Source organism: Camelina sativa, chromosome 4 (assembly GCF_030686135.1).
Source record: "Camelina sativa cultivar CO46 ecotype springtype chromosome 4, ASM3068613v1".
In the NCBI taxonomy this organism is placed as follows: domain Eukaryota; kingdom Viridiplantae; phylum Streptophyta; class Magnoliopsida; order Brassicales; family Brassicaceae; genus Camelina; species Camelina sativa.
In genome coordinates this window covers 3828326-4112094 of record NC_141883.1, presented here as the reverse complement: position 1 = coordinate 4112094, position 283769 = coordinate 3828326, and the positions used below count along the sequence as shown (strand labels likewise).

At 35.8% G+C, this 283769-nt stretch overlaps 29 protein-coding genes, 8 long non-coding RNA genes, 4 other non-coding genes and 3 pseudogenes across 85 annotated transcripts in view; 22 read left to right on the top strand and 22 right to left on the bottom strand.

The window, feature by feature from the left end:
- The first annotated feature begins 7352 nt into the window (after positions 1–7352).
- LOC147945330 (small nucleolar RNA R71) lies at positions 7353–7459 on the top strand. The gene has a single exon (XR_015597811.1). It is a non-coding gene; the product is annotated as a small nucleolar RNA R71 (small nucleolar RNA).
- Positions 7460–20056: 12597 nt separating this feature from the next.
- Positions 20057–20163, bottom strand: LOC147945329 (small nucleolar RNA R71). Its single transcript, XR_015597857.1, has one exon. It is a non-coding gene; the product is annotated as a small nucleolar RNA R71 (small nucleolar RNA).
- A 13212-nt stretch (positions 20164–33375) lies between these two features.
- LOC147945328 (small nucleolar RNA R71) lies at positions 33376–33482 on the bottom strand. The gene has a single exon (XR_015597876.1). It is a non-coding gene; the product is annotated as a small nucleolar RNA R71 (small nucleolar RNA).
- Positions 33483–43000: 9518 nt separating this feature from the next.
- On the top strand, positions 43001–47959 carry LOC104779792 (putative plastid-lipid-associated protein 4, chloroplastic). Of its 4 annotated transcripts, none has more exons than XM_087509872.1 (6): positions 43001–43646; positions 43769–43882; positions 46961–47056; positions 47367–47441; positions 47553–47623; positions 47695–47959. In XM_087509872.1, exons 1-6 carry the CDS (start codon positions 43344–43346, stop codon positions 47765–47767), a joined length of 732 nt encoding a protein of 243 aa, XP_087365998.1. In that variant the 5' UTR covers positions 43001–43343; the 3' UTR covers positions 47768–47959. The 4 variants fall into 4 exon arrangements, with proteins under 4 accessions (XP_087365998.1, XP_010502481.1, XP_087366000.1 ...); XM_010504179.3 differs by lacking the exons at positions 46961–47056; positions 47367–47441; positions 47553–47623; positions 47695–47959 and adding exons at positions 43972–44067; positions 44282–44356; positions 44448–44515; positions 44605–44864; XM_087509874.1 differs by lacking the exons at positions 46961–47056; positions 47367–47441 and adding exons at positions 43972–44067; positions 44282–44356 and having other exon boundaries at positions 43199–43646.
- Positions 47960–48331: 372 nt separating this feature from the next.
- LOC147945327 (uncharacterized) lies at positions 48332–48885 on the bottom strand (the record flags this gene model as incomplete). The annotated part of the gene is given in 2 exon segments (XM_087509203.1): positions 48332–48621; positions 48624–48885. Coding segments are annotated over 2 exon segments (420 nt in total), but the record flags the coding sequence as incomplete, so codon positions are not given.
- A 2091-nt stretch (positions 48886–50976) lies between these two features.
- LOC104783516 (uncharacterized) lies at positions 50977–51979 on the top strand. Its single transcript, XM_087509202.1, has 2 exons — positions 50977–51044; positions 51164–51979. Exons 1-2 carry the CDS (start codon positions 50977–50979, stop codon positions 51837–51839), a joined length of 744 nt encoding a protein of 247 aa, XP_087365328.1. The 3' UTR covers positions 51840–51979.
- On the top strand, positions 51603–57860 carry LOC104779791 (uncharacterized). Of its 8 annotated transcripts, none has more exons than XM_087509865.1 (11): positions 51603–51744; positions 52058–52310; positions 53473–53760; positions 53917–53970; positions 54341–55201; positions 55289–55437; positions 55539–56351; positions 56577–56936; positions 57045–57332; positions 57408–57544; positions 57683–57860. In XM_087509865.1, the coding sequence occupies exons 2-9, from the start codon at positions 52251–52253 to the stop codon at positions 57103–57105; spliced, it is 2646 nt and encodes an 881-aa protein (XP_087365991.1). In that variant the 5' UTR covers positions 51603–51744; positions 52058–52250; the 3' UTR covers positions 57106–57332; positions 57408–57544; positions 57683–57860. The 8 variants fall into 8 exon arrangements, with proteins under 8 accessions (XP_087365991.1, XP_087365992.1, XP_087365990.1 ...); XM_087509866.1 differs by having other exon boundaries at positions 51605–51744; positions 52069–52310; positions 57045–57153; XM_087509864.1 differs by having other exon boundaries at positions 51605–51744; positions 52069–52310.
- A 131-nt stretch (positions 57861–57991) lies between these two features.
- LOC104779790 (uncharacterized) lies at positions 57992–59288 on the bottom strand. Its single transcript, XR_766598.2, has 2 exons — positions 58621–59288; positions 57992–58224 (listed from the first exon to the last, which is right to left on the bottom strand). It is a non-coding gene; the product is annotated as an uncharacterized LOC104779790 (long non-coding RNA).
- A 1770-nt stretch (positions 59289–61058) lies between these two features.
- Positions 61059–66943, bottom strand: LOC147945326 (uncharacterized). The gene is made up of 3 exons (XM_087509201.1): positions 66892–66943; positions 66061–66790; positions 61059–61182 (listed from the first exon to the last, which is right to left on the bottom strand). Exons 1-3 carry the CDS (start codon positions 66941–66943, stop codon positions 61059–61061), a joined length of 906 nt encoding a protein of 301 aa, XP_087365327.1.
- A 6720-nt stretch (positions 66944–73663) lies between these two features.
- Positions 73664–74319, top strand: LOC109132577 (CLAVATA3/ESR (CLE)-related protein 27 pseudogene; annotated as a pseudogene). Its single transcript, XR_015596550.1, has one exon. The product of XR_015596550.1 is annotated as a CLAVATA3/ESR (CLE)-related protein 27 pseudogene (transcript).
- Positions 74320–81095: 6776 nt separating this feature from the next.
- LOC147945325 (uncharacterized) lies at positions 81096–83045 on the top strand. Its single transcript, XM_087509200.1, has 4 exons — positions 81096–81143; positions 81218–82061; positions 82279–82464; positions 82900–83045. The coding sequence occupies exons 1-4, from the start codon at positions 81096–81098 to the stop codon at positions 83043–83045; spliced, it is 1224 nt and encodes a 407-aa protein (XP_087365326.1).
- A 402-nt stretch (positions 83046–83447) lies between these two features.
- On the bottom strand, positions 83448–86362 carry LOC104779789 (homocysteine S-methyltransferase 1). 2 transcript variants are annotated; one of them, XM_087509863.1, is made up of 8 exons: positions 85831–86362; positions 85563–85747; positions 85228–85284; positions 84758–84963; positions 84523–84652; positions 84218–84421; positions 84055–84126; positions 83448–83819 (listed from the first exon to the last, which is right to left on the bottom strand). In XM_087509863.1, exons 2-8 carry the CDS (start codon positions 85731–85733, stop codon positions 83679–83681), a joined length of 981 nt encoding a protein of 326 aa, XP_087365989.1. In that variant the 5' UTR covers positions 85734–85747; positions 85831–86362; the 3' UTR covers positions 83448–83678. The 2 variants fall into 2 exon arrangements, with proteins under 2 accessions (XP_087365989.1, XP_010502476.1); XM_010504174.2 differs by having other exon boundaries at positions 85563–86359.
- Positions 86363–89083: 2721 nt separating this feature from the next.
- On the bottom strand, positions 89084–91362 carry LOC104779788 (ethylene-responsive transcription factor ERF119). Its single transcript, XM_010504173.3, has 2 exons — positions 90775–91362; positions 89084–90672 (listed from the first exon to the last, which is right to left on the bottom strand). Exon 2 carries the CDS (start codon positions 90540–90542, stop codon positions 89511–89513), a length of 1032 nt encoding a protein of 343 aa, XP_010502475.2. The 5' UTR covers positions 90543–90672; positions 90775–91362; the 3' UTR covers positions 89084–89510.
- Positions 91363–92608: 1246 nt separating this feature from the next.
- LOC147945324 (uncharacterized) lies at positions 92609–93939 on the top strand. Of its 2 annotated transcripts, none has more exons than XR_015596549.1 (2): positions 92609–92919; positions 93165–93939. It is a non-coding gene; the product is annotated as an uncharacterized LOC147945324 (long non-coding RNA). The 2 variants fall into 2 exon arrangements; XR_015596548.1 differs by having other exon boundaries at positions 92628–92919; positions 93059–93939.
- A 2570-nt stretch (positions 93940–96509) lies between these two features.
- Positions 96510–97082, top strand: LOC104783515 (protein NIM1-INTERACTING 2). Its single transcript, XM_010508661.2, has one exon. The coding sequence runs from the start codon at positions 96594–96596 to the stop codon at positions 96954–96956; it is 363 nt and encodes a 120-aa protein (XP_010506963.1). The 5' UTR covers positions 96510–96593; the 3' UTR covers positions 96957–97082.
- Positions 97083–110558: 13476 nt separating this feature from the next.
- On the top strand, positions 110559–112210 carry LOC147945323 (uncharacterized). The gene is made up of 2 exons (XR_015596530.1): positions 110559–111203; positions 111503–112210. It is a non-coding gene; the product is annotated as an uncharacterized LOC147945323 (long non-coding RNA).
- A 3396-nt stretch (positions 112211–115606) lies between these two features.
- LOC147945322 (uncharacterized) lies at positions 115607–117149 on the bottom strand. The gene is made up of 2 exons (XM_087509859.1): positions 117016–117149; positions 115607–116921 (listed from the first exon to the last, which is right to left on the bottom strand). The coding sequence occupies exon 2, from the start codon at positions 116676–116678 to the stop codon at positions 115668–115670; it is 1011 nt and encodes a 336-aa protein (XP_087365985.1). The 5' UTR covers positions 116679–116921; positions 117016–117149; the 3' UTR covers positions 115607–115667.
- Positions 117150–119359: 2210 nt separating this feature from the next.
- LOC147945321 (uncharacterized) lies at positions 119360–120286 on the top strand. The gene has a single exon (XM_087509199.1). The coding sequence runs from the start codon at positions 119360–119362 to the stop codon at positions 120284–120286; it is 927 nt and encodes a 308-aa protein (XP_087365325.1).
- A 5409-nt stretch (positions 120287–125695) lies between these two features.
- LOC104779787 (uncharacterized) lies at positions 125696–126603 on the top strand. The gene has a single exon (XM_010504171.2). The coding sequence runs from the start codon at positions 125836–125838 to the stop codon at positions 126349–126351; it is 516 nt and encodes a 171-aa protein (XP_010502473.2). The 5' UTR covers positions 125696–125835; the 3' UTR covers positions 126352–126603.
- A 384-nt stretch (positions 126604–126987) lies between these two features.
- On the bottom strand, positions 126988–129461 carry LOC104779786 (dihydrolipoyllysine-residue acetyltransferase component 4 of pyruvate dehydrogenase complex, chloroplastic). Its single transcript, XM_010504170.3, has 6 exons — positions 128316–129461; positions 128033–128224; positions 127822–127909; positions 127656–127726; positions 127485–127568; positions 126988–127292 (listed from the first exon to the last, which is right to left on the bottom strand). The coding sequence occupies exons 1-6, from the start codon at positions 129225–129227 to the stop codon at positions 127188–127190; spliced, it is 1452 nt and encodes a 483-aa protein (XP_010502472.1). The 5' UTR covers positions 129228–129461; the 3' UTR covers positions 126988–127187.
- Positions 129462–129514: 53 nt separating this feature from the next.
- LOC104779784 (uncharacterized) lies at positions 129515–130334 on the top strand. Of its 2 annotated transcripts, none has more exons than XM_010504168.2 (3): positions 129515–129615; positions 129709–129793; positions 129961–130334. In XM_010504168.2, the coding sequence occupies exons 1-3, from the start codon at positions 129604–129606 to the stop codon at positions 130206–130208; spliced, it is 345 nt and encodes a 114-aa protein (XP_010502470.1). In that variant the 5' UTR covers positions 129515–129603; the 3' UTR covers positions 130209–130334. The 2 variants fall into 2 exon arrangements, with proteins under 2 accessions (XP_010502470.1, XP_010502471.1); XM_010504169.2 differs by having other exon boundaries at positions 129527–129615; positions 129964–130334.
- A 1864-nt stretch (positions 130335–132198) lies between these two features.
- LOC104779782 (uncharacterized) lies at positions 132199–139646 on the top strand. 15 transcript variants are annotated; one of them, XR_015596547.1, is made up of 16 exons: positions 132199–132896; positions 133044–133984; positions 134079–134260; positions 134610–134755; positions 134911–134979; positions 135203–135278; positions 135375–135531; positions 135642–135933; positions 136010–136124; positions 136234–136397; positions 136566–136640; positions 136727–137129; positions 137362–137426; positions 137770–137814; positions 137916–137944; positions 139020–139646. XR_015596547.1 is itself a non-coding variant. In XM_010504166.3 (12 exons), exons 1-12 carry the CDS (start codon positions 132337–132339, stop codon positions 136913–136915), a joined length of 2772 nt encoding a protein of 923 aa, XP_010502468.1. In that variant the 5' UTR covers positions 132208–132336; the 3' UTR covers positions 136916–137256. The 15 variants fall into 15 exon arrangements, 1 of the variants encoding a protein (XP_010502468.1); XR_015596545.1 differs by having other exon boundaries at positions 139001–139646; XR_015596546.1 differs by having other exon boundaries at positions 138946–139646.
- On the bottom strand, positions 138861–142242 carry LOC104779783 (1,8-cineole synthase 1, chloroplastic-like). Of its 2 annotated transcripts, XM_087509862.1 has the most exons (8): positions 141284–141564; position 141233; positions 140841–141117; positions 140355–140736; positions 140007–140225; positions 139736–139874; positions 139403–139654; positions 138861–139278 (listed from the first exon to the last, which is right to left on the bottom strand). In XM_087509862.1, exons 1-8 carry the CDS (start codon positions 141490–141492, stop codon positions 138970–138972), a joined length of 1788 nt encoding a protein of 595 aa, XP_087365988.1. In that variant the 5' UTR covers positions 141493–141564; the 3' UTR covers positions 138861–138969. The 2 variants fall into 2 exon arrangements, with proteins under 2 accessions (XP_087365988.1, XP_087365987.1); XM_087509861.1 differs by lacking the exon at position 141233 and having other exon boundaries at positions 141281–142242.
- Positions 142243–151984: 9742 nt separating this feature from the next.
- Positions 151985–155227, bottom strand: LOC104779781 (1,8-cineole synthase 1, chloroplastic). Of its 3 annotated transcripts, none has more exons than XR_015596531.1 (7): positions 154826–155227; positions 154436–154709; positions 153968–154346; positions 153666–153884; positions 153208–153346; positions 152864–153131; positions 151985–152398 (listed from the first exon to the last, which is right to left on the bottom strand). XR_015596531.1 is itself a non-coding variant. In XM_010504162.2 (7 exons), the coding sequence occupies exons 1-7, from the start codon at positions 155045–155047 to the stop codon at positions 152096–152098; spliced, it is 1788 nt and encodes a 595-aa protein (XP_010502464.2). In that variant the 5' UTR covers positions 155048–155227; the 3' UTR covers positions 151985–152095. The 3 variants fall into 3 exon arrangements, 1 of the variants encoding a protein (XP_010502464.2); XR_015596532.1 differs by having other exon boundaries at positions 152864–153108; XM_010504162.2 differs by having other exon boundaries at positions 152864–153115.
- A 12193-nt stretch (positions 155228–167420) lies between these two features.
- LOC104779780 (beta-myrcene/(E)-beta-ocimene synthase 2, chloroplastic-like) lies at positions 167421–171687 on the bottom strand (annotated as a pseudogene). Its single transcript, XR_015596533.1, has 7 exons — positions 171373–171687; positions 169722–169978; positions 169243–169627; positions 168915–169133; positions 168395–168533; positions 168069–168320; positions 167421–167872 (listed from the first exon to the last, which is right to left on the bottom strand). The product of XR_015596533.1 is annotated as a beta-myrcene/(E)-beta-ocimene synthase 2, chloroplastic-like (transcript).
- A 4819-nt stretch (positions 171688–176506) lies between these two features.
- LOC147945320 (small nucleolar RNA R71) lies at positions 176507–176613 on the top strand. The gene has a single exon (XR_015597921.1). It is a non-coding gene; the product is annotated as a small nucleolar RNA R71 (small nucleolar RNA).
- A 3437-nt stretch (positions 176614–180050) lies between these two features.
- On the top strand, positions 180051–182099 carry LOC104779779 (uncharacterized). Its single transcript, XM_010504160.3, has 5 exons — positions 180051–180513; positions 180952–181045; positions 181139–181176; positions 181271–181406; positions 181517–182099. The coding sequence occupies exons 1-5, from the start codon at positions 180196–180198 to the stop codon at positions 181933–181935; spliced, it is 1005 nt and encodes a 334-aa protein (XP_010502462.1). The 5' UTR covers positions 180051–180195; the 3' UTR covers positions 181936–182099.
- A 4779-nt stretch (positions 182100–186878) lies between these two features.
- On the top strand, positions 186879–187597 carry LOC109132576 (uncharacterized). The gene is made up of 2 exons (XR_002037599.2): positions 186879–187073; positions 187161–187597. It is a non-coding gene; the product is annotated as an uncharacterized LOC109132576 (long non-coding RNA).
- Positions 187598–194356: 6759 nt separating this feature from the next.
- LOC147945319 (uncharacterized) lies at positions 194357–195316 on the bottom strand. The gene has a single exon (XM_087509198.1). The coding sequence runs from the start codon at positions 195314–195316 to the stop codon at positions 194357–194359; it is 960 nt and encodes a 319-aa protein (XP_087365324.1).
- Positions 195317–198438: 3122 nt separating this feature from the next.
- Positions 198439–199494, top strand: LOC109132607 (uncharacterized). The gene is made up of 2 exons (XR_002037624.2): positions 198439–198524; positions 199059–199494. It is a non-coding gene; the product is annotated as an uncharacterized LOC109132607 (long non-coding RNA).
- Positions 199495–202199: 2705 nt separating this feature from the next.
- On the top strand, positions 202200–202814 carry LOC147945318 (uncharacterized). The gene has a single exon (XM_087509197.1). The coding sequence runs from the start codon at positions 202200–202202 to the stop codon at positions 202812–202814; it is 615 nt and encodes a 204-aa protein (XP_087365323.1).
- Positions 202815–205773: 2959 nt separating this feature from the next.
- On the bottom strand, positions 205774–207965 carry LOC104779778 (transcription factor HHO1-like). Its single transcript, XM_010504158.3, has 5 exons — positions 207683–207965; positions 207272–207561; positions 206830–207040; positions 206644–206720; positions 205774–206280 (listed from the first exon to the last, which is right to left on the bottom strand). The coding sequence occupies exons 1-5, from the start codon at positions 207825–207827 to the stop codon at positions 205954–205956; spliced, it is 1050 nt and encodes a 349-aa protein (XP_010502460.1). The 5' UTR covers positions 207828–207965; the 3' UTR covers positions 205774–205953.
- A 14838-nt stretch (positions 207966–222803) lies between these two features.
- LOC104779776 (allene oxide cyclase 3, chloroplastic) lies at positions 222804–224156 on the bottom strand. The gene is made up of 2 exons (XM_087509858.1): positions 223682–224156; positions 222804–223485 (listed from the first exon to the last, which is right to left on the bottom strand). Exons 1-2 carry the CDS (start codon positions 223923–223925, stop codon positions 222956–222958), a joined length of 774 nt encoding a protein of 257 aa, XP_087365984.1. The 5' UTR covers positions 223926–224156; the 3' UTR covers positions 222804–222955.
- A 1714-nt stretch (positions 224157–225870) lies between these two features.
- LOC104779775 (uncharacterized) lies at positions 225871–232159 on the bottom strand. Of its 11 annotated transcripts, XR_015596519.1 has the most exons (21): positions 231898–232159; positions 231631–231807; positions 231027–231553; positions 230872–230942; positions 230615–230806; positions 230352–230485; positions 230122–230267; positions 229935–230042; positions 229650–229774; positions 229366–229520; positions 228855–228933; positions 228709–228776; positions 228508–228625; positions 228382–228415; positions 228152–228298; positions 227998–228062; positions 227800–227922; positions 227534–227707; positions 226647–226755; positions 226337–226524; positions 225871–226236 (listed from the first exon to the last, which is right to left on the bottom strand). It is a non-coding gene; the product is annotated as an uncharacterized LOC104779775 (long non-coding RNA). The 11 variants fall into 11 exon arrangements; XR_015596523.1 differs by lacking the exon at positions 229935–230042 and having other exon boundaries at positions 228014–228062; positions 230122–230204; XR_015596520.1 differs by lacking the exons at positions 231631–231807; positions 231898–232159 and having other exon boundaries at positions 228031–228062; positions 230615–230794; positions 231027–231602.
- Positions 232160–232590: 431 nt separating this feature from the next.
- On the bottom strand, positions 232591–233623 carry LOC104779757 (allene oxide cyclase 2, chloroplastic-like; annotated as a pseudogene). The gene is made up of 2 exons (XR_015596518.1): positions 233281–233623; positions 232591–233182 (listed from the first exon to the last, which is right to left on the bottom strand). The product of XR_015596518.1 is annotated as an allene oxide cyclase 2, chloroplastic-like (transcript).
- A 13569-nt stretch (positions 233624–247192) lies between these two features.
- On the bottom strand, positions 247193–248761 carry LOC104779771 (uncharacterized). The gene is made up of 2 exons (XR_766575.3): positions 248133–248761; positions 247193–247679 (listed from the first exon to the last, which is right to left on the bottom strand). It is a non-coding gene; the product is annotated as an uncharacterized LOC104779771 (long non-coding RNA).
- An 8190-nt stretch (positions 248762–256951) lies between these two features.
- LOC104779770 (glutamyl-tRNA(Gln) amidotransferase subunit A, chloroplastic/mitochondrial) lies at positions 256952–259680 on the bottom strand. Its single transcript, XM_010504154.3, has 9 exons — positions 259059–259680; positions 258427–258738; positions 258153–258332; positions 257990–258084; positions 257825–257900; positions 257668–257745; positions 257436–257579; positions 257237–257350; positions 256952–257147 (listed from the first exon to the last, which is right to left on the bottom strand). The coding sequence occupies exons 1-9, from the start codon at positions 259581–259583 to the stop codon at positions 257061–257063; spliced, it is 1611 nt and encodes a 536-aa protein (XP_010502456.1). The 5' UTR covers positions 259584–259680; the 3' UTR covers positions 256952–257060.
- A 2823-nt stretch (positions 259681–262503) lies between these two features.
- LOC104779769 (piriformospora indica-insensitive protein 2-like) lies at positions 262504–264940 on the bottom strand. Its single transcript, XM_010504153.3, has 2 exons — positions 264346–264940; positions 262504–263966 (listed from the first exon to the last, which is right to left on the bottom strand). The coding sequence occupies exons 1-2, from the start codon at positions 264556–264558 to the stop codon at positions 262737–262739; spliced, it is 1443 nt and encodes a 480-aa protein (XP_010502455.1). The 5' UTR covers positions 264559–264940; the 3' UTR covers positions 262504–262736.
- On the top strand, positions 264326–265126 carry LOC147945317 (uncharacterized). Its single transcript, XR_015596517.1, has 2 exons — positions 264326–264584; positions 264915–265126. It is a non-coding gene; the product is annotated as an uncharacterized LOC147945317 (long non-coding RNA).
- Positions 265127–268607: 3481 nt separating this feature from the next.
- On the top strand, positions 268608–271542 carry LOC104779768 (uncharacterized). Of its 2 annotated transcripts, none has more exons than XM_010504152.3 (11): positions 268608–268996; positions 269085–269171; positions 269268–269426; positions 269505–269593; positions 269698–269786; positions 269878–269981; positions 270069–270156; positions 270249–270324; positions 270423–270537; positions 270636–271167; positions 271244–271542. In XM_010504152.3, the coding sequence occupies exons 1-11, from the start codon at positions 268756–268758 to the stop codon at positions 271335–271337; spliced, it is 1674 nt and encodes a 557-aa protein (XP_010502454.1). In that variant the 5' UTR covers positions 268608–268755; the 3' UTR covers positions 271338–271542. The 2 variants fall into 2 exon arrangements, 1 of the variants encoding a protein (XP_010502454.1); XR_015596516.1 differs by having other exon boundaries at positions 268612–268996; positions 270418–270537.
- On the top strand, positions 271502–277157 carry LOC104779767 (protein CHUP1, chloroplastic). The gene is made up of 10 exons (XM_087509855.1): positions 271502–271811; positions 272280–273430; positions 273523–273587; positions 273656–274420; positions 274493–275872; positions 275952–276083; positions 276161–276342; positions 276418–276529; positions 276635–276778; positions 276887–277157. The coding sequence occupies exons 2-10, from the start codon at positions 273334–273336 to the stop codon at positions 277013–277015; spliced, it is 3006 nt and encodes a 1001-aa protein (XP_087365981.1). The 5' UTR covers positions 271502–271811; positions 272280–273333; the 3' UTR covers positions 277016–277157.
- Positions 277158–277922: 765 nt separating this feature from the next.
- On the top strand, positions 277923–279800 carry LOC104779766 (aspartyl protease family protein 2-like). The gene has a single exon (XM_010504150.3). It carries the CDS (start codon positions 278178–278180, stop codon positions 279552–279554), a length of 1377 nt encoding a protein of 458 aa, XP_010502452.1. The 5' UTR covers positions 277923–278177; the 3' UTR covers positions 279555–279800.
- A 1385-nt stretch (positions 279801–281185) lies between these two features.
- LOC147945316 (uncharacterized) lies at positions 281186–281659 on the bottom strand. The gene has a single exon (XM_087509196.1). The coding sequence runs from the start codon at positions 281657–281659 to the stop codon at positions 281186–281188; it is 474 nt and encodes a 157-aa protein (XP_087365322.1).
- A 63-nt stretch (positions 281660–281722) lies between these two features.
- The window catches only part of LOC109132435 (uncharacterized), a 3243-nt gene continuing 1196 nt past the window's right edge, over positions 281723–283769 (bottom strand). The window contains exons 3-4 of the mRNA XM_087509195.1: positions 283362–283769; positions 281723–283244 (exon numbers count right to left, since the gene is read on the bottom strand). The exon at positions 283362–283769 is cut by the window's right edge and continues 383 nt beyond it. Coding sequence (XP_087365321.1) covers positions 281723–283244; positions 283362–283769 — 1930 coding nt within the window. The remainder of the gene's footprint in view (positions 283245–283361) is intronic.

Genomic DNA, 283769 nt, shown 5'->3' with positions numbered 1-283769 from the left:
GATCACATGCATTAAGGTGGCTAATCAGTGTCCACCTATCACTCATCTTTTTTTTGCGGATGATAGTCTGTTTTTTTGTAGCAACAAAAGAAGAATGCGGGGCTATTTTAGGTGTTTTGAGGAGCTATGAGGCAGCCTCTGGTCAACAGATAAATTTATCCAAGTCGTCGCTTCAATTTGGTCACAAGCATCAAGTGGTGCGTCAGTCAGTAACTCTCGAGTAGGTACTCGATGGTCAACTCGATCGGGTGGGTGATTGGGTTGATATTCGGATAGGTATTGTTGTTGTCCATAAATCCGACTGTGATCCATATTCTCCCCATCCTGGACATCACTATTGTAACATCCTAGTTTAGGGGATGCATCGGTCTATGCAAGGTCGGTTATGTGCGGTTCGACTTAAGTTAAACGCTGCGTTTTGGGGTTAGGGAAAACCCTTAAGTCGAGTTTTGCCATCATTAGACGAGTTTGGCCGTTTTTGAGAAGAAGAGAAGAGAGAAAAGAGTTCTTAAGCATTTTGGTGAGATTCTTGGTGTTTGGTGGTTGTTCTTGGGAGATGTGAGGCTTAGAACGTTGTAGGAGCTTGCTAGGAGTGTAGATCTTGCGTTTTAGAGTCAGAATCGTCTTTGGCAAAGGTGAGTGCATGAACATGGCTTATCGAAGCTTGAGATTTCTCTGATCTTCTTGTGTATGTGTTGTTTGGCTTGTTAGAACGTTGTTTAAGGTTTTGTGAAGATTTGTTGTGGCTTGGGATCGTGTTTGATGGTTGTAGGAACGAAGATCCGGCGAGAAGCTTCGGGGAAAAATAATGCTCGGCACGTGCGTCGGTTGATGCACTTTGTGCGTTGGTCGATGCAATGCGAGGATGACGCTATTTGACCTATGAGCGTCGGTCGATGCCATGTGGAGGCGTCGGTCGATGCAGTGTTAGTGTCGGTTGATGCAGGCTAGTCTTGCATTGTCGATGCAAGCTTGTGTCGGTCGACGTAACCCCTGATGGTGTCGGTCGACGTAACCCCTGATGGTGTCGGTCGATGCATGGTTGGTGTCGGTCGATGCAGTTCCTAGTTTGTTTGTTGATTGTGTTTGATGGTTAGGGTATCTCAACTGCTTGTGTGTATAGATGGGAGGATTGTCTCACTGAGTCCTTATTAAATACTCATGCATCTCAATTTATGTTTGTGGTGCAGGTAAAGGCAAAGTGTGATCGTGGAATCAAGGCGATGAAGAGGAGGGTGTTCTAGTGACTCGATTGGTTGTTGTCTGGCTTTGCTAAGTTGCTAGAGTTGGGTCATTAGAATGTGGTTGAGGTTGCTGGTTCTATGATTCATGTTGTTTGGTTCATTGGTTTATTTGTTATGACTTCATACTCGTTATTTGAGTATTGGATTATTGGATTATTGGTATTGGTTTTGGTTATCCGCTGTTGGGTGTTTGTGGTTAAGTGGATAGTGGATATGGGACCACTAGTTTAGATTATTATTATTATTAATTTCTATTATTTATTATTAAAAAAAACAGGTCGGGTCGTTTCAGTTTGGTATCAGAGCCCTTACGGTTCTAGGTTTGAGTTCAATATGCTTTGTGTTGTAGATGTGTGGGATTTGCTTGCTTTGAATTATTATGTGAGTTAGTCAATTGTGTGTGGCATGGAGTCCTAGAACATCCTCTTCGAGACTACTGTGTGATTCCACGGTGAGTTTATGTTTTTGTGTTCCATATAAATTGTTTGCTTAGCCTTCGGTTCATAGTAGTGCAAATGGTTAGAGAGGGTGTTGTTTCTGGTCGTGAACGCGGACGTGGTCGTGGACGCGGATGTTGATGCAGTACTTTTCTATCAATTAAATTATCAATCCACAATTTGCATTAATCAACTCACTAAGAATACACAAAGATGCTCAATATATTCTTAAACAGAAAAAGGTTCTTTTGTAACAATCTTAACTAACAAACTGATTCAAAGAAATAAAACAAGACAATTCAAACAATGCAAACTCAAAGAAACAGAGCACAACTAGAAACAGACTTTAAATCAAGATTAAACAAGTGAACCTTGGGTAAGGTAATTGTCTTGGGAGATAGCTAACCAATCCTAGATGTCTAAGCAAACAATCAAGAACAATACTATGGCTAAGAACAGTTAAGCAAATCAATCCATTTCCATGATAGAGATCCTATGCTAATCAAGTGATAATCAACAATTTCCAAAGGCAATCACAAGGTAAGCATGCATTATAAACAAGTCTAAATACCACTAAGCATCCTAATCATCAATTTCCATTGGCTAGGAATGCAAAGCTCTTGAATAGTTTGGTTCAGGAATTTCATCAAACACCTTATGGGCATGGAAATCCTAATGTCTAGATTCAAGCATTATCAAGCCTATCTAGCATTATTAACACTAAACAAGATATAAATCACATAAATAAACCCCTAGACATCAAAGATCAATCATCTATCTCCCTAATCTACCAAGCCCAAAGTTCTAAAGGATCTACTCACTCATAGTTATGATCACACAAAGGAATGGGGTTGATCTTTGTGAAATCATAATAAGAGATCATAGATTAAGAGATTTGAAGAAGAAATTGCTATTAGAAACTTAGAAGTACTCAATCAATCCACAAACCAAGAGTAAGAGAGCTTAAGAACCCTAAAAGGCTGCTAAACAAAAGATAAACCAAAGATAAGAGATAAGTCTCCCCTTAATAGGGTTAGAGTATTTATAGCAAAATAAAAGGGAGCCGGGTCAACCCAGTTCAAACGAGGTCAAACCCGGATCAAAACTAAAACAAGTATGGCAATGGTCTCACACGACCATTCTTTGGCCGCTGGTCTTGGCCGCTGGTACTGGCGATCTCCCCCTTGATGTTCTCCATCGGCCAGCTCTTGACCGATTGGGATGGCCGCTGGTCTTCACTCGGCCATTGTTTGGCCGCTGCTGCAAACGATCAATGCACGTCTACTATTCACTTGGCCAGTGCTTGGTCGCTGGTCTTGACCGATGGTCTCACACGGCCATGCTTCCGCTGCTGCTCCTGCCCGCTGATGGTGGCGATCTTCCTCTGACTGTATATACGCTCACTAGAACAGGTATAAATCCTTACAAACACATCCGATTGTCTTGAAATCGCCTCCATTGAAAAGATTTTTCAATTTCTAATAACTTTGGTGAAGAATTCTGGAGCTAAATCCCAAGGGAAGGTCTTCATACGAGTCGATCTTTGAGGGACTGCAGACTGGTTCCGAATCATCAATCATCTTGTGTGCATCCAAATGTGTGTCTTCCATTATATTGCTAATTCTTGACTTATTTAGCTCCAAAGAACACTTTCCTTGTACATCTCTACTCCAACACATGAGATACCAAACTTGATGCAAAATGCAACCTAAACAACCTAAATACTCATGAATATGCACAAAACAATGAAAAAAAACAAGGCTTAAAACCCAACAAAAACACAAGATATCAACTCCCCCAAACTTATCTCTTGCTGGTCCTCAAGCAAGAACCAAACAAAAAGTGAGAGAGAGAGGTTTGAAAAAGGGATTCAGAGCTATAAAGCATCAACAAATGATTCAAACCACAGTCCTTAAATGTAATCCAATGGTGCTAAGATCAATCAAAGTCCTTACAAATATTTTTCTACGCTTTTCACAATACACCACTGTAGTTCACTTTCTATCTATTGGTAAAGAATTGCAATCCTATTGAGCATCTCTTTCACATTCATTAAAGTGTTTGGTGTGATCTTGCAAATGGAAAATAAATCAAACTCAATTGGTTTTAGGGAAAGGCTTTTTATAAAGAGGTTGGCAATGGTGTTTTTGGGTGGTTTACTCTCAAACAAAGAGGAATGCTAGACAGTTGTGAAACCTATCTAAGACTCAGAATAATTTGGGCATACAAAGCTTAGCTCTTGATGTTCTACCAACCTAGAAGCTTTTCTACCCTTTTTCTCATCTTTCTTTTCTTTCTTTCAAACCCAAAAACTCAACTTGATTCAACTTAAACCCCTTTTCTTCTTTACTTAAGGTCTTAAACTTTTGAATATCTCTAAGGCTTCACTTTAAACATAAGCTCTCTTTCTTCTTGCTTTGTTGAACTTCTTATGATGAACTCCTATTCTTATAAAACTATGCTTTAGCATTCTTTTTTTTTTATGAAACTTTTCTAGGAGACATCAGCTAAACTTTTATTTCTCTTTTTCTTCTTAAGAGACTTAGAGCTTTTAACCAAACTTAACCTTAGAAAAAAATCTTTTCTTTTCTTTTTCCCCCTTTAATCCCTCTTATTTCCAATCCTTTACCCAAATCAAAATTCTAACCACCTATTTCTTTCAAAACCAGTCCTATTAGCTAGCTATAAAGATTACAAACCTAGCTAAACAAGAGCCAGTTCTTTTTCATTCTCAATACTCTCAAGATTTCACAACCTATAGCATTATCAACAAAGAGGCCTCACTCAACAAATCAACACAAGGGTTGAAAGAAAAGGTTGGGGTTCAAAGGTATGGCAAGAGATTGGGTTAAACAAAATAGAGTGGCAAATAGAGATTGTTAACCCAAATGAAAGGTTTCATGAGCTAGCATTCTAGTCCATAAGCAAGATAATTTAAAGATCAAATTAAGGTCCAAATAATATAGAGATGCAGCAATGATCAAGCAAGCTTTACACTAGAAGAAAATGCTTTCAAGTGACACAATGCTTTAAGCTTAGACTCTTCATTTTTTTCCAAAGATTAAACAAGCACCAATGAACTATAAATGAGGGATGTGGGTTCAATCCTAAGATTCTACTTCTAACAGGTAGCATCATTATTATCCAAAATGCAAATGCAAATGCATACTAAATGTTTCTAGACTCAATCCTAAACACAAGAATGAATATGCAAAGCTACATGCATTTGTTTTTGTTTTTTTTGAAAATTTTTAAAAAATTTTGATTTTTCTCAAAACAAAGCTATTAACAATGCATCACACAAAATATGAAAATCAAAACAAAACACAATGTTAGATGGTTAGTCCCTCCCCCAAACTTAATTCACACAGTCCCTGTGTGAGAAAAGTCCAAGAGAAAGACTAACAAAATAAAGAAAACAAGACTCAAATGATATATACAATGGAAAGTTAGGACCATACCTTGGCCCTAGTTTTGAACCTTAGGGAATGGAGTGATAGGAGGAGCTTTAGTGCTCCCTTTAGATCCTGTTGAAATGGTGGAAGGAGATTGGAGGTTGATAGTAATGACACTTAAGAGAAGTTCATGAAGCTTATCTTTGTCATAATGATACTTGGGATCTAGCTTGGCTTTGACACTTGCAAAGGGTGAAGAAGGACCTTTGTGTTTCACTTTGTACTCTATTGCTCCATCAACAAGCCCCAAGGGATGCAAACACAAAGTCATAGGAGATGAAACAATGGTGGGAGGGTGGTTTTGTTTCTTCTTCCTCTTCTTCTTGTCAACAATTTTATTTGCTTGACCCAAATCCCCTTCTCTCGAATCTCCTTTGAGGTCATCAAATAAAGAGTCTAAACACTCACCATCCAAAATGTCCTCATCAAGCTTTGTAGTCTCTTTAATCCCCACTTTATCAACTTGGAGCTCTTGATGTTGATCATTCAAGTCTATATGGGCTTCCTTAGTTGCACTTTTTCACTAGTGATTGTTCCACAAAACATTGTAGAGTTACTCTCTTATTTGGGAAATCAATGCTTCCCCCACAGTGTTGAGAAAGGGAGTTCCTAGTTTAAGAGGGAGCCTGTTGGTTTCTTTTATCTCAACTACCATGAAGTCTGTTGGAATTGTGCAATCACCAACCTTGAGTGGATAGTTCTCAATCAAACCAAGTGGAGATTTTGAGGAAGCATCTCCAAACATGATGGAAGCAGAGGGCTGCTTCATGGCTTTGATCCCAAGACTCTTTACCATCTCAAGTGACATCACATTAACACTTGCTCCTGAATCACATAAGGCATCATCAAGTTGTAAAGCACCAAGTGAGCAAGGTATAGTAAATCTGCCTGGATCTTCAAGCTTGGAAAGTGTTTTTGGTTTGGGTTTTTGTTCACTTGGTGAATCAAAAATTCCCATGATTTCTTCCACCTTCTCTTTGTTTTCTAGAATAGCTTTGATGAACTCTATATGACTAGGAACTTGAGATAAGCTATCCACATAAGGCAAAGGTGCTCCAACTCTATTCATATTAGCTTTGAAACTTGAGAGCACTTTCTTTTTGGCCTTTGTAAGAACCCTTTGTGGAAATGGAATTGGAGGACTATAAAGAGGAAGAGCAACACTTGGTTCATCTTTCTTTTCAACCTCCTTGGCAACTATCTTTTTACCCCTTGATCCTTTTTCAGTTTTCTCAACTTTAGAAACCACCAAACTCTCAACAGCAGAACCATATAGGAGAGCAGATATCTCTTCAATAGACCTTTCATTCTCATCAGCATGACTATCCATTTTTGATTTTTTGAAACTCATACTAGTAACCCTGTTCACTTCTTCCTTGAAGATGGCATTGCAAAACTCCTTTGGGTTTGGTTCTGGTTTTCCTGGTAGAGAACCCATTTTTCTTGTTGAAGAGGAAGAAGTATGTCCCTGGACATGTGTTTGCAACCTCTCAATCTTGGCATTTAACTCACCATATACATTCTCAACCTTGTTGTGCATGGCTTTCATTTGTGTGGCAAGTTCAATGGCACCTCTTCCTTGTCCTTCAAGGATTTGTCTAAGTAGAGCAGTTGTGTCATCTATTTGACCTTGAGGATGTGGTGTATTCATTTGTTGCTGAGGTTGGGAATAGCTTTGAGGTTTAGCTTGGTAATTTCCTTGAGGTTTTGGCTGATAGTTGGGTTGGGAATGAAAACCAGGTGGTTTTTGTGGTGGATAACTCTGATCTTGTGGGTTCTCCACATTGGTGCTACGGTAAGAGAGGTTAGGGTGGTTGCGGTAATTGGGATTAAACTTGTTATACCCTTGGCCACCTACATAGTTGACCTCTTCTTGTCCCTCAACACAAGCCTCCATACCTTCTTGATACCCTTGATAGACATCACTCTCTGTAACAAAGTGGACTGGCTTTTGATTGGCAAGAATCATCTTATCCATCTTGTCATTCAATGCTTTTATCTCCTTGCGGTGTTGCTCATTCATATCAGTATAATCCCTTGGAGTTCTATCATAATCCTCTCCATAGTTCCCATCAGTTTGAGCAAGATTCTCAACCAACAACATTCCTTGTGCAGCATTTTGACCCAAGAATTTCCCATTGCTTGTTGTATCAAGTAGCATTCTATACTTAGGTAGGACTCCTCTATAAAGTGTACTCAATTGTGACTCTATGGAGAAACCATGATGTGGACATTGAGAGATGTACACCTTGAATCTTTCCCATGCTTCACAAAATCTTTCATTTCCCTTTTGAGCAAAGCTTGATATCTCATTTCTTAACCTTGCTGTTCTTGTAATGGAGAAGAATTTGGAGAGGAAAGCTTTCTTACACTGATCCCAAGAGGTGATGGTGTTGTGAGGTAGATTCTTCTCCCAAATGTGAGCCTTATCACCAAGAGAGAATGGGAAGAGGCGAAGCTTGAAGGCATCTTCAAAGATACCTTTCCGCTTGTGTATTGATTATATGGGACTTAACCGGGTCACTTTGAAGAACAAGTACCCTCTTCCCAGGATCGATGAGTTTTTGGATCAGTTGAGAGGTGCTACTTGGTTCTCCAAGATAGATCTGGCATCGAGTTATCATCAGATTCCGATAGATGAAGCAGATGTGAGAAATACTGCATTCAGGACGAGGTAGGGGCATTATAAGTTTGTGGTGATGTCGTTTGGGTTGACTAACGTGCCAACAGCGTTTATGAGATTGATGAACAGCGTGTTTCAGGAGTTTCTGGACGTGTTTGTCATCATTTTCATCGACGATATCTTGGGTTATTCTAAGAGTCACGAGGAGCATGCAGTACATTTGAGAGCAGTTCTAGAGAAGGTGCGGGAGCAGAAGTTATTTGCTAAGTTGAGCAAGTGTAGTTTCTGGCAGCGGGAGATGGGTTTTCTAGATCACATTGTTTCTTGATAACATCATTATTTTACTCATATTAGCTATAGTTTTCATATGGATTTAGGAAGAGTTTGATGATATTTCAGGTATAAAAGGTCTATTATCAAATATTTCAGGTTTCAACAAGGTTTTACAGGTTTTATAGCAAAAAGGACCAAAAGACAAGGAAAACATGTTTCAGGAATGATTCAAAGCTTTACAGTACGGTCCACTTGTTAAGAACTTACAGAATTCATATTATATCATGCTTGGTGTCTATGGAAATCTGGAAGAATCATCTTTCTTCGCGAAGTGGAATCAAGTCAATCCATCCAGCCATACAGAAGATACGCCCGATTTACTGAGACGTGCTATAAACCGATGTAAAGAGATGCAACCAGCCGATGGGCTTTTGTTCAAGGCCTGACTAGCGACTATCACGGCGGCCCAGTCCAAGCCTCCTCCACGGTCCAGAAGCCTATTTCACCGCCCCTTGTCCTGCACTCAAGAATAAAAGACGTCTCTACCCTTACAAAACTCTAACTTTAGACAAAACCCTATAAATACTCTTAAGACCTAGGGTTTTCAAGTGTGCATTCATCTAGACTTCAAGTGCCTCCTATACCGCCGCTGTCGTGCAGCCCTAGACGACCAGAGAAGCTCTCTTCTGCTCGCCGAATCCATTGAAGCTTGAAGATCCACCAATCTCTCTTTCTACTCTTTCTAGTTCTTTCATACTTACATTGCTTTTGGGATTAAGTTACTTTTGTGACAAATAGAGAAGTTTCCTTTGAATCCCTTTTCGTTTATTGATTCGTTTTTGATGATATACTTTATAATATCAATGTTTTTTCTTTGCATCATGAGCGAGTAGTTTTATTTGTTGGGTTATATGGGGTGATTCAAGGGGAATTCATGGTTCGCTTCAATTAGGTTGCTAGATCTTACTTTCGGTTTTATGTTAGAGTTCTTTTTGGACATCTTTATCTTAATGCATGTCTTTGGATTGATCACCAAGTGCTGATCTAGAGAATGGGAGCGTTAACCGCGTTATCCTACTTCTCTGAACTAGTGCTATACCGAAACCTCATGTCGTAACCTGTGTAAGTTGAGTTGCGGAGTTTGGTGAATGTATCGAACTTGTTTAACTAGCTGGTTGACATGCGTCGTTGCCTGCGAAAGTTGAGTAACCAAGTATGAAGACTTTAGAATTTCGTTCTATGAAAATAGCTTGTTAGTTCATTAGTGTTTCGTAGTTGAGAACCTAGACCGAAAATTAGTATTACGTGGTTAGATCTTGCACTTAATATTGCTTAGAACCATGAAAACCCTGAGATGACTCCCAAAACTCCCAACGCCTTAGTCTTATAGTTTTAAACCGTTTTATTTTATTCGCAATAGTTATTAGGAAAACCAAAACCCCAATCTCTTATTTAGTCTTAGCCATAGTTCTTTCTCTTATAATTCAATTTGTGTTAGCTATTAATCTCTGTGGGATCGATCCTAAAATACTACATTGATTAACTATGCACTTTAAGTGGTTGTGTAGTCTTTTCAGGTAAAAGATTTGGAGTGAAATTCTACACACATAATTTCTGCAGAGGGAATTTCTGTAGATCCGGAGAAGATTTAGGCTATCAGAGATTGGCCTAGACCGTAGAATGCCACGGAGATCAGGAGTTTCCTTGGGTTCGCAAGTTATTACAGGAGATTTGTACAGGGCTTTGCGAGCAAGGCACGTCCGATGACTAAGCTAAGAGGGAAGGATGTTCCTTTTGTTTGGTCACAGGAGTGCGAGAAGGGATTTGCAAGCCTAAAGGATATGTTGACTACTACACTAGTGTTGGCATTGCCAGAGCAGAGAGAACCCTATGTGGTTTATGCAGATGCATCCAGAGGTTGGTTGGGGTGTGTGTTTGTAATGCCCTAGAACCGTCCTAGGCCCGGACAAGACCGTCGGACAGTAGCAGGAACGCTACATGTTTGGGAACCGCACTCGGGTGGTTCGGTCGAGGGACGGAAGCTGTAGCTTCCCGACCAGTCCTCCTGGATCCGACTCCGCCCGAGGCCAAGTTTCCGCTTAGGCTTTGCAACCCTCGCGTCGCCTGGCGCGTTGTGTTGGCCCGGACAAGGTCAATGTATCAAATACAACTTGTCATGTTTCCCCCAAAAATCGAATTATATTACCTATAATAAGTTATTACATTGAAAAGAAGTTATTAAAGCAATATACATATATAGTCGGAGACTTCATATAATACATTGTAAAAAAAATACTTTATAGTCAAATACTTTATAGAATGCATAGGTTGAAAATATAGGGTTTTTACAGAAAAAACACATGAAAACAATTCCTATCCGGTGTCCTAGTGTTTGCTCCGGCTCTAAACTACCTAAGCTACAAGCAGACAAACACTAAACTACATGACTAATCTAAGATTACACAGTGAGTCTGGGTACCCTATTTTCTTAGACATGCATTCTAATCTACCCTACCCCAACTACCCTAACTAAAAGGAAACAAGCAAGCAATCAAAGCTACGCAATGGAAACAATAGTGGAAGCAATAAACAAGCAAGCAAAGAAGGTTAGTTCTAATAAGACTCGACTCGACTAACCTAGACTCGACACCTAAGGGACTCTAAGACACCTAGACTTAACAACAACTAATGACTATCCTAGATTCTACACCTAAGGGATTCTAAGACGCCTAGACTAATCAACAACTAATGACTATCCTAGACTCTATCACCTATGGGACTCTAAGATGCCTAGACTAATCAACAACTAATGAATATCCTAGATTCTATCACCAATGGGCCCTCGATAATCTGTTAAGTTCCAACCCACTGCTCATGCTGAGAGCACAAAGATAACACCATGAGCCCATAAATGCTACAACGTCTTGTAGCGGTCACTCTTGTAGCTAGCTAGACGTGACTTTGTCCCACACGAGTAGCCATAGGAGAACTCATACGAGACAACCTCTCTACACTTGGAACAGAAGATCGACTACTCTATCCTAGCTACGACTCGAGAAAGATAACTAATATAATTCAAGAGACTAGCTAAAATAAGTACTACTAATTCTAAGGGTTAGTAAAAACTCTGAGAACCTAGTACTAAACAATTCAAGCAAAAAAATCAAGCAAGCAAAAAATTCAAGCAAGAAAGCAAGCAACAATCAACAAGCAACAAGAATAAAAATTCAAGCAACCTAGATTGTTCTATATGCATGCAACTACCCTAAATTTTATGTGATTATCATAAACCTAGCATGAATCCTACCAATCTAAGCATGCAACTATCCTAATCTTAGCATGAATCCTAATCTAAATGCAGCAAGCAATAGGTACGTACATGAACCCTAGAGTTCATGTAGCACCCCAAACAATTCTACCACAGACTCACAATGATTCAGCAGAGGATTAATTTGATTGGACTTCACGGCACCACGGATCAGACAGCGTCCCCCTGTTGCAACTAACAACGTCTCCTTGCGTACGAATAGCGTCCCGACTGCATCCGAGCAGCGGTCTCTCCTCCGATCTCTCTTCTTCTTGAGAGAGCAAACTTAGAATTTTTTTTTTGTGGTTTTCTCTCTTGAGTGATGAATGACGAAAACAAGAGAGTTGAGCTCCTATTTATAGGCAAGCTCGCCTCCTTCTGTCCTTTGGCAATCGTTGAGACAAATGGCTAAACTCATTCCTTATGCCCCAATTCTCTTCTCTGCATGGCGTTCTCATTGGCTGATTCTTTGAAGAGAAATCTTCTTTGTCTCTCCCACTTTCTTGCCCATGAAGATCCATTGGTTGCTCCTTAAAGTGAGCAAATGATGATGTCTTCCCACTTTATTTGCATGAATCCTCATTGGTCACTTCTAAAAAGATAGCAATGATTATGTCTCCTATTTTCTTGCATGAATTCGCATTGGTTGTTCGAGAAAAATTCTCTTTTGCGCCGGCAGACAATCGCACCACAAATTTCGGATCACTGTCGGCCTCGGCGTTACGTCTGTCAATCGTACGATAAGTCCGCAGCTTCTCGGTCTCGTCCGTAACTTCTCTGTCAGTACCGCAACTTCTCTGTCAGTACCGAAACTTCTCCGCGTCCATGCGGTCTTTCCCGTATGCGGTCTTTCCCGTATGCGCTCGGTGTTTACCGTCTTCACTCTGCATGCGTCCATCTACTTGGTCCGTATTGTCTCTATTCCACATGCGTCTGTCCTTTCCGTCTTTACTAGGTCTGTACCGTCTCCGTTCTGCATGTGTCCGTCTGTCTGTGCCGTCTTCGTTCGTGTACGTTCGCCTGTCCATGCCATCTTCGTCCGTGTACATCCGTCCTGTCCGTACCGCCTCCGACCGTGTACGTCCGGTCTGTCCATGTCGTCTCCGAGTTGTTGATTTTTCTTTGGACTTCCCTCGGTCGTCCTTCTTGTTTTTCTCTTCTCCTTCTTCCCAAGTTTTTTTTGGGTCTTTTTCTCCAAAATTTTTATTTGGATTTTTACCCTTACTGATGGTCATTACATTCTCCCCCCCCCTAATAAGAATTCGTCCTCGAATTCTAAATTCTTATACTCCTCTTGATATGGTGATGATGCTTCTTTGATATACCACAACTTGTCTTCTCCATCAAACTCCTTGTCTTGATACTTCTCTTTCTTGACTTCTTTTCTTTGTCGTACAACTTGGTTTACTTTGACTACTTGGCTTCTACCATCGACTTCTTCTTCTTCATAGTTTGTCTCCATCTCCGAACTCCTTGGTCATCCTCGACACTTTGTCTAACTCCTTCGTCCATTTACTAGTTTTGTTCGATGGAACCTCACTAGTTATGCCACTTTGCATAATTTGCTTCATCTCCTTTGCCATCCATTATTTTCTTGCACCCTCTTTGTCCATGCTTAGTCGTTTTCTTCTTATTTTGCTTTGACATTTTCGATTGATTTTCACTGTGCTTTCTGGTTTGGTTTTGTTCTATGTGTTTGGTTTCTCTAAGGATTTTCCTTAATACTTTTTGTCACTGCTTTCTCTTGCTTTTTCTTTAATCGGTCTGACTCGCCTCTCCTTGGTCGATTTTCTCGAACTTCTTCAATTTGTCTGATCGTGTCCTGTCTGTGGTGTCTTACGTGAATCCTCAATCAATCATGCTAATCCATTGCAAGCTAATTTTAAAAATTAACTATGTAAACCTACAAGATGTTAAAGCAATCAAAGCAAGCAATTAAACAAGCAAAGATTAGCAAGCAACACGCAATAAGTAGATAACCGCGAATAGGGATTAACACAAGTATTTTACACCCAAAAGGGAAAAATAGATGAGTTTTTTCCCACCTAGCCATCTACTTTTCAGGATTCGGATCTTCCTAGGCAAAATACAAAACTAAGGTTAAGCCTAGCGGTTGAACATAAAAACTTATTCTACCCTTACACTTAACCCCAAAAGAAAAAATTCCCTTTCCCAAACTATCCTATTGGTTTTGGCAGTTCCTACACTCCTCATACGGGCACACACACATCCTAGTCGGCTCCTCAGGTTGCGGTTCAGGGGGAGACTCGGTTGAGGCAGGGGCAGCAGATGACGACGTTCCAGCTTGGTCCATGGGGTTCTCTACGACTCTGACAGCTCGGTCTAACGGGTTCTCTCCCGTATGCACAATTTGATCCAGCGGGTTCTCCTCCGCTCACACCACTCAGTCCGGACAGCTGTGAGTAAAGTGTCCAGACATCTCACACTCGGTACAAATAACATGCTCCGGGGTTAGCGGACGTTGTGGCCTTCTCCTCCAGCAATGTATTGTTAAATGTCTCGCCGCTCCACACAAATCGCACAGCATGGTGTTCCTTAAGCGAACTTGACTTGGGTAAACTGCCCTCTTTCGTGCAGTAGCTCTGATCCTTAGCTGTTCTCTTGGTTGCGGTATCGCGGCTTGTTCTTCCAGCGGTGCTCTTGACTGCGCTTCTTGCTCCAACATCCTTGATCTCTTGGTGCGACTCTCTCCTTCTTCGAATCTTGCGTCTGTTCAGCTTCCTTAACTTGTCTAGCCTATCCATCCTTTCCAATATTGGGTCTCGTGGTACCTCCTCCATTTCCCTCAAGCGGTTTAGTGCTATCTCGTTCCTTAGGTTCGCCTCCAGCATCCTCGGATCCCACCTTCCATAACTCGGCAACTCTTCTTCTTGATTGTTCTCTGACTGCGGCAACACCATCCATAATGGTACAGCTCGGGTTTGACTGTTTGGTTCTGGCACAACTTGGTCTTGATTCTTTCGCTCCGGCACAATCTGGTCTTGACTCCTCCTTGAATTAGTATTCTCCCTTGGCTCCATGCTCGCTTCGGCGTCTGGTACTGGGTCTTGCTGCTCATTGTCTTGGCTGCTGTTTCTCAGTTCGATCACTAGGGTGGGTATGCCATCTTCGTCATCCGATGACACTATGATCACCTCCACATGTTCTTCCTCTTCTGACGACGCTGGTTCATAGGTCTTAGAGTTCCCATCGTTCGCGTGATTGTCATCCTCGGTCTCTGGTACCTCTCCACCACCATCGACTTCGTTTTGTTGGATGTATCTCGGACAGGAAGTTAAGAATTCTCTCGATGCCACTGGGTGTTCTCTCATGTATTCCTCCACATTGGTATCATCGGACTGATCCTCTACAAGGTCTAACAGCAAGTGTTGTAACTTATCCGCGATCTGTACGTCTTCTTCTCCATAGTCTCCGACTGGGACAGTTTGAAATTTGCCTTGTACGTCCATCCTGACTTGGATACGACTTGGTTCGCCAATCTCCAACACTACGGACTGATCATCTTGGTTCACCTCCATTTCCTCCGACACTTCTAAATTTTTCTGATGGATCGGTCTCCACTGATGGGTTAGCGTCATCCTCGTCCAGTAGTCCGTCAACACTCCACGTCTCTGGGTTAATGGGTTCGTCACTACTCTCTGACTCAGTCAACAAGTAACCATTGTGATTCTCATGATCCCCATGTCTCCGCCACCCTCCTCCTAAACCATCCCCGCAACCTGATTCACCTGAAGACATCTAAACACACACAAGGGTAGGTAAGTTCCTAATTGGTTCTAAGGTTTACACTCACCTAAATGGTCACAAGGGTAGGTAAGTTCCTAATTGATTCTAAGGTTTACACTCAATCTAAATGGAGAAAACAACCGGAATCAGAAAAAATGTGTTTTTGCTACTCATTTACTCGATAAAACAGTTTGAAAAGCCCAAGTGTCTGCGGGTACTAAACCCGCTCTGATACCACCGTTGTAACGCCCTCGAACCGTCCTCAGCATGGACAAGACTGTCAGACATCCGCACGAACGCTACATGTTCGAGAACCGCACCCGGGTGGTCCGGTCGAGGGACGGAAGCTGCAGCTTCCCGACCAGTCCTCATGGACGTGACTCCTCCCTTGGCCGAGGTTCCGCTTAGGCTTTGCAACCCTCGCGTCGCCTGGCGCGTTGTGTTGGCCCAGACAAGGCGAATGTATTAAATACAACTTTTCATGTTTCCCCCAAAAACCAAATTATATTATTTATAATAAGTTATTAAAGCAATATACATATATAGTTGAAGACTTCATAAAATACATAGTAGGAAAAATACTTTATAGTCAAATACTTTATAGAATGCATAAAAATATAGGGTTTTTATAAAAAACACATGAAAACAATTCCTATTCGGTGTCCTAGTGTTTGCTCTGGCTCTAAACTACCTAAGCTACACGCAGACAAACACTAAAATACTTGAGTAATCTAAGATTAATCAGTGAGTCTGGGTACCCCAATTTTCCTAGACATGCATTCTAATCTACCCTACCCCAACTAAAAGGAAACAAGAAAGCAATCAAAGCTACGCAACAGAAACAATAGCGGAAGCAATAAACAATCAAGCAAAGAAGGTTAGTTCTAATTAGACTCGACTCGACTAACCTAGACTCTACACCTAAGGGACTCTAAGACGCCTAGACTAAACAACAACTAATGACTATCCTAGACTCTACACCTAAGGGACTCTAAGACGCCTAGACTAATCAACAACTAGTGACTATCCTAGACTCTATCACCTATGGGACTCTAAGACACATGGACTAATCAACAACTAATGACTATCCTAGACTCTATCATCTATGGGCCCTCGATAATCTGTTCCGTTCCAAACCTGTGACAACCCGTCCCATGGACCCCACTAGCCTCACTGCTAGCCGCCCCAATGGACCCCAAGCTGGCCCTGCAGGGGATCGATCCTAACCCCTCACTAGGCAAATGGAACTAATCATCCAAATCCACAGTAGGTTATTGGTGCACCAGGTGTTCCTCGAACCCTGTTCCCCACCCTTTAACAACCTTCCCACAGGACAAGCTGCCACCAATTGATAAATTGAAACGACCTGACCCGTTTTTTTTTTATTATAATAAATACAATACATAACTAAGTATCCCATACTACTTAATTAACCAACCCCAAACCACAACTCATCATTAAACCAGCAATAACCATTAAGCACAGCGGAAAACATACCAATAGTACAAAGCAAATACACATCAATACAATAACACTCCTAACCATCCTATCCAACAACCTAGAATAACTCTATCCAAGGTTCCAACATAAACAATATAACCAACAACACACAAACGAGACCCTAGATCATCCTCCTCCTCATCGCCATGATTCCACGTCACATACCTGCACACCACAAACAACAATTGAGATGCGTAAGTATTATCACAAATACTTAGTGAGGCAATCCTCCCATCTACTAGGCTATACACACAAGCAACTGAGATTCCAATGTTTAACAAACAACAAACAAACACAACAAACCAGGAAATCACGAATCAAACAAGTTGGTGTCGACCGACACCAACCTGGTGTCGATCGATATCGACTCCGCAGACGCGTTCTGCACGAAGCCGATCAACGAAACTTTGTTCCCAATCATCACCAATCTGTCCCAAACTCACCCAAAAGCTTGAGGAACCTATAAGAACCATAACACAACCACCACAAGCAAGAAAAAACACCATAAACACAACCAATCATGCAAACAAAGGATTCTCAGACTTAGATAAGCCATGTTCATGCACTCACCTCTTTGCAAGAAGATTCTGACCAAAAGAAGACGAATCCAACACCTTAGAAAGCTTCCCCTTCTTCCTTAGCTCTAGCTCTCCACTCCACAGGAACAGATCTCACCCCACAAGCCTAGAAATCACACAATCTCTCCCAAAAACCTCAAGAAACTTTCTCTCCTTTTCTCTCTGTCTCAAACGGCGTAACACCACTAATAACACGACCTAGGTCGTTCTCCCACTTAAATATGATGGTTCAATGGTTTTCCCTGAACAAAACAGACCCAAATCGACGAATTAAACAATCTGGTCGAACCAGAAAAGCTGGTGTTGATCGACACTACCCTGGTGTCGATCGACACCCATCCCCAAAATCCCCAATTTTGGTTCACGAATGTTACAAAACCACTTCTCATGCTGAGAGCACAAAGATAACAGCATGAGCCAACTTCCCATGCTGAAACCACAAAGGTAATCAGCCTGAGCCCACAAATGCTACAACATCTTGTAGCGGTCACTCTAGTAGCTAGCTAGACGTGACTATGTCCCGCGCGAGTAGCCATAGGAGAACTCTTACGAGACAACCTCTCTACACTTGGAACAGAAGATCGAGTACTCTATCTTAGCTACGACTCGAGAAAGATAACTAATATAATTCAAGAGACTAGCTAAAATAAGTACTACTAATTCTAAGGGTTAGTAAAAACTCTAAGAACCTAGTACTAATCAATTCAAGCAAGAAAATCAAGCAAGAAAACAAGCAACAAGAATAAAAATTCAAGCAACCTTAGATTATTCTATATGCATGCAACTACCCTAACCGATTTTTAAGCAAGTTAAAATTGCAATTAAAAATCTACCAAATTAATTATGCATGCAAGTCTATGGTCCAAATTTTAAGCAAGCTGAATTGCTAAAAATGTATCAGTTCAATTCTTAACATGCATGGTGATTCCTAGCCTAAATTGTATGTGATTATCATAAACCTAGCATGAATCCTACCAATCTATGATTATCAATCTTTGGTTGAGCCGTCCATGGTCTCATCATAACCCGACTTCATCCTCGTGTACTCTATTGAGTAGACCATCGGGCAGGTCTGGGAAGCTAGGTCAAAGGGGTTTCCATATATAAACCCCTCCTCTCCTTCCTCGCAAACGCGCATGTCGCAGACCGTCAAACAAGAGCGCGAGAGCTTCTGTGAGAGAACTGAGCGACTCAAACACTTTTCCCTTTTGTTTTAGATTTTATTTCATATCTTTTTATCATTTCTTTATATTTCTGTCTTGTACTCTTATCCCTCTACTTTATCGTTTATTATAATGCAATTCTCGTTTATATTTGTTGTTATGTTTCTTGCCATGATTTCCGAGTAGTGTAGTAAAGTTTCTAGGGATGGGATAGATGATTTTGTGTTCTTGATCGGTTAGGATGCCTTAGTTTGATTGTATGTGTTTGATAGATTTCCTTGTAGGTTGGTGTTCTTAATGCTGTCAACAGACCGAGAGTTTGAGATTAGATCTAAGGTGTTTTACCACCGAGAGGTGTAGATGAAATGCTTGAATCAACCAAAGCTAGAGGTTTACTCACTTAGCCTAAGAGATTAGATGAGTAAGGGGTTTACTGACAATAATGAATCGGTTCTTATTGCCTGCTTGGTCATGTTTCTCCAAAGAGAGTAGGGTAGGGGAGTGATCAAGGTTGATTGTTTCTATTGTTTTAACAAGATTTTAGAGATTCATTGTCTAGGAAATATTTGCTTGAGGCATGTAAGACATCTATATTGGTTAGGAACACTTAGGAGTCGATTACCCCATCCTTAGAAGCTTTCGTATCTTAATTCCTTGCATTTTAGTTCATCACTGGATCCCTTACCCGAACAGGTATACGATCACCTGCTTCGAGTAATCCCTCGAGTTGTTCATACTTCATTTGCTTACTCGATCACCCCACCCGATCTTGTACCCGAATGCTTGCATCGAGTGCTTAGGTCGTGTGGTTCCTTGTTTATATTATTTTCTTTGATCATTTTAGGATTGTTAGATAAAACTCTTAATTGCTTGGCTTGACTTGCATTGTTCTGATTGCATCCTTCCTTCTAGCATAAACAACCATTTGGATTGATAACCCTTTGTACTACAACTGCATAGGGAATTGATACCCTGGGTGAAATCCCGCTTATCCATTTGGCGCCGTTGCCATTTGGTTGAATTTTATTTTGCTACGTTTAGGATTTCAGCAATTATCTTTTATCTATATTGGTTCAGAATCTGACTTGTTTGCTTCCGTTTTTGTTTGTTTTGAATCTCAGGTACAACCCGAGCACCCACCCAACCCGTCACTCGATCACCTGGATCGGGTTGACCCTCGTGTACACACTCGGTCACCTACCTGTGCATGCAAACACGATCCAAGGGTAACCAAAACCTGAGTCCATTCATCGACAAAATTGACAGACCAAGGTTACTTCGACAACAACAAGTTCAACAACCGCAATCAGCAACCATTGAGGAGACAATGAACAATCAAAATGGTCCACCAGCTCCTCAAGCAAGGACCAACATAGGAGCAGGAGATGCTCCATCTACTCATACTCAAAGGAATAGCATTGTGCCACCTGCTGTGCAGAACAACAATTTTGAGATCAAGGGTAGTCTCATCCAGATGATACAAAGCAACAAGTTTCATGGATTGCCAATAGAGGACCCATTGGATCATCTGGATGAATTTGATAGGCTCTGTAGCCTCACAAAGATAAATGGAGTTAGTGAGGATGGATTCAAACTCCGGTTTTTCCCATTCTCTTTGGGAGATAAAGCGCACATCTGGGAGAAATCACTCCCCAATGAGTCCATCACCACTTGGGAAGCGTGCAAGAAGGCGTTTCTGGCCAAATTCTTCTCCAACTCCAGAACCGCAAGGCTGCGAAATGACATTTACAGCTTTGTTCAGAAGAACAATGAGACGTTCAGTGAAGCTTGGGAACGTTTCAAGGGATACACTACCAGATGTCTTCATCATGGCTTCAGCAACGCTTCATTGCTGAGTACACTTTATAGAGGAGTGGTCCCCAAGATACGGATGTTGCTGGACACCGCAAGCAATGGTAACTTCCTCAACAAGGATGTTGATGAAGGTTGGGACCTAGGGGAGAACTTGGCTCAATCTGACGGGCATTACAATGAAGAATACTATCGCATTGTGCGATCTACTGGAGAAGAAGATGCCAAGTACAAGAGGGACATGAAAGCCCTCAATGACAAGCTCGATAAGCTCCTCAACCAGCAGCAGCATATTCATGCAATATCAGAGGAAGAGCAGTTTTTACAACAAGATGGGGAGAATGTTCAGATAGAGGATGTGAACTACATCAACAACCAAGGAGGTTACAACAAAGGGTACAACAACTACAAGGCGAATCCGAATCTTTCTTACCGTAACCCGAATGTTGCCAATCCTCAAGACCAACTCTACCCATCAGCAGTTCAAGGGAACCAGGTCCAACAGAAGCCTTTTGTTCAATACAATCAATGCTATGCCCCTAAGCAGCAGTATTCTGGAAACTACCACCAACCAATTGCACCACCTGGATTCCAACAACAACAAGGACCGCAGAACAAATCACAAGAAGTTGACCTACGCGGCTTAATTCAGCATATGATTCAAAATCAGGCATCAACTGCTATGGACACCGCCAAACGGCGGAGATGAACAACAAGATCGATTCTAGATACAATGATTTGATTGCCAAGTACGATTCGCTCAACACTAAGGTGAGGTACCTATAGGGCCACCACAACAACCAACCAGCTCCAAAGATCAACCAGCTCCCAGGTAAAGCTGTTCAGAACCCTAAGGATTATGCCACTGCCTAAGCCATCTTCTTTGATGATGACTATGAGGATTACCTCACTGAGGACAGTGATGTTCAAGATGGGGAGGATATGGATAACTATGGGATAAATGAGGCCAAGCACTACATATTCGAGTATGAACCCGAGCCTTCATCCAAGGAGACTGATCGATTTGATGATCGAACACTAGTTCGAGAGTCACAAATTGAAGAACAACCCGAGGTGGAACCCGATGACCTACCCGATGATGGTGATCGGATGATACATCGAGTAGATGTCTAGATGACAGATCAACCTCAACTACCTGTAGCAGTAGAAGGGGAACTAGAGGAAAGGTTCAATGCTGCACTTGACATCCAACTGGAGGCGCTTGCAGAGCGTATGGCCATGCGTAAAGCTCCACCTCCTAAGCTGTTGCCACCACACGAACTTCAAGAGGAAACCACCAAGGAGGCAGCCCGGCTGGAGAATGAGGTTAAGGAAGCTGTCAAGGAGATTGGGTATGAGATTCTCAGGAGTGGAGTGTGCTTGGATCCTGAGCTGCGAATTGAAGGGAAATTGGAGGATCCAGGTTCTTTTCCTTTTCCATGCTCGATAGGACTTCGGATTTTCAAGAACTGCTTATGCGACCTAGGAGCTTCAGTTAGCATTATGCCACTGTTAGTTACCAACAAGTTGGGTTTCAGCAGTTTGAAACCGAGTAGTCTGTATTTGATTCTAGCTGATAGAACAATCAGACATCTGATTGAGATCCTGGAAAATTTGCCTCTCAGGATTTGAAGGGGGGAAGTCCCGACTGATTTTATGATCCTTGATATGGATAAGGAACCAGACGATCGACTGATCCTAGGGAGACCATTCTTGGCAACAGTAGGTGCAGTGAATGAGGTGAAGAAAGGCAATATCAGAATTGAGCATGGAGAGCACTTCAATATGGAGTTTGATGTCAAGAAGGGAATTAAGAGGCCAACTATTGATGGTCAAGCTTTTTTCACTAAGACAAAGCAGAGAAAAGTCAAACATTTTGAAGAAGTCAACACCACATTTGTTGTGGAACCTGGACAAGACTTGGGGAATGAATTGAATCAGCCTGCTACAGTGGAGAGGATTCCAGAACCTCTCCCTCATAGATCCCATGCTTAAGGAAGCATGAAGAGTCAAGCTTAGTGACTTTAAACAAGCTCACTTGGGAGGAAGTCCCAAAGGTATCTTCTATTTAATTTTCTTTTATTTTATTTGTTTTAAATCTTATTTTCTGTTTTCACATATTTACATTTATAAGAAAAAGAAAAAGGGAGAAAAAGTGAAAAAGGAAAAAAAAAAATGGGGAACCCGAGGCTCAGCCCGACACCGAACTCGACGCGCCCGATCGTGTCTCTACTTGGGTGGCGAGTGGAGTCCAAATTCCACACACCAAACCCACTCTCGGTGAAGCCCAAGATGCTAACCCTACTCTATTTATAGGTTTCGAACCCTTCTCCCTCAGCAGCACCGATAAGTCTCTCTACCCTAGAGCTTTTTGTTTTCCCTACTTTCTATTCTCTCTCAAACTCGAGTGATCTTTGATTTTTGGGAACTAACCCTATTAATCTCGAAGTTTAGCTTTTCTTTCTTCTCAAGGATTCGATAATGGATCCGAACATGAAGACCTACCAAAGGAAGGGAAGAAGATCAACCTCCGCCGCTGTTAGAACCGAAGGTGATGCTGTCGAACCTCGAGAAACCCAAGGAAGAAGAGACGTTCCGCATTCCCAACCGCTGGCTGGACGTTTCGCTTCTCCCACCTGATGCTCAACCCGATCCGTCACCCGATCCGGTGCTCGAGCAACCGATCGTGTAGACCACCTAGTTCGCTCACCAAGTCCGATGACGAGTGCTGTTCACCTATCTCCTCGACGTACGGACCTGTCTACGTCCGAGAGAACTGTTACCGACCCTATGGAGGTCGATTCTGATTCTGGTGGAGGAGAGCAAGAGGAGATCCAAACGTCTCGGTTAAGGAGTAGAGCTGTAGTTGCAAGAGGGAAGAGACCAGCTTCTGAGAAGGCTGAGAAGGTGGCTGAGAGAGCGGCTGAAGAAGACGATCAAGACACAGAGGAGGAGAACCACGAGCGAGAGGAGGAGCAGAGAGAACGCACACGACAAGCCTCACGGAGGCTGAAGCGGAAAGAGGTGGAGACTCCGGCAAAACTCTTTAAGCTTTTCTGCAAGATAAGCTTCGTTGGTGCCCGCAACCCTCACCGAGAGACAATGAAGAAGTTGGGAATCGCAAGAGATGTCGAGTTCCTGTTCGACATGTGCCACCTGGGCCAGATGATGCGAGCCAACCTTGAAGCTTATGAGGAGGAGACGGTCCACTTTCTCTCAACACTGAGGTTGCACTACTTTGAGGACCACCCGACCCTACTACCCGATGGGGGGATCGGGTTTATCACCTTCTCTGTGAGAAAAAAACGTGAGAAACAAAGAGTATCGGCCTAATTTCAAGGAGATGGAGAAGCTGTATGGTTTCAAAGCTGGTAGTGGAGAAGGAATGGAGGTGAGAAAGGAGGAAATGAGGTCCCTATGGCTGACAATAGGAGACAAGCTCCCCTACAAGTCCACAAGCTTTGAATCCGCTCAAATAAGGAGCCATGTTTTGAGGTATTTTCATAAGTCCCTCGCATGCACTCTTTTTGCTAGAAAGGAGACTGGGAATGTGAATGATCATGAGCTCCAGCTGCTAGACATTGCATTGTGTGGAGTTCTAGACAATGCTAGGGATGGTACACCGCTAGTTGGAGATGTTGCGGATACTAGTATGGTCTTTGTGCTGCTTGATCAGTTCTTCTACCTCAAGTCATGGGCTATGAAGAGAAGGGAAAAAGGAGGAGAAATCTCCATTGGAGGACTGGTCATACCAATTTTGGTGGCTTGCGATGTACCTTTGAAGAGAGTGGTACATGATCCGAGATGGCTGGACGTCGACTACCTCATGCTGGCGAGGTACTTGGCTTATGAGAAGCCAAACGACATGCTGCTCCTCAAGTTTGTCCATCCAACTGCCGGAGCTGCCCTAATGATCCTGCCCAATGTAATGTGCACCAAGGTCCGGCTGGGGGACAACATCGACTTTGCACCACCTTTGGAGGAGCTGTACAATCCAGAGGAGGAATCTGAAGCTGAAAAGAGAGAGGCAACCGTCAAGGACAGGGAGATAGCTCGGAAGATTTTGACTTTGAGGAGTATGTTTGCTCTCAAAAACAACCCGTTGGAGTATTAGAAGGAGAGGGTCCACTTTCTCTCAACACTGAGGTTGCACTACGTTGAGGACCACCCGACCCTACTACCCGATGGGGGGATCGGGTTCATCACCTTCTCCGTGAGAAACAAAGAGTACCAGCCTAATTTCAAGGAGATGGAGAAGCTGTATGGTTTCAAAGCTGGGAGTGGAAAAGGAATGGAGGTGAGCAAGGAGGAAATGAGGTCCCTATGGCTGACAATAGGAGACAAGCTCCCCTACAAGTCCACAAGCTCCAAATCTGCTCAAATAAAGAGCCCTGTTTTGAGGTATTTTCATAAGTCCCTCGCATGCACTCTTTTTCCTAGAAAGGAGACTGGGAATGTGAATGATCATGAGCTCCAGTTGCTAGACATTTCAATGTGTGGAGTTCTAGATAATGCTAGGAATGGTACATCGCTAGTTGGAGATGTTGCGGATACTAGTATGGTCTTTGTGCTGCTCGATCAGTTCTTCTACCTCAAGTCATGGGCTATGAAGAGAAGGGAAGGAGGAGGAGAAATCTCCATTGGAGGACTGGTCATACCAATTTTGGTGGCTTGTAATGTACCTTTGAAAGGAGTGGTACACGATCCGAGATGGCTGGACGTCGACTACCTCATGTTGGCGAGGTACTTGGCTTATGAGAAGCCAAACGACATGCTGCTCTTCAAGTTTGTCCATCCAACCGCCGGAGCTGCCCAAATGATCCTGCCCAATGTAATGTGCACCAAGGTCCGGCTGGGGGACAACATCGACTTTGCACCACCTCTGGAGGAGCTGTACAATCCGGAGGAGGAATCCGAAGCTGAAAAGAGAGAGGCAACCGTCAAGGACAGGGAGATAGCTCGGAATATTTTGACTTTGAGGAGTATGTTTGCTCTCAAAAGCAACCCGTTGGAGTATGGTTCCTTGTTTATATTATTTTCTTTGATCTTTTTTGGATTGTTAGATAAAACCCTTAATTGCTTTGCTTGAGTTGCATTGTTCTGATTGCATCCTTTCTGGTAGCATAAACAACCATTTGGATTGATAACCCTTTGTAATACAACTGCATAGGGAATTGATACCTAGGAGCGTCGGTCGATGCCATGTGGAGGCGTCGGTCGATGCAACTAGGGATTTCGTGAGATGTCGAGCATGCGTCGGTCGATGCAGTGTTAGTGTCGGTTAATGCAGGCTAGTCTTGCATCGGTCGATGCAAGCTTGTGTCGGTCGACGTAACCCCTGATGGTGTCGGTCGATGCATGGTTGGTGTTGGTCGATGCAGTTCCCTGTTTGTTTGTTGATTGTGTTTGATGATTAGAGTATCTCAACTGCTTGTGTGTATAGCCCAATATATGGGAGGATTGCCTCATTGAGTCTTTATTAAATACCCATGCATCTCAATTTATGTTTGTGGTGTAGGTAAAGGCAAAGTGTGATCGTGGAATCAAGGCGATGAAGAGGAGGGTGTTCTAGTGACTCGATTGGTTATTGTCTGGCTTTGCTAGGTTGCTAGAGTTGGGTCATTAGAATGTGGTTTAGGTTGCTGTTTCAATGATTCATGTTGTTTTGTTCATTGGTTTTTTTGTTATGACTTCACACTGGTTATTTGAGTATTGGATTATTGGATTATTGGTATTGGTTTTGGTTATCCGCTGTTGGGTGTTTGTGGTTAGGTGGATAGTGGATATGGGACCACTAGTTTATATTATTATTATTATTATCTATTATTTATTATAAAAAAAATGGGTCGGGTCGTTTCAGTTTGGTATAAGAGCTCTTACGGTTCTAGGTTTAGGTTCAATATGCTTTGTGTTGTAGATGTGTGGGATTTGCTTGCTTTGATTTTATTATGTGAGTTAGTCAATTGTGTGTGGCATAGAGTCCTAAAACATCCTCATCGAGACTACTGTGTGATTCCATGGTGAGTTTATTTTTTTATGTTCCATATAAATTGTTTGCGTAGCCTTCTGTTCATGGTAGTGCAGATGGTTAGAGAGGGTGTTGTTGCTGGTTGTGAATGCGGACGTGGTCGTGGACGCGGATGTGGTCGTGGTAGGGGCAGAGGCCCAGCAGTTAGTGATACTGTGGACGAGAGTGTGACAACTAAGTGTGTTGGCGAGTCGCAGGGCTTCCAGGAGGGGTCCATGAGTGTGGCCAGTGGGGGCGGTGTTAATGCCCGAGTGGACGGTAATGCTAGGGTTCCAGGTGTGGGAGTCCCAGCAGGTGGAGTCCTTGGAGGAGGCATTGATCTTGTGGCCCTGTTATCACAGGTGTTGAAGCGGTTGCCGGCAGTGGCACCGACTTAGGCTCAGGTAGTGCGACCAGTGGTGGCGGAGGAGCAGCACCCAGTGGCTGCGGATGTAGGAGCTCATGGTCATTATGTGTCTATGCTAAGGGAGATGCGTAACATTGATACTGAGTGGTTTCCGGGTGGTACGGATCCTACTGTTGCGGATCCGTGGAGGACGAGAGTGGAACATAACTTCCAGTCTCTCAGATGTCCTGAGGAGTTTTGGGTGGACATAGGGGTCCACAACATAATTGGTGATGCTCAGTTGTGGTGGAGGTTCTAGCAAGGGTGGCAAGCCTGCGCAGGGAACCAAGAGGAAGTGGGAGGCTACGCAGAGGCCGAATGGTTTCAGGTGTTTTGAGTGTCGTAGTATAGACCACAAGGTAGCTAGCTGTCCCCAGAGGAGTCTCCGACAGCAGCGGTTCGTGTATGCTATCATTGCAGGGAGCCTAGGCACATCAAGCCCAAGTGTCCCAAGTTGCAGTATATGGCAGTGGTAGCGGTGCAGCATGCGGTGCAACCTGGAGTGCAGCAGGTAGCACGGATTGAGCATGCGCCATGGGTGTACACGACTGTGGAGACTGGTGGAACCAGTGCCGGGGCGATCATATGTATTACTTCTGGTACTCTGACTTTGTGAATTTTAGTATGTTCAGATTTTATGCTTTGCTTGTGATAAAGTGTTAGGTTCTCAACACATGAGGTTTGTGTAGGGAACTTGGTTGTGGGCAGGTTTAAGTCCCATGTTATGTATGATTCTGGAGCTACTCATAGCTTCATTACTACGGAGTGTGCAGAGAGTGTTGATATCAGAGGAGATCCCGGAGAGTGCACGGGAGTTGTGAGAGTTGCGGGAAGCAAGTTCATGAGAGTCATTGGACGAGCGAGGGGACTTGATATTCAGATTGTAGAAGAGTCGTGGCCAGCGGATTTGCTTATCAGTCCAGTGGAGTTGTATGATGTTATTCTCGGGATGGATTGGTTACATCGACATATGGTTCAAATGATTGCCATCGGGTAGAGTGGAGTTTGAGCGTCCAGGGAGGAAGTTGGTATTTGAGGGAGTTAGACCGACTTCGGGGAGTCTCGTGATCTTGGCCATGTAGGCTGGGAAGGCTTATTTGGTTACTATTTTGATACCGGAGTCAGTGGGGCAGTCTACGGTTAGCGATATTCAGGTTGTTAGGAGTTTGAGGATGTGTTCTAGTCGTTGCAGGGGTTACCACCATCTCGGTCTGATCCTTTCACAATTGAATTGGAACCAGGGACGACGCAGTTATACAAGGCTCCTTACAGGATGGCTCTAGCAGAGATGACAGAGTTGAAGAAGCAGTTAGAGGATCTGTTGAACAAGAGTTTCATTTGTCATAGTGTATCACCGTGGGGAGCGCCGGTGTTATTCGTTAAGAAGAAGGATGGGTGTTTCCGCTTGTGTATTGATTATATGGGACTTAACCGGGTCACTATGAAGAACAAGTACCCTCTTCCCAGGATCGATGAGTTGTTGGATCAGTTGAGAGGTGCTACTTGGTTCTCCAAGATAGATCTGGCGTTGGGTTATCATCAGATTCCGATAGATGAAGCAGATGTGAGAAAGACTGCATTCAGGACGAGGTAGGGGCACTATGAGTTTGTGGTGATTCCGTTTGGGTTGACTAACGCGCCAACAGCGTTTATGAGATTGATGAACAGTGTGTTTCAGGAGTTTCTGGACGTGTCTGTCATCATTTTCATCGACGATATCCTGGGTTATTATAAGGGTCATGAGGAGCATGCAGTACATTTGAGAGCAGTTCTGGAGAAGTTGTGGGAGCAGAAATTGTTTGCTAAGTTGAGCAAATGTAGTTTCTGGCAGCGGGAGATGGGTTTTCTAGGTCACATTGTTTCTTGATAACATCATTATTTTACTCATATTAGCTATAGTTTTCATATGCATTTAGGAAGAGTTTGATGATATTTCAGGTATAAAAGGTCTATGATCAAGTATTTCAGGTTTCAACAAGGTTTTACAGGTTTTATAGCAAAAAGGACCAAAAGACAAGGAAAACATGTTTCAGGAAAGATTCAAAACTTTACAGTACGGGCAACGTTTTAAGAACTTTCAGAATTCAAATTATGTCATGCTAGGTGTGTATGGAAATCTAGAAGTGTCATATTTTTTCGCGAAGTGGAATCAAGTCAATCCATCTAGCCATCCAGAAGATATGCCTAATTTACCAAGACGTGCTATAAACCGACGTAAAGAGAAGCAACCAGCTGATGGGCTTTTGTTCAAGGCCTGACTTGCGACCATCACGGCGGCCCAGTCCAACCCTCCTCCACGGTCCAGAAGCCTATTTCACCGCCCCTTGTCCTGCACTCAAGAAGAAAAGACGTTTCTACCCTTACAAAACTCTAACCCAAGACAAAACCCTATAAATACTCTTAAGACCTAGGGTTTTCAAGTGTGCATTCATCTATACTTCAAGTGCCTCCTATACTGCCGCTGCCGTGCAACCCTAGACGACCAGAGAAACTGCTCGCCGAATCCATTGAAGCTTGAAGATCCACCAATCTCTCTTTCTAGTTCTTTCATACTTACATTGCTTTTAGGATCAAGTTACTTTTGTGACAAATAGAGAATTTTCCTTTGAACCCCTTTTTGTTTATTGATTCGTTTTTGATGCTATACTTTATAATATCAATGTTTTTTCTTTGCATCATGAGCGAGTAGTTTTATTTGTTGGGTTCTATGGGGTGATTCAGGGGGAATTCATGGTTCTCTTCAATTAGGTTGTTAGATCTTATTTTCGGTTTTATGTTAGAGTTCATTTGGGACATCTTCATCTTAATGAATGTCCTTTGATTGATCACCAAGTGCTGATCTAGAGAACGGGAGCGTTAACCGCGTTATCCTACTTCTCCGAACTAGTGTTATACCGAAATCTCACGTCGTAACCTGCGTAAGTTGAGTTGCGGAGTTTTGGTGAATGTATCAAACTTGTTTAACTAGCTGGATGACATGCGTCATTGCCTGCAAAAGTTGAGTAACGAAGTATGAAGACTTTAGAATTTCGTTCTATGAAAATAGCTTGTTAGTTAATTAGTGTTTCGTAGTTGACAACCTAGACCGAAAATTAGTATTACGTGGTTAGATCTTGCACTTAATATTGCTTAGAACCATGAAAACCCTGAGATGACTCCCAAAATGCCCAACGCCTTAGTCTTATAGTTTTAAACCGTTTTTATTTATTCGCAATAGTTATTAGGAAAACCAAAACCCCAATCTCTTATTTAGTCTTAGCCATAGTTCTTTCTCTTATAATTCAATTTGTGTTAGCTATTACTCTCTGTGGGATCGATCCTAAAATACTACATTGATTAAATGTGCACTTTCAGTGGTTGTGTAGTCTTTTCTGGTAAAAGATTTGGAGTGAAATTCTACACACATCATTTCTGCGAGGGAATTTCTGTAGAACCGGAGAAAATTCAGGCTATCAGAGATTAGCCTAGACCGTAGAATGCCACGGAGATCAGGAGTTTCCTTGGGTTGGCAGGTTATTACAGGAGATTTGTGCAGGGCTTTGCGAGCAAGGCACGTCCGATGACTAAGCTAAGAGGGAAGGCTGTTCCTTTTGTTTGGTCACAGGAGTGCGAGAAGGGATTTGCAAGCCTAAAGGATATTTTAAATACTACACCAGTGTTGGCATTGCAAGAGCATAGAGAACCATATGTGGTTTATACAGATGCATCCAGAGGTTGGTTGGGGTGTGTGTTTGTAACGCCCCAGAACCGTCCTAGGCCCGGACGAGACCATCGGACAGTAGCGGGAACGCTACATGTTTGGGAACCGCACCCGGGTGGTCCGGTCGAGGGACGGAAGCTGTAGCTTCCCGACCAGTCCTCCTAGATCCGACTCCGCCCGCGGCCAAGTTTCCGCTTAGGCTTTGCAACCCTTGCGTCGCCTGGCGCGTTGTGTTGGCACGGACAAGGCTAATGTATCAAATACAACTTGTCATGTTTCCCCCAAAAACCGAATTATATTACTTATAATAAGTTATTACATTGAAAATAAGTTATTAAAGCAATATACATATATAGTCGGAGACTTCATAAAATACATAGTAGGAAAATACTTTATAGTCAAATACTTTATAGAATGCATAGGTTGAAAATATAGGGTTTTTACAAAAAACACATGAAAATAATTCTTATTCGATGTCCTAGTGTTTGCTCCGGCTCTAAACTACCTAAGCTACTGATGTTCACATATTTTACCCTGTTTTCCCTTAATATATTCACATCTTTTGCATCCTTTGCTATCCTTTTTGACCATTATCGCATAGTTTTAAGATTTTTCTTGCATTAGAGTGTAGTTGCATTGCATTTGCATCTTTTCTTGCATAAACAGGTGATTTTGGAGCCTAAGGAGCATGGAAGCAATGCTGAGGAGAAGTGAAGCAATCATGAGGAGAAAGCAAAGGAGTTAAGGCTGGAGAACCAAGGTCCGGAGTCCCACTCGACCAGACACTCGACCGTGTGCTGAGAGTGACTCGACCGAGTGGAAGGAGCACAAGAAAACCCAACTCGACCGGTCACTCGACCGAGCACCGGGTCGAGTTGGCCGAGCCGCCTGGCTATTTTGTCTTTTAGCATTTTTAGGGCTTCCCCTCCTTTTTCCTATTTAAGGACCTTGTACCCTGCAGCCAGAAGGAGCAGAGTTTTTTTAGATATTCTCAAACCTAGTATTTTACCTTTTTTGGGATTTATGCTTTTGCACTTTTATTTTCTTAGATCTTGTACCTCTTTTGAAGGAGAAAACACAAGATTCTTCAAACTTGTTTGTTTCATAACTTTCAAAGTATCAAGAATTCGAGTTTGATTCCTTCTCCAATATTGTAGATCTTTGTTTTATCTTTCTAATCATGCAAGTTTCGTGTTTTTCTGGGTTTATGACTTTGCTGTTCATCATGTGTGATTGTGAGTAGTTTCCTTAGCTCTTAGGGATGGTTTAGGCTGGATGGATGTTGTGGTTATTTGATTTGGTCAAGCTTGATTGTTGTAGATCTCTTCTAGGCTAGATGTTCTTAATGTTGATCCTATAACTAAGAGGGTAGGGTTTGATCTCAAGCTTCTTAGCATCACACCAATGTCTAAGGTGCATAGATAAGGCTAGATCTAGAGATTATCATTAGGCTTGCTAAGAGATTAGAAGTCTTGTTTGATTCTTGACATATTGCTTAATGCTTGCTTGTATAGATTCTTTACTTTGTGAGAACAAGTCTAGAAATATATGAGCTTGATTGTTTTTGCCATGAGAGTGGATTAACATGTTCTTAGAGATTAATGTCTAGAGATTAGCTCATGTTGATTGAGGTTTGTTGATCAAGTTAGATAACCACAATCTAAGTTCAGCCCATGAATCCATCCCTAAGACCTTCCTTGTCTATTGATTTCTTAGTCTAAATCCTGTTGTTTGATCGTTGTTTGATTTACTTTTGTCTTGCTCTGTTTTGTCTGCATTGCTCTGTTTTACGTTTTTGTCCAGCTCGACCCTGCACTCGATCAACACTTGATCGAGTGCTTGCTCGAGTTCATTCCCAGAACTCTTGTTTATGATTCATGTCTGTCCTGTCTTGTTTCTTATTTCGTTATAGTTGCATTTCTGTTGCATTCATTTAGTTTCCTGTTCATTACTTTCCTTGCATTAGTTCATTACCTGCATTACTTTAGTTTGATATCTGTTCTAGTTTCATTACTACCATAATCATTCTGTTCCATTACATTTAGTATCTTGTCCATTCAGCTATTAAATTCTGCATTTTACATTCTGCAATAGGTTGTTAGTGACAAACACCCTCTATAACTGGCTTAACTTAGACAAGTATTGCACACCCTGATTGCTTGCATTCACTCATTTAGGATTGATACCTCTTATACTACAATTGCATAAGGGGAATTGAAACACCTTGCTTTCACCATTGTTCATCATCATATCATTCATTCACATTCCATTTCACACACACACAAGAAAGATACTAGTTTCAATTTGGCGTTGTTGCCCATTTGAGTGTTTATTTGTGACAATTAGGGTCTATATTAGTCTAAGATTAAGTTCATTTATCCTCTTGTTCGCTACTGATCTCGATTCTTCTACTGCTTGTTTGTGATTGAGTTTCAGGTACCAACTCGACCTTCAACTCGACCGCCACTCGACCGAGTGAGTGCTCGAGTCGGTGATCAAGTCAGAAGCCGGATACAAATAGACCTCACCTCCCAGTCGACTCGACCATCCACTCGAGCCTGCGCTCGACCGAGTGCTTGTCCGAGTCTGTACTCGAGTCTGTTGATGCAACCAAGATCCAAGGGTCATCACAATCTTCAGAGACTCCTTGATCACATCAACCGACCACCAAGGGACCTGAGACAGCAGAGAACAAGAATCAATCAGGAACAAGAACACCAAGTGCTAATGGAGCAACAAGATCAACAAGCTCCAAGGGCAAGGAACATTGGTGTTGGGGATGCACCTAACACACACAACCAAAGAGCTGGTATTGTGCCTCCTGCAGTTGCCAATAATAATTATGAAATCAAGAGTGGATTGATCTCCATGATACAAGCCAACAAATTTCATAGGTTGCCAATGGAGGATCCTATAGATCACTTTGATGAGTTTGACAGGATATGTGGACTCACAAAAATCAATGGAGTGAGTGAAGATGGCTTCAAGTTAAGGCTATTCCCATTTTCCCTTGGAGACAAAGCTCATCTCTGGGAGAAGACTCTTCCTACTAGAGCAATAACCACATGGGATGCATGCAAGAAAGCTTTTCTGGCCAAGTTCTTCTCAAATGCAAGGACTGCTAGGTTGAGGAATGAAATCTCAGGTTTTGCATAGAGAAATAATGAAAGTTTTTGTGAGGCATGGGAGATATTTAAAGGATTCCAAACTCAGTGTCCCCACCATGGATTCAGCAATGAGTCTTTGCTCAGCACTTTGTATAGAGGAGTGCTTCCCAAAATAAGAATGCTTCTTGATACAGCTTCAAATGGCAACTTCCTCAACAAGAATGTGGAAGAAGGATGGGAATTGGTTGAGAACCTTGCTCAGTCTGATGGAAATTATAATGAAGACTATGACAGAACAATAAGGTCCACATCTACTGATCAAGAGGACAAGTACAAGAAAGATTTGAAGATGGTCAATGAGAAGCTTGACAAGATCCTACTAAGCCAACAAAAGTCCATCCAATTCATTAGTGAAGAAGAAGTTCCAGTTCAAGAAAAAGATAGGGAGTTTGCTGAGTTGTGTTATTTGCAGAACCAAGGAGGAGGATACAAAGGCTACAACCAAGGTGGAGGATTCAAGCAGAACAACCTCTCTTATAGGAGCACCAATGTAGCCAACCCTCAAAACCAAGTCTATCCACAACCTCAGCCTCAACAACAGAACAACTATGCACCTAAGCAGCAGCAACAATTGTTCCAGCCCCAATTGTGTCCTCCACCAGGGTTTCAGACTAACCAAGGCCAGGAACAAGACCTAAGAGCAATGATACAACAGATGTTGATTGGGCAAACCAATGGAAAGATTGAGGAAGCCAAACAGTTTGTTGAGTTGAACCAAAGGCTCACATCCGACTACAATGATCTGAACATGAAGTTTGAAGGTCTCAACTCTAGAGTGAAGTTTATGGAGAGCAACCTTGCCTCTACTTCAGCTCCTAAGCCCAACCAACTCCCTGGAAAAGCAGTTCAAAACCCAAGGGAGTTTACTGCCAAAGCCATTCATATATTTGAAGAAGAAGTCACTGAGGACAGTGAAGTTCAAGTTGGGGAGGATTGGTCATTTCTTGAAGCTAAGAGTGAAGTTTGTGCAAAGCAGGCTGAATCCTGTATTGCACTCGACCAGGTGCTCGAGCAAGCACTCGACCGAGTGAGTGTTTGAGTGGTCGATCGAGCTGAAGAGTCAGAAGCTGTCAAGCCTGCTAAGTACATCCCTCCTGCTTACAAACCGCCTCTACCATTCCCAGAACATTTCAAGGCACAGAAGCTTAAGGAATTAAGGGAAATCATTGAGAAAAAAAGAAATGTTGGCTTTGCAACAAGAGGAAGAGAAAGCTTTGAAGGAAGAGGTTGTGATTGAGAAACAAGAAGAAGTGATGGCCATACAAGAGATCATCATTGCTTACCAAGAAGAAGAGAGAGGACCTGCCTTGGAACAGTATGATCCATATCCTCTCTATAAGGATTTTTTGCTTGATTTGTCAAAGAAGAAGGCTCAAGCTCAAGATGAGAAGGATCTTGAAGACCTTAGAGGAGTTATCATCCCAATTAAGCTTAAGGATCCAGGTCCATTCTATCTGCCTTGCACACTTAGCTATCTTCACTACAACTAGTGCTTATGTGACTTGGGAGCATCTATCAGTGTGATGCCCTATTCTATAGCACAAAAGCTTGGGCACACTGACTTCAAGTCCACCAACCTTCATATATGCCTAGCTGATGGTTCAAACAGAGATGTGGTTGGCAAGTTGGAGAATATTCCAGTCAAGATAGGAAGAGCAAGGGTTCATACAGATTTTGTGGTATTGGAGATGGACAAGGAACCTGAAGATCCTATCATTCTTGGGAGGCCATTCTTAGCCACAGTTGGAGCTGTTATTGATGTTAAGGAAGGTCTTGTGACCTTGAACATTGCTGAGGGTATAGCTATGAAGTTTAACATCTATAACCCAACCAACCTTCCTACCATTGATGATCAACCTTTTACTATCAAGGAAAAATGTGGTCATGAAAATTTAAGTGAAGTGGCAACTCCAAAGGACAATCTCTCTCTTCAAGAAGATTTTGTGGAAAAGCTTAAGAGGTCAGTTCAAGAGTTGACTGGTATGGTTAAGGATCTCAAAGTCAAGCTAAACAAGAGGTCTTTGAGGAAAGCAAGACCAAAGCTCAAAATCAAGAAGAAATATGGTTTGTGTGTTAAGGGTGAGGTGATCAATGATCAAACTCACAGTGATCAAGAAGTGCCAGGGAGGATTTCATCACCTCCTTGGTATCTAAACAAAGCCTAAGAAGGCAACCAAAGTCAAGCTTAGTGACTCTAAACAAGCTCACTAGGGAGGAAGTCCCTAAGGTATCCTTTGTAAATAAGCTTTATTTTCCTTGTAGTTTTGATGTGTTTTCTTTTATGTTTGTGTTGGACAGGCCTTTCAATGAAAGTGTAGATGGGTATGGAGAGATTTGGACTTGGGGAAGTAGACTCGCAAGCCCACTCGACCAGCCCACGAGAGGTACTCGACCGAGTTGGCAAAGAACTAAGGCCCACTCGATTCCCATTTCTCTAGAATGATCAAGTGGAGGGAAGAAAAAGAACAAAAATTTGAATTTTCAAACTTTGGTCAAGGAGCTCGACCACGTGCTGGTCGAGTGTGGGGTCGAGTGGCAGCAAAAAGCAAGTCAAAGATTCCTATTTCAAATTTTGAATGTTCTATTCGAAAATGTCTTCAAGGATTACTAGGAAGTCTCAACAAGCGGCTGAAAGCTCCATGGATCGTCGTGATGCTAGTCTTGAATCAAGAGGAGAAACTGGAAGAGCCACTCGACGATCCACTCGAGCAAGCACTCGACCGAGTCCCAGTCGGTTGCCATCGTCGAGCTGCCCCAATCACCTTCTCCAAGTCACCAACCAGACCCCAACTACACATTTGACAGCATGAATGAGGATGTGGACAGCTTCTTCTCCAATCCTTGAGGTACCACTATCACCTTCACTTGTAAATATCATAGCATTTGACATTGTGTTTTGTTTTCTGTCTTGAATCCTCTTACAAATTTCTTTCACACAGAGGACTGTGTGATTTAAGTTTGGGGGAGGGTTTGAGATAGCATTTGACATTGTGTTTTGTTTTCTTATTTCAAATTTTTAGCATAATCATGTTAGTATTTGCATATCATCTAAGGCATAGAAAACCCCTAAAAATTTGAAAAATTTTGCAAAAATCTTTATAAAAAAAGAGTGTTCATGTAGTTTGCATTGCATAATAGCATCTTGTTTAGCATGTTTCATGTAGGACTGTTAATTATTTGCATTAGGGATCTATGATGAGTTTTGCCTTGTTAGCTTGTTTAATTCACTAAACTAGGATCAATGTCCAAGTTAATAGTACTTTGATGCTAGTTGAGTAGTAAGAAGCATAAGATTGAACCAAGCCTTGAATTCTTGCATTGCATTTGGTCTAAATTGAAGCATGTTGTGATTTGATGCCATTTCCTATTTATATGAACCTAATATTGACTTGTAATTATCAGTTTGTGCATTGCTTTAAACTCATGGATACCATATACATATTTGGATCATCTTTCTCCTTTTTACCACTCTTATTGATCCAAGTAGCTGATTGAATCATTAAAATCAGTTTCCAATACCCTTAACCAACCCTTCTTTCAAGCCATGTTTATTCTTGAGTGTGTAAGGCCTATTTTGGGATTGAGCTTGGTAGAAAGTGTTAGGTTTGAACTGACAAGAATAATGCCTTGTGTAGTTCTAGTTTGCATTTTCCAAACTAGATAGGACTAGGTGGTTCACTTGTTGGGTTTGGGACTTGGCTGTTTTGAAAAGAAAAGAGGAAAAAGAGAAAGAAAAGGTTAGAGTCTTTAAGAGGGGAATGTGTTTAAGTAAAATCAAAATCTAGTGAAAGGATGGGAAGTAAAAAAATTGGTGGTTGAAGATGGTTCTAGTTAAAGAAACGAAAAGAAAGAAAAGAAAAGTCTAACAAAATGCTTATATGTCTTAAGAATAAGAAGAAAAGAGAACCATAGCAAATAAGTAAGAATCCCCCATCCCACTAGAAAGATCATATAAGAAACCTCTCCTAAGACTTTAAAATCAAGAGAGAAAAGGGTGAAAGAGAAGAGAAGAAGTTAAAGGGTAGCACTAGGATCAATTGGGTTTAGATTGATAGGATAAACACTTTGGGTGCCTTTGGGTAGACAAGGTTTTGTTCTTGTATGTGTCTAAGTGTTCTTACCTTTAGCATTCTTCTAAAGCTCAATCCATTTTTATGAGAGAACCTTGATATTGATAAGCCCCACTCTAAAGAGAGACCATCATTGTCTCTAAACCTTTTGCTACCAAGCCAAATGAGTTTAAGCATTGCATAGAATTGACTCATGTTCTTGATTAATGAATGTTAAAGGAAATGGTTGATTTGAATGCATGTGGACATCTAAGGCTCAAATCAGTAAAGGTTGTGATATGCTTGTCTAAAATCTTTAAGTACAGCTCATTCAACTTGCATCATAGTACTAGTAACTTGGACATTGATTCTAGCTGGTATATTTGCAAGCTTTAGGAGCTGAGATCCCACTTTCAACTCTCACCTACCTTCTTATGTCTTGTTTGTTTGCTTGAGGGCAAGCAAAGACTAAGTTTGGGGGTTTTGATGTTCACATATTTTACCTTGTTTTCCCTTAATATATTCACATCTTTTGCATCCTTTGCTATCCTTTTTGACCATTATTGCAAAGTTTTAGGATTGTTCTTGCATTAGAGTGTAGTTGCATTGCATTTGCATCTTTTCTTGCATAAACATGTGATTTTGGAGCCTAAGGAGCATGGAAGCAATGCTGAGGAAAAGTGAAGCAATCATGAGGAGAAAGCAAAGGAGTTAAGGCTGGAGAACCAAGGTCCGGACTCCCACTCGACTGCCCACTCGACCAGACACTCGACCGTGTGCTGAGAGTGACTCGACCGAGTGGAAGGAGCACAAGAAAACCCAACTCGACCGGTCACTCGACCGAGCACCGGGTCGAGTTGGCCGAGCCGCCTGGCTATTTTGTCATTTAGCATTTTTAGGGCTTCCCCTCCATTTTCCTATTTAAGGACCTTGTACCCTGCAGCCAGAAGGAGCAGAGTTTTTTTAGATATTCTCAAACCTAGTATTTTACCCTTTTTGGGATTTATGCTTTTTGCACTTTTATTTTCTTAGATCTTGTACCTCTTTTGAAGGAAAAAACACAAGATTCTTCATACTTGTTTGTTTCATAACTTTCAAAGTATCAAGAATTCGAGTTTGATTCCTTCTCCAATATTGTAGATCTTTGTTTTATCTTTCTAATCATGCAAGTTTCGTGTTTTTCAGGGTTTATGACTTTGGTGTTCATCATGTGTGATTGTGAGTAGTTTCCTTAGCTCTTAGGGATGGTTTAGGCTGGATGGATGCTGTGGTTATTTGATTTGGTCAAGCTTGATTGTTGTAGATCTCTTCTAGGCTAGATGTTCTTAATGCTGATCCTATAACTGAGAGGGTAGGTTTTGATCTCAAGCTTCTTAGCATCACACCAATGTCTAAGGTGCATAGATAAGGCTAGATCTAGAGATTATCATTAGGCTTGCTAAGAGATTAGAAGTCTTGTTTGATTCTTGACATATTGCTTAATGCTTGCTTGTATAGATTCTTTACTTTGTGAGAACAAGTCTAGAAATATATGAGCTTGATTGTTTTTGCCATGAGAGTGGATTAACATGTTCTTAGAGATTAATGTCTAGAGATTAGCTCATGTTGATTAAGGCTTGTTGATCAAGTTAGATAACCACAATCTAAGTTCAGCCCATGAATCCATCCCTAAGACCTTCCTTGTCTATTGATTTCTTAGTCTAAATCCTATTGTTTGATTGTTGTTTGATTTACTTTTGTCTTGCTCTGTTTTGTCTGCATTGCTCTGTTTTACGTTTTTGTCCAGCTCGACCCTGCACTCGATCAACACTCGATCGAGTGCTTGCTCGAGTTCATTCCCAGAACTCTTGTTTATGATTCGTGTCTGTCCTGTCTTGTTTCTTTTTTCATTCTAGTTGCATTTCTGTTGCATTCATTTAGTTTCCTGTTCATTACTTTCCTTGCATTAGTTCATTACCTGCATTACTATAGTTTGATATCTGTTCTAGTTTCATTACTGCCATAATCATTCTGTTCCATTACATTTAGTATCTTGTCCATTCTGCATTTTACATTCTACAATAGGTTGTTAGTGACAAACACCCTCTATAATTGGCTTAACTTAGACAAGTATTGCACACTCTGATTGCTTGCATTCACTCATTTAGGATTGATACCTCTTATACTACAATTGCATAAGGGGAATTGAAACACCTTGCTTTCACTATTGTTCATTATCATATCATTCATTCACATTCCATTTCACACACACACAAGAAAGATACTAGTTTCATTATGCCTAAAGACAAGATTACTTTCTCTCATTATTTTTTTATGTAGTTGTCTTCTTTACTGATACTAAAAATAATAATTTTAATTCATTTGTGTCTGGTCCGAATTGAAACTAAACCAAATATCTGCTATGCATTCATATTATGTATGTTATACCAAATAAATATTTAATAAACTGTTGGAAATGTTTGAATTAGTTTATGATAACACGTAATATCACTTAACTAAATTATATCTTATTTTTTTTAAAGAAATATCATCTGGTCTGAGTAAAGGTTTATGTCAAAAAATTTCAATTTTAAAAAATTTTACGCAAATATAACCCCGCACGTACGTACGGATCCGAACCTAGTATTTACTTAATCAGACATCTATAAATTTACGCCAACTTTATAAATTTTAACGACTACCACTAGTTTTTAAATGATAATTTCTAATGAGGAATTTGAGAGGTATCTCTCCTATTGGCTATAAAATTTTTATAATCCCCTATATAATAAAACGGAAGTACATAACCTTCTTTCATAGACAATATAATTTTTATAAGTTGGTTACAAAATAAGTTATAGATTAAATATAGGTTGGTTACAAAAAAAGATTATAGATTAATTGGTCAATTTGTGGGCTATATGAATACACTTAAAAATATCCCAAAGAATCATCTTAAAGGTAACATTCCAATGATTTATACAGTTTCCAAAATAAAAATGTTAGTATTCCATGTATTGTTAGGCATAAAAATATATTGTTAGTCGCAAAAATAAATAAAATCTTGGCAATTTATCGCACATAATCGTGATTTCCAGGATCTTATTGTGCAGTTGAAAATAAAATCTTACTTAAGCACGGGTCATATTAAAACACTTTCACCAAACATGTTCAAAAATTAAAATAAAAACAAATAACAAACATAATCATTTCTCATACATAAAATTACAAAATTAACAATATAAAACATACAAAATATGTATTTTTGCAAGTCATCATATTTAGCATATGATTTTATTGCATAATGTTTTGTCTAAAAAAACTTTCAAAAACAATCATATAAATTATATTTTATTTTAAAATATAATATAAATAAAAGAAATTTCAACTCGTGCTCTAGCACGGGTCCTAATCTAGGGGGTGTATTGAAACAATGATTTTAGAGAGATTCTATGGGATTTAGAAAATTTAGAATTTTGATAGATTTTAGGGTATTGATATGATTTATGGTAAAATTCTTTCAAATCCCACCTAAAACCATGAGATTTGGATTTCTGTATTTTTAACTAAACAAATCCTCTCAAATCCTCCAGAATCCCTAAAACTTATTAAAATCCAAATCCACAAACTGTTTTGAATAACAGTGGATTTTAAAGTAGATTTTAAAATCATCAGTTCAATAACAGTTGATTTCAGGAGACTTTTTAAAATCAATGATTGAATAACATAGAATTTGTAACAATTATACAAATCACCTAAAATATCAAGTTGAATACAACCCCCTAATTGTTCTTAAATATACCCAAATCTCTAAAATATCCTGACGACCTTTCCATGTCCATTTTCTTTTACCTTGATCAAAATTAGTGAGATTTTTAGAGGTTGAATATACATATTTTAATTTTTTTTTTATCTGGTTATATTACCCAGAATGAATTTACATATTTCAATTTTTGGATCCGGTTATATTACCCGTAATTTTTGATCATTGATAGATTGATTAGTTCCTGTAAATGGTATTTTCGAATATTCTGATTATTTTGGGGTTTAAATGTTGAACGGTATTGATATAGTAGGTAGTTAATATCCGTAATACATGATCCCTTATTCTTCGTTGTGTTTTTTACTCACAGTATAATGTGGAAGTTGTTTGGATATACTTGCAAGATGTACAGGATCGGAATGAGACTGTATCCAAACAGAGAGGGTCCGTGTCTTTTTGCACTAATAATTATCTTGTTGCCTTTAAATTTTTTTTTTTTCTTCTTCTTTTTTTCTTGCGTAGGGGACAATATATGGAATCTTTGCCAAAGTTTTTTTTTATTTTCTATTTTGTACTACCTAATTAATAGTATAGATATGCAAGTTTAAACGAAACTGGTTTCTCGGGTACGGGATCATGGTTCGATAGGTGTCTATATTCCTTTGCTTAACACTTTTGATGCATTAAAAATACTATATTTTTTATCGTTTTTGTATTTGTCTCATGTTCACTATAATCATCCTTAAGTTTCTCTTCTCATTTTCTACATATTAGTCTACATATATGTCCAAACATACACAACTTCTTTGACTCGTTGCCTTGTCTCTTCTTTTCTTTTCCCATGTTTTTGGTATATATCTTGTGCATGATTTAAAACTACAATTGTTGCATTCAAACTTGTGCTCCTTAGGTCTTCAAAAAACATTTGATCAATCCTGTGACCGTGTCATGTGTATTTTGGATATTTGGCATGCAATTTAAGAAAGTAGACAATGTTATTTAGTTAACTATATATAGGACACGAGTACTCCACACTCATCATCAAGGTCTCCTTGACAAGGAAGTACCTCTGAGTTAGAGAGTTAGAGCCCATATGATTTACTAATTCGTGATCAACACAAATTAGAAAAGATTAAAACTGTCAACAAGTATACAATAATTAGCCATGGGGACCAAGCCTAAAAACATCAATTGTTCATGAAAACTTTATCGTTAATTGTTCATATAACCTTCCTATATTGTTTCTGTTGATTATGAATTTTCAATAATATAAAGTTAAACCAATGAGAAGTGAGTTGGTTATGGTCTGGTACAAAGATCACAACCAGAGAAGGATTCAAGAGTGGTTAAAGTGATGGTCAGAGTTTGTTGGTTCTGTTGTGCTCTCCCATGTGGCCATGTGTATATTTGAGACTCTCGTTCATTGTGTATGCATCTACTCTCTCTATTTCTCCTGTTTCCTGTAACACACCGCTGTAGTGAATTGTTTGTAACTCGTAGTGGAAACTTAGAATCCTTTACTTGTTTGATGATCATAGTGAAGATTCGGTTTTCCGCGTTGAAAGTTTTGTCAATTCAGTTGGTAATCGCATATTGCTTATGATATAGGTAACTTTAGCCCTTGATTCATAGTATTAAATAACACAATCGTTAAGGAGCTGTGTAGAATATGATAAGATATAGAAGTCAAGTCTTCACTACAACAGTTTTGTAGTGTCTATATTGTATCATTCTATAGAAAACAACTGCTTATCTAATTTAAAAATTTAAATGATCACTTTCGCATTGTGTTTCTTTCTTGATTTTAGTATAGACTTTAGAAAAAAGCTAGAGCCATTGGACAATTTCAAGAATATGGCAAAGCTCTCTTTCTTTACATTTGTTCCAAAACAACGCCGTACGGAATCGGAAACGACGAGAGCCTCTCGTTTCAGAGGAGAGAGAGAGAGAAAAATCTTATCTTTGCGACTGTGTTGGTGCTGTCAGCCATGGCAAAGACAGAGCCACGATCTCACTCTTCTCTCTTCGTCTGTTCTGTGTCTGCATTCAAAGAGAGTCTCTGTCAGAGACTCTGAAACGAAGCAGCGACTCTAACAAGTTCATTAGAGAAAGTGTTGTCCTGTTTTGATTTCAATGGCTTTACATTCGTGCTTAAAGACTACAGTTCCGATGTCTCCGACCACCGGATTTAATCTTTCCGGCAGTCTTATGAAGTCGGACAGTGGCTTCGCCATTCCGACGAAGTTACAGAGCATCCGAAAAGGTGATCGAGAAAGATTGAGAATCCAAGCTGTTTTCAGCTTTCCTCCTGCGTTTCTGACAAGAAACGGTCGAGCTGAGAAGCAGAAACAGCTCAAACAAGATCTTCTTGAAGCCATTGCACCACTCAAGCGTGGTGCTAAGGCCTCGCCTGATGATCAGCTTCGGATTGATCAGGTTCTTGATTTCTCTTCCTGTGGGAACCATCATTAGGGTTTTGAGAATAGTTTTGGTACACTAGAGTCTAGAGAATGTGATTGAGAAACAATTCTGAGTGACTTTTGTTTGTATGGAGACAGTTAGCACGTAAAGTGGAAGCAATTAACCCAACGAAGCAGCCTCTGAAGTCTGATTTAGTCAATGGGAAATGGGAGCTCATTTATACAACCTCTGCTTCGATTTTGCAAGCAAAGGTTAGAACATGTGTTGCTGTTCTTGTTGTTGTCTTTGTTGGTTTTTGGCTTGTTATGTCAATCTCTTTATCTCTTGAACAATGCAACAGAAACCAAGGTTCTTAAGATCAATAACAAACTACCAATCTATCAATGTCGATACACTAAAGGTGCAAAACATGGAGACTTGGCCTTTCTATAACTCGGTAAAGCTTCTAACCGCTGAATTCTCTTTCAAACTATGTTTAGAGAACATTGTTATTGCTTTCCATTGTGATTTAAACCGTTCCATTGTGGCTAACAAGGTAAGAACCTAGGAGTAAGACCAAACTTTTATCATCAGACATCAATCTAGCATTATTTTTGGAGAGTCTTTGTAAAGTGAGTCTCATATATTAGCAAACTACAATGTTTACCTAGGTAACTGGAGACTTGACACCCCTCAATACAAAGAAGGTTGCTGTGAAACTTCAAGTGTTTAAAATTCTCGGCTTTGTAAGTACACCAAAACTACTTGCTGCTATATAAGAGAAAAACTGATTAAAATACCATATGCTTCTTGTACTGATTGGTGTTTTCTGTGCAGATTCCCGTAAAAGCACCTGATTGCGCACGCGGTGAACTAGAGATTACCTATGTGGACGAGGAACTACGGTCAGTAGTGAATGATAGTTTTCATTTTCATGTATTATGAACAAATATCCAAAAGGTTTTGAGTATTGAAAGATGTTTTTGTTTTGCAGGTTATCAAGAGGTGACAAAGGCAACTTGTTTATATTGAAGATGTTTGATCCGACTTATAGAATCCCTCTCTGATTTATCGAAATGGTTCCGAGCCATCATACAAACCTTGTTCTGTCTCTCTTCATCATGTAATCTAACATAAAATCTAATAAGAGAGAATAGAAAAAAAGACGAGCTTTTTTGTAAATGTTTCAGCTTGTTCTGATCGACATTGCACTATTATGAGATAAAAAAAAAGCTCAAAACTTTGAATTGTCAAGAGAAATCAGAAAAGAACTCATGTCCCTGTGTTGGACAAGGGGTTATTCTAGGTTCTAATTTGCATCAACATGTTACAATAAAAATTTGGATTTTGTCTTCTTTCATGTTGTGTGTTTCTCTGATAAAGGACGCCGTACAAAGCTGGCGAGACACACAGACCTCTCGTTTGGGAGTTTGTCGTCAAATATAGCCCTTGCAACGATTTCTTCTTCCTTCTTCCTCGTGAAACTCTTCATTCGTTTGTTTAAAGTCTCTGATGGGTTTCATCTCTCAGCAATCTTGAACCAGAAAAGGTTCAACTTCTATTGATTACCTTCATCGAGGTAGGTAAGTTCTATTCCTAACTTGATAATGCTCATATGCATCTGTGTATTCTACCAGGATTCTGAATCTTGATTTGGTTGAATTTGTTAAATTTGGACTTGTCTTCGCCCTAATAACCAATTAGATTGACTCTAATCCTTTATACAGTAGAACCTCCATAAATTAATACTCTTTAAATTAATAATAAGATAATATTTTTTTTGGAAATGATGCATTTCGATAAAATAATAAGATAATATTTTTTTTGGAAATCCTATGTAAAAATATGGTTCCATCAATATCATAAATTAATAATCATATAAACTGATATATATATATATATATTAAAAAAATCTAGTGAAATATGATTCTATTGTTATTTGCCTATTTTTTTTAATTTGCATTCTTATTGGAGCTCATCTCTAATTTTTTCATTGTTGTATATTCAAATTACATCCATAAATTGTAAAGAGTTATAGATACGATAATTGTTTCTTTAGTAATTGGTTTTAAAGTTACCACAATATCTTCTACGACTTCATTACTACCATGAAAGGTAATAGTAACAATTTTTTCTAAACTCTAAACTTCTAACATTTCTCATTTTTACCTAGATAATATATTAAACAATTAACATTCATCCTATTACGATAACCAAGAATATAAATTAAGAAATTTCTTTAAAAATGTGAATGATAACAAAAGTATCTTATTTTGTAATAGAAAATTTTCAATATGAAATGAGAAAATCTCTTTATAAATTAATAAAATATTAATTTATCGATAAATTAAAACCTCTATAAATTAATAAAATTCCATGATCCCGATCTTATTAATTTATAGAGGTTTTACCGTATATTAATGATAGTTTTTATCAAACTTCAGATGTGAGACTTTGATTGTATTTCAACAACCGATAATAAACCCCTTCTTGGACCCCCATTACTCGGGTTAACAAGAGACATGTCCGTATCCACTTTTCTAGATCCACCAGAATTTTAATTTTGGACTCTGATACCATGTTAAATTTGGGCTTGTCTTGGGCTTCTAGCTAAAAATCAATTGGCAATTATTAGATTGACCCTAAGCCTTTATATATTAATGATAATTTTTATCAAACTTTATATGTGGGACTTGGATTGTATTCCAAAGGAATTGTGATCAGTTGGCTCCAATCCCAAACTATATGATGTGCATGCGGTACAGTTATATCCCAAACTATATGATGTGCATGCGGTACAACTGTACAAGAGTCACTGTAAGATTCTTATATTTTGCCTCTTCTTGGTCCCATCAAAACCTTCTCACATATTTCTTATCTTACTGTCTGATTATCATCTTTAGGGTATTAAGTTTGATCTAAGAGCTTCTTGGAGTCGTAATTTCATAATGCTTATGATATAGGTAACTTTAGCCCTTGATAGAACTCAAGTTGTCACATAACTAATGTACCCAATAGTTTTCTAGTCTCATTCTTGTATCAATTGGAACTATAACAAACAAATGGGTCTCAGTCTCATTGTGTTCTTTCTTGATTTTGGTATAGGACTAGAAAATGGGGAAGCTCATCTTTTTACATTTGTTCCAAACGACGACGTAATGAGTCGGAAACGACGAGGGCCTCTCGTTTGAGAGGGAGGTGTGGAAAAATCATATCTTTGACTTGCGGTGGTGTGTCTTGTCAACCATGGCGAAGACCGAGAAACGATCTCTCTCTTTTCCCTTTCTTATGTGTCTGTCTTCGAACAGAGTTTCCAACTCTTAAAACTCCATTGGAAACCAAGGAAACAGAAACCAAGGTTCTTAAGATCAATAGCCAACTACCAATCTATCAATATGGATACACTAAAGGTGCAAACCATGGAGACTTGGCCTTTCTATAACTCGGTAAGGTTTCAAACCACTGAATTCTCTTTTCATTCCATTCACAAGTAGGTTTGAGTTGTGTTGAACCATATACGATGCTCTTTTTCTCTGTGATGTGGAAACCTATTTGATGTGATCCATTGTTATAAATGTTCAAAAGTTTGTGACTTTGTCACATATGTGTAATGATCACGTTCCATTGTGGCTGATTAGGCAAGAAAGGGGACTAATACTAAAGTTATAGCGTTTCCATCTTTGGAGAGTAATATTCCTATAGCAGAGTTTGTAAAATGAGACTCATATATGATAGCAAACTACAATGTTTTCCTAGGTAACTGGAGACTTGACACCCCTCAGTTCAAAGAAGGCTGCTGTGAAACTCCAAATGTATAAAATTCTCGGCTTTGTAAGTATACCAAAACTCTTGCTGCTATATGTGCGTGCGTCTATAAGTGAGCCTGTACTGATTGATTCATACACCGTATGCTTCTTTTACTGATTAGTGTTTGCTGTGCAGATTCCTAAAAAAGCACCTGATGATACCGCACCTGGTGAACTAGAGATTACCTATGTGGACGAGGAACTACGGTCAGTTTTCATTTCTATATGGAACAGACAACCAAAACGTTTGAATCTTTAAAGGGATGTTATTTTTACAGAATAACAAGGGGTAAAGGCAACTTGCTGTTTGTATTGAAGATGTTCGATCCCACTTATCGAATCCCTCTCTGATCGAGAAAATGGTTCCGAGTCATCATCATACATACCTTATATCTCTCTTCAAGTGTAATGTAACATAGTAATATCCAATAAGAGAGAATAAAAAGACGAGCTTCTTCTGTAAACGTTTAAATGCTAAGCAACAAAAAGCACAAAACCTTAAATGGGATAAATCTCAGCAATAAAAATAAAAATTTGGTTGTTTTTCTTCTTCCTTATTGTGTGTGTCTCTGATGAGTGGGTAGGGTATTAAGTTTGATGTAAGAACTTTCTTCGTAAATCACATAAGAAACTCAGAAGAGAGTCTCAACAAAGTAAATACATGACAAAAAGAAATGTAACATAAAAAGAAGTTTCTTCTCCAAAATTTGAGGACCTATTTGATGTTGTTTATTGCTGCTCCTCGAGATTATAATAGTGACAATTAGATCATCCTTTTGAAAGTTCAGGTTTTTGTGATTCTAGCATTTGCATCTAAACTGGTTTGTTTTTAACTCACCAACCTTGCTCCCTGTAAGGCTATTATAAAAACTTTTTTTTATGTCAACAACCAAGACTTCAATTAAGATTTTGACAACTTTTGGTCACATTCACGAGTTGTCCTGCTTTGGAATCTTAAAGGGGAATGGTGTATAGGGCCAACCACACCTCACTGTACAGATGTTGTCTGATGGACCCTCACACACATGACATAATCACACACTATTTCTATATATATAATAAATTCTTGTATCTTTCAAGTTTCAGAACAAGGTTCCTTATCACACGAGCCTCTCATCCAAGTCCAACGATCTTATTCACTCCAACCCCGCTCCACTTCTTCTTCTTCTTCTTCTTCTTCCAAACATGTCTCAGAAACCAAAGCATCTCTCTTTAGTTATGTCTTCACTTCTAATTCTTTTAGCCACTTTATTATTATCTTCGTCAGCAGAGTCCAAAACCTTCTGGGGTGATGTGAAAGCTCTCAAAGACTTGAAAAACTCAGTAGATGCCAAATCCATGAGTCCAGGCTCTTGTCTGAGTACCTGGGACTTCTCCCTCGATCCCTGCGACAATGTCTTCAGCGACACATTCACTTGCGGGCTCCGCTGCGTATCGGGTCGGGTCACTGAGCTCAGTTTTGACCAGGCCGGTTACTCCGGCTCCCTCTCTTCCTTCTCCTTCAACCTCCCTTATCTCCACACCCTCGATCTCACCGGCAACTACTTCTCCGGTCCACTCCCCGACTCACTCTCCAATCTCACCCGTCTCACCCGCCCCGCCCTCTCCAACCCCTATGTTCTTGAAAAATTAGGGTCCGATCTCTCCTCAAAAATTAGGATTTCTCATAATTATGACGAAACATAAGAAAATAAAATTTATTCTAAATACTCAAAAAAGGTTTGGATTTGACGGCCACCTCCACACATGTTGGGTCGGAGGAACTCCAAATGAATGAAGAAGATGAGGAGCTTGAAGATGAGAGGGTGTCTCTCACTCCGGTTGTTGATGGAGATGGTGACGAAGTCGAAAGAAGTGATAAAAAAATAGAACAGTTTATTGGAAAACTCGTATAACTAGGTAGAACCATATTTGTGGGGAAAAAATTGGTATATATAGGTAAAACTATATGTCTGGGTATAAGTTGGTGATGATTGATAGCATTACAACCTCTGAGAATGTATTTTCTGCCGATAGAGTATAACAAAAAGATTAAGGTATCACATTAAAGAAGTTTGTTGTAAATGGTGTATTTGTAGTTACTCATTTTGATTTTGATTCGGTGTAAATAGTGTATTTGTAGTTGACTCATTTTGATTTTGGAGAACTTGGTAAAACTTGGTAAAAGTAAGTTGACTTGTTTTGATTTTGGAGAACTTAGTAAAACTTGGTAAAAATAAGTTTTCTCGTTTTGATTTTGGAAAACTAGGTAAAACTTGGTAAAAGTAAGTTGTCTCATTTTGATTTTGGAAAACTTGGTAAAAGTAAGTTGTCTCGTTTTGATTCTGGAAAACTTGGTAAAACTTGGTAAAAGTAAGTTGTCTCGTTTTGATTTTGGAAAACTTGGTAAAAGTAAGTTGTCTTGTCTTGATTTTGGAAAACTTGGTAAAAGTAAATTAGTTTTTTAGTTCACACTTTTTAGCCACCTGTGCAAGTTTTACTTTTCTACTTTTACTTTTAGTTCACATAGTTCTACTTTTAGTTTTTTTTCAATTAAATTAGTTTTACCTAATCTTATAATTACATTTTTTAGTTTACAGTTCACTTAACTCTATTAACCTATTCTTATGAGTTTTTTATGCATTCATATGTTAAAAAACTTCAATTTCATAACTTTGTCATCCTAACTTGGTTATTATTTACAAAGTGATCTTAAAAATATAAGAAAACAATTATTTAGGCTCTTTCATAACAATTCAAAATTCACGTACTTTTAATATGAACATTCATTGTTAGTTTTTTATTTTATTAATTCTTAATTTTATTATTTTCATTCTTTAATACAGTTTTACAAGTTTTTGCCAGTTTTACAAGATAATTCAGTTTTACCAGTTAGTATAGTTTTACCAGTTTTCCCAGTATACACATCTTTTGAATGAAAAATCAAACAGTACTAGACTTTAAATTAAGTTTCATGATTATTGTGACATAAGCAATTAGTACTACATGAATCAAACACAAACATTAAAAGAATTATGAAATAACAACCATTGGAGTGCTTGAGCATGTGTGCATCTTGTTGTACCTTCTAGTCGAGAAAATCTCTGTATTTGGAATCCTACCAGCCAGTTTTATAATTTTATATCACTCTTGTCTATTATATTGTACATGCGACCTCCACACTTAAATTGTGTGTTGACTTTCTCGCAAATTATATCCTGTCAAACAAATTCAAAAAATAAATAAATTAGTAATACTACTAGTTTTACTGGTTGTACTACATTAATCAATTTTACCAGTTTTACCAATCGCGATAACTCAAAATCAAATCTAGGAGTTCGTTCTAATCTCTATAATTCACTGCAATTCAACCGTAAGATCCATTTTTTATCAACTAATAGCTCATTTGATCCATATATCATGGTAAAACACCGAATTTGCTAAGGATATCAAGTCAAATCCAATCTAAATTTTAAAATTCCAAAACCTAATCTAATTCAATTATTCTTATGTTTGTTGAAGAATGCACTTGCATTATAAGGAGAGCTTGATACAACTCAAAATGTGAAGACACGGCGGTAATGGAGAGTTCCGACGAAGAATCACCGGTGGTGGAATCAACGACGTCGAGCAGCGAGCTCGCTCGATTGTTTTTTTCCACATTTTATTTTTTTTTCTTTTAATTAATTCAATATTTAAATAATAATAAATGAAATCAATGTAATCGGGTAAAATGAATTGAAGGGTAAAATCGGGTTTTCGTTTTAGCTTAAATGAAATAGGGACACGAAGACTAGAGAGGGAGATAGGAGATTATAATTTTGGTAAAGGGGACTTTTCGGGTGATTTCTCCCCGATCTCACTCAAAAACCTCTATTACCTCGACGCTAGCGATAACCGGATCTCGGGTCGGATCCCATCAACGTTACCGGAGTCTCTAGTCCAAATCTCGATGCGAAACAACTTCATCCGAGGAACCATCCCTCAAAGCTTCAAACTTTTAAGCTCTCTCCAAGTGATTGATCTTGCCCACAACAAACTCAGCGGCTCAATCCCATCTTTCATCTTCACTCATCAGTCTCTACAGCAGCTAACACTCTCCTTCAATGGCTTCACTTCTTTAGACTCACCTTACTATTCCCCCTTGAGTCTCCCCAGCGAGCTTACATCAATCGATCTCAACAACAACCGGATCCAAGGCGTGTTACCTCTGTTCTTGGGTTTATCACCAAAGCTCTCAGCTTTGTCCTTAGAGAACAACAACTTCTTTGGTATGATTCCGACACAATACGTCTTGAAAACCGTATCGTCCGGATCCGAATTCGCCCGGTTTCAGAGACTCTTGCGAGGTAGGAATTTCTTATTCGATGTCGTGCCAGCCCATAGGGGAAGCAACCCAAGCAAAGGATTGGGGTCCCAGTTTTTTTTCATTTTTTTTCTTTAGTAATTAAGGCCTTTTTTTTAGTTTTATTTGATTAAGTATTTAGAAAAAATGCTCAATTTTATAGAAAATAAATAAATTTGTCCCAAAAAATGAGATTTTAGTATGAATTTGGTTTAAAAAATTTTAACTTTTGGTCTGAATCTATTAAAAATAGGTCTGAATTTTTTTTCTTTAGTATAAGAGATAAAAAAAAAATTGTTCTAAAGCCTCCAAACTAGATTATGCGTAGGGCACCCAATTATACCGGACCGGCACTACAGTACTGGGTCCTTTGATGGCTCTGAAGCCTGGCTCAGCGAACTTGCAGCTCACCGGAAACTGCTTCTCGTGGTGTCCGGCGACTTTGTTCTTCTGCCAAGGGGAAGAGCAGAGGTCTCCTAATGAATGCAGAAAGTTTAGCCGTGTTATTCCATGATTCTTCTCATTTCTTGTTTTATCCCGGTCCGGTCGAGTTGGCCTTCCTATAACTTGGTAAAGTTTCCAAAACCTGAATTTTCTATTTTTGTACCGTTTGCACAACGATAGAAATATTCCTTTAAAAATATTTATTGTAGGAGGTTCTAGATTCTTTGTTAGGCAATATTTATAGCGTAGAATATGTAGAGAATGGTTGTTGAAAAAATAAAAAATATGTAGAGAATATGTTTCGTTGTTTGTTTGAAAAAAAGATTATATCTCCAATGAGATAACAAGCTAAATAAATGCATAAATGTATACAGACTTAGCAGCTGTAATATACTACTCGACTTTAAAATTTATAGTCACTTACTTTTCGAATGTGAGTTCGATTAATAAAGATGGAGTTTGATTAACACAAGTTTATTTTGCACAACCTGTGATCAGTCATTGCATAATCGCGTATAAGATAACGTGACACGAACAATTAATATTCTCGTTAATGCAACTTCAACTTGTTTGGGTCTAATTTCTTAGGTCCATTAATGGTTTGTAATGGCAAACTATTGGCCCATTAATAGTGTCAGATGAAAATTAAAAATATCACAATTGTTTAATCAAGCACTGTGACATGAAGACACAGTATCCTTTATTCGCCGGTTATACTCATTATTTTCCGGTTTAGAGATAACACTATCTTTTTATGAATTAGAAAAATCTTTGGTTTAAAAGGGTGTAAAACATTTTGGGGTATGAAGGAGTTTACAGACTTGAATAAATGAGCTAGCTGTCAAAATATAATGAAAACATTTAGGGTATAAAGGAGTTTACAGACTTGACTTGAATAATTTATTATTGGTGCAAATTAGATATTTATTTAGACAAATATGAGCTGGATGAATTTTTTCCATTTTTTCTTTGGGAAAAAAAAAAGAAAAAATAAATAAGAAACTCTTTTATTCTTTTATTTATTCTTCAGTAGTAGTAGTACAGTAGGGGCGTGGGGTGGGGACGTTAGAAAAAGGACGACAGATAGAGAGGTACACTCCCAACAAAAACTTCTTCGTCTTCTTTGACTATCGAAAATCAAAGATCCTAACCGCCATTAAACCCTAGCTTGCTTTTTTTTTTTCCTCTATTTCTCTCACTTCTCTTCTTGCGAAAGGTGAAGATTCACATTCGCCTCTCCGCGCTGATATCTTTGTTGTTTTTTGGATTTTGTTTTGGTTTTAATTAGTTACACTCGAGAATGAGGAAGGGAGCGAAGAAGAAAGGAGGTTCGAGAGGAGGCCGTAAAGCTGGTTCTACTTTGCCGGCGAGTAAGAACGTTGATGCGGTGGTAGAGACCTCGACGCAGGGGAAAAATGAAAGTGCTTCTTCTTCACAACCGCCGGTACGGCGTAGAAAGCTTAAGAGAGGCTCGCAGACGGAACTATGGCATAAATCGTCTCCTAGAGCCAAGCGAGCCAAAGCAACCAAGGCGCAAGAAGATGAGCCTGAGTACTTCATGGAGAAGCGTCATCTGGTATTTTTTTCCTTTAGAGACTTGTTTGGATTTACTGTTTACACATATTTGACTTAAGATTACAGAGTTTGATTGATGAGAAAGGTTTAGGGTTCTTTTATCTTCATGATTAAACCTTGGTTTTTGTGGCTAATTCTTTGTAAACTGTGAATACAGTGGGACCAGCTGGAGTCACTATATGAATTCGACTGGGATTTTACAAATCTTGAAGTAAGTGGCTTCTATCATACTGTATTTAGGTTCCTTGGGAAACCAATATCGTAGAACACTCTAGTTTGTTTTGGTTAAGACGTGTTCTCCATGTAAGTTTGCTTGTGACCTGTTCAGATTCTGCATCTATCAGAAAGTTTGAAAACTTTTTGGTTCCTTTCCTGAACCAGTGCGGTTAGAGTGTAATATATTGAATGTTAATTCTGTAATAGTCGTTTTGTTGCCATTGATTTTTTTAATAGAATATTGATCTTGTATTTTTGTAGGCTCCTACAGATTAACTCTCTTTTCTTATTAGACCTGTTTCACTTGGCTTAATTTGCTTAAGAAGGTTCATATTATTAACTGGGTTGTCTTCTAACTGTTGCAGGCTGACTTAGTAGTGAACACAAAGATTCAGTTAATGGCTGAGAAGCCAATCTTCAAGAGTGACACAGATTTTGTGAAAAACAATTGCCGTCGTTTTGTGGTTATATTGCATGTTGACTGTACCTCCTCAAATGCATCAACTAGTAGTTCTGTGATTTTGGCAAGTTCCACGTCCAAGAGTTGTCAATCATCTGAGTCAAAACAGTTAGATCCTTGGATATTATTAGATGCGCTGGTCAGTGTGCTTGCAAATGAAAACCGGGTCCACTCCAAATCTTCTCTGATCGCGTTAAATGTGTTTTCTGAAACACTTTTGTTTCAAGCTCGTGTCAAATATGCTAATGTGCTGATGGCTGGGGGTGGTCACAATGCCTCCGTGATTGTCTCGAGCCCTTCTACAAATCCATTGTATTCGCCCCATCCAAGTGTGCGGATACCAGTGTTTGAACAACTTTTGCCCCAGCTTTTGCATGGCTCTTATGGGAGCACTTGGCAAGCGCATGTGGGAGGGGTTATTGGCTTAGGAACATTGGTGGGGAAAGTGAATGTTGAATCGTTAAGTTATGTTCAAGTAAAGATTAAGCGTGGTCTGGTTGAAGTTTTAGTTCCTGTTTACGCTAGTAAAGAGCCTAAAGAGACAAGTCAGGTTCTTATGCAGATTCTAGGTGTGGTTGATAATGTTGACGCTTCAAACAGTGAAGCACGTAGAAATAGCTTTCAAGATGTTATAGGATATCTTGTTAGCGGGTTATTGAATCCAAAAGCGTCCATCCCTGCAGTTTTGGCTGGCCGAACTGTAAGTGAGGTAACCGAGTTGCTTGAGCCTTCGTACCCACTCCAATGCAAGACAGTTGAACAACAGGTGCGTCACACTATTTTTTACTTGTGTATCTCTTTCCGGTCTTGTCTTCCTCTTTGTCTTTAGCTTTTTATTTATATTTACCTACAGGTTGGAACGATTGCTGCTCTGATTTTCTGCCGGGCATTGAAGTTTCTGAGCACAACTATAGCGTGGATTAATTTCCGAGTGCAAACTTATACTGATGTACCGGCGAAGATGTTTTTCATCTTATGTTTGTTCTGCAGAGTTGAGGCAACGTGAGTTCATGTTCCGCCTCTTTTGTTTATAAGCTCCATTTTAATTTACTTTCCAACATATTCTGTAGAATTGTTTTTGATTTCTCTTTTTTTCTGATCAGTGAACCAAAAGAGGTTGAATCTGGAGATAAATATATCTGGATAGTGATTATCCTGGGTATATACTTCAAGACCATCATGGTTTTATGGAGATGCTTGAGGATGGATTTACGGAGGATCCCATTAGTACCAACGCCGCCCACAACGCCTACTGAACGGAACGTTGTAGTTAACCCCAAAAGACGAAGAAATAATAATGCTTTAAAGCCTGAGGGGTCCAAGTCTTCTGAGGTGTCCAAGTCTGAGGAGTCCAAGTCTTCTGAGGTGTCCAAGTCTGAGGAGTCCAAGTCTTCTGAGGTGTCCAAGTCTGAGGAGTCCAAATCTGAGGAGTCCAAGTCTGAGGAGTCCAAGTCTAAATTTGAACAGCTTGCCATATTCAGATACGCTCGGGAAAGGACAAATGTGACCAAAGTGGGAAAGCTGGTATTAGGAGATGTGATAGAACTAAAAGAAAGAAGTGAGTTCGCAATAGTTCAAGGTTTTTTGGAGAAGAGGCCAGTTTATATAAAGTGTGGGGTCAAAACTGATGAAATGCAGAATGAGGTAGATATTCTCCAGTTTGCTGATCATCACCCAAACATCCTCAGATACTTCTCTTCAGAAATTGAGAAGAATTATTTCTACTATGCTGTAGAACCGTGGTTGGGCAATCTCACACATCTCGTCAACATCTGTAAAACTAATGAAGCATCACTAGAAATTGCGTTTGGTTTTAGTTCTGCACACCCCAAAATGTGGAGAACAAATGAAGCTGCATACCCCAAATTGTGGACAGCAAATGGAGCTGCATCAATCCTATTGAGAAACCTCATCAGGTTAGACTTGTTCAAACCCGTTATCTGCAGATTTGTTGCCCAATATCTTAGATTAACGAATCTGAGCCGTCCAATTTAGGTTTTGACCCTTTCATGGTTTTCATCACTAACTTATTTTTAGTGACGGCAGACTTAATCCTACGACTATTACTTACATTTGTATCGTTTTAATTTAGGTTTCCATTGATTTATTACTTACATTTGTATCGTTTTATTTGTGAACAGAGATGTTGTTTTAGGTTTAGAGCATCTACACAGTTTAGATATAATTCATCGTGACTTGAGGCCAAAGAGTATAATGATAATTTATAATGGAAAGAGGCTCATGTCAAAAATTGATGACATGGGCGTTGCAGAAGAGTTGAATCCGGATTTCCCACCAAACGACGAGGAAGCCACTGTTGCAGGAGACATGTTTGCTTTGGGTTCTCTAATCTATTATCTTCTTTCTCGGGGTTCTGATCCCTTTAGAGCACGTAAGCCTATAAGCAACATGATGATAAACTCCTATGATAAACGTAGAGTAAATTTTCCTGATGCTCTTCACCTGATCAATTGTTTGTTGGGCCCTAAGCCTCATACTCGGTAATCTCTAATCTCAGATTCAATTTTTATCCAATCTCGATTCAGTTTTTATATGACTGATTATTCACTAATATTTATTCCTGATTTTCAATCTGCTCGCTAATCAAGTGCTTCTTCATCCTCTTTTTGGAACGATGAGAAGAAGATTGATTTCTTGCATATAAACTGATGATGATGGACTTTCCAAAAGGTATTGGACATAAAGATAGTTGGGAAGGTAAGCTCCATCGCGACTTTCTAGAGTACAACAAGAAAACCAACCCAAGGCACGACAACGCTCAAGAGAATAGCTGGATACATCATGTGAAAGAGTATAATTATTACAACTTTCCTGATTTGTTAAGGTTGATAAGAAACACTCAACATCACTACAGTACACTTCCACAAGACATCATGGTTTGCTCTCTTAACTAAATCATTTGTCCATATAAATATACTTACACTAAATTAATTGTTTTTTTTATTTCTCAGAAACTTCTTCCAGATGGGGTTTACATATACTTTGATCGTGCCTTCCCTAATTTGTTTATGGAAGTATACAAGCTGGTTAAAGAAAACAGTGAGGATGCCCTAGAGTTCAAACAATTCTTTAAAGAAATATAGTCAAGGTATGATTTCTTTGTAAGTCTTAGCATTAATTTGTTATTGGCTTCATGAAGGTTGCATTCACATTTGATGAGAGTCATGGTGCTGGAGATTGAAACTCCTCAATATAAAGTCTAAATCATGATGGTTCATAACTGCAGGTGGAAAGGAAAGGCAAATCACGATGGTTCATCACAGACTTATCTTTATTTTTAGTGACCGCGGATTTGTTTTGTTACAGACTTATTTCTAGTTATCGCAGATTTAATTTCAGAAAATAGTGGAGACAGATTTGTTTATCAGATATATTGATGGTTATGTCGCAGATTTGTTGCCCAATATCTTAGATTAACGAATCTGAGCCGTCCAATTTGGGTTTTGACCCTTTCATGGTTTTCATCACAGACTTATTTTTAGTGACCCCATATTTGTTTGATATAAGACCATCTTTAACGGTTAAGAACTTCTCATGGAGTTTTAACCATATTTTTGATAGAAATATAGCTAAATCAAATTCTAAGAAACTCATGACTGTTTTAAAAAAAACATACTCCAATGGTAGAGTTCTTAAAACTGAAAATTTGAAAATCAAAATCATATGTACAAAATATTTTGACTCTCAAGTTAACTTGATACACACTCTCAAAACTTGTCATTTATGCAGTCGAAATTTGCATCTCACAGCTTCATCAATATATGCAGCCTGAAAATGAAAACAGTAGACAACAACACATCAATGGAAAATCAATCAACAAAGTACTTCAAAACAGAGAAATAAATCAAATTATGGTTGCACATGTTTGCATTTACTTGGTACAAGATACCAAAAATGGACAATCCATCAACAAATTACTTTGGTTCCAAGAAGACAGTGAAACAATAACAGTAAGACTGATTGCTAAGAAGATATTAGAACATAACACAAACGGCAAACCTATTCATTACAAACATTGAACAAGAACAGAGCAGAACACTAACTGATTAGACAGTAAGCATTGAAAACAAAAAGTACATAAGTAAACAAGAAACTCACATAATCTAAATAATGACAAATTCATACAAAAATTGATATGAAAAAGAGAAAGGACGATTGTTGTACCTTGTATGACCTCAGTAGAAAGTCTCTGTTTCAATATGTCTTGAATTTGTTGCAAATTCTCCAATAAACCTCAGCAAAAACAGTAGAACAGATCAAATCCATTGATCTTGTCAAAAACTCAGATTCATATTCAAACCAAAAAACCTCAAATAGGGATCAAAAACGAAACAATCTGTCACTCAAACAAATTATTCAAACAAACAGATCAATTCTCAATTCCCACTCTGCTAACATCATAGAACCCTAATTTTACTAACATCAATTTCCAATTCGTTGAACTCTAATTTTGCTAACATAAAATCTCAATTACAAATGAAATTATAGAGATACTTAGATTTTCTTACCAGATAAAGAGACTGGAGCATCATTGAACCAAACTGTCCAATTTTAACCACTTGAATCTCCGATTTGGTGAACCGATATGGTTCTGATTTGATGAACTGAAATTGTTGATGGTGTCAGCTTCGGTGGAGATGATGAACACGACGACGAGATATAAATTTTTGACTCATATCTCCTCTCAGTTCAACGGATTATACTTTCTGGATTTGCTTTCGTTGTTGGAGCCTTCAAAAGAGAGAGAGAGAGAAGAGAGACGGAACCGAAGAAGAAGAAAATAATTTTTTTTATATTAAATGCATCACCCAACAATTATTGAACACGTCGACGACTCCTATGGACTCTTAAACTTCCTAGTTAAGAAGTTCTTCTTAACAATATTCCTAATTGCCCTAACCACCCTCTCTCTGGCACAACCACCAAGACATCCTCTCCCGGCAGCGTCGAGTCCGATCGGCATCTCTGGGTCACCGTTTTTTCATATCTGCTGTTCCTTTGTTCTTTTTACTCTGTTTGTTCCTCGTTTTGGCTTCATCGGAGAACTCTTGAGATTCCAGATCTCATCTCCGCCCATGCTCCAGCTTCAACCCCCTCCCTCTCCTCCGCTTCCGGTGTCTCTCCTCTGTGAGCTTGCCCCATCGAGATCCCAGCCACCTGTTACCGTCTCTGAGAACTTTGATTGCCCCATTATCCTTGGTCCTGGTCTTTCTTACCGTCTCATCTCACTGTCAACCGCAACATCTCACCGCTCCTCGGATTTCGATCCCCTCACCAAGGCGTTTACTTGGATGCAGTTGGACGGGAGCTCTGTTTTGACGCCGGAGACGACAAAGAGTTCGACAAAGCAACCTTTATCCTCGGCATCCTCCTTTGTTCTCTTATTATTCCACTTGCCCAGGTTTATATCTCACTCTTATCTTGGAACCCTGGAGTTTAGTTTCCTTAGGAAAAACTGTGATTCATATCTGTCTTGGACGTCCCTTAGATCTGAGTATAACTTCATACCAAGTGCAAGTTGTTTTGTGTCAATTTACCCTGCTTGGTCAAGTCGAGTATCCCTCGGTAGCAGACAAATTGATGCACCTATTTGTCTTGAAAATTTATTTTGTCAAGGCCAGTCATTTGGTTTGGTTTGGAGGATTGTTTGGCTGTGCCCTATTAGTATTCCTGAACCGCTAGTCGGACCTATGTTTTTGCCTGCATCCCTTGCACCTTTTCCCTATCTATCACCAACATTTCGATTGCCTCAGTGCCAAAGTGTAACTAGGTTTGGTCTGCATTCCACTCTTCCCCACCCTAGCCAACAGCTACTAAACTCAAGGATTCCATTAGTTCGAAGACTGCTAGGGAACCTTAAGTCGTTTTTGTTGCTAGGTTGGCTTAAGAGTCTTCAAAAAACCATGTTACCAGCAACACTAAGGGTTGAACTTTCGGATGGAGAAATTTTGATGAAAATTGGCATTATGATCCCACCACCACGGGGTGAGGATTACCTCTGTTTCATCTGCCTCCTCCCTCTACCTAGCCTATTGATTATGCTCTCCAATCTGCAATTCATCCACTTCTTGAAGTCCACTCAGTCCAGCCTGAAGATTTGTGGCATTATGACCTCTACTCAAAGAAGTACAGGTTACCACAATCTCTTCAAGGACCTTTACCCTATCTTCAGAACATTATCCCTCAGTTCCCTTTGGAACAAACTTTTTAAAAGCTCCGCTGCTTATTTTGCAAGAGCCATTGTTGATCACTTGCTGATCCAGGAAGTTGCGGAGCATATCTTCAAAGGCACTTCCACCTTGGTCCCAACAGATCTTTCAAGTCCTGCTAGCCTCCCAAAGCCTTGCATTCTTTTGGAAAACTCATGGAGCCACTATCTATCTATGCTTTGTAACCTTATTAAGCTTTGTAACTTTTTAAATCTCTCCTTGTATGAACTATCCTCTTTGAGGCCCTAAGTTTTTAATGAAACTTGTTTGACAAAAAAAAAAAAAAAAAAACAATATTCCTAATTTTGATTTAATTTTATTCAGATTAAACCTAAGAATTTACACTAAGAGGTCCCGATAAAGATGCTTTAAGAAGTGAGAAGAGCATGCTCATTAAGAGGTGAGATTACCTTCAATCACTTTCAAACGCAGAGAAGGACCTCTCTCATCCCACACAGTATCCCCAAACATTGCCCTAGTCGGATCGAGAAAAATGCATTCGTTTGGTTTTTGAAATAGAATAGAATAGAATACCAAAGTTGTTTATTTCATTGAGTAGAATAAGTATTTATACACATAGAAGTTGCCTATCGTAATAGAAGTGTATCTTTAGTAAATATATGATGTATATCCTAATACCCCCTTCATGTTGGTAAGTCGTAATTTCAATTCCCAAGGTGGACAATAGAAAATCAAACTGCGGTTTCGGAAGAGACTTGGTAAGCAGATCAGCCACTTGGTCATGAGTATAAATCAATTTGTCCTGAACCGCGTCCCGAACTTGATGACAGTCACGCTCAATGTGCTTAGTACGTTCGTGGAAGACGGGATTAGCAGCAATATGGATTGCCGCTTGACTATCACAGAAGAGTGGAATCAGATGATCGTGAGAAACGCCGAGAGTTGTCATAAGTGCCTTCAACCACTTTATTTCCTTGAGAGTATAGGCCATAGCATGGTACTCTGCCTCGACAGACGAGGACGACACCATCTTCTGCTTCTTAGTCTTCCAAGAGATTGGAGAGTCACCGAGATACATGATATACGCAGAGAGAGAGCGACGCGTGCAAGGACATGCACTATGATCCGAATCACAATACACCGTTAGAGACAAGGAACTTTCGGAGCGGAGTAAAATACCTTGAGCGGGCGACCCTTTGAGATAGGACACAAGACGGAGATCAGCTTCCTAGTGAGCAACCAGTGGTGTCTGCATAAACTGAGATAGGATGTAAACAGCATAAGACAGATCCGGACGTGTAATCGTGAGATAAATGAAGCGACCAACAAGCCTACGATATTGCGCCAGATCATCATACTCTGGACTCTTCACTGAACCAAGATGGTGATTGAGCTCCATGGGAACGCCGAATGGTTTACAAGCGAGCATACCGGCTTCACGAATAATATCTAACGCATATTTTCGTTGAGAGAGACAAAACCCATCAGGTCCACGTGAAACTTCGAGGCCAAGAAAGTACTTCAACTTGCCAAGATCTTTCATATGAAAATTTTTGTGTAGCTGGCCCTTGAAACGGTTGATGGCAGCGAGATCATTGCCAGCAACAATTAAATCATCCACATAGATGAGAACATGAATGATGTTAGAGCCGCGCTTGAGAGAGAACAAAGAATAATCTTCATAGCTTTGAGTAAAACCAAGCCGTCAGAGCGCAGTAGACAATTTAGCAAACCAACAGCGAGGAGCCTGTTTCAGGCTATACAATGACTTGCGAAGACGACAGATCTTTGTGGGATCGTAACATTTAAATCCAGGCGGTAACTTCATGTAAACCTCTTCTTCGAGATCACCATGAAGGAAAGCGTTGTGGGCATCCATATGATGAACCTCCCAGTCTTTGGCAGCAGCAATCACTAAGAGAGAACGAACCGTGGTCATCTTGGCAACCAGAGCAAAAGTTTCTTTAAAATCAGTGCCTGGTTTTTGATGGTTACCCATAGCCACCAGACGAGCTTTGTGACGTTCAAGAGTACCATCAGAGTTAAACTTGAGTTTGTAGACCCACTTACTATTGATAGCCTTCTTTCCATGAGGCAAGTCGGTGAGGTCCCAAGTATGATTTGCTTCGAGGGCAGCAATTTATTTTTGCATGGCTTCACACCATTCTTTAATACGAACTGCATCTTTGAAGTGTGTTGGTTCTGAACTATCAAGAATGGCGGCAATAAAAGCAATGTGGTTGGCTGAAAAACCCACATCGGTTAGATAATCAGAGATAGGATACAGTACCTTACCAGAAACCGAAGACGAGGAAGTTGAAGAGGAAAGATCAGAGGTGAGAACGTGAGATGAGGAGTGTTGTGGAGGAACAACATAGTCTTTGAGCAAAATAGAAGGTAGTTTCTTCCGATGACCTTTTCCCAACAATTCAGGTAGGCCCGGAGATGCAGGTTCGGTGGAGAGAACTTGTGCCGGAGGGGGAACAGCTGGAGGTGGAGCGACAGGAACAGCAGAGTCAATATCGACCAATCCAGGAACAGGATCGACCAATCCAGGACCAAGATCGACCAATCTAGGAACAGGGTCGACCGAACCAGGAACATGATCAATCAGTGGCGGATCCACTGAAGGAGGAACAACTACATCAGGAGACTCTGCAGCCAATGGTGAAATTAATGACCCAGAAGAAGGCTGCACCGGTAAGAACCAGTCATCCTCATCAACCGCCGTGACAGGAGTCGAAACAGCAGGAAGAGGTGAATCCAAAGATGCGTAAGGAAAAACATCCTCTTGAAACTGAACATCCCGACTCATTAAGATCTTTCCTGATTCAAGATCATATACGCGCCAAGCCTTTTGCCATATGGATAACCAAGAAACACACATTTGCGACTACGGGATGCAAACTTGTCTTTATTGCGAGGACGAATGTGAGCATAGCACAAACATCCAAATATGAGAAGCATAGCATAAGAAGGACGCTGGCCAAAGAGAACCCCATACGGTGTCTTACCATGTAACACGGCAGAAGGAGTATGGTTTATGAGAAATGTGGCTGTCAAAATAATCTCACCCCAAAACTTGACGGGAAGATTCCCTTAAAAGAAGCAAGAGCGAGCAACATTAAGGATGTGACGATGTTTTCTTTCGACACGTCCATTTTGTTGCGGAGTATCAACGCATGAGGTTTGATGTAGAATACCGTGTTCCTGAAAGTACGAAGTAAGGCACATAAATTCTGTACCATTATCACTGCGGATCGTCTTGACCCGTTTACCGAATTGACGTTCAGTCATGGCACAAAAACTGCGGATAAAATGAGAAACTTCAGACTTGGCAGACATGAGATATGTCCAAACAGAACGAGAGAAATCGTCAACAATAGTAAGAAAATAGACAGCACCAGTAGTAGAAGGAGTGCGATATGGTCCCCAAATATCGCAATGAATCAAAGAAAAACATTCCATTGTTTTATTAATGCTAATAGGAAAAACCTCTCTTGTTTGTTTAGAACGAAAACAAATATCACAACTCTCAATCTTGTGTGAGTCTTGGGAAGATTAATGACATTTGGGTAAAGATAACAACACACTAGTAGAAGGATGTCCTAATCTACGATGCCACAAAGCTCCTGACGACACAGACGCGGTTGAAGCTGAGTGAGCACGAGCAGCCAAGACACCCAAAAAATAGTAAACTCCCTCACGTTCTTCCCCCGCCCCAATCAAAGTCCTCGAAAAACGGTCATGTAAGAAACACAATGTGACACTAAATATGGCAATAGATCCAGTTTGTTTAAGCAGCTTGGAGACAGAGATCAATGTGCAATCAAAATCAGGAACAAACAACACATCACGAAGCTTATATATGTTATTGAGCTGTAGCTTGCCGCATTTAGTAGCGCGGGAAGCCGTTCCATCCGGCTTGGAAACCCGTGATGGTATAATATCAAAAACGTCTTGCAGAATAGAACTATCTCCTGTCATATGGTGAGACGCTCCAGTATCAATAATAACATCAGTAAGATTAGTTTTACCCGATAACCGTTCGGACGAAGTATTAGGACGTTGTGCTTGAAGAAGAGAAATCAGATGAGAGATCTGATCATTGGCAGGAACCGATGAGGAAGACGCAACATGAGCACTGCTAACTCTTCCACGACCACGACCTATGCCGCTGTTAGACCAGCCTCCTCGTTGAACTGGTCGGGACTCAAACCGAGGCATGGTGTCCCTCGTATCGGAAGAGCCACGAATGCCTCCCGCGAGTACCAATCGGGAAAGCCATGAAGCAAGAAACATTCAGTCACGTCATGACCTTGCCGACGACAGTGTGTACAAGTACGATCTCGAGGTTTATAAGTAGAGACAGCTGCAACCTGTGTAGATGATTCGGAAAGAACGGAGAATCCGATAGCGTCGGACTTGGTGGTTTCCTTGGAGCGGACGTTATCGAGATTTTGTTCTTTCCGAATGATGCGAGAGTAAACTTGATTGAAAGAAGGCAAAGGATCTTCATCGGTAAGTTTAGAACGGATATTAGCAAAACGTGGCAAATCAAGACCGAAGAGGAACTGGTGAATCTGGTCATCTTCACGCTCCTTGGCCGTGTAAGGAGCAGCTTCACATCGACATACACAACGAGATGTGTAGTTACGAAGTTCCTCCCATAACTTAGATAACTGCCCGTAGTATTGAAGAACGGATTGACCATCTTGTTTAAATAAGGCAATCTCATCTTTGATGACTTGTTTCCTAACACCATTGCCCACAGAGAAACAAACCCGAAGACTCTCCCACAACGTGGAAGCTTCAAAGATAAAAGAGACAGTAGATCTGATCTGAGGATCTATCGAGGTACGAATCCAACCGATAATCATGGAGTTCGCAGCTAGCCACAGAGCAAGCTCTGGATTAGCAGAGGGTTTGGGTGTTGTCCCATCAATAAACCCTAGTTTTTGCTTGGCTTGAAGGGTGTTACGTAGTGCGGTCGCCCACTCTGAATAATTGTCTTCCCTCAGCAAAACTGAAGAAATCAAGGATCCAGGATTATCAGAGGAACTAAGCGAGTATGGGTTGGATGGTGCAACGACGAGTTGGTTTCCAGCGTTGGTGGTTGCTGGTGTAGAAGAAAGAGAGTTTGTGGTTTCTGCCATCGATGATAGAACAAAAAACAGAAGTATAGAAGTATAGAAAATAGAAATTGAAACACGACCGTGACTCAAAAGTAGACAACGGCGGCGAGAAGAAAGAAAATAATAGAATTAGGTCACATAATTTTTACGCTCTGATACCATGAAATAGAATAGAATAGAATGCCAAAATTGTTTATTTCATTGAGTAGAATAAGTATTTATACACATAGAAGTTGCCTATTGTGATAGAAGCGTATCTTAAGTAAATATATGATGTATATCCTAATAGTTTTGTTATTGTCGAGTAGCCTCTTGCTAGCATCACATCAATATTCAGCACGTTTCTGTTCAACTCGGGAACGTAAAGCACGTTCTTGATCGTCTTCTTCTTCCCTTCCTTCATCATGATCTTCACATCTCCACTTCCTTCAACACTGAGAACCTTCCCGTTTGCCAATCCAACCTTAGCCTTGTCCGTTCTGTCTAAAGTGGTGGAATACTTCTCATACGGAGTCATATGATTCGTGGTACCTTTAGCGTATATCATCCACATATCCTCATCATAACTGAATCTACCAGAGAAAACGTCGTCCTCTGCAGCTATCATAAGGTAATCAGCTCTGATTTCTTCTTCTTCCTTGGCAGCTTCTGTGGCGGCCACTTGTTCTTGCTGAATCTTTCTCTTGCAATCTCTTGCATAGTGCCCTCGTTCTCCACATTGAAAGCACTCGTCTTTCCTCTGCTTACCTCTCCCCGACCTCGCCCTAGAGTTGAAATAACACTCTTCTAGGTTGTGATTGTTCTTCTTGCACAAGTCACACCACTTATGAACAGGCTTCGAGTTATTAATACACATATCTTTCAACATTAGAAGAACAAACTCCTCAGCAACAGAATCATATATTTCAAAAAACTCAACAAGACTATCAAGAGACATGTTCTCCATCACTTTTATGTTCTCTTCCAGAATCGGAGCTACGACACTATACGGCCTCGCTAGCGAACTCAAGACTTTCTTAGCTTCTTTAGCTATATTAATTTATGGGTACCTCTCCCTATCTGTACTTTGTGTACGGTTCATGATTGAGTCTATGAAAAAACATAATGAAAACACTTATAGCTCTATTAACTTGCTTTCCAGATCTGTTGCTTCTCTTTAATTTCATACACATTGCTCTTCATTTGAAGTTAATGTTCTTTAATTTTATACACATTGCTCTTCATTTGAAGTTAATGTTCTTTAACCATTTTTTTTCCTTCTGATTATTCTCTTTCAGGTAAATTGTGTGACTGTGTTTCCCAGAAGTTTATAAACGGATCATAGAGAGATGATGAATAACTCGGTGCTGCTTTGATTTATCTCAAGAGATTTTAGTTACTGTATAAGCTCTGTTTTGCAATGGGATCGTTTGGAGGCGCTTGTGAAATTGTGGAAGAGAAGGATGATGAAGTAAGATTGCCAAAACATTCCGGGAGATATGGTAAATCTGTTATGGGATCATCGAGTAAAGATTCAGAGCGGAAGCCACGAGAGTATCATGGCTCTCTTGAATATGACATTGATAAGCTTTTTCAGTCTATTTATGTGAAACCATCATCAACGTGGTTGATGAGTTCTTCTTTCCATCTTTGGAATGTTACTGTCAAACGGTGGGATGTGTTTTAGTCTTGATGATATGAATAAGAATTTCTTATTAGTCTAATGCAAGACTATTGTTGCTAGCCTAGAAGTTTTGTAGTGAATCATAGTTAGTTAAGGGGATAGAGGTGTAAAGCTGAGCTAGAAGAATGTGTCACGGTATTGGTTGGGGATTAGGTCAGATGACTGAGGATTCTCTCATAAATCAAAGTCTAATGATGCGCTAAATTTGCAGCTGAAAAAGATACCAGTAAGGGTGCAGGATGGGAGATATTTGAATTCGACAAAGATTCTCCAGTTGACGATGAGGAAGTCGAAAAAGGTCAGTTTCCCATAAATTTCTACATTTACTCCTTATGTTTTCGATGTACGATGGAGCTAAAAATGTAAAAGCAGATAAGGTAACTATTAGGATGATAGATTTGGAGGAAACCTTCGTAGTATAATAGTTTCTCTCATTTTATTCATTAGTCTTTAGGCTTATATTTATATAAGAGATATAACTTGTCTAACAAGTTCTTTACATATTCAATAATGGTAAATCTACTTATTTAACAATATCAGAATATTACACAAATATTAATTTTCCATTTAACTCCGAGATCTCCTAATATCCTCCCGCAAGCTCATACGTGGTAACACGTATGAGATTGGACGATCATCATCACATCATCTTCACGGTCTTCATACTCACTATAGAGTCATTAATGGCGTTATACCTCGCCATAAGGTCATCGATTCAGTGGAGAATGTGTATCTCCATTGATTTCAAAATCACAAGTTTAAATCGTTCTTCGAACTTTTTGTTCATAGAGAAACTTGTGTAGTTGTCATGGTCAGATTCAGGTTTGTCATCCTTGGATCAGCATCGTATCCGTCAGATTCATCACTTTGATAGTTATCTTCGTGGCTCCATCTTGTTTGTAGTATAAGATGAATCTACATGAAGACTCGTTGGACTAGCACAACCACGTGGATTGTGGTTGTGATCATCGTCAAATTGAATCGTTTGGTCATGTCATCTTTTGTAGTAATGACAACATCAACAACGACTTCTTCTTCTTCTTTTTTTCATTCCTTTTTTTTCATTTTTTTTTATTATATATAAATAGATCAAAATTCCAAACAAAACAAAGCAAACTAATAACTATAGAAAAATTAAGAATATTCCAACAAAGATAGATTGAAGGAAACAAGGTCAAAGAAAAGAAGATGAAATCGACAGAAAAACATAATTTTTTTATTTTTTTTTAGAATGCGGAAATAACACAACCATAACCCATAGGAATTAGGATCAAGGCTCTGATACCATGATAGATTTGGAGGAAACCTTAGTAGTATAATAGTTTCTCTCATTTTATTCATTAGCCTTTAGGCTTATATTTATACTAGAGATATAACTTATCTAACAAGTTCTTTACATATTCAATAATGGTAAATCTATTTATTTAACAATATCAAAATATTACACAAATATTAATTTTCTATTTAACTCGATCTCGTAATCTCCGAGATCTCCTAAAAGTAACTCTGTTCTATGTACTGTAAAAATTTCAATCTTTGATAAATTGCAGGCGATGGAAGGAAACAAACACATGAAGAGCATTGCCTGTTTTAGGCCTGGGCATTCGGTTAACCATTCGGTTTCGGTTCGGTTGTATTCGGTTTCGGTTATTTTGGATATAGTAATATAGTAACCATTTGGATATTTATGAAATTTCGGTTTAGTTCGGTTCGGTTTCTTTCGGTTCGGTTTCGGTTTGGTTATTTAAATAAATAACCATAACTAACATAAATTATATTAACATTAACCAAATAAACCAAATATAACCAAAACTAACCGAATATAACCAAAATTAACCAAATATACAATAACAAAAATACAAAAAAGGGAAAAATATTGATTCAATTTTACAAAATAGTATTTAACTTTGTAAATTCAAAATAATAACATTTACATATATTGATTATTTAAAATATTTAATTGTTTTGAATCTAGAAATAATTTATATTTTAAGTTTATTTTATAGTTTTGCATAATATTAAGTATATAATATTTGATATCTTCTAGGTTTTCGGATATTTCGGTTAACCATTTAATTGTCGGTTCGGTTCGGTTCGGTTTCGGTTAGTTTGGATATAGATTTTTACTAACCATTCGGGTATTTGAAGAATTTCGGTTCGGTTCGGTTTCGGTCGGTTATTTGGTTATCGGTTATTTTGCCCAGCCCTAGCCTGTTTGTTGAATCCTTTTTTACTTACTTTATATGCTTAGCTTGAGCATATAGCACATTAAAATAGAAATTTTTACCAAAATACGCACACTTGTTTTTATTTATTAAGTAAATAAACAATAGTATGATTTAGTATTTTTAAAATATATTTTTCTGTAATCAAAACTATTAATTTATCCAAATCTGGTTGATTCTCCTTCATAGTACTATACACACTCTCTATTAAGGGTTTGAGAGAGAGTTGAGTTTCAGTTCCTAGATGGATGATGTGGAATGGTTCACGTTCACACGTATTGTTAAAAACCTAAAGTTGTTGTATACCCTATATATTAATAGAGAAGCATTTTGTTGAAAATGTTGATGTGTCGCTGCTAGAGTGATTTGGAGATTTAATTGCAATTAAATATCTCAAGATAAACATATTTACAAAAATAAGTCTTTTGATTTATTAAATGTGCCATTAAAATATATAAAGAAATTTTTATTTCATTATTATTTACATAAATGTGTCATTAGAATATAGTATAAGGTAATGTCTCTTTCTATTAGTTTTTTAAAATGAAAGACTTCATCAACTATTAAAAAAAAAATATCTAGTTAATAATTTAATTATCATTTTCATAATATATTTAATTATTTAAAGTAAATTACATTTCATAAACTATTAAAAAACTTATTCATCTATTTAAATTTTTGAAATACAAAACTTATTCTCCGATTTTAAAAATTTGATGACTATTCAAGTACTCTCTTTGTTTCACAATAAATGTCATTTTGACACATTTTACACAAATTAAGAAAATATTAAAATATACATATATACCCTTATTTAATAAATGTTTAATTAGTTAATTTAGTCATAGATTAAGGGTAAAACTAGAAAATCTAATGAAAAATATGCATTGAAAATATAAAATAGTGCATTGGAAATATAAAATGACACTCTTTGTGAAACAAAAATAAAATTCTAAAATAACACTATTTATGAAACAAAGGGAGTATATATTAAAAATTAATTATTACAATAATCTTTAAAATAAATAACATTATCACAATTATCACAATAATTAACATTATTTTCCACATTTCACGGGTGAAATATATTTTTACACAAAATAATTAAATGTAAATTTGAATAAAATAAAATAAAAATATGTCTAAAATTATTATTCTGACACTTTAAATTTCAAATAATAATAATTTTACTTGTAATAATTTTATTTGAGTCGATTTATCCCGCATATAATGCGAGTTATTACCTAGTGATATTATTATTAGTGGCACCGGTTCGATTTGGTGTATGAACCAGTTTAGACTTGTTAGTTACCTCTCGGTTTATGTGCAAATTGATTCTAAGGCTTGACATTTTGTTTACATACAAAAACAAAAGCATTATCTTTGGTTCAAAAGTTTACAGAAACAGCCAGAACCGATTGTCAAAAAAAAAAAAAAAACAGCCAGAACCAGAACCAAAATGGATATATTTGAGTTATAATTCTGTAAAAAAAATAAAAAGATTCCAAACCAAAGAAACCAAAAATAAACACAAAAATTTCAATCTAAACCAGAAACCCATCCATGTAACAACACAGTTTAGGTGAGTTTGGTTGGCTCAATTTCATATATCGTCAAAATCAACAAACCTTACAAAATACATGATGCATCAGGGAAAAGCTTGGTCAAAATAATGTGTTATCCATCAACACAACACAAATTAATACTATAACCAGCTAGAGCAATTAGCCGATCCTCAATTCAAACACAAAAGAGCAAACATCGTAATGAATCCTTAACGAATGAGAGAACGAGTCAACAGAAGCAAAAAAAATCACTCTCTCTAAAGTCTGTTCAGCGACGATAAAATTCTGGCGACTGATAGCCTATCAGTGATAGGATTCATCACATTGGGAGGATCAGCGGTTCTTGGCCACGCTTGGAAGAAATTCAGAATAAACTTGCCATCAGAAATAACTTTGTCACGTAAGCAACTACGGCAGATCCCGCAGGGCCTTTCATATGGGCCTTAGTGGGCCAACACTCATCGGGCCAATATTATTTTTCTGTTTAATCGTCTGTTGACTTTATGTTTTTTTTATCAATCTTCATGATTCGTGATTGCAACCATATGAATGTGATCATGTGTCGTCGATTTGTATTCGCAGATGGATTCTCAACACGTTTTCTGAAATTTGAAAATTCCCCCAAGTTTTTTGAGTGAAAAATAGTAGTAATTTGGTCTTAAACGGTGAAGTTAACCACGTTTACTGTAAAACCGAGTCCCTTATCACATCTTTTTGTTCAACTATAAAGCAACGAATGATGATGACACATTATTGGATCTTTGTTTGCGTTCAAAAGATATAACCTCTTAGCAAAAGAACTGGGACTTTTTAACAACAAGATTCCCTAATTCTTCTATATATGATTTAATTAAAGGAAAGAGATTTTACAAATTTGACATCGGTCATGTCTAAACCAATGATAAAAGTGAACATAGGATTACTTATTCAATAGTTTGTTCAAAAAAAAAAAAAAAAAAAAGGATTACTTATTAAATTAATATAGAAGTCAAATAATATGAAATTACACTTTTTTTAAGATGAAATATTACAATATTCCAATATCAAAGGCATAATAGATATGTGTGAAAATGTTAAATACTTTAAAAACAATCATAAAAACTAACTTAATTTTAAATGGACGACGGAATTTATGTAAGTTTTGAAAACTCTTTTTTTTTTTGGTTGATTTTTCTAAAAAAAAATAAGGGTCACGCTTGTTTATGTTTATTTTTTCTTAATCCAATTTGCAAAATAAGCGATAATTAATCCAATATATAACTAGGAATTATTGCATTCGGTTTTTTCTCTTCATTCGCATAGATTATTAGTATTATTGATCGTCAAGTCAAACGTGAAACTTCTCACTTTATTTATTTTTGTTTGATCACATATATTATACGTTATGATGATATATCCATAATATATAATTCTTTGTCTGAAGCATTACAAAAAGATTTTGGTATCGCATACTGATAATGATGGGATCTTGCATAATTCTGACACGAAGAGGAAGATGGAGAACAAGGCAAGAAGAAGAGACGAAAGTAAAAAAGGAGAAAGAGATGAACAAAACAAACACAAAATGGCAAAGTGCAGTTAATGAAACGACACCCTTTTTCCAAACTCTTCTCAAACAATCCAAACTCACCATTATATTTTTGTGTTGTATTGAACATTACCAAACGGAATCACTATTTCCTTACGTCACATTTCTCCAGAATTTTTCTCAATAAATACAAGAAGCTTACATTATAATATACTACAAAGATTTTTCGTTGTTGGTATATCTAATTTTTTGTAACACCAAGTAGGTCGTAAACAATACGATAATACTGTTATTAGTTTTAATTAGTCAAGAATGTTTTGGTCATGTATCAAAAAAGAGAATGGTGACACAATTTCTTTCTTATATTCAAGATCCAGTGATCCACATTCAAACCTATTAAATTCACAGTTTCGTGTATATATAATATATGTATAACTGCACTATATATTATTACATCAATATTGTTCTAAAGCTAACCTATATATTCTACCCCTATATATGCAAAGCAAACTCCAAAACGACAACAAGTTGAAATTCATTCCAAAAATGGGTAAGTACGTTGGTGGGTGATGCATTTATTGGTTTCTTCAAAGTTATGTTTTCCGTATGTCTAAAGAACCAATACAAAAATTACAAAACAAAGATATGTAATTCTTGAAAATTTCCATAATATAAGAGACAAATCTGTTTGAAATAATCAATAATTTACATGCTCGTACTGGCTTAAATAATATTTACACAAACACCAATCATAGTACTATACCACTGTTAATCATAATTAGATATGTGAAATTTGTACTAGTAATAATAGAACTAGAGAAAAAAAAAAAAAAACTAAAAAAAATCTAAATTAATAAATACTCAGATCTTGTCTTGTATTTATATATTACCCATTCACGTGGGCCATTCAAATTTGCATGAAAGCCACTCCTCTTCTCACAAAACAAAACTTCAATCTTTCTTTCTCTCTCTCTCTCTCTAATTCAGAAACAGTCTCACAAAAGATAGATCTAACCCAGAGAAGAGAGAGAAATATTGATGATTAGGGTTTAATCAAGAAGACAACTTTATGTTAGGGGTTTTTATGTTTGGGATATGACTCATGCTCGAGAATGGAGAAGCTCCTTGACTACTACTCTACTAATGGTGATCTTGCTTTCTTCTCTACTCCATTTCTTCTGTGTATATTCACGGGTAGGGGCAATTCGGGTATCTCCAGAAACTCCGGCTCCGGTTAAGAAACATGAAGATCTAATGAAGAAGTACTTCGGCGCCGGAAAACTTCCTCCGGTGGATTCTTTGGTCGGAAAAGGGATCAGTGACAGTAAAAGAATGGTACCAAGTTGTCCGGATCCTCTGCATAACTAGTAGAAGCAGTTTCTTGATGTTATTTTTTTCTTTCTTTCATTTATATCTTTATTTTCTTCTTGTTGTTGTTAATGATCAATCAACTAGTGTATTTTACCCAAAATACCCACGTTTTTCTTGTTCATGTAAGGGAAAAACGAGGGTATTTTGGAGATTTTAATCACTGATCTATAAACATTTCATATATATAATTACTTTTTCCTCTGCAATATTATAGTTTATAGTATAAAATTCATATTGCTTTCTGCATTTTAATTCTGCATATAATAATTAAGAAGAGGAAGAATATAAAACCCTAATATTTTTGATTGTTTATATTTTAAGACAGGGTCCTGATTTTAAAATAAATATTCTGATCATTTCTTCTTGGTACTCGTCACTTCTGATGATATTAAATTCATTACCAGCGAATCAAATTAATATATACTATATAAATATCATTGATTTAATTTTAAACTATGTTCCAATTATTGCACATTCATAGAGTATTTTATAGTAGTATATATGTGGTAAATAGTAAATTTATGACATTGATGGATATAGAGAGAGATGGTTTTGGTATCTCAGAATGTTTGTGTGATTTAATATGTTTTTGTTCATTCTTATATTTTTCACCAAACCGCGGGAGATTCTATATTATATAAATATTCACGGATCATACTCAAGTAAACTATATTCAATATTGCATGGCCAAGGATACTATAACTTCAAAATATGTGATTTATATATGCACTTATTTAGCAATAATTAGGGCAACTCCAACCATAAAACACCAAATTTTGACACTAAATTTAGTGTTTTGGTGTTTCCTCTCCAAATGCATGTTCCATGTCTTTTTTACATGCTTCTTGCTTCTTTGATATTTATTTTGAAATTTGATCGTAATTATTATTTTATACTATATTAATTATAGTTACTAGTTTACATTACTAAATGTAATAAGATAAATTTAAAAATATTGATGATATATCTAGTTTTTAGTTGATAAACAATAATTTAAATATATTTTAAATCAAAAACATAAATAGTGTTTTGTGAATAGTATTCTATTGGAGTGAATTAACACCAAATTTGATGTTTTGCCGTCTTCGTTGGAGTTGGCCTTAGAAGTTTAGAACTAAGCCACGGGCCACGGCTAGAAAATTTGGGGAGCAAAATGCTAAATTGTGCATGGTAAGAATTTTAGCAGCCATCAGATCGGTTGACTTGCTTCTAGCAGGAAGTGTAATGCTGCTGACCGTAATATATAGTATTATAAGTCATAAAAAGCTGTGTGCTTTTACCACTGACCCAATCCAAAAGCTTTTCCTTTTTCCCCAACCTAAAGGCTCTAGAGTCAAATTTGTCTGATTAATAGCTATAGACCTGTTTATATTCTTTCTGAATACCCTTCCTAAATATATATATATATATATATATGTTTAAGAATTAGAGTTTATTTTTAAATGTTAAATGCAGTTCTACAAATCCAATGTAAACAGTAAATTTTGAAACAAATTTTTTTTTACCATTCGACCACATAAATTTTTTGATTTAATTACCTTATATCTAAAATTAATGAAATTTGAACTTAAATACCTAGTGGTATAATAAACATGAGCATATACTGTATTTGTAATTAGGTCACTCTGTAAATAGGATAAGGAAAACACGAAATTTTACGTGTAAAATGGCATTAATTCTTTTTTTGGTAAAGATCAAATCATTTTGATGCACACACACTTGTCTACCGATCACAGATAAGATTCTATAAATCGATGATTAACGTAAGGTAGAAAAAATAAAAGGGTTAATTACCATTGGGATTTGCGGACTAGATGCGAAGTTAGTGACACGAGACATCTGGATTTTTATACGGTCACGAAATTATAAAAAAAAAACATATAAGTAAAAGAAATGGTATGGACGGTAGTGTTTGGAATTATTCTTTTACACTTTCACATAATACTTTTTTAACTCCATCGTACAAATTCTTAATAAAATCAAGCGGGGACAACTTGTAAAGTTGTAATCGATTACAATGTCCAAATGAAAAGTTTTGTGGAAATAAGTAAAACTGAAATCCACGAGACCTACTAAAAGCTTACGAGATTTTATCTAAAATAATACGTAAACTTGCTTATGTTAAACCCCACGAGAAATCAGGTTTATGCAATGGCTATTTATTTAAGACAGAAATGGTATCGATAAACAGTCATGCTTAATTTACTTATTCCCATGTTAATCACCCAATGTCTCTTGTTATATTTGTGGTATTTTTAGCATAAAACTTTAAGAAAATTTTGGATTAAATATGTTATATAGTAATTTTAGGTATTATAAACACATAACTTTTTTAGAAACAAGAGTTGATTTTTAGTTTTACTTACCATTTCCTCAAAACAATGGTCAAGCACGATCCGTGAATATTTAGGGGCTGTTATTAGAGAGGTGATTTCTAAATCCATATAAAATTGTAAATTCTAGAAATCAAAACACATGGATTTTGAAATAACATGTTTTATTCTTTGATTTGAATCCTTCTATTTTACACTTTCAAATCCATTTAAAACATAATGTGGATTTTGAAATCCAAAAATAACTCATTAAATAAATAATATGAGATTTTAAAAAGTATTTGTAAATTATAGAACCAATAAAAGTATGCATTCGTTTTGTTATGTAAGAGTAAGACTTGTAGTTTTCGAAATTCTTCCATTTTAATTCCACTTGATTATTGTATTCTAGTTTAGTCAAGCACGAAGTCAAGCATTTAAATATAAAAAATGAAAGCTACTAAAATGTTTTGCAGAATAAAGTTTAGGAAAAAGAGGTCTCGAATGTGGGTGTTTTATGAGAAACAGAGTAACCCAATGTTTGAAGCGCCACGTAATATGCGGCGAAGAGGATTTCATGTCTTCTCTTTGTCCCTTTCTGTTTGGATTTGAGAATCTCTTTGACTCTTTCAAATGCTCATTTCTGAATTCTAATAGTAGTTTCTAAATACAATTAGAGAGATAACACATTGATAAGTTTTCGATATAAAATATACTAGTAGCTCTGGTTATTAAAAATAAAAATAAGAACAGGTCTATACAAATACAACAACAAATTAATGTATCATGCAAATGTGCAATAATATACTTTAAAATTATAGATGTAATAGTATTTAGGCATTTAGCCATAATTTTTGTTTTTGATCTTCAATTATACAGTAATACATGTTATAGTCAATATCTTGCATGACGATATAAGTTTTTGACATTTACAGATTTATATGAAACTTTAACCCCCTATAACAAAACGAATATCTGGTTTTTATTAACATATTGGTTATAGTACAACTATATTATTTCCTTGAACTACTAATAATTAAAGGGTATAAAGTCGGTCGATATCTCAAAGTTTTATGTAAGTATTGTATTGTCTTACCTTAAACGTTAAGATCTTTTGTTTCACATGATGTACGGTTAGTAATATGTTTTTTTTTTGTTTTTTTGGTTTTATTTGTCCATATAAAAAATCTTGATGTATAACAAATATGAATACTATTTGATTCATTTTCTTTTTTGAATTTTGGTGAATCTTAACCTTTTTTCTTTCTATTTGATAACTGTTAAGAAAATAATGAACATAGTGCTTATAAGACACTTATAAAATAACTAGATTAGGACTTGCAGCACACTCTTGGAAAAATTATTTATAACTAAAACATTTAAAATATAAATTGTATTTGCTAGTTAAATATGCTAAAATTATATAATAATTGTTAATTTTATGGTTTAAATTTTAAACCAAATAATACTGTAATATAATTTATTTTTTACATAATATTTATTAATCAATTTAATTAGATATGTCTATTCTCGGATACCGATAGTGTTAACAAAATAATGAAATGACATTTTACCCGTTTAACACCAAATTAATGATATTTTAAATTTATATAAATAACGACAAAACTCGTCCCGCTATATAACTCTGTCCCGAGATATTTTAATTTTCACTATATAATCTTAATCTTTAATATATATTGTTTTATATTATATATATTAGATTGAGTTGATATGTTATTTATTAAGGTTGCCATTTATATTTTATAAGATTGTCGCTTCTTATAAAGTTTTAATATTTATAATACTTGGAATTCTTAAAATGGTCGAGTATTTCTCATATTTGAAGCTTCGTAAAATTTTAAATATATTATTAATATTTTAAAGGTATTCTAACTTTTTTTTAAAGTTGAAATATTTATAATATTTAAACTTCTTATAAAGTTTAAATATTTATAATAGTTGAAACTTCATAAACGTTTAAATATTATTAATATTTTTAACATTATATAAAATATAAATATTTATAATATTTAACTTTTTAAAAGTTTAAAATATTTATAGTATTTAACATTTCCAAAATCTTTAAAATAAAAAACCGGAATAAACCAAATAATTTTTTTTTTTTAAGTTTGAATGTCTGATAAATCAAGTTTTATACTCAATTGTATTATGAATCATTTTGGTCTCTTTCATATTATGACTCTAAACTATTGCCCAATTTTTTAGGCGATGAGAGATATTATACCCGTATTTTTTTATTCATTTATTGAGTAATATATATCCATTTTTAAAAATTTGTATTACATCATATGCAGTAAAAAATCACAATTTTTATTGATTAAATGCATTATAGAATAATTCAAGATAAATAAAAATGAAAGAGAATCATATATTTATGTTTGAATGAGGTAGAAAATTTTCCTTATTTTTTTTAAATCTTACCTATAATTAATTTTGAAATTTTTGGTAACTAATATTAAAGTCAATGCATTGAATGTAAAAGCTTTGCAAAAAGTAGTATTTTTGAGCAAAAACTGTTGCAAAAATACTAGTATAGATTTAAATATGGATAGTTTTCTATATTGAATTAAATGTTATTTAGGATTTGTGATTAATGCTCCACAATAATAGCTATGGAAGTTACTAATTGTCGCGAACACTGATTTGTTTTTACTTTCATAAAATATTTATATTCTATTTTTGTTTCACTTTTATTATACATAATTGTGGTCTGGTCGATTATGTTTGGATCCAAGATTATTTTTTCTGATCCGATTTGTAAAAAACGATCCGAATTTAGAAAACATGGGTCACATACGGATCCACCCGTTTTAATGTATAAAATTATGTGAATGTCCCTCTACTATTGTATGCTTTATAATTTATTCAAGGACAATGGTCTGATTGGTAACGTAGTCAAAACTGTACAGAAAAGCTGTAAGCTGAAGTTGTAAGCTTTGACGAAATAGTGCAAAGTTGTAAGAAAGAGTTGTACATGAAAGCTGTACAAAAAAGCTGAGAATAATGCTTTTAATAAAGATTTTGGTTAAGTTTTTGTGATTGGTAAAAATTCAAAGTTGTATAACTTGTGATACTTTGTTTGTCTTACCAATCACTGCCAATATTTGTCCTAATCGAATGTTTCATTTTTGCCTTGAAAAAGTGATTCTCTTTTAATAGTATAGATAAACATGATGAACCTCATCAAATTATACATATTACAAAATTATGTTAAAAAAAAATAGTAACTCTAAATATAATGTATACATTAAAATTTTTACAATTTATTTTTGGTTTGTTTAAAATTAAATATATATGGATTAAATGTTAGTTTTTAATTTTATGCTAACAAATTGACTCGAATGAGCCAATTCTGAAAAATATTATCTAAATAAGTAATGTAGTGCAATTAGGTAGGAACAAGTCATGCTAATTTATCTTTTTTTAACATTTGCTTGTTTGGAAATGAAAGATACTGATTTTATCCAAATATGTTGAAATTGTTAGGTTACTCATTTGTGCCAACTCAAGCATGCACTTTATAACCCAGTGTTCAGACGATTGTGTTCGTCTTTGTATGTCATTGTTGATGTGTCATCATCAGATGATTAACAAAATGTGCTTACAAACTTGTTGGATCTAAAATATTAGATTACATCATTTGTTGTTTTTTTACAATCGATTACATAATTTGTTTACAAACCATTAATGTTTATTGATTTTTGTATCTATCTTAATAATATATTTTTTTTATTTTTCAAATGATCGTATAAGTAAACACATTATTTATTTTAGCTATACACTAAACAATTTTGTTGACATAATATACATTACTAGATTAGTACTCGTGTTAGAGCACATGTTGAAATTTATTTTATTTCTTTTGCAATTTTAATATAAAATATAATTTATGTGATTGTTTAAAAATGTTTTTTGGACAATATGTGGTTGTATATAACCATATTTGTACTCGTATACGGTTAAAATCTAGTGATTAAAATCAATCCGTGCTCTAGCACTTTGGTGACTGAAAATTTCTAAATGATTTTTCAATCCCTTTTTGTGAAAACTTTCTTAAATTTCGTAACATCCTCCTTATTCACTTTTTTTACCCTGTAAAAAAGAAGTATAATCGGAAATCACTCTTAATCCGCGGAAGAGTGATTAAGTTTTGATATTTTGTTAACTATATATGGTTAGTTAAATATTTTTTTTGAGATTTGATGATATTCTTTCGAATATTTTTTTAAGAGGATCTTAAATAGAGATTTAATTAATGGTTACAACCCATATAACCTATAATCTATCAAATATCAAATAATTAATTTTATAATCCATATATTATATAGTCGACAAGAAAAAGTTTGTGTACTTCCGTTTTATTATATAGGATATTTATTTTAGATATATACACTAAACAATTTTGCTGACATAAAATCTTGACTACAAAATCGGTATACATGAGTTTTGAAAAACAAATTATTACATCGGCAAATATATGTTGTGTCGATATGGGTCATATATCTAATTGTATGGTGTAAAACTGTAAATAATTCGTTACCATATGTCGAGTGGAATTTTTTACAAACAACTCTACAGCTTTTTGGCTTTTGCGATCAATAGATATCTTGGATCAGCAGTTAAATCGGTAAACTACTATGTACTGATAAATGGTGTTCCTTGTGGCAATATTCGACCATAACGGGGAATTTGTCAGGGTGACCCTCTATCATCATACCTATTTATATTCTGCTTTGATATTTTGAGCCATTTGATAACTTCAAGTGCAAAGGATGGAGATATTAAAGGAATCAAGATAGGAAATGGAGTACCAAGAATCACTCATTTACAATTTGCTGATGATTCACTATTCTTTTATCAAACCAATAGACGGAACTGTCAAGCTCTAAAGGATGCTTTTGATGTATATGAATATTACTCAGGTCAGCAAATAAACCCATCAAAATCAGTCATCACTTTTGGATCTCGAGTATACGGTGTAACTCAGGACAGAACTAAAGGCGATACTAAGTATACCAATCATGGTGGAGGAGGTAAATACTTAGGTATTCCTGAACAGTTTGAGAGAAAAAAGAAAGAGATGTTCACTTATATTATAGACCGGGTGAGAAAGAAAACGTCTCATTGGAGTACCAAAACGCTATCCCCCGCAGGGAAAGAAATAATGATGAAATCAGTTGCAGTCTTTATGTCTGCATATGCTATGTCGTGTTTTCAATTACCAAAAGGGGCCACTTCAGACATAGAAACTTTACTAATGAATTTCTGGTGGGAACGTAATGCTAATCAGCGAAGTCTTCCTTGGATATCATGGAACAGACTAAAATACTCAAAAAAAGAAGGTGGACTAGGATTCATGGATCTTGAAAAGTTCAATGATGCTCTGTTGGCCAAACAAGCGTCGAGACTACTAAAATTTCCTAATTCTCTCTTTGCAAGAGTCATGAAAGCACGTTATTATCGAGGTGACCAGCTTTTGGATGCAAAAGAACGGAAAAATCAATCTTATGGATGGTCTTCTTTACTACATGGACCTGACTTGATAAAGAAAGGCACTCGATTCTTGACTGGATATGGTAAATCGATTCGTCTGGGTATTGATAATGTCTTGGAGGGTATGCCACCCCGACAGATAAGAACGATTGATCAAACTGCAACCTGACATTAGATGTGTTGATAAAAGAGACGGGAACTTATCGTACTTGGGATACGCAACAACTAGACACCATTGTGAATCCAAATGATTGTGAAGCTATCAAAAAGTGTACTTATCTCAAGTAGAAACAGAGGACAGATTAATCTAGAACTATACACTCTCTGGCGAATATACAGTAAAATCAGGTTATTGGTTTCTTACTCATAACCCTTTTGATCCAAATCCTGCACCAGACATTCCTCATGGTTTGATTGAACTAAATAACAAGATTTGGAAACTACAAATATTACCAAAAATCAAACACTTTTTATGGAGGGTCCTCTCTAAAGCTTTACCAACAACAACCCAATTACGTACTAGAGGTATGTGCATTCCTCCTATCTGTCCAAGATTTAATCAAGAGGATGAATCAATTCTCCATGCCTTGTTCACATGTCCTTTTGCAAGAATGGTTTGGAGTATGTCGGGCATATCATCACAATACACCAATCAACTGCACACGGATGTGGAATCTTCTATTCAAACTATTCTTAATATACAGACACATGACAACAACACACATGACTCTCTTTTGCCTTTCTGGATATTGTGGTGAATATGGAAAACTAGAAATTTTCTAGTCTTTGAAGGAATTCGGAAAGGACCTACAGTAACGGTCTTAAAAGCTCATGATGAAACAAGAGACTGGATTAATAACCCTTTACTCTTTGGAAGTCCCAATCACAACAATTTGATGCCAAACATACATTCCTGGTCACCTCCTAATTTCCCTATGATAAAATGTAATTTTGATGCAGCTTTTAATGTTCATAGTAATGCCACAATGGGCGGTTGGATAATCAGAAACTATAAGGGGTTTCCTCTGGTTTGGGGTGCATCAAAACTACTACCTTCGGATTCAGCCTTAGAAGCAGAAGCAAAAGCTCTTTTACTGGCCCTCTAACACGTTTGGATTCGAGGTTATACTTCGACAATTTTTGAAGGAGATTGTGAGACCCTTGTAAAACTTGTCAATAGACAAAAGGAAAATGTTTCGCTTTCAAACTTGCTAAGAGACATACAGTTTTGGAGATCGAAATATCGGTTTTGTGATTGTACTTTTATAAAGAGATCATGTAATTCAGTTGCTCATTCTCTAGCAAAATTTGGTTGTCTTGATTACTATGTTGATTCTGTAACAAAGCTTATTTGACTATTGCAACAACTTTGTAATGACTCAGTTTAAATCAATATATTTTCTTTGGGAAAAAAGAAAAAAAATGCTTCTGATATTGGTGGTTTTGTCAACAGCATAATCACTTTCTGAAAACTTTGTTAATTAAATTGTTCTGCAACTTCTGCTGGATTAAAGATTCAAATCGGGCTATTTTGATAAATAATATAAAAAGACAACTATGGGCTTTTACATATAAAAAGCCCAAGTCCTAGTTTGTTACCGATACATATAAATCAGACAACAAAGAAAACTTGAACAACAAGAAATAACAGAACACTGATAGATAGCCCTAACAAATGGTCAAGGTATTAAGCTAGTTAACAAGTTTGAAAGAATCTTTAATCTTCTTCTCAGAAAAACTCATCTTCTTTTCAAATCTCTGGAGATAGCTTTAATGGTGGAAGGTGTAGTCCTGCAACATCCTCCTATGAGTTTAGCTCCAAGGTCACGCCATTTCGTTGCAAACATCTCAAATTCATCATCACCAAAGCATTGTGATGGCTGCCAAATTCACACAAAATCAGCACAGAACAATCAGATTTATATAGATCATACTAAAGCCTTAAACTTTTAATAGAATCAGATGGACTGCTCAGACGCGCTTTGACCCTTTTGACTGAAATCATCACTGTAGTAAGCATTTCCATGGCTGCTGCTGTGATTAACTCATACTGATGTATTCTACGGATACATTTAGTTTTGAAATTAGATACAAATAAGTGAGAAAACAACATACCAGCCATTGTTTGGCTTTTCCATCCCAAACCTCTCCACTATTCGGGTAGACAACGATAGCCTTGTTGGTCAGCTGCAAAGAAAGAAAGTGACAGATAAAGTAAGACTCTCAATGTTATTCTGAGATACAATTTCAACAAGTTTCAACTACTAGTACTACTTGCCTTGGCGAATTTGGAAATAAGACTTTCGACGAATTGAGGAGGCGCACAGTTAATGCCAACAGCATAGATATTGTTGCTTTTGTTAAGAGGTTCGAGGCATTCCTCAAAGCTCTCACCTGATGGAGCTTTCTCACCATCTACAGATGTGAAGCAGATCCATGCTGGGATTTCCACATTCTCTTCCTCCAGAAGCTCAACGCACGCCTGAGAATTTGAAGAGAGACTTGCAAATATTAAAGAGAGAGAGAGAGACTGATAACAACATTTTTGTAAGAAACAATATTTTCAGTGGACAAAAAGCAAACCTGAGCCTCGAGTTTATTCGGTATGGTTTCAAAGGCAAGAAGATCAGGACCAGCTTCCACTAAAACTTGAAGTCTTCTCCTATGGAAGTCTTTTAGTTTATCCAAATTCACATTCTCACCATAGTTTCCACTGCAAGAAGAACAATGAACAAACATCAACTAACTATTACGATTCAAATCATCTATAACGTAACTCCTCAAAACCTAAATCACAATCTATTCATAAAAATAGTACCTGTACTCAGAGCCATCAGCAAGATAAGCTCCATAGCTTCCAATAGAAGCAGCAACAAGAGCTCTGTTGTAGCTATGTCCTGTAATTTTGCTCACTTTGTCCCAGAATTTATCACGAGCTTCGACAGCTAATTCTACGCTCTTTTGTAGCAAAGACTCGCTCTCTTCCGTCGATAAACCTCTCGAAACAAACCCCGGGATAGTAGCCTGTAAAAAAAAAAAAACCGGTAAGCCAAATATGAAAACTTTCAAAGCGAAGTCAGACTATATAACTAATTAAAAATCCTAACTTTTATAATCTTTATAACAGCAAAAAAATATAACTTCAGTCTTATAGAAAAGTCTTCTGACTCTACAAATCTTGAACTTACAAAATGGGATCTTTAAAGATTGGTAAAAGAAAGTTAGATTGTTAAACAAGAAAGAGAATGAACAAATTAAATATAAATATTTTTGGTTGCTTCTCATTACCTGATAAGATGAAGTAACCACAATGTCTGCACCAGCTTCCAAGTATTCCATGTGAACCTATATTCAAAATTATTACCAAACTCTATCCATTATTATCCAAATCTTCAGACCCCAGAAACTAAAAATTTCGATATCTAAGGGGAAAAAAAACAGAGATCTGCGTTTACACTAGTAATCATTTGAACCCAATATCTCAAATTTCAATTTTAACAATAAGAGAAAATGAGATAAAAATTCAAGCTTTGTAATCTTAATAGCAAACCCTAAAGACCACAACTTTCAAAATTAGGGGTGAAATCAAAACGAGAAAAAAAAAATCGAAAATTTTCACAAACCCTTTTGATGAGTTCAGGATTCTTGATGAGAGAAACAGCACTCCACAAAGGGTCATTAATAGCGGCGCCGTGAATCTCAAGCTGGGTAGCGAAACCACCGTCGACCACCGCACAACCACCGCATTGCTTAATCAAATCTTCCAACAATGCAGATTTTTTCTCCAAACCCATTTTTCAAAAAAAGACTCAAAAACCTTTCGAAAGAAATGATTCAGACAAAACCTTCTCCCGATAAAATTTTGAATCTTTTTTCTTGTCGGAAAAAAACAACGCCGCGTTTGTGTTTTTTTTTATCCCTATCAAAACCACAACGGATGCTTCATGTTTCGCTCTACTCTTATATGTTTGGATAATGGGCTTGGCCTTGGCCCGCTACAGGTAATAAAACTATATTTATTTTTCTTCAGAATATAATCTTTTTGTGTTGACGCGTTTCTCTAATCTGTAATAATAATTATTATTATTCCTAATTTCAACCTTTGCCGACGGAAAAAATTAATTAATTCCTTTATTGTCCACCGTCAAACAAATACAGAAATTCCTGTATTTTTTCTATCGAAAACACATTAAACATGCGTACATCAACTTAATTTTCATCATTTTACCTACTAAATTTAATTATCTAACTCACATTTAGTTACTAAAAGAAAAGTATAGATACAAACTTTTAGTAAGTAAAAGAAAAGATAAACAAAATAAAATAGCTTAAAACTGTACAAAATATCTTTACGAGAAAATAATATCAGAAAATTGAAATTATAGTTTTTTCTTCCTTTATTGTTAAAATTTAAAGTTTCATTATAAATAGCATTTTGATGATTATTAATTTATCAAAGCGGTATACCCTTACCAATGAAACCCATACGTTTCTTGGCTCACGCTTTAATTATGTATTGCTTTTTTAGAGTTTCGATTTTTCACAATTCGTTATCTAATTAAGTTCATTAACGTAAAAATAATAACATTTTTTTTGGTATTAATGTTAAAGTCGAGTTTTGATAGAGATTACAATGAACACAAGTAGTAGAGAAAAAACAAAAATCTACAGAATAAACAGATAACAACAATAAAGAAAAATGTTAATCTAATCGGAAATAAAAGAAGTGAAAAAATATCGATTCTGAGATGCCAAATTTGGGAATTTGTATGATTTCCACAGCTCATAGGAAAATAATAACATTTTGTTTTTTCTATTAGATAAAGAGGGACTCGAGAAACGACTCAAACGAGTATTAAATCTCATGAAATGGAATTTATTATGTTTGTTTACATATATGTTCATACGTGGCATTACAAAATATGAAAAGGATCTAAACATTCATTTGTATCGACCAAGATTAGTTAGCAGGTGTGGCAAAGATGTAGCCGTAAATGCAGGCATGAAAGAAAACAATTGTATTTTAAAAAAAGAATATGAAGTAGAATTTAATAGAGACCGATAACATTAACATGTGCAGAAAAGTTGGTCTTAGTTGTTGTCAAAGCTACTACATACGTTTAGTCATGTGAAAGGTATATCTTAAAGCCATAGCCAAACTATCAAAGTTCATTCTTAAAGTATTTGTAAGAGAATTGATTTAGTTACAAATTTATAAAACACCAATCGAATAGAATGTTTTCACATTCTCCTTTTATTTTTAAACATTTTTTACAATATAGTTTTTATAAGAATTGCGACTTCGCCGACTTGTTTATATTTTTCTCAAAAAGTTTAATTTTTATATGTGATTCTTCTCGTCTTTTTATAAAAATAAATCTAGAGAGCCTAACCTAATTTTCATTTCTCTGTTCGATCTTTGAATGTTGAAATTGAACTATAAGTCTCCGGCATGGTATTGTTTGGTGGGTCAACGATGCACGTTTCTTGTGCCTTGACTTTGAAGCAAAGCATATGTGGTACTGGTATGTGGAATGGTTTTCACCGCTGTTGTTGGCCCAACATTTTAAAAATCAAACCATATTTTTATCTGAATCTTTTAATATTGTCAATTACATTTTTGACGAATCCTGACACATTTTTGAATTGGTAGTAAAACATTGAGACATTGTACACAAGTAGCTTAACGTTTGTTCAACCATTCTTAAAATATGATTACAAGTTAGCATCATCGTAGACTCAACGGCGGTAAAAAGGGTTTGGTCGTTCGTTGTGGTCGTTGCGGTTACAACGTACAACATATGCAATTACCTTCGACATGAATTAATCTGAAATACTATAGAATATATTTTAGTCATCTTTCTCGACAACTTATCAGTATCTGGCAATTGCGTAAGAAATAATTATTCATTTTCCTGAAATCTAAAGGGAATCATAAATATTATTCACATGGTTTTGGTAACATAAAACGGTATAATCTTTTTAGCTAGTAAAGAGAAAACGCTAAGCGATACTAGAACAGTTAAATCGATACAAATGACCAATAATAAGTTGTGGCTGTAGTCTGTAGAACACTAGAACTTGGACTGTTATGTAAATTATTATTAAACTTGCTATTGAAAAGTTTTTAACAAAAAAAAAACTTGCTATTGAAAAGTTTATAGTAGACTAGTCACAACTCACAACATTAACATCCTAAACTAGACAATGTGTATGTAAATGTTAGCCTTATACTATATTGGCACTGGACTATTGTATAGCTCACTAGCCCAATAAAGAAAACTAATTTGTAATTTAGCGCATTGGGCTTACAGTAACATACAAAACCTATTGTTCTTCTTGCATCTCAGAACAGATCGTTTATTTTTTCTTTAGCATCTTGGATGATTTTGTTTTGGAATAATATTTTTTAAATATATAATGGACGTGATTACCGAATGATCCATCCAGAACTAACTAATGTATGTAGCTGATTGTTGGATGTAATAACAATTTTTTTTTTAATTTTAAATTATTTAGACTTTAGTCGAAATCACTAACTTCCACGACTTAATAAAAATTTCTATCGAATGATAATGACAACCACAAATAGCCACTTAAATTATACAAATAATCAAAATTATACATCGACTTCGAGCAGGTAAAATCTCAAATTCATTTTATCTTTCTGTCATCATCTGAAGAATTCATTTTAATTCTTGAAAAAATCAAGAAAAGAAATGATAATATGCACGTTCAGTATATATCCATAAAACGAAACTAATAAAATCCAAATGGAGCTACAGTCTTAAATTGAGAGATAGCTTGACACAAACAAAAGAACTGAATTGACTAAAAACAGTTCAAATTAATAATCTTTATATTAAAGATGGAAGGAGTTTGAAAATTTTGGCAAGACTTGTAATATACGCAATGGTTTGCTTTTAAGAAAACAAGATAATAACAAAAATGTTATATTTGACATGATAAAAGAACCAACGCAATTAGAGTGGTGATCATTGGTGCTACTGTTACCATCAACCAAACCCATTAACCTCTCTATTGTTCACATATACTTTTTGGACCATATGCACTTGTTTTCTTATGTCGAACCTTTTAAGAAAACTTTAGTGATATAATTCAAAAGAGGATAAGCCTAAACCCCTAACACAAAAGGCTTTACATTTCACTTAGATAACCACTTCAATGTAGCAGAAAACAATAAAGTAGGTTTTCACATATATATCAATAACTCTCAATAGGCAAAACTTACAAAGATCGAGAGAGCTTACGAAATAGATTACATCTTAAGGCTTTTCAAAGACAATTTGCCTCCAGAAACACCACCTGAGATTACAATTTCGTTCTCACCCTCTATCTTATCCACAACATCAAAAAAACCATTATGTCAACAAATCTTTCTTTAGTAACACCAACACACAAAACTGCATCTGCTTCTATCTGTAAGGGGTTTTTTGCTTCCCCTGAGATTAACAGCCTCTGCTATACTGTAATAACTTACGACAAAACCGAGTAACAAAGAGCATTTTTACTTTGCTCCTATAGCTAATAGTAACACCTAGCTGCAAAACTTATGGGCACGCGATATTAAGAGGGGTGGAGGTAGTTGTTGCAATGTGATCAACGAAGGTAAACTTGTCAATGGTGGTACCAAGAAGACCAAGATCGATGTCCACGTCTGAGAAATCATAGTCTGGAAGCTCGCTTGGACCATCACACTCAAGACCAATGATGTCCAGATCATCTATCCCGCAGTAATCATCCAACAGTTGGTTGTTCTCTTCTGTCAAGAAGAAATCAAGCTCACACGCATCTGGGATCAATGACTCATCAATGAAGCAACCCATTTCAGGAATCTGCAGATCCGCGAAATCAAAACCAAAACTCGCTTTCTTCGATTCACCAGCTTCTGGATCGATGGTCGAATCAAGTAGCTTCTTGTCAAGATTATTGCTTGACACAGCTTCAACATTAGACCCTGTGGCTGAGATCAGAGAACCAGACATATTCGAATCCGACAGAGCATTCTCAGACACATTATTAGAGGAAGCAGCAGAAGTGGCTGCAGCCAAAGCATCAAACTCTAGCTTCTTAGCAGCATAAGCACTGGCTGCTTGTTCAAGCGTCTCGTAAGTACCCAACCAAGTTCTTGTTTTGGTGAATGGATGTCTAATCTCAGCAGCCCATTTACCCCATTTCCTCTGCCTAACACCAACAGGCTTCGAGACACTAGTGGGTTTGCTGCTTAAAACCTTTTTGCTACAAGCTGAGGTTTTGGTTTTGGTTTTGGCGACACCATTATTATTATTATTAGTACTCTCCTGACAAAACGAGTTTTGAGATTCAGCTTGAGTAGCAGCGGCTTGAGCGAAAGGAAGGTCAATCTCACAGACGTAACGTTTCCTTCTCTGAGCTCTTTCGTCTTCTTCGCTTGATGAGTAGTCAGTAGCGTAAGGATCGTTCACAACGAAACGTATTTTTCTCATCGTCTTCAAATCTTCAGATAAACCAGGGAGGTGATTTAGCTGCAAAGACTTCTTCTTCATGGGTTTTTTGTAGGGTTTATTGGTTGGAACAGAAGAGCGTTTCTTTCGTTCAGCCATTTTATCAAACACTTGGTGTGCGAAAATTCAAACCAAAACCCCTTTCAAAAACCCTAAACAAATTCTCCCTCAAAATCTCAAGAACAAGAACAAGAAACGTCCTTCAAAATTGTTTACTCCAGAACAAGTCCTGATTCAATAACCAGAAGAAGAAAATTAACAAACCAACCCACTTAAAGCAGAGCAACTATGAAAATCATATAAAGAAGCAAACTTTAGCAAACCCAGTTACCTTTTAGGCCTTAAACGCATGGAAATCGATCACTAGGAGAGCCGGTGGAAACAGCTTGATGAATAAGAGAAACACTCAAAAACAGAGCATACAGTGATTAAAGAAGACGAAGAAGAAAGAACAGTAGAAGAGGAGAAACAAAGACAGAGAAGAGTAGTCGGAGCTCCGGCAACTTCAAAAGAACCTTCACTCTCTCTCTCCTCTCAGCTCTTTGAGCTTCCCCAAAAGTGAAAAAGAAAAGTGAGAAGAGAAGATAGATAGAAGATTCAAAAGAAGAAGAAGAAGAAGAAGAAGATAAAGTAAGAATCAAAACGAATCGGAAACAGATGATAAATCTATGGCCTAGATTTTTTCTGGCCTTTCTCTCTCTCTCTCTCTATTACCAAAGACAAAACTTTTAATTTATGTCGGAAATAAATTAAAAATGTAACTCATGAGAAATTTAAGAAAACGATGAATTTAATAAATAAACAGACGTTAAATTTTTTCTTTTTCTATTTTAACGATTTGTTCAAACACAGATCTCAACAACTTTACTCGAGAAAAATTTCATAAAAGCATTAAACGTAAAAAAAAAAAAACGTATATGAAAATTAAATTCTTTGTTTTGTATTTTTGTTCTTCTTTTAATTCAACGGCGGAAGACGATGACTGTTTTTTTATGTGTTCAGATTGGTGTAACTGTTTTTACAATACGGTAACAAAACATACTATTTTGGAATTATATTATGGACAGATGGTAAATAAAATGATTTTGTATCCCAAAAAAATATATATACTTTTAATAATACATGACAATTACTTGTCACTGCTACTGCACTGTGGATCTTTGGCTATGTGAAGTAGAGAAATATTATTAAAATACAAATAATAAACCATTTGTTTTTAGTTTAACAACAAAAATAGAGAGTGACTACCGACCGGCAAGTAATTTACTCCCTGTTTTAAATATGGTTAGACGCTACTCGGGCAATTGGGATAGATCTAGACGATAGATCTAATGTTTAGCGAGAAAATTGAAAATTAAATGGAATTAATCAAGAATTAGTTTTAGAGTTACTTTATTAAATTAATTATAAAATATGAATATATAGTATTAAATATATGTATAATTTTGTATATTAAAAAAATATATCAAACAAAATATAAAACTGTAGTATTGTCTTTAAATTATGGTAAACACATAAAACGTAATTTTAAAAGAAAATGTTATGATTTTCATTAAAAATTGTACATTAGTTATCGTAAAACATCATAAACTCTTAATTTAAATGTCAAAATATATTTGATTTATATTTGGTTCAAAAAATAATCAGTATATACAAAATTAAGCGGGAAGTAATCGGATTATACTGGTTATAATCAAAATTAAACATATATAATTGGATAATTGATGTTAGATAGAGATTAGTCATTAATCAAGGTGGAGAAAGCTGGCTAACAATTTTAAGGGATGGAGATTTTTAAAACAATAACTTACTTATATTGTATTTGATGTGCTGTAATTTGTATACTTGTATTCTCAATATGATAATTCATTTTCTAACTTGACTCTTACTAATTTTAAACATTAATTATGGATTCGACAAAAAAAAATATGTTATAAAAAGACCGAGGAGTGTAATTCAATTCCCACTAATTCAACTGACAATTTTGGGAGGTTAATTAATTACATAAGAGGTAGTTTACTTTTCCATGTCTTGATTGAGCCAAAGAAGAACAATTTCGAACGTGGAGGATTGTCACATCTCCCCACATTTGATAGTTGCTAGTTGCTATTTGCTACCAACCGATGGACTTCACTTTTCCATCATAATTCACAAGTCTTCTTCCCATCTTTAGTGGACGTAATTACAATGAGAATAATTCACAACTCAAATCTGGTTTGCAGTTCAATCCTCTCAATCTCAAGTGAGGGTAGAGTCAGAAACTCAGCCATCCTTAAACTTCTTTAAAGGAGAGATATGGAGCATTCAAACTGATCCTAAAATAAAAAATTTCTTATGGAAAGCTTTAAGCGGTGCTCTACCGGTTGTGAGTGCTCTTAGTAAAAGGGGAATGGTAGGCGACGAGAGGTGCCAAGTGTGTGGGGAAGAAGGAGAGACTATCAACCACATTTTATTCACTTGTCCTTATGCTAGACAGGTATGGGCTTTATCTGAATATCCTTCTTCTGAGGATGGTTTTCATGCTGGATCAATTTTTTCCAATGTGTATCACTTATTACACAACCGGAAAAATTCTGACTGGCCTGCGGTTTTAAGAAAAAGTTTTCCTTGGATAGTTTGGCGAATTTGGAAGAATAGAAATTCTCTCAGCTTCGAAGGAATTTTGTTTTCACCGTTGCTTCCAAGGAAAAAATATATGAAGATGTTGATGAATGGTTTCAGGCTCAAGAGGTGGAAATCGACCCAGAAGCTCGATCGGGTAATAACCATTTCATTCAAAGCTCTGCAGATCGTGAGGGATTGTTTCTTTCAGGCCAGTGGTCGCGTCCTCCTGAGAGTTGGCTGAAATGTAATGTGGGTTTCTCTTGGTCTAAGAGGAATGCTATGGCTGGTGGAGCTTGGGTGGTTAGAAACAATAGAGGTGAGGTTTTGCTACACAGCAGGAGATGTTTCTCTAACCTCAGAAATAAGGAGGAAGGGGTTTTAAAAGTTACGTTATGGGCGATGGAAAGTATGATTAGTCACAGACTATCAAATGTAGTATTCGCCATTCAAGATAAAACCATAGTTGGAGTGTTGAATAGGCCAAAAGCGTGGCCTTCTTTCAAATTTCAAGCGATGGGATTATTGAAGGTTCTAAGGTGTATTAGTGGTTGGGCTGTGGAGTTTGAAGCAGAAAAATACAATAGAGGAGCTGGTTTCATTGCTCAAAGTGTTACCCGAGAGTTAAGAGTACAATCATATGTTGCAGTCTCTTATCCTCTATGGATGATGACAGTTTTTGAGGAGGAAACTTTGTCCTCTTTTGGCTAAGATAGATCTTGGGGATTAGTATCTTTTTAGAGGCAAAATTTTTGTGGAGTAGGGTATAGAAAGAAGTGGGTTTAAGTTTTTTTTTCTTTCTACTGATCTGCGTATCAGGAACTTCTGTTAGCTTAATCTTGTATATTACTCTCTTTGCTCGAACTTTTCATTTAAGTCAATGTTCTTTTTTTTTTTTTTTTGGGTTAACTGTTAAGTTACATATTCATCTTTTACATGGGGTTACAATATTTGATCAATAACATAATTAAGTACATAACATGAACTTGATCACTATAATAACTTGCAAATTCGTTTATATATCACCTTCAAATTTTGTGATTCTTGTGTCATCGTAAGGTTCATTGATCATTACGATTCAATCCGCTAAAACGTTTAAACCATTTTTATTATTGAAATGACAAATATAAATAAAAATCAAAAGTGTCCTTTTCTTTCAATTTCATAAAAAATATAAAATGTTAAGAACTCGTGATTTCCAAATTTGTTTTTTTCAGGTTCACAGCCTTTTTTTCTTATCGCTAGTGACTGCCTGCCAACCACACATGCGTCCTGAACTATTTACTTTTTTTTTGTCTATATATTTATATAAAATAATTAATTACTTTATAGTAGTACTAAACTTTTTGTCTGTAGAAGAAAATTGAAGTAAGAAATATGAGAAAAAAAAAGAAAACAGTGAACGCACGCCTGAATGCATGTGATTTGCCTACCCTACGTGAAGAAAAAAGACCAATGCAAATCAATTGCACAAGTAGGAAAAAGCATTGTCGTCTCGTCTACACCAAATTAAACAGTATGTGGTGTACAATGGCTCTTAGCCCCTTAGTAATTACGATTCCAATAAAACGTTTTATATGTAAGGTAACATGTTAATTTTGAGTACATTTATTCAACTGTCGTTGACAAAAGAATAAAGAATAGTAATCAAGTAAATACTCTCTGCATACTATTCTAAATCAATATATATTAGTAATTAGTATAAGTTATAGAAACAAAAAGGTCGACAAATGGACGTGTATAGAAAATGGATGGTCAACTACATTCCGAAGTTTTTTTTTCCGCAGAAAGAAACCTAAAGGATTGTTTACATTCACACACAAACACAGGTGTCGTATTGTTAGTGTCACGTGGTGTTTAACATGTAGACATTTCACCATGTGGACTAATACATTCAATCAGCCATCGACGACCATAAAGCATCTATCTATTCTATTATACTACTATCATTTTTACATGTCAGACAAATAGAGAGTGTTGAAAAATAAAACACAAGTGTGTATAGAGCGCAGGACAAGTAGTGGTCGGAGGAATATGGGAAAAGAAAAAGTTGGAAACAGCTTAGCCGCCTACGTCGACCCCACGTTTGGGAAAAGAAAAAATACATTTTCAGTTGTCATTTCTATCATTTTCTATTGAAGATGGTCTACTATAAAGCCCAATTTCATTGTTTTGTTAACTAAAAAGGCTTTTAGGGCCCATATTTAAATATTCCGAAGCTCTTCCCGTTGTTAACTTATGGTGTGAGGTCTTTTTTTTTTTTTTTGTCCGAGTGAGGTCTTTGTTTAAGTTTTCTTTAAAGTTTGTGCGTTTCGAAAGTCTTTGTTTAACTAATTTAATTTGAACTCTAGTGTGTGTAAGTTTCTTAATTACAATTTTTTTTTGTTCTAACCTTCACTTTGTTGTTTAGGAGTTTGAGGAAGGTCTTTTGTATTTAACTGATTTTCTTCTTTTAAGTAGTTTTATGAAAAAAATACTGTGAATGGCTAAATGCTAAATCGGCATTAATTGAAAACTAAAGTTTACATAATTCAGTTTGTCAAAAAAAAAAAAAGTTTACATAATTCTTAGGATTTTCTCTTTAAATATATATATATATATATATATATATATATATATATATATATATATGTCCTTTATTCATCCTTGCAGCCAATTAAATACTTTGATCAGTCTAATTTCATGTTTTTACATTAGTCAGATATGTCTTGAAAGACCGGTTCTATTAAAATAATTATATTTAAAACATATAGTTTTAAATTTAATACGTCAAACTTTTAGAGTAAGCTCTCTTGATTGTCTTCTTCCACTTTCACCATCAGCTCGATCGTAGACTATTTCATCAAGCTTTAGTTATTTCAAAACAAGTCCTCTGTTGACGTTTTCTTGGTGAGTCGAACTTAGTAAAGAAACCAAAACATCAGCTAAATAATATTAACCAATTTATTCCTTAAATAAAATAAAATAAAATAAAAAACAGTACGACTTAATTTTAAAAAGTTTTTTTTTTCAAATTTTTGTTGTCAACAACTAATACGTATCAGATTAGCTCAAAAATCTGAAAAGTTCAAACACCAATATCAGTTAGTAACTTATATGTTATTCCAAAAGTTATTTTAAATATGATAGTGGTAATATTTTTATATAAAAAAAACTAAGAAAATAAATATTTGCAAGAAAATCTTCTCCACGTTAACCATGATCACACAACTCACAACTTCTTCTTCTTGGTCTTCCTTAATTTTTTTTTATTGTTTAGTCTTTGTTTAAATGTTAAAAATATACAAATGACTTCCTTAATTCCAAAAGTCAAATCAAACCGTGACGTCATAAAACTCTCGCTTAAACGTATCTCCGATGACGTCATTCATCATTAATAATCTCAACCGTCCATATATTGTTTCGGCTGACAATATCGACCGTTCAAATCCCACACCGACGCATCTATAAAAGAGAGTTCCAATTATATTTTCCCAAAGTATGAGCCAAAACATTGTCTAAAGCCTAAAACGACGCCGTCGACGTTTTCTTGTTTGGCTAAAAAAAAAAATGAGTTCGGTGATGATGAAAGATGAACGGAGGCGAGTAGAAGAAGAAGAAGATAACGGCAAATCTGAAGTCGTAAGGACGGTGACGGAGGAAGAGGTTGATGAGTTTTTCAAGATATTACGGAGAGTACACGTGGCGGCACGAACGGCTGCGAAAGTTAACGGCGGTGATGATTATGATGATGAGCGAGGGTTACTACCGTCTAAGAAGAGGAAACGGAGTCAGAGTAGTAACGGCGTTCGTGATCGGATCAATCGGGTCGGGTCACTGGGTTTGGATTTGGATCTGAACTGTAAACCGGAACCAGACGGCGTTAATTTGCCTTGTAGTCCTTCTACTTTACGTCCAATAATTAAATTTTAATATATTACTAATTATTATTACTATAAAGATTAATTAAAGTTATGAACTATCTTAAATATGATTTTTTTTTGTCTCAAATTACATGGTGAATTCTTGCATTTAATTAATAAATATTTTGTTTCAAAATCTACGACTTATATTGGTCAAAAAAATTCCTAAAAAAAAAAAGTTATACAATGATTCGTTACATAATGCATAAAGTTTAGATTCAATTATGCAAAATCATACAAATGATTTGAGAATAATGTTTCCTATCTATATTATTATTTTTTAAAGTACATTTTGTGTTAAGAACTTTTGATTATTTAATTTGTTTTATTTACAACATTAATTCCTAACTATTTTCTTAAAATAACCATTCCTGAAAACTTATTTAATAGAACTATTTAAATCGACCTAATTTGATATATTTATTGCTATAAATAGCTTGACAATATCTATACATTTCGATTTTTCCAAAAACATCTTTACGCATTAATTTTTTAATCCCATAAAAATATCCAAACCTATTTTAAGTAGATCTTTAGAGACTCTATGATCTATTAAATTTAAATGACACGATCGAGTTTGTGTAACAAATGATTATAATCGCAATAATTATTATAACATTAATAAAGTTCATAAAAACGAGAACCCAACTTTAGAAACTCAATAATCGGGTATATTTAACTTTAGCATCAAGAAAAACATTTAATATAAAATCTCTTTTTTATTGCTAAAGATCATAAACTCCTTGTTCATCAAGCATTTTTCATGTATAAATATCAACTTCAGAAACAAAATACAACACACAACCAAAACCACTAATATGACGGTTTTGAAACACGGGTTAAACCACTAATATGACGGTTTGTTGTTATATAGTGGGACATGTTATTAACATGACGGATTGAATTAACATTAGTATAAATATAAAATATTATTAACTCGGTTTTGAAACACGGGATAAATCTTCCTTTTAATTATTTGGTCAATACCACTAATATAAGAATATTAGACATATTAAATCAGGGTAATTTAACTAAAATTTTGTAAAACAATTAAATCATTGGTAAAATTGTGACTTAATCCGACAATAGCTTATAAATTATATTTTTATGTATTTATTTCCCCTATTATTGTTCTAATAATTGACAATTCAAACAAAATTATTATTTAATTAAACAAAACAAACTAAATATAAACAAAACAAAAAAAATAAAATGTTATTATTTTTTAAAAAATTGTCATACCGCGAGTTAAAATATAGTAATCAAGTTAATACAACAACATTACATTACTAACTAACTAATATTATTCGTTTTGTATTAGCTTAATAGCTTTTGGTGATATACATTAAATCATAAATGTCCCATCTAATGAGAAGTCTTTGTTTTAATAGTAAAATTGTTGCAGTGTGGTCCATTTCTTGTGCTATTAATAATTTAATATACACCGTTATATCTCTATATATTTATTTAAAAATGCTACAGAAAAAACAATTATATTTTAAATAATTTAATACAAAATAAAAAATTATATTAATTTATAAAATAATAAAACATTATTTTCGAAATTATTGAATAAAATTATTTAACAAATCCATTTATTGTTTTAAAAATCTTAAGAAATAATAACAAACTATTTAGAATAATTATAAAACTTAATTTTATTTATAAAATTAAGATTAAATTTTGCACCCCTAAATCCTTTAATAATGACAAATATATTTTACTAAGATACAACATTGCTTATATTTTAAAATATAAAATATTATATCTAATTTCTTAAATATTTTTTCGTTCTGCACATTGACGCAGTGACATCTTATTAAAATCTAAGAAATCACAAATATTGTATTTTATTCAATATAGTATATACAACTAAAAGAAATCAAAAATTTTAATCGAGATTTCTAAACACAACCGCTTCAATACGGGTTTTGTTATATTTAATACCAAATTTATATAATTCACGGATTTAAACATTGTATCATGTACCAAAGACTGATTGAAATTAGAGTATGAAACTAAGTAAGTTAAATGTAAAAAAACATAAAATATGTGAAATAAATCAATTAAAATTTATACTAGTATTATTTTATAATTAACAAATTACAGTTAACGCAAACATTTTCCAGTAGTACAGGATTATGAATTTATATTTTATTTTATTTTACGACATAAGTTTTAGAGTGACTTAGGTAGATGACCATGGTATTTCGTAAAATAGAGAAAATAACGTTGTGGCAGAAAAACTTGGTAAATAATGTTTTGGGGGAGGGGCTGAAAAGTCCAAACAATCCTCGATGATTAGGCGGGAGTAAAGGTGCCCCACCCGTAGGTTATTCTATGTAGGGGACAACATTGGTAGGAGGTATTGATGATACAGATATAAATTGAAATAACTTGTTACAAAAAACATGCATAGGTTGTAATCGGTTAGTAGTTAAACTGAGTATAAGGGGGTGACGCCTACGAAAACAACTTACATAGATTGAGCCTAACTCATGCTGTTACGAAATAATTGTTCGAGTTATTATGCAATGGATTGATATCTCCCTACACATGTAATACTAGTACGCATGCATTCGTGAAACTCCATTCCTGCAAAAAAAAACATATGTATGTCTTAGAACAATCACATGTACCCTACGTTTTCCACATGTGGGTTTCCATTGTCCCGGATCCATCTTCCGTGGTACAGGGTTCTTCGAGATTTCAAAAACGGTAACGGGCCAGAACTAGTCGTTACGCATGGTAGTGTTAATTCAACTAAGCCCATGGGCTAAAGAAGATGAATACCAAGGAAGATCAATTACAAACAAGTCTGTTACCATGAATAAGGATATCATATAAAAAACATGTCATTTTATAAGTATACACGAATCATGACATCGCCACTTGAGTTGCCCCAAAAATCGTCCACTGGACGGTCGACATGACACATTTAGGAGAGAGAATACCTATCGGTGATACGTATCCAAGGAATTTAATGCAAATGCAGAGACACTACGAGCTACGACGGTAGCATTAGTAGGTAAAGATTTTGGAGAATCCATAAATAGTATAATAACATGGGTTTCACGAATACATCAGATAATAAAATATGTATCGGGGCGACACGTGTGTCGAATCCAGCTACTACTCCACTGGCGAAAACCCTTATCGCTAAGAAAAACATTTTAATGCGCGTATACTGTAAGTCTATCTCAAAAAATCTCATGGTGCATAAAGGTAAAACATTGACACTTTGACGTGACATCCGATTTGCAGTGTAAACCTTCCTATCGCATCCCTAGGGTTATGGGGGGAATCATGAGGATTCGAAAATCAAAAATATGTGGAAAATAACCCCACATACACTATTCAGCAAAATATTTGAGTAAATACTGTAGCCCTAAAGTGGTTCTGACTCATTGACATATATATCTGATACCGTAGCTAGCATTTACATACGAACACAGTTATCAAAAAAAAAAACCAAAGGTTGCCAAAAGAAGATCAAGGTTGAAGTAAAAGTTGCAGAGGTAGGTAAATAGACAGTGCGTATAAGACAACTAAAATATTTGTTTTGTTTTTTTTGTACAACCACATCTACTTTGCTATATTTAATGATATATATCCTTCGCGTAAGTACAAATGGTTATTATAACCGAAATAACTGACCGTCCTCTTCGAGTCATCAGCGGCTCATGGGGCATCGATGGCGATGGAAGTTGGGTGTTCATCCCAAACCCATTCAACGCCGTGCGGAGAATGACTATACGTGAAGGCGAACGAGTAATAGTTGTTCGTGAGCTCGTTAGAGCCGCTTTCGGGATGGAATATGATGGATGGGAGGTCCATCTTTCGTATCAATGGCCAGAGTGGATGGATCTTGACTCTCCACCGGATGTGAGGTCCAGACCCGTAACAATACGTACTGACGAGACCATGGCCATATTCCAAGCACTCCATGTTGACCTGGACAATGTTTGTCTGTACTCGTCGAAGGTTTCGATCGAAGGTATAGAAACGTACGATGGCAACAACGAAGCGGCTAGCTCCGAGTTTCACAACAAACGCGACCACTTTATACCATGTAAAGAAACTATGAATATTGATGTTGGTAGCACATTGGCGACCCATGAAAGGCAAGACGAAGGAAAACTGCCTACGACATTTGACGGTCTCCCGCTGCTACCGACATACGACTCCAGTCTCGCGGAAAAACTACTCGATGAAGAAGCCGTTCTACGTTGGATGATGGCCACACAACAAACTAATGAAAGCAACGGTGAAGCATCTTCTATTAACATTGGTTATGGCCAACGTAGTAACGCATGCCGGAAACTGTTTAGTGACGACGAAGATTCCGACACTGAATCTACAACAGAGGTACGTCTACAAACGCTTCTACACAATATCATAGGAATACACGTGCATGATACTAATATTTGTTTTTCACCCCGTTGAGGTGGATTTCCTCGCTCACCTAGGTAGCCACACAATTAACATAGCAGATGATACCGAGCCATATTTCGATAGAGATGCAAGTGATGGAGTCGTACCAGTAAAGGAGTGTAGTTTCTTCGGTCCGTCGGCGAACTATATGGCTGAACCCCTAAACCTCAAACTGGACCTCAGGGTTCCCCTTCAGGCGGCGCTCGAAGATATGTGTCTCAACTTCGCATCATTCAATCGAGATGCCGCACCAACCCTAGATGAGCAACGAGAAGAAGGTACTTGAATTTAATACATGTTATATAGTAAAAAAACATGATATCTTACATATACGAGAGTCGAATATTTTACATAGGTAACATGCTAATTGAATTTTTGTGGTAACTTAAAAGGTCGACTAGGAATGGAACTAGCTGTGCATGAAGTATTGTACGAAGGGGACGAACTGTTCGTAGGACGTGTTTTCAAAAACAAACAAGATTGCAACGTCAAATTAGCAGTCCACGCCCTAAACCGGCGCTTTCATTTTCGGAGGGATTGGTCATGCAAAAAACTTCTCACGCTTAAATGCATATCACCAACTTGCCCATGGCGTGTCTACATAGTCAAACTAAAAGACTGTGACAACTACCAAATCAGGAGTGTTACGCTGACACACACGTGCACCGTCGAAGAGCGCAGTAATTACTATAGACAAGCAACAACGCGGGTGATCGGTAGCATTATGCAGTCAAAGTTTGAGGGAAACACACGAGGTCCCCGGGCAGTTGATCTCCAGCGCCTCCTGCTAGCAGATCATTCTGTAAGGATATCATATTGGAAGGCGTGGAAATCAAGAGAAGTTGCCATGGGGGGCGCACAAGGATCGGCTGCTAATAGTTACTCTCTCTTGCCGACGTACGTACATGTTCTAAAGCACGCGAATCCTGGCTCTGTCATTGAGCTAAAAACAGAGATCGATGCAGCCGGGCAGTATAGGTTTAAGTACCTGTTCTTAGCATTTGCCGCATCACTAGAGGGATTTGCGTTCATGCGGCGTGTCATCGTTATAGACGGAACACACTTGAAGGGGAAGTATGGTGGCTGTATGTTAACGACGAGCTGTCAAGATGCTAACTTTCAAATATTCCCACTAGTATTCGGCATAGTTGATAGCGAGAACGACACTGCTTGGGAGTGGTTCTTCCGTGGTTTGATCTCTGCGATACCAGATTCGGAAACCCTGACTTTCGTCTCCGATAGACTTTCTTCAATTTACACAGGCTTGCGAAGGGTACGTTTCTAAAATATACCTCAACTAATAGCTCTTTTATTATCAATTCTAAACTACCATATAGTATCAAATATGTTACCGTACAAGTTACATGTCCATGCCCCTACTATACGGTGGCTGCAATAAGGTAGAATACAGTAATAATGTATGCAAGTAAAATGACATGTTACATTAAATCTTGTCATGTTTCGATGTTAAAGAACTAATATAATAATGTAAAATGCCATGTTATAGTAAATAATGTATTGTTATTATGTTATAATAGTGTCATAATATTATTATATTATTAAACTCGTGTTGTGCCATTATAACAAACCTAACCTAATCGTATTGTTCACGTGTTGATCATGCAGGTTTACCCTAAGTCACATCATGGTGCATGTATTGTTCACCTACAACGCAACATCACATCAAGTTTTAAGAAGAAACTTCTGGCGTTTCACGTCTCAAGGGCGGCGTGAGCATACCGAATTTGCGACTTCCATACGTACTTCAACGAATTTATCAAGCTTGATCCAGCATGTGGTGCTTACCTTGAAACCATCGGGTTCAGCCACTGGACACGTGCTTACTTTCTTGGCAACAGATACAATGTTATGACAAACAACGTAGCTGAATCAGTTAACTCGGTTCTCAAGGAGGCACGAGAGCTACCGGTAATCCCACTCGTAGAATTTATTCGGACGACCCTTATGAGCTGGTTTGCAATGCGTCGTGAAGCATCAAAAAAAGAGATGTCAACACTAACACCAAAGATGCGTGAAGTAACTCATCAGAACTTCGAAAAATCTGTAAGCTTCTCGGTCAAGAATGTTGATAGGTTCGAGTACCAGGTCCAGTCAAACAGTGGTGGAAATTACCATGTTAACCTCGGCAAAAGGTCCTGCACGTGTAGAGCTTTCGACATGCTATATTACCCCTGCCCACATGCAATATCTGCAACTGTAACATAAGGCATAACATTGCAGTCCATCATGGCGCCTGAGTACTCGGTAGAAAACTGGAGGCAATCCTACAAGGCATCCATCAAGCCTGTTCCAGATGTTTCGAACGCGTATAAACTGCCAGCCTCGATTGCTTCTCTCGATTTGCAGCCCCCATTCACACGTAGGCCACCGGGGAGACCAAAGAAAAAAAGGATAGCATCATGTGGAGAGTTCAAGGTAATTCGAGATCGTAAGTACACATTTTTTTAAGGGCGTATGACGCGTTTCTCTAAGTATAAATATTTAGTACCTTCTATCATCGCTAACCCTGAACATTAACTATCATTTTCAGGGGAGACGTAGGAACGCGACTAGTTGTTCACGGTGTAATGGTGAGGGGAATAACCGTGGTACATGCACGGTGCCTATATGAAGGTAAAAAATAACCTTTTTCTGGTAGAGCATGTCTATGAAACACACCACCATTACTAATTACCATTTCCTATTAGGTTGCATGAAACTGGGGGTTCTCGTGTCTTAGCAATGGGTTTTATTCGGTAGGGGAAGTCCATCAACGTATGGGAAAATTAAGTGGAGGGTTCTTGCTATCTTGTATATATTAGCATGGAGATACTGACCTTTATGGTGGCAAATGGGGTACTGGAATCTTAATGTGTTAAAGAACCTACCACAAGCAGCCAATGGCGCATTTTTTATTTTCAGTTTTTTGTTGTTTCCGTATGTAACATATTGCTCTTATCCCCCTTATTTTATGTAGAACCCATGCTATTAAATGAAAACACGAGTGTTTAAAATATATGTGGAAACGTTCAATACTATTGCAAAAGATAGGAGGCTAGATGAGTCTCATAGAAACCTTATGGTTGGAGTTATTAAATTATTTTGGTTGAGGTTTGGTGAGTATTTATTGAAGAATTGCCACTGACCAACTTCCTACCCACTTTTAACATAAATGGAGGGTTCCGCATAAAACTACTATAAATTCATATTTGAGGAGACACTATCACAACCACAAAAATGGGAGAAATCATGTGGAGAGGGATAATGCGGCAGTTTTTAGATCATTCATCACAGATGACTAAAAATGGCATGTTCAGGAATCAGTTCGAGAGAGCTTTGGCCGACAAAATACCGGAGGCACACTACCTAGAAGGATTACGTCTAGCTTGCTGGGAAAAAGATTTGACTTTAGCGAAAAAAACACATGTTCAAGGCGGTGAACAGAGTCCCTGAGGCCGTTTTCGTCATGGCGATGTTGGCTGCGTGTGGTGGGGAGCAGACGTAGGTGAGTTCTTCACGGACCAATTGATGGGCATGCCCTAGCCCACTGTTCTGGGGATGGGAGACACAGTATTTGGAAAACTAGAAAGAATGCAGGTAACGCGTGGAACCGCTTACGCACGAACCTGGAACTGTGCGGTCCCTGATTGTTCTGAATTCCACAATATCTACAACCGCTGTGAGGAATGCTACATTTTCTGGTGCACGAAAGAGTTTTGCCGTCGCTGCTAACTCTTTATGTTTTAAATCCTACGCATGTTTCAAAACGAAAACGGCCTATGTAACTATATAATCCAAAACCTTTCAATTTCAATAAAATGCGTGCACTACTTTCAATTTTAATAAGAATGCGTATAACTTCTAGAATTACCAAAGAAGACGTCGAGTACTACAAAGAACATTTAATAAAAACATGTGTTTGCGATATGAACATAGTAACAAAATAAAATAACATTGTCTTTAAATAAAACACATGGTCGCAGTAGTACTGCCAAGCTTATCGCAAATCGAGGAATAAAGTTTCCTCCGGAACGGGAAATTACTTTTCTAACAAATATGATTTTAAAGGCCATTCAAATAGAACTAAAAAAGGCAGTACATGAAGAAATATAATCATATATGAACAATCCTACTAAACCATGAAGCATCCATTTTACAACAAACAACATAGGTAACATACCAGCCAAGCTACATCAAAAATAATTCATACCGGTGGATTTTCATGAAGGAACACTTTGGTTGGAGGCAAAGTGTCAGCCGTGGATGCTTTGGTAGCCTTGGATTCATCAGGAAGTTTGTAGCCTTCGTAGCCTTTGTTTGGAGGGAAAGTGTCAGCCTTGGATTCATCATGAAGTCTGTCAACATCAGTAACCATATGTCCAGTTGCTGCTGTAGAACCCTGTTCGTAAAGTAAACATGCGTTCATTGAGTAAGCCACCTACAAACAAACGAAGTGGTACACAGTGGCGGTAACAGCATTTTTCAAAATAATCGTACGAATAGTTTCGTATTTTAACGGAAACGCATGCGATTATATAAAAACAAATGTTTTAAGCTGTTAACACATGTATTTATTAAAAAACACACTAAACCACTACAAAACATATACTCTAGTTGGGGACGGAATAAACAGATATATATTTGTGGTAGACATGGAAGCATGAACGGTAAGATAGTTGGGTACTCTTGTTATACAATGCAAAAGAAAACATTAAAAGCATGAACGGTAAGATAGTCTCCAGTCAATTTAAAACAATGTTTAGAGGTGCGGTACCTTATGATTTCCGTGAATGTTTGCGTGCTGGTTAGCACTGCTACAATTCCCAACGGTTCCTGGGACAGGCATACCGCTTCCCACAGTTGCGGAAACTATTGGGACAGTCTCGACCGGGTAAGAAGATGTGTTAGGCACTCGTACTAGATCAGAAGCCGTATCTACCTTGCCTGGTTTGTCTTCTTTATGACCAACATGCCCGGATGAATTTTTTTGGATAGCCAATGTTATCATATCCGATATCCTAACCTCTGAGTCTGCTATGGCTGTCATGACACGTTTTTCAGAACGTTTAACCTTTGTTTCAACATATTGTTTCAGACCCTCCGATAGGTGATCAATGGCCTTCCGCTTCCCTTTGGATCCTGTTTGGGGCTCATTTGGTATTCCTCTTTCTACACCTTCGCAATTTGTTGCGTCTGTGCTACAAATGTCACTGCTGTCGGTCTTATCTACCCTGTGGTCATCACTGTTCTTACCACACACAAACATTGAATCCGTAAAATTGCAGTTGTCGTTGATCATATCCATTAGTCTGTCAACCCCTTCGTCTGGCGTGTCTTCAATGACATGACCCAATTGGAGTCCTAGCAGAGAGTCAACTGTACACTACACAAGGGGAAAAAAACATGTCATATGGCAATCAAAGTTATCTTAAGCTGCAGTCAGATCTAATTGCAAATCGGTTACGTTACTCTAACATCATATAGATATGAAGGCAAAATAAGTGTCATGGCACGTGCACCCTGTGTTTTTATAGGAAATCTGATGTCTTACAAATGTTTGCAAACTAAAAAAATATATCATTTTCATCGTAAAACATGTAATATAAGAAAATTAAGTGGGATACTACGAAAATCGTAAACAGATTATGCCATTGAGTGGAAGACCTAATCTGATTGAATAACTAAAGGCATAGTAAAGGCCAAGATATCGAGATCTTACCGCTGCTTTACCATCGACTTTCCAAACAACATCCAACTTCAATATCCAAAGGCGCTCAATGAATGTTGGTTCTTCCATATCGGAATCATTGTCATCATTAGGACCCAGAAACTGCAATTCCTTAATTTGCGAAACGGCTTGAAGAAGTACCAGTGGAAGCACTAAAGGGAATCCTTGGACGGTTGTCGATTTCTTCTTCAAGTTTTGGGGCCCCCTAGCCTTTATAGAATGCATCGTAAGTTTGAAAGCTTCTGTCCCCCATGGATACTTCAGAAAATCTTCCAGATTGTCAGACATGTCAACATGCAGTGGCACGATTTTTCTTTTCGCAGATGTAGGGCAAAGGACCCCGTCCAGCAGAGCAAGTACGGCGTAACGGATCCGATTATCTCTCTCAGGGACGAGATGCCTCTTTAGTCTACTTACGAGCCAGTCGGCCGATACGTCGGCCCTGTCGAAGTACTTGTACCAATATTTGCCGACAACTGTTTTCCGTTTACCCTTCTTCTCTTTGTCCGTAGGAAGCTTATCGCATCTTAAACCGGTGACCGCTGCAAATTCAGCTATTGAAAAACGAATCGGGAACCCACCGTATATAACCCATATTTCATAGTCTTTCTTCACCACGAGTTGTCGCGTCAATAGAAAATGAATGAGTTTTCCAGAGTAAGCGGCACTCTCCAGAACCGCAAAAAGTTGCCCAAACTGGGAGGATTTAATGATCTCGAGTTCAGATGGGACCAAGACAGCGGAGATATCGTTTATGATAGAGAGGTCTCGGTACGAGTGGACCCTTTTGCCGATGGGTTCGGATCCTTTAGCAAACATTCGTGATGGCAAACCCAGATTTGCCATCTAAATATATAAAATACGAATAGAAAATCAATTAACCAAGAAATATAGAAGAGTCAAATGGATTCACCAGTTAATACGGGGACAAAGCTCTATATAGTCGGCTATTGCTGTGAGAAATATTGTCGTGAACGGCCGCCGAGAGAACGGAGTTAAGTGAAATCGTAGGGTTGGAGAGAAAGCTAAGTAATAAATATCTAATTTCTTTATTATTTGATGCTGGGAAACCCTAATAAGGATTGCTAGACTTTTGGGTTTCGGAAAAATTATAGAATACTTTATGGAAAATTACTAGAATAATAAATGAGAAACGTGTGAGAGTAGAGAACGTGCAAAATTCAAATTAAATAATCATTGAGTTTCGGTCAGATGGAGCCCTTATGTTTGTAGGAGACGGAAGGAGATGAATGTAATTTTAAGCTGTATAGGGGACAGTCGTACATGAATCATAGTTATTTTATGAATTCTTTCTGTCATCTAGTATATATACTCTAAGTTTTACTAGTTTTTAATATTTTTTTATTCTTTCTCAGAGCTCCCAAAAGAATCTAGAGTTAATGGGCTTTAAGAAAAAGTCAGGCTAATTAGACATTGGGCCTATGTAATATACTCTTATTTTAGCCCAAACACTTAGCAAAAATAATCACCACTACTAGCCTACTAGGTTATAAAATTATATAAATTATTATAAATCATAATAACCTTCAATATTGCATACTATGTATTAAAAGGTAAACAAACATAAAATCATAAACTTTATTTCAAAAACAAACTATATCCTTTAAAACCTTTTACAAGTTATTGAATTTATTTAATATATGTGAACTATATAATAATTTCCATGTTATTCTTGTTCGTATGAGACAAAAATACTTTATTTTAGTTCAGTTGTAATATTTTTCATACATGGTCAGTTGTAATATTTTTCAAAAAAATTAAACAAATTTTCTTCGTTGATTGAATCAGTTTTGAAAATAGAAATTCACATACACCATCAATATTTTGCTGATCTCAAAGTCGAGCCATCTTATAATTATATTCTCCAATAACATATTTGTTAATAAAGATATATATACCAAAAGAAAATACTAATAAATAAAAATGCATAGTTATATTGAAGTTGTGGACCATGTATGCGTCGACTGACAGATGAAGTTGGACAGAAACTTCGCACAAGAGGAAAATGAGTTTTGAGTTTTCTTTGGTGTGTGCAAGTTGTGAATCTAATCACAACCATCCATTTCAAGGTGAACACGATATGATATGATTAAAGCAGATTAACATGTTTTCCTTTTGTTTTATATACATTTTTTTTTTTTTGTCAAGGTTTGTTTTATATACATATGCTAAAATTTTCTACATCTTTCTAAGACACACAATGAAAGTCTAATCACAATAGTTTAGTAGTTGAAGACTTATTTTGCTAGTCAAGCAAGACTTATTAATTAGAAAAAAAAAAAAAATCTATAATCTTCCTTAGTTTGGAGATTGTTTTATATTGTTGAGTGTTGACATATATTTTGGTTAAAGAAACGTAAAACAATTGAATGGAGCGATGAAAACGAAGTAGAGTCGTACGTAATAGGGTTGGCCTTTGTTAGATAATTGGATTAGGTGACAATTTTTTAGGTAGGGTTAGTGATTTACTAATTTTAACAAACGATCATTGTATGCTCTATCTTAATTTTTTCACTCACAATCACCTCTTTTTTTGGTCAGGGAAGCCATTTTTTTTTTGTTTTTGGGTCAAAACTCAAAAGGTCAGGGAAATCATCTTATACTAATTTCACCTAAACGTATTGAATAAAACTTGGCAAAAACATTACATGAAGTTAACAGACTGAGTTTAAGAAAAAAGAAAAACAGCTCTAGAGTAACATGGTGATGGCTTCACAGCTTTGCATCTAGAATTATCGTGGACGATCAATAGTACAAGTTCGGTTTTGGTAGTTATGGTGATGATGGCTTCACAGCTTTACATCTAGAGTAACATGATGTTTCAGAAAAAAAAAAATAAAAAAAAAAATAGAAACCAAAAAATCGAGGTATATGAGTGAGAAATTAGGAAATATCACCATTGAAAGTTTGAAACTAAAATCAAATAGATGGCCATTTAATTAATATTGTTAAGGTACATTACATATTTAAATCACATACAGTAGAAATGACCCTCTTATCATCTTAAACATTTCTTTCTATTTCTTGTGCTGAGAAATTCATGTGACTCTCCTCTTATTTTATTATAAATAAAACAATCAAGAAATAAATATCCCATTTTAACTGAGGATAATTGATTAGTTTCTATCACCGTGTTTTTTAATTTTCCGAATATATTCCATAAAATTACAAATTTGGTTTGCTTCAAAAACGATTGTTTCAGTCGTATCCTAAAAAAAAAGTTATTCCAAACAAAGATTTACAATTCAAATGTTTGAGTTACACAAAGACCGTCCATAATCCATACTGTTGTGTTATATATAGAACATGAGCAAACAAACTGGAATAATAATAATTAGGTATTGATAAATGATAAAGATAAGTAGATAACCATTATATTTTGTTATAGTATAAGTCAAAGGAAAAGGTAAAAAACAAAAACAAAACTTCATTCTCACTTTGTCACTAATATCGAAGCTTCTTCCCCATTAACTTTCTCCAACGTCGGCATTGCTTTTAGCCGTCAGCGTCGGGATTTTCTCTCCCACGCTCTCTCTTGTTTCACCTCCTCTATTCATTCGCTTGATTTTCGTAGATCCCGGCAAAACTTCAATAGACAGTAATAAAAGGCGAAGGTGTTTACCGGTGAATCCATCCCCTTCTCTCTGCATGCTTCATCCAGGTTACCGGATCCACAGTTAGACACTATGCATAAACTTCGAGTGTAGTGTCTTTTCACCCCTGAGAAAGCCTCTTGTTGGGCACCGAGTTTAGCAGGCAAGCTCCTATGTGGACCAACAGCTGCCTGGTAGAGACGTCGACGGCACACAACGCCTCCTTTTTCAGGGCAACATGGCATCTTTCCAAATAGGATATGTGCTTGTAGATTTCCGTTTCAACCTTTTACAGCACTTATGGTTGGCTCTTGCAATGTTACTTGCAAATCTCTTCCCCATCTCCGGACAGCCGCTGCCGCCGCTCGCTCACTCCAGCTTGGTCAACCAGCAAGAAAGTAGGGTATTTTCTGGTGGGCTTTGTTTTCTTTCTCGGTCCATTAAGCTTATCAAAAGCTAAGCCCACTACCAGTAAAACTAGGTCACACTTTTCTAAACTTTTGCAAACTCATTAGCAAGTTTTTTTCGATATGTTGATTATAAGGACCCTGAATGGCAATTCCAAACCCTGATTCAAAGAAATTCGTCGACAAATTCTTATCATCTAAGCTATAGGCAATTGGAAATTATGCTTCTAGTTTCTAACCACACCAATGAATTGAGGGATAACGACATTATGACCCCAGTCTCAAGGACCGGTGGTTACCGAAACTTCCTCAATCCTCTGCTTTCATACTCCATGTTCACTGAGCCAAATCATGTTCAATCTACCAATTGCAGGGAAAATCTTCCTGACTCTATGCCCAGGTCTGTTCCTAATTTCTTTGTGTCAAGTCGAATACAAATCTTGTCTGGACTTCTTAATATCTATGGCCAATAGTTCCATTGGAGAGAGAACTCACCTGCCATGTTTTAGCTTCACACTCATCATATGTGAATCCTGCTCCCACCTTCCAATGCACCCAAATTGTGGAGTAATCATGGCTATTCAGATCGAAATTCAAAATTTTCAATAGCCTGACCTCAGTCACTTTCCGACAATTCTAGCTAGATACCTCAACTCCCAGCCTTCTACAAAGCAGTTTCAACTCAGGTTACTGATGATTCAAAGATACTAGTTTGGTCTTTGAAACAAGTTTCAACCGATTATGCTACCATAATCACCTGTGGTATGGCCTTTTCGCTATTTCATATAACGGTTCTTGTGCCGACGAGAGTCACAACCATACTCTCTTTATCAACGTCATCTCGTCATTATTGGATTATGACTATTGCGTCTACCGTCGACCTGTTCGTGGGAGACTGTTTGACAACCCTTGACCTCACATGTCTCAAAGTGCTTACTAGCCTTTGCCTCATAGCTTTCTTGAAACCTTTGTAAACCTTTTTTCTGTTACTTTTGTATGGCATTGGAGAATATCTCACTTTGTTTTGTTGTATTGTTTGGGATTTTAAAATCTCTATCTATGTACCTGGTTTGATGGTAAATGAAAATCTAGTTTTTGTTCAAAAAAAAAAACAACCATTATATTTCGTTTTTGGTTCTCGTTAATTTTACTTTTTTTGGGTGCTAAAGTCCTTATTGTTACAACTTTAGATGCTAATCATAATAAATCACCTAAACAAAATCAAGTTGACCATGCTATATATATACAATCTAAGTTAGTGGGGGTTCATTCACATTTGAAAAGAATTTTCTTAATTTATAATGACATTACTAGATTATCTAAGTACTAGATTATCTAAGTAAAAATGATAAATATTAAAAGTATAGAGTTTAAAAGAAATTATCATATTAAAAGTATAGAGTTTAAAAGAAATTATTAGTACTATCTTTCTATCTTTCATGGTAATGATGAAATCGAAAAAGATTGTACGATACTTTTAGAACCAGTTACTAAAAACGCAATTATCAAAGTTAAGACTCTCTACAATTTTAGATGAAATTTGAGAAGACATTAACGAAAAAAATTGGAGATGAACTCTAACAAGAATGTAAATTAAATAATAATCAAACAAAAATAGAGTCATATTTTATTAAATTTTTTATATATATTAGATTATTTAATTATTAATTTATGATATTGATGAGATTATATTTTTATATATATTTTTTTAATTATTATTTTATTGAAATGTATCATTTTTATATTGGTTCAATTTAAAATCGAAAGAATTTATTAATTTATAATAAATGTTAATTTAAAGAAAATTAATTTATAGAAGTTGCATTGTAATTGTAATCCAACTCATGTAAACAAACATGCAAGAGTTAACAAATACTAAGTGTACCGACATATGAGTATTCTGCATCACAGCCGAAGAAGAGATCCCATAACATGTGTGTATATGATCCTTTTTTTGTCTATTTGTTTGATTAACATCTATCGCCCTACACATTAATTGGTTTCCTGAAATTATAACCATTTTTTTTTTCTATTTTTTTTTCTTGATCGACCTCATATTTACGACCGACGTTCAGAATCTAACTTATATATGAAGTGATGAGTAGCTTTTGAAAAGGATTACAATTTAAGATGACTAACATTGGCCGACGTCACATTTGATGAATACTTTGAAATTGTATATATACGTTCACGGTTCACCCGATTAAGATGCATACCAAACTTAATTACAAATTTGTCTACACACACAAAAAAAAAAGGGCCGTTGCTCTAAACTTGTATACAAAATATGTAAAACTTGACAAATGATATTATAGTTTTCATGAATACCGAACATCCTATAAATCTCGTATACATTGGTTGAAACTTGAAAAGCATTTTAACATGTTAAGCTGATGTGTTTACAGACTCTAATATTAGTGTAATTAATGGATACGAAACTCCAACAGAAAAAAGTAAACATTTTTAGTTAAGCTAAATATGTTAGGTCGAGCCGTCGGGGTATTCAAATTTCGGATCGGATTCCGTTCGAATATTTTTGAGTTTGAATAATTTAGACAGTAACCGAAAAATCATTATCTATTCATATAAATATCGAGACTTCTTGGAAAAAAAAAGTCGGTTTAATTTTTGTTGCAAAAAATTATCTAGTTTTAACAAATATAGCTAATTTTTGTAAATATATAAACTAATTATATTTTTGTTATTTAGTGTGATATATGTAATTAGATTAGTGATTATATACATGTTACACAATGAATAGTGATCCAACGACAAATGCGACGAAGACTTCAGTTGGCAGGAACTTAATAGACGGCTGAGATGCGATGATGGGAAAAGGATTCCGTTACCGACACGTGGCATGTTCCCTACACATGTCCTTGTACTATGGCCACAGCAGAAGCCTCACGCTGTCGGCTGAGATTTAAATTATCGAGAAAAAATGTTTGATTTGTATTTTTCTTCTCCACTACGAAGATAAATCTTTCGAACATGCCATAAAATGAAGGAAAATTGAAAGAAGTAAAACGAGTTCGAAAATGAAGCTAAAGACAATCAAATTAGAGCGAAGATATAATACAAAGCTATAATAGTGAAATTAGTTATAAAAATTAGTTCAAAAACTGTTTAAGGATAAAATGCTATTATATGAATTGGCAAGTTTTAATATAAGATCTAACCTACAACTACAAACTTTAATAAAACTTATCTATATGGATAGTATCGTGGCGCTAAATGAAGACGAGAAGACGTGATAGCGATGCGCACCAGAACCGCCTCTCAATTCTTTAATTCGTAACATATATATTACAAAATTTGTTTTTTTTGGTAGAATATTACAAAATTTGTTTATCAGAGTTTTTAGCACTTTTTTTTTTTTGAATTATAGCACTTCTTTTTTTTCTCCATAAAAGAAAAACTCCATTTTAATATTAATTTTACGAAAATTTTAAACTGAAGTTGATGTTTTAACTTTTTTCTTTTAGACCTTAAAATATCACTTCATATATTTATTGTTTGGTTTGGCAAAAAAAATATATTTAATATTTGAAGTTCCGAGGCGTTAGAGTTACATATTTTCGTATATTTTTTTTAAAAAATGTTGTAAATCTTGATTTTATATCTTTAACTTCTTTTTGTTTTTACTAATTTGTTTTTCCATTTTAACATGTGTGTAGGGAAATTAATAGTTCATCAAACTGAAAAAGTTTCTAGTGTTTTAAATATATAAACTGATGAAATCACTATTTAGTATAACTTTTTTTGCCAAAATTTTTAATTATTTGGCAAAAAAGAAAAAAATAATTATAACTATCTTCCATAACTTTTTTTGTTGATTTTTTTTCCTAAAATTCCAAACAAGAAAGTTTTACAGATATCTCTTCGAAGATAAAAGTATTTAACCACTTTTATTTATCCAGTCAAACAGAAAAACTGTATATTTCCTTACTAATAAAATAAACCAAAAATGGATAGTACATTTCTGTTTATACTATGGATACTTACTTTAAGATTCATTTAAACATTCATTTAAGCAAATAAAAATACTAAAAGATGGTATTTCGCTACAAAAACATACCCGAATAAATGTTTAAAAAGTCAGAGATGAATGTTCAAAAAGAAATACTTTTTTTTTTACATCAATTATTGAAAAAGAATCGGTCAATGTGTTTATTAGTTCGAATCACATTCGAGTCTTCTGATATTTGTTCATTCAATTGAGTGCAACCAAACTGATGGGCCTAATCCATAAAAAATGACGTTATGACACAACTAAAACCTGCTCTATTATCATGTGACTGTGAAAAGTCTTCGCATATTCATTAGAAAAACGTTTTGCCAAAGTTTGAAAACATATTTTTAGATCAAAAGAAATATTGAGAACATATGCATCTTTGGAGATTGAAATCAGCGTCTATATGTGTGGCCAAGATGTGTCTTAGCGATAAAATTATACAGGTTCGATTGGTAAAGATCATTTTTTTTTTTTATTTTAAATAAAGATCATTTTTTTTGGTCAAACTAGGATTTCATTCAAATTAAAAGAGTTTTTCCTCCTTAAAAAGAAGGTACAAATGGCTATCAAAAGCCCAAACAAACCAAACCACTTGAGCAAATGGTAAAACAACAACAATAACAAAATCAGAAGCTAAACATAAATGAAAGGATAGATGGGAGCTAACAAGCTCAAACCATAGATAAAAGGATAGATAAGAACTAACAAACTCAAACCATGGATAATGGGATAGATGAGAGCTAACAAGCTCAACCAAAGTAGATTGGTTCTTGAATGGAGGAAACAAAGCCTCTAAAGACACCAACGACGAACAGTCTGCAAAAGTTGAGTGGGGACAGTCTTGAGCAACAAACCTCGCTTCTACTTCAAGTAGAACAGTCTTCAGAACAATGCTCCCTGTGACAATACCACTAAAACCAAGTGAAGTATTTGAGAGGATAATAAGCTCCTTAAAGGAGAGATGAGGGATGTAAAAGTCCCGGTGAACCAGATAATCTGGAACGGTGAAGGAGAGCAAAGATCTCTTTCCAATCTGCAACAAAGCGGCTACTAACACAGCCAATTTGAAGTATAATCTGCATACTGCAGTAAAGATTCGCACTAAGGCGATAAATGTGCCACAAGAAAGCACAAATGTGGATCCACGGGTATCCAAATTCATCAAAGGAGTAAAAACGAGATCCAAATTCCACAAAGCCAGAGCCACACTCTCAACGATCATCCAAGAACTTTCCAACGTAGAAGAACCAGAGACCGAAGAACAGGAGCATACCTGGGGGAACAGGAGAGGAGGCATGTTGATTGAGATGGAAATGGAGTGCGAGCAATCAACTCTGCTGCCAACGAGGCTGAGAAGCTGGTGTGACTTGACGATATGAGCTACATGGCTTTGAGCCGGAGAGGGATCTGGTGGAGAAGGAGGAAACGACAATGAGGCCAGCGCCGATGGAAACTTCAGGCCGATAGAAGCAAGCAGATCCGTCGGAAACAAAGGGTTATGGCGCAGCAAAATCATCGAAGAAAGTCGAGCCATTAAAACCGAGAAGCAGAAAAAACGCTATTAGAAGCGGAAAAAACCGGAGAGAATGCTGGAAAAACACGCCGGAAATAACTCCGGTAACTACGAAAAGGACCCTAACAGAACGAGAGTACCGCCGATTAGGAGAGGGAAACACCGGAGAAGCTTTGCCGGTGGAGAAACGCCATTTGAAAACTCCTCTTACGGCTCCTCGAAAAACGTGTCTAGGAGAGAACTACCAAACAAAATCTTTATGTTCTGCAGCAAAGGTATCAAACTATCGGTAAAGATCATTTTTACAATGTTTTACTTGAGTTAAAAATCAACATATATTGAAATGTTATAATCTTACTTAAGTTGGCAAAAAATAGTTTTCAATCGAATTCACTAGAGTATGACCTTGATTATAAACTAGCGTGTTTGTATAATTCTGATGCTCGAGTTTGAATAATAGAGTTACCATGCGCGAGATTTCAGTTTTAAGGCAAACGCTTAGATATGTTTGATTTTTCTAAATTATCAAATTCTTCATAACCAAAAAACCAGCATTCACAAGCAGTCATTTTGATTAGTAGCTTTTGAATTAATATTGAAACTTTTTTTTGTTACTCTTAACATTTAGCATTAAGGGTCGTTCAGCTCCCGGTCATATTGACATATGCACTCTGGAGACTGTTTATATTTTGAAAGATCATCCAAGTTCATCGAAATTAATAATAAACAAAAATGTTATAGATTGTTTGATAAGAAAAAAATGATAGTCACAATAAGCTTGTAAGTGGTGAAGCTGAAACGAACAATTAAATAATTTATGATTGGTGAATGGTGATGAACGGTTTGGCGATGATATTTGACTTGAGGATGGTCGTGGAGATTTATGGTGGGAAGTTTTGTGTACTTGATATTGCTTTATGTACTCTCCCGTGATGTGTTGTACAATTCTACATGTTCTTTGTTCTCTAATATTGTAACGTTTTCTACTGTCTTTTTAAAAAATTAGTTAAGTTTACGTTTTTCTTTTTGTTTGGTATGTAGGATTTCAATAATTTTTTTGTCGGTTTGACCTTTTTTTTTAAATTTCTTTCCTATGTAGATCAGCGATGTGCTTGATGAACTGATTTTAGATGGTTTAATTTGAAAATATTTCTGAAAAAGCTTAGTTCTTTTTTAAAAAGAAGATGATGAGATGTTAATGGTTTTGAAGGCTTAAGTTTTTTTTTTTTTCCTAAAAACACTTACTGCCTTTTCTGGTTTTTACATGTTTTATCAAAACGTTTGTAAAACATTATAGTGTTGAATATATATGTGAAACAAAATCCATAATGCTATATTTTATTGAGATAAGTTATAAGTTTATATTCACTCCGTTTTTATAGATTAACTAGAATTTGTACCCGCACACGCGCATAATTTTAATTTAAAATATTTCTTATCAAGAGAAATTGTTGAGCTCAAATATAATTATTCCAACTTTTGAGTATAAATATATAACTTACTTTACTCTGTGATATACAACATATATTTTTTAAGATAATATTTCTTTACTATATCTATTTGCGATTTTACGTGGGATTTTAGTTAAATTTTTTATCAATAAGAATCATTGAATATGAATATAATTTGAAGATTAAAAGATAAATCTATATAAATGTCATATTTATTTTACTAATCTATATATAACATATATTGTCTAGTGTCGCAATAATATTATCGACAATCTTCTGACATTTTATCTTTAAAATAGTTCATTCCATATTCATATCCCATGAAAACATAATTTTAAAAGTTCTAACGTCAATGTCGATCATTGACCTAATTGTAGAGACCATTTAAATATATCGATATCCTAAATTAAATACGAATATACAAAGTTTCATGAACAGTTTTACTGCTATGTCGCTACAATGAGGTTGTCCAAATGGATCATCTGCCATAATAGAATTTCAAACTAAGTCAAGAATGATTAAATGATGAAACATTTAAACCCCACAATGAATATCTATTCACTAATCCAAGCTACATATTTTTCTAAAATCTCATATGTTATTTACAAATGTTAATTTTGTGATGCAACCCCCTTGTCTTCTAAAAGAAACATAATGTACTTTAAATATGTTGTTTTTGCCAATGTTTTGAGTTAAAAGCATTTGACAATATATGTTATATTTGTTATATATGTTTTATATCATGTTATACAATTGTAGCTCCAGTTGATGATATACTTTATGAGATATGCTACACAAATCACATGCCACTTTTTGTAATGACTTGCATATCATTTTTTTTATATTTCATGACCATTGATTTTGTTTTTTTAGATAGATTATTTTTTCGAAATTCTTTTTCATAGTTTTCCCAAAAAAAAGTGTGCCCCTTACAATGTATTTTTTTTAGATCAAAATTTTTAAGCTAAGTTAAGTTAAGTTAAGTAATTAATATTTTCTTTCTTATAAGTAAAATTTTATAATAAATCTTTATGGTATATGTTTCTTAGAAACTAATGTTTCACTTCAATTTTATTTTCATGTTTAGATTATTATAAATACAATTACATAACTTGTTTTTTTACTCCACCATGCATTAACCCGGAGGACTTGCTGGATGAAGAGTTTGTTACGGAGCGGGTTTCACTGGTGTTTCCGCAAGGTGAGGATGGGGAACCAGTCATAACCGTCGATGATGAAGTGTTGAAGGCCATGAATGGGTTGTGGAAGAGGTGTATCATTGTGAGGGTGTTAGGGCGTAACGTGTCTGTCGCGGTCCTAAACAGGAAACTGAGAGAGTTGTGGAAGCCGGTGGGTGCGATGACCGTCCTGGATCTGCCTCGACAGTGCTTCATGATTCATTTTGCTATGGAGGAGGAGTATATGGCAGCGCTTACTGGAGGAGCACGAAAAGCTTTCGGTAGTTGCCTTCTTATGCAAGATTGGTCCCCTGATTTTGACCCATTACGTGACGAGATTGTGACGACACCAGTTTGGGTACGTCTCACACATTTACCGGTGAACTTTTATCATAGGAGAATCTTGTGGGCAATTGTTGAGGGGTTGGGAAAACCTCTTAAGGTGGATTTAACAACCCTGAGTTTTGAGCGAGCTCGATTTGCTAGGGTGTGTATGGAGTTTAATCTAAAGAAACCACTTAAAGGTACAGTGGTGGTGAATGGAGAACGATATTTTGTCTCCTATGAGGGACTTACGAAAATCTGTTCTGGCTGTGGAATTTACGGACATTTGGTTCACGGGTGTCCGAAGTTAGCCCATGAGAGCAGTATGGTGGTCAATCACCCGAGTACAGAAGCAGTCTTGAGCCCTCGAAACTCATCGGATGGAGGTGTTGCGAGTAAGTCAGTGGATGGTTTCACGTTGGTGAAATCAGGAGGAAGAAAATCGTATGCTCCGACGAATAGAGTGGTGTTTGCGGCAGGGAGTTCCGGAGGAGGATCGGGATCGGGAGTGAGACATCGTGATCCGGTTCGGGGAGCAAAATCCGGGAATATTCCCCTAGCCAACAGTTTTGGAAGGTTAGAAGTAGATTTGGCATCCCATGATTCAAGGAAAGAAGTAGTTAAAAGTGAAGAGAATAAGGAAAATGAGGATACCTTGAATCAATTAGGGGCATAGAGGAGTAATGGGCAAGGCAAAGTAGTGATGCTTGCTAAAAAATTCGAGAAGAATAAAGGGGTTTTTCGGGAGGGCTCACGGGATAAGACTGTTGGGCCTTCGAAAGCCCATGAGTTAAATGGTGTAAGGCCTAAGCAGATTAGAGGGAATCGGCCTGCAAGGGGGTTAATATTTGGTCCAGCTAAGGCAGATCGGGGTTTGTTCTTGAATGGGAAAAGGCTTAGAGTGGAGCCTGAGAATCTTGGTCGATCGGGAGGGTTTTTTGTTGCGGGAGGTGAGAAAGCCAGCGGGGGATCCTTTGTGTCTGAAGAAGGGATTGATGGCGACGGAGAGAAAATGGAAGCCGCTAGGACTGTTGAAGTTGGTGATTTGGTGGAGGTACCGGATGGACGTGTGGAGTCGGTGGCTTCGGAGACGGGGTGTCAATAATATTTCTCCCTGTTTGTTCCTTTTGTTTGGCGATTAACGATGATGAATGTTCTTTTATGGAATTGTTGGGGGGGGGGGGGCGAATAAACCCAGTTTTTGGAGATCGATCTGTTACATTTTGAAGAAGTGGAATACTGATATTCTCGCAATTTTCGAAACTCACGCGGGAGAGGATCGAGCAGCTCGAATCTGTAGAGGTTTGGGGTTCGAGAACTCTTTTAGGGTGGATGCGACTGACCAGAGTGGTGGGCTATGGTTGCTCTGGCGTTTGGGTATTGGAGCAGTGGAGGTAGTGCAATCTTCGGATCAATTTATTTTTGCGAGAATTGTAAATGGAGAGGAGGTGTTGAATTTGATTGTAGTGTATGCATCACCAACGGTTAGCCGCAGAAGTGGGCTGTGGGGTGTATTGCGGGAAGTGATAACTGGTGTAGTGGGACCTCTTGTCATTGGTGGGGATTTTAACACGATTGTGAGGCTAGAAGAGAGGTCTGGTGGCAATGGTCGGTTATCTTCGGATTCGTTAGCCTTTGGGAATTGGATTAATGAGCCCTCCTTGATAGATATGGGGTTTAAGGGTAATGCTTTCACTTAGGGACGAGGGAGAGTTGAGAGCAATTTTGTGACGAAAAGGCTGGACAGAGTTTTGTGTTGTGCGCAGGCAAGGCTGCGATGGCAGGATGCTAGTGTTACGCATCTCCCACTTTTGTCATCTGATCATGCCCCGGTTTATGTCCAACTCTCTCATGAGATGCGTAGAGATCCGAGTAGAAGACCATTTCGGTTTGAAGCTGCTTGGATGAAGCATGAAGGCTTCAAAGAGTTGTTAAGGGTGTCATGGAGGAGGGATTTAAGTACTCCAGAGGCGCTTCAACAGTTACAAATATTTTTGCATAGATGAAATAAGGAAGTGTTTGGGGAAGTAATGCAGCGGAAGGAGAGAGTTTGTAAGGAGATCAAGGTTGTACAAAGTCTATTGGACTCGGCTCCGTCAGATGCGCTGCTGGTGAGGGAGGACGTTTTGATCAAAGAACTGGACTTGGTGTTGGAACAAGAAGAAATGATCTGGTTCTAAAAATCACGAGAGAAGTGGTTCACTTGCGGTGACAGGAACACACGGTTTTTCCACACTTCAACGATTATCCGGAGAAGAAGAAACTGTATTGAGTTGTTACAAGATGATGATGGAAGATGGGTGGCGGATGCTTAGGAGTTGGAGATGCTGGCTCTGTCATATTACAAACGGTTATACTCCTTACAAGATGTGGATGCGGTTGTAGCGGGTTTACCAAGAGAAGGGTTTGTACCACTATCAGTTCCTGATCATGAAGGATTAAATAAACCTTTTTCAGTAATGGAGATTGAGAGAGCTGTTCGTGGGATGGGAAGATTTAAGGCGCCTGGTCCAGATGGTTACCAACCGGTCTTTTATCAGCAAGGTTGGGATATTGTTGGGGAGTCGGTGGTCAGTTTTGTTTTGGATTTCTTTCAAACAGGGGATTTTCCTCAGGATACAAATGATGCTTTGGTGGTTTTGATACCTAAAGTTGCAAAGCCGGAGAAGATTACACAATTCAGGCCCATCAGTCTGTGTAACGTGTTGTTCAAGACCATTACCAAGACTATGGTAGGACGACTGAAGCAGGTGATAACGAAGTTGATTGGTCCTGCACAAGCAAGTTTTATACCTGGTAGGCTCAGTACCGACAATATTATAGTGGTTCAGGAAGCTGTGCATTCAATGAAACGGAAGAAGGGTCGCAATGGCTGGATGTTGCTTAGACTTGATCTTGAAAAGGCATATGATAGGATAAGGTGGGATTTTTTTGGAGGACATGCTTAATGCCGCAGGTTTTTCTGACATGTGGATTAAATGGATCATGAGATGTGTCACAGGACCTTCGATGCACTGGCTATGGAATGGTGAAAAGACAGAGCCTTTAAAACCGCTGAGGGGGCTTAGACAGGGAGATCCATTATCCCCATATCTGTTTGTTCTCTGTATGGAGCGATTGTGTCAACAGATTGATAGGGTTGTTGTCAGAAAAGATTAGAAACCTATTAAACTCTCACGGAGTGGCCCGAAGTTGTCTCACATTTGTTTTGCTGACGATCTAATTTTGTTTGCGGAAGCGTCAGTGGATCAAATTCGAGTGATTCAGAGTGTATTGGAGAAGTTTTGTGTTCTTCGGGTCAGAAAGTAAGCTTAGAAAAGTCAAAGATCTACTTTACTGATAATGTATCGAGGGAGTTAGAGACACTGATCAGTAGTGAGAGTGGCATTGGATGCACTAAGCAACTGGGAAAATATTTGGGGATGCCAGTTCTGCACAAACGGTTGAATAAATAAACTTATGGAGAGAGTTTCCTCCCGGTTGGCGGGGTGGAAGAGTCATGTCCTCAGTTTCGCGGGACGGCTAACGCTTACAAAAGCGGTGTTGTCCTCCATCCCTGTTCACTCAATGAGCACGATCATGCTTCCTCAGTCGGTTTTTGCTTGTTTGGATAAGCTGTCTTGTTCCTTTTTATGGAGAAAAGGTGTGTTTGCCTAAAAGGGAAGGGGGCCTTGGAATCCGCACGGCGAAAGACATGAACAGAGCTCTCATAGCCAAAGTGGGATGGCGTCTTTTACATGATAAGGAAGGGTTATGGGCACGTGTTCTTCGTTGCAAATACAAGGTGACTGATGCTCAAAACTGGAGTTGGCTTTTAGTGAAGAGTAGTTGGTCCTCCACATGAAGGAGTGTGGGCATGGGATTACGGGATGTGATTATTCAGGGAATTAGTTGGGTTATTGGAAATGGTCACTCGATTAAATTCTGGACTGATAAATGGCTAGCAGACAGACCGCTGGTGGAGGGCGTGGTTGGAATGTTACCTATCAACTATGAGGTTTTGCGGGTAAGCGATTTATGGCAGAGTGGGTCAGGTTGGAAGTATGAGATGATATCTCCTTATACCACAGACTTGGTGAGAATGGAGCTAGCAGCTTTTTTGGTGGATAATGTTACGGGGGCCATAGATCGTGTGTCCTGGAGTGGTACAATGGATGGTAAATTCTCAGTTAAATGTGCTTATTCTATGCTGACTAGGGATGCTTCTCCTAAGCCGAATATGGAAGTTTTCTACAAACGAGTATAGGGGATTCGGGTGCTTGAGAGGGTGCGTACATTCTTATGGTTGGTCACTAATCAGGTTCCGATGACAAATGTAGAAAGACAGAGGAGACATTTGTGTGACTCGTCTGTTTTCCAGGTCTGTAAGGGAGGGTTTGAGACGATCATACATATATTTAGGGATTGTCCGGCTATATCCGGAGTATGGGAGAGACTAGTTCCGCGTCGAAGAAGACGTTTGTTCTTTACGGGATCATTGCTGGAATGGGTTTATGCAAACTTGTCGAATGAGGTGGTAGTGGATGGAGTTCCACGGTGCACGTTGTTTGCTTTAATAGTGTGGTGGAGTTGGAAATGGAGATGTGGTAATATCTTTGGAGAGGTGGGAAAGTGTAGGGACCGAGTCAGATTCTTAAAAGATTTGGCGAGGGATGTATCTGTGGCAAATGATCGGAGTAAGGCTCTAAATCCTACACAAGCTAGAGTCGAAGCATCATTGGTTGGAAGCGTCCGAGGGAGGGTTGGATGCGTCTCAATACAGACGGAGCCTCGAAAGGCAATCCTGGTTTAGCTACTGCGGGTGGAGTGTTAAGGGATGCAACAGGTCGTTGGTGCGGGGGCTTGGTGCTGAATATTGGAAGATGTTCGGCGCCATTGACTGAGCTATGGGGTGTCTACTACGGGCTGTACATGGCATGGGAGCAACGAGTACCGTGTCTGGAACTAGAGGTTAACTCAGAATTGGTGGTTGGTTTTTCAAACACAGGGATAAGTGATTCACACCCCCTGTCTTTCCTGGTACAATTGTGCTATGGCTTTCTCAAAAAGGACTGGTCAGTCCGAGTGTTACATGCTTATCGTGAGGCGAATCAATTAGCGGATGGTTTGGCGGGTCTTGCTCTTTCTTTGTCACCAGGTTTTCACTTCCTGGCTGCAGTCCCGCCTGATTTAGTTGGAATTCTCAGAGAAGATGAGCTTGGAACTACGCTTCCGAGACGAGTTCTTATGTAGTAGTTTTCTTTTAGTTCTTTGTTTTATTTTACGGGAGGTTAATCTCCCTTTGTCTCATAAAAAAAAAGTTAACATTAATTTTTCTTAATCTGTGTGATAAACTCAGAAAATTAATTAATAAAAAGGAAACATAAATTACCTAACAATTAGTAATGTGTGGAAAATTAAAAGAGAAAGAGAGGACAAAATGTCTATAATGGATAAATTCATTTAACACTTGAACATTTACTTAAGTTTAGGTAAAAAATCATGAATTTGGTGCAAAACTATTTAATACATCAAATTTTGTTGACTAACTGTTTAATACACTAAATATCATTGACCAACCTAAAATACATATAGGGTTATATGGAAAAGTTCATGACTTTTTTTTTACTTAAATTTAAAAATTTATGGATTAAATGATATTTTTCTCAATAATCTAATAGTATTACTTTTAGATTTTAAATCTCGTTGAAACTAATGTACTTACAATTTAACACTATAGTTTTTTTTGGGCAAGACTGTTCTTTTTCTTTTAATATTGAATATGTTCTCAGAGACTCTTAGCCGAACCTAACTGATCGAGCATCTGTGCCGTAACGTACTGGGCTTCGACTCTGATTCAATTTTATAAGGTTCAGAAAATTTAGAAAACGACATCTGAAATAAATAATAAAAACCAAAAACATTTTGTATTTTTTTTCTTTTAAAAAATTAAAATAAAAACCAGAAAAAGGACAAAAATATAAAAAGAAGGCAGAGATCCGTGATCCCCAAATGAATCGTTCATCCACGCGCCAATGTATACGTTTGAACACGCGCTATCTCTCTCACTTTACCGACCGACCCTTCGCTTCTTCTCTTTGTCTCCAACTATAAATTCTCGAATTTCCCCTCTTCCCGATTCTGCACCCATAGTCTCACGTTAATTACAACATTGCCACTCATTAAAACCATACCATCTAAACCAAAAGCGGTAACCCGTACCGGTTGCTACAATTTGTAAAGCTTATGGTCATGGAGGAGAGGCTCACTGGGGCTGACTCGGTCGGGAAGAAACGAGTCAGAGAAGACGAGTTAGGCCTTGACGTCTCGCCGGATGTGAAGCGGTTGAGAGACGATTTGTTTGACGACTCGGAGAACGACCCAACGGTTCAAGATCTTGACTCAGTCATGAAGAGTTTCGAAGATGAGTTGTCGAACATCACGACGACGGTGCAGCAAGGCTCTGCCGAGACTCAGCCGGATCTTGGTTATCTTTCTGAAGCTTCTGACGACGAGCTGGGTTTGCCCCCACCTCCTCCGCAACCGCCGGCGCTTTATACGGAGGAGACGGTGACGGAGTTGGTACGGGTTTCGTCAGATTCATCAGAGGTCGCCGAGTTATCTGGGTTTGAAATTGAGGATCATGTTACCACGGATTTCGGAACTTGCGATCTTGGTGATGGGCTTTTCGAATATTCCGATGTTTGTTTAGATTCCGGCGATTTGTTTTCATGGCAGCCGGAGTTTTTACCGGCGGAGTAATTTCGGAGTCGTTTTTTTAACCGTAGCGAAATGGTGGCTCGCTTCTTTTTTTTCTTTTCTCTATTTCATGTATTTAGGATCTGATATGTTTTGTTAAGTTTGTAGGATTAGAAATATCAAATGTTTAGTAGGGTAAAATGGCTTAGATATGTTTATTTGCTCCCTTTTTCAAGGATTTGTTCATCTTTAGTGGACATCTTCATGCTTTGTTTAGCTGTTGTTAATTTAAAAAAAAAAACTTTGAAAGTATCATTCAGAGATCAGAATCTGAGATGAATCATATGTTCATATCACACAATCTGGGATTTATTATTGGTAAATTAAATGTCTAATCGGTAGTTTAATATGCAGGCTATGCAGCTGAAGTTGGTAAGACGTTTCAAACAGTAATCACAATGTTTGGTCCCTAGTAATCACAATGTTTCTTCAACTCGAGTTATTAATTTGGGATTTGAGAATTGAGATATTTGCTCTAATACAAGCTATGAGGCCTTACATGAGGAAAAGTCAACATTTGGACTATATTGACAAAAAGGCCCATTACAGAGATGCCAGGTAATGGGCCACATCTGGCGCTATTCTCTTTTCCTATAGAGCCTGTGGTCTGACTGTGGTCTGACTCTGACTGGTGAACAGTTAAACAAGAAATTATTTGTGTAATGTAAAACCCAAAATGATAATTCCGGACACCCAAAATACAACACACACTTGAAAGAAAAGATCCAAAAGAAGTAGAACAATACTAAGAACAATGGAGATTTAAAAATTTTACTTGAGAAAAAATGGCTTAGGAAATTTGGAAACTGATTTAGTCATTTCGTGTTCGGTGGGGAGTCTTATAAGGTCAAACTATCTGGATTTTCAATGATCTTTGCAAAGGTTTGTAAGAAAGCAGCCAAGTCAGCTCCATAGACAATGCGATGATCTGCAGTCACATTCACCTGCCAAACCAAACAAAGCCAAACTTAATCTTACTTTAAAGAAGCTCCCCTAATAAAGCTATAGCTCATGAGAATCCAATCAATCAAGCAGGTTCACCAAACCGATCAAGCAGGTTCACCAAACCAATCAAGCAGGTTCCTAATCAAGATCAAATCAGTTTTTGTTCCATGTGAAGTCAAAGTCAAACTTACCACCATTCTGTTTTTCACACTGAAGAATCCATCCTTGTCAGCAACTACAGTTGGCTTCGACGCTCCAACAGCCATAATTGCACCCTAGAGATTTTTGAGAACAACAAGATAAGTAGATATAGCTTGTAATCACTGATCATAAAGAGGCAAATTTAGTTTTATTTTATATACCTGTCCTGGCGGAAGAATAGCATCAAATCTATCCACTCCAAACATACCGAGATTCGATAAAGTGAAAGTTCCTGCATTCCATACATATATATATATATATATCCTTAATCACAAATCCTTAAAACACACTTCACATGTGTATCATCTAAAAAGTAAAGAAGAGTACCAGAGTTGTATTCATGGGGTTGCAGTTGCTTGCTTCTAGCTTTCCCTACCAGCTCTTTCCATTTTTGGGATAACAAGTACAAATCCAACTATTAAAGAAAAAAAAAAACAACATGACTCGCACATTCAGTGAAACAAAGCAGCCTAAGACTGTTCAATCACAACCTAGCTAGTAGCTACTTCCTTCCGAGAACTACATTACATTTGGTTACCTTATCTGCATCTTGTAGAACAGGCGTAATCAAGCCGCCATTAATAGCAACGGCCACAGCAACGTTAATGTTACTATTGTAACTAAAACTCTTCCCATCTTTGCAGCTTGCATTGACCACAGGATGCTGAGCCAGAGCCATCCCTGCAGCTTTAGCCAATAAAGCAGTCATCGTTACACCCTTTGGTTTCACCTGTAAACAAAAAGCAGTATTTAAGCATTTGCTTCATACAATACAACATACAGAACAATGTGTTTCCATGTTTCATTCAACTCAATCCCACCTTCTCGTATAGTGCATCGAGAGCATCAGTGTTCACAGGATAACCAACACGGAAGGTAGGAACAGAGAGACTCTCAATCATATTCTTCGATACTGCAGATTGCATTGCTGTGAAAGGTACAATGCTTGAATCAGGCAATAGAGGAGGCAAATTGGTGGTAGTAGCTTTTTCATTCACCGCTGCAGCAGGAGGAGGAGGTGGTGGTGGTGCCACGGAGGATTTAGACGGAGCAATTCCAGCCGCCGTCTCTACATCAGTAGCTGTAACCCTACCGAATGGTCCAGTTCCAGCAATGGATCCAATATCAACCTTATGCTGTTTAGCAAGCTTCTTAGCATAAGGAGTCGCTACAGTCTTCCTCGGACCATCCGCGACAGCTGTCACCGGAGCAGGTTGAGCGATCGCCGGAGCAGGAGATGAAGTAACGGGAGGAGGAGATGGAACAACAGCCTCCGCCGCAGAAGGAGAAGAAGATTTCGAAGCTGCTTTAGTCTTAGCTTCTTCGATCTCAGCTTCAGTCTCAGCTAACAATCCAATCGCAGCACCAACCGGAGCTGTCTCACCTTCTCCGACGACGATTGCGGCGAGGTAACCGTCGTAGAACGTTTCAACATCCATATCGGCTTTATCAGATTCAACAACCACAACACTCTCTCCCTTGGCGAGTTTCTCGCCTTCGGTTTTGATCCACGACACGATTTTGCCTTCCGTCATGGTTGATGATAACGCCGGCATGAAAATTTCGCGAATCTTTGATCGGACGGTCATTACACGGCGGTGAGAGGACGGAGGAATCGAGGAGCGGAAGACGACGCTGCGGATGGATGGGGATACTGAGGAAGCGAATGAAATGTTGGATTTGGAATTGGTTAGTGAAGCTGTTGATAAGAACGAAGATGAAGAAACCGCCATTGTTGAATCACAGAGAGAGATCTGAGAGAGAGAGAGATTTAGAGAGAGTGAAGTGGACGGAGAAGACGAGGTCGAAGTTCGTTAAGCGTCTTCACCTACATTTGTATCAACCATGTTGGAATTTCAATAACCGGTTAATTTATTAAACCGGGTCAATTTAATTTAATTTCGGTTTATATTAAACCATCTAGAAACAAAGCAATGTTATTAGATGCTTCTCAATGGACATTAGGTAACATAACAAAACCAGTTTTGTTATATATCTTCTCTGCTCTACCTAAGTTAGAGAATCAGATTCCAAAATCTCAATTTATAAGTTATCTTTGTGTGTTTTCTTAACACACAAACATATCATACAACATTGTTCTTTTGTCTCATGTCGGAAAAGGTTTGTTTATTTTTTTTTTTCTTATTAACAATTTTTTTTTTGGATTTTGTTATTATAAGTTGTTTTTGGTTTTGTTTTGGGGGTGAAATGCAGAGGCAATGTTGTGTTGTGATGAGGGTTAACTTGGATTGCAATGCTTGTTGTAGAAAAGCTAGGAGGATTATCATCAATATGAAAGGTTGGTATATTTTGGCTATATAAAATAATATGTGGAATGAAATGAGCCAAGAAATATTGTATATTAGAAGAAGTTAAGTTCAAGCTGAATAGCTGAAAAAACAAATAATTGAAAAAAATTTGAATGTTAATACATGTTTTGGATACTTTTGTTTTGTATATATGAAGAAGTTGATACACACATGATCAGCAAAAAGGAACGTCAAGTAATCATTTGCGGACGGTTTAGGCCATCGGATGTTGCAGTTAAACTGCAAAAGAAGATGAAACGAAGGGTTGAGATTCTCGAAATTGAAGATCTCTCCGGTGGACATGGAGGAGGAGAAGAAGGACAACACGAGCAAGAGCCACCATATGAACAGCCGTATGATTATTATCAACAACCTGATCACTTGACCACACCGTTGTTGTGTTAGTACTTATCTCTAATTCGTTTGCTTTTTAATTCTCCAATGCATACATATATTTACAAAAAAAAATGTATAAAACTATAAAGAATTACAATTTGTGTATATTATTATTACCAACACTTCACCACACCATTATTGTGTTAGTTATCTATAATTTGTTGTTATTTTTCTCTTTTCTTAGATTTTTCTGTATTTATCAGAAATTCAGAATATAGAAAGAAAATTAATTTAGTAAAAATCGTATTTATTCATGATTTTTATGTCTTCCTTATTTCTACCATACCAAAAAGGCAAAATATATATATATATATATATATATATATATTTACATGTCTATATAATTTGTGTGTAAGAGTTTAAAAGATTTAATATATTTAGGGTTGGACATTCAGATTACCTGTTTGGGTTCGGGTATTATCTATTCGGGTTCGATTAAACGAGTTTAGAAATATAGAACCTATTAGGTATTTTTAGATATGTGGGTTCAGTTCGGTTTGGGTACTATCGGGTTCGGGTCGGTTTGGGTTACAAATTTTAGAACCTGATTAGTACCAAACTACCGGGTACCCGAAAAAATACAATTAAAATTAATTAAATATAAATAATTTTAGTTAAACTTTGATTTATGTGACAAAATATTTTAGATATTTTGATTATTTTTGATATTTAGGTATAAAACTAAATGAAATATTCAAAATTATAATCATAATTTTGGGATAATTGCATTATAGTAATGATAAATATTATAAATATGTTTATATGTTCGGGTTTAATGGGTACCCAAATGGGTACTGGATATTACCCGACCCTAACCCGAACCCATGAGTATTTGAAAATAGAACCCAATAGGGTTTTATAGGCAAACCCGTATCCAACCCGAACCTGGTTTTTCGGGTCGGGTTCCGGGTTGGGTATTCGGGTACGGTTTTTATGCCGAGCCCTAAATATATCGCATATTTTATCACTAGTAATTTGGACTCCAATGTCGAAATTGTTTTTATTTTCTACCTTTTTTTTAACTACGTAAATATATATAGAAAATTTAATCAGTATTAGTTTTTAACCCGCGGTACACCGCATGCATATAATTTTTATTCTTATTTATATTTTATATTGTATTTATTTGTTAAATATTGGATATTTTGCAAATAAAAGAATATCTAAATTTTTCAGCCGTTTATGCGGCTAAATGTTTATATTAATTTTTTAATCCGCAATATACTTCATGATCATTTTTTTGTTATATTTAGTTTGTTTAGTGTTTGAGATCTTATTTTGATTTTTTAATTATTATAACAAAAAATAAGGGATCTAAATACATAATAAGTCATTTAAACACTATGTTAAGTCACATTTTTCCTAATAATTTAATTGTTTTACACAATCTTGTTAAATCAACTTAATTTTATATGTCAAATATTCTAATATTAATAGTGTTAACAAATAATAAAATGAGGATTTAATCCGTGTTAGCACAAATTTAATAATATTTTATTAATTCCAACATGTCTTCTTTATAAGCCATCTACTATATAACCATATTATATAGTATTTTTAGCTTTTTTAAATTTTACGTATTCGTAATATTTTAAATTTTTATTAAGTTTATATATATTAATTATAATATTTAAATAAAAGTGAATCGAACTTTTTACGTTAATAATCAAAGCTAATATGTTTTGGAAAACAAAATAGAAATCAAATTGTTGTTTTCTTTGTTTGCAAATGATTCAGAGATAGTAGTTAAATATATCATAGTTTCTGTTTCTATATTGATTTTGATGTAATTTTTTTAATTGGAATAAAATGTAAAATATTTAAGAAAAATCTGAAGTAATGCTGTTTTTAAAAATCTTTAATAAGTTAACTTTTAAATAAGTTTTTAAATAAATATAAATAAAAGATAAAACTAAAAATGTGCTTAAAAAAATGTATATAATTGGGTGAAGTGGTGAACCTCTATTTTTATTTGTATTTTTATATTTTATTTTTATGCACGCGTGTCGTATATTTACATAAATAAACTTTGTTTTTTTTATAATTATAAAGACGGAAGTAGTAAATTCCGTCGTGATTCGTATCCAATTTGTTTGAGCCCTTAACCCTAATTTCGATTTCGACGATCCTCTCTCTGATGGCGAATGACAAGCAGATCGAATCTCACCACCGCAAGCACCGCCGTTCATCTTCTTCCTCCGACGAAACCGATAAATCATCGAAGCGGCACAAGCACCGTCACCACAAGCATCATCACCGCAGGCATCATCGCCATCACCGTGATAAGAAGCGCGGCGATGAAATTCCAGCCGCCGGCGATGAGACAGAGGCGATGGATGTTACGGAGGCGGATCCGAGTGGAGTTAGTAACGGCCGTGAGGAGGATGTGGAGGAAGGGGAGATTCTAGAAGAAGGAGGGCGCGGCGATGTTTTGATGAAGACGGCAGATTCCGACGGCGAGTCAGGCGAAATAAAATCCGATCAATTTCAAGATAATGATTTGGTCTGTTCTTATCCCTCTTTTTTAAAGTCTTTCTTCTAAATTATGTTTGGATGGTGAATTTAGAGAAGGGATGGTGAAATCAAATCATATATGAAGCTGAATTAATGATAAAGCTTTGGTCTTTGAGAGTTTCTTTAGATAACCTGAGTGTTGCACTAGGCGTTCAATGGAGACTGATGGCTTTCCCTTGATTTGTAAGAACTGGTTTTATGTAGATGCTCTTTTCCCCCTTTTTTTTTTTGTATTGTTCTTTTTTTTTTTGTATGTTCTCAGTTGCGTTTTCTATCTCATATACTTCTTTTCTGATAAGTGTTCTGAAAATCTTGTTGCGACGTTTGCAGCCTCCCCTGGCGAAAAAAGGGCGTCAAGGAGAAGATGTGAGTTCTAATGGTGTTTTAACTCGTGAATCTGAAAGGGAGGATAAGAGGTTGTGTAAAGAAGCTGGAGATCCTTCAGAGAGAGTTAGTAAAAGAAGGTATGCGAATGGCAGGAGCTCATTTTCTCCAGAAAGCTCTGAAGAGAAGCATAGGAGCAGAAACAGGTCTCTGTCAAACAGTAGGCAGTCTAACGAAGTCCGTGCTCGGAGTAGATCTAGGTCACATGATAGGGAGAGGGAAATTTCAAGATCAAGGATTGTTGCGGAGGATGAGTTTTCGGACAGAGGAAGACATCATGATTCTAGTAGGGATTATCATCATGACAGAGTTGAATCAGGTAGGACTGAGGAAAGATATCATCGACGTGGGCGATATGAGGAAAATGACAGACAATATAGTCGAGACGTGTTGGATAGAGAAAGAAGTAAGGAGAAAGATATGGACAGGGACGGAAGCATAAGAGATAGGGATTCAGAAGGAAGTAAGCGAAGAGAGAGAGATAGTGATCGAAGGAGGGAAAGAGAGCAAGAGAAGAGGAGGGATATAGAGGTTGACCATGAAAGGCGAAAAGAGAAGGAACGAGAGCGCAGCATTGATAGGAGAAGGGAGAGGGAAGGAGATTATTTACGAGATAGAGACAATGAAAGAGGTAGGAGTAGAGATAGAACCAGGTATAACAGCAGAGAGCGTAAGAGGGAAAGGGATAGTGAAAAAGGAAGAGAAATCCAGACTGATAGGGAGAAGTATAGAAGTAGTGATGTGGACTACAGTGAGATGAGGCACGGACAGTCTAGACAATCAAGATATGATGCAACAGATGACTTAGAAATGAGAAGGCCAAATTCCTTGAAGGCCCATAATTCTAAGGATGATAAGTCAGAAGAGACGTGGGGAAATGATGAAAGGTAAATGTTCAATAACCTCTTCCTTGTGAATATTTTGTTGTAGATCATAAATCTTTTGGGTATCTTGTTTGGCTCTTAACTATTTTGCAATCAGGTCCCGAAATGAGGATGGCCAAGATAATGACGAAGGAGTTGTTTGGAAAACTCCAGAGGAGGAAGAAGAAGAACTAAATAGAATCAAGGAGGAGAGCAGGAAGCGAATGCAAGCCATACTGGAGAAACATAAGAAGAAGCCTGAGCAGCAAAATGAACTTTTCTCTCAGGATAAGCCGAAAGGTATTCTTCAATCTTTATCGCAATGTATCCATATTCTTCAAATATGGGCTTTCTTGTTTTGTTTGGAGCTGTTACAAGATATCTTGAGGTTTTCAGTTGGTCGTAAGAAGTGGTTTATTTTGTTTTTAATGTGAAAGTCAGTTGCATTTTGTGTACCAAAGTAACCACTTAGGTTAAGAATGAAGCTGAACCTTTCAGCTTGTGGAATATGTGAATGGCTCTTTAACAGAATAACTGCTGGTTTGATCCCAAGAAAATGTCTTTCTTCATACAACATTCTCCATAATAACTTGTTTTGAGATTTGAGCTTCCAGGCATTCCTAGTGATTCTTCTGTGTTTTTGTGCCAGATGTCGTTCAGGAAGCTGCCCAAGAGTCGGCTTCTTCTGCAGTTGTCATAGCAGCTAATGTTGGTCAAGCGAAACCTAACATTGATGCTGATGATGACAAGGCATCATTAATGGCTCCAGCAGGGCTTGGTGAAGGTAGCCCAAAGGTGCGTTAGCAAAGGAAACCTTGATTGTTTTTTTTTGGTATTGATGTTCGTGTTGGTTGTGAGTATTTCTTGGTTTTATATTTATGCTATAAATAATCATATATGCACCTGATGATGTTTCTCGATCTTATATTCTTACATAATTTTATTTCCAGAGTGAAAGATCAGCTGACATGTTCCATGATGATATCTTTGGAGAGTCTCCAGCTGGTATTCGGAAAGTGGTATGTATTACTAAACTGTACTTGATATCTTCTGACCGTGTCATATTTGCAGTTTATTAAACTTCTGATATTGTCATCTTAGGTTTCTTTTATCGCAATGAAATTACTAATTTGATCGTATGGAAACTCTTTTTTTTCGTAGTAATTTGAGGAAAATCTCTGTTTGCTATGTGAGGGTTCTTAACTTTTTTTTTTCTCCACATATTAAACCTACTTCTTTTAGGGAGGGAAAGGTGACGGTGTTCCCATGGTGAGGAGCGGGCTTCATGATAATTGGGATGATGCAGAGGGTTATTACAGTAAGTGTGTTTCTCTCTACTTTTCACTTGTGAAGGTGAAAGCACCTCTGCTTTTTTTTCTTTTTTTGAAACAAAGCTAGTGTCTCTTCTATTTAGGCTATCAGTTTGGCGAGTTATTGGATGGTAGATATGAAGTCATTGCTACTCATGGAAAAGGTGTCTTCTCTACTGTGGTTCGTGCAAAAGATTTGAAAGCTGGACCTGCTGAACCTGAAGAAGTGGCAATAAAAATTATTCGTAACAACGAGACGATGTAGGTGGTGGTGCATTCTCTAAGTCCCAACTAAATCTTCGAATTCTTATGCGATGTGTAATATAATCTCTATGCTTTTGTGGCTGATTACTATACCGCATTTTGTTTAGGCATAAAGCTGGCAAGATTGAGGTTCAGATTTTGAAGAAGCTGGCTGGCGCTGACCGAGATGACAGGCGCCACTGCGTTCGTTTTCTTTCAACCTTCAAGTATCGCAATCACCTTTGCTTGGTGTTTGAGTCTCTCCATTTGAATCTTCGTGAGGTCTTGAAGAAGTTTGGCCGCAACATTGGTCTTCAACTATCTGCTGTTAGGTCGTATTCGAAGCAGCTATTCATTGCCCTTAAGCATCTGAAGAATTGTGGGGTTCTTCACTGCGATATAAAACCTGACAACATGCTGGTCAGTTTTACTTTTCATTGGTTTTCTCCTACTTGATTCACCTAGATTTTTAACACTTGGTCTTTGATTTGTCCAGGTCAATGAGGGAAAAAACGTGTTGAAGCTTTGTGACTTTGGTAATGCAATGTTTGCTGGTAAAAACGAAGTTACACCGTATCTTGTTAGTCGATTTTACAGATCCCCTGAAATCAGTAAGTTTTATTTGCTGTGAGAATAATCATATTTTTGGACTGTGATGAGGATTTCCGTTGATTACTGGTAAAGAATATGTGATTGAAACTTCTATATTCTCCATTGCAGTTCTGGGGCTCGCCTATGACCATCCGTTGGATATATGGTCTGTTGGCTGCTGTCTGTATGAGCTTTATAGCGGGAAAGTTCTTTTCCCTGGCGCCACAAACAATGATATGTTACGCCTTCATATGGAACTGAAAGGTCCCTTCCCTAAAAAAATGCTTCGCAAGGTAAGCATTGAAATAGATGGGTTGTTGTGTAAATCAAAACGTCCTCTCAAATGAAAACTTTCCATACAGAAAAAGGGAGCTCCATATGTATGGTGGTGATCTAGTTGTATGTTTAAGAGAATCTTTTTTTAATCCACGCTGTAATGATTGTGTTATTCGGTTTAACAGGGAGCATTTATTGATCAGCACTTTGATCATGACTTGAACTTTTATGCTACAGAGGAAGACACCGTCAGTGGAAAGGTAAAAAACTAGTCCTTATATATCTCGGGCATTTGGCTGTTTGAAAACCAGTTGAGGGTGAGTAATTAGTTACTTTTCTATTTCAGCTGATGAAGAGAATGATCGTAAATGTGAAGCCGAAAGATTTTGGTTCAATCATTAAAGGTTACCCTGGTGAGGATCCCAAGATGTTGGCTCATTTCAGGGATCTCTTGGACAAAATCTTCATCCTTGATCCCGAAAGGAGACTGACTGTGTCACAGGCATTAGCTCACCCATTCATCACTGGCAAGTGAAACTACGTTGCCATTTTCTCTGTTATATCAGGAAATGCTGTTGTCCTAGATATCTATCTGTACATTATACATCTTAATTTTTAATTTTAAGGTTTCTAATCTTTGAATTGTCTCTACCTACCTTCTGCTGCCTGAGAAAGCTTTGGTTACAATGTCGACATGGGTGGAGTTCTCATTACCGACGATTCTCAGGGGACTTTACTGGTTCTCTATTGTAAGAAAACTCGCTAATGGCGCTTTCTTTCTTTATACTGCTGTGTAATCATTGGCGACTTTACTCACTGTAGAAGTCTATGTTTTGAAACTTTTCATCTCAATAAGGAGAGGGCCATTCTGAATTATTTTTATAATTATGTGGTAGCTCTGTGAGAAATATCATTTGTGGATAGGAAGATGCTTTATTATCTCTTCTGGTCTCTCAAGGGCCTGATGTTGTTTTTCTCCAGGACATCTACCAATGCTTAGAGACAGTCCTAACATCTTTCAATGCTTAAAAGGCACACAGGAGAAGGTACAATGGTTGCTTACTGGGAGTTTTGTGATAGCAAAACAATAATTTGAGTGAACCTTTGTCATCTGTATTGGCCTATTGTGTTAAATTGGATTAATTTGTGTTGCTTTAGTAGGCTTTAGAGTTTTTCCTTGGTTCTTATATGTGTTAGTTGCTTTAGTAGGCTTTAGAGTTTGTCCTTGGTTCTTCTCTGTGTTAGGGTATGTGCAGATTCTTTTGTGATGGTTTTGCTTTTTTGCCCGAAATAGTTACTTTTCTTCTTTCTTATTTAGTTTCCATTTCCTTTTCTAGTGTTTTTGTGTTTATATAGTATCTGATAATTGGTATTACTGTGATTCCGGAGGTTTTGCTTGGAGGAGAGAGAGCTGCAAAAGAAAAACATACGAAGGTATATTAAAACAATTCTCGTTGTCGGACCTCCTTTTTTTTTTTTTTTTTTTTTATCTCCTTCCAATTTGTTTCACTGATTATGACTTTTATCTATTTTAGGGTCCTTACTCTCTCCTCCTGCTAGTTTGGTAAGTATCTCGAACTTTGTGGCCAATTTGAGTTGCTATGGTTGTTCTTTTTTGTTTATTGTGCGGGTAGAAGTCATTACGTGTCTATTAGCACTAAAGTTTTCTTTTGGCTGCCAAGGTTGTTTGGACTAAATAGTGCTTTAGAACTCCTCTCTCTGGATTTGCGAGTAGTTTTCGTTGCGCATATAGTCTCTTGACTTTTCCCTTTAGGAACATAAAAGCTTTGTCAAAGTAGACTTTGCAAATATATTTTGTAGGTTTAATGATTTGTGTGGGAAGAAAACTAACATTTGTGATGTATCACTTGTGATATTAGTAGGGAATATATCTATTGATTAGTTTTGTTGTGTGTGGATATATATACTCTATGTTGATAGATGTCTCATTGTAGCCCAAAGGAGATGATATATGTTATGTATAGTAGTTGGGTTAATAGTTGTGTCTGTTACTATGAGCCGACTTGATTTTAAAGCTTTGGTTCCTGTCACTCTGCCAGTAGTTGATTCACTCCTCTGTAGAATATGAAAATTAGGTAAATAGCTAAATGTAAAGACATTCAGCCAAGTTGTAAGATTCGATGTATCAGAGTTTTAGAACGTATGAAGAATTTATATATTTCATTGGAGTTTGTCAATGTTTCAAATGTTATTAGATTTTGATAATTTTGTCTTCTGTGCTCCATGATTTGCTAAATGTTTTATGTTGTAAGATTTTATGTATGGGAGTTTTAGAACGTATGAAGAAATTATATGTTTCATTGGAGTTTAACACTGTTTAAAATGTTCTTTGATTTTGATGATTCTTTTTCTTCTGTGATCCATGATTTGCTTAATGTTTGAAATTATTAGATGTTTTTGTAAAAAATAAATTTTCTTCTGTGATCCATGATTTGCTTAATGTTTGAAATTATTAGATGTTTTTGTAAAAAAATTTTTTTGGTTCGTATCTGTTTGGTAATCCAACATATCACAATATATAATAAAATTCTGATACTACAAAAGTGATTGACTTGGGGGTATGTAAAATCAATATAATGGGATTGGATTAACAATCAAGGATTGGACACGATCAACAGTCTTGGCTTTGTCGGGAGAGCCATGACCATCGCCATGTTGATACATGCACTGCGACATGCGTGCCAGGTTCATTGCAGCTTCCACAAAACCAATAGAAAGTGACGAAGAGCGACCTGCCGTTATCGTTTCGTAGTTCATCTCATCCCACGTGTCACTAATCATCTGCTGAACGTGCGCTCGTGCCTGTTCCTGTGAAGCTCCGTTTTCGTGCATATAGCATTGTACCGATTTGAGAACGTCACCTCTAGTCATTTCATCCTACATGGTACATCATATAAACAAAACACTCATGTATGATGCGATGACCATGGTTAAAATCGATATTAAAAACTTACGTACGATTGAAGACAACAACTAGGTGTTAGAAGCTAAGATTATTTACCGGTGAAGTTGCAAGGTCATTAGCTAGGCGGAGAACAACGGCAGAGCATCGGATGACATTTTGCCGGTGTTGGGACAAAGACTCCAGTATTTGAATTGAGATTTGGTCAGAGAAAGCACAGTAAAAGTGAATTAATATTGTTGGGGCGGATATTGAAATACGAGCATTTTGCATGTATTCTTCCAAACTTGGTTTGTACCCTCTTTTGTACCATTTTGCTTCGACTAGATATGTTTTACATAAATCTGCCCACTGGATTTAACAAAATATAGAAAATTAAAACTCTATATATGTATATATATCTAAGAAAAATAACTAAATGTTGAAACTTACTGATTTCTTGAGAAAAGGGATGACGTCAATATTTTTATATTTGAGGACATCACACCCAATGCCATTGGTTTCATTGTACAAGATCAGAAAACACAACCTCATGTACTCGGGAAGTTTATCAAGGCGATTTACATCCCAACTGCAATAGATTTGTTTGATAATATCAATTATCACTTTTGTTGGTAAAATATAGTATATATAACTTAGTGTTCTGTAATTTTTATAATATGCTAAGAACGTTAAACGGAAATATACGTGGTAGAGTTCGTACCTTTCAACTATGGAAGTGAAGATTTCAAGTTCTTCAAGAGTGCCATAAACATCGTAGATGTCATCGATGGTTGTAATAAGTGCCTTAACTATAGTCATGATCCGACGGACATATCCAAATTGCGGTTCGTATAATATTCCAATATTCCAAAAATAATTCTCCACTATTCTGTCTCTTATAAAGGGAAGTTTATTAGCCAAACATGTATCCTTCCACCAGCTTCATATCATTAAAGGCAGAAGGTTAGAAAGAGTATTTATACAGTATATTTTTATAAATTATACATATATACGCATGCGATGTATGCAAAACCAGTTCTATATATTGCTTCTAATGTATCTATGTTACCTTGAAACGTATTTGAGATCCTCTTGATAAGCAGTCTGCACGATATTGAAATCGATTTTGGCTAATTCGATCAAGACAAGATTCTTCGTGTCATGTTTCTTCACGTATGCATCTATGTACCATCTCGTTTCTAGTCTTTTCATTCTCCAATGGTACGGCATTTCTAATGCATGAATCGCCTTCTCTCGTACCTCAATGTTGTAAATTTCATCATCGACAAATTTTCTTATTTGCTTTGTTGCAAAAGGTCTGATGACTTTATGCAATTTAGTATCCGATTTCGTAGAGAGATACGACGCTTCGTACAATGAAATGATACTTTTTATATCTTCATTCATGAACGTATTACTTTCTATTTTGTTGATGATCACATCAAATATCTCTGCAATAAACAGTCTAGTTAATATATGATATTAGATACAACAAAATTTAATTTAGAAGCTGTATTATTTTGTTTTCCACTGAATATTGAAAATACAAACTAACCTTCTGAGACATCAAAACCATGTTGTCTAAAAAGTCGGAATTCGAGTGCAGTTGCCTGTAAATTTTCTTCGTTATCATATTTGGAAACATTATTTCCATGTTTAAGATGAAAATCCGTTAAAATAGTATTGATTTCTTGCTCAAAATGATACGAAATCCCAAGTTTTTGCAGTTCGTCGATGAACTCTAATAGCTCAAGACGACTCTTCGTCTCAACATCAAGCATCTTCTTCACTTTTTTCTTCAACAGATCTCTACTTATCACTTTTTTCGCATTCTGCATTTACCATATTGTAACTAACTAGTGAGTCGGTACATCTACTACTACTAAAAGAGATAGCAGAAAGTACATAAAATGATGAATACATACATAAAATAGGTGAAACTGAAACCCTAAACATGCATGACGAAGATAGGAAATAAAATGATGAATACTTTACCACATATATTTGTTCTCGATTGAGAGAAGATAACGATGGTCCCATGGAGAAGGTTGATAGTTGCCGGAGCGTCGACGGAGGTCAACAGAAGTAGCATCCGCCGTCGTTTTGGTCATGGACTTGCATATAAAACGGTGAGGACGTTGAAAACGAAAATTGTGGGTAGAGGCGTTTTGGTAAAGAGAAGCTGAACTCATACATAAAGTAGCCATTTGGATTACAAGTTTTTCTTAATAGAAGTTTCCCTTGGTTGAATACATTGGACAACAAATGTACGTTTATATAGACAGAGTTCGAAGGTGTAAATATTAAAATATATAATAATAAACGGAGTATAGAAATTAAAAATCAATTTGGAACCATCAAGTAATTATCTTGGTTTAGACTAAACAATCCTATCTATAGCTTATTGCTTGCAGTCTACTTTAATATTGATTCTAATTCATTAAAATTTGAGGAAAATCACAGGATAGCTCAATTTTCAAAGTCGTGTAGAAGAACTGTCGAAAGAGGCATAATTTTGTTGTCAAGTTTTTCATGCATAATAAAATCTTCCAAATGACATTTTTAATTAGTTGACTCTCAATTTAAAAACTACATGTTAAATCCGTACAATTGAATATAACCTGCAGTTTAACTTGTTGCCACTATCATAAAATTTATTAAATTATGAGAAATTGCATATAAAAATGAATTCATGATACGAGAAATCTATATATATATTTACAATTATAATTTAGAAAATCTAATGAATATGACCGGAAGAACTCATCGAAGAAGATAGATATGAGTTTTAAATTACATGTTACATTTGATTATGTAAGTTTGAAATGTATTTTATGCAAATTGAAGGTAAATTTGAAATAACAAAAAAACATTTAAAGGTTTTTTCTTTTGTTGCATTGCATAAAGTCTTTTGTTTTCTCAACAAAGCAAAGCTGATGGTTTAATTTTTAGGAAAAAACTAAATATTACTAATATTTTTAATATTTAGTAGTTTAGTACAGTACCAATTGGTTGGGCTTTTTTTGTTTGTGTCCAATCTTTCATTTCATTAAGATAAGTTGTATTTGACCCAAAAACAAGAACATAAGTTTGGTAAGAAAAAAGACTTGACTTGTTTACAGAAAGGACGTGAGTTGCCTAATTTACAGTACAAAGGTTACACAATTTCAAATTTCAAATAATAATTGTCCATAGTTTTGTGTGGTTAACAAGATGTTGAATTTTGTGTGGCCAAAACGAACACTCACTCACTCATGTATTATGTCATAGCTGTACAAATAATATTGAAATCGATGTATGTATATATGTACACACACAAACATATATGTATGTATATATGTTTAAGAAAAATTACCTCAAATGTCATTAAAAAAGACTGATAATTCATCTAAAGTTTTGTTTACTACTTACCTACAAATGATAGAGTTTCTACTTTATTCAACTAAAAATCTTGCATCATTTTTGTCAAAATGACAAATCTCATGTTATTTTTAAATCCAGTGTTTTTGATTATAATATTTGTAAATATCTTTTAAAATTAATAACTCTCGACAATTCCAAAAAGATTATCTGGTCGCACAAAGCCCGAATCCTTTGGATACTAAAATGCAACACTGATGGAACTTGGAAAAGACTCTTGAGTAAATAGTGGAATGAGTTGGGTTCTAGGAAACATGTTTCGGCTTTCATGACTGAACCTGCAAATGTTATTAGATAATGAAAGTTTGCTTGTTAAGCTAAAAGAATTGGTGATTTAGAAAAAAAAGAATTCAAATACATTGATATTGAAAATTATTTAGAGGGGTATTCAACTTGATATTTGAAAGATTCTAGAGTATTTTTAAAATAATTTGTTATTCAATTGATTATTTTAATTTTTTTTTTAAAATTCTATGTTATTCAACTTGTAATTTATGTAAAATCATTTAAAATAATCTATAATATCTTGTTATTCAATTATGAATTTATAAAACTTACTTGAAAATTGTTAATTTTGAATGATTCTGCAAGACTTTTTGTTTTGTTTTTTAGTTGACAAATATGAGTAACAAAATCCTACATTTTGAGGTAGAATTTTAAATGATTTCGTTTAAAAACAAAACAGTCAACGAAAGATCCATCCTCTAGCGTATGATCCATCCACTCCTTGAACACTCGCAACCACATAACATTACTGAAAGATCCCGACCTGGACGTCTCAGCGTCCGCGATCACGGCTTTCGTTCGGCCCCATTCCCGGCCAAACATAATATGACAACCCATCCCGCGGACCCCACTAGCCCCTGCTAGCTGCCCCAACGGACCGTCCGTGGAACCTGCTAGCCCCCCGCTAGCCGTCCCAACGGATCCCAAGCTGGCCCTGCAGGACATCGATCCTAACCCATCACTGTGGATATCCAAATCCTGCAGCTCAATTGGTGACAACTTGTCCTGTGGGAAGGTTGTTAAAGGGTGAGGACCAGGGTTCGAGGAATGTCTGGCGCACCAATAACCTACTGGTGGATTTGGATATCCATAGTGATGGGTTAGGATCGATGCCCTGGAGGGCCAGCTTGAGGTCCGTTGGGACTGCTAGCGGGGGGCTAGCAGGGTCCACAGACGGTCCGTTGGGGCAGCTAGCGGGGAGTTAATGGGGTCCGCAGGACGGATTGTCACACATCCATGGATTTGACCCGTTTACTTAGCTTTGGCTCGCGGCCTTACTTTGTAAACCCTAATATGCAGTGTAATGTAACTTTACCCTTGACCCATCCCTTTGTGACACAGCCATACAACCAACCAACCCCATAGTCTTTGACTTATAGTCCCTTCGGTGCACGGTGATCGGTTGCGCTATCGGCTTCCCGAACCACTCGTGTTCCCGAAGCTTGGCACTAGACGTGCTGTTAGTTGAACCATCGATCATACCTTAGAACCTCCATCAACTCTAGCTGGAGAATAGAACCCGTGGTTGGCATGCTTTATCTGCCTATGGGCTACAATGATTTTTCTCTTCCAAAATTCTCTAGTTCCTATATGTTTGCCATCTAGCTTCAGCTGAAAAAACCGTACAATACAAGAAGCATTTCAAATCAAGCGCAAACCCACATGGTGCAATGTTTGTGTTCTCGACAAGATCCCAGGGTCTTAAAACAAGAATATAAAAATTAAGCTTATATCACCATGTTTACTCTGTTTTTGTTCTTGTCTAATGAGAATAAACAAGAATTCGTTTTACTCTAAAAAGTCTACTGATATGCTCAAATTTAACCCTGAGCTACTCTCTCAAATTAAGAGATCAATTATAGTACTTAGGGATCGTATCCACAAGGACTCTAGATCACACAATAGATTTAATAATCTTTTAATTATGCTAAACCAAAATATTAATTTAAAAGCAATACAAAAACAAAATTCAAAAGAGTTGTAAATTCAGGAATTAAAAACGCTAGGCCTAGGAAAATTCTCAGGAAATCATGGAAAACCAGATCAATTAATTAAGTAAGCATGATTCAATAGTTAACCACCGTTCTTGAACTCTAAACACAATTGTAAAATAAATCAGTTCTCACTGCAAATATTATCTAAGTTTTACAACCCGAAAATCCAAATCTCTTTGCAAAATTCAAGTTAAAAACCAGCAATAAAATCAAGTTTAGATAAGTTCACAAAATCACTAATTCAAATCCATTTGCAAAAAGTAATTTTGTTCATCAAAGGTTTTTGTCAGGAAAATCAATTATATTCTCATATCAATCAATAATCCTAAGATCTAAATCCAGATGACTAATCAAAGATCTAGCATTAAGAACAACCTATGGTGAAGAACAAGAAAGATAATGAATCCAAACAATTAATCAATCTAACAATCCATGAAATCCCGAATGAGAAACCCTAAACCTAACAAGCAGATCTACTCACACATAATCAATGAAACACAAACCATATTCTGAATAAATTGCATTAAGAGATTAAAAGAAGTAAAAAAGGAGTTCTGAATCTTCTGTGGAAGGAGTCTTGATTATTCTCTCCAAAAACTCTCTAAAATCTCTCAGGGTTTTCTCTCTAAAAAATTGCATAGATAAATAAAGCTTAGGTCTAAACAATGACCATAAAAATCCTATATATATTCCTAAAAACGTCCAGGAACTAATGATGCAAATATGGAAAACTTTAGGACGATTCTGTAAATCTTCAAAACTTGTGAGAAAACCTCCGATTTCGTCTTTGGCTTTGTGTCAATCGATGCCATCAGTTGCATCGATCGATGCTGACTTCTGAATTCGCCTCTCAACTTCGTAGCTCAGCCTCAATGCTTGATTAAGCTCCAAATCTTCCTATTTAGCTCCATTATGCTCCCATCCATGCTAAATCCTATAAAGACTCAAAACGCTCTAAAAATACTAAAAAGACTCTATAAATAAGACTTATATCATGGCTAAAAATACCTAAAAACTATGATATATCAACTCCCCCAGACTTAGCCTTTGCTTGCCCTCAAGCAAAACATAAACTTAGACCTGTGAAAGAGGTTTGAAAACGCAGGAACTCATTTTCTTTTTTAAAGTAATGCCATGATCATCCAAACCATAATCCATATGCTTAGCAGATAAATCCAAATCAAACCACCATGTACTTCTCCGTTGACATTCATAGCATCCCAAATTCAAACCAAATTCCACTACTTCCTCCATTAAGCCTTCATCGGTGGGACTCATCAATTTGATCAATGTCAAGAACCTTCTAGACTCATTCCCGTACTATACCATAACAAGCAAGATATAACTTTTACCACATGTGGTACTCTTTCTCTCCCCCAGACTTATACTATTATTATCTTTCTTTGAGCTTTGCTTTGTTATTATTTTTTTCTATTCTTTTTTTCTTCAAAGTTGTAGGCGAATAATGAGGTCATCGGTAATTTACCTACCCCTCGTTTCCAAGCTTTACGTGATCATTTGAATCAAGAGTAGAATAATGAGGTCATAGGTAATTTACCTACCTCTCTAAACTGATCAAAATCATTTCATCTTTTATTCACTTTTTTTTTAAACAAAGCTCTCAAGGAATTTTTTTTTTAACTTGAATAAGGGAGAGGAGTACCATTTTCTTTTCTGAAATCTTACTTGTCAGGTATGAACAAGGACTCAAGCTCTATGAACATTAATCTCCTTGATGAGGTAAAAAGAAAAGTACAGAAGTTACCTCAGGCTTTTGTGGATTCTGTTGGAAATTTGGATGTCTTTGGTTCATTGGTCAACCATTGGATTTTTCATTAGTTGGATTCTGGATTCAATCTGCAACATTAATCAACCAAGGCAGTACACTAAAAAGAAAAATCATAGTTCCCAACAAAAATTTTGACTCAATAAAACAATTTTTTTTTATTTTTATTTTTTTCAAAAACAAAAACGTAGTTAGTAACTGCCTCCCCCAGACTTAAAAAACACTGTCCCCAGTGTTATCAAGTAATAGATTGACGAATAAAATAAATAAAAATAAATATAAATCAAAAGAAAAAGGAAAAAGAAAAATCTACTAGTGGGTTGCCTCCCACTAAGCGCTTGTTTTCAGTCATTAGCTTGACTGTGTCGGATTTCAGGCATCCAGTGGATCAGAACAAAGCAATGAATGCTTCCGAGAAAATGTCCTCTTCATCCAAGGGGGTGTGTAGGCAGTAGGTACATGAGATCTGTCAAGAATGTGAGGAACAGGACCAGGGCGTGACTGAGGTATGGGTGGCATTCTTTTAAGTCCTGCAAAATCATCAACAGAAGAAACAAGCGCTCTACGATAATCTCATGGCTTGGTTAACTGCAAAACAGTTTTTGTACCTTTGAAATTCTTATTGATGAATGGAGAAAGTTTAGGAGAAGGAGATACATACCTTGGCTTTGCCTGTGGATTCTGGACTTTGGAATGGTGAGATTTCAGCTGTTCAACTGGTCTAGGACTTGCAGCTAAGGAATCAACTCGAGAATCTTTGGTTTTAGACAAATCCGGACGTTCTCGTGGAGGTGTGTCGATCGATGCAACAGCTGCATCGATCGATGTTGTGTCTGCAACTCGTGTCTCTTTAACGATTCTGCAACTTCCCTCAGCAATCCGTGTTTCCATTACAAAAACATCATCTACCAGCAACTTGTCATAGATCAGAACCTCATCATGGTTTCTAGTACTGATTAGATGATCTCCACTCCAATCCTCAAGCTTAACAGCTTGCTTACTCACTTCCTATACAGTCTCCATCTCTTTGACATACCCAGCAGTAATGTCTCCATGAAGCTTTATGATCGGATTGTCATCAGAAACAACCTCCACAGAAAATGCCTGACCATCAATAGTGGGAACCCTTCTCAGCTTGTCCATCTCAAAGTTCATAACCAAATCATCTACATTCAAGGCTATGTGTCTCTTTTTCACATCTATGATGGCACCAACTGTAGCCAAGAAAGAGCGGCCTAGGATGAGAGGATCACTAGGCTCTTTGTCATATTCCAGCACCACAAAGTCAGTGGGAATCATGCAATCTCCAATCTTGATTGGAATATCCTCTAAGACACCTTCAAGAATCTTTCTGGACCGATCAGCTAAGATAAGAGAGATCTTAGTTGGCTTGAAATCTGTCATCCCAAGTCTCACAGCAACAGAATGTGGCATCAAGTTGATACTAGAATCGAGATCACAAAGAGAGTGAGGAAACCTTCCTGTGGAGATAGAGCAATCTAACACAAAACTTCCAGGATCTGGTAACTTCTCTGCAATCCTACTCTTAATCACTGCACTTACTTCCTCTGAGACAGCCAACTCCTGCTTCTTATCCTTCTTCCTCTGTGGAGGCTGCTTCAACAAAATTGAGCTGACATCCTTTGTAAGCAGTGCTCCTTCCTCAGGACTCAAACCATTGGTGACCATCCGCTTCACATACTGCTTAATCCCAGGAGAAAACTTCACTACATCAATCAAAGGCATCTCTATCATCACCTTGTCCATCATAGCCTTGCATCTAGTTTCTTCAGTCTCCTGTTTGGATCTCCTAGGCTTAGGAAAAGGGACCTTCGGTTTAAAAGCTTGCTCTGAATCAGATGGTGGAACGTGAAGAGAAACTGGAGCTGGGGGGGGGGGGGGGGGGGTGGGGTGTCGATCAATGTAACAGTTGTGTCGATCGACGCTCGATGGTGATTGCACTGATGGATACTGCTGTGCATCGGTCGATGCTGGTTCCACTACCGTATCATCGTCTCCGTCCTTCACCAAAATGGCATTACAAGCATGCTTGGGGTTCGACTCTGTTCTTCTAGAAAGAAGTTCTTTTTGTCTTTAAAAGACCCATCAGTTTGAATTACTTGATTCTCCAGCTTCTTGACATGAGTGTTTAATGCTTCAAACTTTCCATTCAACTCAGTGTATACAGAATCAATCTTCCCATTGAAGTCTACTGTTAACTTCTGTTGACCTTGAAGAATCTGCTCAATCATTGATTCCATCTTGCTCTCTAAATTGGGTGGAGGGAGGGGTTGGTAAGAAGAAGAACCATAGCTCCTAGTGAAGTTGTTGTTTGGATTTCCTGAGAATGAATTCTTCTGACCAAATCTCTGATTTTGATACCTAGATCCATACATATAGTTGACATCTTCTTCTGTAATCTCTGGTTTTGGCTCAAAAGCCTCAACATCTTCAGCAAAATGGACAGACTTCTTTCCCACAAGAAGATTGTGGACTGTATCCAACTTAGCATTCACCGCAACAAACTGATTTGAACCATTGCCTTCATGTGCTCTTCTCCGCTCTAGGTCCGCATTCTTAGTGTTTTTGCTTGATGCTAGCCTTTGAATTAACTGTTCTGCTTCATCTGGGAACCTTGTCTTGAAGTTCCCATCACTAGCTGCATCCAAAGCCATCTGATACCTCCAGTCAATACCGCTGAAGAAGATATTGATCAACTGCACTTCTGAGAACCCATGATGTGGATAGTCTCTCTGATATGCTTTGAACCTCACCCAAGCAGCTTTGTAAGATTCAACTAGGCCTTTTCTAAAGGTGGAAAGCTTAATCCTCAGCTCATCGGACATTGCATCATCATAGAAGTAGTTGAGGAATGCCACCTTGATGTCATGCTAGGTCTTCAGAGATCCTGGTTTGAGTTGCCTTAGCCAATGAGAGGCTTCCCCAACAAGAGAGTAGGGGAAGAGCTTGCAATAGAGATAGTCCTCTGTTACTCCATTAGCCTTAATGCTGGTGACTATATCCTCAAAATGCTCAATATGGTCTAAGGGCTTCTCATGTGGCAGATTCTGGAAAGGTCTTTGGCCGACAAGAGCAAAGTAGGCAGGCTTCAACTCAAAATCATTCCTGGGGAATGGAGGAGGGTAAATTGTGGAGCGATTCTCATAGAATAAGTCTGGTCTGTTGAAGTCCGCAAGAGTCTTGACAAGCTCTCCATTGTTGTCCCGTCTAGCCTGAAGGTTCTGCTGGTTGTGACCTTCCAAATCCGCACCATTTGCACCAGCTTTGGCATTGCATCGATCGATGTCAATGTTGCGTCGGTCGATGCCGTCGTTGTTGCGTCGATCGATGTTGTCATTGCGTTGGTCGATGCAACCTGCATTCTCATCGACCACGACGAGTGCTTCCTGAATAACTCGTCCTTCAGCATCAAGTTTCTGGCCTTGCTCGTTGTACACATGACCCTCTTGATCTCTCAAAACTCCAGCCTCATCAAGTCTCAATATGAGTGTTTTGACCATCTTCACTAACTTGGCTGCTTTTGTGTTTTCACGCTCTAGTTGTCCTAACTCTTGGTTTGTAAACTTAACAACTGGACTAGTAGGATTTTTCCTGGTGCTAGGCTTAGGCATGTACGTGAAACACACAAGAGAAAATAAACAAAAGCGTGTAAGTAAAATAGAAAAATAAAAATCTAGAAAAAATCAAAGACTTTAATCTAATGGTGAATCAAAAGAGTCCCCGACAACGGCACCAAAATTTGATATGCTCAAATTTAACCCTGAGCTACTCTCTCAAATTAAGAGATTAATTGTAGTACCTAGGGATCATATCCACAAGGACTCTAGATCACACAATAGATTTAATAATCTTTGAATTATGCTAAAACAAAATATTAATTTAAAAGCAATGCAAAAACAGAATTCAAAAGTGTTGTAAATTCGGGAATTAAAAACGGTAGGCCTAGGGAAATTCTCAGGAAATCATGGAAAATCAGATCAATTAATTAAGCAGGATTCAATAATTAAGCACCGTTCTTGAACTCTAAACACAATTGTAAAATAAATCAGTTCTCACTGCAAATATTATCAAAGTTTTAAAACCCGAAAATCCAAATCTCTTTGCAAAATTCAAGTTAAAAACCAGCAATAAAATCAAGTTTAGATAAGTTCACAAAATCACTAATTCAAATCTCTTTGCAAAAAGTAATTTTGCTCACCAAAGATTTTTGTCACGAAAATCAATTATATTCTCATATCAATCAATAATCCTAAGATCTAAATCCAGATGACTAATCAAAGATCTAGCATTAAGAACAACCTATGGTGAAGAACAAGAAAGATAATGAATCCAAACAATTAATCAATCTAACAATCCATGAAATCCCGAATGAGAAACCCTAAACCTAACAAGCAGATCTACTCACACATAATCAATGAAACACAAACCATATTCTGAATAAATTGCATTAAGAGATTAAAAGAAGTAGAAAAGGAGTTCTGAATCTTCTATGGAAGGAGTCTTGATTATTCTCTCCAAAAACTCTCTAAAATCTCTCAGGGTTTTCTCTCTCAAAAATTTCAAAGATAAATAAAGCTTAGGTCTAAACAATGACCATAAAAATCCTATATATATTCCTAAAACACGTCCAGGGACAAATGATGCAAATATGGAAAACTTTGGGGCGATTCTGTAAATCTTCAAAACTTGTGAGAAAAACCTCCGATTTCGTTTTTGGCTCTGTGGCGATCGATGCCATCAGTTGCATCGATCGATGCTGACTTCTGAATTCGCCTCTCAACTTCGTAGCTCAGCCTGCCTAAATGTTTGATTAAGCTCCATTATGCTTTCATCCATGCTAAATCCTATAAAGACTCAAAAGACTCTAAAAATACCAAAAAGACTATATAAATAAGACTTATATCATTGCTAAAAACACCTAAAAACCATGATATATCATCTACATTGAAAAATCAGATCACTTCCTTGTTAACCAAGCCAAACTTCCTTGTTGACTTCTTATTTCTTCTCCTCATGTGTCGTTGACATTCTTCACTACACTTCTTCTTCCTTCACTTAGCTTCTTCTTCCTCTGTTCTTCATCTCACTTGAAAGTTCTCTTTCTTTATTGCAGGTTTTAATCAAGAATCAAATCTCAACAATCAAATATGTTATTACGGGATCATCTTAGCCAGATTTAGAATTTTTGGTGGTGACGATACGTCTTCATCTCCTACAGCTTCACAAATAAGTGAATTTTTTTTTGACATTGAATTTTCTTTTATTTTGTGTTGTAAAATATTTTAAAAGTACGCAAAGTTTACTAATAAAATCTCATAAAATCACATTTCATTTTCTTTCTTAAAAAAATAGAAAAACTCTATAAAACACAATCAAATCTGCTAAAAATCTCCTAAATCTTTCAAATTTCTAATATTAAAATCCTAACAAATCCTTAAATATCAAGTTGAATACCCTCCTCTTAGCCATTGCTTTCTAAATGACATCAAGATATTTTATAGAAATTTATTAGTTAAAGATACAACATATCTAAATTCCATATTTTAAGAGGTAACTTCCTCAAATACATAACTTTAGTGTAAATCAATCTAGTGGGATTGGATCAACGAGCAAGGATTGGACACGATCAACGGTTTTGGCTTTGTTCGGACATCCATAACCATCCCCATATTGATACATGCATTGCGACATGCGTGCCAGGTTCATTGCAGCTTCAACAAAACCTCGGGAAAATGAACTGCGAGCCGGTTTTGTTTCGTTGTTCATGTCGTCCCATGTATCACTAATCATCTGCTGCACGTGCTCGCGTGCCTCTTCCTCCGAGGCTCCCGTCTCATGCATGTAACATTGGACCGATTTGAGAACATCTCCTCTCGCCAATTCATCCTACACACAGTTTAACCAAAACACTCGCTCGCTCACTTATATGTTAATTAATTATGTGATTCTACCATTTTAATGAATCAGTTAGTTTACAATTATGTATTCATTGATAATTTTATTTATTTCTTCATTCTTGTGTTTTTGACTTGTTTTGTTTTGCCATGCTTTTTCCTTCTGCACTATTATTGGTTTTTTGTTGTCACTTCATACTTTGAGCCGTTACACACTAAATGCTGACTAACATATAATAATTATTTTTAAATTTAATAATTAAATTTCAAATTTCCTGTATTTTTTTTAATTAATAATTATATTATTAACAATAATATAATATTATTTTTATATCAAGCAAGTGTTAACTAAAAAATCCTCTCTTCTAACTTTTTCGTGTTGATCTATTTTAGTTGTACCCCGCGAAATTTTAATTTCGACAAATCAATCAGAATTAGAAAATAAGTTATAATTTACCGGTGATGTTCCAAGGTCGTTAGCTAGACGAAGAACGGTGGCAGAGCATCGGACGATGTGTTGTCGGTGTTGAGACAAAGTCTCTAAGTTTTGAAGTGAGATTTGGTCCGAGAAAACACAGTAAAAGTGGATCAGTATTGTTGGGGCAGAAATTGAAATCCAAGCATTTTTCATGTATTCTTCCACACTTGGTTTGTATCCTCTGTTATACCACTTTGCTTCCACTAGATATGTTTTGCATAAATCTGCCCACTTGTTTTAACGAAGACTAGAAAATAAATTATATTTATACTATGATATTTATTAAATAATCTCAATAATACGTATATCTAAATGTTACCTACCGATTTCTTGAGAAAAGGGGTGACATCAATATTTTTATATATGAGAATATCATATCCAATGCCATTGATTTCATTGTACAAAAGAAGAAAACACAACCGCATGTACTCAGGAAGCTCATCAAGACGATTTACATCCCACCTGCACAAAATTATTTATTTATTTAGATGCATGCACCTTATAAAAAATAATATGAAAGTATGTTATCAAATCATTATAATTTATCATAACATATCATTGTCTCTATAATTCTTAGTTAAACGGAAACTTGAGATATAAAATGCTAACTCAAATATATACTTAGAATAACAACCATGATGACATGAAAAACAAAATATTATTTTGATAACACACACACACACACATTATCGATCTATTTAAATAAATCTATTAATTATAAGTTATTTAAATTCTATTATATACAAAAAGATTTTAAAAGTTTAGGTAGAAAAGTTCTTACTTCTCAACCATGGAAGTGAAGAGTTCAAGTTCTTCAAGAGTACCATAGATGTCGTAGATATCGTCGATGGTTGTAACAAGCGCATTAACTATAGTCATGATTCGTCGGATATATCCAAATTGTGGTTCGTATATTAATCCGACTGTCCAAAAATAATTCTCGACAATTCTATCTCTTACAAAGGGAAGTTCATTAGCCAAACATGTATCTTTCCACCAGCTTCATATCATTAAAGAGAGAGGATTAAATACCAACGTGAGATATGCAAAACAGTATATACAGTTGTCTATATATAGTATTACCTTGAAACGTATTTGAGATCTTCTTGATGAGTAGTTTGTACGATATTGAAATCGACTTTGGCAAGTTCGATCAAAAAAAGATTCATGTCATGTTTCTTCTCGTATGCGTCGATGTACCATCTCGTCTCTAGCCTTCTCATTCTCCAATGGTATGGCATTTCTAACGCATGAATTGCTTTCTCTCGTATCTCCATGTTGTATGTTTCACCATCAACATATTTTCTTATTTGTTGTGTTGCAAAAGGTCTGATGACTTTATGCAATTTAGTATCCGCTATGGTGGAGAGATACGACGCTTCATACAAAGAGATGATACTTGATATATTGTTGCTCTTGAACCTATTGCTTTCTATCTTGTCAATGATCGCATCAAATATATCTGAAAGAAAAGGACGTACAAGTTGAAAAATGAAATTGATATATACAACGAAATTTAGTATATTTATAGTTGTGATTTCGATATTATACTTTCTGAGACATCAAAACCATGTTGTCTAAGAAGTCGGAATTTGAGTGCTGTTGCATGTAAATCTTCTTCCTTGTCACCTTTCCAAGTATAATTTCCATTTTCATGATGAAAATTTGTTAAAATGTCATTTATTTCTAGCTCAAAATGATATGAAACCCCAAGTTTTTGTAGATCATCGATGAGCTCTAATTGCTCAAGATGGCTCTTTGTAACATCAAGCATCTTCTTCACTTTTTTCTTCAACATATCTCTAGCTATTACTTCTTTTTCACTCTGTATATACATATGTTTAAACGACATGTAATTAGTAACTACTTGTTAATAAATAACACTCATAAATAAAACTGAAAATTAGGTGCAACATTAAAATTGATGAAAATATACTTTACCGCATATTTATTCTTGATGGAGAGGAGATAACAATGGTCCCACGGTGAAGGTTGATAGTTGCCGGAGCGTCGACGGAGGTCAACAGAAGTAGCATCCGGCGTCGTTTTGGTCATGGACTTGCATACAAAACGGTGAGGTCCGTGAGGATGTGGAAGACGAAAATTGTGGCCAAGGGAGTTTTGGTAAATGAGAGCTGAACCCATACGTAAAGTAGTAGCCATTGATAATTAGTATTTAGATCTCTTCTTCGTGGTGCAAGAGTTTATATAGTTAGGAGATCGCAATCCAAGGAGGGTACTGAGTGCGAGCAGTAAAGGTTATAGAGGGAAAAGAAGAAAAAAAGCAATAATTGGGAGAAAAGTTTTTCCACCATAATACATGAATTCAAAAGAAGTATTTATAAATTTGACCCAAAGAAAGAAGTATTTATAATAGGAAGTCCTTTACCTTTTACTCACTTTTTGAGACAAAAAAAGTAAAGAAAGTTTGTTGTTTTATACTTGATTGGTAAACTTTAAGTTGAAAATAGAATAATTTTTTTTTGTGATTATTCTTTCTATAAGGTATTTCCTAAATTGATCCTAACTTTTGTGGGTGCACAAAAAAAAAAAAAAATAGCGCTTGCGATTGATTGAGTGGTTAGGTGATCAATAAGACCATCTATAATGTATATTTCATTCTTTTATATTTCTAAAATAGAAAAACTCTATCACAGAAATAAGTTTTATTCCAATGTAATTAATCTATTTTTGCTTTTTAAAGATTTTTGCCTTTATAAATACCTCTCAATGGAAGCATGTTATTTGCGGAATTGACAAAAAAATTATGAATAACGCACATTAGTTACCAATCACCATTATTGTTATAAATTTGTAGTTTTGCAAAAAAAAGGATGGGTGGGTTCTTTGAGAAGGAAAAATGCCTTTGGACCGCTATAAATATTCAAACAGGTTATTACCCAGCTGTCGGAAAAAAACACAATAGATTATATATATATATTATTTTGATTATTATTAAAAATAGTATATAGATGTTGTTTTTTCTTCCACATATACTTCTATCTAGGCTATCTATTCTCCTATCTTTCTTCTTATATCATTGTTATATAATGTTAAAATAATATATTCTTCCGTATAAATCATAGTTGGTACACAGTCATTATTATTCGGACTCTTAGGCCATCATTAACGGCAAAACACTCTCCCTATTCTAAGCCCAATTATATAATAAAAAAATGGAACAGTGGGTTTAGATCAAAAATATTGGTCTTGGTTCAGAACTGATCCACAACCCGTTCTAACATTCTTCCTCTCTTTTGATTGGTCGGAAAAAAATAAGAAGGAAATATTTTCATTTCTCTCATTCCATCGAAATCGTGTCTAGGGTTTGTTTTTCTTTCGAAAACGGCGACAGCTTCGTTCTCGCCATAATCGCCGCCGAAGCTTTGTTTTCCGGCAATTGAAACACCAAAATCGAAAGGAGAGAAGCTAGTTCCGTCCTATTCTGTCCTTGTCTCCGTCGTTTCCTTTGTCGGGCTTTTGGCATATCGAAACCAAAATCTCAATCGAAACCAAAATCAAAATCGAAACGCCTTTGTCTCCTCCTCTCCTTTATTTCACTATATCTTTATTCTAAGAACACCATAATTAGTTCTCCCATTTTTTTTACCTATGATCTTAACAACTGATCTAACATTATTTTCACTGTATATTTAATCTAAGAACACAAAAAAAAATTCTCCCATGACGCCCTTATGCTTTCCATACCTTATGATCGATTGTATAGATACATAGCATAACTGTCAATCATCTGATTGCGACGTACGGACTTAGTGTAATAATTGTATTTCATCTGTGATCTCCTTGTGATTATGTCTGGGTGTCTCTGCACGCAATGGTAGTTTGGCAGTCAGCATCAACCTTTTAATATTTTAGGTTTTCAAATCACAGTGGTACTCAACATTTGGCTCCTATCAATCTAATCAATATAATTGATATGCATCACAATGTCTTTACATGTTACAACAGTAAAAAATAAGATACCATATATCCAAGACGAAATTTTTTTCGTAAAAAGCTTCTGTTTTTTTTTTTTTTTTTTAACTGTAAATATCATTAAGGTGTGAAGGTATTACAAGAGAGCATCTACCTTACAAGTTTGTCACCTTAGCAGGAAAAAATAAAAATTAAAAACAAGGTAACATATGTGTTGAGTACAACATATATGGGTGAACTTATTATTATCGTAGCCATAATAACTAGGGATTTGGGTACCTGTAAATAATAATGTACCCTGCCACACACACTTAATTCTCTTTAAAGCCTAAATGATTTGGGTACCATCGTGATTCTCATGTTATATTTGGTGACGTCTATTATGTATGCCTACAGAACAACCCCTTTACCTTCAGGTAGAAGTACAGTCATTAGCACAAACAAGGTAGTGAGGTACTACTATATTCAGTTTATATTTTTTTAATATTCACATGGCACACGAATTGCCTTGCCACTCGTTCAAGCGCACTATCTTGATATATTGAAGTTATATTCATATAACACAGGAAAACAATATAGTAATTTGTCTTTCTTTTATTATTATTGAAAACAAGAAAAGCTTTAAAGCTTATATAAGATAATCCCATGAGCTTCTATTAGATGTATCCCCTGTTTTATAAATAGCTAGGTGTCAGTCCTGCAGTCGAGATAGACATAGCGCGTAGCAAGAAAATCAGAGATTAACCACAGATTAATCAGAAACTAGTTTTAGAGTTATTTTATTAAATTAATAATAAAATAAAAATATAAAGTATTAAATATATATAATTCTGTTTATGTTAAAAAAAGTATCAAAAACAATATAAAACTATAGTATTCGCTTTAGAATTACGGTAAACACATAAAAACGTAATTTTAAAACAAATTTTTATGATTTTCATTAAGAGTTTGTACATCAATTATTGTAAAACATCAAAAACTCTTAATTATTTAATGTCTAAATAACAAAAATATATAGATTTGATTTATATTTGGCTCCAAAATAATTGGTATACACGAATTTAAGCGGAAAGTAATCGAATTAGCGGGTTATAATCAAATTAGACTGAAATAATTGGATAATCGATGGTAAGTGGGGATTAGTCATTAATCGAGGCAGAGAGGGTAGGTCTAGCGATTTTACAGGGCGTAATCGGTGCTAAGCAGGAATTTTTAAAACAGGGGATGTATCATTGTAACATCGCGAACCAAAGAGTCTTATTTGGGATGGATGTCGATCGACACTAGGGGGAGTGTCGATCGACACCAACAAATTTCTGATTCGATCGGGTTGATTTAATTGTCGTTATACACGCTATATGTGGACAGTCTTGTTAAAGAAAAGGGGAAGCATTCAGAAAGTTCAATAACATCAAACGACTAGTAGAGGAAGAATCAGGAGAACGCAGACTTTCAGAACTAACAGAGGGAGAGAATTTGTTTCGCAAGAATTTAGCTCATTTTGTGACAACTCGGGAATTAAAAGACACCTCACTTCTCCATATACTTCGCAGCAAAATGGAGTGGTTGAGAGACACAATAGAAGCCTGATGCAAATGACCAAAAGCATCTTGAAGCAAATGCATATGCCAAACTACTTGTGGGGAGAGGCCATTCTGCATTCCACTTATCTTTTGAACAGAATAGCTACACGAGCTCTAGAAGAAAAAAACACCATACAAAATGTATCGAAGCAAGAGGCCAACCATTGAGCATCTACGAGTGTTCGGGTGCATTGGATATGCCAAAGTAGATAAGCCACATCTAAGGAAGCTTAGTGATAGGTCTCAAATGTTGGTTCATCTGGGAACCGAACCAGGTTTAAAGGCGTATAGACTATATGATCTGCAGAACCGGAAGATAGTGGCTAGTAGGGATGTGGTGTTTGATGAAGCAAAGGGCTGGAATTGGAATGGAGAAAGTTCAGAGTCAGAAAATAATGGGAGCTTCAGTATCACGTTTGGAGAATTTGGCAATCAAGGAATTCAAGAAGAGATGAAGAATGTTGAGACAGAGCAACCTGTTGACGTTAATGAGAACTCGGAAATTAATGAAAAAACAGAAGAGGATGTTAGAATAAAAACAGAGAATACAGTGGAAGGTGCTCATGTGACTCTTAGAAAGTCTGTGAGACAGACTTCAATACCAAAATACCTTGATGATTATGTCTTAACCACAAAAGAAGAATGCTTACATCTTGTGGAAGAAGAAGGAGAAACGTTACTTTTACACTTAAACGAGGAGCCTGGGAATTTTGCAGAAGCATGCGAGACTAAGGAATGAATCATGGCTTGTGAAGATGAAATAATTTCGATTAACAAGAATCACACTTGGGATCTTGTTGATCCACCTGTAAGAGTGAAGCCAATCGGATTAAAGTGGGTCTTTAAAATCAAAGAAATTCTGATGGTAGCATAAACAAACACAAGGCACGACTTGTTGCAAAAGATTATGTACAACAATATGGGATTCACTTTGAAGAGGTTTTTTAAATGAGACAGTGTATGTTGGGAACTGAATCATCTTGATGTAAAAACAACGTTCCTTCATGGTGAATTAAAAGAGATAGTGTATGCTGATCAACCAGAGGGTTTTGAAGAGAAGGGAAAAGAGAAAAAGGTGTATAAACTAAACAAAGCTTTGTATGGTCTGAGATAAGCTCCAAGTGCGTGGAACAACAAGTTAGATCAAATCTTCTGTGAGTTATATTTCAAGAAGTGCTCTAAGGAACCGTCTATTTATTGAAAGGAAGTAGATGGAAATTTTCTTATTGTGGCTGTATACGTTGATAATTTGTTTGTTACAGGTATAAACAAAGGTGTTATTGATCAACTTAAAAAGGAGATGACAACAAAATTTGATATGACTGACCTAGGAAAGCTGACATACTATCTTACGACTGAAGTTTGTCAACATGAATGAGGTATAACATTGAACCAAAAACGATATGCTCTAAAGATCTTAGAAGAAGCAGGGATGGAGGATTACAATCCAGTACACATACCGATGGAGTCAGGGTTAAAACTGAGCAAATAGTTGGATGAAGAGTCGGTTGATGCCTCTAGCTATAGGAAGAACATTTGCTGTCTTTGTTACTTGTTGCATATGAGGTCTGACTTAACATATTGTGTGGGATTCTTAAGTTTCTATATGCAGGATCTAAGGGTATCTCATGGAGTTGCTATGAAGAAATGCTTGAGTTATTTGAAAGGAACAATCAATCTCGGTTTGACATTCGAACGTGCACCATCAAAGGTGCTACGGATAGTAGACTATAGCGACAACAGCCATAACGTCGATCCCGACGATGGTAAAAGCACAACCGGACACATTTTCTATCTTGGTGAGAGCCCAATTACTTGGTGTTCTCAGAATCAAGATAGTGTTGCTTTATCATCTTGTGAAGGAGTGTTTATGGCGGGAACTGAGGCAGCAAGAGAAGTCACATTCGGATCTCCATGTGAGAAAGTAACTATTCGGATTGACAATCGGTCAGCTCTATGACAAACAATCTAGTGTTCCATGGTCGAAGTAAACACATTTATACAAGGTATCATTTTATTAGAGATGTTCCATGGGCAAGTGGAGGTAGTGCATGTCCCCGGGAGTGAGCAGAAAGCGGACATCTTAACCAAAGCGCTTGGGAGAACCAAGTTTAAGGAAATAAGGAATCTCATTAGCATGAGAGATGTGGCAGAAGAGGCTTCAAATTTAGGAAAGAGAATGTTAGATAAGGTTAAATTAGAAGTCCAAAAAGATAAGGGTCAAGTTTTGTTTAGGAGTTATCTAATACAAAAGTTTTCTATTAAGAATAGGATTGGTGTTATAAAAACAAGGTTGTTGAGTTGTGACATCACCTTAGGAGAGACTTAGGAGAGTTTGAGAGATTGAGAGCTTTAATTTTTGAATGATTTTTCTAAACCTAATAAAAAAAAGTTGTTCTTTTAGTCTTGATCTTAAAACTAAGGTGCCAAATTTGAATTCTATATTGTAACTATGCCCATATTTTTGTGGATATTTTGTTAATATCTATAGAAAAAAAAATTGTGTGGCTATAACATTATAGCTAACTGATAATTGTTGCTATCCCGTTAAGTTGCTACGAGTTAACCACAAAATATTTTGTGACACTTAGTCACATAATTGCCACAAAGATCACATTCGTATATGTTGTAGCCACGTTTTTTCCTTTGCGTTTGGTTTATAATTATATGCTAAATTTTGTAATTTAGCGCTCATTTGAAAAATGGAACATCTTTACAAATGTCTCTTTTGCTGTACGCGTTTTCAAAGTTTCTCCCCTTTCAATTGTCAGTTTTTCAAAAATATCTCTAATTTAAAATGCAAATAACTAATTTTTTAGAAGAACTTAATTTTAAATCTTATAACATATCCATATCTCGTCATAGGAATCTCGTCCAAGTATCTCATAATTATTTATAAGGTACTTATAAGGGTTTACAAGATTTTATAAGATTATAAAACGTTTATGAGATTTTACACACATTTATAAGATTATAAAATATTCATGAGATTTTACACACATAAAAATATGTTTGTATGTATTTATAAATTAAAAAAGCAAATGTGAACTTAAAACAATTATGGTATGTACATACCATATGTCTAGGGTTAACTGTGTTATTGTATTTATCTTGGACGAAATAATACTCATTTTCTTCCTTATTAATTCAATTTTTAGAAAATAAAAATATTGCGAAAAGACATAAATTTTAGTTTTTCATTTATTTTAATTAGTTATCAATGATAAACTGTAAACTTTAATTGAAATAATTGAATATCATTACTTTAAAGGTTTGAAACAATGTTAATTACAAAAATGATGTATTTATGATAATTTATAATACTCCTTCTGTTCCAAATTATAAATCTTTTGGTCTTTTATTTTTTGTTTCATTTTATAAGATTTTTTCAAAGTTCAATGCATTATTTATGTTTATTTAGTATATCATGACCATTTGTATTCTACAGTCTTTTATCAAAGTATAATGTAAATTAATAACTTTAATCACGAATTTGACAATCCATAAAAAATATTGACAGAATCATGGATGATGGATCCTAAATCTTAACACCCTAATAGAAAAAAAAACGATATTAGAGAGGACAAAATATGAAAACAGGAAAAGTAAAAAAGACAGGACAAAAAGACATAATAAGTAGCACATAAATCACCTTTTCATTGGCGTTTAACGTTGTTTTAGAAAAACTGGTTTGCTTATGAGAAGTATTTATAGTGGTATAAAAAAATGGTAGGAATTTTTTCTATGAGTCATTTCCAAATATCTTGGTTAGAAAATTGGAATCATCTTTAAAAAATCATCATTTTCGATATGTTTTGTAGGATTTAGAAGATTATTTTGGAATATGCTAATTGGTATGAGTGTAAATGCCGTAATTAACTACATACTTTTATTATCAAAAAAATTCAATTGCTTATCAATTTAGTAATCTATCTTATCATTTTAAATTTTCAAAAGCCAATAATATATAGATTTAAAACTTGTAATTAAAAAAAGAAAATAGAAATTAATTTTGTTCAGATATTTTAGGAAAAATTTTATTTTCATACCCGATTTTTGGTTATTTCATTTTTTTTCTAAATGTATTAATTACAATGTCATTGAGATGTAAATATTTCTCAGCTCCAAGCTTTCTTAGCCAAAACTGCTGCAAAAATGTTAATATAGATTGATTGTTTCCAAACGATGTAAATTGTCTAGTAATTAATATAGGAACTCAAACAAATATATATATTTTTTAATAACTCAGGATAAATCTCCAATCTATAGAAAAAGTCCGAGATTAGGGAGGTCTACGGAATTTTTTTTTTCCAGGTATTCAAATAGCCAAAGTTACCACATAGTAATTGAGAAGCAATTTGCATTTAGATATCGCGTCTTGGTGTGTTATTTTGGATGTCAAAAAAAAAAAAATGGCCCCTTCAGGAAGAACCCATGTTTTAGAAATCGTTAGGCGCTAGTTGGACGGTTGAGGTGGACCTAGCGCCTATCGAAAAAATCAGAGATTAAATGGGAATTAATCGGGGACTAGTTGTACGGTTAAATTAATAATAAAACAAAAATATAGTACTAAATATATGTATAATTCTGTTTATGTTAAAAGAAAAAATATCAAATAATAATATAAAACTATATTGCTGTCTTTAAAATTATGATAAACATATAAAAACATAATTTTAAAAGAAAATTTTATAATTTTTATTAAAATTTTGTACAGTAGTTATTGTAAAACATCATAAACTTTTAATTTAAATGTCTAAATAACAAAAAATCCCCTATATAATAAAATAGAAGTACACAATATTGTTTTGTAGACTATATCACTACAAGAAAACACGCCTTGCGATGGACGTGCATATAGTGAATCCCTCGCAAATCAACAAAAGCGAGAGATTTGCGAGGAAAGTCCGTTCCTCGCAAATTGCTTCTCGTAAATCGGTCAACGTTGTAATTCCCTCGCAACTTTTGCGAGGAATAATTGTCCCTCGCAAATCCCACGCATATTGCGAGGAACTATTTTTCTAGCAATATCCTAGCAATTCTGTCTCTAGTAAATCCCTCGCAAATTTGCGATGCTTTTGCAATTAATATTTCCGTCGCAAATTATATTAACGGTATAAAAAAAATTAAAATTTTCATTTTAGTAAGCTTGATTAGAATGAAACATGTAATTAAAATTAAACCTGTAATTAAAATTAAACCTTAAACTTATGCAAATTAAAGCTGTAATTAGAAGTACTAAGTTTACAAAATAAGTTAACAAAACATAATAACCGATTTTGTTCTACACAAAACATTACATATGAGAGGTTCAAAGGATAAAGAGAGTTCATCAGTGTTTACTGTCCAGTGGTAGGTTCTCCGGTGGTTCCATCTCCGGTCGCAGGTCTGGCCGGTGAATTTTCTTGGCGAAATCTAGCAGCAAAGTCTGGATCTTTCGATGCAAAATAATCAAAATATGCATCAAAAATATGCATCTTCAGAGCATTTTCTTGCATCCTCACTGCATTTTCTTGCATTTTCTCTGCATTGGCATGTAGTTGAGTTGCCTGAGTTGCAAGAACAGCTTCGACAGCAGCAAGCTTCGCAGCTAGAATAAGTGGATCTTCAGAAGGAGGAGGCGGTTAACCAATCTGAGCTGAAGATGCTTCTGCTTGCATGTTACCAACCCCATATATCCGGTTCTTTTTCTTCGGAGCAACCTGCCAACAAAACATATACACACCATAAGTGTTTACAAAAACATAAACATAAACATATACACACATAGTTTACACAAACACAAACATTAACATAAACAATGAAGCATGTTTTACCTCGGCATAAATTTGGTTCTTCACAGTTACTGATAACCCGCCAGAAGCACTGCTCTCCATGTCATCCGCTGATAATAGCTCAGACTCAGCTTTAGCTATCTTTGACGACACTTCATTGTACACCTTCTCAGACAGTCCATCAACAAACGACCCATCATGTTTCCTATGAGTGTCTTCTAGGACTCGCAGGAAATCAGGTAGTGCCTCACCATAACTTTCAAGTATATTATAAGGTCCAATGTCTCATCATACTCTTTTCTATCATCTTTTTAATCATTAATAGTAATGTATTATAGAATAATTCACCTTATGAACACATTCAAATATATTTCAGAATAATTATATTAACTTTTGTAATATTTATAAAAAATTAATTTCCTAACTTTGCAATGGATTTGCTATGGCTTTCGTAATTCACTAGCAATTCCATAGCAAATTTGCTATGGATTCTGTTTTCGCAAAATCGTCGCAATATTGCGATGGATTTGCGAGGGAGGGGACCTTCCCAGCGAATTTTTCGTACATACCTCGCAAATGAGCAGCGGATTTGCGACGACCATGTTCCTCGCAATTTTGCGAGGGATGTGCTAGGGATTTTTTATGTCTCGTACATTCCTCGCAAATCCACCGCAAATTTGCGAGAGCTTTAATCCGTCGCAACTCGTCCTTGCAAAAGGCGTGTTTTCTTGTAGTGTATAATTTTAATAAGTTGGTTACAAATAGGTTATACATTAATGATAGATTAATTGGTTACAGATAGATTATACCGAAAATCTTAAAAAAAATATTCTAAAGAATCATATCATCTAACTTAACATATTATATTATTAAATTATTCATCAAATAAAATTTTTTGATATCTAACTTAATATATTAATTTGTTAATTATCATTATACTTCACCTCTCAATTTTATATATAAGTCTATTTTGTGAAACAAATAAATTATCATATTATTTATTATAATTAAAAAATAGCTTTATTTCCGGATATACCATAAGTTGAATTTTTAAAAACAAATATACATTGTTCAATCTATAAAATATTCAAGCTTTAGTAATATTATTCTTTAAAAATAATATCTATTGAATTAAAAATTTTAATGAGTAACAGGTCAAAATTTGAATATTTAAATTTAATTTCATATTTTGTTAAATTTTATAATTTTATATAATATAATAAACTTCAAATAATTTATTTTGAAATATTTTTAATATATTGAAACTTGATATAAAAGTTAGAAACTATAAACACTCTAAATTTATTTGTTATAGCAATGTCAATAATATGTCACTATAATATAAAAGAATTTCAAGAAACCAAATATATTAAAATAAAAAGTATAACAATATATTAAATTACTCATAATATAATAATTTGCTTTTTAAAAACCAAATTTACAAAATTATGTCTTATAATGACATTCAAGTCATGATGTAGAATATACATTGTTGAAATAACTTCTCATATATAACAATTGCAACATATTAAAATTTTATTTTAAAATATAAATATACAAAATTTTGTATAAAATAAAATTTAACCAGTGTTATAGCACGGGTACTTATCTGGAATCATTAACAATATAAAACTTACAAAATAGGTGTTTTTTTTCAAGCCATCATATTTAGCATATGATTTTATTACATAATGTTTTATCCAAATTTTTTTAAAAAATAATCACATAAATTATATTTTACTCCCTGCGTTTTAAAATATAAGATGTTTTAGTTAAAACACACAGATTAAGAAATAGTTACTTTTTAAAAGTTTAACCAATTATATACAAGACTTCATAATATAAAATATAAAATTAATCTAAAAGTTGCATAGAAAATTGGAAACATCATATATTATGAAACAAAAATAATTCTCTAAACATCCTATATTACAATATAAATAAAATAAATTTCAATCCGTGCTCTAGCACAGATCTTAATCTAGTATATATATTTTGCTCCAAAAACAGTCAGTATACACAAAGTTAAGTGGAAAATAATCGGATTAGACGGGTTATAACTAAATTTGACATATATAATCAAATAATTGATGCTAGACGAAGATTAGTCATTAATTAAAGCGGAAATGGTGGATCTAGTGGACCTAGCGATTTTACTGGGCGTAATCGAGGTAGGCGAGTATTTTTAAAACATGGACCAGAACACAGCTCTATTATGTTAGCCAACAAAACGATGGGTCTTTCAGGCAGAACAGCCATTCGCGTAAAAAGTGAAACCGAACTAAATTCTTCATCTAATCTTTTCCAAATTATATAAGCCTCGTGATCCTCGTGTTACGTTTGCCAACAAAACATGGCCCGTTTAGGTATGAAAAGAAGTGTTTGTCTCCATCATGCTTTTAGCGTTGGTAAATTATAAGATAAAGTTTCTATGACATAAACATTGATAGGAAAATGATGGTGTAATTATTAACATGTATTGACTACTAGTCTACTACGCTGGTATAGCTTCGGTTATATCCGGTTTAATGTATGTGCCTCCACACATCTTTGTTTTAATTAACATAATGGGTCAAAGGCCCGTTAAAAGTTTACTGTATATGGGTGATGTAGTCGAGTTGATTAACGATGTCGCATTATTTTTCTAATACGTTGTCGCGTGCGAGTCTCTCTTTTATATACTCCGGTCCGGTGGATAATGCAGTGAAGGGACGAAGATGATTCTGATAACTTCACCGGTGGTAACATATCTCCCGATCTCCGTCACCACCGCCTCCACACTCCCCTTACCAATTCGTCTAAAATCCGCCGCCATTTCCGTCGAAGCAGTGCTATCTCGACCGTCGATCGCTGCTGCAATCCATGGCAGACAACAACCGATTGTTTCAAATTACGAACACGAAACAGTTCGTTCTCGTGCTTTGCTCGCCGGAAACCGGAGACGGCGACGGTTGAGGTTGAAGATGAAGATGATTCTCGGCGGGGAATTGTTCGGTATCTTCTGTGTAGAATGTGATGAATCTTGATTATGATTTATAGAATATGAGAACCATTTCTTCAATTTCTCTGCTTGAATGTTTTTGAGAATCGATTTAGGTTCGTTGTAACTTATGGTTTGACCCATTGTCGTAGTTTATGAAAATTTAGGCATTGATCTATGTGATTACTAATTTATTCTGACCCACTTACCAACACATTCACGTTGCTGAATCTTGAAAGTAGTTTCACATTGCTGAATATTAATTTTGGAAATAGATAGTTTATTTCAAATCAGCTTGGCAATCCAAGATCCCACACAATTAAACCAAAACAAAAAAAAAGATCCCACACAAAGTAAAATAGAAATTGTTTTGTTACCATGAGAAATTACTATTACTGTGTAATTTAATCTGATGGGACTGGATCAACGATCAGGGTTTGGATACGATCAACGATCTTGGCTTTATCGGGACAGCCATGACCATCGCCATGCTGATACATGAATTGCGACATGCGAGCCAAGTTCATTGCAACTTCCACCATATCTTGAGAAAGTAACGATGAACTGCGTGTCGCCGTTCTTGCTTCGTAGTTCATCTCGTTCCACGTGTGACTTACGTCTGCTGTACGTGCACACGTGCCTCTTCCTCCGAAGCTCCAGTCTCATGCATGTAACATTGAACCGACTTGAGAACGTCTCCTCTCGCCAATTCATCCTACATTTTACCAAACACATTCACGTACGTGAAAAGGAGACTTTCGTCCTCCTAATTCAGGTTGTTGAGTTTAGAAACTTTGGTTTCATTTATGACTTACAACTTACAAGATCATCATATATAATCTTCTTTTGAATTATAGTCATATGCGATTTATAAAACATGACTAGAAGGTAAGAGGGAGGAGATCATTTACCCACGAAGTTGCAAGGTCATTAGCTAGACGGAACACACTGGCAGAGCATCGGACGACTTGTTGTCGTTGTTGGACCAAAGACTCCAAAACTTGAATCGAGATTTGGTCAGGGAAAGCACAGTAAAAGTGGATTAACATTGTTGGAGCAGAAATAGAAATCCAAGCATTTTGCATGTATTCTTCTAAGCTTGGTTTGTATCCTCCTTTGTACCACTTTGCTTCTAGTAGAAACGCTTTACATAAATCTGCCCACTAGTTTCAACAAAATCATAATACAATTAATACTATATATCCATCAATAATGAATAAAGAAAATTTGAACTTACCGATTTTTTGAAAAAAGGTATGACGTCAATATTTTTATATTTAAAAACATCACATCCCATGGCATTAATTTCATTGTACAAAGTAAGAAAACACAACTTCATGTATTCGGGGAGCTCATCCAGACGATTTACATCCCAACTGCAGATATATAGTGTTAAATAATAAATATCATGAGAATTTTTTTGTTTCTTTTTTTTTTGGTTCAAACGAAAAAATAGATAATTAAAAATCCTAATTAATAATATATCATCAAATTTCAATAATTTTATTTACAAAGACGAAAAAACTATAATTCTAATAAAAAGGGGTTATTGATTTTTTTTTTTTTTGGTCAACGGGGTTATTGAAAAATATTTATGCGAATTTGTGTGTGAAAATGATTATTTAAATATTGCTTTTAATTGGAAACTGCATATTTTACACACGTATACGCTCATATATATTTTCGGATAATGTTATATAGTTTTGATAATATACCACGAAAATTGAGGATAAATATAAGTAGTAGAGTGTACTTACTTTTCAACCAAAGCCGTGAAGAGCTCTAGTTCTTCAAGAGTGCCATAGATATCGTAGATATCGTCGATAACTGTAATAAGTGCAGCAACTATAGCCACGATCCGTCGGACATATCCAAATTGTGGCTCGTGTATCATTCCAACGGTCCAAAAATAATTTTCAACAATTCTGTCTCTTGCAAAGTGAAGTTGACTACCCAAACCTGTTTCCTTCCACCAACTTCATATAATTTAAGGGAGAGGATTAGAAAGAGTATATATAAAATACCAATGTGAGATACCAAAACCATCAGTTACGTACTTATATTTCTTCTGGTGATCTCTATTACCTGGAAACGTATTTGACATCTTCTTGATGAGCAGTTTGTACCATATTGAAATCGATTTTGGCAAATTCCAGCAAAAAAAGATTCATGTCATGTTTCTTCTGGTATGCATCAATGAACCATCTCACCTCTAGCCTTCTCATTCTCCAATGATACGGCATTTCTAACGCATGGATCGCCATCTCACGTACCTCAACGTTTAACGTTTCACTTTCATCATCAACGAATTTTCTTATTTTTTCTGTTGCAAAAGGTCTTATGATTTTATGCAATTTTGTATCCAATTTCGTGGAGAGATACGAGGCTTCGTACAAAGTGATGATACTTTTAATATCGTCACTCTTGAACGTATTGCTTTTTATTTTGTCGCTGATCACATCAAATATATCTGAATAAACGGTCATTAATTCTAGTTAATATAGTATAGTTATATATACAATGAAATTATGAATTTCGTTTTTACTGAATATGAAAATACTAACCTTCTGAGACATCAAAACCATGTTGTCTGAGAAGTCGGAATTCTAGTGCGGTTACATGTAAATCTTCTTCCTTGTTACATTTCCAAGTATTTTTTCCATTTTCATGATGAAAATTTGTTAAAATGTTATTTATTTCTAGCTCAAAGTAATACGAAACCCCAAGTTTTTGCAAATCATCGACGAGCTCTAATTGCTCGAGACGGCTCTTCGTCTCTACAGCATCTAACATCTTCTTCACTATTTGCTTCAACACGTCACTACAAAAAAAACAGACATATTGTATCACTTAAATAGTATCACAAAACTAAGTGATGTTATTTTAAATTACTTTTTAATAATTGATACAAAAATTATAATTTTACATCAGTTATAATAATCGATATTATTATTGAATCATTTTATTATAATTAATACAAATATAAATCATTTACATCACTTTCAGAATACTGACACAAAATATATAAATTTACTTCACTTAATGATTGATGTATTTATTAATTTATATTAACATCACTTAGAAAAATGATCCAAAATTTACATCATTTTAAAAATGATGCTAGTAAAATTATATGTCAAATTATTATATTAACTGAACTAAAAGAAATAAAAAAAGAATAATATGTTACTCTTTAATCTACTAAAACTAAAATTCAAATTAACAATACACAAAAGAAAAACAATTAAAAAAAAAAACAGAATAGCCGATTAGAGTTGTTATCCCACATCGGCTGTATCAAAAAAATGTTTTCAATATTGCTCCTATATAATCTCTCACTTAGTCGTACATTCTAATGGGATAACAACTATTTGTGTGGATCCCATAAATACAGTATAAATAATATAGCTAAATTATAAAATGAATATATAAACAAATATGATTTTTATATACATAATTAAATATTATATTAAAGGAAAAAATATTTTCATATAATTTATTATAATATTGATTTCAACATCAATTTTCTGAAATGATATAAATATTTAACATTAATTATCATAAATAATGTAACAATTTTTAGAAGTGATGTAAATGAACATCAATTCTAATAACTGAAGCAAATATTTATTTCAATTGATACAAATTATTTGCATCAACAAAATATAAATCATTCATTAAAGTGATGTAAATTATTTTTGCATCACTTAAAACTGATGCAAAAATAGAAAATAAATGATTCAATACCACACTTTTTTTGTAGTGTGTGTCTAGTCATCCTTTCTTTTTCATTCTGTATCCATCATATTATAACTAATTAGTAAGCCCTCTTTAATACTACGCTAATTAAAAATAAATTAGGGGAAGAAAATCAGATTTATGATAGCATATATATACATCATTTGTGTAAAATATTTAATCAATATTTATCATGAACCCTTTAACAATTTTTTTATAACTAAATGGTTTGTCAAATAAATTTCATCCAATAAAGTCATGACATATTACCTTTTCCATACAATATAATTACCAACAGCTTAATTAGTCAAATATCATTCTAATATATGTTTTGTAGTTATATATATGTATATATATATATACTACTATATATATATATATGTCGATAGATAAATTTAAACTAGTTACATGTAGCTATTTAAACTTTGTAATTAAAAATCTCATCAAATAAAGCGTTAAGAATGATGAATAATTCACCGCATATTTGTTCTCGATGGAGAGCAGATAACCATGGTCCCATGAAGAAGGTTGATAGTTGCCGGAGCGTCGTCGGAGGTCAACATGATTAGCATCCGGCCTCGATTTTGACATAGATTTGCATATGAAACGCTGAGGACGTTGAAGACGAGACTTGTGGACAGAGGCATTTTGGTAAATAGGAGCTAAACCCATGCATAAAGTAGCCATTGATTTAGTAGAAGAGATTGGCTGAAAACATTGACGTTTATCTCTAACTTTATATAAACCAAGTAGAGTAAAAAATAAATATATATTAAAACAATTTTCATAAATAGCACATAAACAAATAAATTTTGTTTCTAAGTTTGGCACATTATTTTTAAAGTTTCAAAATTAAATTCTAGAGGTATTCTCTCAAATTAAGAGATCACTGCAGTACTTAGAGGTCGAACTCCACAAGGACTCAAGACTACACAATAAATTATAGAGTTTTATGATTACGCTAAACAAATTGATTTAAATAAGAAAAGCAATGCAAAATATTAAAATAAAACTGTTGTAAATTCAAGGGATTAAAAATGTAGGTGTAGGGAATTTCTCAGGAAATTATGAAATATTAAATCAATCAATAAATTAGGATTCAAGCAATTAAAAATCAGATCTAGAACTCTAAACTCTTTTGTAAAATAAATCAGTTCTCACTGCAAATATTATCTAAATTTAAAACCAGAAAATCAAAATCTCTTTGTAAAATTCTAGGTTAAAAATCAGCTTTAAAAACATGTTTAGATAAGTTCACAAAATTACTAAATCAAATCTCTTTGCAGAAAGTAATTTTGCTCATCAAAAGGTTTTATCAGGAAAATCAATTATATTCTCATATCAGTTTATTTTTCTAGAGTATTAATTCTAGATGGCCAATCAAGGATTAATATGAAGAACAACCTATGATGAAGATCTAGAAAGATAATGAATCCTAAATAAACAGATCTAATAAATCATAAAATCCCTGTGAAAAACTCTGAACCTAACAAACAAACTACTCAGACATATTCAATGAAGAACAAAACATAATTCTGAATAATAAGCAATTGAAATTAAAAGAGTAAAGAGGGTGTATATGAATTCTTCTCTCAAAGAAGTTCAGATCTATCTCTCAAAAACTCTCAAAATCTCACATGGTTGCAGAAAAATAAAACTTGCTAGAAAATAACTTAAGGGTTTCTAAAACCTAAAAATACTATTTATATGTCCAAAAATACGTCAGGAACTTGTGTTGCAATTATGGAAAACTTCGGGCAACTTTGTAAAACTTCCAAAACTTGGCTTCTCTCCCAGACAAAACAGGGTGTCGACCGACACCAAGGTGGTGTTGATCGACACCATCACTCTGAATCGAATCCAACTTCTCTTCCTTGATGAATTGCTCCAAAATGATCCAAATCGCTTCACTTTGCTCTATCCATGCTAAAATCCTAGAAAACCTGTAAAGACTCAAAAACATCCTAGAAAACAAATCAAAAGACTCTAAAAGACTCCTTATATCATGGTTAAAAACCAGAAAAACAATGATATATCAACTCCCCCAGACTTAACCTTTGCTTGCCCTCAAGCAAAACAAAAGTTTAGACCTGTGAAAGAGGTTTGAAAAGTGGGAACTCACTCAACTGCATGATGATTCTTATTCGCACTCTTCATTTACCTGACTCAAGAACTTACTTCTTATACTTAACCATGATAAGCACAAACATTCTTTACTCAAATCCCACAATCCTTTGGAATCTCTGAAATCTCTATTATCATCTCAAGTCAATATTAAAGCACAAATAAGGTGAATTCTTACCAAGGGAATTTCGATCAATGGCATATGGACTCTCTTCAGGCCAAGACATTCTTCATACATCTCTTTTCCTCTCCCTTTTCTCACTTCCAAGGGGTTGATTTCTCCCTAATTTTCTTTTCTTCTCAAAGGTGTAAGCGAATATTGGGGTCATCCGTAATTTACCTACCCCTCGCTTCCAAGCTTTGTGTGATCATTTGACTCAAGAGTAGAATAATGAGGTCACAGGTAATTTACCTACCCCTCTAAAATGATCAAAATCATCTCATCTTTTATTCTTTTTTTTTCCTGATCTTTTTTTTTTTAAGTACTGAAGGAAAGAGAGAGGGGAGACTTACTTTGAAAAATTTGTACTGTCTTGTATGACCCGAAGAAGAAGTCTAGTCCACTGATTTCCAACCCCAAAGTAAGAGATTTAAGTCCATTTAAAATCTTGATAAAAGTTGAGACAACGTTAGATCAATCAGATATCCATTGAATAAGGGCTTTCGAGATTGTTGATAAGGCTCATAGTCTTTCTAAGCTTCAGTTCTGAGATCAAGCATAAACAAATAATCATTAGAGTGTTAGCCAAATAAGAGAAATCATTAGTCAAGATCATAATTCCCAAAGACAAAAAGAAAAATTTGAAAAATTTGACTCAAACTTTATGGTTTTGACTGACACAACTAAAACTCAAAAACAAAAACCTAGTTAATAAACAACCTCTCACAGACTTAAACAACACTGTCCCCAGTGTTTTCAAGTAAGAGAAAAGCAAAAAAAAAAAATCTATGGAAATTGTAATGAAAAGATGAACTGATTCTCGGGTTACCCAGCGGTGTCGACCGATACCATAGCAGCGTCGATCGACACTCATCATGAATGGTGGTTTTTGGCCGTAGCTCCTTGTTAGTTGCCTTTAGTTGTGTTGATGTGTTGTTGGATCAATCCTTGGATGATTATTCTGTTAAGAAACACTCAAACACAAGTTAAAAGCAACATGATAGATATATAGTTCATAATTTCAAACAAAAGCTGACTCAATGCAAAAAGAAAAATGACTCAAAAGGAAAATAAAAAACCTAGAAGTGGGTTGCCTCCAACTAAGCGCTTGTTTTCAGTCATTAGCTTGACTGTTTTGAAGCTCAGGCGTCCGGTGGATCAGAACATGGCAGTGAATGCCTCCGAGAAAATGTCCTCTTCATCCAAGGTGGTGTATAAGCTTTAGGTGCATGAGGTCTGCCAAGGATGTGAGGAACAGGACTAGGGCGGGATTTAGGGATGGGTTTGCTTCTCTTATGTCCTGCAAAATCATCAACAGAAGAAACAAGCGCTCTACGATAATCTCATGGCTTGGTTAACTGCAAAACAATTTTTCTATCTTTGAAATTTTTATTGATGATAGGAGGGAGATTAGGTGCCGAAGATGTGTACTTTGGCCTTACCTGTGGACTCTGGAGTGTGGAGTGGGGAGGTTTTTGTTTGGGAACAACTTTCTGACTTGAAGCATAGAGAATGTCATGCGAGCTCTCAGTTCTAGTCAAGTGTGGGCTCGGTCGCAGAGGGGTGTCGACCGATGCTGATAGGGTGTCGGTCGACACTGAGCCTGTTGCTCGTGTATTTGCTTCTTTGCAGCTTATCCCAGCAATCTTCTCAACAGAAAATATTTGTACATCAATGGTAGGAGCTCTCCTTAGCTTATCCATCTCAAAGTTCATACTCAAACCTTCCACATTCAGTGCTATTTGTCCCTTCTGCACATCTATGATGGCACCAGCTGTAGCCAAGAAAGATCTTCCTAAGATGAGAGGATCACTAGGCTCTTTATCATACTTCAGCACCACAAAATCAGTGGGAATCATGAAGTTTCCAACCTTAATTGGAATATCCTCTAAAACACCTTCATGGATTCTTCGGGATCTATCAGCTAAGATAAGAGATAATCTAGTTGGCTTGAATTCTGTCATCCCAAGTTTCACAGCAACAGAATGTGGCATCAAGTTGATACTAGAACCGAGATCACAGAGTGAGTGAGCAAACCGTTCTGCAGAGATAGTGCAATCAAGTACAAAGCTCCCAGGATCTGGTAATTTCTCTGCAGTCCTACACTAAATCATCGCACTCACTTTATTAGAGACAACCACTTCTTGCTTCCTCTCTTTCTTTTTCTGTGGAGGCTGGTTCAAAAGAATTGCACTGACATCCTTGGTAAGCAGAGCTCCTTCTTCAGGGCTCAAACCATTTGATACCATTCTCTTCACATAGCGCTTAAGTGGTGGTGAAAGCTTTACTGCATCAATCAAAGGCATCTCAATCATCACCTTGTCCATCATTGCCTTGCATCTAGCTTCCTCAAGTTCCTGCTTGGACCTTCTTGGCTTAGGAAAAGGGACCTTAGGCTTGTACACTCTCTCAACAGCTGCTGGGACCTGAGATTTTGCAGTTTCGGGCTCTGTCTGAGATGAGTGTCGACCGACACCCAGGTGGTGTCGATCGACACCATCATCTGAAGCCGACAGATTTTACGATTTCACTCCTTTTTCTGCAGAAAAAATTTCACCATCATCTTCATCTCTCAGTGATATGGCATTGCAAGCATGCTTGGGGTTTGACTCAGTTCTTCCAGGAAGTAAACCCTCTTGTCGTTTGACAGACCCAGCAGTCTTTGCAACTTGATTCTCCAATTACTTAACATGTACATTCAGTGCATCAATCTTTCCAGTAAGCTATGTGTAGACATTATCAATCTTCCCATTGAATGTCACTGTCAAATTCTCCTGACCTTGCAAAAGTTACTCAAGCATGTCCTCCATTCTAATCTCCGAAGAAGTCTTAGGAGGTGGAGACTGATAGGATGAGTTCCCATAGGTTCTTGTATAACTGTTGTTCTGTTGTTGCTTCTGGTAATCTGGGTTAGGAGTGTACCCTAAAGAGTTCCCATTGTAAGGCTTGTTGCCTTGCTGATTTCCAAACCGCTGGCCTTGATTGCCATAGACATAGTTCACATTCTCCTCTGTATTCTCTGGCTCTGGCTCAAATGCCTCAACTTCAGCAGCAAATTGGACTGACTTCTTACCCACTAGAAGATTATGAACTGAATCCAGCTTGGCATTAACAGAAGGTAACTGGTTTGAATCAAATCCTCCATGCAATCTCTTCCGTTCAGCATCTGCTCTTTTAGTGCTATTACTGGAAGCCAAATTCTCAATCAAAGCTTCAGCATCTTCTGAAAATCTTGTCTTGAAGTTTCCATGGCTTGCAACATCTAAGGCTAACTGATACTCCCAATCACATCCTCTGAAGAAGATACTTAACAATTGTACTCTTGAAAAGCCATGATGTGGACAATCCCTCTGATAAGCCTTGAATCTCACCCAAGCTGCCTTGAAAGCTTCATCTGGTCTCTGCTTGAAAGAGGACAACTTGACTCTCAGCTCATCAGACATTGCATCATCATAGAAATAGTTCAGGAAAGCCACCTTGATTTGTTGCCAAGATGTCAAAGATCCTGCTGGCAACTGTTTTAGCCATTGAGATGCTTCTCCTCCAAGTGAGTATAGAAAAAGCTTGCAGTAGATGTAGTCTTCAGTCACACCATTGGCCTTGATACTGGTCACCAGATCTTCAAAGTGCTCAATATGGTCCAAAGGTTTCTCATAGGGCAGGTTAGAGAAAGGTCTTTGCCCAACTAGCTGGATGTAAGCAGGCTTAAGCTCAAAATCATTCATGGGGAATGGAGGAGGAACAATTGCAGACCGGTTCTCATACATCAAATCAGCCCGGTTAAAGTCAGCAATGGTCATGATCAAGTCTCGGTTCTGTTCCTGTCTTCGAACTGGGTTATTTATGTGGTTTGCAGCTCCACGTCCGTCAGCTGTAAAGGGGTGTCGATCGACACCATCAGCTTGTTCGTCGACCACAACAACTTCAGCAATCACAATGCCTTCTGCATCAATCTTTTGGCCCTGCTCATTGCGCAAGTGACCCTCTTGATCCCTCAAAGCACCATCCTCATCACACATTAGAATGACTGTGTTAACCATCTTCAAGGATTTGGCTGCTTTTCGGTTTTCACGCTCAAGTTTTCCCAACTCTTGATTTGTAAGCTTTACAGTAGGACCAGTCTTGTTGCTCCTTGTGTTAGGCTTATTTGGCATGTACCTGAAACACACAAGAGAAGAAAAACAAAAACGTGTAAGTAGAAAATAAAAGAAAAATTTAAACGAAATTAAAAACTCAAATCAAATGGTAGATCAAAGAGTCCCCGGCAACGACGCCAAAATTTGATAAGCTCAAATTAAACCCTAGAGCTACTCTCTCAAATTAAGAGATCACTGCAGTACTTAGGGGTCGAATTCCACAAGGACTCAAGACTACACAATAAATTATAGAGTTTTATGATTACGCTAAACAAATTGATTTAAATAAGAAAAACAATACAAACTATTAAAATAAAACTGTTGTAAATTCAAGGGATTAAAAAGCTAGGTCTAGGGAATTTCTCAGGAAATTATGAAATATTAAATCAATCAATAAATTAGAATTCAAGCAATTAAAAATCAGATCTAGAACTCTAAACTCTTTTGTAAAATAAATCAGTTCTCACTGCAAATATTATCTAAATTTAAAACCAGAAAATCCAAATCTCTTTGTAAAATTCTAGGTTAAAAATAAGCTTTAAAAACATGTTTAGATAAGTTCACAAAATTACTAAATCAAATCTCTTTGCAGAAAGTAATTTTGCTCATCAAAAGGTTTTATCAAGAAAATCAATTATATTCTCATATCAATTTATTTTCCTAGAGTATTAATTCTAGATGTCCAATCAAGGATTAATATGAAGAACAACATATGATGAAGATCTAGAAAGATAATGAATCCTAAATAAACAGATCTAATAAATCATAAAATCCTTGTGAAAAACCCTGAACCTAACAAGCAAACTACTCAGACATATTCAATGAAGAACAAAACATAATTCTGAATAATAAGCTATTGAAATTAAAAGAGTAAAGAGGGAGTATATGAATTCTTCTCTCAAAGCAGTTCAGATCTCTCTCTCCCAAAAGCTCTCAAAATCTCACAGAAAAATAAAATTTGCTAAAAAATAACTTAAGGGTTTCTAAAACCTAAAAATATTATTTATATGTCCAAAAACACGTCAGAGACTTGTGTTGCAATTATGGAAAACTTCGGACAACTTTGTAAAACTTCCAAAACTTGGCTTCTCTCGCAGACAAAACAGGGTGTAGACCGACACCAAGGTGGTGTCGATCGACACCATCACTCTGAATCGAATCCAACTTCTCTTCCTTGATGAATTGCTCCAAAATGATCCAAATCGCTTCACTTTGCTCTCTCCATAATAAAATCCTAGAAAACTTGTAACCATGATATAAGGAGTCTAAAACCACAAAAACTATATCACAAATCAAAAGACTCTAAAAGACTCCTTATATCATGGTTAAAAACCACAAAAACCATGATATATCAACTACCATGCTTTCAAATTAAAATTTTAAACTTAAACTCTAATCTCTAAATGCTAAACTCTATTTGTCAAAACTATATCATGCGCATAATTGTAATTGTGTCAAGTAGTGCTATTTTTGGAAATTTATGGAGTATGTGTTAATTTTGTTATAAAACTTGTGTCAAAGCTATTTTTGAGTATGTGTTAAATTTGGAAACAAAATTTATTTTGTGTTTTTGGTGAGAACTGTGAGGAATTTCTCAAAATATCATACTTAATGTTTTTTTCAAAAATACTACATTTTAGTTTTTTTTTAATAATACGAAAAAAAAATTAAGAATGTATAATTTTTTTAAGATTTGGGTTGATAATTTGAAATGTGATATTTTTGGAAAAACTTATTTTAATGGTATATATAAAAATTTCCCATAAAAAATAAATTGATATTCTGAGAGTAATCTACTAGTTTGAAGTTCTATATTATTATCTAACATATTATATATTGCTCTCTCTATTTTTCAAGATTACCAGATTTTAAAACTATATTCACTAAAATATCAACTTTTTTTGTTTGACCGCAACCTCACCCAATTTTTTGTCGATACCCTTTTGGTAATGTCTAATATCAAATTTTGTATATTGACGTTTATCGAACTAAAATAATCCAGGTTATATACCTAATTATAATTAAATCTAAATTTATTTGTAAGGGTAAGGGAAACTATATGATTTAGTATAAATTAATATAAAACATGTTACTTGTATATATGAATTTTCAATTCAAGAGTAATAATTGATAATAAGTGAATTAGCTCATATTTTTTATATACATTTATAAGTCCCATGGATATGAGATTCTAAGCATCTTTTTTTGAGATGATGGCTCTTATTATGTTCCATCTCGAACTTAATCACAGTTTAGGACAGACGATAAGTTCTATTTGGGATACCCTACCTAGGTCAACAAACTTCCAAACAATGATACTGTATATCATTTTTTTTTTCCTAAACAATTTCAACTCAAAATTAGTTAACAGTTAGTGGATTGATTTAATCATTATTTTCTAATGTGAGGTTTGTAACAAAATATAGAGATATAAAACATCCTATAATTTGAACGGAACGGAGGGAGTAATATATATTTATCAAATGTAGAAATTGTAGAAACTGTGTACAAAGAATTACAGTGACGGAGACAGTTCAAGTTTGTCTAGAAGAAAGTCCAGTCTGGCTATGCGTTTTGTTGGCAGCCATGCCAATAAATTAGGTTGATGTCGGTTTCTTTTGTCGTTTAGGGATAAACATTTTGGTGGTGACCGAAGAAAAATGTTTTGTGAAATGACTCAAATCACTTCTACGTTGAAAAAACAATTTTGGGCCTTTGGCCCAATTTTGAAGAGTGTAATTCAAGTTTTATCCACCGACGTCGTTTAAGCTCATCATAGAATGCCAAAACGGTGCCGTTACGATGAGTATTTGTTTTTCTTTTTCAGATTATATCAAATTTTCGCCGACTAACGGTGGATAATGCAGTGAAGGGACGACGATGATTCTGATAACTTCACCGACGGTGACGTATCTCCATCACCGCCTCCACACTTCCCAAACCAATCCGCCTCGCCATTTACGCCGGAGTAGTGAAATCTCGACCGTTGAACGCTGCTGCAATCCATGGCATACAACAACGGATCGTTTCAAATTACGAACACGAAACAGTTCCTCGTTCTCGTGCTTTGCTCGCCGGAAACCGGAGACGGCGACGGTTGAGATCGAAGATGATTATAAACGGAGAATCGTTCGGTATCTTCTGTGGATTGCTGAAGCTGTGTATATACTATGGCTCTTTCTTCTTCCTTATGCTCCTGTGAGTGATTTTAACTTCAAAATTCATAGTTCTTAAGATTTATCTATGTGTGAAATTCACTAAGGTTTATGTAGAATGTGATGAATCTTGATTATGATTTGGATAGTTATAGGAAATGAGAACCATTTCTTCAATTTATCTGCTTGAATGTTTTTGAGAATCGATTTAGGTTTGTTGTAACTTTATGGTTTTGAATCATAGTCTTAGTTTATGAAATCTAGGCATTGATCTATGTGATTAGTAACTTATGGATTGTGAGAATTTTTCTAAGGTTTATGTAGAATCATCACATTGATAATTTTGTGAATGAGAACCATCATATCTCTGCTTGAATGGTTTGAGAATCGAAAAAAGTTTTTTTGTCTCTAGAAATTTGCATGTATCTTAGATTATGCGTTTTTTTTTTTAAATCAGAAATGAGACTCTTTTGATGAACAGGGAGATCCAGTGTGGGCAATTAGTTCAGAGACAGTGAATTCTCTTTTGGGACTTTCTCTTAATTTCTTCTTTGTCTTGCCTCTTGCGAACTCCGGTATGTTCTGCTTATAAGAGTCTTGTGTTTCTCTGATCAATTATATCGATCGACCTCATGAACTTGATTTTTTGACACTTGGTGGCAGAACAGCTGGTATTCAATTCTTACAAGCTCCTGTTCTTCACCCGGTAATGTACCATTAAACTTGAAATGTTTCCTTTGGTGCAATAGTGATAGTATTTTGTCATTCTGTTTTAAAATGTCTTCAACAAAAATCAACAGATGGCTGAAGGGTTATTCAACTTCGTGATAGCTTGGACACTCATGTTTGCTCCGTTGCTATACACAGACCGAAAGAGAGATGGATACAAAAGCTCTCTTGATGTCTTATGGGGTCTCATGATGTTCCTCACAAATAGTAAATGCAGCTTTGTGTTGTTTTTTTTTAATATCTAATAAGCTTAGTTTCTTCTTAAAGCACATCTCTAAAGTAGTTTATCGGTTCTGTTGATCTCGTGTTGCGAACAGCGTTTCTAATCCCATACATGGCTTTACGGCTCAGTGACGCTGACCAGAATGATAAATCTAGCAAAATGTCTCAACTTGGCGAAGCGATGACCAAAGGTGCGCCAATAGTTGGCCTGACCGGAGCTACGGTGTGTCTGATATCAACATTGTGGTCTCTCTATGGTCGAGCAGATGGAGATTTCGGTGGAATAATGGACAGATGGCAGTATCTCATTGGTTATTTGGGATCGGAGAGACTAGCTTACGCTTTTATATGGGATATATGTCTGTACACAATCTTTCAGCCGTGGTTGATTGGAGAGAACCTGCAAAATGTGAAGAAGGGCAAGATTGAGTTGGTGAGTTATCTTAGGTTTGTTCCTGTTTTTGGTTTGCTTGCATATCTTTTGTTTCTCAATCTCGATGATGAAGCAATTTAGTAAGTTATTTAATTGGTATACACAATCATGAATTGTATCAAATTTAATTATATTGTGGAAAATTTGATTGTATTTGTAGCTAGAAATTTAAAAACATCACTGACAATGAAAAAAAAAATCGTAAAACATCAATTTTTTTTTGGTACTATGATACTATTACTATCCATACAACCAAACAAAGTTAACGAGAAAATTGACATACACAGTTGACATTTGATATCTTTTTGTACTATTAACATGTACAATTTACATGTAAATTGACATATACAATTTAGACATAAAATTCATATACAATATTTTGTACTATCCATACAACTAAACAAATTTAACGAGGATATTGACATACTTTTTTTTGGGGCCAAAGTTGATACCTTATATTACACCATTTTTTACCAGTAATTATTTTTTCAAAAACTTAAAAGAGTACTTTCAAATATCTAAGCCATTGGAGAACTCGTGTTAATGAGAGGTCACATAAACGTCTTCTTTATGCGGATAAACTGATCAAGGCCGAGTAATGTTTTCACAATCTCCACATCACAAAACATACATTTGATCCCCCGTTGTTAACCTATTAAGTGTGGCCAACCAAGAGAGGAAAGCAAATTTCAGAGTTGAGTTTGGAAAGCAAAATGCGCTAGTCCATTGGTGTTGTTGTCCCCCACTGCGAATCAGAGACCAAGTGACTTTGGTGGAGAACCTTGGAACGAAATTATCCCTGGCCCTCGCCAAAGAACAATATCAACCTCTTCTTCACGATGCCTATCACACCTTGTCCAATTCATCCTCAATCTTATACAACAAGACCATAAGGTGTTGACGTCATCGATGCTGAAGAGCCGCAACGACTATAGCAGAGAGGGGAATCCATAGATCGATCACACCACGATCTCCTAGAGCAACATGAAGGGGACCAAGAGGACACCAGTTATCAAACCAGAAAGAGGTTTTCTTGCCACTTTGTACTTCCTTGTGCAGGAAATTTATGCCTGCAGTCGATACTTTAGGAGTTTCCTCCACATCCAGGAACAAGAGGTAATATCCCCCTTGATCAACCAAAAGGACTCGCCCCGAAGAAGCTCACGATTGATCCAATCCACCCAAAGTGAACAGCCCGAGACAATGCACCAGATAAGTTTAAAGCAGCTTACTTTTTTTGCTTCCACAATCGATTTTAAACCCTACCCGCCTTCCACTTTAGGCCGACACACATCCCGCCAAGCAACCTTTGCCTTAGTAGCATTCGAATCAGGACCTGACCAGAGGAAAGCCGAACAAATTCGTTCTATCTCTTCAATACATCCACTCTGTAAACGGAAAGCAGAAATCCAAAAATTAGTCAAACTTAAAATTACTGAACTTAGGAGTTGCAGTCTACCATCATAGGAGAGAAACCGATTCTTCCAGGAGCTTATACGGGAGTGCATCTTTTCCAACAGAGGGAGACAATCAACTAACGACATTTGTTTGGTCGGAAGAGGGAGCCCCAAATACCTGATCCATAGACCTGGATCTACCATCAGAAAACACCATAATGTTTTCAGCAAAACATAGGTGAGTAAGCTGCAAATTTTGACATTTCGGATAAAGCCAAACTCTCTATTCGCAGCAGCCTTATCTAGGATCTTGGACAAAACATTCATGCACATAACGAAAAGGTATGGCGAGAGAGAGCTGCCCTGATGCAGCCCGCGGGTACTTCTAAAAAACCCAGTCAGTTCCCCATTAACTTATAAAGAGAAAGAAGCAGTAGAAATGCACAGGGTGATCCAATGAGTAAACTGAGGCAAAAAGTCCAAAACCAAAAAAATATTAAGAATGAAAGACCACTGGACTAAGTCAAAAACCTTGGAGATGTCTAGCTTTATTGCGCAGCGAGGAGAGACATCTGGTTTATTATAGTCTTTGACAAGCTCAGTCGCAAGAAATAGATTCTCTATCGGTAGCCTATCTTTGATAAATGCAGACTTTGGAGCAATAAATCCAGGCAATAGTCGCTTAAGTCTGTTGTCAAGAATCTTTGAAATGGCCTAGCACATTACAACAAGATATTGGTCGGTAATCTTTCATTGCCCTTTCATCAATTTTTTTTAGAATCAAAACAAGAATAGTCGTATTCAAACCCTTTTGTAGAAAACCATACACAAAAAGATTGTACAAAAAAAGATTGGTTTATCTATCTTTTTTGATAAACTAGTTTAGCACACCTGTATTCATTTCACAGAAAAAAAACACTTGAATCTACTAAACGAAATGTTATTATAGGTTTAAACCGAAGCTAAATTAAAAATAAAATATTACTACACTACAAGATTTTTGTAGTGATATATGAAATGTTATTTGAGTTAGTAAAAAAAAAATGATTGCCAACAATAAACATATGTTATGTGTACAACCCTATAAACATTCAATTATGATGTTTTGTTGACCGGCGTTGACCAGAAAAGTATTTAATTTTTTTAATAGGAAAAGGTATATTTTGTTATAGTTTTATAACAAAATGTACTACATATAAAATTTGGTGGTATAGTTATATTTTTGTAAAATTATACAAATTATTTATTTTTTTCATTTATTTATCATTTGTTTATCAGAAATAAATAAAAAACCGTTATTATTTTTCTGATCAACGCCGGTCAACACCGGTCAATGCCGGATTTCGGTCAACAAAACACCGGAATTTGATGTTTATGACGTTGTTCACATAACATATGTTTGTTTATGCATGTTTTTATACGATGACAATAATTCATGTAGTTAACAAAATATATATATTGTTTATATATGTCACTATGTGTTAGCATATATTTAAGGAAAAATGATTGCCAGCTACTTGAAGTATAGGCCAACACATGGCGACACATACAAACAATATAAATGTCTTGTTAACTACGTGAACTATTGTCATCATATAAGGACATCCATAAACAAACATAAGTTATGTGTACAACACCATAAACATTTAACTCCGGTGTTTGATTGGCCAGAATCCGGCGTTGACCAGTATTTACCGACGTTGACCATTGTTAACCGGCGTTGACCAGTATTGACAGACGTTGACCAGAAAAAATATTCAAAATTTTTTTTTTTCTTTTTTCCTAAAAATAATATATTTTTTTGCTTTTATGTATTTTTGATAAATAAATAAAAAATATAAATGATTTGTATAATTTGTAAAAACAAAATATAACAACAAAAAAAATAATAGAAAATTATATACCAAAAAAATTAAAAATTTTATGACAAACAAAATTTGTGGTATCTAGTAACTAATTTTGTTAATACATAAAATATACCAAAACAATATAATATAACTATACCACCAAATTTTTATGTGTAGTAGATATTTTCATAAAACTATAACAAACATATACATTTTCCTTTTAAAAATCATTTTTTATTTTGTAATTTCAAAGGTAGGGGTTTTAAATATTTTTTTCTTTTTTACTTATTTATAAGATTATGTCATTTGAAATATTTTTTTCTTTTTTTCTTATTTATAAGATTATTGCCAACTATTTCTTTGATTTTACACAACCAACCTTTGATTTTACAAAATCAACTTTTTTTTAATTATGTCTTTCATGTAAATAAATAAATTTTTTATTATTTTCTTCTTCTTTTTTTCTTATTAAAAACAAATAAATAGTTGGCAATGTCTTGCATATATTTCAAATGACAGAATCTTATAAATAAGTAAAAAGAAAAAAATATTTAAAACCCCCACCTGGTGGAAGCCCCTTTGGCCCTGTGGTTGGCCTAGGGTTCATTAATGCTTCTCTGAAGTTTGAGCCACAGATAATGCGATTTATTAATTGTGCAGATTAATGAAGGCAAATTTAGAGACGATCTCCAGTGATGCGTAATTATCGCCGTTTGCCGTGATTCTACATACACATGAAAGTGAGCATAGAGAAAGAAGATGATCATCAAGAACATGGAGCAAGCGAGCAAGAGTGTTTGTAGTGAATCTAATAGGATTGGAAGGAATTGCCCATAATAGAATCATATGTAATTATTTTCATAATTTGCAATTAATAATAAATCCAGACGATTAAAAAAAAAAAAAAAAAAGGTCATGTGTTGACTCTGTGTTCTAACCCCACCTGTAAAAATACAAAATAAAAAATGATTTTCAAAGGAAAAGATATATATTTGTTATAGTTTTATGAAAAAATCTACTACAAATAAAATTTTTGGTGGTATAGTTTTATTATATTATTTTTGGTATATTTTCTGTATTAACAAAATTAGTTACTAGATATACCACAAATTTTGTTTGTCATATAATTTTTATTTTTTTGGGGTATATAATTTTTTTTTATATTTTTATCATATAACTTTTTGTTGTTATTTTTTTTGTAAATTATACAAATTATTCATCTTTTTATTTATTATCAAAAATACATAAAAACAAAAAAAAATTATTTTTAGGAAAAAGAAAAAAAAAATTTGAATATTTTTTCTGGTCAACGCCAGTCAATACTGGTCAATGCCGGTTAACACTAGTCAACGTTGGTCAATACTGGTCAATGTTGGATTCTGGCCAACTAAACACCAAAGATGAATATTTATGGTGTTGTCCACATAACTTATATTTGTTTATGAATGTCATTATGTGATGACAATAGTTTACGTAGGTAATAAAAAATTTATATTGTTTGTATGTGATATATACTTCAAATATCTGTTAATTATTTTTCCTATATTTAATATTTAATGTAGCTGCCAGTCATTTTCGAAAGACCATGGTCATTGCCGCGTGGATGGATCGTTGCCATTAACATTCTAGAATTTAATATTTTGTTGATTTATTCCCGATATAATAAAATATCATTTTACATGGTTTGAACTTTTCTTCGTGTAGTTGCAATCAAACACAGACAGTCCGTGACAGACTACACAGTCGTTTATTTTGTTTCTGTTCCAGCTGCCAAAAAAAAAATGGTTTTGCTCATTGTGTTCACATACTTTGATCAAACTTTTGATCTGAATGACAAAAAACTGAGGTTAATTAGCTTTGAGACTTATGTAAAATATAACTTAGACTTGCTCTCCTCCGCACTGTCGAGGAGGAAATACAACGATATAGGCTGGTGAGAGAGAGCCCGCAGAACGTGACATCTCCCTGTGGAAAAGTAACGAGAGTGTTTATAATTATTTTCTGCGGATATCCTATGGAGTCCAGAGAGCATCTATTTTTTCAATGTCCCTATTCTTCGCAGGTCTGAGAGGCTTTAATGAAGAGGTTCCTCTATGAAAAGTTCACAAACTGCTGGCAAGAAGTCATATCACTCCTAGCAGGGACTGTCTTGGACAAGAAAAGGAGATTAATTTAGGGATATGTTTTTCAGAATACGATCCATTCCTTATGGAGAGAGCGGAATGAACAGCAACATGGTGAGACACCCTCCCCGGCTTTGAAGCTTAAAACTCATTGACAAGAATATCCGTAATCGTTTAAGCACAATTACGAATGATGGTGGCTCTAGCATCCAACTTTGGTTTGAAGCAAGATTCTACTAATATGTAACACTTTCTTTTGCTTTGATATGATTTGAAAAGAGTCTCTATCCAAGCTTTGTAAAATATTTGTATTTTTCTTTTGAATATAATTTAACATTAGATTCAAAAAAAAAATATAACTTATATATATAAGGATTATGAAGCAAATGATATATATATAAACTGAGAAAGTAATTAGAGAGAAGCAAATGATGTATATGTTTGCACTATGAAGGATTATAATGAACAAGTTTGGCTCTGATTGTCTTAAAGATGTCTTTGATTAGTTGAAGCAAATTTGGTCGAGATTCTAAGCTACGCAATTGCATGCTTCCTTGTTTCCAGACCTAGTATGGAGCGGGTTGCATAAGAGCTTGAGGTTTCCTAATTCCTGAGAGATTGGGTGAGACTGTGATGGTAGGGATCCAACTCACGATGTCTCTTAAGTCTTAAGGTGTCAGGAGTAGTCAATTGACCCCAACTCTCTCTCTCTCTCTCTATATATATATATATAGATCTAATTGTCAAAGCAAAAGTATGTAATATATACACTACAGTGGTTTAGAAAGTGATGAGCCATATCATGTATTTTGCATAACTTTTTTTTTTTTCTAAACCATGAGAGTTCCGGACCTTTGGCTCATACTCTTTTATGGTATTCGAAACGAACTTTTAGTCCATTCCGATTTAATAAATGCTTTGTCCGTCCCAAAAGAGGATTGATGAACCCGATCGCCAAAAAAAAAAAAAAAAGAGGATTGAACCCAGGGAGTAAAAAACCAACTCTCGTGTACTACCACTAGGGCACCACTACAGTGGTTTAATCTTTTCGATTATGCAACGAAGACGTACCCACCTTTTTTGGAAAGCAACTAGAAGTTCTCAAGATATTTTAGCTCCATGTGACGAAGATGTGAATGCATTACAATTTACAAATCTTCTCCAACTCTTGAAGATGTATTTGTTTGAAATTAGGAACATTGGAAACCAAAAGTTAAGTTGTTATTAATAGGAAGATTGGAAACCAAAAGTTAAGTTGTTATTAATTACACAGATTGGATAAGTTGCAAACGACATTCACTTTGGTTGATGAACATTATGTAATAGGCTTATTTGCTAAAATACCCAAATACTCTTCTAACAAAAAAAATTATATAAAAAAAGGATCACAAAATATATACAACTGTCAAAAACAAAATCGTAAATAAGTGATATATTATTCAAATAATCTTAATAAATAGGTATAATATCTTTTGTCTAAAAAAAAATATAATATTATTTTCACATAATATATCACCAAGTTATTTAAATATAGACTAGATGGTAACCGCTAACAGAGCGAAAAAATATTTACATATATTTTGATTGCTAGTTTGAATAAAAAAATGTTTGTTGTATTTGATTTAATTTACATTATGTATGTGTCATACTTTGATGTAGACTCATAGTCGGTTCAGTAAACTCAACGTTCGACACTCATCAATTTTGGATCTAATATTATAATCTCTTGATTATAAATTCAATAAAATTCAAAAACAGAATCCCAGTAAATCTGTATTGATCTTTGATATGGTATTCTACTATATTAATTGGGAAGAACAAATGTGAAACTAATTTTAAAATATGTTAAAAATTACATTCAATTGCCATTAGAAAATTTTAATTAAGATTAATTAATTAATTAAATAAATATAATTAATTAAAAATAAAAAAACGCCGACAGATCAAAAATAAAAAAAACTAGAAAAGTAAGAACAAATCTATTCAAATCAAAACTAATTTATATTTGAAAAAAATTAACAGCTAAGATTTTTAAAAAATACAGATAATTATTAGTTAAAAAAATTATTTTCTCTCTCTAATTAAATTATGGACGAAAATTACTAATTTTTTTTTAAAAAAACTATAAACCAATCAGAATGTTAAATACTAAGATTTTATATCCAAGACAATAAAATTATTTTTAACTAGATTTCGAAGATTTTATTAAGATTTCCAATTATGATTCTCCTATCATCTTTCTTTTATTTTATTTGCAAATTGTTTGGAATTTTCAGATAATACTTATGATTAACAAATATGCAAAAAAAATTCTGTATATGTTGTGATTTGAATTTTTTAAAACAAGCATATATTACTCAATCTATGAAGAAAGAAATATGTATTTTAATGTTCCACATTGACGGATTGGTAAAACTAAATTTATATAGTTGATAAATTAATAAATTTTATTTGCTCAAAATATAATATTAAAATGACTACTTCATATTTCACAATATATTGATGCAAATACAACAAACAAACAATATAAAACTGTAATATACATAAAAAAATAAAATACTATAATATTCTATAATAATTAGTATTAAAAAGACATCTATAGATTTATAGAACAATTAAAAATAAATACTATTTCAAACAAAATAATTTTTCATAAGAAATATAACAATAAGTTTTATTATTATTTTATAATTCTTTTTAAAAATGTTGACCCGTGCTTAAAGCACGAGATATCTCCTAGTTAGTGGTTAAACTGGTTGTATTTAAAAAATTCATCTAAATGATTTTTAGTTGTATATACTACATTAAATAAAATTTATTATTCTTAGATTTTAATAATATTGTAAAACTAAACAATACTAGGTTTTCGTCTGGTATTATTTTCATTTAAGAACATTATATATTTCTTACTCCTTCTGTATCATAATAGATGATTTTTTTATGATTTTTTCATGTATCTCAAAGATTGATTTTATGTAAACTTTTATCAATTAATGCAAGAAATTGTAAATTTCAAGAATCATGAATTGAGAATTTAAAATTTTGGTGAATTACTATTGGTTAATAGTTATGAAAATATATTATTATAAATAAAGTATATGTATAGCTAAACATTACATATTTCCAACCTATTTCTATATTGAGAATTTACAATTTCTCACCTTTATTTCAACTCTAGAACAGAGATTGCTAGATTCATATTTTCTTATATATATAGAGGAAAAATAGAGTTTCTCTATATAAAAGAAAATAATAAAATTTGTTATGAAACTAGAGAATTCGAATGTGTAAATCTCTTGTTATTATTCATAGAATCGGCATGGAGGTTACATATATATAGTAAGGGCAAAGTCTAAACCCAAACCGACTAGGACTTAGTACTATGGGCCTATGGGTCGTACAGATCATATTCACTAAAGGGGCCGTTATGGAAGTCCACTCCAATTGGGGGTGCTGCCTCATTAAAACCTTACCAGGAAAACCCATTGGGACAAAACCATGGTGAAGGAAAAAGAGTACAGCACGCATTGCTCCCCCTGTTCTAAGCATCCCTAAAGTCCTTAAGCCTCCGCATTCCAATCTGGTGCATGAGCTTCTTGAATGTAGTAGTCGGCAATGCTTTGGTAAAGAGATCGGCTGAGTTGTCGCATGATTGAACTTGCACCACTTGAACTTCTCTGGCCTTTTGTAGTTCATGTGTGAAGAAGAACTTGGGTAGGATGTGCTTCGTCCGATCTCCCTTGATGTATCCTTCCTTGAGCTGTGAGATGCAGGCCATATTGTCTTCGTATATGACCGTTGCTTCCTTATCGTCGATCATGCCACAATCTGTCCTGATATGTTGAGTCATTGACCTAAACCAAACACACTCACGTCCGGCTTCATGAATTGATAGGATCTCCGCATGGTTAGACGAAGTGGCCACAATGCTTTGTTTCATAGAACGCCATGAGATCGCCGAACCACCGTGAGTAAAAACATGACCGGTTTGAGACTTTGAGTTGTGCGGATCCGATAAGTAACCTTCATCAGCAAAACCAACTAAACCTTCCTTGTTATAGTTAGTATAAAACAAACCAAAGTCTGTCGTCCCTTGTATGTAACGCAGAACATGTTTAACACCATTCCAGTGCCTTTTAGTCGGACAAGAACTAAATCTTGCTAGGAGGTTCACGGCAAAACATATGTCCGGTCTAGTGTGGCTAGCCAAGAACATTAACGCTCCTATAGCACTGAGGTATGGCACTTCAGGACCGAGAACTTCTTCATCGGCTTTCTTTGGACCCAATGGATCTTTATCCAAGTCAAGGCTCCTCACAACCATTGGGCTGGTCAATGGGTGAGCTTGGTCCATATTAAACCTCTTGAGTACCTTTTCTGTATATGCCATTTGATACACAAGGATTCCATTATCAATGTACTCAAGCTGCAATCCCAAACAGAACTTAGTTTTATCTAGGTCTTTCATTTCAAACTCTTTCTTGAGATATTCTACTGTTTGGGTAATTTCACCAGAGGTTCTAAGGATGTTTAAATCATCCACATACACTGCTATTACCACAAACCCTTTTTTTGCAAACTTCTTTATAAAAATACATGGGCTAATGGGATCATTCTTATAGCCCTCTTTGGCTAGGTACTCACTTAGTCTATTGTACCACATTCGCCCACTTTGTTTCAGTCCATAAAGGAATTTGTTCAGCCTTATGCAGTATTGTTCTCGAGAACCACTCTTATCTTTAAGCTCAAAACCCTCTGGTAATCTCATATAAATCTCATTATCCAGTGGACCATATAAGTATGCAGTTACAACATCCATTAACCGCAAATCCAGTTTTTCTCTTATAGCCAGACTTATTAGATATCTAAAAGTCGTTTCATCCATCACAGGGGAGTATGTCTTCTCATAATCTATTCCTGGTCTTTCAGAGAATCCTTGTGCTACAAGCCGTGCCTTATATCTCACGATTTCATTACTCTCATTTCTCTTCCTTACAAAGACCCACTTATGTCCTACTGGTTTTATATTGAATGGTGTCCTTAAGATAGGACCAAACACATTCCTCTTCTTTAAAAAGTTTAACTCCACGTCAATGGCTTCTTTCCATTTTAGCCAATCTTTACTTTGAGTGCACTCTAATATAGACATGGGTTCATGCAAATACTTCATCAATGTCGACATTCTTACATTTCCATTGAATTCCAGACATGATATAATTGATTGAAATCTCATTATTATCAATACCTTCAGGAACTTGAGGTTCAGCTTCCTAAACCTCATTTGGTACCTTAGGATTTGCCGCGGCCATGTCTGTAATTTCCTTAACCTCGGTATGTTTTGCATCTTTCTTAGATTTCTGAGGGTTCTTATCTTTGGAACCTAATGGTCTACCTCGTTTTAAACGTGGCTTAGACTCTGTAGCAACTTGATTGTGTTCCTTTTGAACATCAATACGTACTGGTGCATTACAAGCTGGTATGTACGATTTTGTCACTCTCTTTGGGTCAACAAAGGAATCTGGCAATTGATTAGCTAGTTTCTGTAAATGAATAATCTTTTGAACCTCTGCATCACATGCTAGATTTCGAGGATCTTGCCAATTCAAGGATGTTTGATTCCATGATAATTCTTTAACCAGCTTGCTTGTCTCTCCACCCAACATAGGAAATTCGGATTCTGTAAATTGACAGTCCGCGTATCTAGCCTTAAACAAATCTCCTGTAGTTGGCTCAAGATACTTAATAATGGTGGGAGACTCATATCCAACATATATTCCCATCCTCCTTTGAGGTCCCATCTTAGTTCTCTGTGGTGGAGCAATCGGTACATAAACAACACACCCGAATGTTTTGAGATGGGATATGTCTGGCTCATGACCCGTTAATAGTTGGGATGGCGAATAATTATGTTCACTAGATGGCCTGATGCGTATAAGCTCTGCTGCATGTAATACTGCGTGTCCCCAAGCCGACACAGGAAGCTTCAACCTCATTAACAATGGTCGAGCAATCAGTTGTATTCGTTTAATGAAGGATTCAGCTAATCTTTTCTGTGTATGGACATGTGCCACATGATGTTCCACACTCACCCCCATGGACATACAATATTCATTAAACGCTTGGGATGTAAATTCACCAACATTGTCTAGACGTATAATCTTAAGTGGAAAACCTGGAAAATGTGCTCTTAGTCTTATAACTTGAGCCAACAGCCTAGAAAATGCTAGGTTCCTTGTGGATAGCAAACAAACATGCGACCATCTGGTCGATGCATCAATAAGGACCATAAAGTACCTAAACGTCCCACAAGGTGGGTGTATAGGTCCACATATGTCCCCTTGTATCCTTTCCAGAAAATGCAAAGTTTCCTTAGTTACTTTGACTGGTGATGACCTAACAATAAGTTTCCCTTGTGAACATGCTACATACATGAGATTCTTAGGGATAACTTTTCTCTCTTTAAGAGTGTGCCCGTTTGAATTCATAATAAGCTTACGCATCATGTTAGAACCCGGATGACCAAGCCGGTCATGCCATAGAGTGAACTGTTCATTGAACATTTTATTCTTTGCCAAGTTTGCTTCTATCATGTTAATCTTAGCATGGTAAAGACCAGTGGCTAGTGCAGGTATAGTCTCTAGGACTTTCTTATGTCCTTGTACGATTTCAGTAATATATAGAAACTCTTTGTCTCCTTCACCCTTTGTTTCAACATGGTAATCATTCAATCGAATGTCCTTAAAACTCAATAAATTTTTCTTAGAGCTGGGTGAATACAAGGTATCACTTAGTTCAAGATGTGTGCCATTAGGTAATAATATATGAGCCTGGCCGTAGCCCTCTATAAGGCTTGCTATACCCGCAATTGTACTAACATTGGCATTTTTCATTATGAGATTAATAAAGTATCTCTTATCCTTCAAAATTGTGTGGCTGGATCCACTATCCACCACAAGTTCAGTCTTGTCCTCAGCCATTTCTAACATAGACAAGTATTTATATTTTAATCTTTTTAAAGTAATATATTGAAGAAAATAAATAATTTGAATTTAAACCAAAATAATTATCCAAAACAATAATTCAATCAAATGCAAAACATAAAGCATAGAAATTAAACCAAAACAACATTTTGTGTTCACGTATCCTCTCCTAAACAATCGGAGGTCTCATGATCAAATAGATTATCATTCTCATGGTCAAAATCATCTTCACCATCGAGATGGACCAGGTTAGCCTCTGGATTTTTCTTCAAGCTCTCTTGATAGAGATCAACAAAGTGCTTAGGAGTTCTGCAAGTCTTTATCCAATGGTTCTCCAAACCACATCTATGGCAAGTGGACTTGGTCTTTGGTTGAGGCTTGAATGCCCCACGGCCTCTACCCCAACCACGGCCGAAACCGGATCGGTTACCACGATCTTGACAACCAAACTTGTGTCCTTGGTAAGTCCCACGACCAGGACCACCACGTCCACTTCCTCCACGGCCACGGCCACTCTTGTCCCTATGGACATAGTTAGACTCCTTGGTCTCCTTTGGCTCTTTAGGCTCTTGAGGATTTTTCTTTGCTAAATCAACCTTGTGAGCTTCTGGTAATGGGGCTGTACCAGGAGATCTCATTGCACTATTCATCATTAATAGCTCATTGTTCTGCTCAGCTAGCAGCAAACACGAGATTAGGTCTGCATAGGTTTTAAACCCCTTTTCACGGTACTGTTGCTGAAGCAGTATGTTGTTAGTGTGAAAAGTAGAGAATGTCTTCTCTAGCAGCTCCTTCTCGGTCACCTCAGTACCACACAACCTAAGGACTGAGACTATCTTAAACAGCTCTGAGTTATACTCATCTACGGATTTGTAGTCCTGGATCCTTAGGTTTTTCCAATCAAATTGAGCCTTTGGTAGGAGCACCGTCTTTTGGTGTTCATATCTGCTTTTCAGCTCTGTCCAAAAGTCAAGAGGATCCTCTATGGTGAGGTACTGATTCTTGAGACTCTCAGCAAGGTGATGGCGCATATGCATAATGGCCTTGTACTTTTGCTTATCAGAACAGTCATAACCTTCCTCAATGCACTCAAATAAATCCTTCGATTTCAGCATGATCTTAGTGTCCAATGCCTATTGCAAGTAATTGTCTCCAGAGGCATTCAAGGCAACATAGTCAAGATTGTTAAGGCTTGCCATCTGCATAATACAGAAATAGACAACCGATTTTTAGCATGCGGTATTATGAGACCGATCCATGCAATCAATATTAGGTCATGCGGTATTATGAGACCGAACCATGCCAAAACACTTAGGTTCATGCGGTAGTGAGACTGAACCATGCCCAACACTTTCACTCAAATTTCGTGGTTTAATCATGCATGCAAGACAACAAACCTAGATAGATACTAGCATGCAACAATTTCCTTTTCCTTAAATAATTTTTGAGTTTTAGAAGTTTTCCTTTTACTAGATTGGATTTCTTTTTTTCTTTAGGTTAGATAACAACAAAGTTTTAGGAAATATTTCTTAAACTTTTAAGATAATGATTATCATAATTTTAGAAGTTATCCAAATTTCTTTTCATGCAAATTTAGACTAATTTCCGATTTTAAAGTTTTAGATTTTAAGGTTTGATTAAACAAATAATCTTAATCGGTTTTAATCCTTAGAACAATCAGATTAAATTTCTTCTATGAATTTCGAATTTAATAGTTTTAGTTCTAGGGTTCTTATGCAAAAAACAAACAATCAAACAACCCTAAACTTTTAATCTTAAGCAATTCGGATTTTAGAGTTTAGTTCTAAGGGTTCAAGCAATCAAACAATCATCATCGGATTTTAATCATAGCATAAACAGTTTAATTTCAACCAAATCTAAACAACTTATAACAACCGATTTTTAAAGTTTTAAATTTATAGGGTTTAGGGTTTTGAAAGCTTTATGAACTTGTTTGTTTGATTGTGTACTTGTAAGTTTTAGAGTTCCAATAGATTTAAAGATCAAATTCTATTATGGTTTCTAAGAGGGTTTGATCTTATCTACCTTCCACCGATTTGGAGATTGACTGGATATGGACCGGGAGCTAAAGACCTCGGTTTTACTTCTCTTGATCACGAACCTCGGACAAGGTAGGAGGAAGAAACCGATCACGAACTTGAGCTGCTACTTCGAACAGGAACCAATCGCCGAACAGAACTCACCCCGGACAAGAACAAACCACGAACTAGGGTGTATCACGAACAAGGGAAGAGGCGGCGGTTTTTAGGGTTTTAGGGTAAGGGTTTTTTCTCAGCTGGCTTTAGAGCTTCGTGCTGATAACGTGTTATTAAACTAGAGAATTCGAAGGTGTAAATCTCTTGTTATTATTCATAGAATCGGCATGGAGGTTACATATATATAGTAAGGGCAAAGTCTAAACCCAAACCGACTAGGACTTAGTACTATGGGCCTATGGGCCGTACAGATCATATGCATTAAAGGGACCGGTTATGGAAGTCCACTCGAAGTCTTTTACAACAAAATTCTTTATTTTAAAGGAATATAATGGAATAACACTCACCTCTATTATATTATAAAATGCCTCTATTTTAGCGATAAAAATATATAAATATATTGAAGATGGTCTAAATAAATCAAATTATATTTATAATTTTGATATATGTATGATAAATCAAAAAATCGTCGAAATTTCATAGGGATTCTATCAAAATTGCTCCTTTTTTTTTTGTATTATGTTACTTTTGTAAATAAAAGGTAGAATTTGGTGAATATTATGTATATTCGGAATTTAGTTACTTCTATCTATTTGATCAAGTGGGACCATGGGACCTTATATATGAAGTTAAATTAACCAAATAAAATCAGTACAAAAGAACGAGTGAAAAGATGTCAAAGGCGGGACAGTAATGCGTGACATTTGGAGTGGAAGTATATGATGATTGCGTTGAAATCCCCAGCAACCATCCAAGTAAAAAACCCTTGTGATGCAGAGGTCTCTTTTAACTTGCATGCCTTTTAATTCATTTATACAAAAAAATTTAGAAAGAGTTGATATTAAATGGTGAGTATATCCACCACTCCACGTGAAACTTTAGAAAATCAATACTCCTTATAACTTTGAACTTTGAACTTTGAAAGGGTGTTGTCATATTTGATGCTTCTACAAGACTACAACTCGTTTTTTTGGTATCCGTGCGTATAAGTGGAACCCATAATTCGTCTTGTTAATTTCAGAACGTAATGTAAATGGAACAAAACGGTGTTTAACAAAAGCTACTGAACATATGCAAAAAAAATAAATAAATAAATAAATAAATCATGTATTCCTAAATCCTATTTGAGCCGGTCGGGTCTTGAATTTGTGTTTGATAAGGGATAACATTTTTTCTTTGGGGTCTTTTCATTTGGGTTTATATTATGTTGGTTCGGTTTTTAGTTTATTTATTTTTTAAAATCCTTATATATGTCTTTTTATTCAAACCATGTTCTCCTACCCAAACTTTGTTACAAAAAAAAAAAAAAAAAAACAACTGACATCTTTCCCTTTTTATATAGTCAATTTAATTACGTATGTTACAAATAAAACCTAAGAAACATTGTCAATGGTTATACATGCAGTTTATGTCACATACACGTGTATTTATATGCTGCATCCATAGCCATCTATCTAACGCACAAACAACTCAAGAGTCTTGAGTCAAGCTCTGCTAAGTACCCACCTGCACGTCCAGTATACATATATAATAGACTATTTTACAACAAATACAACCGAATGACTTCTGATTACATGCATCCTTTTTGTTCGAGGAATTTACAAAACCAAATCTGTCGAATAAACTTACAAACGAACAATGTTACAACATTATATTGACTCACCAAAGCAAAGCTATAATCATATAAATTGTGAGGGTATACTTGTATATATGTTATATAATACGCTTGTGATATTTATACTCAACCGTTGACAATATAACTGTATAAGGTATAGGGTATATTGCTAATTTATTATTAAAAATGTCGGAGGTTAGATCATTTATATATCCCAACCACCAAAACAAGTTAAAGGTATGTACTGTATACCTCTACTGTCTTATACATACGCATGTATATACATACTTTTACCCCCAATTGTAATTTCCCACCTAACACGCATATACATACGCATGTATGTATTCGTTGTTTTATCTATATAAGTAGAGTCTACTTGCTCTTGTTTTATATAAGTTCTTCCAAAGCTTTCTTCAACTAAAAAAAACAAATACGATGTCTCTCATTCATATTCCGCGAAAGAAAGCGAGACAAAAATAAACAAGTGCAATGGTAAATATTATTCTTTTATTTTGGTAAATATTATCCATTTAGTTGATGGATATATATATATATATATATATATATTTTTTTTTAATCTATTATTTTGTTTATGTAAACGGTTTAACTTTTTTTTCTTTCTCTTTAATTTGCCCGATCAAACTATATATATGTTACGTATATTGACTAGTATACATTAGTTGCAAATTTGTAACAAAGAAGAATAATATTGTATCCGTACGTATTTTGATTTTAGATTTTTAGATATTTTATACTATCAGAAAATTTGACCTAATTTAAATTTAATATCTTTAATGTCTGCCATATATATTGTCATACGTAATTAAAACTCGAATTTGGGTTTGTGCTGATGTTATTGAAAATAATGCAATGGTATGGTCACATACTCCTTTTACTAATACTAAGAATCTAATTAAATGTTTTCATTTTAATAATATTAGAAACACTGTTGTTTACTTGTTTTAATTATCAAATACTTTTTAAGAGCCTAAATATTTTGGTGTGTTTTTTCTTTTTCTTTTGCAGGTCGATACCAATTACTCTCAATGGAATACTCATTTGAGCAAGATGTTGGCATGAAATTGCAGTGGTGAAGGACGAGCCGAATCTATTTCCAAAGTGCCTCGACCTCGATCCTTCACGTCAATATTCAAAACATAGTCTGAATCTAATTGTCGACTATGTATAATTAATAAAATGAATACATGGCTAGCCTAGAGAAAAAAGTTTTAACAATTTTGTCATTTCCATTAATAGTCTAAATAGTTATTTTCAGAGCCGGCCCAGACCGGAAGCTGGTGAAGCAAAAGCTTTAAGCATCATTTTTTTTTTTGTAATTTTAGGGGCATCAATTTTTAGTTTGTACGTCTGAATTGTCTTCTACCTTTTATTATCTCTTCTTTTTATTTGTTTTATATTTGGAGTCTAGTTATTTAAAGTATACATTTTGGATTTTATATCATATTAACGTGTTACTCTTAGTCTTAGCTATTATAAGTTTTTTTTCTTCTCTTGGTTTCTAAAATTTAAACAAGTACTTTTTAAAATCCATCTTTCGAAGCTTTGAATCCAAAATTTTAACACATTACTTATAAACACATTTTGACCAAAAAAATATATCAAAAATATTACAATGCATATTGCCATACATGTTTTGGATTTTTTTAGTACTCTTTTTTGTTCTTCAAACACTTTAAATTCTTATAATATGCTTAATTTATTTCATAATATACTTATATAATCTTATGTATATAGAAAAAGGAAGTCAGTGGGCAACACTTTTTGACCATGCTTTAGGCATCATTTACCTACGGACCGGCCCTGGTTATCTTCTATGTTTAAGTCCGTTGAGAAGTTAAATTTCTAATCATTTGGGGTATCATGACTCTTTGTTTTTAAAGCTGTAAACAGTTATTATGACTGAGAAAACAAAAAAAATATTATTCTTTTGATATAGTCAACCACATGGATCTCTACTACCTTCATCCCAACTCACCCGCGTTGTGGAGAAGATAATCTGTACTTGCATTTCCGCCTCTATCTAGTATATTGGCATGCTGAGGGGTTGCTTGATTATTTTTGTTAATCGATAAATTTAAAGAAAATTAAAATATACCAAAAAAAACTCCGGCGATTGTCATTTTTTTGTGTGTACTACATACAGTACAGACTGTGTGGCAAATAAATAAAAATGGTTAAATAGCAGATAAGCTTAAATATATTATAGCAAAACTTCTCATGCGAGAATATTATTAGTATCATGTTCACTTCTAAACCATCAAGGCATCAAACGTTACACCGTCCAAGAGTGTCAGCAAAACGTGAAATATTTTCTTAGCATTATATTTTCTAGTTTGATTGTTTTTATTTCTGGTAAATTATTTTTTTCCAATAACTAAAGTCAAAATTTAGATCTTCGAAATGGGCTTGGTCCATCTCGGATACTTTTCGGCATCACTAGCCCAATTTGTGTGCCAATGTCAAGAGGCTGCCTTCAACGTTAACATAAGAAGATGTTCATCCTATAGTGAATTCCATAATGAGATTTTTTTTTCTTTCTGTTTAACATAAGAAGATTTTGTAGAAATAATTAGTTATGTAGAAGTATTTCGTTATATAAACAATACATGATTTAGTTCGTCTATGTAAAAATAATTAAACATGCATCGCCAGCAGAAAATTAACAAATAAATATCTTAACAGTGTCACTTAATTAGTTACATTTTACTGTTTATATCGTTTAATCTATATATAATAGCAATATGTATAAATGTAACCAAAAGTTGTGTTTCTTCAATCGTACATTTTGGATATTTTTTTAAAAAATTCTGTAGAAATTTCTAATTCGTGTTTTACGAAAAGTTACGATTGTTCATTTTAAAGATTTTTTTTGTAAAGTTGCAACTGTTCATTGAAGAGTTGTGTTTTTCAACTATTCGTATCTTTTGAAATATATATTTATTTGTCTGTTTGAATTGTTTTCATTTTTTTGGCAATGACACAAAATAATATAAAATTTTAATCTCAACAGTTTTTACAGCTTTCTAAATTATTCTCTAGCATTCATTCTTTTATAAATAAAGAAATTCCTGCAATTCTTGATTTAATAAAATATTTTTGGAATGATGATTCTAATTTACATTTTTTATTTAATTTTAAATATACAAATTTAATGAAAATACCTAGATTATTTTTTCAAGAGTTAGATAGATTATTTAGTGAGTTTTTTGGATTTGATTTTTGCATATGATAATAAAGATGTCTTCTATTTAAAAGTAGTTTATATGAATTGCATACTTCAAAATTTGGATGTTGTATTAACATTACTACAAAGTCCAGATCTGAAAAAATATTCTCAAGCTAAATGACTATCTTGTATATTTTCATATGTGTTGGGTGCTTTAATTGTAGTTAACGTGAAATGAATCGTTTTAAATGGTATTCTTTTCTAGATAAAATTTCAAGCGCTAGAAAAAAAAGTAATGATTTTCATGCGTCACTTCAATATAAAAGGAGGATCTTTTCATTAAATGTTTTTTTAATTTTTATTTTTAAAAAATCATACAGTTGCGTCTTTGTTCAAGTTGTATCTTTTACAATAAAAATATATATAAGAATAACAATCTGAATAAATGCCACTAATAGTTGCAATTTTTCGTCGTACCTTTTCACTAAGTATTTTTTTTTGAAAAAAACTTATATGGTTGTGTCTGTTCATTGTAGAACTATATCTTTTACCATAAAAAAAATCATAAAGTTGTTTTTGTTTATTGTAGAGTTATGTCTTTTCATCGTATATTATTTACAACTTTTCATTCTAATAGTTATGTTTATTTAGAAACCCATATCGAGCTTCACCAAATTAACAGTGATTCTTTCTCTCTCACGAAGAGGGGCGATAATCAATAACCGTTTTCTTAAAGCAATCACCGACAGTTCTGTATCTTCGGCCGACGCTAGCCTCTCCGGCGTCGGCTGGTTTTCTTCCTTCTTCCCTGTTTCTTTTCTGATATTGTTGTTTAGGTTTTTATTCTAGAACGCTTACCGATGATGATGAAATTTTTTTTCTCATCACGCCAAAGGGGTATCTCACTGTTTTCCAATGGATATCTGATGGTTCCTTTCGGTTGTTCACTTTTTCTCTATTGGTTCCTGTCCTCACGATATATGTTTCGTCACCGGTGGATTCGAATCAACCGTTGTGTTTCCATGTCCGGCGCTTTCGCCGAGAGTTTTCCGGTCTGGTTGGCCGTGCCTTTGTTCATACTAACACATGATGTTAGTTATGCGATTGTTCCCGGGCGTCAGTATGTTCTTCTATGGGCGTACCAAAGACTAACACAAATCCCTTCGGATTTGATATGTAATCATCGACCGTCACGTAAACCACCATGGAAGCAATATGTTGAAGAGGAGTTGGAGGCCAATAGAAGGAGAATAAGAAGATGGTTTATACCATATCAACAAAAATGGGTTTCAAGTGCAACCAAGATCAATGACATCTCTTTCTACATGAGAGTTTCGACCAATTGGAAGTTTTTGCGATGTAACAGATGGATCTCTGCCTATGATTTTCGAATGTATTATCGGTATTTCATCAGTAAAAAAAGGATGAATCCCAAGCAAGAAAGTCACACCAAATTGCCGGAAAAGATGAATACAATTAAGTTTTTGACTAGGAATGCGGATCGTAATTTGCTTTATCGTTTCTTCGTTACACAATTCATTGGTTGTATCTGTAATCTCATTGATAATATGGTATACTCTGATTCATATCAATAAATTTTTTAAGATGTTAAAAAAAAAGTTATGTTTATTTAAATGTTTATGTCTTATATATATTTGTCTCTTCTTAGATAACTAACAAATCAATGAATTATTGTTCGCGGACACAAATCATTTGTTTCATGCTGAATCCAAATAATATGAATTTTAATATTCAAATATCCAACATTATTCTATAATCTAACTAAAGATTTTAGAAATGATTATAGTAATAGAGAAATTTATTCAACGTTAGTTATGTAAGTTTAAAGTATGTGTTTTTTAAGATTTAACTATTTTTTCTTTTATTTTTAGAAGTTGTGTATTTTTATTATAGTTATTGGTTGATAAATTTTCAATCAAGATGAAATTTATTTTATTTTTAGAATTATTTTATTAGAAATTGCATTTACTTATTATAATCGTTCATTTGATATTTGCACTTCTGATTAATATAAATATTGATAACTGTTATGATGCTTGTTACTCTTTACAATAATTTTTCATACAATATCTTTTATTTATAATACATACAAATTATAAGTAGAGTTGTCTCGATTCATTATAATTTTTTATTTAATAATTTTTAACTAGAGTTAAATCTTTTTACCATATTATTTTTTACAATAGGTTTTCATTTTAGTGGTTGTGTTTTTAAAATTCATAGTTATATATTTAATATTTATGAAGTTTTAGCCCTATTTATTATTTTCTTTTTTTGAAATAATTTAATTTTATTATTTAGTATATATTTCAAATAATTTTATATTATATAATTTGAAATTTGAAATGGCGGAAGTCTGAGTCCTAATTGATATATAATAAGAAGACATAATAGTATTGAAATAAAATTGTTACCATTTCAACATAATAGTCATCGTGGAAAGAAGAAAGAATCCTTGAAAACTTGATTAATATCTTTCACTCCGATAAGACTAATACACGATGGCAAACTTGGTTGATCAATCCTAATCTCGTTTAAGAGCAGATTAAAACAAGATTAGCACGTACTATTTTCTTATTGTTTGAATCAGAGATATTTTTAATTGTTTATACGTAAATGTTGATAAATTTAGAATGAATAAACTAACATTATACAATTTAGTCAATTACTATTTAGGTCCAGTCGAATATTCCATATGGATGTAACATTAATTTAATATGAAAAGTATAGACCAAGAAAAGCATTTCTTGGATAATTATTTGTTTATTTTCCCGTGTTTTGATCTCGTATGGTCCTAAAGTAGGTATCAAGAGCTGATTAATTAGGCTTTTGATGACTGCGAAAGGTCACATAAGATCCTGCTTTTAAGAACCTAACCCCATCCCAATCTATTAATTAATCATATCTTAAGGAAACCCTAATCTGATTCCTGTTCGTTTGGATCTATCGTCAGATTATATCATGAATATTACACATCACAGAAACAAAGAAATATTTGAATATTAGTGAAGATTTGAAATAGATCAAACCGCCATATCGGGAATGCCAATAGCCTTTCTCTAGATTCAAGTTTCCCAATAGTCTTCCTATTTCAAATAAAATTATTAGTAAAAATATTAAAATCCATCAACTTAATTGCAAAATAAATTAATACATACCCCTAAATAGGTTACATGGTCCATAATAAAGCCACATGTATACATGGATGGACAAAATTTTGATTGAGGTGACAAAACCAAACCATAAATATATAAACTTTATATTAATCTTTCCCACATAGATTTATCGACTCACATACCTTTACGAACATTTAGGAATATGTAATATGTAAACCACTCCACGTATGCTAACTGTATACAATGGGATAAAACATTTCATAGATGATAAAGATGGTTGCGGCTGCTCAGGTTGTCGAAACAAATTGTTCTTCCTTACTAAGCAAACCAAAGAACAATGCGCTAATCTCAGTTACTTTCACTCTTTGGCCACTAAATATAATTTAACTGGCAAGAAAACACGTATTTAAAAAAAAAACAAAAGTAAAGGCAACAAGTAAAGAATAATAGTACACTTCTATATGAGAAGGGAGCCCAACGTGCGCATTTGTATCAATATTTAAGCAACAAGAGAATACTATACTTTATATAGCAAATTTGCAGATTATGCTCTTCAGTTTCCGGCATATTCTTCCCATGAATAAAGCCCATATAATAGCAACGTGGCCGACAGACACATATTGAGGACGAGCTTAATATATTTGAGACAATTCATTTGGTGGCTAAATTTTCCTAAGAAAATGTATCTCAAAATATTATTACGATTTTTGAAACCGGGTTTGATTAGTGGAGTCCACCTCAAACTAATTTTAGAACATGATATCTTTACTTTTAAAAGCCTGGAAGAGTCAAAACGATGTGGTCGGAATACATACGCTTAAGAGAACACGCATTAGCTTTAACCAATTATAATTTCACATATCATTGTATAATCTGATCAGATTCAAAAGTTAATATGGATCTTTGATCATGGATGGTGATCTCACACAATAGACTTATAGAACAAACAATATATATAGGGTCGGGAGATCGATGTCTTTCTTAATTAATTCAGAGGAAGGGATCCACCTCAAAGTTTTTTATTTTGTAATGAAGAAGACGAGACAAGAGAATACACAGTTTGGAACCGCACATCGCCTAAATCACTGGAGACTCTGGAAGTACTTAGTTTTTCAAACGTCAATCTATCGTATTTGAAAATGTCTCACATCCTGCTAAAGCAACTAATACATATGATCAACAAAGCTATCCATACTAGAACCACCTTCCACGGCACCATGACCTGATGCAAAGATCTGATGGTTCATGTTACGGAATTCAGTTCGTGGGCCTCTGGCTCGTTTTACACATTTATATATTGTTAATTTTCTTGTCTAAATTTTCAGCTCAAGTGTTCTTTCTTTTATATTTCTCCTATGAAACAAAAAAAATTCACATTTCAGTAAAGAAAAAAACAAAAAGTTAAAAGAAATGTATATACGTTGAACAAAATAAAGTAATATATATATACCCAATGAGAAAAGAAAATTTAAAATTACATTTAATCCTGTGTAGTATAATATATAGAGAAAGTCTCACTCCAAACATCTATATACACTCTTTCAGTGTCTATGATTTTTTCTTTTCTTAATTAATAATCAAAAATGAATAAACAAAATTATGATATTTTTGCATCTTTCGTCTTTGTACGAGTAGAAGAAGACATCGCTGGTGAGCTACACCGAAGAATTCCTTTGTTAGAGTACCTTGATCTATCTTCCGAAGTCCTGCTACTAAAATTGGAATGGCTCGGCCACTCCGACGGCATAGGACTGACCATAGGCCCGTAAATCCCGGTGGTGGTCTCAGCCGATGCGGCGGCGTTGGCCGTGGAGTGGGTAGTTTGCGGTACCCATATTCCACCGACGACCACGAAATGTTGGTTTTGAGAGTTTCCGTTGGTAGGTGTTGTTTGGCTAGGCCGTCTTGCATGCAGCCTATATTTCTATTCATCATCAAAAAACAAAGTGAAACATTAATGGATACTCTTTTGTGATTTTTATATATAATGATGAAAATATAAATATATGTTTAAATTAAATCATTGAATAATTTATACAAAAAAACTTTGTTTACATGTATATATCATTAAAAAAGGAAACATGAAAAAATCAAATAAAATATTTACCAATATTCTGAAAAAGAAAAATCAGGTAAAAATAGCTTTTTATACCGACAAACTTTACTGCGCTCTTCAAGATTCACGTGCGCATGTGTCTTAAATTGGCAAATATATAGTTTTAATTCTTTTGCCAATTATGGTAATTACTATTTAAATGTATATTTTCATGGAATATGATTTACTAACCTGTAAATGGCTCTTGACTTCATCATTGGTTAACCCATCAACCTTCATCAGCTCTCTTATTTGTTTCGGAGTAGCAACTTCAAAAAATTAAGATTGATACGAATTAATTAAAACTTTATTAAAATGAAGCCGTAATGAAAAAAAAAAATAACTACTGAAATGTTTTATTAAAATGAAGAAACTCACCATGAGGACCACCAAGTTGTTTAAGAGAGTTCAAGAAACGTCTGTGCAACTCCTGCGACCAACATCGCCTATTCTTTCTCTGCCCTCTTCCGTCACTACCACCGCCACTACTACTAGTCACCGATAATTTGATGTTGTTGTTTTTCCCCTCTTCTCCATCGTTTCTTTTTAAATCTTTCACCAGCGTTTCCGGCTTGTTTTGTAAGCAATCCTGAAAAAACGTGAAATGCTACATATTATAAATTCTGGAATTTGTTGCACCATCTTTTTTCCTCTATATTATTAAAAAACAAACGTTTTATATTTATCTTTTCCTGCGGATATTTTATCTTTTCTTTTGAAATTTTAAAATATGATATTTATGTTCTTTTCCTCAAAAATACAAAATATAATGCGTCAATGAAAACAAATAATCAATATTTGTCAAGAATTCAAATCTTACCTGTCTATTATTAGAAACAACAGCGTCGGATTGGTTCCAAAGCTGAACAGACTTGAGCCAGTCAGATTTCATGTTCTTGTCATTGAAATCTATGTTGGTTTCATGAGATTCGTGTTCATCATCATCATCTTTGTCATCAACCTCTTCTACGGAGGTCGAAGAGTGTCTGATAGGTATGAACAGATCCAAGACACGCCCACATTCTCCAGTGGTCTGCTCTGAGCACTCCGATTGTCCGTACAAGTTCTCCGTCGTCGTCCCCGATATCTCCCTCTTATACGCCTCAATCGCTGAAAATATGACTAAAACACTTTAGTCTTTAGATCTTACATTAATCCACACACACACACATATATATATATATAGATCTCATAGTACTTTGTAAGTGCATATGTGTGCATAGATTTATACCTTGAGTGACGAGCTCTAAGCAAAGTGGAAGCTCGCGTTGGAATACATTGATCTTGCGACGTTCTTCTTCAAGAGCTTCGATGTACTCACTACATATTTCACGTTTGTGGTTGTGATTCTTCATATTGCTTAAGTTCTTAGTCATGGTGGTTTAAGGGACAAAATACAAATCCAGCTTTGTTTTTGAATAGATAAAGTTTAACTATATAAAAAGTTTAGTCAAGATAAGACATGGGTTGTGTCTCTTTATAAAGACAACGTATATATGGCTCTATAGGGTTTCTCAAGGATCATTATTCTGGGAGAGAGAAGTCGGGCCGTCGCATTACAAAGGCGAATCTTATTGCTTTTGTTTATATATTATGTGTATATACCTTCTCAAATTAATATTTTATATGACTGTCAAATTATAATATGTAAAGAGATTTTAATTTCTTGTTGTATAGTAGTATGGATCCAGTGGTGAATATTCGCCAAGGTGATTCCAAGTTTGTTTTAGTAGGAATTCTATAATATCAGTTTGGGTGTATCAGGCTGGATTCTTGTAAATCTATAGTTAAACTGCGTATATTCTTAGTTATATATGTACATATGCATCTTTTTTTTTTTTATGTTAAGAACTTTACATGCAAAATTATAGACATGAGACGATCTACCTTTCGGTAATTGATATGTATATGTCGTCTATAACATTCATAAATTACAAACTGTCTCCGATACGAATACAACAGAAATCGAATTTTCGAGGACTATAAACTGTACAATCTCCTCTTCTTTATCTACTCTTCTACAAGTTGTATTATGTCATTTATAAAATTCAATACGTGGGAAAGAATATGCACATCCTAAACGTGCATGAGCTATAATGTTCTATAAGTAATAATTTTCACCCACACAAAATCTATATAAAACGTTGAAAATATATATTTGCAATATCCCAATATGAAAAGCCAAATGTCTCTTCGTAGACAGCCGAAACATGGGAGAAGAAAAGCCATAATTAAAAAACCTGTCATATACTTGTTGAAATGTCATAGGACCTTGAGACTTTGTTGAATTCGTTATAACCTTATCCATAAATATATGCACATACTATATTTGTAGTTTTTATGTGTGTATATATATCCATTATCCCCACCATATAATGAGTATCAATAATATACATCATGTGTTTGACCAGTAATTTTGATTATGTCAATTACCACTAATACCAAATATGCGAATGTATCTTTCCAGTATAATGGCCTGCCGATGCCCTTTCCCAATCAAAGACATGAATTATAATGTTAGAAATATCAATTTATATGCTATGCTGTTGTGATATCCATATTATTTGGAATTATATATGAACTTAATGTGATTTAAGGGCTCTAAGCTGTCATTTTTAATGATTAAGAAAAGAAAAGAAAAAAATCTGTCGTCTCTATAGAAATTGGTGTATATTTTCAATTGGGTGATGTTTTTGGATAAGTGACCCAAACGATAGCCATAACCATCCGTATTAGTCGGACGATTTGAAAATTTTGAATTTAAGTCTTGATCCGGTATATATCCATCAACATATACTTTTTGGTAAAAATTAAATCTCTAAAACTAGTATTTTATTGGAAAAAATGTTATTTAGACGATGAATTTTCAAATTTTGGCCATTTAAACCATGAACTTTGTTGTAGGTCATTTAAAACATCAACTTTTGTTAACTAGCTTTTTTAAACATGAAGTTTCGTTGACCAAGCCAAAAAAGACATGACGTGAAATCCGATAGTTGACCTATTAACAGACGTTACTATGTCGTTAATCACTCCGTTACTGACAAAACGACGTCGTTTTAATAGAAGTTTTAATTCGAAAAATGTCATTTAAACCATAAAGTTTTAAATATAGGCCATTTAAACTATGAACTTGTAAATATATGTCATTTAAACCATGAACTTTCAAATTTATGTTATTTAAACCATAATATATGAAAAATGTGATCAATACTTCAAACTCTAGTCAATCCTTCAAACTCTAGTGTAGTGTTCTAATAAATGAAAAAGACTCAATACAAATACAAAAAGACACAAAATACATGACAAAGATCGAAAAAAAGGATGAATTGATGTTCTTCTTTCTCTTATTCAGAATCGCATCATGAGACAGAGTAGAAGAAAGAAGAGAGAAACTAAACTAGGGTTAAATGGTTTAACCGATTAGGCTTATATACTTCTGCGGTTTCTAATAAACCAATCGGTCCGATTACCGAACTGAACCAAAATCCGATTATCCAAATCAATTGCGCCGAACGGTTAGGCTTTCTTTTTTGGTTTGTTTCGATAACCAAAATTTTCAGGTTGTATAGTTTTCACCGAACGCCCAGGACAAGTTCATGGTTTATATGACAGAAAATTTGAAAGTTCATAGTTTAAATGACACACATTTACAAGTTCATGGTTTAAATGACCTTTATTTAAAAGTTTATGGTTTAAATGACATTTTTTCGAACTAAAACTTCCATCAAAACGACGTCGTTTTGTTAGCAACAGAGTGATTAACAGTATAGTAACGTCTGTTAGTAGGTCAACTATCGAATTTCACCTCATGTCTTTTCTGGCTTGGTCAATGAAACTTCATGTTTAAAAAAACTAATCAACAAAAGTTAATGTTTTAAATGACCTACAACAAAATTCATGGTTTAAATGACCAAAATTTGAAAATTCATGGTTTAAATGACATTTTTCTCGTATTTTATTTCTCTTTTTATTAAAAAGATGTTTAGAAATATCAAATAACAGAAAACATCCCGAGCTATTTTTTTGGGTATGATGGATGAGCATGATAAAACCCCATTTCTTTTAGTTTTTCCACTTTTTATGGCTTTCGACCAAATCCTATTATATAACTTACTGACTTGAATATAATATATAAGACTTGCCAAATCGAGGGTTCAAGATGTTTTCTTCTAAACTTTTAGGAAATTAACCGCAGAGCAACATTTCTAGTTTTTATTTTTTTTATGATATTAAATATTATTATATGATATTAAAGGTATAGATAGCTGTCTGTCTTAGTGGGAAATTTGGTCCTCTTAAGAAATCAAAATTGTGTTTAACGGGCTTATCTGTTTTGATTAGATTGGAATGTGTTTTAAATTTATAAATTAGTTGGCAAATGGAGTTTAGAGATGTACATTAGTGTTGGATTATAATTGTCCCCTCGGAGTCTCAAAAGGCCATATTCAATATTCGATTCATTCACAGTTCACACACTGACCGCGGCCCACAAAAAGGACACCTTAATGCTATTCCATTGAACCCAATAAGCCTAACTTTCTATACGGCTTTAGGTATGTTTCTTTTACTTGGGCTCTACTTATCATGAGTTTTTGCCAATACCCACTAAATTTTATGTGCTTCCCATATCAATGAAAAGATTAACTATCAAAAAATGGTTACCGGCCCTATGAACTCTAATTGTTTACGGCACAACAGTTCATCATACACAAATTATTTTTATTGGTTTACTCTCATACATATTGTTTAGGCTAAACTGTCACTAATGTTTAGACTTGCTGATTTTTGAATTTATGATTAAACAGATCATTCATCTTGGGACATCTCGTGATTCGCTTGTTCACGAACTGACTTTTATAAACTACCGAAACTTAGGTGACAGTATTCAAATGTCTCGGACCTATCCGATCTTATTTGCTTCGACCATGTATATGAGTCCATGCCTGATACGCTTGACCCTTTTGCATTGAAGGTGATCTTAAACTCTCTCCGTTTCAATTTTACAAAATGCCATCATTTTCTTGTTTTTTTTTTTTTTTTTTTTTTTTGTCTTTTCCGGTGCATATTATTTTACACTTTTTTTTGGGTTAATATATCAAATACATTAAACAACGAAATGTTTTATATCGAAGTGGAAAACAAAGATTTTGAATAGAAAAAAGAAACAAAAACATTTAAATGAATTTGTTAGATTTTCTTTTTGTAACACTTCCACAACTTAACTCAAGTTTTTTCCTTTTCGGATTAAATTTCGTTGTCAAAACTATGAAATTAAATGTCGGAGTTTTCAAAAAAAAAAAAAAAACACAATGAATTCATAGGTTGCTTACTATTCGTCAAAATGATATCTTCCGGTAGATGAACCCATGGGGCCACAAATGAATTCTCCCTCCAACACATATGCTTTGACTGGTAGATACAATAGTATCGCTAATGGCCTTAAAGTTTAAATTTACACAATTCACACAATATGTTTAACTTCGCTACATAAATTATTTTTCAATTTCATATAGCTAGCAATAACTGGTAGGTGTAGGCAGATATACCATATCAGAATTTCGGTAACTCAGTTCAGTTTCCTTTTATAGCTAAATTCGATCAAAATTATATTTTCAAAAAAATCTGTAACTTGTTCGGTGAGATGAGGTGGGGAGAACCGATCAGTAACCATTTTTTTTTTGTCTTTTATAAATTTTTCAAAATATACAAATTTATAAAATTTCCGATTTTGGTCTAAACCAAACTTCCGAATCAAATCGAAATATCGAATGTACCAAAATTGTTTGAAATGTAATAAAGTATACCGAAATTATTGAAATGTCTAGCATTTAAACCGAACAAACCTAAGTAATTGTTGTTTCGTGCACTACAAAAAACACATGAGAAAATTCTACGAAGTTTCCTATGATAAATCTGGTACGAAATATTTTCTACCAAATTGTGGATTTTAAGAGTGGATGTCGATCGACACCATCAATTTTGGTTTGACTGGATTGATTTAAATGGTCGTTTTGGTTTGGTTTGGCTTATTTGGGAATTTCTAACCAATGTATATAAGGGAAAACTCGACCTAGGTCGTGGAAAAATGGTGGTTCGTCGTTTGTTAGAGAGAAACAGAGGGAGAAAGGTGTTCTTGAGAGATTAGAGGGTTTTAGAGAGATTCTTGGCTTGTTTTGAGAGATCTATTCCTGCGAAGTGGAGATCTTGTGCTAGGAGCGAAGAAGAAGCCTTCTAAGGTGTTGGATTCGTCAGTTTGGATCAGAAACTTCCTGCAAAAGAGGTGAGTGCATGACCATGGCTGATCTAAGCCTAAGAATCCTTTGTTTTGCTTGTTTTGTGGCTGTTTGTGTTGTTTTCTTGTGTTCTTGTGGTTGGTTGTTGGTTTCCATGAGTTTCCAGGAGCTTTGGGTGAGTTTCGGACGATTTGGAGGATTTGAAAAGTGGTTCTGCGACTTTCGGCTTCAAGCAGAACGATCTGCGGAGTCGGTGTCGATCGTCACCAAATAGGTGTGTAGATCGACACCAAATAGGTGTGTCGATTGACACCAAGTAGGTGTCGGTCGACACCAAGGAGGAGTGTCGATCGACACTGAGGTAGTGTCGGTTGACACCAATCTTGTCAGCAGCGGCTGATGTTTGTTTTTTCATGGTTTGTTTGTGTTTGGTTGTTATCTACTAAACATTGGTTTCTCGTTTGCTTGTGTGTATAGCCCAGTTAATGGGAGGATTGCCTCACTAAGTATTTGTGATACTTACGCATCTCAATTGTTGTTTGTGGTGTGCAGGTATGTGGCGTGGAATCATGGCGATGGGTAGGAGGATGATCTAGATTCTCGGTTATTGTATTAGGGCTATGTTATTGATGTTGGAACCTTGGATAGAGTTATGCTAGGTTGTTGGATAGAAGGGTTAGGAATGTTATTGTATCGATGATATGTTGGTTTTGTAGTGTTGGTATGTTCCGCTATGCTTATTGGTTGTTGCTGGTTTAATGATTAATTGTGGTTTGGTTGGTAACTGTGGTGGGATTTTTCCATACTACTTAATTAAACTAACCAAACCACAATTACCCATCTCGAAATCCGACATATGCCAATATTCAACGCAAAACCTCCACCCAGTTACCCATCTCGTCCCGCAACACCCCTCCTGCCGTGGCTAATCTCGAGTTCCCCCTCGACGCCCCATCCGTCTTCAGCTTAGTCCACCCTAATCCCGGTGAGTCCACGCCACCATTCGTTCCTCTCGATCAGCCCTTGTTCCTTGATCCCCTGCCAGCTTCAAAAGTGCTGACGTAACATCCAACGCATTATCTCTCAAGAACCGTACACGATCCCGACACTTCCCGTCTCCACCAAAAACATTCAAACACCGCCTTTTCTACGCCCACCATACTGCTATCGCAAACAGGGTAGCCCACTGACATCCAACACCATCTCCTGTAACTCCTAGATTCCCGTACAGCCACTCCAGGAGTGATTTCGCAATAAAAGAGCGTACCTTCCGGCGAGGGACCAGTCGTTCCCAGACACCAACCATTGTCGGACAGTCACGAAGTATATGCAAAATGGACTCGTCCCCGCTCTTACACACCTGACATAGGCTCGAATCACTCAGATGTCTCCTATGTCTCTCCATATTGGTCATGACACATTGTTGTACAACCAACCATAAGAAAACCCGGACATGTTCAGGCGTAACCACCCGCCAAACTCTCTCAAACAGTTTCCCCATATCCTGCCTTGGCCTATCATCTCGTGTCAACAACGTATAAGCTGATTTAAATGTAAACACCACATCATGGCGCTCTCCCCATGATATCCTATCTGTTGCCCCTATAAAATTATCCAACACTACTGCCGCTAGCTGCAACTGAAAAGTGTAAGGAACATATGGACCGATACGTGCAAAACTCCCAACCAGTACCATCCCGCCAGAGATGTTTTACGCATACATACCAAGTCTCCCCCGACATATCTATGGTTCCCACATTCACAAGTTGTGTATATCCAAGCCATTTATCTTTCCAAAACGGACCTTTCTCCCGTCACCAACCACCCAAGACAGTCCTGGCATCACCACATCCCCCAGACCCACCGCAATACTCCTCCATGTAGAGGACCATCTACCATTAGCAACCAGCCAGGAAGGACCATGTATACCCCCCCCCCCCCCCACTTTGTACTTATGCCGCAACACCTTAGCCCAAATACTCGCCTGGTCATGCAACAGTCTCCATCCCACCTTCCCCAATAGAGCTTTATTCATAGGCTTATCTGATCTAATACCCAAGCCCCCCTCTGATCGTGGCATGCAAACTCGGTCCCAAGCAATGAGGTGTTGTTTCTTTTTCTCTCCCGTACTTCCCTAGAGAAAAGATCGAGAAATCTTATCCAGAATCTCTAAGGTACTCACCGGTAACGATATAGTACTCATATAGTGCACTGGTATGGAATATAGAACCGCCCTAGTCAATGTGACACTCCCGGCCAAACTCAGAAAATGACTTTTCCATCCTGCAAGTCGAGACGCTACATTCTCAAGAGTCTCTCCAAACGTATCCTTGTTAATTCGCTTTTGTAACACTGGCATCCCCATATACTTATTATTTTAACGAGATCTCGATGAACATTATTAGAGAAGAAGATCTTAGACTTCTCCAAACTGACCTTCTATCCCGAAGCAACACAAAAATGTTCTAATACCCGTCGTATTACTCGAATCTGAGCCACTGATGCCTCCGCAAAAAGGATAAGATCATCAGCAAAACATATATGTGACAGCTTTGGACCACCCCTTGATAGGCTAATCGGTTTCCACTCTTTGGATGCTACAGATAACTCAATTAAATGGCACAGTCTTTCCAAACACATAACAACCAAATACGAAGAGAGTGGATCCCCTTGCATAAGCCCCCTCGATGGTTTAAAAGCATCAGTTTTCTCACCATTCCACAAGATACTCATAGACAGACCAGTTACACAACTCATAATCCAAGAAGTCCACTCCCCTGGTAGCATCGCAGCCTTAAGTGTGTCCTCCAGAAAGTTCCACCGAATCCTATCATGCCTTTTCTAGGTCCTGTTTAAGAAGCATCCAACCCTTTCTCCCTTTCTTATTACGCATCGAGTGAACCACCTCTTGCACAACAATGATATTGTCAGCACTTAATCTCCCAGGAATGAAGCTAGATTAAGCAGGACCAATCAATTTAGGCATCACCTGTTTCAGTCTCATCACCATAGCTTTTGTAATTATCTTAAATAAAACATTACATAGACTTATTGGGCTAAACTGCTTAATACTTTCCAGTTTCTCCACTTTAGCAATTAGAACCAATAAAGCATCATTCAACGACTCTGGTAACTGCCCTGATGTGAAGAACTCCAGCACAAACCGTGTTACTGATGGTCCCACATCCTCCCAACAGTGTTGATAGAAATCTGGTTGAAACCCATCAGGTCTTGGTGCTTTGAACTGACCCATACTTCGAACTGATGCTTCAACCTCAACCGCTAAGAAAGGACAAGCTAGTCTTTCTTGTGTTTAAACAAATCACTTTTATCTCTCTTTTTTGTGTGTTTGCTGATTACATTAGATCTAAGTTGGTGGGCGACAAATGTGTTGCGACCTTCGTTTTTGCATTGAATGAAAATTATCATCATCAAACATGTATCATGATAGAAGATCATAATATAGGTAAAGTTGTTTGATTTCTTTTCTTATTTAATATAACTGAAAAGACTCTTAAATCAGATAATTTCTTAGACTTCTATAGTTACCTTTCTAAGCATCTCCAATGGTAAATATCTTACCAAGTTTCTAAGCAATATTAACTACAAAAAGTATAAATTTTTCAGCTAAATTTTTTTGTAAAATTAAATACAAGTTATCACTCCAATGGTAAAGTTCTAACCAAGTTTCTTAGCATTCCATTTTTAAAAAAATCAAAGAAATTATTTTACAAGCAAAACATATAAAGAAAAATCTTATCCTCTTGAAGTTGGTTTTGAAAGAAAAAACCTGAGTAAAAGCTTGAAGATTGAAGATAGAATACATGCACAAACAATTACATGAGCAATGAAGTTGAAGTTGCTCTTGGTATGTTGGTGTTGAGTACAAGCTTGTTGTTGCTCTCGAATGTTGAATCAATACCTGCAAAATGCATCAAACCGACATCATCAAACAAATCTCAATTTATGAAACGATCCGATCTTTTTTTTTAATTTAATAATACTAATTCAACTAGTGGTCTCATATCCACTAGCCGTCTAACCATAATCAAACCAAACAACAGAAAATAACTAACAGATACCATTAAACCAATAACCAGTAAATAATAACCAATAATTCAACAACTCAATCCATCAGAATCATAAACCAACAATCAGCATCCTAGCAACATTCTATGACTCAACTCTAGCAACCTAACAGAAGCTAGATGCATCACAAGCATCTAGAACATCCTCTTCTTCATCACTTTGATTCCACGATAACACTTTGCCTTTACCTGCACCAAAACACATATGAGATGCGTGAGTATTTTGTAAACACTCAGTGAAGCAATCCTCCCATCTACTGGGCTATACACACAAGCAATTAAGAAATCTCTAACCATCAAAAAACAATCAACAAACAAACAACAAACCAGGACAACTGCATCGACCGGCACCAACCCATGCATCGACCGACACCAACGGGAGTTGCATCGACCATTGCAAGATCACCTGCATCGACCGACACCAACACTGCATCGACCGATGCATGCTCGACATTGCACAAAATCCCTAATTGCATCTGTCGACGCCTCCACATGGCATCGACCAATGCTCCTAGGTCAAAATGCACCGTCCTCACATTGCATCAACCGACGGACACAATGCATCGATCGACGCATATACCGAGCAACATCTTCCCCGAAGCTCCTCACCGGACTCTCTGTCCCTATACCACCAAAACACAAACCCTTGCCACAGAGAAGCTTCTCAAAACCTCCAGTGACACATAAACTCTCTAACAAGCTAAGGAATCAACCACATAACACATAAACATGAAAATCAGAGAAATCTCAAGCTTAGATAAGCCATGGTCCTGCATTCACCTTTGCCAAAGAAGTTTTCTGACTCTAAAACGACAGATCTACACTACTAGCAAGCTCCTACAATGATCCCAGCTACAGATCTCCACTCCACAGACAAGATCTATCGGGAAACAGCTAGAAAACTCCAAAAACCCACAAGAACAGTTTCTCTCTTCTTTTCTCTCTAAAAGCGGCTAATTCTGACTAAAAACGACAACTCCTTTTAAACTCGACTTCCAGGATTTCCTAACCCCAAAATGCAGCGTTTAACTTACTCGCTTAGAGACCAAACCGGTCTTGCATCGACCGATGCAACACCTGTATCGATCGATGCACATCCCTAATCGGGATTCCGGTTCACTGATATTAATGTTTATACTTATCTCATCACTGGATCTGACAATATGTTCTGGACTTCAGGCTCACTTGTAAAGTTTACATATTTGTTGTGAGAATCAGAAAAAAATAGTATATAAAAACCTTGCAATGGACATAGACCTTTGTGCCATTGTAGAGTACAACCGTCGTGGGTTTAACCAGCCATCAGTTTGTGCCCATCAGTTTGTGCCCATTAGTTTGTACTAGCCGTTCCATGCCTTTGTCCATATCAAAGGCTTGTATGGCTTGTTCAGAGCAAACAAATCACAGTAGAAACTGTTGCATGTGTTTATCTGTTACCAAAACCAATAAGTTTGAGTTCATTCTTCAAAGTCAAACACATCCACCCGCTCCAGACCAATTAACCAACTAACACTTACTAACTTATTACAAAGAAGATTCTAACTCTAAAACGACAGATCTACACTCCTAGGAAACTCCTACAACGATCCCAGCTACATATTCCATGGAATTGGGATACATATGAAGGTTTGTTCAGTTCTCGGGTAAAAAGAGAGGATTCTAGCTTTAAACCAAGGTATAGCAAAACCAGGTGTAGCCGCAAAACAAGGCTTAGTAGTAGAAAGTGGTGTGGATTCCTTGAGAAAGACGTTCACCGGAGAAGCCACCTGTTTGAAGAAACAGAGTATGGCGAATTAGAAAAAAGTGGTGTTGAGTTTGAAAGGAAGACGTCAACACTGAGAAGCTGCATGTTGGATAAACATAGCAAGACTACTCAGCAAGTAAAGTTTCAAGGAACGCATGAGATGTGATGGTGATCAAAGAGAGTCACCAAGCAATAAAAGAGGATGCTTAAAGTCATAGAAAAAATGGAGCATGAGCCGATTGAAGAGTTAACCGAAGACAACATGGAGCAGATTCAAGCGTACGATGTCATGGAGACGTTATGGTGATCAAAGTTAGACACCAAGTACAAAAGAAGGATGCGTACTTTAGAGAAAAATTTAGCATAAGCCGGTTGAAAAGATAACCAAAGAAGACGTTAAAATTTTTTTACGCAAGAGGCATCACACAGACGTGATGTGATGGTGATCAAAGTAAGACACTAAGCAAGAAAGGAAGCTTCTTACCTAAGAGAGAAAAGGGAGAAGCAGTTGGTTGCAAAAGGGGAGAAGAAGATAGCTCATCCAAAGAGAAAGTGAGTAGAAGAAGGTTGCAAGAACAGCAACAAAGACATGGTAGAAGATAACGGGATAAACGTAATGAAAGTTCATGGGGAATTCAAGTAACACGTGAAAGAGGTCACGGGAAATTTGAAAAAAATGGAATGAATGAGCAGAAGAATTGAATTGGTGAAGAGACGAGTGTATTAACTTTGAGTGATAAAAAGAAAGTCACCAAGAGGGAGACAAGAGACAAAGCCTTCAAGCCAGTTCACTTGCAGAAGAAGATAGAAGAGATTAAGCTCTATTAATTGAAATCAAAGCAAAAGAGAAAGAAGAAGATGTTCACACAACAGCAAAACTCAAACATGTGTGAAGCATTCAATCAAGAGGGTGACAAGATGTCACTCTACGCTTTTGAAGACGAAAGTTGTGACTAATTAAGAAAGAAGCTTTATAACATCCGCGAACCAGAATCTTGGTTTAGGATGTGCATCGATCGATGCAGGTGTTGCAGCGGTCGATGTAAGGCCGGTTTGTCACGAAACGAGTTAAGTTAAATGTTGTGTTTTGGGATAGGGAAAAACCCTTAAGTCGTGTATAAAAGCAGTTTTTATCGCCTTGTGACCGAGTTTAGCCGTTTTTGAGAGAAAGAAAAGAGAGAAAGTTGTTCTTGAGGATTTTGGGAGACTTGTGACTGTTCTTGGGAGATGTGTAGTTGGGATCGTTGTAGAAGCCTTCTAGGAGTGTAGATCCGACGGTTTAGAGTTAGAATATTCTTTGGCAAAGGTGAGTGCAGGACCATGGTTTATCTAAGCTTGAGATTTCTCTGATTTTCGTGTTTATATGGTATGTGGTTAAATCTGTGGCTTGTTGATTGTTTATTAGTCACTTGAGGCTTTATGAGGCTTCTTTGTGGCTTTTGATCGTGGATTGATGATTTAGGAATGGAGATATGGCGAGAGGCTTCGGGAAAGAACGATGCTCGACATGTGCGTCGATCAATGCACTTTGTGCGATGGTTGATGCAATGCGAGGACGGTGCAATTTGACCTAGGAGCGTCGGTCGATGCCATGTGGAGGTGTCGATCGATGCAATTAGAAAATCTCGTGAAATGTCGAGCATGCATCAGTCGATGGAGTGTTGGTCTCGGTCGATGTAGGTGAGTCTTGTATCGGTAGATGCAACCCTAATTGGTGTCGGTCGATGTATGGGTTGGTGTCAGTTGATGCATTTGTCATGGTTTGTTTGTTGATTGTTGTTTGATGGTTAGAGTTATCTCAATTGCTTGTGTGTATAACCCAGTAGATGGGAGGATTATCTGATTGAGTGTTTATAAAACACTCACGCATCTCAAATATGTTGTGATGCAGGTAAAGATAAAGTGCGATCGTGGAATCAATGTGATGAAGAAGAGGATGTTTTAGTGGCTCTTTGATGTGTGTTCTGGCTTCTGTTAGATTGTTAAAGTTGAGTTAGTAGAATATTGCTAGGTTACTGGTTTTATGTTTTATTACTTGGTTGAATCATCATTATCACTCGTTTATTATTTATTGATTATTGGTTATTGATTAAATGGTATATTTTTGTTATTTTCGCTGTTTGGTTTGATGGTGGTTAGGTGACTAGTGGGTATAGAATCACTAATTATTTAATATATTTAAAAAACCAAAAAGAAACGGATCGGGTCAAGCTTATGGAAAAACAAAACTCAATTAAGAGGAAGTGTTGGTAATAATTGAGTTTAGGCTTATATCATTTTATATAACTATATTATTAAGTGTGTTGTTAAGTCAAAGGTTATGTGTAAACCGTAACTAGTCACGAACCGTTGTTAGTTTCGGAAGTTGCAACGGTTGCTTTCGTGGCTTTAGGAAAACTGGATGCTATCTTATTGTAAAAGTTGTCGAGAATAATTGAAAAGTTTTCCACTTTTTTATTCTCTGTTTTTATTTCTACCATGCTCTGTATTTGAAGTAATGGCTTCTGGTCTGATACAAAAGCTGTTTTTTTCTTCTACCATGCTGTGTATTTGAAGCAATGGCTTCTGGTGTGATACAAAATCAATACTTACAGTTACTAGCATTAACTCCTCTATCATAATTGTCTAAAATCTAAATCTATTACTGAAACGACTCGATCCATTTTTTTTTAAATAATAAATAGTAAAAATAATAATAATAATAATAATAATAATAAATAAACTATAACTAGTGATCCCATACCCACTAGCCCCCTAACCACAATCACAACCAACAGCGGAAAACAAATATCAATATCCAATAATATACCAAACATCAGGAAACATAAAACTGACAACCAAGCAATGTTTCTAATGACCCAACTCTAGCAACCTAGCAATGCCAAACAACAACCAATCGAGTCCCTAGAACATTTTCCTCTTCATTGCCTTGATTCCACGATCACACTTTGCCTTTACCTGCACCACAAACACAAATGGCAATGCATGAGTATTTTATAAGCACTCAGTAAGGCAATCCTCCCATCTACTGGGCTATACACACAAGTAATAGAGACATCTCTAACCAACAATCAACAATCAACAATCAACAACAAACCAGGACTCTGCATCGACCGACACCATGCATGCATCGACCGACACCAGTTGGGATTGCGTCGACCGATGCAAGGTTCACTTGCATCGACTGATACTCCCATTGCATCGACCGACGCATGCTCGACATAGCACAAAAACCCTAAAGTTTTACGCGCCGTCCTCGCACTTGCATCGACCGACGCACCAAGTGCATCAACCGATGCACATGCCGAGCATCGTTTCCCCCCGAAGCTTCTCGCCGGATCTTCGTTCCTACAACCACAAAACTCGATCCCAAGCCACAAGAAAGCTTCCTAACGTCCCAAACAATAATCTACCAAGCCTAACAACACATAACAAGCAAATCAGAGAGATCTCCAGCTTAGATAAGCCATGGTCATGCACTTACCTTTGCCAAGACGATTCTGAACCTTAAACAAACAAGAAAAACACTTCTAGGAAGCTCCTACAACGATCCCAACTACAGATCTCTACAGAAACCTCCTCAAATCACCTAAAATCTTCAAGAACGCTCAAGAACACTTAGGAACCTTTTCTCTCTTTTATTTTCTCTCAAAAACGACCAAACTCGCTGAATGAGACAAAACACTCGAGTTAAGGGTTTTCCCTAACCCAAAACGCAGCGTTTAACTTAAACTCGTCTGCACTAAACCGGCTATGCATCGACCGATGCAATCCCTAAATCAGAATTTCGGTTCGTGGATGTTACAATCAGTAGAATTTTAAAGAGTAAGATCTATTCTTTTTAGTAGTATTTATATTTTTAGCGTCGAACCATAAGATTTATTTGGATTATTATTTTGTTAATCACATTGTGAATCAATATTAACGTTTAATTTCCTATTTTTAATTTTTTTTTCTATATTAGTTTAAAAAAAATATTGTTTTTGTTTTTCAGTTTTAATTTTGGCATGAATACATAACTTTGTTTCAGGTGAAACTTATTTTGAAACATATAAATATATATAAAAAAAGGATAAATACCAGAAATCAATTTATTTTTTATACATTTGAATTTTAAAAGTAGATTATTTAGATTTATGGTAAAAATAGCATAATTTGATTGAGATGTAAAACGTTTATCTGAAACCAACCCAAAAAAAAAAACCAAAAAGAACTAGTTCCATTCCACGTTGTAGAAGACTAGAAGACCAGTCGTTACTCGTTAGTAAAGTACAAAAAGTCACGTCTAAAAATTTAATTTATTCCCTCAATATTAACTAAACTCGTACAAGTTGTACGGTACAACCTATCAAAAGATTCGATTACCAACAAAACCTTATTTTAAAAAAAAAATACAATAATCAAACCGCCACGACAAAAACACGTAACTAACTGAATTAATTAGTAAAGTTACTTATTGTTGCTCCTGGCTCCGTCGCCTTAGCTTCCGGCGACGATTTCACATCCTTCGACGGCGTAACCGCCGTTCCGGTAAGCTCCAACGGCAAATCATTAGCAATACCCTTAAGGTAAAAAGTGTAGAACAGTTTCGTCGGATACACAAGCTGTTGAAGCTTAACTTGTCCATACGCACCTTCAAAGATTCCTGAGCCACCAGTGACGGCTAGGAACGTGTCCTCGTAAGTCAAGTACGGTCCTTGTACGGACAAGTGGCCATAGTCACCGAAGTAGAAGCTGTAAGACGCTTCGAATCTGTCGCCGCTCTTTTCAGGAACGTGTTGGATCAAAACGCAGAGGCCTGCCGTGATCCCCACGCGTTTCTTGAGATCGCCTGTGTAGAGTTTGTTTGTGAATGGTACAAGATCGCCGAGACAGAGCTCTGTTGGTTTCTTGCCGAGTTTAAGAACTGCTGGACTGTTTCTATCTCCTTCGTTTAGCTCGTACACGTTCAGTTCTTGGATCTTGCCTGAATCAAGAACTCGAGTTTATGAAATGTGTATTCGATTTTGAGCTTAAGTCTCAGTTTTTTACAAGAAAATTTTATCTTGATTTCTCGAAATTTACGAATTTTCAAAATAATAAAAGTATCTTTGAATTGGGTATTTGATCTTGATTTTGTCCTTTATACTAAAAAGGACAAACCAAAGGATCTGGAAACTTACTTGGTCTGGAGAGTTCAGTCTTCTTGCCCCAGTTCCAGAAGAAAGCTCGAGTAACGTTGAGATTCTTGGTAGTCGATCTTGATCGGGAGAAGAAATATGGACCGTTAGATGAGATTCCAAGGTTTTGGAAAGATCTGGAGAAACCCAGAAGAGAGCTGCGATTAAAGTGATGGTTGTTACGGGAGAGATTGTTGAGATTTGTCATAGAGATGGATTCGAGTGACATAGCAGCAGAAGAAGCCATTGATCAAGAGAAGAGTTTTGGAAACTTTGATATGACTGACTTTGAGGCTTTGGTTTTATGGTTGTTGAGTTGTGTAATTAGTTTACGCATCTGTATGTGTGTATTTATATTTGATGGTTGTGAAGTTGCACGTGCGTATTATTTAGAAAGTGTGTTTCTAACGAAAGATGCTTTGTGAAGTTTCCCACTCGGTTTCGATGGTCTAAAAGCGTAAGCTAGAGAATTTCATGTAATTTATTTATTGACTTACAACCGTGTTATAATAATATTAAGGAGTACGAGATCTCAAAGTAATGGGAATATACTAAAAAGGTCAAAAGATCAAAGTCTTTAAGATCAGCATGTTTTAGTGAAGGTATATAAAGGTGGTCGGTTGTGTCAAATTTCTGTGTACACATAAAATATTTTCAGAAAAATATAAAATATAAAATAAAAAAAATATATATATTCAAATAGTTCTATGATCACTAACAAAATCAAATCGATTTTGATATTCTTTGTGCATTTATGAAACATGGAGTTTAGTGACTGTTACATTACAAATAGTTTGAATTTTTCGCCTGTCTTCGGTCCTTTTTTGATGCTCTCTTGAATGACTATGTTGCAGTCTTGTAGATGTATCATTTACAAACAAGTTTTGACAATTCTGTAAGCTAAGGCTTTGAAGGGATGTTGTGGATAAAGTGGACTATATCACACTCTATTTTTGGAACGGACAATAATTTGTCGCATACCAAATTTATTTTTGCGTAAAAACGGTTCATAATTGATATGCAGTAAATTATTTTTTATTGAATTTATTATTAAATTATATTAAAAAAACAGTTTTATAATGCTTGTGTATAAATCTTCTTAAACATTGCGGCAAACCAAGCTTGGATGCTAGTATCCTCGCCATTCCCAATCGTGCTTAGCCGATTGCATACATTTTTATCTATTAGTTTTACTAGCTTTTTCACCTTAGCAGGTTGCTCCCCATTTTATTATTATTCTTAATATTTACTATTACAAATTTGGTAAATAAAAAATGGTCTAGTTCGTAAATAGATTTATTCCAACTGTTGTAACCGTTAGGACCATAAAACTCGTCATTTTACTAACTTTTTACTGCCAACTACATGAAAATATCCATTAATGCGTTAGAGGCAGAGCCATTTCCAATGCCAATTTTGTTATGATATGATCATGCCTGGCCCGATAGATGTATCTTGTCATAGACCCAAAAAGATAAATTGGCCAAATTATATCACATTCATTTTTTTTGAGTTTTTTTGTCCATTTTAAAAAAGAAACTTTTAAAACTTTTTACTGCCAACTACATGAAAATATCCATTAATGCGTTAGAGGCAGAGCCATTTCCAATGCCAATTTTGTTATGATATGATCATGCCTGGCCCGATAGATGTATCTTGTCATAGACCCAAAAAGATAAATTGGCCAAATTATATCACATTCATTTTTTTTGAGTTTTTTTGTCCATTTTAAAAAAGAAAAAAAAATCTAAAGAACTGGACCCTTATATGTAAAAATTTCTTCCAAGAAAATCAAAATATGAACTCATAGATATGTTTATGAGAATTTAGAAGAGACAAAAAAAGAATATTTGTGCAGCCCTTTATTGTCGCACATTTGTCCACCCCACTTGAGCAGGATCTGGATGTGCTTCCAACAACTTCTGCTTTTTTCTAAAATTTATTTGTTTTTGCTGAGCTGAAATATTTTCCGATTGATAAATTACGTGCAAGTTATGTAACAATGTAAGAGATGGTTCATGCATCTTTTTAGTAGCATTGGTCCCAGTTGTATTATCGGTTCCATCTGGATCTACAACTTTAACATCCTCTAAACACATAAACTTCAAACAATTCTCATCAAGTATTTGGGAGTTAGCATGTTTCCTAGTTTCATATCATCACGAAGTTAGTGGCCATATATATACAGATGGTGGAACACAAAACACTGGTTCTGTCTTCTCATTCGATTGTTCAGAGAATTCTCAATCAACACTATTATTCGTCTCTAAAAAATGCTCTCAGACACATTTCCCGAGCTAGCTGAAAGAAGTAAACTAAGTTCAAAATAGCAGATCTCACCCACTTTTGATTTTTTTTCTAGCAAAGTTTATTTTATTTTTGGCTTTATACGAATATATGATGCCTTGAGGCGGTCGGCGTCCTCCCTAGTGAGTCCGGTGATGGAGACGCCCCTCATGCCACTTCCCTGCTGGGATGACCGAGTAAAAAGAAACCCCTCTTACCTTCTAGCTCCTCGACCCAGACAACTGTAAGAAAGGTAGCAAGACAAAGCACCCCTGCAACCATAATCGTACAATCATTACAAGCTGCTAATATGGTAACGTTGAGCTTCTCTCTTATTTAAGATTGCACCCTTAAATACCTAAACCCTCTCACCTCTAGGTGAAGAACTGTTTTTGTTGACTCGCATTTATTGCCTCTTGTCGTAAGTATTTAACTCTCAGTACTTTGACAAGAAAACTCAGCCTCTTTTGGCAAGAACACTCTCACCTCTGTGTGAAGAATCCAAGCTTTGGATACTTTTAATTTGTCTCTACACCATGGACAGAAGAATTCCCTACCAACTAAGAGGGAAAGGGAAACAAAATGAGTTTGCACATCCTACTTACAGAAGAGTCTGAGCCCCAGAACTAGACAACATAAACCTTATCAAAGAAAACACCCTTATTTTGATAAGGAGACTCACCAACCCGACTCTCCAACACCTCTGGTCACTCATCCCTTTCCTCTCGAACCGGTGGAACCTACGAGTTAAAGCCACTGGATCTTATCTTGGAAATGGCTGCTTCCAATTCCTGTTTGAGTTTGAGGAAGATATGTAAAAAGTTTTGGACAACAAACCATACCATTTTAACAAATGTATGGTCATACTCCAGAAGTGGGAGCCCATTATCTCACCTACCTTCCCGTCAAAAATCCCATTCTGGATTAAAATCAAAGACTTGCCTAAGCACTACTGGAAATATGAAATGATATAATCCATTAGAGAAGAAGTAGGGGAAATCCTGCAGAAAGAAATCACTCTAACAATGATAAAGATGAAAGTCATGGTGGATGGCCTACAACCGCTGATCAAGGAAACCAAAGTGAAATTTCAAAATGGAAGTGAAGCGCTAATATCTCTATAGTGTAAAGGACTAAAAAATCATTGCCTTTACTGTAACAGGATATCAAATGAGGAAAAAGATTGTCCGGTGCTAAAAACTGTTGAAACGGAGAAAAAGACACCAATAGTGCCTAGGCACCAAGCAGAATATAGAGAAAGATCCTACTCGCACAAAGATACACACTAAAGAAGGGACCAGAATAAGGGCTCATATCGACATGACTCTAAGACAAAGACTAACTCCCATAGAGGGTATCTACAGGATAGACAACTAAGTCATAGATCCTCTTATGCGGACAGATCTAGATACCAGCGACCAATTAACAATGATAGATCACCCTCTCGACCCTTGGGACTATCCAGAGGAGAATCTTGCATGCAATACCCAAAGCGTTTTCCTGGTTATCATCCTCCAAATATGCAGTGGAGAGAAAAAGCAAGCGCCAGAAGCAGTGCAAATATCTTACCAGTGGAGTTCTCAGAAACCTTTACACCATGTCACCCTCGGTTGGAAAGACATGTGACTGCAGAAATCACACCTCGACTCCCTCTTCCTATGATCCCATCCAGAGAAGAGGTTATGGGGGAGTTTCCTGATGTCACCATCCAGTATGTGAGCTACGCTGACCCTACTTAACAAGCTGCAAGGAAACAGAGGGTTATTCAAGGTGAATCCTAAGCCCTAATGGCATAAACTGCAGCTTACATAATTGAAGCGACCACAAATAAAAACCTTAGTTTTCTGGAAGACCAATCAGAGCTAAGCCAGGATCTACTAGTACACCCTTCACTGCGAGATGATTCACCATTGGCAGCCCCAAAAAAAAAAACAGAGGACGCCCTCCGATTGCAAAACCTACAAGCAGGAACCCGTCACAACTCTTGGATGCAAAGTCAAGTATGCGACATAAGGTGATTATCCAGAACTCACCCAAGAGAAAAACTACCCCTAAGAGACATGTACCTCCCTGTGACGAGAATAATTCCACTGACCACCTCAACAATACAAAACAGAAGCTCATCTTAAACAATGACAATGTCCAAATTTTCTACTAGTAGAGTTCCACGAAAGAGTACTATCATACCTGCTATAGTGAAGAAGAGAGGGGATTTTCAAGATCTCCCCCCCCTTCCTTAAGAGTACTATGCTGGAACTGTTGTAGTCTGCAGAATCCCATTACAGTTCGCAGACTAAGAGAGATTCACAAACGAGTCTATCCGGACATAATTTTCTTCATGGAGACAAAGAATTATGATGACTTTTTTCCCATAAAGCTTCAAAGTATGATTTTTTCAGCAAATAAACTGGTCTCACCTCATAGCCCGAGAGGGGTTGGCCTTGCACTGCTCTGGCAACAACATTTGGAGGTGGACATAATTCAGGATTGCTCAGATTTCATAGACACTCGCATTAAAGCTGAAGGTAGAGATTCTTTGCCACCTTTGTATACGGAGAGCCTGACAAAACAAAAAGAAAAGCAATTTGGGAGCTGATATGCGGACCATTATGTCAGAGTGTGATCTTTTTTCGATCTTTAACATGCGGGGAACTTCTTGTCCTGGCGTGAAAAAAAGATAAGACCATTTAGTTCATTATCGACTGGATAGAGCAATGTCTAATAGCTCATGGGCAGAAGCTTACCCTTCAGGTCGTGCTGAATATCTCAACTTTGAGGGCTCGGATCATAGACTAGTGGTGACTTACTTTGACTTGCACCACAAAAGGAAAAAAAAAAAGCTTGTTCAGATATGTCAGTAGACTAAGAAGGAACAAAGAAGTCACCCAACTGATTAGCAGCCAATGGAAGCCAGAAGAAGATGAGGAGGTAGAAAGTAAAATCAATGGTTGCTCGAAGGCCATCATTCACTGGTAAAAAAAAACATCATTAAGATAGCCAAATGAGAATAGAGACAACATGTAAAAAGCTAGAAGAAGCTATGTCTAGCCAAGACTCTAACTTAATCCAACTAGCATTACTCAATGATGAGTTAAAACAAGCGTACAAAGATGAAGAAGAGTTTTAGAAATAGCGAAGCAAACAACTTTGGCTTACCCTTGGTGATAAAAACAATGGATACTTTAATGCCATAACAAAAGGTAGGAAAACTATCAATAAGTTTTCAGTGCTAGAGGATGATGAGGACCAAGCTTTCTATGCAGAAGAGAAAATATTGGATGTCATCACTGAATACTACCAGAACCTCTTCAAATCAACATGGACCACTAATACTATAACTTTTGCAGAAGCCATCAGCCCCCACATTACAGAGGAAACCAATGTTGAACTCATAACCATACCTTTGCCAAACGAGATCAAATCAGCATGTTTCTCCATCCATCCTGACAGGGCGCATGGTCCGGATGGCTTCTCAGCAAGTTTCTTCCAAACAAATTGGCACACAGTAGGTTCTCAAATCTTCTCAGAAATTCAGAGCTTCTTTACCTCTAGAATCCTACCAAAAAACATCAATAATATTCATGTCACACTGATCCCAAAACTAACAAACCCCAAAAAAGATGTGAGGCTACAGACCAATAGCCCTATGCACGATTTATTACAAGATCATATCCAAAATCCTTACCAAGAGGCTACAACCCATCCTGCATATACTTGTTGCGGAGAACCAATCCACCTTTGTACCCTAAAGAGCGATCTCAGATAATGTGCTCATCACACATAAAGTTCTTCATTATCTTCACTCATCGTCTACAAAACAAAGATGTTACATGGCTGTGAAAAAGAAATGAGTAAAGCATACGACAAAATCGAATGAAACTTTATTACTAAAGTGCTTGAAAGAATGGGTTTCCATGCGACTTGGATTAGTTGGACTTTGCAATGCGTCACCACAGTGAGTTACTCTTACCTCTTAAATGGAGCAGCCCAAGGATTGGTTACTCCCCAGAGAGGTATACGGCAGGGGGATGCCCTGTCCCCTTACTTATTTATACTGTGTAGTAAAGTGTTGACGGGTCTTTGCCAAAAAGTGCAAAGAGAAAATAAACTCAAAGCAATAAAAGTTGGAAAATAAGGCACGAGGATTAACTACTTACTTTTTGCTGATGATACTATGTTCTTCTATAAGACTGACGCTGTAAACTGCACAACCTTGATGCAAATCCTCCATCAATATGAGCTAGTATCAGGTCAGAAGATCAACACAGACAAATCAGCTATAACCTTTTCTGCCAAAATTCCCCTAAAGACCAAAGAGAGAATTAAAACCCAACTGGGAATCCAAAGTACTTGAATTATTTGGCAGAAAGAAGAAGGACTTATTCACCATCATAGTGGGTAGGATCCGGCAATGAGCATACAACTGGTCATCTCGATATCTATCGGCAGCTGGAAAGAAAACACTGCTAAAATCTGTCCTAGCGGCCATGCCAACCTACTCCATGTCTCACTTCAAGCTCCCTAATTATATGTACAAGCGTATCCAATCCATTTTTGGTGGGATGAGAGTATGGAGAAAAAGAAAATGTGTTGAGTATCGTGGAACAAGCTAGGAAGAGGAAAAGGAAAAAAGGGCTAGGTTTCAGAGACTTGCAGAGCTTTAATGACGCTCTCCTGGCCAAGATCAGCTGGAGAATTTTGACAAACCTCGATTGTCTCTTGGCAAAGGTTCTCCTAGGTAAATATTGTCACACTACCCCGTTCCTAGATAGTGTAGCTCCTGCTTCCACTTCTCACGGTTGGAGGGGAATCCTAATTGGCAAAGTTCTCCTGAAATCACAGCTAGGGAAGCTAATCGGTAATGGGAATGATACCCTCATTTGGACAGATCCTTGGATCTTTCTTACCTCCCCACTGATACCAATGGGCCCTCCCTTGGAAGATACAGAAGCCCACACTGTTGCATATCTGATATCTCCTGCAACAAAGGATTGGAATACAGAAAAGTTACAATGAACCCTCCCAAGATATGTCGACCAAATTAGGAGCAAAAGATACATACTTCCGGCTACAAACGACATTTGGTATCTACTCTGCAAAATTTGGCTACTATGAGAGCATCATCCACTACCCAGAAAATACCCTACAACAAGATTTGAATAGAGGCTTCAAGTGGAATGCTTACATTTAGAGTACAAGAACTTCACCAAAGATTAAATTCTTTATGTAAAAATTGATGAGAGGAGCATTATCGGTGGGGAAAACTTAAGGGCATGAAATGTGAACAAAGATGCGGTCTGCCCTTTGTGTGGAAACCTTAAGTCCACTCTACACCTCTTCTTCTCTTACAGATTCGCCAAAGAAATCTGGAACCTCGCTCCTCTGATAGTACCATTGAACCCGCATCATTTTACTACCATTAGAGAGGGTTTTGAAACACTCCAAGGCACCATCACTTTGCCACCTTCCGGATCTGGACCAGGCCCCATTCGCCCTTAGATTCTCTAGAAGATCTGGATGGAGCATAACCACCAGATCTTCTCCAAACGTTACGATTCTCGAGGGGAAACCGTATCAACTGCGATATACCTAGCTCGTGAATGGCAGTTGGCCCAGGGAACGATCCATGAACCAAAACAAATTTGCCCTAAAGAGAGTATCCCCACCCCATGATCCAATGTGTTGATACTCCAAACAAATGCGGCTTGGGATGCGATCTCTCGTAAAGCGGGATTAGGCTGGCAATTCTCAAACATAGATCGGGTATAAAGATATCCGACTCCACTTCATCGCCTCATGTCAGATCACCACTGATGGCTGAAAGGCTTGCGATGCTTCACGCCCTGAGACAAGTATCGACACTAGGGTTCACAAAAATTTATGTAGTTTTAGACTCAACTCAATTGATTGAAGCCATTAAATCGGAGACTCACCAGAAAGAGCTCCACAAGATTCAACATTATATCCTTGTTATCTCTGTTTCTTTTTAAAAAATTTGTTTTAGATTTGTACCGAGAGAAGAAAATAGAGAGACAGATGCTTATCACTGCTCTACAAAACTCTCCTATTATAAGGATCTAATTTTAATTAATGAAAGTTATGGCTTTGCCAAAAAAAAAAGTTAGAGAATTCTCATTTGCTTGGCCTAATTTTTTATTTATTTATTTAAAACCCAAAATATATCTTAGTTTATTTGCTTTTTATTTCATTTGTTTACCGTAAAATTAACAAATGCTTCAAAACTGTTGTTGTCAATTGAGAACACTAGAAAGTGGTTTTGTCCCTTTATTCTTCATTCTCCGACCTCCTTCCCTTCATCCTTGTTTACGTCAATCTCCTGTTCTTAGTTATCACATGTTAGTCCCCAAATTAAGTAGATGATTATGCATGTGAGCTTTACCATCATGGTCCTCTTCCATTTTTTTTTAATTTATTTCTCAGCAACTTTTTAAAGTTTGTGGATGGAGAACTCATAATCACCGTCAACTATTTGTTAAAAGAGGCGTGTGACATGTGGATCATTAACTTTGACATGGTTTACCAAAAAAAAAAAAACTTTGACATGTAAATTTTACTAGACATCTTTTCACGATATTATATTTTTATTGGCGGTGACAAAAAAGGAATAAGATAAGTACATAATTTATTTCCCCAATGAATCGATTAATACAAGAGATTAAACATAGGACTAATATCATGAATTAATTAATATAGTTACTTATAACTCTGCTAAGCTCCAGCGCCTTAGCTTCCGTCGCCGGTTTCACGTCTTTAGACGGAGGAACCGGCGTTCCGGTGAGCTCGTCCGGCAAATTATTAGCCAACCCTTTAAGGTAAAAAGTGTAGAACAGTTTTGTCGGATACACAAGCTGCTGAAGTTTAACCTGTCCGTACGCACCTTCGAAGACTCCTGTGCCACCAGTGATGGCCAAGAACGAGTCCTCGTAAGTCAAGTACGGTCCTTGTACTGACAAGTGGCCGTAGTCTCCGAAGTAGAAGCTTCGAATCTGTCACCGTTCTTCTCGGGGACGTGTTCAATCACGACGCAGAGACCGGCGGTGATTCCCACACGCTTCTTAAGATCGCCGGTGTAGAGTTTGTTTGTGAATGGGACAAGATCGCCGAGACCGAACATTGAGCTGAAGGCGTTCTTGAGATTTTTAGGGCTGTGTCTATCTAGTTCGTTAAACTCGTACACGCTTAGTTCTTGAACTCTACCTGAAATTATCACAAGGAGAATGAAAAAAAAAGAAGTTAATATGTGAGTTGGGTACTTTGTAATTAATGAGAGATGAGATCATGTTTAGACAACTTACTTGGTCTAGCGTCTTGGGAGAGAGCTCGGGTAGGAGTGAGGTTCTTCTTGGGAGTTAAACTTGATGGAGAGGAGAAATTTAGACCGTTGATGAGATTCCAAGATTCTGAAAGGATTTAGAGAAACCAAGAAGAGAACTAGGATGAGATTGGTTATTGCATGACATTAGAGTTGTCATTGAGATAGATTGGAGAGACATAACAAAGGAAGCCATTGATCTAAGAAGATTGTTTAACACTTCGGTTTTTTTTTGGAAGGCTGTTATGAAATAGACTGGACTTTGGTTTATGAGATGAGTGATTTTAATTCTACTAAATGTCTCTTTGTTTATAGATAAAGACCAGAAATTGGATTGAATGATGCAATAACATGTGCATAAATTCCCAAATTTATGAAGATTTCAACAAAATTATTAAAAGTGAATAAATGAAAGATTGTTAAAGATTGTTAGAAAGTTTTGTTGATTAGTTTTCTAAAATCTTGTAAAGTGCTCCAAACAATTCATGTATTTTTATGATACTTTCCATAACTTTATTTTGTAAAGAAAGTGTCTAAAATCATGAACCAATAACATAATAATTGAACTCATTAACAATCCTAGATTCTTTTATTTTAATTGAATAACACAAAACTTTTAATGACTTTATAAAAATCTGAATTCAATAACTCAGATTTGTTAAGATTTTAAATAACTTTTAACAAATCACAAACTAATAACACTAAACTTTATTAGAGTTTAACAAAATCTTGATTTTATAACAACAGATTCTACATAACATTTAAAATCTTTAAAACTCTATTCAAATCTCAAACCAATAACTCCCACTTAAGGGTGGTATTGGATTCTAATTTATGAAGATTTTTGAAGAGTTCAACAAATCATTAAAAGTGAATAAGTGAAAGATTGTTAAAGATTGCTAGAGAGTTTTGTTGATTAGTTTTCTAAAATCTTGTAAATTCCTCTAAATAATCCTGTATTTTTATGATACTTTCCATGACTTTATTTTGTAAAGAAAGTGTCTAAAATCATGAACCAATAACATAATAATTGAACTCATTAACAATCCTAGATTCTTTTATTTTAATTGAATAACACAAAACTTTTAATGACTTTATAAAAATCTGAATCCAATAACTCAAATTTGTTAAGATTTTAAATAACTTTTAACAAATCACAAACTAATAACACTAAACTTTAATAGAGTTTAACAAAATCTTGATTTTATAACAACAGATTCTACATAACATTTAAAATCTTTAAAACTCTATTCAAATCTCAAACCAATAACTCCCACTTAAGGGTGGTATTGGATTCTAATTTATGAAGATTTTTGAAGAGTTCAACAAATCATTAAAAGTGAATAAGTGAAAGATTGTTAAAGATTGCTAGAGAGTTTTGTTGATTAGTTTTCTAAAATCTTGTAAATTCCTCTAAATAATCCTGTATTTTTATGATATTTTCCATGACTTTATTTTGTAAAGAAAGTGTCTAAAATCATGAACCAATAACATAATAATTGAACTCATTAACAATCCTAGATTCTTTTATTTTAATTGAATAACACAAAACTTTTAATGACTTTATAAAAATCTGAATCCAATAACTCAGATTTGTTAAGATTTTAAATAACTTTTAACAAATCACAAACTAATAAAACTAAACTTTAATAGAGTTTAACAAAATCTTGATTTTATAACAACAGATTCTACATAACATTTAAAATCTTTAAAACTCTATTCAAATCTCAAACCAATAACTCCCACTTAAGGGTGGTATTGGATTCTAATTTATGAAGATTTTTGAAGAGTTCAACAAATCATTAAAAGTGAATAAGTGAAAGATTGTTAAAGATTGCTAGAGAGTTTTGTTGATTAGTTTTCTAAAATCTTGTAAATTCCTCTAAATAATCCTGTATTTTTATGATACTTTCCATGACTTTATTTTGTAAAGAAAGTGTCTAAAATCATGAACCAATAACATAATAACTGAACTTATTAACAATCCTAGATTCTTTTGTTTTAATTGAATAGTCCAAATGCTTTCCTTCTTCTCTTTTTTTTTTTTTTTTTTTCGGCATTATCGATCGATACATTTGCTTAGGAGTTGCTAGGAGGAGGTGGCCAAATAGTTTTAGGGTTTTGTAATCTTTATTACTAGAAAATCTAAAGAAATTTTTCATTTTCCTTTTTATTTTATTTTATTAACTTCACCTTTTTTAAAAAAAAAATTCAAATTTTATTTGTATTTTTGTGTAGTAAGTTGTAGCTTTTGGAATTAGAAACTGATTTTTGGAATATATTTTTTTTAATTAACTTTAGTTGAATTATAAATTGTGAAAATTACCTAGAATGACTCATATTATAGTGAAAATAACTAGAATAACTTTCTTATGGAAGATGATAATATCAGCATTGTCGAACAAGTCAACAACAGGAGCGCAAACCTTCGCCTGAACCACTACTTGGATGCTATAGAAGAATGGAAAGTGGGCTTTTTCGTCTGTGAATTTTATCTTTCGGCATCGAGAGCAAAACCACTGTGCTGATAAACTAGCAAAACAGACAATTGTCAGCCTGAATGATTATAAATTGTATCGCTCATGCCCTTTTTTCTTACAATCCTTTGTAAACAATGATACAGAGTTTTATCGCTAACAAAGCTATTTGATGGAAAAAAAAACTTTCTTATGGAAGACATAACTAGAATGACTCAAATCTTTTATAAAATGACCTTCTAACATTGTTTTCATTTTTATAAACAAAATTTCCATTATAACACTTAAATTATGAATAAAAAGAAAACCAAAAGAACTAAAAAAAAAATCACAAAAATCCTATATTAGAAACAATCCTAAATTTAAAAACTTTTCAGTTTTCCTCATTTCTCTCTCTCGACACAAACCCACTCTTCTCTCGTTTCTCTATTGATTCTTCTCTCAGGCGTCGGCGAGGAAGGGATTCTCTCAGGCGACAGATTACTCTTCTCTTGTTTCTCTCATCGGTGATATAATCACTTCTCTCTCAATTCTCCTCCCAGGCGTCGCGAGGAAGGGTTTTTCTCAGGCGATGGAGACGAAGGGTTCTTCTCAGGCAACAGAGATGAGGGGTTTTTCTTAGACGACGAAGAAGAAAGGTTGTGCGACGACATAAATTCTCCCTCAGTTGAAGAAGGGTTCTTCTCACACGAAAAAGTTTGTTTCCCTCTAAACCACCACTATTTTAACCGGAACTCCAGTTCTGGTTTCTTTATGTCCTCGTTTACATGTGTTTTTGTTTAATTTTCGTCGTCGTCGTTACATATTTGTGTTGTTGATTTTTGTCACAGATTTGTTTAGTTTTTTGCCCTTTGCCACAAATTTGTCTGATTACAGAGTTCTTTTCGTCTTCACAGATTTGTTTTTTTTCGTCTTCGCAGATTTTTTTAATTACAGAGTTATTTTCATAGTCACAAATTTGTTTGCAGTGTTTTTATTCACTTGTCACAGATTTGTTTGCCAGTTATGTTGTGTGTACAGTTATTTTGGTCCCTTGTCACAGATTTGTTTGCAGTTTTTTGGTCCCTTATAATCGATTTGTTTCAAATCTTGTTGTTTGAGTACAAGTTTTTTTTGTGGTCACAGATTTGTTTGCAATTGTTTTTACAGGTTTTTGTCGCTTGTCACAGATTTATTACTTCATTTGATTGCAGTTTTGTTGGTCCTTTGTCACAGATTTGTGTTTAAAATTTATGTTGTTTACTTACAGTTTTTTTAGGTCACTGGTCATAGATTTGTTTGCGAAATTTATTTTCTTTGATTACAATTTTTTTCCCTTGTCACAAAAATATAAGATTAGGAATGACTAATAATCTTATATTTTTGTGTTTAGTAATGACACTTTACCCTCCTCAGCAATATGAAGAAGGGAAATCTCCTCTTCAAATAAAGAGCATGAACCATAACCGCTTTTTGAGTAACTTTAGAATCATGAAAAGTAAAATAGGAAAAGATGTGTGGATTGAATTGAAGGAGTCATATCTTGGGGTCTTTCTTAAGCTGTATGAAGAGAAGTATGTATGGTCAGCCTAGATGGTACATTACTTCCTCACTAATCAGTTGACAGTCAATGTTAGGCATGAGTTTTGGTATATTATTGATGGTCAACAACCACTCAGATTTTCGCTGCAAGTATTTGAGGAAACTACAAGTATAAATTGTGATCCATTTGATCAGTTGGACAAGTTTGATGCTGACCATAAGGAGTTTTGGAAGGAAATGAAAATATCTACAGTGGATGGACCATCTTTGGATGAGTTGAAATCGTCTTTAGAACTTTGCCAAGAGAGTGAGGAGAGTGAGGGTTGGAGTGTTGATAAAAGGAGGATGGTAGGAAGGTTAATAATCCTACATGTTGGCATATTTGGGATTAATCATGGATTGAGGGTACCTTTGAAATTTGCAAAAAGAGTGTTAGATGTAGAGGCTTTTGAGAAATATCAGTGGGGGAGAGTGGGTTATTCTAGTTTACTTGACTCAATCAAAGTTGTTACCTACAAGGGGAACAATTACACATTCCATGTATGTGTTTTCACTACAAGAAAACAACGGTTTTGCGATGGACGAATATGTAACGAATCCCTCGCAAATCGACAAAAGCGAGGTATTTGCGAGGAAAGTTCGTTCCTCGAAAATGGCTTCTCGCAAATCGGTCAACGTCGCAAATCCCTCGCAACTTTTGCGAGGAAAAAAATTCCCTCGCAAACTAATCGCAAATTGCGAGGACTTGTTTAAAAAGCAATTTTCTCGCAAATATCGTATCTAGTAACTCTCTCGCAAATTTGCGATGCTTTTGCAATTATGTTTTCCGTCGCAAATAATAATTATGGTATAAAAAAAAATAAAATTTTCATTTTGGTTAGCTTAATTAGAATTAAACCTGTAATTAAAATTAAATCTGTAATTAGAATTAAACCTTATAACTTATGCAAATTAAAGCTGTAATTAGAAGTACTAAGTTTTCAAAAACACAAAATAAGTTTACAAGGGAGATCAAGTTCTAAGCTGTTCATTACACATTACACATTAAGAGAAAGAGAGTTCATCAGGTTGCTTGGCCGCTGGTAGCTTCTCCGTCGGTTGCTTGGCCACCGGTAGCTTCTCTGCCGGTTGCCTCTCCGGTGTTTATGTCTCCAACAGCTGTATCTTGTCGGCAAAACCTTGCAGCAAACTCTGGATCTTTCTCTGCAAAATAATCAAAGTATGCATCATAACTATGCATCTTCTGTAACTGAGTTGCCTGAGTTGCAAGAACAGCTTCGGCAGCAGCAAGCTTTGCAGCTAGAACAAGTGGATCTTCATCAGGAGGAGGCGGTTGACCAATATGAGCTGAAGATGCTTCTGCTTGCATGTTACCAACCCCATATATCCAGTTCTTTTTCTTCGGAGCCACCTGCCAACAAAACATATACACACCATAAGTGTTTACACAAACATAAACACCATAAGTGTTTACATACATAGTTTACACAAACACAAACATTAACAAAAACAATGAAGCATGTTTTACCTCAGCATAGATTTGGTTCTTCACAGTTACTGATAACCCGCCAGAAGCACTACTCTCCATGTTATCCGCTGATAATAGCTCAGACTCAGCTTCAGCTATCTTTGACGACACTTCATTGAACACTTTCTCAGACAGTCCATCAACAAACGACCCATCAGGTTTGCTATGAGTGTCTTCTAGTACACGCAGGAAATCAGGCAGTGGCTCACCAGTACTCTCAGACTAAAAACAGAGAAATGAAACAACTATATTACTATATTGTAGATATGATATGAATAATGAACTTGTGTTAAACAGAGATACTTACAAGCTTTCGTGCTCGGGCTTTAAAAGAGGTCTGACTAGAACGGTGCTTATGTATTCCGGTGCCATTAGGATCACTATAGCGAGCATTACGGCTATTGATACTCTTTGCTTCTGATTTTGGTTCACACCAAAACTGGACCAAGCCATCCCATACGGTAGGATCAAGCCACCGCAGCATTGCGTCATTACCTCTCTTCTTCCACTTACCCTTCCACCGAGACACTTGATCACTCATCCGACTCTTCAACTTCTTTTCAAACTCAGCTCTAACTCTTCCATTGATGGACGCATCCCAGTTATATGTTTGCTTGTAAAGACAGAGAAATGAATCAAGTGATAAACAAACAAAATCTGTAATTTAAACACATCAACAATCTGTAACTTACCGCAAAAGTTTCAAACCACCGGTTTACAACCGGACCTGGTTTTTTGGGTCCAATTGGCATGAGCTGATTTGAAATCTCTTTCAAAAATGGCCCGGACAGTAGCAGCAACCGAAGAATCCTGGTCAAACCTACAAAACATAAGATAAAAGGAATGAGGATCATTGAAAATACAAAACATAAAGATAAACTATAGGTTAGATACATAACATTCACACCAGAGAGTATCCGGAGGTCGCTTAGGATCCAGTTTTGGTAAGCCAGCACGCCCGGGACTTGCAAGTAACTGTTCCAAAGTGAAAAAAGTTTGAGAGGCAGAAATACTGTTGATACGCGAAGTTGATTGCTGAGGAGGATTCTCATCATGCAACGCCGGAGAGCTTCCATGATTCTCATCATGCATCGCCGGAGAGCTTCCATGAGGATTATCAGCATGCATCGCCGGTGATGTACCTTGAGAAGAAGCGGGAGAAGGTAACCTTTGGGGAGGAACATAAGAAGAATGTGTCCTTCGAGCAGAGACAGGAGGACTTAACCCTTGAGAAGCAATGAAATTTCTGTAAACGTTTTGGTTTACAGAAACATTTTGGTCTCGAGAAGACATCTGAAAGCAGAAAAAAAAACTGATTAGAAACACAAAAATTGAATCCCAAATTTCGAAACCCTAAAATCGAATTTAAAACCCCAAATTGAATCATAACCCTAAACCCCAAATTGAATCCCCAGTTTTGAAACCCTAAAATCGAATTAAAAACCTAATCGAATCATAACCCTAAATCCCAAATTGAATCCCCAATTTTGAAACCCTAAAATCGAATTAAAAACCTAATCGAATTATAACCCTAAACCCCAAATTTGAAACCCTAAAATCGAATAAAAAACCCTAATCTAAGCAAACTTTCTAACTATAAAGAGGTAGAGGGGAGAGGAGGAGACTTACCGGACAAGTGATTCAAAGGAAAAGAGATAAGAGGAGGAGTAAGGGTCGGAGAAGGTTTCACCGGAAAAGAGAGTGGAGAAGAGGAGAAGAGAACAACCGGAGAAGAGAGAGGAGAAGAGAACAACCGGAGAAGGGGAGAAGAGAAGAGAACAACCGGAGAAGAGAGAGGAGAAGAGAACAACCGGAGAAGAAAGAAATCGGAAGAAGAAGAAGGAAATTAGGGTTTGTCGGCTGGGTTTGAGCTTCGCTCAAACTAGGTTTTTTAGTTATATAGGAAATTAACGGCGTCGCAATTCCAACGCAAAATTTGCGAGGGATTTGCTATGTTCCCTCGCAAAAGCATCGCAAATATTAATTAATTTAAATTTTTATAATTCAGAGTTTTTGCGAGCAAATTGCGAGGGAACGTAGCAAATCCCTCGCAAAGTCTTTAGGGTTTAGGATTTAAAGATTCTATTTGCGAGGGAATTGCTATGTTTTGTGTTGTTTGCGATGGATTTGCGACGAATTTGCTATGGCTCTAGCAAATCAGTCGCAAATATGTCGCAAATCTTGAATATCTAATTTGCAAAAACCATCAAAATAATTGTAACAAAATAGTCAAATTAACTTTCAAGTATATTATAAGGTCCAATGGTGTCATCATACTCTTTTCTATCATCAAACTTTCCAAAATTGCCCAATTTTGCATCTTACTCTAAACATGATGATGTTCTACACTATATCACATATATGTTCATTACATTGAGACAAATATTTGCCAAATTGTCCAATTCTCTAACAATTTTGTGTTGCACTGCTATCTTTGATTAATAGTTTTGGATTCATCTTTTTTAATCATTAATAGTAATGTAATAAGTCTTTAGGGTTTAGGGTTTAGGGTTAAGGGTTTAAAGTTTCTATTTACGAGGGAATTGCTATGTTTTGCGTAGTTCGCGATGGATTTGCGACGAATTTGCTATGGCTCTAGCAAATCAATCGCAAATTTGTCGCAAACCTTGAGTATCTAATTTGCAAAAACCATCAAAATAAATTGTAACAAATTAGTCAAATTAACTTTCAAGTATATTATAAGGTCCGATGGTGTCATCATACTCTTTTCTATCATCAAACTTTCCAAAATTGTCCAATTTTGCATCTTACTCTAAACATGATGATGTTCTACACTATATCACATATATGTTCATTACATTGAGACAAATATTTGCCAAATTGTCCAATTCTCTAACAATTTTGTGTTGCACTGCTATCTTTGATTAATAGTTTTGGATTCAACTTTTTTAATCATTAATAGTAATGTAATAAGTCTTTAGGGTTTAGGTTTAGGGTTAAGGGTTTAAAGTTTCTATTTGCGAGGGAATTGCTATGTTTTGCGTAGTTCGCGATGGATTTGCGACGAATTTGCTATAGCTCTAGCAAATCAATCGCAAATTTGTCGCAAACCTTGAATATATAATTTGTAAAAACCATCAAAATAATGTTAAAAGTTAGTAAATTCACCTTCAAATATATTTCAGAATAATTCTATTAAGTTTTGTAATATTTATAAAAAATTATTATCCTAACTTTGCAATGGATTTGCTATGGCTTTCGCAAATCACTCGCAATTCCATAGCAAATTTGCTATGGAGTATGTTCTCGCAAAATCGTCGCACTATTGCGAGGAAAAGGACCTTCCCAGCGAATTTGTCGTAAATGCGTCGCAATTGAGCAGCGGATTTGCGACGACTGAGTTCGACGCAAATTTGCGAGGAATGTGCTATGGTTTTTTGTTTACTAGTAAATCCCTCGCAAATCTATCGCAAATTTGCGAGAGCTATACTCCGTTGCAATGTGTCCTCGCAAAAGGCTTGTTTTCTTGTAGTTTATGTTTTATTCATGTGGATGTTTGAATCTGTTCCGGGTTTAGGAGAACTGTATGACCATAGACGGGCAATCACACATGGTCTACCACTACTTAATTGGTTAGGATCTCGTACGCGATTCAGATTTGAAGACTTCATATCAGATGAGAAGGCTATACATCAAGAGGTATGAAATAACCACATATGTATTTTTGTTATGGTCACATATTTACTAACATTTATGGCTAATGACCACAAACTTATTTTAAATAGCTACAAATTTGTTTTCCTTACGTCACAGATTTATTTACATTGACCACAAACTTATTTTAATTTTTTACAGATTTGTTTTCATTATATCATAGATTTTTTACATTGACCATAAAGTTATTTTAAATAGCTATATATTTGTTTTCATTATGTTACAGATTTTCTTAATGTTTTTAAAATAGTGGTTTCAATAATTTCACAAAACTTGTTATTTTATCGATGTCTTAGATACGTGTGAGGCATATGTTTCCAATTTCATTAGAAAATATGTACCCTAAATGGAGTGATGATGATGGGAAGCGGGATCCAAGACTATAAAAGTTGATTGAATATATCATTGAAGATCGTTTGGATCCAAATAGTTGGCCTGTTGTAGAAAAATAAAGAAGCACAAACGTCAGATGCATGCGAATAACAAAGAAGAAGAAGAGTCTATTGCTTCTAATGGAGATTTAACTTCCAAAAAGAAGAAGATTGAAACAGAGGAACAACATTCAGAGGTTAGTCACGGTTGCCTCTCTGATTTAAAATTATGGAATAATAATAGTTTTGATCTAAGAGGCGATACGTGTCGCCGTTCTATTGGACAAACAAAATAATAGAAAAAAAAAAATTGGGTCGATCTAATCGGAGGAGGTTTGTATTTGGAATCGAAGGATCTGGATCGAGAGGAGATTGCTGTCGGAGGAGATGCATAACGGAGGTGATTGACTCGGCTTTGTTCCATTGCGATAGATTGAATCGACTAAAGGGATTGTATCGTAGGCGATTTGTGTTTGGAGTCGACTCAATCGGAAGAGATTGAATCAATTGGAATCAGATGGAAAGGCCGACATCCTCGTCGAAGCTTTAGAACGCCAAGGCGTAGAAACAGTCTTAGCTTACCCATGAGGTGCATCAATGGAGATTCACCAAGCCTTAACTCGTTCCTCCTCTATCTGTAACGTCCTGCCACGTCATGAACAAGGAGGCGTGTTCGCAGCTGAAGGCTACGCTAGATCCACAGGTAAACCAGGTATCTGTATAGCAACCTTAGGTCCTGGAGCTGCAAATCTCGTTAGCGGATTAGCTGATGGATGTTGAAGATATTCCTGGGATTGTTGATTCCTAATTGGGAACAGGCTATGAGGTTACCTGGTTATATGTCTAGGATGCCTAAACCTCCGGAAGATTCTCAATTGGAGCAGATTGTTAGGTTGATTTCTGAATCTAAGAAGCCTGTGTTGTATGTTGGTGGTGGTTTTCTGAATTCGAGTGAGGAGTTCGGTAGGTTTGTTGAACTTACGGGTATCCCTGTTGCGAGTACGTTGATGGGTCTTGGTGCTTATCCTTGTGATGATGAGTTGTCGTTGCATATGCTTGGCATGCACGGGACTGTGTATGCGAATTACTCTGTGGAGCATAGTGATCTGTTGTTGGCACTGTGTATGCGAATTACTCTGTGGAGAATCAAGAAGACCAAAGATGAAAAGAAGGCTGAGAAAGTTGAATTTGCTTCTATTTGCTTCTAAGCAACAGAAGGTCAAAGCAAATTTCCCCAAAGCTGCAGCTGCAGGAAAGGGTCCTAAGTTGGGAGGTGGTGGTGGCAAACGCTGAAGAGCCTAGCCATCTCTCTCTCACTTTGTGTTTTCTGCGTAATGGCTACTTTTTTTACTAGCAATGTTGATTCCAGAATGTTATGCCAAACGTAAAACCTTGTTATCAGTTTTTGTTTCATACTTTTGCAACTCTTATAATCTCAAACTTCAGAATTTTGTTGCTTATAAACTTCATTTTACTACTCTCTCTGTTGGATATGGACTACGCCCAATATGCCACTCGGCCCAACAAGACTCATTAATTACAATCCGCCCCGACCAGATTGGGAGCAAGTACACTAACTCCCGCAAAGGGGCAATCTCGGGAATTCACGACGAAAACCCTAGACACCCTTAGGTCTACAGTCCCCTATAAAAGGAGAAAACATTTATTGGGATCACCATCCTGACCCGCGGACAATACCTACAGAGCAATACTTTGCATCGAAAACTGTTATTGTCTTTCGTATAATTCATTCCTATTTTCAGTTCGTCACTTTAAGCTTGCTAGTTCGCTTGTGAACTAACAAGCTCTATCCTAACTTGTTTTAAGTGACGATCTCACGTTTCCCCGATTAATAAAAGAACTTGCTTGCTCTTTCCCACAAAATCTTTATTTGTTTAAGTTGTGCAATCCCCAGTACAAACACTCTCTATTGTCTTCTCTAATGATTTAAAAGAGTTTGTGTTTAGTCGAACTTGTTTGTGTGTTTTGAACTACGTTGCCAACTGTAGTCTGTAGTCATATGTTGGACTGCTTCCGTGTTTATGTGCAATGGTCGATTCTAACTGGCGTTACTACAACAACTTCAATTGTTACGGGTTGTTCAAAACTGAAGTTGCAGTGTGAGGAACACCATGAATATTGGTTGAGTTTTTTCATTACTCAATTCAATACATTTGAAAAAGATTTATATTATTGGGTCAAACAACTTTCACAATAAATTTACTTGTGGAAATTTCTCACGGGGCCAAAACATAACATATGTCTATGGAGAAATATTGTGTTCATGCATGATCCTTGTCCCCCAAAAATATGTCATTTTCCGATTTTTATAAAATCTTAAATGTTAAAACATTTATACTATTTTTATTCTATTTAAAATTTTAAAATTTCAAAAAACAATATTTTCAAAAATAAGAGACCCAAAATTAGAACCTACCATTGGAGGAGAAAATTTTAACTAAGAGATCATGGGTTCTTATATTCAAAACAATACACAATTAATTCATAAACAATTCAAACAGTATCTAAGATCCTCAAAATATGAACCCCCATTGGCCTTGCTCTTAGGGTTTATGGCTTAGATTTAGGGTTTAGGCTACAACTATAACATCAAATCTATATTTAGGTTTAAAATTTAATGTTTAGAGTTTTATAATTTTAGGATTTAGGTTTTAGGGCTCATGTGGATTTAGTGTTAATATTTTGAGTTTAGGATTTAGGGATTAGGGTTTAGGGCTTAGATTTATGGTTTAGGCTACAACAACAACATCAAATCCACATATATGTGGTTATGTGGATACCAATAGAATTTGTGTATACTAGTAACACATGTCATCCATGAGGATATTGTTATGGTGGATGAGCAACCATGGACAATTGGCAAAGCTGTATTTTCCTCTTTCTCGCCATTTGAGAGATCTTTCAAATACTAACACCAAAAGTGTTTATCCATATTTCTAAAAACTTATCCAAATATATAACTATTTATGGATGCAATATTTTGTTAATCCATTATGTATCTAAATTAAGTTTAAAGTATGTAGACAAACAATCTATTTCATATTAAAAATTTAGTTAAATACATTTGTTTATTTATAATTATTTATTTAATTTAGTTTAGGCTTAATTGTTGATTTGACTATGATCACGAATTCAATTGTATTTGATTTATATTGGACTCATAAATTATTTTATTTTATTTGGAAAACGATATATTAAAATATGTAAACAATGTTGTGTTAATTGTATTTACACCTACTTTTAGTGTAAAAGTTTGCAAGTAGACATACTTTGAGTGCAAGGTGTACTTTTTGTGAGGTTTTTTTGTACGGAGAAATTCATTTTTTGAAAAATTTTGTCCTTAGCATCGTGATAAAAGGTGTAAGTAAAGAGATGAGATGGTATTGTTGATTAACCGTTAGATTTTAACTAAATTATTATAATCCTACGGCTATGGGAGTTTGTGTGATTGTGGCAATGAGCAACACGACACCCTTTTTCTTTCTTGGTTTTTTTACTACACCGAGAGTTCATTGCCTATGTTTTGAGAGTTATGGACATTTCGGGACAGTTTGGTGCTATTCTAATGGGATTTGAAGGGTGTGGTGTTGGAGTTTGGGTCTCTTCAGAGCCAACTAAGCTTATGAAATCTTCTTCGGCGGCAAGACTCACCGCAAACTGTAAACAAAGAAGAACCACCACAAAAACCCAAATGTCTCCGTCGCCGCCACCAGAACACCGCCGCCGCAACAGCAAAGCAAAATCTATGTCTCTTGCTTCATTTGTTCCTCGATGGTTCACTGTCACCACCAACACATCTCTGCTTTCGGCTAAGAGTTTGTTGGCTTCTACGGATAGAGCATCATTCATCAATTTAATCATTTCATGGCTGGTTTTTATGTATATGTTAGAGCTTCCGAACTGAAATCAAGTATCTTACTCATTTCAGTTTTTTTTCTAGCTAAAGAGAGTAATTTGGTGTATGAACTTGTTGCACAAAGTTTCAGAAAATGATTAGACGCAAGTCGAATTGAGTTGGTGATGTCATTAGTTTGGTGAACTGTAACTCTTTTACCTCATTAATACATTTTGTTAAGCAGCAACTAGTCTTACTAGGTTTTACTCAAGGGAGAAACAAGTGTTATTTTTTATATCCACGATAGCCTATCCACAAAAAATACGTCTCATATCAAATACAAAGATGGCATCTCTCTGTGTTCTAATCATATTATATTTGTTGTTTTCCATCCCCGTTTCTTGTTCTTGGTGTTGTTTAGGTTATCCATATAACTATGTTTGATACTAAATATCGATTGCAAAACATTTTTCTCAAACTATTTTTAAATGTTCATTAGATCATAAGATATGCAAATGTTTAAGAAATGATATATCATTCGCTTAAACAAAATTTGTGGCAAAAAAAAAACTAGTTATCCAAGAAGTGCAATCCATGCGGTTATCTTGTGATCTATAGACTATAGGTAACCTTAAAGAAGAATCAAGAAGTGCAATTCATGTGGTTATCCAAGAAGTGCAATCTATGTGGATATCCAACAAGTACAAATCTACTCTTTTTAGCCATTTGTTGTTCATATCCATTTCATAAAAATGACTTCAATTCTTTTAGCCATCCATTTGTTCATATCAATATCCATTAGCCATTGTTGTCGTTGACTTCATTTTCTCTTCTTTTTGTTGAACCATTCTTCGATTGCTTTTCTTGCTGGAAAATTTTGAAGTATAGAGCTCTCTTCCCGAGTTTTTGAGATGCTTGTCTTGTGTATATATCCAATCGTATGTTACATGTCCGCTACAAAAATCCATAGTTTCATATATATTATGTTGACCATCAATTTGTTCATATCCATTCAACCACTAGGTTCACACGACAATCCACACATAAAAATCTACACACTAAACAAACAAAGCCATCCACTATTCATGCTCAACACAACATTGAATCCAACTATCATATAACAGTTCACACATTAGGTCACTGAAATCAGAACTTAATTAAGCAAACTTTTAAAGCACAAATCGTAAAAGACTTCCACAAAAAAGTTTATAAAACCAGAAATTTTGATTCACCAACGATATTCTGATTAATCATACCGATGTTCTGTTTGTTCATCAATGTTCTAGAATTTCTACTTCTCATATTATCATATGAGAAAATCCAAAAAAAAAAAAAAACCAATATCTATGTTCTTGAGATCTAAAAATTCTCATATTTTTAACTGTGAGATAGGGATAATGATCTAACCAAATTTCAGTGGTGGAGAGGGTGATGAGTGAGAGAGGCATGAATTTTTCTTAGATGATTGACATTTGATCTCATGGGCTTTCGATAAAGATCTCTATCAATTGTGAGTGAATAAGCTTTATTCCATTTTGATTTGCAGATTGAATAATCATAAATAAGAGATAGAGATATATGAACAACCAAGATCAATGTCGTGTTTGACGAAGGCACAACTTTGATTGGTCGATCGTGGTGCTCTCGGAGGCGGCGACGGTGATGTTGGTCGTTGGACGAAGAATCAAATCCATAGATACGAGTTTATGTTGGGTTGTTTAACATTGAGTGGGAATGGAAAGAGGAAGAATCAATTTTTATTTATTTCAGAGATCAAGCAAATTTAGAAGAAGACGAAGAGAAAGAGTTCGAGAGAAAGCAAAAATAAAAATCTTTTGCTTTAGTTAGTGTGTGTAGTTGAAGGTGTTTAGGTCATTAGACAAGATGAAAGTATACCGATGGCTGAAAATAGGTTTACATGCTATTAAGTTATGTAAAAGTAGGGGTAAATGCAAATTTCCCATTTATCTACAAATTACACTTGAAATATATAAGTTAAAATAAAAAATAAATGTTGAAGAAAAGGAACCAAAAACAAAAGAAAAAAGAGAAGAGAGAGAGAGAAAAATAAAAATGAAAGAGAAAAAATAAAGATAAATGTTAAAAATGAGTTAAGGGTGTATATGGTCATTTTACGTGTTAAAAGTATAGTGATTACACAAAGTGGGTGGGTGTGAGATTAAAGTGTGAGAAATTAGGTGTAAATGCAAATATTCATACTTTTAATTCCGTGCATGAAATTAAGGCTGGCCAAAAACAAACAAACATCATTATTACTCTTATTAATATAGTACCACATCTTCTTATAATTAATCAAAAGGTTATCTATTTACTATCATAGTTAGACTTAAATGGTATTTAGATTGAAAATGTTCAATAATCACATTACCTAGCTATAATATGTAAACATCGCTATATATACACAATATGCTTGCTTGTAAAGATTAGCAATATATTATATATGTATATATATATCTAGCTATCATTACTAGCTATATAGTAGTAGTAGTATACTTTTAGATAACATTATTGATTGATTTGAGTAATAGAATAATTACTATTTACTAGTTACAGTGGTTAATTTAATTAGGAAACAAGTATACACCCAAAAATTATATATATATATATATATATATATATATATACACTTTCTAAGCAACAAATTATTCATAATTAACACACAAACATTATTTCTTTGTATATGATATAGAGAGACTATGGTCCTGATTAGAAGCAAGATAATGTTTGTATTTCAAGATTTAAAAGTAAAACACTAATTAATGTTACCAATCATAGTTTTTTCAATAATTTGCGTTTTTGCCAAAAAGTGAATATTATTTCATTTGTGTTTTTTGAACTATGATAATACTCAATGGACCGTCTTTGTTGATCTTATTACCAAATACCCAGCGGATTGTTTCAGAAAATGCACCAAGTACAACTAAAATTTTATTTATTTAATTTATGATTAATAAAAGTAATAATAATCAACATATTATATTTTAACAAATATTTTTATGTTAAACATGGTTTTTAATTTAAATTGTTAAATTCATTCATAAATCATTTATTTTTAAAATGTATCTTTCACTATTTTATTATTTTAATGAACAAAAATTTACATAATTAATTCAAAATATTTAGGGTTCTAAAAGTTCATCAATCATAAATGAAAATATTATTTCATTAACACTAAAGAAAAAAAATCATTTATAAATATACTAATATAATATATCTGTTTTTAATGATTATTTATAATATGTATTTCTAATATATAATTATACTAGTTATTAATAAAATAATATGAATTCCCTACCGCAAATTGTTTTCCACCAATCAAACATTATTTTGTACTGCTTATTTTGGAGTAACCGCACTTGTTCCATACGTACCGCACTATCAAATTGTTTGTTCCGCACTACTAAATATGTGGTTACCATTCGAAGCCTATATCTTGAAACGACCGCACCCGGATTCCCAATTCTTGCACATGATCCATGGGAAACGATCTTATCGGAATTCCATAATTCCGAAGAGACAACCGACATAGAAATCGTTCCTTACAAAATCTTCCATAATTACAGGCAACTAACTCATACTCCACGTCGAGATACCATAGTCATACGAAGGTACTTCAACTCCACAAGCACCTTACATTTGTAGACTTCGACATCCAACCGGACAAGCCACTTGTCTCCACTTCCCATAATAAGCTTCACTTAATCACATATCCCAAACACCACCTCATCTTGATACTTAGTCACACAACTAACCACCCCTAAGCGACCAAGTAACAAGAGAGATGAGCTGGAATACTCTTTTCCGCTCCAGCCATGGATTTTGCCTCACAACCAATCCGCTTTGGCCCACATTGGCCATTCCGCAGTCCATTAACCCCAACTCCGGTTCCATCCTTGGATTTCCAACACCCGTTCAAGTCTTCCCAACAACTCTTGCCAGAAACAAGCTGATCCCACTTAGTGTCGCTTGACACTCAAACGTAACAAAAAGATTACCGGGCCAATAGTAATTCAAAAAAAAATATACAAAACAATATCCATGATTTAATCCATTAAATTAACCCAAAACTAAAATCTCCGTTCAAATTGATTTGGCAACCCTCCAATTAAATTATTTATATTTAGCTTAATAATTAAATCAAACCATAATCAAATAAATCAAGCCATAATAATACGCTAACACACAAATTAATTCACGTGACTATGGTTCGGTTCAACATTAATCCTAACCAGCCAAAGAAACTAACACCACTACACGTACGTCAACAACTCACATACTCACGTGACGCCAATACAAGTTAACGCACCTTCACCACAATTAAGTTCGGTTCTGTACTTTAATTACACTACTTAAGATTCTCGGTCTAGTCTGGTTATGGTCTTTGGTTCAATAATCAAGCGACACAACCTAAACAGACACGATAAAGATTTGCCGTTTACCTTTCTCGGCAGACCCTCGTGATGAATCGACCAGCTTATTCAACTAACCGTGGTTACTTACTCACACCGTTAACGATCTCGACGATGGCTACGGCTTCTCCGGTGACAATGGCTGCCTACTCCAGTAACACACGGTGGCAGACTAACCAATGGTGGCGATCGACGGTAGCCAACGGAACCGACGGGTCCATACTGTACGCTACTCCTCCGAGAGACTCGTCACAGCAACGACCTCAACAACAATAATGATAGTTAAACCCCGACAACATAACAATATATCAATGCAACTTTATCATCATCAACGACGACAACCCCTTCTACATTAACGGGTTAGGGTTTCTCTCCCCACAACCCAGCTCGCCTCTCCCTTTCGTCCTCACCCTAAACTCATCTCCCTCCCTCTCCCATCACCACCAAACCCTCTCATGGCTCACTCTGGAGGCCACCACCCCCACCCCCACTACCGCGTGACCGCCCCTCATTTAGGGTTTTCCCCTTTTTATTCCCCTAACGTGACCGGTCCTCATAAATAAGAAAACGCTTGCGTAAATAATTAACCTTGGTTTAATAGCACACTTCCAAAACCAAACGGTCTAACCGTAATAGACCACCATCAATATACGTGACCACCCACACAAATCAAATCACAATCACAACACTTAAGCTTCTGGTTTAATTAAATCATCATATAATAACTAAACCAATAATTAATTAAACTTTTCTTTGGTTTAATTAATAAATTGACCAACTTAATAACCCAAGTGCAATTAACGGCTTTTCACTATAATTCACGACATAATTCAAATCTTCTATTATGATGGGACACGGACGTTACAATTCTCCTCTTCTAACAAAAGATTCGCCCTCGAATCTGACAACACCGCACTCCCAATTACAATACATTTCCACCGTCGCAACGGTTCACACCACAACCTGACCAAACGGGTCCACACACAAGTCTTGAGATTGAACCACCATCAACCTTCAAGGTCTACAATTAGTCACTATGCTTATATTCACGTCATAGACACTTTTATAATTGGACAACACCGCACTCCCAATATACGTGACCACCCACACAAATCAAATCACAATCACAACACTTTTATAATTGGATTTTGGATGATTTTAGGATATTGAAAATAAAATATAAGGAAAGCATCCTTATTATATGTGATTTGTTCTCTTGTTTTTTTTTTCTATTTCAACGTCACGGGGAACAATTTTAAAGTCTTGAAGAGAAAAGTGAACAAGCTAAATGTTCTAGTCTAAACATATGATCAACCTATATATCTAGTCTACTGAGGCATATTTATGATAGCGACAGACAAGACAGTTATGAATTGGAATGGAATCATTACTACTGCACCTGTTTTGTGGTAACAATGTAAATCTTTTAGCTGGCAAATTTGAGTGCATATGAAACTCTTGGATAGAATCTGCATATATAGTATACGCTATATATCAAAGCTAAATGTGCAAGAAAAATTGGAACCTTGACTTAACTGTTTGTACAATATCGGTCTCAAACTTGTTTTTCCTAGTAGTCTTTGATGTTGAAGACATACCTATTGGCACCAATCCAAGTTGTCAAGTCCTCGTTAATCCAATCGTCTCTAACTTTTCCAAACAAATCGATCAAAGCATCTTTATCTTCATCCCAAGCTTCCATAATTACAGGCTTATTAATTTTTGCCCAGCTCTCCAATATCCCATCAACAGTCAATCCCTCTGCAACCTTAATAAACAAGTGCAATGCATCATCTACAATACAAATATAATCTCTTAAACCAAGCTAAGTTCAATGAAGAATGTTCTGATTCACTCACTGTAGACTTTCGAATAGAAGGTATCTTCGTCTCTAATAACAGCCGCACAAGTAGAAAATTCTCATAGCCAGTTTCCACCACAGGTCTTACCTACAAACACCAACTCTTGAACTGAGCTAGAAAAGAATTAAGTGATACCAACAATGATACTCATCTTCTCAGGCCAAGCTTTCATATTAGCACGGTAGCACCACCAACAATGATTATCGAATTCTAACTATTCGACTGAAACATGACCACGACGTGTCCCGTTGGCCCATCATTCACAGATGTCACGTAATTCAAATGAACACGGGAACACCAACGCCTAGGCAATAAGCTTCCCATACACATCCTCACCCAAACGTGAAACGACCAACGAAGTAAGTAGGATACGCCGTCTGGTTTGCGCCTTCTTGTCCGGCGAGCGTTTGCCCTGTCTTGGCCGAGATCATTTCCCCTTCCTTGGACAATCTCTCGATCCCCACATAGATGTCGATAGGCATCTTCATATCCCACTGCCGGACATGAGAGACGAAGAGAGAGAGAGACAACGAATGTAAGTTGAAGACATGGAGAAAAATTATGCAAATTGGTTTCGTACTCCTTTTTTTATTTTTTTTGTTTGAAATCTTTTAAAGTCTCACCTTTGAGGGTATGATTTTATCACTCATATTTTTTAACTAAAAATGTTATAAAAAGTCTCCTAGAATCACTTAAAATCCATTTTTAAAAAAAGTTGTGGTATTTTGAATAACAATAGATTTTAAGTGATATTTATAAATTATTGATTCAATAACAAGTGATTGTGAATGATTTTAAATGATTCTTTTAAATTTCAAATTCAATAACACTAGATTTTAAAGGATTTTTAAGAATCACCAATTAAATAACATGGATTTTAAGAATACCCTAAAATCTTCTAAAATATCCAGTTCAATACACCCCCTTTTCTCAGCAAATCACAAATCATTTTTCCTAATCTCTAACAAATAACCACAAATCTCCTAAAATACACTCAAATCTCTCAAAATTCTAAAATATTAAAATCCCACCAAATCTTCTAAAATATCAAGTTCAATACACCCCTTTAAGCTTCTGGTTTAATTAAATCATCATATAATAACTAAACCAATAATTAATTAAACTTTTCTATGGTTAAATTAATAAATTGACCAACTTAATAACCCAAGTGCAATTAACCGCTTTTCACTACAATTCACGACATAATTCAAATCTTCTATTATCGCGGGACACGGGCATTACATATCTATATTTAATATTATTTGGATTTAAATGTTCAATATGTATTGTATAATCAATTATTGCGGAGAGTCGATTAAGCTCTGAATTTTCCATGAAAGTGTAGGTTTAACCTAACAAGTTCTCGTAGATTCGAGAGAAAGAGATTGTGCGTTTATCAAGAGTAGAGATATCGTCGGTACTGAAAAGGTTTGGGAGGATGCTCTCCGGCGAGGCGTTGACGGAATTCGTCAAGCAAGTGATCCATTTTCTTAACCACCTGAAACGAACTTTTTTTCTCTCTCTCGTTCTCGATGAAGCAGTTCCAAATGGTGACAGCGTATTTCGTTGTGCGGGACAAGCGATTTAATAGTGCGGTACGGTTTAACTGCGGTTCATGCGGGAAAAATATTTTTACGGGACAAGTGCAATTTTTGTAGAATAAGCGAAATGTGGTAAAAAAATCATTTGTTAATAACAAAATTTTTATGCATATGTTTTTCTTTTAAAATGATATTTTTGGTTATACATATATATATTTATATATTATTTAAAAAAATTAAAAATGATATGAAGCATAATAAAATTATACAACTGTTATATAATTAAACGGACATGTATAATTTAGAAAATTAAGTAAATTGGATTAAAAATATTTTTTTAAAAACGTATTAACACATGGAAACTCCATGATCTATGACTTAACAACCGCTATGATACTTAAGTAGCATTTATAATCATATTATTTACTTTACAATAATGTTATCTACTAAACAATAAAATTCATATTTACTTTAATTTACAACTTCAAACACATTTTCCAAATCTATTGAGTAATATTGAAACTGAATTTACTAAGCATTTAAATTAGTCTTTATAAGTATCTATTAAATCATTTAGAAAGTGTATTTTTGTATTAAATAATTTGAAAATATATTAAACAAAACTATTATGAAAGTGTTAAAAATAACATGAGAGTAATCAAAAAAAATTAACTGAATGTGAGATAGGAAGGAATAAAAGAGAACACAAAGATAGATATATATATTTTTTTTCTTTTTTTTTGCTAATTTGCCTCTTTTTTTTATGAAGATATATTATGTATAAAAAAACCTTAAAATAATAGTTATATCTGCGGTCTAAAAACTGATGGTTAAAGACCATGTTGTTTTAAAAAAGTGGTCCATGTTATTATTCACTAGACAATCCGCATTTAAAAAAAAACGCAAAAACGTTTTGAGATTGGTGTTTTCTCTGCGGATTTGGTAAAAAAATTTGAAATGTTTCCATTCACCATCTAAGTTTTGTTGGACACTTACAAATTTTGAAAACACAAAAAAAAATGTTTCTGAGAAAATATCTCTGGTTCGACTCTAAAAATAGTGTGATGATTAGAATTTTTGGGGGGGGGGGGGGGAGGGGCGTGGGGGCGTTTGAAAGAATTTAATATGTGGGGGTGGGGGGCGTTTGTAAGAATTTAATATGTTTTGAAATATTCAACAAATATAAAGTGGTCTATACTTTATTTTACAAATATATTCTACAAATATGTTTTCAAAGTTACTTTTTCTGAAAAGCACTTTAGTCACCAATCACAAAATCTGTTGTCATTTGCGGTTTTTGTAAAAAAAAAAAAAAAAAAAAAAAAAAAAAAAAAAAAAACAGTTTGTGGTTTTGTAGAGAGATATTAACCTATGGACCGCACTTTTTTGCTTCTCTACCTATTACCCAGCGGATTATGACAATTCCGCAGTACCAAGTTATTTTTTTGTTTTTTTATTTTTGGTCAGCAAAATAAAGGTAAATATTCAACACATATTTTAATAATGACTATATGCTAAATGTATTCTATATTTTCAATTGTTTAAAATTTCATAAATGATTTAATGTATGTAACATTTTTTTGTAGAATTTCAACCCATCTATTACAAACACATTTTCTATATTTGGAATTGTTTATTAATCAATACAAAGTGGTAATCTGGTTCAATGTTTATTAATCTATATTTTTAAAATTCAAAAATTTATTACAAGAAAAGGTTATGTATTTATTTATAAAAAAAAAAAAATATTTTTCTTAGTACACATGGAGTATATTATGTATTGTAAAAAACGTTTAATTTAATAACATTTACAAAACATTTACTAATTTATTTATACAAATAGTATTATAGTAGACAAAATATACAAATCCAAGTAAGATATAATTTATTGATTAACACATCCAAACATTAGTTTAAATAATCTATAAGAAATTTTTATTAGAGTTAAAAATATATATTTATGTTATGTTTTATACAATTATGTTCACTTATGTTAAATATATTTTGTACAAAATCTATGATACAATTATACTTTATATTAGATATATACAAAATTAAATATTTATTTATTAATACAAAACAAATTAAAATATATAATTATACTAGTTATTAATAAAATAATATGAAATCTGCACTGCTAATTATTTTTCACCAATCAAACATTATTTTGTACCGCTTATTTTAGAATAACCGCACTTGTCCCGCAAATACATTTGTCCCGCACGTACCGCAGTTGAACCGAACCGCACTAGTAAATTTTTTGTTCCGCACTACTAAATCCGCGGTTACTATTCGGACCCATTAGTATTCAAAATACTCAACAGCAACCAAATCAAGTGCATGAATGCAATTGCAAGAATATGCATATATATATATATATATATATATATATATTAACTGATAACCAAAATACTATATTGAGCATCTGCATGAAGTAAAATTACAATTGGATAATTCGTAGCATGAAAGTAAACGCAAAAATGAGCCTTGGTAGTTTCATAGTTAGGCTACATTAGCTAACAATGGAGGAACAAAGCTTGAACCTTTAAGAGTCTGCTCAAATATGTGACCCACTTTCAGCAATTTCTCCTAAAACCCAATCGACAAAAAAACTCAACAAATCATCATTTTGAAGCTTAATCTTATCTTTAAGAGTAAGGAAAGAATTTATAACAAACCTCATCAAACGCTGCACCGATCATTTGAAGACCAACAGGAAGACCCGAAGGACCACCTTCGACTAATCCACACGGTAATACCACTGCAGGAAGTCCTGCAAGATTCACATTGACCTGCCAAAAAACCTCATATGATACAAACTATGTTTCGTGTAACGTCGATAAAAGAGAGAAAGAAAGTAAGAAACATTTACTATACCGTCATAATGTCTCCAGCATACATTGCCAGTGGATCATCTTTCTTTTCACCAATCTTGTATGCAGCAGATGGAGCTGCCGGAGAAATAAGGATATCGTTTTGTTCCAACGCTGCTTTGAAGTCTTTTTGAATTAGTGTTCTCACCTATATATGACAAAACAAAAGAAAAATATCTATATACCTATCAAAACCAGTTAAATTTCTAGTGACTGCGTTTGAAGATGCGGCTTACCTGTTGAGCTCGCTTGTAGTAAGCATCGTAGTAACCCGCAGAGAGTGCATATGTTCCCATTAATATTCTCATTTTCACCTTTAAAAACAAAAAACGTCATTGATTATAATCAAACACTAGTTGATTAAATCAGATGGAGTAATTAATGAAATCATACCTCTCCCCCAAATCCTTCTCCACGTGAACATTCATACAGCTTATTGAGTTCTTCAGCCATAACTTGATTCCCATATCTTCATTTCCAACACACCAATCAGTATCTTTATGTATAGTTCATATATGTGCTATAGCATTGTGACTAAATTCATAAAGCCGTGCTTACCTGACACCATCATAACGTGATAAATTCGAAGATGACTCAGATGAGGCAATAACGTAGTAAGCTGGTAGTCCAAGGGAGAACGAAGGAAGAGATACCTATAAATTTGCCAACTGAGAACACACAAAACAAAAACAAAATAACAGACACGAAGGGAAAAAAAAACCTCTGTCAATACACAACCCAATGCTTCTAAGTGAGAAGCAGCTTCCTGAGTAGCAGATCTCACTCCAGAATCAACACCGTCTTCGAGTGTCTCGCAAATTATACCAACTTTGACTCCCTTCAATGGCTTACACTCAAAATGATCCACAGAGAGAAACTGAGATTGGAACTCAGGCACATCCTGAACAAAGAAAATAAGCTTTCTGTTTCAAAGCAAAGATCTTTCGTACAGTCTCATCAAAATGCAGGAAACCAATTACCACAAGAGACCTTACTTGTTTGCTACTCGTGGAATCAAACCTATCATACCCAGAAATAGCATGAAGAAGCATCCCAGCATCAGCAACCGTAGAGCCAAAACACCCAATCACATCCAACGAAGATGCATAAGCCATAAGTCCAAACCTAGAGACACGCCCATAAGTCGGCTTCAGACCAACAACACCACAAAACGAAGCTGGCTGTCTCACACTTCCACCGGTATCACTACCAAGTGACACCATACACTGTCTTGCCGCAACAGCTGCCGCTGATCCTCCTGATGAACCTCCCGGCACACGAGTCAAATCCCAAGGATTCGCAGTTACCTTTACACCAAAATCAACCCCAAGATTCAATCTAAACCCATCACAAGTTTCCTCAATAAGACCATACTCATCTATCTAAACATAAAGGTACCTACTTTGTTAACCTTACTGAATCATTAAATCCTAAACCATCACAAGTGTCCTCAATAACACCATATTCATCTATCTAAACATAAAGCCTCCAACTTTGTTAACACTGCTGAATCATTCAATCCTAAGCTTCCCAATAAAACCATTCTCATCTATCCAAAATATAAAGGCTTCAACTTGTTAACATTGCAGAATCATTACACACCATCACAAGATTTATATAGACGAACCTGAAAGGCAGAAGCTTCAGTGGTACTTCCCATTCCAAATTCATCCATATTAGTCTTACCAACAACAATCCCACCCAAATCTTTAATCTTCTTAATCGCAGTAGCATCAAACGGAGGACGATAATGCTCTAAGATTCTCGAAGCAGCAGTAGAAGGCATACCTTCAGTACATATATTATCCTTAACGCCGATCAAAACTCCGGCGAGAGGACCCAATTCCTCACCTTTAGCGATTCGTTGATCAACCTCTTGAGCATCTTTCAGAACATTCTCCGATACGTGAAGGAAGCATTTGAGCTGTGGCTCGGTGAGACGGATACGAGAAAGGTAAGATTTTGCTATTTCGACAGCTGTGGTTTCGCCGGAGAGGAGTGAACGACGTGTGGTGAGAATCTGAGATTGTGGAGGAGAGGTAACGGGAGCTGTGGAAGAAGATGAAGCTGCTGAGACAATGTGTTTAGAACTTTGGAATCGTCGGAGAGGGAGGAGTGAGAGAGAACGTGGCGGTTGCAATGTCGATAACATTGCTTCAGTCAATGAAAAGTTTTGCTTTTTTTTGAATCACTGATTCATCAAATTGGGAAGAGAGCTGAATGTAATTTTGTTATTTTAAGACTCTTTTAGAAATTAGCCGCACCAACCGCTAAAAACTCTTTACAATAATGTTCATGATCAACCTACGCAATCAAAAACTATTATTATGACGTAAAAAATGAAAAATAATTCTATCTATGACGAACTTACGTAAAATAATCATCATTGGTTAATTGTACTTTCCTTTGTGGACAATGGACATGCATTAGTCAGTCATTACTCATTAGACATGTTTTAAGGATATGACACTAAGAACAAAAGAGCTGGATGGCATATCTATAATGAATTCCCAAATGACTCCTATCCAACATTATCAATCAAATCAAGACGATAGAATTGTCGAAAACTTGTACGGAACTAATAATAACATTTAGGAAAAAAGATGGCTAGAATGTGTATTCAGGTACCAACCCAACTATACTATTGTATCCTCAACTACACGAAATATATGTATTACATGGCCACATGCATGAACTATATGACGTTATGTGGTCAACACCATAAACATATAATCCGGTACACTGGTCGACTGATTCCGGCGAAGACGGACGTTGACTCTGGCGAAGTCCGACGTTGATTCCGGTGTTGACCAAAAAAATGTATTAATTTTTTTCTATTAAAACTCAAAAATAAGAAATATTATGTAAACATTTTTGTTTTTCATGATTAAAAAATATATTCAGTTCAATTTCTAAATATTTTTATATATCTCTAACTTATTCATTCTTATAACTAGTTAATTTTTATTTTTAAAGCTAAAATAATGATTAATTATAAATCTTTGATAATAAGATTATTTAAATACTACAAAATCATAAAATCAAATTCAACTAGTTTCATTATAAAAAATAATATGCAAAAGATTGAGTATATGACTCTTTACTTTATAGTTTGCATAGTAAATGTTGTATAAAATTTTAGATATTTTTACTATAAAATTTGCATATTCTTAATAACATGTATACAACAACAAAATAAATTCACAATATTTACTTCTAATATATAAAAGATAAACATACAAAAAATTGATTTTAGCTAAACAATATAGAGGGTATGTTTGCAAAAGGGTATAAAATAAGAATATTTTTGGAAATACCTTTATATTTACATCTTGAAAATAATTATCAATGATTTTTATTTAACTATTAGTTTATGTTTTAAAAATAAAAATTAACTAATTATAAGAATGAATACATTAGAGATATATAAAAATATTAATATATTGAATTGAATATGTTTTTTAATCATGAAAAACTATTAATGATTTAATATAATTTAAAAAAAAAATTAAAATACAATTTTTTTAGTCAACGCCGGAATCAACGCTACCTATACTTGGTGTAGTTAGCTATCTTTTTTTTTAACATTTAACTAGTAAAACTTACGTGTTACCAAAGCCAAGAAATAAGGACAGGAACATTTAACTCTTGACCAGAGAGGGTTGAGTTGATAAATTTGTTCAAAGAAACCAAACTCATCGTGACTTTACTATTGTATCCGTACGGCTCATTATAACTTGCAAGAACCATTAATTAAACTATCATCATTGTTTTCAATTCCAAGAACATGTCATTGGAATTTTAAAAATGACAAAAACACGTTTCTTTTAAATTTTGATTTGTAAGTTTGTTGGGAGGGTAAGATGGAACAAAAAGTAAATTACATAAAATCGAAAATAATTACATACCTGCTAGTAAGAATTTATTTTTAACTATGAAACTATCTCTATTCTTTACATAAAGAAGTGAGACATAAATTAGAATATTTTAAGAGAGTTTTTGAGAAAAAAAAATTATAAAATTCCGTAGAAGATCACAACAAAATAAAAACCCCTTGTCAAAGATAATTCAGACACGATTCGACATTTTTTTTGTATACAAACAAAATCGATAGTTAGTGTCGCTAAAGTCTTTTACATACTACATCAATACATGTTGCAGCGTAAAAGTATAAAACAACAAAATAATTTTACTTTTGGCGTAGTAGTAAATAGTGAGAAAAAGTACATAAGCCGTCACCTATGAACAACTAATAATGACTTGTGGAGTTATGAGACAGAGCCTATGAAAGCAACAAAAGAAAGGGGAAAAAAATAGCTATAAATGATCGTAAAAAGCTTACTGCAAATTACTATATAAATAAATAAATAAATAAAAGTAAAAAAGTAAAAGAAGATTTTTCAGTCTATACTTAAAAACTCCTAACTGTCTCATCTTTAATTCACCCCTCAGTATCTACTTTTAAAACTCATAAATATAAAGAAAAGAAAAAAAGTCATTAAATTATCTTATAAGAAGTCAGAAAAATTCCAGGGAGTACAAGGCTTTGTTTGGTTTGGTTTGTATTGTCTGTTTGAAACCAATGACACAGCCTGCGACACCAAAGTTACCTATCTTTGGATATGATGCTTAAATGCTTTGCATGCTTATTTAAAGCACTTAACGTTTCTCTGCGCTCACACAACCAAATGTTAATGTAGTTCAATGTTAATTTCTAAACTTATTCGTGTGATCATGAGAATAAGTGTAAAACATTATTCTCGTTAATCTTCAAATCAATGTACAAATGGTCCAATATATATACATGATTATAATGTGTGGACTTTTAGTTAAAAAAAAAAAAAGATTATAATGTGGGGACTTAAGCTAAAGAAAACTTATAAATAGTAACAAACTATCTCACTATTTGTTAATACTTAATACAGTCTGATAGATAAATGTAACATTGTAACGTCAGTCGAAAAGTCTTGGTTCTCGTTTTATTTTAACACTTAAATGTATTATCAAGTGAATCGTGACTCAAGAGTTTTTGACTTGTCAATAATAGTATAATACTAAAACTATTACCCAAATTTGTTAGTTATAAAAAGAAATTACATTATAACAATACAAAGTTACAAACATATACAAAGAAATTAGATTAAGACAGATGGAGAAGAAATCAGACTTGTTACATCCAAGAAGGATTTGATTTTCTTCTCTTAATTAAGCAAACACCGACATCAAACTCTATCAACCAACACATCGACACTATTAACCATCATACAAAAAGTTAACAAAGTAACCAAAATAAAATAAAATTATATCAATAATAATAATAATATAAGACAAGAACAAGAGAAAGCTCCAAAAGCAGCAAATCCCATATGAACCCATTTGACAACACATGTCTAGTAACCATCACACCCGTTGATGAACTTGACTCATCCTCCTTCTCCTTCTTAAGGTTGCTCCACGTTTGTTTAATTACCAAACCACCCTCTGTCTTCTCCATCATGCAAGGCTTCAATCCAACACATTGCTGATGAGATTCTGACACGACATGCTGACAAAGATTTGGATTCTTTGAAGCCTTAAATCTTGTCCCCATCCTCTCATAGAAGTTTCTTGAGAAACCAAGCTCTCCCGTTAGATTGTTTCCGTTAATGTACAGAGCACCGAGACAAGGCAGAGTCTCGAGCTCTTTTGATGGGACTGTACCGGTCAAGTTGTTGTCGTTCAGACCAAGAAACCTCAATCTTTTCAAACTTGCTAAACCAGAAGGAATCTCACCTCTTAAACCCATCTTTGACAGATCCAAAATGACTAAACTACCCATATCCTCCCACTTTATTCCCATCATGTCGTCATCACTACCCATTGGGTTCCCTGATAGAACAAGATCAGTTAAAGATCGAATCTTTACAACGTTTTCGAACAACCCTCCAGAGATTCTATTGTTCCTCAGATCCAAAAGTGTCAGATTCTTCAAAAACCCGATTTCTTGAGGCAACTTCCCTTCTAATTGGTTGTTGCTTAGGTCAAGCTTAAGCAATGAAACCATCTCTCCAATAGACAAAGGCAACGTCCCTGAGAATAAGTTTCGACTCATATCCAAGATCAGTAGATCTTTAAACCCATTGAAACAATCCGGTATCGTTCCATTGAACAAGTTTCCCGCAAGAACCAGCCGTTGTAACCTCGTTAGATTGCAGAGACTCGCCGGTACTTTCCCGTTAAACCCGTTTTCAAGAACCACCAAAGACTTCAGCTTCGTGAGAGTACCAATTATTTCAGGAAGTTCACCATTCAAACCAGGATTGGATCTGAACTCGAGAGACTCTAAGCTACTTCCCAAGTTTATCCAATCCTCTTTAGCTATTGTTATCGGCGACATGAAGCAGTTGAAGAACGTGAGAGATTTCAAGTGCTTGAGCTTGAATAACTGTGGCTTTATCTCCAAACTTGTGACGCAAGGAAGCGAGTTTTCGTGAACAAGACCTAAGGTTAGATCCGTGACATACCACAAGTCACCATAGAGATCACAAGAAACACCCTGAAATTCCAAAAAGAAAAAAAAAAAGAAAAAAAGGTTCAAATTATTGAAAGAATAAAAAATAAAGGAATTTTGTTGTTTGTGGGCCAATTATTGTACATATATAATTGAATCCAAAATACATTTAAAGAAACAAAAATGAGATCTTACACGTAAATAGCATACACTTTGATGCGTTGAAGCTTAAAATTTTCACTTACTGATTATGGAAATTTCAAAGTGGAACAAACACTTTGAAGAAAAAAAAGAATAATTCAGACAGCTACAAAACAAAATCTTTCTCAAAATCTTTTAAACAAATTCAAGAAATCTCAAGAAACTAGCAGCATAAAGGCTAAAGCAAGGACTTGTAATTATTTAGAAGGAAGAGAGAAAAAACCTGAATAGGAGTCCAACCACAAGGGTCAGGATAAAGATCAGAGCCATTCCAAGAATCACCAACAAATCCTTGAATAGCTGAGTAAAGAGCTTCTCGTTCTGTTTTCTCCATGGGAGCTCCATCATCATCAGTAACCTCGGGAGATGATTCTCCAGTGACGACGCACCACCGGAAAGTTAGAAGAAGGAACAAAACAGAGTGAATCCAAGACATTGTGGAGGAAGTGAGACAAAACAAAGGTTTGTGGATTTTTTTTGGGTTTGAGGTTATCTCTGGGTTTCTTTATCAATTGGTGTTACTATTATTTATTAAAGAGAGAGCGAGAGGTCGTTGGGAGTCAATGGGGTTTCTCATTATTATTAATATTATAGCTAACAAAACGTTACATTAAAAAAAGTAAAATGAAAAAATGAAATCGAGGGACTGTAACGAGAAAGACATTTGGTTATATGTTGTTGTCTCTGTCACATAATAGTAAATGTGGCATTTGTTCCCATATCTCATACACGTATAACGTATTTACTTCTTCTACTTTTTATTTTTGTGTGTGTGTTGTGTATGTGAAAAAGAAGAGGGCTAATGTGGAAAATAGGATGGAGGAAGCACAAGGATCAAGGAAGCTATTGAATTTAATGTCTATTGATTATTGACAATGATTTTTTTCCTTTTTTTTTTTTCCTTTTCTTATTGCTCTTCTGAGATGTGCCTTTGAAATTTACAGTATTTGTACTTCATTATTGGGATTTGTTTATTAATATAATGGGATAAAGGTGCTTTATTATTCTTTGTAGCAATCTACTACTACTAAATAGTAATTGCTAATAGACATATTAAAACGAATTTACCGTTTGTACAGTGCGTGTGTGGCTTGATACGTCAATGTTGACTTTGTGTGTTCACTATCTTCTTTGGCATGATAAAAACTAGTACTGTATTTGTCTACATATCCGAATAGATTTTTTCAGATTATTTACTTGACACTAATTTTATTAGTGGAGAATTATTCTTTTACGTGTTAAACTTTGGAAATGTTAGTTTTATTGCCAGCATTAATGTGCTTTTTGCCGAAGATTTCAAATCGACTCATTTCACATTTTTTTACTATAAATTATAATAGTTCACTGTATTTTGTAGCCAGGTTTTGTGTGGTTTGCTTGCAAAACATGCATTTGATAGGTTTTGTTCTTTGGCTCTGTAGAACATGCATTTGTTAGTTAATTACGGGAATATCTATGCATTCATCACACCTATTCTCAACGGCTCAACATACATATACTCTACCCATTTAAACAACACGATCATATCTCCTTGCTTCGGCCAGAAGTCATTTGGTACCATACTTAAGTCTTCTCATGATGAAACAGCCTGATATTGAGCTTTGTTTCGCTAATTCGACAGTAGACTCCTAGTATTTCACCAAGGAAGCGTGACAACATTTTAATAGAATGTTGCAACAATTAAATGATATACAACATACTATTTCTGTTCATCATATGTTAAAACCAACATCACATGATTTTTTATATGTCTAAATAATATACACTAATGGTAAAAATGTCAAATAATATTTTATGTCCTTTAATAAAATTATAAAAACGATGGTATATTATTGACTTTCAAAAAAATGTGCTCCATAGACTAAAAAGAATTTGAAAATTAAGTTAATTATCTTAAAATGTCAATTATAAAATATATAACCAAGTGTGGCAGAGTTTCTTAACTACTTCAATAATAGTAAAAGCTACAAAAAAAAAAAAAAAAAAAAAAAGAGTTTACATGCAAGCCAAATCATATCAAATGGTCTTCATTAGATGAGATTAGAACATCTCAAATAATAAAATAACAAAAATAGAAAAGAAATACATAATATATATAAAATCTCTTTAAAAACTATTTAAATTTTTTAAACTAAACAAAGTATAAATATTTTATTTGCATATAATTAAAGAAGAAAAATAGAATACATTTCGTATGAAAACAAAATATGAAATACATTCAAGTTACTACTTGATATATATGTCGTAGTAAAACTTACTATAAGATAAGGGATAAAGTTAGAACAATATACAAACCTAGTGCAAACGATAATTTTGTATCTTATCCAATCCTTTATGTAATTGTTGTTGAGAGTTTATGTTTTTGTTTCGACAACAATGCCAATTGCCAACTGCCACAAAAATAATATCAATTTTTTTAGCAATTAAGATAATCTTTAAGCCAATCAATAAATTTTATCGTTTTTGTTAATTCAGTCAATCTTAGTGTAATTAACTTCACTTATAAAAAAAACATACACTTTAATCTAATGTAGTAGATTTTTTTTTGCATATGTTAGAATTCGAATTCAATCGATTGTTTTCTCAATGTACCACATTAGTGAGTTGGTAAAATTAATAAGGTCATGAAAGTTTGTAGTTTAATTTTCAAAAAAAAATTGGATTTTTTTTCCTTTTGATTATGTTGCTTTTAGATTTAGATTTTTCTGGTTTTTAATTTTTGATATAGATTTTGGTTTCTTTAAAAGCTTAAATGATAGTTTATTTAGTTTTAGTATTATGTTGATGAATTATATTTTTTTTTTGCAAAATAAATAAGAATAAAATGTGATTGATTGTTTCTTGAGGGACAACCCAAAATATATAGATTATGGTAACATTAGGTTATACTTGGAATAAGCTCAAGGACCATATCTTAAAAATTAGATTTCCTATTTTGAGAAAGAAACTCAAATTACATAGATTTTGGTTGTCTTTTTCACTTTTAGAATAAGCTCAAAATCCAGATATTTGTCTTGGTGTCCGCAAGGTTGAAATTCCAAAAATTGTCAAAAACACTTAAAAACAAGATTCCCTATTTTATAAGAATTTTTTTTTCTTCAAAATCATGAATGGATTCAAAATAGTTTTTTACACAAAAACTAAGATCAGAAACTACTTCAAAAATAACAAATATTCATCTTCATCTTCGGTCGTCATCTTCCTTTTTAAGAAGTTCATACATACTTTGAATGGTATAGCCAGTCTAAATCCAAAAGGCTTCAGTTGGCACATGCTTCTTTGTGATAAATCACAACTGTTTAAAAACCAAAAGCATGGAGAGATTTAATACAATCAACATAATAATTGTCATGGGTCAATAGAATCAAACCGCCCCTAGTGCCTCTAAGCAGATGTTCATACCTCCACATCCGTATATTCTTCTTTAGATTGTACAAAAATTTGATGGGTGATTGTTTGTTATGTTATAAGTGTTTGGAATCTGAAAATTAAGCAAATCCAAAAAAATTGGTTTGTTGGTTTATTTGGGGGACACAATTAAACTCTTAATTGATTATGTAATTCAGTTTTGGTCTAAACCAAATTGGAAACAATAAAATTGGGAAACTTTCAAATTCCTAATTTTCACATAATCATGATACAAATACGATAAATAAACAATAATATATTGTATACATCAAATAAACAAAAATATTATATCTTCTAACGATGTAAATTCTAAAAAAAAATTAATTTATTACAGCAAACAAACAAAAATATACCGACTTTCCGAATATCTCTATATTCTAAATTCTATATTATGTGTGATATAAGTTAAATAAATACATTACAAATTGTAAGTTTTAAATGATATAATATTGTATACTATTACTTACTCCCATGAATAGTCCAACTGTGATTCTGTGAGAATAAAAAATCTGATTACCACATAATGGATGACTAGACGTGAAAGTAAGTAGACTCAATTATTATTTTAGTTTATTCTTCAATGTTACAAGTATCTGTATTCACGAAAAACACACAAATTGTGAGAAATACGAGAAAAAAAAAAATCAATAATCATTTGTGGAGTTTAAGATTTTGTTTTTAACCTTGGTGCATGTGCAACTTTATTATGACAAATGAAGAAGATTTTGTGAATTTTGTTGATTTTCCTGGAAATTTTTCTTATTGTTAACAAGCTTGTATAACTGGTGTGGTTAAAACCTATATCTAGTAAAAAACCATTTCATAATAAATTTAGAATATGAGTTTATAAGTAATTAGTTTGAGATAACAGTAATGAATCTGAGGAAGATACTAGTGCCCATTTCTCCATACAGTTGATGTCTTGATGAGGGATTCCATTTCAAATGATAGTTATAAACGAGACTAAACCGGATAATAAGCACAAACCAAAACCCTCGGAATCATTGGGATGATAATGATTTTAACCGAGATTAAACCAGGAGATTAGAATTAACACAAACCGGAACCCTCGGAATCAATTAGAAGGATAGTTTTGATGTATCACACACACAGTAGCGTCGCATCTCTTCCCCTCCCTTCCCCATCTACTCTCGCTCGCTGCTTCTTCTACTTCGATCATTGAAGCATCCACTCCCCAGAAAAACCCTAATCCTCTAGTCAAGAAATGAGCTCTTTCTCCGTCAAAAAGTCCCCAAATTCGACCTTCCTTTTCCCAAAAACCACACCTTTACTACTTATACGACATCGTCTCACTCTCCCATTACTCGTTCCTCCTCCTAACAAACCACCACGATTCCGCATCGTCGCTTCTCTCTCCGGTACTTCATGGGTCTCTCAAGCTTCTAAAGACAAATATGGTGGTTGGGCTCTCATTGAAGATCAAGCTCATTCGAAAACTAAAAAAAGTTAGTGGGAAAAAAATCAAAGAAATGTCTCAACTTTTATGTGTTTGTAATTTGATTTTGAATCTTTTGTTTTGTTTTGGGGTTTCAGAGTGGAGGAATGTTGTAATCACTGGTGTTGGATCTTCACTTGCTGTTGTATTAGCTACTATTGCTTACTTCTCAATCTCCAGAAGAGGTTCAACTCTTTTGTATTTATTCCCTTGATGATGACTTGAGTTTTTGTAGGATTTGTTTAATTTGAGATTCTGGGTTTTGTGTTTCTTTTTGACAGGTTTTAGATTTAGCATTAGTAATCCTATGCATTATCAAAGTGTTGATTTGGATCAGAGTGAGAATGAAGAGAGTGAAACTCTGTTCAATGATGAGAGTAATCCTGCTTCTGAGGCTAACTCTGAAGGCGTTGACTATGTTTCAGATACTGTTGACACTAGTAAGTTCTAATTTTGGTAAATTTTGAGGCAAATTGCTATAACAAGTCTTAATTCGAGTTTCCTTGTGTTTACTTTAGCATCTACTGGAAAAGCTCACCGTGTCATCACTCCGGTTGCTGTGGATGCCGCTCAACAAGAAGCAATAGCAGTTTTAAAGAAACTAAAGGTTTATTTCGAGAAACTTGCCCTCACACAACTGTTTGACTTTAAGTTTGAGCCTTATTGACCAGCTCTGATCATGAACATGTCACTTGTAATTAAGTTGTTCAGATAATTGAGGATGATGTAGTGGCAGACGAGTTGTGTACTAAGCGAGAGTATGCTAGATGGCTAGTTCGTTCAAATTTGTTATTAGAGAGGTAATGATACTTGAAGCACATTGTTTTCCGAATATGATAAGTCTCTTAGCGTTTGTGGTGGACTGACACGATGTGTTTCTCTTGCCTTTAGAAATCCAATGCACAGGATTGTGCCAGCAGTAGCTTTAGCTGGCTCTTCAATTCCTGCATTTGATGATATAAATACCGCAGACCCTGATTTCGAGTACATTCAAGGTAAAATCGATAAGAGACATTTCTACTTTGGTTTAGTAGTTTATTAGAACTTCTTTAATTGATTGATTATTTTGATTTTTCTTTCAGCCTTGGCAGAGGCAGGCATTACTTCCAGCAAGCTCAGCAGAGAAGATTCTCGAAATGACTTGGGAAACATTAATTTTAATCCTGAAAGGTGTAAAGGAGATTAGCTTTCTTCATCTGCTATTTATTTGTCTTGTTGTTTACTGTATACTAATTGTTTTAACATATATATGGTGGCTACAGTTTTGTTTCCCGGCTCGATTTGGTAAACTGGAAAGCTCAATTGGAGTGTGGTTTCCATCCAGAAATTATGGAAGAGGTGTGAGTGATTAAGTTTTACTAACATTTTAGGCATAAGGGTGATGCTTATCAAATGCTTTTTTATCTTTTTAAAAGCCTGACTTGTTTACAGTCCAGATATCAAGGACAAAGGTAGATTATATAGACACGAAGAATCTCAATCCCGATATGGCCCTCGGATTTTTCTTGGACTTCTTGATGGGTGACCAGAGTACCATCAGAAATGTTTTTGGTATTCTTCTACCTCTCTTTGTTCTGACCTTCTCCTTCTTCGTTCGATCGTTGATGTGCGTATGCGTTACAACAGAATGAAGATTTCAAAATTTACAGGTAGGATTAAGCGGTTTCAGCCAAATAGACCTGTAACAAAAGCACAAGTGGCTGTAGCATTAACAAGCGGTAAGATGGTGAAAGCTATCTCAGCAGAGGTATCACGGTTAGAAGCATTGTCCCTCTCACAGAAAGCTGAGATGGAAAGAATCAAAGTCGAGTTGCTAGAAAAAGGGGAAATAAGTCAGTTTTGGGATGAAAAGCTTCAGGTAGAGAGATCCCGAAGAGTTGAGATGGACGAGCTGAATCTCTCCAGAGTTAGTGAATTAGAAGATGAAAAAAGGGATCAGGAGAAGTGGTTTGCCGAGCGTTTGAAAGAGAAATCAGCTATAGAATGTCAGAAACAGTTGCTTCAAAGCTTGAGTGAGGAGATTGATGAGATGTCTCAGAGGCTAATATCTGATAAATCTGTTTACCTGACTGAGCACAGCAAGTTACAAGAGATGTTAAGTGACTTACAATCAAAACTTGAATCGCTGGTCGATAAAAGATCTGTCCTTGAAGCTGAAATCGAAGCTCTTCGGATTCTAAGGTAATGGTTATTATCATTGTAGCAAAGTTTTGATCTTTGGAAAAGTTGTAACCAGTCATGAGTGAATGAAATGCAGATCTTGGGTAGAGGATGAAGCGAGGGTAAGCCAAGCGAGAGCTAAGCTTCTCGAAGAAGCGGGACGGAGATGGAAATGGAATGACCATGCTTGAATCTTCTTGAGATTTGTACAAAAATTTGTTGGCTGATTGTTTGTTTTATGAGTGTTTTGGAAATTTTAAATTAAGCGAATCCAAAGTTTTTGGTTGTTGGTTTATTTGGGGTAACAATTAAACCCTTAATTGGTTTATATTCTATGTAATTCAATCTTGGTTTTAAACCAAATTGGAAACAATAAAATTGGGGAAACTTTCATAATTTTCAAAATATCAAAAAGGAGTGAGAATAATAGTAACCAAGAATCTAATCATTCGTGTTGAACTTATTCTCACACTTTAGCAATGAAATTTCAAATTTTGAAGAGCGATTCACAAGAACCGTTAAATCAAACGAAATCCTCACGCCATTTGTCAAAGTCCAGAGCTCTTTCAACCACCACCAGGAATCGATTGAATCAGCAAGATTCTGAAAGCAAGAATCGATCTACCTTTAGTGAATCGATCTAATCTTGGCTAATTTGAAGTCTGGTATGCTTCTATTCCCTTTTCGCGAACTGGGTTCGCTTAAATATCGAAACTTTTTGCTTCTTCTTCCTTTAGACATATAGCTTTTTTAGGGTTTCGTAGTTACAGTTGCAGAGTAACAGTCAAACCAAACCTGGGTCATATCTAGAGTTACGTCTTTTGTTTTAGAAAAGAAAGTTTCTCAAAACTCTTTTATTTTACGCAACTCTAAGTTTTATCTTTGATGAATTCCACATTTTTCCAAGACAAGAAACAGTTAGAGCTGTTCTTGTCTTTTTGCTTTGCAAGTGTGTGTGTGTGGTCTGACTTCTGAGAGATTTATCCTCTGTGAGCTGATCCCACCATAAAATTCTTCTGCCATACAATAAAACAGTGAATTTGATAAAATTCGTTTTCGTGTATCCACTTGTCCTGATCCTGACCTGGCAATGTCTGAATCAAACCCATTTTATCGTCATTTTCAATGTGCAGGTTGGTAAAAAAGGAATCAGAATCTAGTGAAGGGTTTAATATGAGTTTTCACACAATATCATGTAAGATTCTTACATCTTTTTTACAAGAACTTGTTCTCTTTTGTTATCTCTTCTTGTTTCACACACATCTTAGATAAGGCTAAAAAAGGCTAAACATGTGAATGAAATCGATGGTTGAGCAAAAGGAGTTTTTGATAAGATAATGAAAAGTCCATTCTTGTTTGGCTGATTTTAGTTTTCTCTACCATTTTAACCAAAAACAAATTGACATTTAGAATTCAATTTCAATCTTCTGCTTTCTTGTAATTGGTTATTTGCTACGTACACACCTTTACTTGGTCGCTGGTGCTGGTCCCCAAACATCACAACAGAATCTAAACCCTTATGAATCAATCACCTATACAAATTTGTGATTACTAATCTTTATATTGAGTAGGTTCGTCTTGATTGATAAAATCAATGAATTTATAATGTTAACCATATTCTGTTCACCGTCTAGTTTGGTATAATGCTTTGACAAAAAGAGACATAATTCTCAATCTTTTGCTTTGACCCGTATGGACAAAGAAGGATTATTTCAGAAATTATTGTTTTATTTACGGTTGCTTCTTGGTCATAGCTTAAGATCCCATCTATTACCATACATGTCTATTTCCTCATCTGTCTTGAGCTAAAAACAGACCACTATTATTGTGGTTGTTTTCAATTTATTTAATGCTGAAATTTTTGGCTTTTGATGCAAGAGACTTGAGAGGTCCATAAAGCTGATAAGATCGAATTTGTGATGATAAGTGTCTTACTTTTTTCCTTCTTTCCTTGGGTGGACATAGTTCCTTAAAAGTTTTGTCAGTACCTGGGAGTGTCTCTTACAGGAACAAGTGTGTTTATCCATTTGTCATAAGGTTCATGAACAGGATTTTGGACTAGAGATTTTTTTCTTGGAGGAAGGATGGGTTGAGTTATTTTATCAGTAGTGAAAATATAAAGGAGCTTTTCGGGTTCTGTAGATGAAACGGGGAAGGGAATTTATTCCCATTTCAAGAATTTAATATATGTTTGTCCGGATAGGTTTTGTTGTTGCTGCTTCCATTGCAGCTGTTGTTGTTAAGCGGCACAACGTTAAACCCACCAAACCGAGCAAACAATCAGGTAGTGTTTTTTCTTCTTATACTCTCCATTTGATTGCATTTCACTCCATATATAGAATCTGACCTTTCATGTTCTCTGCATTTTTCTCTAAGAAAATGACAAAGGAGGCGATAAAGAAGAGGCTGTGTATCCCGACAACAATCTCAACGATAAGAATGTAAGTGTACTTTTGAAAAGTTTAGTGTGATCATGTGCTTGGTGTGACAAATCGGATAATATATTCAGGTGGAGGAAGAGGAGGAGGAAGAAGAAGAGGTGAAACTGATCAACAGTGTAATCAATCAGACTCGTGGAAGTTTCTCGGACTATTTAGATGACGATATTTTACCCGAGTTTGAAGATCTTTTATCTGGTGAAATTGAGTATCCATTGCCTGATGATGATGATAACAACTTGGAGAAAGCAGAGAAAGAGAGGAAATATGAAGTCGAGATGGCTTATAACGATGGTGAGCTCGAAAGGTTGAAACAATTAGTTAAGGAGCTAGAAGAAAGAGAAGTGAAACTGGAAGGAGAATTGCTTGAATATTATGGACTCAAAGAGCAAGAATCGGATATTGTTGAGTTACAAAGACAGCTCAAGATCAAGACTGTGGAGATTGATATGTTAAACATCACTATTAATTCTCTTCAAGCTGAGAGGAAAAAGCTTCAAGAAGAGCTTTCTCAAAACGGTATTGTAAGGAAAGAGCTTGAGGTGGCCAGAAACAAGATCAAGGAGTTGCAGAGGCAAATCCAGCTCGATGCTAACCAGACGAAAGGACAGTTACTGTTGCTTAAGCAGCATGTGTCGAGTCTCCAAATGAAAGAAGAAGATGCGATGAATAAAGATACCGAAGTGGAGAGGAAGCTAAAAGCTGTACAGGATTTGGAAGTGGAAGTTATGGAACTTAAGAGAAAGAACAGAGAGCTTCAACATGAGAAAAGAGAGTTATCCATTAAACTTGATTCAGCGGAAGCAAGAATTGCAGCTCTTTCAAACATGACTGAGGTAAGTGTAATGATTCCTCCATATCAAAGTTTCTTTCTCTCTTAGAGTAACATTTTCTATCTTTACTCGTAGAGCGATAAAGTGGCGAAAGTTAGAGAAGAGGTTAATAATTTAAAGCATAACAATGAGGACTTGTTAAAGCAAGTGGAAGGGCTTCAGATGAATAGGTTTAGTGAAGTTGAGGAGTTGGTTTATCTCCGTTGGGTCAATGCGTGTTTACGGTATGAGTTAAGAAATTACCAGACACCAGCTGGTAAAATCTCGGCTCGTGACTTAAGCAAGAACCTAAGTCCCAAGTCACAAGCAAAAGCAAAACGGTTAATGCTAGAGTATGCTGGTTCAGAACGTGGCCAAGGAGATACTGATTTAGAGAGCAACTATTCTCAACCTTCATCTCCCGGAAGCGATGATTTCGAGAATGCTTCAATGGATAGTTCCACGAGTAGGTTTAGTAGTTTTAGCAAGAAACCGGGATTGATACAGAAACTCAAAAGATGGGGCAAGAGCAAAGATGATTCGAGCGTTCAGTCATCACCTTCAAGATCATTCTATGGAGGATCACCGGGAAGACTTAGCTCGAGCGTGAATAAACAGAGAGGTCCTTTAGAATCTTTGATGATTAGAAACGCAGGTGAGTCAGTTGCCATAACAACATTTGGTCAAGTGGATCAAGAAACAGCTCCTGGTACCCCTGAAACCCCGAATCTTCCAAGAATCAGAACACAACAACAAGCTTCTTCTCCTGGTGAGGCTTTGAACTCAGTTGCATCATCTTTCCAAGTGATGTCTAAATCTGTTGACAATGTTTTGGATGAGAAGTATCCCGCTTACAAAGATAGGCATAAGTTGGCGGTTGAAAGGGAGAAGCATATTAAGCATAAAGCAGATCAAGCGAGAGCAGAGAGATTTGGCGGTAATGTGGCTTTGCCTCCTAAACTTGCTCAACTAAAGGAGAAAAAAGTTGTGGTTCCCTTGGTGACCACAGGTGATCAGTCTAATGATCAGTCTAATGAAGGTAAAGCCAGTGAAAACGCTCAAGCCGTAACAAAAATGAAGCTTGTAGACATTGAGAAACGACCTCCTAGAGTACCTCGCCCGCCTCCAAGATCAACTGGAGATGGTAAAACTAGCAGTTTGCCTTCTGCTAGACCTCCTTTACCCGGTGGTGGTCCACCGCCACCTCCTCCACCACCAGGCGGTGGGCCTCCTCTTCCACCTGGTGGTGGACCGCCGCCACCGCCGCCTCCTCCTGGAGCACTTGGAAGAGGAGCAGGAGGAGGGAGCAAAGTTCACCGAGCTCCTGAGCTTGTTGAGTTTTATCAATCTTTAATGAAACGTGAATCGAAGAAAGAAGGTGCACCATCTTTGATCTCTTCAGGAACTGGTAATTCATCAGCAGCTAGGAACAATATGATTGGTGAAATCGAGAATCGATCAACATTCGTCTTAGCAGTAAGTTTGCATTTTCAGTATAATGTTTACTGCAACTGGATGTCAAAAAAACGAAACAATTGTTTAAACTTGATTACAGGTAAAAGCGGATGTGGAGACACAAGGGGACTTTGTTCAGTCGTTAGCAACTGAAGTCCGAGCTTCTTCTTTCACCAACATAGAAGATCTCTTGGCTTTCGTTAGCTGGCTAGATGAAGAGCTCTCCTTCTTGGTCAGTAACTCCTCTGTTCAATATTACTTTCTAACCGTTACTTCGGTTCGTTTTACTCACTCTCTTTTTTTGAGTAGGTTGATGAAAGGGCAGTTCTTAAACACTTTGACTGGCCAGAAGGTAAAGCTGATGCACTACGGGAAGCAGCTTTTGAATATCAAGATCTCATGAAATTGGAGAAGCAAGTTACTTCCTTTGTCGATGATCCTAATCTCCCTTGTGAACCTGCTTTGAAGAAGATGTACAAGTTGCTAGAGAAGTAAGTAAAACTGTCAAGACAAAAACAGAACATCATCACTAAATCTTTCTTTACTAATGTCTGCTTTTTCCACAGGGTTGAACAAAGTGTATATGCTCTTTTACGTACAAGAGACATGGCGGTTTCACGGTATAAAGAATTCGGAATTCCAGTTGATTGGTTATCTGATACTGGCGTCGTTGGGAAGGTAATAAACATTTGTTATTTCTTTCCTTTCGATTGAGAAATCCTTGTAAAACAATCTTGAAAATGCTCTGTTTTGTTTTTGTTTATGTTTCATCACACAACACAGATCAAGCTTTCGTCAGTTCAGCTCGCGAAGAAGTACATGAAACGAGTAGCTTATGAGCTTGATTCAGTGAGTGGATCTGATAAAGATCCAAACAGAGAGTTCTTGCTTCTCCAAGGTGTTCGTTTCGCTTTTAGAGTCCATCAGGTATAAACAAAACTAAACTCAGATCAGAACACAAAGTAACCAAATTAAAATGACCAGTTATTCTCAAGTGTTTGATGTATTATATTAACTGAAATGTTTATTGTGTAGTTTGCTGGAGGGTTTGATGCAGAAAGCATGAAAGCATTTGAAGAGCTTAGAAGCAGAGCCAAAACTGAGAGTGGAGGAGACAACAACAACAATAATAATAATAGCAATGAAGAAGAATCTGTAGACTGAGTTTTATTAATTATTACTTTCTTATTCTATGTCTCCCTGTATCATTGTATCACATACTTGATTTATAGTACAGTGATTTTTATAGATTATTGTAAAAAAAATACATTTTTTTGTGTTTAGGTTTACAAATGATTTTTTTTAATGGTTTTTTATTTATTTATATTTTTAGATAATAAATTCGCAATAAATTTGTAATCTCCCAAACTACTGAAAGAAAAGATAAAATAATTGTGGTTTGTCTTAAAAGTCACATGTTTCATATCATGTGCAGCCATGCAAAGTATCGCCCGAATCTTCTTCACTCTTTAATGTTTTTATCATTTTCAATTTATCAATATTTTTGGCAAAACTTTTATTTTTCCATGTATGAATAAAAAGTACAAAACAAAAACTAATAATGGTTTACTAGATTTACAGCAAATAAAAACAAGGACAAGTTCCATTTTTTCTTTTGTAATTTTATGCAATCGTATAAAGAAATAATAATCATGTTTGATATATTTGGAAATTAAAAGTATTTCTGCCACCACCTAACAAACAGGGTCCATTTCTTGGGTATAGTACTTTTCACGTCCAAACAAGATCTACATTTATTATTATTATTATGGTATTCGTATAATTACAAATTTATTATCATAATAATACAATCTATATAAAATAAACCGACCCTCTTATAATAAATGAAATAAATTCACGGATCTAAGACTAAGATTACACAATCACACTAGAAAACAACCATTTTTGGCATTAATAACACTCCTCTACAAACTAAAACAAAAATGAACAAAAAACAAACGTAAAAAGAACTACAAAAATTTGTGTTATAGATATTATCAAACGAATCAATGATTAAAAAAATGTATAAAGACTAAAAGTGAAAGGAACAAAGAAACAAAACAAAAACACATTTAGACAGCTAAGAGTTTTTATTGCAAAAGCCAAAGCTTGATGATACCCCCAAAAACAGAGATATCTTTCAGTCTTCACGTTACAATGTACTTGTATTTAAACTATATTTCGACCACAACCTGACAAAATACGTACAAAATACCGTATTTTTATACGGTCTTCTTCTTCTTCTTCTTCTTCTTCTTCATAACATAAGACACAAAATAACACAAACAAAACCCTTCTCACTCTCTCTCTCTGTCTGTCTCTCACAATGTTTCCTCTTATCTTCCTCTGCTCTTTCCTCTCTCTCTTCCTCCTCCTGCCGGCGAATCTCGCCGCCGTGAGTAACGAAGGCAAGTACTTAAAGCTTCCGTTGTTACGCAAATCTCCGTTTCCTTCTCCGACGCAAGCTTTAGCTCTAGACACTCGCCGTCTCCATTTCCTCTCTCTCCGCCGTAAACCCATCCCGTTCGTTAAATCTCCGGTGGTCTCCGGCGCATCTTCCGGGTCGGGTCAATACTTTGTGGATCTTCGAATCGGACAACCGCCTCAGTCGTTACTTTTAATCGCCGATACAGGAAGCGATCTCGTTTGGGTGAAATGCTCAGCTTGCCGAAACTGTTCACATCACTCTCCGGCCACCGTCTTCTTCCCTCGCCACTCCTCAACGTTTTCTCCCGCTCATTGCTACGACCCGGTTTGCCGTTTAGTACCTCAACCGGGTCGGGCTCCGAAATGTAACCATACCCGGATCCATTCCACGTGTCATTATGAGTATGGCTACGCAGACGGTTCATTAACTTCAGGTTTATTCAGTAGAGAAACGGCGTCGTTGAAGACAAGCTCTGGTAAAGAGGCGAAACTCAAAAACGTCGCTTTCGGATGCGGGTTTCTGATCTCGGGTCAATCTGTATCGGGTACTAGTTTTAATGGAGCCCATGGAGTAATGGGCTTGGGCCGTGGGCCAATTTCTTTTGCTTCTCAGTTGGGTCGTCGTTTTGGTAACACGTTTTCTTATTGCTTAATGGATTACACTCTCTCTCCGCCGCCGACGAGTTACCTCATCATCGGAGACGGCAGCGGAAGAGGAGGAGAACGAATCAATGCCGTTTCGAAGCTTTTCTTCACTCCGCTGCTAACGAATCCGTTCTCTCCGACGTTTTACTACGTTAAATTGAGATCCGTCTCCGTCAACGGTGCGAAACTACGAATCGATCCTTCGATTTGGGAGATCGACGGTTCAGGTAACGGCGGAACCGTCGTGGACTCCGGCACAACCTTAGCGTTTTTAGCCGATCCCGCGTATCGATTGGTTGTAGCGGCGATTCGACGGCGGATCAAGCTCCCTAACGCCGATGAACTGACTCCGGGATTTGATCTGTGTTTAAACGTCTCCGGCGTTTCGAAACCGGAAAAGTTCTTGCCGAGTTTGAAATTCGAATTCTCCGGCGGTGCGGTGTTCGTTCCGCCGCCGAGGAATTATTTTATCGAGACGGAGGAGGAGGTTCAGTGTCTGGCGATTCAATCGGTGAATCCAAAAATTGGATTCTCGGTGATCGGGAACTTGCTGCAGCAAGGTTTCTTGTTTGAATTCGATAGAGATAGATCACGGTTAGGTTTTTCTCGCCGTGGTTGTGTTTTGCTGTGATTAATTTTTTTTCTCACCGGAATATTCTGTTTCGATTCGCTTAAAGATTTTTTTTTTTTTTGCGTTTTCTTTTTGGTGTTTTTTTGGAAGTACGAAGTTTGGGTGACGGTTCACTGTTACCGAAAATAGAAATAAAATAATATTTTTGGGAGTTGTAAAATTTCTATTTCTATATTTTAAAAGAGTATCACTGTAACTAGAGAGCATGTGTGAAAAAAAGAATAAAAATGAAATGTTTTCTTACAATATTTCTTTCTTTTTTTTTTTTTGAGCAAAACAATATTTCATATATGTTTGGTTATTAATACGATAAACTTGTTGAAATGTTATTTTCAGTTAAATGCTTGGAAACAATTATTTTTAAAAGAAAGAGTAAATTACCCCTACTTTTCTAATTTGATGTAAAAAAATGATAGGATTATTATAATATCTTATAGTAAGAAATATGAGGATTTTTTAGTAATCAGCCATGTAGTTTATTTAATATGCTAAGAATTATAAGATAGTTTTAGATACTGTATTCGAAAAATCTAAAATGAAGATTTTGTACACTAATTTTAAACTATATAGATGATATTGTATTGTATATGTGCAACTTATTTGAATAAGGTTAGACAAAAAAAAAAACAATGTAAAAGATAGTAATTTATTTGTTTTGTTTAAAAGATGATTATTGTGTTTTTCATTTTCATTTTATTTATTGGCTAAGCACCCCCAAGCTTGTATTTGTTTTCTCTCTTGACGGTACTTGTTATATAAGTTTTCTGGCCCTGGACTCTGTTAAACAAAATTAAAAGCAAAAGGCTCTGTAAATCAACTACGTTTTTCCAAAAACTTACATCTATGGTGCAATAACTTCTCTTAACAAAGCATTATCTAAAATTTATAGGATACTCTTGTCTTTCTTAATACTCCGAGTCCAGATAGTAATTAAATAAATAAAGAAGACACAACAGTCTAAAGTACAATTATTAGTTTTTATTTTGTTCACAGCTACCGACAGTTAATTCTGGAAAATGTACTAGTAAACTAGTTGAAGTATCTTGTTCAAGAAAGGTCCTAAACAGAAAAACATATGCAATTAACGAAAAAAAGAACTGTAACACATGTATCATGCATCGACCTACGCGACTCAGAAAATGACATATTAGCCCAAAATGACTAATTGGCCGAATATGACATAAGCCCAAACAACTGCTTATAATGGACAAAAAGTTCTTATTACAAATCCACAAGTGACACAGTAAGTCCAACTAAAGCCTTTCAAGAAACATGAGAAATTTGAAAAGGAAAAAAAAATTGTCCAACAACAATTTATATTATTGGAGCCAAAACGAATTAAGAAACATGTTTGAGTGTCAAAATTAAAAAAATACTACTACATTAAAGATAGAAATCACTCTATTCATTACTAATCAATTTTAACTTGGAATCTCATAATCTATGATACAATATTAATGACTTTAGAGTTTTTTTTTTTTTTTTGTCATCTAATAGAAACCAAGACTGGAAAAAGTACAAGGGTAAAATAAAAAAACCAACCACTACCTATACTTGATATTGAGGTCAATCAACCCTCCAAGTGAAACAGGTAACAACAATAAAACCTACCACACATACCACTCAGCAAGTTAACCTTCATAGTCTTTGCGTAGTTGATCTTGCAGCCATGAAGAGCCTCCCAAAGATAAATACGACTGGAGCCTCCCCTCTCGTGTTACACTCTTGGCAATAGCCACTGCCACTTTATTCGCCGAGCTTAGCACATGGTGGCATTCCCAATAATCAAAACTCGACAATATCAGATGTATATCTTGCAGCAGCGAATCAAACCGCGGCCATTCCTTAGGGTTGTTTATGGCTGCAACACCTGCAGCATTATCCATTACCAGTTCAACCCGAGTGATATGCAGAATCTGCATCGCTTCCAGAGCCCACAGAAAACACCGAAGACCTGCCAATATTTCCATTTTGGATCTCTCAAAAGCAGTTCGTGCATGATGGAGAACCTGGCCTTGATTATCGCGAGTAATCCACGCACCACCAACCATTGGGGAGCTCTTCCCCCAAGACGTTGCGATGTTACATTTCGTAGTTCTAGGCATTGGTTTCCTCCATATAACCTCAAGGGCTTGACATCTCACTGTCCACTGCTGGACTAAGGTGCCTTATAGAGCTTGTGCCGCAAACCAATGTGAGGAGTGCGTGAAAGCTTTATCCACCAGCTCCCGTATATCGTCCTGTTTCCCCTGAAATAGAAATATGTTCCTCCATTTCCATAATTCCCACAACAGCCAGAGGATCATGTTTCTAATCTCCTCCGGAACCCACTTGTCTTGCTTTACCGTCAGCAAATGTTCCCAGTTCCCCACCAAATCCGAGTCAGAGAAGCCCCTAGAAGGCAGAGGAATATTAGCAACGCCACATGCTTGTCTAGCAACCGCACATGAGAACAGCATATGACATATTGTCTCCTCCTGGTGACCACATATTGAGCATCTGGTGTCTACAATTAATCCATGTGAGGCAAGCCTTTCTGAAACAGTTAGATCACCTGATAGCATTCTCCAGAGGAAAGTTCGAATCTTTGGTACCGTCTGCAGTTTCCACACCTTCGCTTTCATACTTGTAAGCTTGATCCTATCTTCCGAGCGAGGCTCAGAGATTGAAGGTAGGGTCCGAAGCAACCAGTATCCGATTTTAACAGAATAAGCACCAGAAGGCATATAGGGCCATATGTAACGATTTCTCTTTGTTGCTGCAATTTTCATCGCAAGAATCTGTTTAGCATCATCAGGTGGAAACAACGCAGTTATCTTCTCTATGTCCCATTGACCATCCACTTGGCTATGCAGCTCCACCACCTTCAGGTTGACATTGAAGAAGGTGTCCATCCGGTACGGGGCTCTAGGATGTTTATCAAAGATCCATTTCTCTTTCCAGACGAAAGTATCCATACCATTCCCTATCATCTTCATCAGACCCTGCTTCAAGAGGTTATGACCATGTAGTATACTTCTCCATGCATAATAAGGCCTTGAACCAGACCCGCACTCCATGATAGTTGATTTTCGAAAGTAGCGGCTTTTGTAGAAACGAGAAACTAGAGATTCCGGGTTGTTGAGGATTCTCCAAGCTTGCTTGGCAAGGAGTGCTTGATTAAAATCTCCCAAATCTTTAAAACCCAAACCACCATCTGCTTTAGATTTACACATCTCAGACCAAGCCACCCAACTAATTTTCCTATTCCCCTGACAACTATTCCACCGAAAATCACGCATGGCACTTGTGAGTTTCCTGTAGAGATGTTTACTAAGTCGAAAACAAGACATTGCGTATACTAGGAGTGCCAACGCTATCGACTTAAGTAGAATCTCTTTTCCCCCTAAGGAGAGAGTCTTTGCAAACCACCCCTGTAGTCTCTTCTTGAGTTTATCGCCAATCAAAGCCAAAAGAGCCTGTTTTGAGCCAATGAAACACTCTGGCAATCCCAGATAATTACCTTCTCCCCCCTCTGTTGTAATCCCTAGGGTTTGTTTGATCATCAGCTTACTTGATACAAGCGTCTTACTTCCAAAGGTAACTGCAGACTTCTCAAAGTTAATTTGTTGTCCTGATGCCTCACCATATAACTGTAGGCATGCCAGGAGTTCTTCACATTCCTCCTTGGTGGCACGACAGACCAATAAGCTATTATCAGCAAATAGTAAGTATTGGACAATCAGACAAGAATCATTGAAACTGAACCCAGTAAGACGCCCCTAGGATCTCCTCCTTTCCATGACATGGATCAATGCCTCAGCACACAAGATAAACATAAATGGGGAAAGAGGATCTCCCTGTCGGATTCCTCGCTCTGGTGTAACAAAGCCGAAAGGGCTCCCATTGATGAGCACTGAATATGTGACAGAGCATACACACATCATTATCCACTGAATCCATCTCGTGGCAAACCCCATACGAATGAGAAGATGTTCCAGAAATTCCCATTCAACTCTGTCGTATGCCTTTGACATATCCGTCTTAATCGCTACAAAACCTGAATTGAACTTAGCATGCGTACGCAGAGCGTGAACCATCTCATGGGCAATCAATATATTGTCAGATATTTGTCTTCCAGAGACGAACGCACCTTGTGTCTCAGAGACCAGAGTCGGAAGACATTTCTTGAGCCTTGTGCATAAGACCTTAGAAACGATTTTGTAGAGGACTGAG

Coding starts and splice junctions, on each gene's coding strand:
- LOC104779792 (XM_087509872.1), top strand. CDS start 43,344: ATGGCTTTACATTCGTGCTTAAAGACTACAGTTCCGATGTCTCCGACC. Junction 47,057..47,366: donor CTTGGCCTTTCTATAACTCG/GTAAGGTTTCAA, acceptor ATGTTTTCCTAG/GTAACTGGAGACTTGACACC. Junction 47,442..47,552: donor TGTATAAAATTCTCGGCTTT/GTAAGTATACCA, acceptor TTTGCTGTGCAG/ATTCCTAAAAAAGCACCTGA.
- LOC104783516 (XM_087509202.1), top strand. CDS start 50,977: ATGGAGAGTTCCGACGAAGAATCACCGGTGGTGGAATCAACGACGTCG. Junction 51,045..51,163: donor AGCAGCGAGCTCGCTCGATT/GTTTTTTTCCAC, acceptor TTTTCGTTTTAG/CTTAAATGAAATAGGGACAC.
- LOC104779791 (XM_087509865.1), top strand. CDS start 52,251: ATGATTCTTCTCATTTCTTGTTTTATCCCGGTCCGGTCGAGTTGGCCT. Junction 53,761..53,916: donor TCATGGAGAAGCGTCATCTG/GTATTTTTTTCC, acceptor CTGTGAATACAG/TGGGACCAGCTGGAGTCACT. Junction 53,971..54,340: donor GGGATTTTACAAATCTTGAA/GTAAGTGGCTTC, acceptor TAACTGTTGCAG/GCTGACTTAGTAGTGAACAC.
- LOC147945326 (XM_087509201.1), bottom strand. CDS start 66,943: ATGAAGAGCAATGTGTATGAAATTAAAGAGAAGCAACAGATCTGGAAA. Junction 66,791..66,891: donor GCAACAGATCTGGAAAGCAA/GTTAATAGAGCT, acceptor AAATTAATATAG/CTAAAGAAGCTAAGAAAGTC. Junction 61,183..66,060: donor CTAGCAAGAGGCTACTCGAC/AATAACAAAACT, acceptor CTATTCTATTCT/ATTTCAAAAACCAAACGAAT.
- LOC147945325 (XM_087509200.1), top strand. CDS start 81,096: ATGGTGTTCCTTGTGGCAATATTCGACCATAACGGGGAATTTGTCAGG. Junction 81,144..81,217: donor ATAACGGGGAATTTGTCAGG/GTGACCCTCTAT, acceptor TCAAGTGCAAAG/GATGGAGATATTAAAGGAAT. Junction 82,465..82,899: donor AACCCAATTACGTACTAGAG/GTATGTGCATTC, acceptor ATTTTGATGCAG/CTTTTAATGTTCATAGTAAT.
- LOC104779789 (XM_087509863.1), bottom strand. CDS start 85,733: ATGGGTTTGGAGAAAAAATCTGCATTGTTGGAAGATTTGATTAAGCAA. Junction 84,653..84,757: donor GCTGATGGCTCTGAGTACAG/GTACTATTTTTA, acceptor TTCTTCTTGCAG/TGGAAACTATGGTGAGAATG. Junction 84,422..84,522: donor CGAATAAACTCGAGGCTCAG/GTTTGCTTTTTG, acceptor TCAAATTCTCAG/GCGTGCGTTGAGCTTCTGGA.
- LOC104779788 (XM_010504173.3), bottom strand. CDS start 90,542: ATGGCTGAACGAAAGAAACGCTCTTCTGTTCCAACCAATAAACCCTAC.
- LOC104783515 (XM_010508661.2), top strand. CDS start 96,594: ATGAGTTCGGTGATGATGAAAGATGAACGGAGGCGAGTAGAAGAAGAA.
- LOC147945322 (XM_087509859.1), bottom strand. CDS start 116,678: ATGGCTCGACTTTCTTCGATGATTTTGCTGCGCCATAACCCTTTGTTT.
- LOC147945321 (XM_087509199.1), top strand. CDS start 119,360: ATGAATGGGTTGTGGAAGAGGTGTATCATTGTGAGGGTGTTAGGGCGT.
- LOC104779787 (XM_010504171.2), top strand. CDS start 125,836: ATGGTCATGGAGGAGAGGCTCACTGGGGCTGACTCGGTCGGGAAGAAA.
- LOC104779786 (XM_010504170.3), bottom strand. CDS start 129,227: ATGGCGGTTTCTTCATCTTCGTTCTTATCAACAGCTTCACTAACCAAT. Junction 127,727..127,821: donor ACCCCATGAATACAACTCTG/GTACTCTTCTTT, acceptor TATGGAATGCAG/GAACTTTCACTTTATCGAAT. Junction 127,569..127,655: donor CTATTCTTCCGCCAGGACAG/GTATATAAAATA, acceptor AAAAATCTCTAG/GGTGCAATTATGGCTGTTGG.
- LOC104779784 (XM_010504168.2), top strand. Junction 129,794..129,960: donor GATTATCATCAATATGAAAG/GTTGGTATATTT, acceptor GTATATATGAAG/AAGTTGATACACACATGATC.
- LOC104779782 (XM_010504166.3), top strand. CDS start 132,337: ATGGCGAATGACAAGCAGATCGAATCTCACCACCGCAAGCACCGCCGT. Junction 135,532..135,641: donor ATTCGTAACAACGAGACGAT/GTAGGTGGTGGT, acceptor CATTTTGTTTAG/GCATAAAGCTGGCAAGATTG. Junction 136,641..136,726: donor AAGACACCGTCAGTGGAAAG/GTAAAAAACTAG, acceptor TTTCTATTTCAG/CTGATGAAGAGAATGATCGT.
- LOC104779783 (XM_087509862.1), bottom strand. CDS start 141,492: ATGGCTACTTTATGTATGAGTTCAGCTTCTCTTTACCAAAACGCCTCT. Junction 140,226..140,354: donor GATCTCAAATACGTTTCAAG/GTAACATAGATA, acceptor AATGATATGAAG/CTGGTGGAAGGATACATGTT. Junction 139,279..139,402: donor ATGACCTTGCAACTTCACCG/GTAAATAATCTT, acceptor TGTACCATGTAG/GATGAAATGACTAGAGGTGA.
- LOC104779781 (XM_010504162.2), bottom strand. CDS start 155,047: ATGGCTACTACTTTACGTATGGGTTCAGCTCTCATTTACCAAAACTCC. Junction 154,710..154,825: donor CCATCAAGAATAAATATGCG/GTAAAGTATATT, acceptor ATGTATATACAG/AGTGAAAAAGAAGTAATAGC. Junction 152,399..152,863: donor ACGACCTTGGAACATCACCG/GTAAATTATAAC, acceptor AACTGTGTGTAG/GATGAATTGGCGAGAGGAGA.
- LOC104779779 (XM_010504160.3), top strand. CDS start 180,196: ATGATTCTGATAACTTCACCGACGGTGACGTATCTCCATCACCGCCTC. Junction 181,046..181,138: donor CTTGCCTCTTGCGAACTCCG/GTATGTTCTGCT, acceptor GTGGCAGAACAG/CTGGTATTCAATTCTTACAA. Junction 181,407..181,516: donor CATGATGTTCCTCACAAATA/GTAAATGCAGCT, acceptor TGTTGCGAACAG/CGTTTCTAATCCCATACATG.
- LOC147945319 (XM_087509198.1), bottom strand. CDS start 195,316: ATGCTGAAATCGAAGGATTTATTTGAGTGCATTGAGGAAGGTTATGAC.
- LOC147945318 (XM_087509197.1), top strand. CDS start 202,200: ATGTTTCGTCACCGGTGGATTCGAATCAACCGTTGTGTTTCCATGTCC.
- LOC104779778 (XM_010504158.3), bottom strand. CDS start 207,827: ATGACTAAGAACTTAAGCAATATGAAGAATCACAACCACAAACGTGAA. Junction 207,562..207,682: donor CTTAGAGCTCGTCACTCAAG/GTATAAATCTAT, acceptor TCATATTTTCAG/CGATTGAGGCGTATAAGAGG. Junction 206,281..206,643: donor AAGTCAAGAGCCATTTACAG/GTTAGTAAATCA, acceptor GATGATGAATAG/AAATATAGGCTGCATGCAAG.
- LOC104779776 (XM_087509858.1), bottom strand. CDS start 223,925: ATGGCTTCTTCTGCTGCTATGTCACTCGAATCCATCTCTATGACAAAT. Junction 223,486..223,681: donor GACTGAACTCTCCAGACCAA/GTAAGTTTCCAG, acceptor TTCTTGATTCAG/GCAAGATCCAAGAACTGAAC.
- LOC104779770 (XM_010504154.3), bottom strand. CDS start 259,583: ATGTTATCGACATTGCAACCGCCACGTTCTCTCTCACTCCTCCCTCTC. Junction 257,901..257,989: donor TCACGTTATGATGGTGTCAG/GTAAGCACGGCT, acceptor TTGGAAATGAAG/ATATGGGAATCAAGTTATGG. Junction 257,580..257,667: donor ACTACAAGCGAGCTCAACAG/GTAAGCCGCATC, acceptor TGTCATATATAG/GTGAGAACACTAATTCAAAA.
- LOC104779769 (XM_010504153.3), bottom strand. CDS start 264,558: ATGTCTTGGATTCACTCTGTTTTGTTCCTTCTTCTAACTTTCCGGTGG. Junction 263,967..264,345: donor GTGGTTGGACTCCTATTCAG/GTTTTTTCTCTC, acceptor TTGGAATTTCAG/GGTGTTTCTTGTGATCTCTA.
- LOC104779768 (XM_010504152.3), top strand. CDS start 268,756: ATGAGCTCTTTCTCCGTCAAAAAGTCCCCAAATTCGACCTTCCTTTTC. Junction 269,427..269,504: donor TTCAGATACTGTTGACACTA/GTAAGTTCTAAT, acceptor TGTTTACTTTAG/CATCTACTGGAAAAGCTCAC. Junction 269,594..269,697: donor CAGTTTTAAAGAAACTAAAG/GTTTATTTCGAG, acceptor TAAGTTGTTCAG/ATAATTGAGGATGATGTAGT.
- LOC104779767 (XM_087509855.1), top strand. CDS start 273,334: ATGTTTGTCCGGATAGGTTTTGTTGTTGCTGCTTCCATTGCAGCTGTT. Junction 273,431..273,522: donor CAAACCGAGCAAACAATCAG/GTAGTGTTTTTT, acceptor TTTTTCTCTAAG/AAAATGACAAAGGAGGCGAT. Junction 276,084..276,160: donor ATGAAGAGCTCTCCTTCTTG/GTCAGTAACTCC, acceptor TTTTTTGAGTAG/GTTGATGAAAGGGCAGTTCT.
- LOC104779766 (XM_010504150.3), top strand. CDS start 278,178: ATGTTTCCTCTTATCTTCCTCTGCTCTTTCCTCTCTCTCTTCCTCCTC.
- LOC147945316 (XM_087509196.1), bottom strand. CDS start 281,659: ATGCCTAGAACTACGAAATGTAACATCGCAACGTCTTGGGGGAAGAGC.